Source organism: Pezoporus occidentalis, unplaced genomic scaffold, assembly GCF_034315485.1.
Source record: "Pezoporus occidentalis ecotype Australia unplaced genomic scaffold, CSIRO_AGI_Poc_V1 ctg158, whole genome shotgun sequence".
In the NCBI taxonomy this organism is placed as follows: domain Eukaryota; kingdom Metazoa; phylum Chordata; class Aves; order Psittaciformes; family Psittacidae; genus Pezoporus; species Pezoporus occidentalis.
The window spans coordinates 1,804,651-2,007,835 of record NW_026913404.1 but is presented as its reverse complement, the minus strand read 5'-3'; the positions used below and the strand labels follow the sequence as shown (position 1 = coordinate 2,007,835).

The 203,185-nt window shown below is 52.2% G+C and overlaps 9 protein-coding genes across 28 annotated transcripts; 2 read left to right on the top strand and 7 right to left on the bottom strand.

The window, feature by feature from the left end:
- The first annotated feature begins 1,876 nt into the window (after positions 1–1,876).
- On the top strand, positions 1,877–5,231 carry MSS51 (MSS51 mitochondrial translational activator). 2 transcript variants are annotated; one of them, XM_062611910.1, is made up of 6 exons: positions 1,877–2,182; positions 2,481–2,636; positions 2,857–2,981; positions 3,182–3,724; positions 4,588–4,681; positions 4,764–5,231. In XM_062611910.1, the coding sequence occupies exons 1-6, from the start codon at positions 1,887–1,889 to the stop codon at positions 5,038–5,040; spliced, it is 1,491 nt and encodes a 496-aa protein (XP_062467894.1). In that variant the 5' UTR covers positions 1,877–1,886; the 3' UTR covers positions 5,041–5,231. The 2 variants fall into 2 exon arrangements, with proteins under 2 accessions (XP_062467894.1, XP_062467893.1); XM_062611909.1 differs by having other exon boundaries at positions 3,161–3,724.
- An 8-nt stretch (positions 5,232–5,239) lies between these two features.
- On the bottom strand, positions 5,240–11,818 carry LOC134160167 (cytoplasmic phosphatidylinositol transfer protein 1-like). Of its 2 annotated transcripts, XM_062611911.1 has the most exons (10): positions 11,684–11,818; positions 10,476–10,581; positions 9,283–9,431; positions 8,173–8,261; positions 7,991–7,998; positions 7,447–7,518; positions 7,256–7,351; positions 7,020–7,175; positions 6,880–6,943; positions 5,240–6,044 (listed from the first exon to the last, which is right to left on the bottom strand). In XM_062611911.1, exons 2-10 carry the CDS (start codon positions 10,521–10,523, stop codon positions 5,779–5,781), a joined length of 948 nt encoding a protein of 315 aa, XP_062467895.1. In that variant the 5' UTR covers positions 10,524–10,581; positions 11,684–11,818; the 3' UTR covers positions 5,240–5,778. The 2 variants fall into 2 exon arrangements, with proteins under 2 accessions (XP_062467895.1, XP_062467896.1); XM_062611912.1 differs by lacking the exon at positions 11,684–11,818 and having other exon boundaries at positions 5,902–6,489; positions 10,476–11,400.
- A 1,537-nt stretch (positions 11,819–13,355) lies between these two features.
- On the bottom strand, positions 13,356–14,884 carry MYADM (myeloid associated differentiation marker). The gene has a single exon (XM_062611903.1). The coding sequence runs from the start codon at positions 14,463–14,465 to the stop codon at positions 13,599–13,601; it is 867 nt and encodes a 288-aa protein (XP_062467887.1). The 5' UTR covers positions 14,466–14,884; the 3' UTR covers positions 13,356–13,598.
- Positions 14,885–14,891: 7 nt separating this feature from the next.
- Positions 14,892–24,681, bottom strand: LOC134160163 (septin-12-like). 4 transcript variants are annotated; one of them, XM_062611899.1, is made up of 11 exons: positions 24,523–24,681; positions 21,633–22,628; positions 17,589–17,777; positions 17,067–17,195; positions 16,830–16,911; positions 16,597–16,734; positions 16,325–16,442; positions 16,152–16,247; positions 15,969–16,065; positions 15,725–15,776; positions 14,892–15,622 (listed from the first exon to the last, which is right to left on the bottom strand). In XM_062611899.1, the coding sequence occupies exons 1-11, from the start codon at positions 24,575–24,577 to the stop codon at positions 15,478–15,480; spliced, it is 2,097 nt and encodes a 698-aa protein (XP_062467883.1). In that variant the 5' UTR covers positions 24,578–24,681; the 3' UTR covers positions 14,892–15,477. The 4 variants fall into 4 exon arrangements, with proteins under 4 accessions (XP_062467883.1, XP_062467886.1, XP_062467885.1 ...); XM_062611902.1 differs by lacking the exons at positions 21,633–22,628; positions 24,523–24,681 and adding an exon at positions 20,145–20,616; XM_062611901.1 differs by lacking the exons at positions 21,633–22,628; positions 24,523–24,681 and adding an exon at positions 18,263–18,492.
- A 3,023-nt stretch (positions 24,682–27,704) lies between these two features.
- On the bottom strand, positions 27,705–104,910 carry RAB11FIP3 (RAB11 family interacting protein 3). 5 transcript variants are annotated; one of them, XM_062611942.1, is made up of 15 exons: positions 104,377–104,910; positions 83,618–83,711; positions 66,189–66,280; positions 53,121–53,308; positions 49,126–49,299; positions 45,366–45,500; positions 41,935–41,970; positions 39,363–39,456; positions 37,724–37,827; positions 35,325–35,465; positions 34,293–34,374; positions 32,122–32,259; positions 31,165–31,320; positions 30,726–30,866; positions 27,705–29,980 (listed from the first exon to the last, which is right to left on the bottom strand). In XM_062611942.1, exons 1-15 carry the CDS (start codon positions 104,695–104,697, stop codon positions 29,867–29,869), a joined length of 2,010 nt encoding a protein of 669 aa, XP_062467926.1. In that variant the 5' UTR covers positions 104,698–104,910; the 3' UTR covers positions 27,705–29,866. The 5 variants fall into 5 exon arrangements, with proteins under 5 accessions (XP_062467926.1, XP_062467927.1, XP_062467928.1 ...); XM_062611943.1 differs by lacking the exon at positions 45,366–45,500 and having other exon boundaries at positions 104,377–104,865; XM_062611944.1 differs by lacking the exons at positions 83,618–83,711; positions 104,377–104,910 and adding an exon at positions 77,432–77,573.
- Positions 104,911–106,150: 1,240 nt separating this feature from the next.
- DECR2 (2,4-dienoyl-CoA reductase 2) lies at positions 106,151–112,757 on the bottom strand. 2 transcript variants are annotated; one of them, XM_062611954.1, is made up of 9 exons: positions 112,458–112,757; positions 112,269–112,337; positions 111,951–112,002; positions 109,882–110,017; positions 109,648–109,772; positions 109,033–109,126; positions 108,662–108,766; positions 107,918–108,106; positions 106,151–107,158 (listed from the first exon to the last, which is right to left on the bottom strand). In XM_062611954.1, the coding sequence occupies exons 1-9, from the start codon at positions 112,685–112,687 to the stop codon at positions 107,124–107,126; spliced, it is 1,035 nt and encodes a 344-aa protein (XP_062467938.1). In that variant the 5' UTR covers positions 112,688–112,757; the 3' UTR covers positions 106,151–107,123. The 2 variants fall into 2 exon arrangements, with proteins under 2 accessions (XP_062467938.1, XP_062467939.1); XM_062611955.1 differs by having other exon boundaries at positions 107,889–108,106; positions 112,458–112,755.
- A 441-nt stretch (positions 112,758–113,198) lies between these two features.
- LOC134160190 (nucleoside diphosphate kinase, mitochondrial-like) lies at positions 113,199–115,301 on the bottom strand. 2 transcript variants are annotated; one of them, XM_062611963.1, is made up of 5 exons: positions 115,143–115,301; positions 113,839–113,969; positions 113,619–113,720; positions 113,436–113,548; positions 113,199–113,350 (listed from the first exon to the last, which is right to left on the bottom strand). In XM_062611963.1, the coding sequence occupies exons 1-5, from the start codon at positions 115,231–115,233 to the stop codon at positions 113,230–113,232; spliced, it is 558 nt and encodes a 185-aa protein (XP_062467947.1). In that variant the 5' UTR covers positions 115,234–115,301; the 3' UTR covers positions 113,199–113,229. The 2 variants fall into 2 exon arrangements, with proteins under 2 accessions (XP_062467947.1, XP_062467948.1); XM_062611964.1 differs by lacking the exon at positions 113,619–113,720.
- Positions 115,302–117,589: 2,288 nt separating this feature from the next.
- On the bottom strand, positions 117,590–172,961 carry XPO6 (exportin 6). Of its 5 annotated transcripts, none has more exons than XM_062611929.1 (24): positions 172,762–172,960; positions 156,180–156,270; positions 154,744–154,856; positions 151,542–151,739; positions 148,612–148,771; positions 148,141–148,218; positions 142,192–142,645; positions 138,397–138,523; positions 137,367–137,476; positions 134,962–135,103; positions 133,734–133,823; positions 131,449–131,518; positions 129,948–130,107; positions 129,042–129,134; positions 127,700–127,844; positions 126,932–127,078; positions 125,584–125,773; positions 124,287–124,442; positions 122,781–122,895; positions 122,107–122,278; positions 121,513–121,674; positions 120,141–120,239; positions 118,980–119,210; positions 117,590–118,316 (listed from the first exon to the last, which is right to left on the bottom strand). In XM_062611929.1, the coding sequence occupies exons 1-24, from the start codon at positions 172,762–172,764 to the stop codon at positions 118,215–118,217; spliced, it is 3,408 nt and encodes a 1,135-aa protein (XP_062467913.1). In that variant the 5' UTR covers positions 172,765–172,960; the 3' UTR covers positions 117,590–118,214. The 5 variants fall into 5 exon arrangements, with proteins under 5 accessions (XP_062467913.1, XP_062467914.1, XP_062467916.1 ...); XM_062611930.1 differs by having other exon boundaries at positions 133,734–133,826; positions 134,995–135,103; XM_062611932.1 differs by having other exon boundaries at positions 134,995–135,103.
- Positions 172,962–178,869: 5,908 nt separating this feature from the next.
- Positions 178,870–194,241, top strand: SBK1 (SH3 domain binding kinase 1). 5 transcript variants are annotated; one of them, XM_062611896.1, is made up of 4 exons: positions 178,870–179,499; positions 190,879–191,081; positions 191,188–191,390; positions 191,754–194,241. In XM_062611896.1, exons 1-4 carry the CDS (start codon positions 179,438–179,440, stop codon positions 192,534–192,536), a joined length of 1,251 nt encoding a protein of 416 aa, XP_062467880.1. In that variant the 5' UTR covers positions 178,870–179,437; the 3' UTR covers positions 192,537–194,241. The 5 variants fall into 5 exon arrangements, with proteins under 5 accessions (XP_062467880.1, XP_062467882.1, XP_062467881.1 ...); XM_062611898.1 differs by having other exon boundaries at positions 179,372–179,499; positions 190,884–191,081; XM_062611897.1 differs by lacking the exon at positions 178,870–179,499 and adding an exon at positions 184,563–184,686.
- Positions 194,242–203,185: the final 8,944 nt, after the last annotated feature.

Here is a 203,185-nt window from a genome sequence, read left to right as displayed (position 1 = left end):
CTGGGATGCGTCTTAAAACACTGGGAGGAAACTGGGGATCTCCCAGGAGGAATCACAAGCAAAAAGACCTTGATGAAATATTGTAACCAGTGGTGGCCGTTGTATAAATTGGGAGGGGGAGAAAAGTGGCCAGAAAACAGATCCTTAAACTATGATACAATCTTAGAGTTGATGCCCTTCTTACGAAGGGAAGGAAAGTGGGATGAAGTCTTTTATGCAGATGTGGTTTTCACCCTCTGGGAACATCCGGAGTGGCAGAAAGAGTGGGATAAACACAGCACCCAAGGACCCATTTGTATTAACTCTAGAAAGAGAATAAAAAGCATGGAGTAGGGAAATGGAAGTGGTGTTGCTCATCATGCCCTATAGGCCAGAGGTGCTTGAAATATAAACGGGGGGGGGGGGAGGGAGGGAAGAAGGGCCTGAAGAAACATTAGAAGATTTTGCTAGCCCCAGGGAAAAAGCATCAACTCCTCCACCTTCTCCGGAGCATAGAGTGGTGAAAGGAGAGGGGAAGGAGATAAAACTGCCATCTCTTTTCACCACTGAGCGGGAGGACATGAACCAAGCTGCAGGCTCGATCTGCCTCACCCAGAGTAAAAGATAAGGGCGTGATATAAGGCATGATATAAGCCCCCCTTAGGGAAGCTGCAGGACCTGAGGGACCCATGAGACTACAGGTTAATTTCTCTATGGGAGACTTAGTTGAAAATCGATTGCAAAGACCTATAGAGATGATCCCGCAGGAGCAGCAAAAATATTCAAAACCTTCACTAAAGCCCTAGACCCGGATTACGACGATATTGATTTAATGTTAGATGCAATCACAGGCACTGAAAAGGAACTAGTACTTAAAGCTGCCAGAAACCATGTTCAGGCAGTAATCGCTGCAGAAACGTTGCAGAGAAATGCAGACGATTATGTCCCTGCAGCTAAACCACAATGGGATTATAATAACCCCAACCATTATCAACTTCTCAAAAGGTATGAAACATGGATTGCATTTGGATTGGAGCACGCAATTCCTAAGTCTGTGAATTGGGGAGCTTTATGTGCTGTCAAACAAAACACAGGTGAAACTCCTACAGAATTTTTGGACAGATTATGGGAGCAATGCAAAAATATACTACCACGGACCCCTCCGGAGACCAGGGAAAGCAGCAGCTGATATCTCTCTAGGACAATCCTCAAATGATATTAGAAAGAAACTACAAAAACTTAGAGCAGAGGACCAGGGAGATATCAAAAAGCTGATTGAGGAAACATGGAAGGTGTACCACAACCGAGACAGTAAGGAAAGGCAAAAATTAAGTTTAACAATTACTCATGCAACCATTGCAGCCTTAGGGAAAAGAAACTGTCAGGGAAATGGAAAAACTCAAGGTGCATGGAAAGATTGCTTTCGGGATAGTAGAACGAGGGCCCCTAATAATAGGGTAGGGCCTAATCACTTCTCTGCCCAACCTGTAGCTGTGTGTCGGATAGCACCAATCCAGGTGTAGGACTTGCACCATGTTCCCCCCCGACGCCTGCTGTGCCCCAGCCCCACTCCTCCCCCCCAGCCCTGCTTGGCGCACACCATGGTGCCCACCCAGCTCACGCTGCACCAAAGTGCCCAAGGGGAGGGGCCTCATGGCGGGGGATTGGCAGGTCCCATGGGAGCCCTGGGGACAGATCGCAGAGGTTGTGCAGCCACCCCCTGGGTGCAGTGTGGGAGCAGCTCCGGGGCAGACCCGGTGGCGTTGGGGCGGGTGCCAGACCCCCGGCTCGGGTTGGCCGGTTCCCGGGGAGGGGATGCCCAGAATAGCTGCGCTACCCGATCCCGGAGGGGCCGAGGAGCTCTCTTGCTCGCTATCTCCTCGGGGCTGACATTTGAGCGCAGCGGGATGGCGGGCGGCCGGCGGCGCGGGGGCAGCGGGAGGCGCGGGGCCCCACGGCAGCACCCGGGGACCCTCGCACCGGCCCCTGCACCCGCACCCCCGTCTGCCACAGCCACCACCGTGACCCAGAGAAACGCAGGCGCTGCCCCCAAACCCGACCGCACCAAGAATCCTGCGAAGGAGCCGGAGGCGAGGGCACCCGACGTGGACTCGCTGGGCTTCCAAGCCATGGACCGCAATGTGCCAGGGCTGTCCCACGTCATCCTCCAGAAGCTCAACATGAAGAGCTATGAGGACTACAAGTGAGTGAGCACCCATGGGTGCGTGTTTTCTCCCCACGGACAGAGCATCCTGTGTGTGTCCCCGCAGCTGGAACATCTCCCCTGGCTCATCCCACCCTCCTGGCTCAGCCTGTATGTGGGTGCTCTCATGGGCCTCCTGGGTCTCCCCTCCATCTGCCCATTCCCGGTTCTCCATCCTGGGACAGGATGCTCCTGGCTGGAGCTAAAAGTCCTGGTAACCTTAGAGAGAGGACATTGGCCTCACTGTGATGGCAGAGCAGCTTGTGCTGGATCCTTCTCACTCCCTCTACATGTGCAGGTCTGCCATGGATGGGAGGAAAAGCGGCAGTGATTTTGGCATCCGGACTTACTTTGAGATGTTCCAGAAGATGGAGGACACCTTCAAGTTCTGTGCTGAGTGCAGGAAGCTCCCCAGTGCTCTCCCGGACCCCAAAAGTCTCCGGCGATGCAAGAGGTATGGCAAGGGGATGTGGTTTGATGGCATGGGGATGAATCCGTCCCCTTGCTTCCAAGCAGGGTGAAGCCAGGGGTGTGTTGTCCCAACACCCACCTCCAGCTACAGGGCATCCCCCAAACCACAGTGACACAGCTCTGGGAGGGGTGTCAGGGAGCCTTGGTTTGGCAGGCAGAATCCTTTCCCCTGCCATGTCCGGGCATGCTGCCTGTGTCCCCAGGTGCCAGAACGTGTACTACTGTGGCGTGGCGTGCCAGCGTGCCAACTGGCCGCTGCACAAGAAGTTCTGCAAGAAGCTGAAGCTGGTAGCCCTGGATCGGCTGGTGGAGTGGCTTGTCTTCACAGGTGGGGCAGGGGACACTGTGTGTACCCCTCCAGGCCTGCCTGACCCCCACACCATGCTGCACAAATCCTGTGGAGGGATGGGGGAGTCCCTCCTCCTGGCTTGTGGATCTGGTGGGACAGGCAGCCTGGGCTGTGGGGCCACCATTGTGACCCCCAGTGCTTCTCTCTGTCCTCCCCAGGAGACATCCCCTTTCCCACAGAGACCTGGACAAAGTCCCCCTGGGATGTGGAGGGCTGGGAGGACTGGTTCTCCATGCAGGAGCAGCTGGAAGAGAAGCTGGGCGCCATCCTGGCAGGGCGGTACATGACCCTGCTGTGGGCCAATGCTGGGAAGCCTCGGCCAGAGGACAGGGAGCTGCATGAATCCATCCGACGCCTGGTCACCGACTTCCACTCGCGGCCGCTCACCATCGGTCTGGGGCTGCGGCTCTTCAGCCTCGAGCCCCTTGCCAAGGCCCTCACTGTGCATGTGGTAGGAGCATCCCACGTGGAGACCCTCAACGCCCGGCTGACAGACTACGACGAGCTGACACGCATGTTCCCGGGGCATCGCGGCATGGAGGTGGTGATGGTGGGGGTGGATGTGGTCAATGGACCAATCATGAGGCCACCCCTGGCCACTCCGGCGCCCCGGGGAAGCGTCTATCTCAGCAGCTACAAGGGGCTCTACCATGACTTTTGGGAAAGCCATGTGGAGACCAAGCTGGCCGCTCGCCCTGACCTGGTGGTGGGCTTTCACCCAGGTGAGTTCCTGTACCTCCTGTAGGAAAACAGGCTGAGAAAGTTGGGGCTGTTCAGCCTAGAGAAGAGAAGGCTGCGTGGAGACCTCATAGCAGCCTTCTAGTATCTGAAGGGGGCTAAAAGGATGCTGAGGAGGAACTCTTCATCAAGGACTGTAGTGATAGAACAAGGGGTAATGGGTTAAAACTTAACCAGGGAAAGTTCAGGTTAGATATAAGGAAGAAGTTCTTTACTGTGAGGGTGGTGAGGCACTGGAACAGGTTGCAAAAAGAAGTGGTAAATGCTCCACCCCTGGCAGCGTTTGGGGCCAGATTGGACAAAGCCTTGGGCGACATGGTCTAGGGTGAGGCGACCTTCCCCATGGCAGGGGGTTGGAACTAGGTGATCTTAAGATGATCCTATGCAAACCATCTGTGATTCTATGATTCTGTGGAGGGGACTGGACCCTCATCACCACACTGCTAGCAGCAGGATGGCCCCAGAAGGGTGCAGGTCCCTCAGCACCCCAGCAGCACCTGCTAGTGGCTTGGGACATATCCAGGGCTTTGCAAGCTACAACAGGCAACCATGCAGCCAGGATGATGCCCTGGGCTTGGCTGTCTTGTCCCCCTCGCAGGGTGCTCAGTGTCCTGCCTGTACTACCCACCTGCCACATAGGCAGCTCCCAAAAGGGTCCCTGCCTGTGGCTGTCAGTGTGGTAGCTCACCCCAGGCACCCAGAGCCATTCTGCTGAGATGGTACCCACCTTGCTAAGGGTGACAAATTATTGCCAGTGTCACCGTGCACACCGCCATGAACGGGTGCTGTTAGATCTGGTGTCAGGGTGGCACAGGAAGAGGTGGGACCCTCACCACTGTCCCCACAGGTTTCCATGCTTGCCCAGACCTGCTGGCAGGCTGGCTGCCTACCCTGCTGCTGCTGCGGGACTACCGCTTGCCCGTCCTCTTCACCGTGTACAGGTGAGCACAGCCCCACTACCCTGGTGTGCTGGCACCACCACCAGCACACCATAGCAGGGCCTGGCCTTTACTCCTCTGGCAGTGAGCAGGAGCTGAAGTCCTCCCTGCAGCTCCTGGTGGAGCTCGAGATGCACATTATGGGCTATGCCACCAACCCCTTTGCCTCGCTGCGGCCCGAGCAGGTCTACTCCAGCCCCAACAAGGCGCCAGTCTACTGCAGCTCCTACTATATCGCCCTGCTGGGGCCGGTGGCATTGGCTGTGCCGGGTGCTGAAGACCTGGAGAATGGTGATGGTGGGTGGGGAGAGGAGTCCAGTGCTGCTGTTGGGGCTGGGGGCATCACTCCAGGGCTGGCCTGACCCAGTGCAGCCAGCACCATCCTGCCCACTGGATCCCCAGCCCCTTGCTGCCCCATCACAGCACCCTATCATCTCCCCATCCCGGAACTGGCGATCCAGTCATTCCTCACTGCACACATCCAATCCTGGGACACACAGCACCTTGTCACAGGCATGGCACCCCTCCATGGCATCGAATAAACCTCCACCAGTAGACAGCTGGCGTGTCTCGAGCTTTATTTCCAAAAAGGCCTGTGTTTTCCCAAAGAAAACCGAGAGCTGAGCCCTCCTCGGGCAACCATGGCCTCTGGAGGGATGGCAAAGGGGACCCCACTGCTGGACCTGCTGTGCCTGGGGGTCCTGCGGGGAGCCCCCACCAGCACCCAGTGGTTCTTGTCACTGTCACACACGCTGTGCCCCTGCGCCGGTGCCTACCCTGCAGCATGGAGCTCCAGCATCACTCACTGGGTACATGTGCACCGGCTGCCACCGCGGTGCCACCCAGCAGCCTCGGCAGCCTCTGCAGTAACTGGGGCGGGTGGCGCTGAGTGAACCGGCTCCTGCCTGATGGGGCTGGGGACCGCTCCCGGTGCAGGCAACGGCGCTGGATGGTGGCAGTGACCTGCACTGGGCACCCGCGATGGCTCCGGGTGGTCGCACCCTCCCCAGGGCTCCCTGCGCCCCGGCGGCGGGCTCCTTCCCGTGGCTGCGGTGGGCAGCGTGGCCGGCACAGTCCCGCCCGGCTCGGCACCGCCGGCATCACTCGGCGCCGGTACGTTCCCGCAGCGCGGGCAGCGTCAGTGTCTCCGGCGCCGACTTCTTGCGCGGGAGAGTTTTGGGGGGGGCGAGGAAGTCGGGGGAGTCGTCGCTGAGCGGGGTGGAGGGGGCGCTGGCGGGTGCCGAGTGCGTGGCCGTCGGCTGCCCCACTTCGCTGACAGCGATGGTGGGGGCCACCAGCCCGACGAGCTCGTTGGTGGCCTCCTGCGTCTCCCGCTCGTAGCGCCTCACCTCCTCCATCGTCATCCCTGCGAGCACAGCCGGGCTTGGAGCCGCTCGGCACGGACAAACCTGCGCTCCGCACCGCGGGGCGGCCTGTGCCCCATGCGCCGGCTCCTCACCGAGCTGGGTGCTGGGAAGGGGACAGGGGGACTTGCAAGGCAGGGGACGCTGCCCCCACCTCCGGCACCAGCCCAGGCAGCAGTGGGGAAATGACGGGCAGGCAGCGCGGGCAAGTGGATGCGCAGGCAGAGCAGAGGGGGACCCTTGCCTCAGGGTGCAGGGGGGGCTCAGCGTGCACCATGCACAAGCCCTCCTGCCTGCACCCGCCCGCAGACAGTGTGGTGGGGTCCGGGGTCCCCGTGCCCTGCAGGCAGCATGTGGGAGGGGTTTAGGGATGCTGGCTCCCCAGCTTTTGGTTTGTGGCCACTTGCATCTGACTCTCGAAGTCCCGGACCTCTTCCAGGGACATGTCTGGAAGGCAGAGAGCCGCTCGCCGGGATGGCACCGCTGGCAAAACCAGGGGCTCCCATCCCCGTGTACATGTGTGATAGCATGTGCTGCTGCCAGACCAGGGTGCAGGCAATGCAGCCAGGGGTACTTGGGCTCTGCTCCCCATCCCTCACATCAGCCAAGCCTCCTCAGTCGTGCAGCAAGAATGGGCAGTGTGTTGGGGTGCAGGCAGAGGTGAGGGCAGGGAGCAGAGCAGCGCAGGCAGCAGGATGCAGGGAGATGAAGTAAGAGTGGGAGCTGCCCATGGGGTTAGTGGCATTACGGTTAAACTCGCAGCCCCCTCAAACCCTGGGCGTCTGGGGCCACCCCAGGCCCATGTCCCCTGCCACTGGCAGCACCAGGGGGACTCACCACACCACTCGTCCACCCATGCGAACGCCTGCCGGTGACCAATCAGCAGGATGTCCCGGATCACCTGTGACGCACCATGGAGGTCAGCACCTCGTCACTGTTCCCCCAGTGTCTCCCCCCGGCCTGGAGCACCCCCTCACCTTGTGCACGAACTGCTCCACCCGTGTCTGCAGCCCCCAGACCTCGAACTTGACGCTCACCAGCTTGTAGGAGCACATGATGGGTTTGGTGTGCTGGCGCCAGCCCTCCCGCAGCGGCCCCCGGCCCGTCTTGGCTGAGCTGAAGAAACGGGGGTCCTGGGAGAGCACAGCAGGGCTGTGAGCCCCCCAGCCTGCGACAGGGGACAAGGGGGTCACCCTTGGGAGCTCCACGATACCTCCAGGCTGCGGTAGTACCGCTCAGGGATCTCGTCAAAGGCAATGTCCAGGAAGGAGACCTCGTGGTCGCCCAGGATTTTGTCACTGTGGAAGATCTGGGAAGGGAAGGAAGGGTGAGAGGTGCTGGTGCAGCGCCGCGTGTCCTCTCTGGTGAGGAGTTTGCCAGGTCTCAGCTGTTGCGCAGACTCACGTTCTCACTGTCCCCGCAGTTGTCCTCGTACTTGGTCTCGATGTAGATGGAGAACTTGGGCAGGAAGGAACACTGCAGGGACCGGCCGTCAGCTGGACCCCCAGCCAGGAGGACACACTCCCAGGGATGCCCACCCCGAACAACACCCATCGTGAGGGACACCCAGCCCCAAGCATGCATACCCCAAGGGATGCCCAGCTCCAAGGGATGCCCAGTCCCAAGGGACACCTAGCCCCAAGGACACCAGTCACAAGGAACACCTACCCCAAGGAAACTCAGCCCCAGGGGATGCCCAGTCCCAAGGGACACCCACCCTGAGGGATGCCCCAACCCAAGGGACACCTAGTTCAAGGGATGCCCACCCAAGGGACACCTAACCCAAGGGTACTCACCCCAAGGGAGACCCACCTCGAGGGACACCCCACCCTTGAAACTGCTGACCCCAGGAAGACCCATCCCTGGGGGATACTTCCCCCAGTGCCCCATTCCCCAGCCAGGGCAGATGCTGGGAAAAGAGCCAGGTCCCCCCATGCCATCTCCTTACTGTGTACTCTGCAGGGACACCGTGGCACATCAGCAGCATCAAGGGGTGGCACCATGGGGGAGAGAGGGAGAGGTGAGGCTGGGCAGTGGCTATAGCCGGGTTCTCCTGTCACCCAAAGGCCACTGATGGAGAGGGGCAGAGTGCCTGGGGGGTGCCCGTCCCCTCTCCCTCCCCCGGCTCACCAGTGATGGTGTAGGGGTAGTAGTTCCAGGCCTTCTCTGTGATGTAGAAGATGCGGGGGGTTACTGCCCGTGCCCAGCTTGGCAGTTTGCTGCAGGAACCACAGCATATGGGGGTCCATTCAGGGTAGGATGTGGCCACAGCACCACCCAGTGCCACCCAGCCCTGCTTCCCCAGACACAGCCCTGCACGTGGGACTGCCCTCACCTCCACCCCAGGATCCCTCCAGGACCATCACCTACACCCCATCACCCCAAGGAAGCCTGGCACCTCCCCAGCACCCTCATCTGCACCCCCATGCCCCTATTCTCTTCCCAGGACCCCCATCTCCTCCCCAGGCACCCTTACCCCCTCTCCGTGCCCAGGGCCAGGACCCCTGTGTGCTGCTGCCCCCCCCCCCCCCGGTAGGATCGGGTCCCGGGGAGCTGGGCGGTGGTTTGATTCATCTGCAGGCGTTATAAATACCATCCCCAGGAGGGGAATCGTGAGCACCGCTGCTAAAAATAGCCCGAGTCACGGCAGCGCTGCTGGTGCCGCGCCGCGGTGTGCCGCAGCGGTGGGGGGGACACCGGCTGCCAGCGGGCACCCAGGGGACACCGGGACAACCCCGGGGTGAGCTGAGCACCAGCCGGAGCATCCCCACTGAGCCCTGCACTGCAGCCGAGGCACCGCGCTGGAGATGGGTGCTCACTGCGAGAGAGGGTGTGTGTCTGGGAGATGGGCACACCCTAGGAGGTGAGTGTGGACCCCAGACAGGGGGGCACCCCAGAAAATGGGTGCACCCTGGAGGGTAGCCCGCAAGATGGGTCCACCCTGGGTGATGGGTTCACTCTGAGTGATGGGTGTAGCCCCCGAAGATAGCAGAGTGCATGCCTGGGAGATGGGTGCACCCCAGGAGGTGGGTGCAGCCCCCCAGGATATGTGCACTCCAGGAAATGGGCATACCCTGAGAGACAGGTGAAGCCCCCAAAGTTGGGTGCAGGCCCCAAATATGGGTGTACTCCAGGACATAGGTGCACCCCTGGGAGACAGGTGCAGCCCCATTGCAGGGTGCCAAGCATCCAGAATGGATATTCCTGGGAACTGTGGAGGAGAGAGGGATAGGGCCTCACCTGGAGAGGTGGACGCGCTTCTCAGTGAACTGGCCGTGGCCGTGGATGGGGTCCTCGTGGGGCTCGTTCTTCACCACCTCGACGCCCTCGCCCTTCTCACTCTCCTGGTGGCTGTGCTTGCTGATGGTGTAGAGCTGCCCCACGCGGTACTGCAACCACAGCACCCAACTCAGTGCCACCCCTCCCCTGCACCTTCCGGAGACACCGCCGAGCAGGGAAACTGAGGCACGGAGCAAAGGGTGACAGATGAAGTGCTGTGCAGCAGGCAGGGGTCTCCTAGGGCACCCTTCTCCAGCATCCCTGCCCAATGGCTGCTCCAGTGCCTAGGTGAAGCTGGGTTGCAACTACCCAGCTCCTCCGCACTGTTCAGGTGCCTTGCAGAATGCTTAAAGGCTTTGTGCTCAGCAAGCTACCTGGCATCCAGGGAAAACTACACCTAGGTATGGATATGGATATGTATGCATGTGTATTTGAGGATGCGGCTGTGTAATGAGTGCTTTATTGTTCCACTGAAGAGTCCATCCATTACCAGCCCCTCCCTACCCCATTGAAAACCTCCCTGTAGTGTGACCACAACCCCATGCGTGGGGAGAGCTGGTGCTGCCCAATGTATGCACCATGGCTGTGGATCCCAAAACAGCCCCATCAGTGCTCAGGAGCATCCTTTGTCCAGGAATGCTGCTGACTGCCAGCTATTGACTTGCTGCTGGGAATTCGAGCTCCCTGCTGGAGCAGTGATTGAGACGGGGCTCCCCATCGGAGCACCTGAATCCCGGTGCCCTTTGCCCACCGGTTCTTCCCGTGGTCCTGGGCCTGGGTTGCCCCAAGCAGACCCCTGGTGCTGCTGTTGGGCTCCATGTCCCAAGGTCACTGTGGCCAGGGATGGGATGTCCTTGCTCTGCACCCCAAAACAAGGCTCAGCACATGCACAGAGCATCCCAAGCCCAGCAGCCATGGCTGAAGCTCACCCTCGTGGCTCAGGCAAGGTCCCTGCCACAAGCCATGCCATGAAGAGATGGGAAACGGGCCACCGTATCCCCCAGCCCCTTTCCAAGTAGTCAACCCACTGCTGTGGGTAACCCCACCCACAGCTCTCTCCATCGGTGGATCCTGGGCACCCAGGGGCTTGGAGACCCCCTGCCACTGCACCCCCCTTCCCAACCGACACCCCCTTTCCCCCCATCCCTCCTCACCTCCTCGGTGGTGAGCGGCATGCAGATGCGGTACTCCTTGATGAGCATGGTGACAGGGTCACAGTGTCAGGCGGAGGTTGGGGTGCTGGCGGGGGCACAGCTCATTCTGGGGGGCCCGAGGGTGGGTGGTGAGCACGAGGCAGCTTCCCCACGCTCCCATCCCATCACCCCATGCTAGAGGATACCGGCAACTTCATGAGCCGTTGCCATGGCAGTGGTGTGAGGTCACCAGTACGAGGATGAGTCTGGGTGTACCCGGCTGGGGACACCCCGAAACCCCCCGGCGTTAACCTCTTCCCTGCTGGGCAAACACACACTCCCTTCCCTTCCCTATACATCTGTCTTGGAGCACCCGTATCCCCCACAAGATACGGTGCCATGCCTTCGGGGTGCCACATCCACACCCAACCAGTGGCCAGCAGGGATGCCGGGATGGGATCCAACATGCTGATGCCCATGGGGACCCACCCTGGGGGCACCCACCTGGTCCGGGGCTCCCGGGAAGCACCCGTGCTCATGTCTCTGGTGTGGGAGGTCCCTTCCCGAGGAAGGCGCTCCCCAGCCCCCCCACGGCTGCCCCCCAGCACCCATCACACCCAGTATTTCCAGGCTGCCCTGCTCACCCCCTTGGCCCCCCCTCCAGGGATACATCCCAGGGATGCTTAGGGTAGATAATGGAGCAGCTCTGGGGGCTCCTAGCTGTGATCTCCAGCTCCATGGGGCAGGGAGGGGACATGAGCACCCCGGGGCATCACCCTGCGCGGGGCATCAGGCTTTGGAGGGGGCACATGGGGTCTCACACAGGGTCTTGTCTGAGGGCACCTTGTCCGGCTGGGGACACAGGAGCATCCCTGGGGAACACAGGGGCGTCCCTGGAGGACACGGGGAGGCACTGGGGCATCCGCGTGGGACGCGGGAGCACCCTGCTGACCAGGACGAGGGCTGAGGGCTAGAGCCGGGCTGCGCGTGCCGTCCCGCCACCGGAGCATCTCAGACCGGCGCGGCAGGGGCTGTGGCTGCCCGGGGCGGGCGTACGGACATACCGCCGGGGGGCTCCGGCTGCGCTGGGCGATGCCCGGGACCGGCAGTATCGGCACCGCTTTCCCCAGCCCGCCGCTCCCTCCCCACCGCCCGCCTCCGGCTCGGCATCTCCGCGCATCCCTCCCGGGACGGGAGCTCCCGCCGCCCCCCTCTCCGCCCGCACTTACCCAGGCCCGCGGCAGTGCCCACTCCCCGCTGCCGCCTCCTCCGTGCCCCGGCCGTCCCGGGCCGTGCGCAGGAGCGGGCCGCCCCCCGCACCGCCCCGCGCACCGCCCCCCGCACCGCGGCACACTGACCCCTAGGGGCAGGAATGCACCGGCACCCCACCGGCATTGAATCGGCGCTGAACCGGCACGGCACTGCACTGGCATTGAACCAGCGTTACACCGGCACTGCACTGATGCCGCACAGGCTCTGGCACCTCACTGGCATTGCACTTGCACCGGGAACAGCACCACACCTGCACCAGCACCACACTACAAGGGCACCACCAGCGGGAGGCTCTCTGACACGGCACGGCACAGCACCAGGGATCCGTGGCACAGCCCAGACCGGCGCCGCGGCTCCCTGCACCCACCGGGGCATGGCTGCTCCCGGGGTCCCTCGGCAGTCACTGTGTGCCCCGGCAGGGAGATGCTCCGGGGTCCCCAGCCGGGTGTAGGGAGCTGGGACTCTCCAAACCTCCCCCTGAGGTGCAGTCCCCTACACCCCACTGCAAGCTAAGGACCAGCACCATCGTGCCCCATATGCCAGCACTGCCAGCCAGAGCCAAACAGTCCCATCCGGTGAGAGCAACGGCCCAGCCACACCGCTCGGTGTGAGCATGGCACCGCGGCACACTCCAGCCTGGCTGCCTGCTGCAGGGGAGCAGCCCCTGCCATGCCAGGGTGCTGCAGTCACCCGGCGATGGCTGTTGTGGGGACACCCACCAGGCCACCCTGCAGCTGCTGCTACTACAGTGGCTCTGGCATGGGACACGGAGGTCGTACTGCCCAGGCACCATGGCACTCATGAGTGCCCTGTGGTGCCAAAGGTTCAGCCTGGGCTCTTTCACCACCGTGGGGCAGCTGGTCTGTGCCATCTCATGGTGTTGGTGACGCTGCTCCATAGCACTCAGCAGCCCTGAGGTGGTGGGGATGGGCACCCAGCTGCAGTAGAACCAGAGCAAGCAGCGGCAGAGCTGGGGACAGTGGCCCCAAAACCCTCTGGGGTGCCCCATGGGCACATATCCCACATCCGGGAGTGCCGTGCTAGGAGCAATGCCTGCGGGCACACCTTACGTGCCTGCACCCAACGCTATCTGCCTTCACCATGCTGCTGCCTTCTTCCTGGTTTCCCACCCTGCGGTGCCACCGTGCTTCCAACCCCAGCTCTGATGGCACTGAGTGACAGCCATCCCTTCCCCATGTCCCCCCAGGAAGTCCCCAAAGGGTAATGCAGGAGACACAGGTCTCCCACCTGTGGAGCCCACAGGAGCCCACCTCTACAGCCAGGACCAACTCCAGCAGGGCTCCTGCTGGGTGACAGTGGTGGTGACCAGGACCTGGTGGTTCTAGTGACAAGGGCTTGGCAGGCTCTCAGTCCCCCCAGCAGCCACATTCCTCTGGAACCCGTTCCGCAGGGTCCTGTGCAGGTGCCAAGGGAAAGGCATCTGGGTTAGGTTTTTCCTGGTCATGCCCTGCTTTCCTCTGGCTCCAAGTCAACAAAGAGCTAAAAAGAGGATTTGCTGGCAACCCCCAGTGTCCCCTCAGTGCCATCAGTACCCCTGAGTGCCCCATGCTGCTGGGGAGAATCCTGCGGAAAACCAGGAAGGGTGAAGAAAGAGGAAGCAGAAGCAAGTGAAAAACGACCCAATTTAATCCCAAAGCCCCCAGCTCCAGGGTCCTGGGAGCACCCTGGTGCATCTCCCCAGCTCCAGGCAGCCTGGGGGTCCCCAAGCTGAGCACACCCCCTGGAGCACCCATGGCTCTCCACTCTGGCATGGGGAGATGGAGCTTTCCGAGGTGTCCGGCCTCTTCCTCAGCTCCACTGGCACCCAGGTGCATCCCACCACCCTCACCCCAGCATGGCCACCTGCAGCCCTTATGGAGGTGCCCTGATGAAGACCATCTTGGTGGAGTAGACCAGGTCCACCAGGTAGGCGATGAGGTTGAAGATGGTGAGGAAGGTGACCCCCAGGTGCTTGTTCCACCAGCAGTTCCTGCCGCAGCTCTGGGGGCGGCTCCTCCCTCTGAAGCTGTAGAGGGGCCAGAGGATGGTGGCGGTGATGTACATCATCAGGGCCAGGGCGTTGTACACCACCAGCATCTTCTCCAGCGGGCAGGGGATGTAGGTGAGGCACCGGCCTATGGTGAAGATGATGATGAGGAGGGTGACGATGAAGCAGATGGAGTAGACAGCCACGCACCACTGCAGGCCGGCTTCCGAACTAAAGCTATCCAGCAGGGAGAAGATGAGACAAGCCACGTAGGCTTCAAAAACCTTGAGGAGCCCAGGCACGGTGGAGAGGAAGCTGCTGATGTCCCCTGGCTTGGCACGGGTGAGCCCCACCTCGATGGCATAGGCGAGGAAGCAGAGGCAGGACACGGTGGTGGCCACGGCCTGCCGGGCACACTTGCTGCCGCTGCAGGGACTGATGATGAAGGTAGAGGGGAAGATCACGGAGGTGGTGAAGACCATCAATGTCGCCAGCATGGAGAAAGCCGAGGTGAAGTCATCCCAGGAGAGCGGCAGCTTGGGGTAGAGCTCCAGCAGCTCCAGCAGCACCACCAGCAGTGTCACAGCGAAGCAGAAGCACCAAGTGAACATGCACCATGTCCCATAGGGACCCCCAAGGTCCCTGGTGGAGGCCACCAAGCTGAAGGCGATGCAGGACAACACGATGGCAAAGAGCCGGGCAATGCCCACCCAGGAGGTGACAGCGCGGACATTCACCGTGGCTACCGCCATGGTCCCAGCCAGTTCTCCCAGCCACACCGCGTGCTGGGAAGTGGGTGCTGATGGCGTCTGCTCTTATTGGGGTGCAGGATGGAGGGTGTAGTGCGGGGCAGCGAGCCACTGGCCCCCGGAGCTGCCTGTGCTGCAGAGCCCGACTCTGCTGCCACCTCCACCAGCTCCAGCTCCACACCACGCGCGCTCACCAGTGTGGCTGCTGGCTGCAGCGCAGGCGGGTGGATCATTAACGTGGGGCCGGGCGAAGGGTGTTGGTGCTCACAGTGACTCCGAGCCCTGCGGTGGGGCCGAGGCAGGGGGGGACAGGGAGCCACTGGGTGCTACCGTCCTGACACTGCACCCACAGCGGAAGCCACAAAGGAGCCTTATATGTACCTCCAGATTACTGGGGGGACCCCCGACACCCCCATCCCTACACTGTGGGGTCCGCCTGAGGGGCTGGGGTGGCTGCACCCTGTGGTGGTGCCCTAGCAGGGGGTGTCCCAGCAGGCAGCAGCTGGGTGTAGCCCCCCACACCTTTGTGGGTGCCACCTTCACACCGCTCCTGGCACCTCCACACCCGTCCGGAACCTCCGCCACCGATAAGTGGCTCAAAGTCCGGCCATGGCAGCTGCCGTCACTGGGCAGGGCAGGTGGGGTGAACGCAGGGAGGGGACCTGCTACCCAGCCACCCATGGCACCACCACAGCACTGCCACTGCCCTGGGGTGCCTGGCTGGTGCTGGCACCCCACACCCCAGCAGCACATTTGAGGGGTGTCTGTCTCTTGCCCCATGGTCCCAGTGGCCAGAGTAGCACAGGAGAGTGGTGGCACATCAGAGGTGGGGAGTCCAGCAGAAGGATGATGATGGTGAAGGCTGAGAGCTGCGGGCTGAGCTTTACCATTATGCAGGGTCCAACAGGGTCTGTGTTTGGGGACAAGGGACCCGGCCCAGGGCAGGCTGGCACTGCTGGGGGGCTCCTTACCCCAGGCAAGGCGCAGGGGTGGCTCCGGGGGGATACGTGGTGGCTCAGAGGTCACTGCCAGCCTCGCCCTTGCCAGCCAGCCCATTGAGGGGGCCCAGCACCGGGCGTTTGCTCTCGTTCAGCCGCCGCACGCGGTAGCTCTCGTAATGCACGTTGTGGGTGATGTCCTTCAGGTCCTGCAGGTGGGACCTGCCAGAGTGGCGGCGGGGAGGGAGAGCGTCAGGTCACAGCCCTATTGCCCCACTGTCCCCTCCATGGGGTGCAGCACCCCCAACCCCATCCCCTGCTCACCGGATCAGCAGGTCCCGCAGGAGGGGGAACTCGCAGTGTGTCGGGTTCTCCACTGCAAAGCAAGGCAGAGGGGCAGCAGGTGGAGGGATCCCAGGATGCACATCCTACAGGCTCTGGGTACCATCAGAGCACTGGCACAGCACCATGCCGCACCCCTAGGCAGGGATGCACCCATAGGTGCTGCTCCTTACACCCTGAGCAGACAACCCCCCCTATGGCTGGGGATGCGAGGAGCTCCACTCACCTTCAATGATGCCCCACTTGGTCTTGCGGCCCAGCACCCGCTTGCCGTTGACCTGGTGCTCCTGGTCTGCTCCCACCACAGCAAAGGGGATATTCTCCTGCCAGTGCAGAGCACGGTGCTGTGCTCAGCCCTGCTGTGGTCCCCAGGGGTTGGCATCCTCAGTCCCAGCATCCCAGCACTCACCCGAATCCTGTCGTTCAGCACCCTGTCATCCGGGTCCTGGTCAAAGTCCTCCTGCGGGTACACGCTGATTGCATGGGTCTTCAGGTCCTCCTGGATCTGCGGGATACAGGGCTTGAGATGGGGCTGAGGGGCACATGGGGCACCCTAGGAGCCCAGTGGGGTCCTGTCCTCACCTGCTGCTTGAACTCTGCTCGCTCCTCCAGTGTGAGTGTGTCGGCTTTGGCGATCACCGGCACCACGTTGACAATCTTACTGAGCCGCCGCATGAACTCGAGGTCCAGTGGGCGCAGCCTGACAAGGGCCACCATCACCCCAGGGTGACCCCACCAGCATCACCCCACGGCAACCACACCACCACCACCCCAGGGTGACCCTACCACCATCACCGGGGTGACACACAACACCAAGCAGGGAGCACCCATGGGTGCTGTGAGTGGGGACTCACCAGTGACCCGTGGGAGGGATGAAGTAGACACATCCATGGACCCGGGTGTCCGGGATCTTCCTCTTGCGGGTGATGAGGATCTCCTCACGCAGGTACCTCTCATACTGCTCGTTGATGTATTTGATGATGGGGTCCCAGCTGAGGATGAGGAGTTGGGAGACAGTATCTGAGCTCAACCCTCACCCAAAACTGCCACTCACCAAGTTGGGATACTGCATCCCAAAGTGTCCTACCAGTTCTCATTGTTGATCTGGTCCCCAAACCCTGGCGTGTCTGTCACTGTCAGCTTCATCTTCACACCCTTCTCCTCAATGACTGTGGGGCAGAGATGTGGGTCAGCGGGGACCAAACATAGGGAGCAGCAGGGGATTTGCGGTGGAGGCTCTGAGGCCATGGGTGCAGCCTCGGACACAGCGCCCCCTGCTTCTCCCCAGGGCTGGCGGATCACGACCCCGTGGTGGTGACTGTACCATGGGTGATGGACTGCAGCTGCACGGTCTTGGGGATGCGTTCCTCCTGGCCGGGCTGCGAGGCTTTGCGGCTCACCTTGGACTTGAAGAGGGTGTTCACCATTGTCGACTTCCCCAGCCCACTCTGCCCTGCAGGGATGCGGCAGATCTGGTTTGTCCCCCATGAGAAATTAATCCCACTCTGGATCCATTCGGGGGCATCCCAGAGGTTGGGATAGCTCTGGTTTGTCCCTCCAATTAACTTATTCCCCAGGATGATAGCACCTTGGTACCTATTTGGGAGCATCCCAGAGGTTGGGATAGCTCTGGTCTATCTCCCCAAAAGATTTATTCCCAAGGCAGTAACTCCTTAGTACTATTTGGGAACATCCCAGAGATTAAGCTGATCTCACCCACCAGCATTACTGCATTATGGGTACGGGATATTGCTCCTCAAAACCCTTGCACGATTCCCTCTGGCATGGTGACATCAGAGCTGGGATTCCTGCCCTAGCCAGGATGAAGCCCATGCCTGGCACTCACCCACAACCATGATATTGAACTCGAAGCCCGTCTTCATGGTTTTGATCTTCATCTGGTCCAGCACAGCCTCGATTCCCACGTAACCGAAGAGCTGGCATCCTGCCGGGCCGGGCACCGTGGTGATGGGCACCTCCTCCTCCGGCTCAGCCGGCGGCTCCATGCTGTGCTCTTCAGGCTCCAGGCTGCTCCCTGCGCGGGTGGGCAAAGCCGGGTGAGCCCAGGCCCCTCTGCCAGCGCCGTTGCCCTGGCAGCAGCCGCCCCGGCACATTCCTGGCATCTGGCGAGGCTCGGCATGGCAACGGGCAGCCCACGGGCAGAGGAGGACGGGAGTGTGCCACAGTGGTATCCTCGTGGTGGCCACACCACCCTGCCCGTCACATCGGCTTCCCACTCGGGGGCTCCGGGCGTGGGGCAGGACCTGCCACCCCCCATAATACCCACCGGTGCCTGCCGTGGAGAGGGGCACCTGCCTGTGGTCCCGGGGTGCTTGGCAGAAGCAGCCCAGGCACCGGCACAACCCCGGGGCCATGCATGGTTTGCCGTGCCCAGCCTCGGGGCTACCAGAGCCCCGCACCCGCCCCAGCCTTTTGTGCAGTAGCTTGAGGGGCCCCCCGAGCCCTTTCATCCTCCTCCTCCTCCCGCTGCTGCCCGACCCAGCCATTGTTCAGTCCTACCTCGGCGCGGCGGTGCCCTCTCTCAGCACCCCGCTATGGCCGGGGGGGTCCCCTGCACGCCGCCAGTATCCCCGTCCCCATGAGCGCCGCAGCCCGGCCCCCTCTCCTCCGGCTGGCATCAAACCCAGCTCCGGCGAGGCTGCGGCTCCCACGCATGACCAGCATGGCAACATCCCTCCCTGCTCCCTCCCTCCCCTCGCAGCCCCCTCCCCGCACAGCCGAGCCCCTGCGCTAAGTCTGCCGGTGCCACCCCACCACGGGGATGCCTCCTCCCACCCCACGGCACCCAGCACACCCACGGGTGGCACCGAAGGGGCATGTGAGCGCTCGGCTCTGGGTACTCATCCCCGCTGTCACCCTGTGCCCCCCAAGCAGCACACATGCCCAGCCCCGGTATGGTGAGGTGGAGTGTGGGGTGGTGGCACTGCCGCAGTGCCCCACGGCACCTGCGTCCCCCCACGCTGCAGCCTGCCACACATGTGCCCGCCAGTTCCCAGCATTGGCGAGGCTCCAGGGGCAGCTTGAGGAAGGCCGAGGGGGCCGAAGGAGCCAAACCCTGCCGAGCCCGCGGCCCTGTGCCACGCAACCCGGGGACAGGAACACGTGTAATGTCCAGCCTGAGCCAGCCCAGGGTACCAGATGGTGGAGCTGGACATACCCATTGCCTTGGCAGTAGCGTCCCAGGGGGCACCCAGCATCCTGTACCCACTGGTGGGTACAAACCCACCGCCCGGGACAGTGGTGGGGGTGGGAACGGCTGGGGCTCCCCTCTCCGTGCTCTGTGGGTCAGGGTGTTCCTCGGAGGTAGTGAAACACTTGGGGGTCTCCTGGTGACAGCGCTGACGCCCAGCAGGGGGGGCAAGGGCCTGCAGGCAGGCAGGGAGGTAGGACCTCTCTGATGCTGACCTGGGCATGCCACCACTTCCAGGGGACACCAGTCCCCTGTACCCCCACCCTGGTCCCTGCCAGCCCCCAGCGATTGCCGGGACACATCCAGAACCAAGGGATGCAGCCACTGCCTGGAGCCACCCAGGGATGCTGTGCACCGCAGGCAGGATGTGGTGCCTGCATCATAGCCCCAGTTCCCTGGGGTGCTCCCCGCAGTGCAGCACCCACAGCTGCCTCCTCTTGTGGGGCTGGAGCCCCCCCATGTCCCTGGCCTCATTGCTGAAAAGCCCCATCGGCAACGGCTGGCAGCCACAGCCACGTGGAAGCTCTTTGGCATCCCCATGCACCTCCAGGGCTAATGGCTCCTGCAGCCAGACCTGTTCCAGGACTCATTAAGGATGCTCTTGTTTTCCAGGCAGGGACAAGCAGTCCCAGGTCCATGGTGTCCTCCATGGATTTAATGACTGATGCAGGGCTAATTGGCTGGTTGCCCTGTAATAAGTTTATGGGGTGGAGGGTGCTGGGAGAGGCGCTCCTGTCCCAGCCACTCACTGCTGCACCAAACAGGACATCGGATGGGGAGAGCGTGGCTCCCAACGGGTGGGCAAGAGGGAGCTGAGCCCTCTGCAAAGGGATGGAGGACTTGGGGATATGGAGGGAGCAGTGCCCCCCACACAGGTGAGTTGCTCACCACAGCTCTACCCATCAGCATGACCCAGGCATGCTGGTGCCTCTTCCAGTGCCAAGCACAACCCAAGGGGACAAGTGGTGACAAACCCCATCTGCAGCCAGACCCAGAGCCAGCCTGCCTGGCTGTGGGAACCACAGCACAGGGCTGGGACCGCCGCGTGCTGGTGGTGAGCAGAAGCAGAAGTGAACCACGCAGTGAAACCCCACAGCACCGCCTGCCCGCCAGGGACTGGGGACTCCCACCATGCCTTGCCCACTGCCACCCTGCCCTGCCCACTGCCACCCTGCCCAATGCCATTCCTACCTGGGCGAGCTGGCCAGAGCCGGGGCTGCTGCTACCAAGACCTGGTCACCGAGGCCAAATGGCTCCTGGGGTGCAGACAGGGAGGGTGGCTGCAGCCTACGGCTCCTCCTCTGCTCCTCCTCCTCCTCGCCCTGAGCCCTGTGTGGGTGACCCAGGCTCGCTCCGTGTGGAAGTGAAACACAGTGGCTCGCTCTGTGCATACTGCCATGGGGAGCAGGGCTGACGCGCCACACGGACACCATGGGTAGCACTGGCTGGGAGCTGCTCTGGTCCACACAGAGGAAGCAGTACATCCACACCTCTTCCTGGCACAGAAACTGCCATGCCCAAGCAGTGCCTGCCAACCATGCCATCTGCAAGGCAGACGGTGCCCACATGCTGCTTGATGGCTCATGGCCTGCTCTGTATGCCATGCTCAGCCACCTTGCCACTACCATCAGTGATCGGAGCATCATCTCCATCACCACAGCTCATCCCCAAGCATCATCCCCACCACTCCAGATTGGTCCTGAGCATTGTCCTACATGTACCCATCACACTGGCTCAGCCCCGAGCATCATCCTCCCACATCCCCATCACCCCAGTTGGGTCCTGAGCATTGTCCCCCCGTGTCTCCATCACCCCGGCTCATCTCCAGCTCTGTCCATGCACTTGGCTGGTACCGCGGGCAGTGCCGGTCGGTCGGCAGGGCAGCCAGGCCGGCTGGGCAGTGTGGCCACAGGCATCGCTGGGAGATGATTCACACCAGCCCGGAGCAGATGTATGGATGCCTTTGCTGGCGTCAGTACTTAGAGCACGGCGACGGCAGCTCTGATGACACCAATGAGCCCCAACCACCGTCTCCTGCCACCCCGGCATCCTCCAGCCTTCCCCAGAGCAGCCACCGGGAAGGAGGACACGGGGTCCCACACCCCACACGTGGGAGGGCACTGGCTTGGCTGCACCCACGCGGGCATGGTGGGAGCCAAGGGCACATCTGCACCAGGAGCATCTTCTCCCCAGCGTGCGCCAAGCATGTCCCAGTGCACCTTGGCCCCCTGCCACCTCCTCTGCCCCCCCAGGTAGGGAGTAACAAGATCCACCCCTCTGCCAAGGTGAGGAGAGGGATGAGAAGGGAAGAAAGTGCTGGACGTGGGACAAGATCGTGGCGATAGCCGGCACGCGCAAGGCCTGGCGCTGCTGCGGATGGGGCACATGTGTCCCAACCTGTCTCCCTGCACTAGGGAAAACAATCAGTGCCAGGGCGGCAGGGGAAGCTAGCCAGGCACCGCAGGGCTGGGAGCGCTGCCAGCACCACGCTCAGCTCCACACGTACAGCCCCCTCACCATGCGCCGTGCACCCAACGGCCCCTTGGAGCTGGTGGGGATCATCCTGTCTGCAGCGTCACCACCACCCTGCGCAAACCCTCACCCCCACATTGGCTCAACGGGAACACTCCACCCAGCAAGGGAGACCTGGTGGGGAAAGGGGACAGAAGCGAGTCCTACCGTGCTCTGGCGTCACCGCAGCCTCTGCCACCATGCAGGGTCCCTGCAGCCCAGCGCTGAGGGGGGTCATCCCAACTCCACCAGGCACTGCTGGGGTCCCCAGTGCCGGCACCAGCACCAGCCCCTCGAGGAAGGCAGGTTGGGAGCTCACTTGCACTGTCTGTGGCTGTGACACAAGCTTGAAGGTGGCGGCTTGTGGGGCTAGTGGTGGCCCCTCGGCCCTCCCCGGGGAAGGGGCAGCAGCGGTGGCTGGGGCTGTCCCACCCTGGCTCCGGGGCAGTGCTGGGGACCGGTGGGATGGGATGGGGCTGGCACCAAGGCTGACCCTCGGCTGTGGCCGGGGCAGCGCACAGAGGGCCACATCCCGCTCCCCTGGCCCCTCGGCCAGCCCCAGCGCTGCCTCGATGCCATCGTTTGGGGCCATGGAGGAGGAGGAGGAGGAAGGCTGCCGGGTGTGCGGCTGTGTCGAAGGGCTCGGAGCGCCCCATAGCAGGGGGTCTGGCGAGGGGGTGCCCATCCCCGGCTCCTCGGCGATGTGCAGGTCCAGCGCTGGCAGCGAGCCGTGGCTGGTGGCGGTCCCGCCGAGGGGGTGCTCCAGCTCCACCGGGAAGACGCTGCCGTGGGACGGGACTTTCTTCAGGCCAGGGCCAGAGGCAGGGGGGGTGCAGGGCGGCGGGGGGACCCCGGTGGGCGCGGGGCTCTCCAGGCTGGAGGAGGAGCTGCGGAGGCTCTCGCCGTCGCTGCCCGGCCCTGCGGCGAAGCCCTGGCAGGGCTGGAAGGAGGCTACGCGGGCGCCGCCGGTGCCGGTGGCGCGGCCGGGGCTGAGCAGGCTGCGCAGCACGGGGCTGGGGGCCGGGCTGGCGGCGCGGCCGGAGCAGGGGGGGTGGCCGGGCTGCAGCGGCCGGGGGCTCCCGTCAGTGCCCGAGGGCAGTGAGGACACCAGCGGGGAGCAGGGTGCCTCGTCCCCATCCTCTGCCTCAAACGACTTCTTGAGCGCTGGGGACAGAGAGAGAGAGAGAGGGTGGCATGAGAGTGGCACCCGATGGCACCCGTGGGTAGGCTCTACCCCCGCCCCAGCCGTGCCAGCACATGGAGGTGCCCCCGTGCAGCCGGTTGCGCTGTGAGCCCACTCCGCATGGGAAACCAGCCCGGCGCCGGCGGCCTCCCGGCGCTGCCGCATTGTCTCCCCGGTTCATCTGTGCCGGGCCGGCCGGTGCCGCACACTGCCCGCTTTATTCCCCTGTAAGAGATCCTTTGCTTTATTCCCCTGTAAGGGATCCTTCCCGAGTAACCGGATCCTCCACCACAGACCTTCTCCCTCTACATCCATCCCAACAGCCAAGCTAGGGAGGATACCTACCCCCTCTCATGGCATTAACCCTGACGCCTGCCGATGGCCAGAGCTATCCCTACACGCAGCCATGCAGGGGGCTGCAGTCATGCCTCCCATGCAGCTTTGCAGCAGCGACGGTAACCACAACCCCAAGCCGGCATCCCGGGCTGCTGGTGGGGATGTGCCCCCCACATGGATCCCCCCCAACCACCCCATGGGCATCACAGCACCCGGCTCCCATTCAAAGCCTCCTGACAGAGAAGTCACAGGACGCTTGGCTGTGGTGGGTGGTCCTCTAGCCCCGTGCACCATTGCCTGGCACCACCACGGCAGCTCTGAGAAGCCGGGACCCCCCAAAGTCCATGCAGAAAGGAAGTTCCTTTGCCGTGAAGCAGCTCAGCTGAATGGCACCTTTGGTGCCAGCAGCAGGTTCCTCACCCTGTTCCAAGCAGCGGGTGGCTGCCTGCTGTGGGGAGGCCCCTTCATCCCCACTCTGTGCCAGCCTGCCCCAGCATAGCACCCAACGGCACGAAGCTGTCCTCACCCTCCTCTTCCTTGGCCCCCTGGCTTGGCCACGGTGCTGAGGGCAGAAGGGCGGTGGGGGTCCCGTCCTGGTCCCCTCCCCTGCTCACCTCTGTGCCTGGGGCCGGGCAGGGGTCAGGGGCCGGGACACTGGCGCTGCTAATAACAGCCCTCCCCAGGGCAGGTATTTCTGTCGCCGGTCCTGCCCTGCTCCACCTCCCGGCCAGAGCTGCCCGGGGCCATGGGGCCGACGTCCCCCCTCCCCGCATCCATCTCACTGCCCATGACACGCCAAAACGCCTCTTTTCACCCCAAACCTGCCCCTGGCCCCTGACCCATCCTCACCCAGACCCCAGGCCGTGTCCGGAGTGATGGGGGGCTGCAGCGAGGGGGGGCGCAGGGCGAGAGGGTGTTGCAGAGGGGATGCGGAGGGGGTGAGGATGTGGGATCAGCCCGGCAGAGCCGGGGTTAAGGTGCCGGGGTAGGTGCACACATTCCTCCCCGCCGCGGGCAGCACCGGCCCGGGTCGGGTTTCGCCGCCCGCCCCGGCCGCGCTCCCGGCTCTTCCCGCCGCGGCCTCTGGGAAGCGGCCGAGGAATCATCGCGGGCTGGAGAAAGACGAGCCCGTCCCGGGACCCCCCACCCCGCAGCCCCCGGCCCGCCCGCACACCGCGAGCAAGGGGGGTGCCAACACCCACATCCCCCCCCGGCACCGCGCAGCGTGCGTCCCGTCGCGTACAACCCCCCCATGAGCACCCTAACGCGACTCCGCGAGGCGCAGCACCCCTCCCCACGATACCCAGCCTCGGGCGGGGAACACAGCCCCCACCGTGCCCCATTGAGCGGGACTGGGGGGGGACAGCCCGTCTCCCTCCGACGTGCAGCCCCCCCCGGATGCATCCCATCCCCCCCCCAAACTGCCTGGCACAAGCGGCATCAACCCCCCCCTCCCCCCCCGCTCATACCCAGCCTCCTGGGGTCCCCCCCGTTGGCACCCGCCCCCCACCCGCGGAGGTCCCGCAGCCCCGGCCGCACCTTCGAAGTCGGAGAGGATCCCGTCCAGATGCTCCTTAACGGAGAGCCGGGCCATGGCGGGGAGGAGGGGGGGACCCGCATGGGGGGCGGCGGCAGCGCCGGGGGGAGCGCAGCGGAGCCCCGGGACGGGACGGGACGGCGCCGGCTGCCCTCGGAGGGAGGGGAAGGGGAGGGGACCGGCGCGGGGGGAGGGCAGGGGGAGGTGCTGCCGCAGCCCCCGCCCCAACCGGACCCCCGGGCCCTGCCCCACTGCTCCTGTTCCCATCGCACCAGCCCCGGCTTCCCCGCTGCTGCAGCTTCTGCCTGGGGTCTGCTCGCTGGGGGTGCTGCCTGGGACCCGCCGAGCCAGGGGCTCCTGGCCGGGCTGAGGGTCCCGGCAGGGTTGGGGGGTCCCAGGCAGGCCGTACACCGCAGCCCCAGCTCCCCCAGGGGTTTCCAGCATGGAGCAAGGGTTCAACACACGCGGGCGCAGACAGGGCTAGGTGTGGGGGGTGTTTGGTTCACCGCTATTGTTCTCCGGTGTGGCTGTCCCTGCCAGGGGCTGTGTCCCCAGCCTGAGCTTCTGGAGCATCCCTGAGGAACAACCACAGGGATCATGAGCACCTCAGGGTGAGGGCCTGCAGTGGGGCTGCCCCTCTTACCCAGAGGGACGCATAGGGTTCGGGGCATCATCCATCCCGCTCCTACCCTGTCTGCCAAGGGTTAACTCCATCCCAGTCCCATCCCGGCATCAGCAACAGATGTGGAAGGAGCTGGAAATCCCTTAAAAAAGCAGGGTCCTGCAGTGGGAGCCCTGCTCCTCACCCTGCTCTTCACATTCCTGCATTGGCCCCAGCCCATGGGGTCCTGATGGACACAGCCCCTTCCCACAGGGTGCAGGACATGGTGGTGGTGGCCCTGGTTGTGGCCAGGCTGTGCAGACATTTGGAGGTGCCCACTGGCACCGTGGGATGGGCTCCCACCACCCATGCTGCAGCTTTTTGGGTGCTGGGAGGACTGTGATGGGAGATGGCTGCTGCCCTTGGGATCACACTGGATGAGGATCAGACCGAGAGCAGCTCAGCTTTCCCACTGGCTTTGTCCTTTCATTCTTCCACCCATTCCTTTGCGCTGGTGCAGTGACAGGACCACCCAGGTGGGTGACAGGGCCTGGAGGATGGCGGGGTACTCACAGCAGCCCTACCTGCATCCCACATCCTGCCCGCACTGGCTGAGCACCTCAAGCTCATCCTGGGGTGCTGCCACTGAGGCCAGTAGCAGTGTGGGGGCACCGGGACATTAGGGTGGCTGAAACCCTGGCACCACAACCAGGGTCCAACCCTTGTTCGGAGCCAGCCAGTTCCCACTGTCAATGGTCAGAGCATCCCACTGTAAGGAAAGGAAAAGCTGGAGCTCCACAGTGGTGTTCAGAGCAGCACTCTGGAACCAGCTCAGCTGCCCCTTGGAGCTTTGGAGCTAGAGAAGCTCCACAAACCTCTAACCCTATAGCAAATACATTTGTTTAAAGGCATTTAGGTTTGTTTCCGTTTGTTAATGGAGATGAACCCTGAGCTGCCTGGAGCTGCTCAGAAGCTCACCAGCACCATGCCAAGCCCGCACCACGCTGCGCAAGAGCAGCTTGTGGCAGCTCCAGAGCTGTTCTGGAGACTCTGGAGAGCTTTCAGAGCTTTAAAGCTTTTCTAGAGCAGCTTCAAAGAGGCTGGAGAGGTTTGAAGCCACTTAGAGCCCTTTTCAGAGGCCGTGGAGAAATTGGATGCTTCTGAGCAACCACAGGTCATTGTTGGTGCGTTTTAGAGCAGCTCTGGAGCAGCATGGAGCAGGTTGAGGACTGCTTACCCCTCTCTGGTATCACCCAGAAGGGGCTGAGGGTGGTTTCAAACTGGTTGGAGAAGTTTAGAGGCGTTCCTGGAAGGTTTGAGTGCTGCTGAGAGGTGCATTTGAGAGGGCTGGAAGAGGTTCAGGGGCCTTTCAGGGAGCGTTAGAGCACTTGGGGCATTTCACAGCCACGCAGAGGAGCTGCTGCGAGACCTCTACGATCCATTTGGAGCTATTTCAAGGAGTTTTGTAAGAGTTTTAGAGGGCTTTGAGAGCTACTTTGAATGGCTCTAAGCAGTTTTAGCATCCTGGTGCCTTTTAGTGCTGGTTTGAGGAGCCTGAGAGCTATTTGAGCAATTCAAGAGCTCGAGCTCTGTGCCAGGGTCTGTCCTTCCCAAGCTTGGAGCTGCTTGGAGGTGGTTTGCAGCTCCTTGAGGCAACCCGGCACTGCACCAATGCCCCCAGTCACCTACTTCCCCCATTCCTAGATCAGCTTCAGGATGCAGGAGGTTGAGCTTTTCAGAGGAGCTGTAAAATCAGTCTTAGAGGTGTTCAGAGAAGTCTTGGTGGGCACTAGAGCTGTTTAGAGGGGTGCTGAGAAGTTCAGGGTGCTACAGAGGTGCTTTAGAGATGTTCAGGGATGTTTACGGCCCCTCGGTGCTGCTTAGTGGTGCATGGAGCAGTCTGAAACACTTTGGGGTGTTTCTCAGGGTGTATCAGGAAGCACTTCCCAGCACACAGAGGCCCTCAGAGCTCTTTTGCAGCAGCTCTGGGCGCTGCGGGGCTGCTTGGAGGAGTTCAGAGCAGCAGCCCGGAGCCATCCGGAGGCACCCTGGGAGCAGAGCGGGAATTCTGCAGCCCTGAGCCCTGTGAGGCAGCTTCCAGGCAGAGGGAAGCTCAGAGGGGTGTGGAGCAGCTTAGCAGGGCGGATAAGAGCGTTTAAGGGATTTGTAGGGCAGTTCCAGCAGCCGGGTGCTCAGAGAGGTTTAGTGCAGTGTAAGGAGGGCTTGGGAAGGCCTCCGGGTCCCCACCTGGAGCAGAGCCCAGTGAGTCCCACCAGCGCCAAGCCACAGCCTGCCCCAGTCAGCCCAACCCCTCCGGAGCAGCAGGGCACACAGAGAAGGGACAAGCTCTGACTGTCCCTCATCCCACTAGGGATGAGAATCCCCCCACATCCCACCTGCACAGAGGCTTTGGCTCCCCTTCACTCCAGCCCCTCTGGAGCCATTCAAGTCTTGTCTCCCCATCCTCATCTCCCCAAATCAGGGTCCTCTTTGGGGCTGGAGCATTTCCACCCCCATCCTGCGCTGCTGGGGAGCCAGCACTGGGATGCTCTGTGCCACTGACATCCATGTGGAAAGAAGGTGTCCGGGCAGGAATAGTAACAGCTTTTAATCGGACAAGAATTGATACATCATTTAAGACAATACTGGTTTTGCCTCTTTCGTTTTTGGAGGAGGGGGGAGGGACCTTCCTTCACATACTGGTGGGGAAAAGAGGAACATTTCTGGGAAGTCCAGTTTTTAGTTTCTATTTCCATAAGGATTTTAAAGCATGGTGAATGTGCAAGTCAGTGCTTAGAACTTTTCCCCGGTGCTTATTTACAGTTACAGTACCTCTTTGTGAGAGACAGGGAAAAAAAAGACGATTGTTTGAGAACTGGGGATCCAAGATCCCAAGTGGAGAAAGGCAGATCTCCCATATTTATATATTTATATATATATATATATGCTTTAGTGTATACACAGATACATTTCTCTCTTCTTTAAAGTATTAAAAAAATGAGCAACCTTCATTCTATAAAAATACCTACTCTACAAGATAGAAAAATTTTCCCTCTCCAAGTATACACTGATTTACACCCAAAACTTCTCTGGAAATGTACATTACGTGGCTTCTTCCTGCGGACCCGGGGAGGGAGGGGATGGGGTGTGCAGGGGGTGTCCATCCCCCCTCGGCCAAGGGGATGGGGCTCACCCCAGGTTGAGCACCCACAGGAGCAGTGTGAGCAGGGAGGGTGGTGGCGGCTGATGCCAACAGCGCGGGGAGCACCCAGCAGGGATAAGGCTGTGGTAGGTGCCATCCTCGGGTGACACCCAGCTCTGCCACCATGGGAAGAGAGGTGCCAACTGCGTGCGTGGAAGTGCTGTGGGGAGGAGTGGGCACCTGCCAAGGGATCTCTGTTGGCTTCTGTTTTCAGGCAGTTCCTGGCATCTCTGAACCTGCAAGCAGGAAGAAGAACGGCTCTTTGGGCCTGACCTGAAGCTGGATCCTTGGGAGGCCGCTGGATTCTTGTCCCGGTGCCGGACAAGAGCAGGTTGGCTCTTGTGGCTGCTCCCCAGGGTCATGCTACCTGCCAGTGAGCCAAAAGCTGTCTGGTGTAAACATGGCTTTTGTTTCCCAGGGAGCTGCTGTTGCACCTCTGGTCTCCTCTCCCCAGCGGCACAGAGGGATTTCAGCCCAGGCTGAGTCACGAGAGCAGCGGCTCCATCCCCGGCTGCAGCACAGGGAAGCAGTGGGAAAGGCGGCTGGAGCAGGCCCTCCCTCCAGGACTGCAGCTATCACCAGCAGAGCCCTGCTCCGGGTGGGAATGGCACAGGCCACTGGCCCCAGGCTGTGGACTTTGGGAGAGCTCAGCCCTCTCTGCTGCAGCTCCATGTACGCCAGGACAAGCCTCTGGTGCAAACTGAAGAGTTGCAGCCTTTCCCCTCTGTCCCTGCAGGCTGGACAGACAGATAGCATCCGTGTGTCTGCAGTGGTGGCTGAAGGCACCTCTCCTCCCAGAGCCATCCACAGGAGCCAGGAGGAAGGCGGCAGAGCCAGGAATGCTGAGACGTGCTGACAGGGGTGAGCCACAGACAGCCAAATAAATAAGGAGGCAGGTGACAAAGTGTCCCGAAACGGCTGCTCCGTGCCTGTGCCTGCCACCAAGGGAGAGGAGGCAGCACGAGACCCCTTCCCAACAGGAGCAGCAGGGCAAGGATTAACTGCACCAGCTGAATGAGGACATTTGCATTAAGTTAACTGAAAAACAAACCAAGCAGAACCCTCTACAAGCCTGGGACATGCTTCCCTCTCCCCCGGCTCTGCCCCAGTGAGTGAGTGTGTCAGGGACACTTTGGCAAAGCTGATACTTGGGCTGGACAGGGCAGCAAGGGATAGCGTCAGTGCCACTGCTTCCTCCTCCATCTCCTCAGAGCTCCTGCTCACACTGCACCCAGAGGGTCCGACGCCACTGTGGGGACAGTTCCCAGCTTCACAGGCAGCTTCCCATTGCCTATGTTTCTTCTCCAGGTTCCCTTTCACCCCCAGAAAGCCAGAAGGGTTTCAAACCACTGGAGTCAGACAACAAAGCCTTGCTGCTGGTCTTCCTTATCCCTGCTCCGGTGGCTAATTCACCTGCTGACCTGATGCGATGCTTCCTTGAGCCTTCATCAAGAGCAAAGACGTTCCCAGTCCCTCTTTATCCTCTCAGAGCAGCAAATGCACACCCCTCGCCGACCACACAGCCGACGGCTCTCAGCCGCCCTTACTTCACCTCCAGGATGGAAGGGTTTGTCTCCATGATGGCCACGATGATTCTGTCAATGTAGTCCTGCAGCCGGAAATTGATCTCCTCTTGCTTTTGAATTGCTTCCATGAGCTGCAAAGGAGGGAGAAAGGGAGTGACTGGTCAGTGCCTGCTGCTCCAGAACAGGAACGGGGCTTCTCATAGCTCTGTGCAACCATGGAGGTTTCCCCCTTTCTTCACTCTGGCCTGGGATGTTCCTGGCCATGAATATGCAATCAGGGAGAACTCCCTCAGCTGCTGGTTCTGCCCTCTCTTGTCCTTCCTCAAGTCCTCAGCCAGATAGGATGTAGAAAGCAGGGAGCACCTGTCTCCCTTTGACCCCCAAAACACCCAGGTGTTTCCCCACTTTTTGGGGTCTGAAAGATTGAATTCTGATGCTCACGTGGGCTCACACCCCAGCATCTCGGGTTTACCCATGGAGCAGGGGGAACACACACCACAGCAGCCACCATCTCCAGGGCAGATGCCCTGGGGTTTTAAGACAGCTACAGGCAGACAGACACACGCCGAGGTGGCTGGTGTGTCCCAGGAAGAGGAAGGCTGTCACATGGCAGCAAAGCAGAGCTGCCAGGATCAGCAAGCAGGGAGCAGCTTCCTCTCTTCCCAGGAAGAAGAAGGAAGGCTGGCAGGTAGGGAAGTCCTGCAAGCTCTTCAAACAGTTTTGTGGGTAGTTCTTAGCTCATGACAGCTTTTGAGTGGATTTTGGGGGTGACCTGGACTACAGACAGGGCCACGGCAGCCCTCTTTGGCTGAGATGAGATGCATCAGCCACCCCAGGAAGACGTGGGTGAGGTAAGCATTTCTGCATAGCATGTACCTCGTCTCTGGAGACTGAGCTGATCTCTGCTGCCAGGGATTCAGAGAAGGAGGCTGAGAAGAGGTTCTTGGCTCCCTGGATGCTCAAGTTAATGATCTGCCCATTCAGTTCATCATTCTGCTCCTTCAGGTTCCTGTTATCCTGCTCACAACAGACAAACCAGATGTTGCTGAAGCATGTTTTGCCCTCAGAGCAGCTCACACAGCACTGAGAACAGCACACAGTCTCCTGACTCAGTCTCAGCAGAGCGAGGGGCTCTCTCAGAAGGAGCCAACCTCTCCAGTCCCAGGACAGGAGAGCAAGAAGGCAGTGGGGCTGCCAGATCCACGGTCACCTCCCTCGGACACAGCACCCAGGCTCCTGCTGACCACTCCTCAGGTCAGGGAGTCAGGGAATCAGCATCCCCAAGACACTTCCCTCCCTGCCCAGCACTGGGTACCTGCTTGAGCTGCTTGATCTCTTGCTCCAGCTCTGTCTCCCGTGTCCTGCTGTTGTACTCCTGGAGCCCCATGCTGCTGCTCCTGCCCCTCCGCTGCTCAGCTTCCAGTTTGAAGAGCTGCAAGTGCTCGAGCTGCTTCCGGAGGTCTTCAATAAGCTGCAGCACAAGAGAAGAGGACAACTGAGTGCCGCTACCCCTGCAAGCCCAGCAGCTCACCCTGGTCCCCGGCTGGGCCCCATCCATTGCTGCGGCAGGATTAACAGATCCTTCTCAGGGTCTTCCCCTTCCTCTCCCACACCTTTAGCAGACAGGAGAAGGGAAGCTACTGAAACCCATGACAGCAGCCCTGGAAGGACTTGGCTAGGGCACCATGCGGCAGCAGACAGACTCCACCGGCAACCTCCATGGGCTTGGAGAGCTCCCTCCTGCCCAGTGTGGTGACTCCCCACCTCACCCAAGTGCTCTCAGCATCACCACAACAATAATCTCCACCTTGAGGCCCAAAGCCCCTTTCCAACTGTAACAGAAAGTCCTGCTCGAGCCTCCAGCTGGAATTACCAACCCCAGATGCCTGTAAGGGGCTGAGTTTCTGCCCCTAAGTACACAGAGGCTGGTAGCTCTTCCCAGGTAGCCTCGCACCCCTCTCTTCCTGCCTGCTAATGCCTGTTGGCTCCACGTGCCCTCATCCTCGTGCTTGTCCCATGCAGAAGAGGGACAGGAGGTGGCACAGCCCCATGGATCTACAGATGCAGACACCTGGGCTGAATTTTGACACAGCCAAAAGCCACGGATGTTCTATATTGAAGCTGCTGTATGACCTTTCTCTGCCCAGGCAGGACTAAAAGCTCCACTGACACCTATTTTTGGAGGCTACCAAGGCCAGCTTCCTCACACAGCCCTGCCTTGCCCTACCTACAGCAGGCGAGTGCTATGGCAAACAGCCCCAGCTCTACTTACCTCCTGTGTCGACTCCTTCTCCTTCTGAAACTGGTGCCTCTCCTGACTCAGCTTGTCCCCCATCTTCCTCTTTTTCTCCTGTTCCTCTGTAAGCTGCACTGTGAGGTCTTCGATCTCATCCAGCAGCTTCTGCTTCTCCTGTAATGACACACAGAGCAATAGTCTCAGGGCCCGTTTTCATTCGGTGCTTGCCAGGGCTCTTCCCACTCGCTCAAGGACACGGGACATGCTGAGCACCACGGGGAAGGTTCTTCTTGCTGACGCATTTGGATGCTCTGCCTGCTGGGATTTCATTTGCTGGCGGAGGGCTTCAGAGCCCGAGTGCTTTGGCAGCAGCAAGAAGAGCCACACACCAAAAAAGCATTGCTAAGAGAGAGGCAGTAAGAGATGACTCAAGAATAAACGCACACAGGCAAATACCCTGGTGTGGGACACTGCCTGGGTGGGCCTGGAGCCAGCAAAGGGCTACAGGCCAAGAAGAAACACAAAATGAGGTCTGGATTTCAGAAAAGCCATGAATCCAAGATGTTAAGCTACTCTAGGGATGCTCATCCTTTGTTTCAGATATGAAAGAACTTAACTGAGGACTGACCCAAGAAGGAATACAACCAGTTCAAACCAGGATGAAAACATACAGCCCAGCTCTTCTGCTTGGTCCCCTCTATGAAAGCCCCTTTTGGCTTTCAGACAGTCAAAAATGCCACAAGAACCCAGCCAGCACTGGTGCTGGATGACCCATGACATGAAGAGGTGAAAACAACTCCAAAGGGGAGCTCCAGCTGCTGAGGCTGGAGTATCCATGGAGGAGAAAAAAGCCCCACCAGGAGGAAATGCAATGCTGACAACGAAATCCTCCTCAGCAGGGAGGAGCAGTATTTGCACCTCTTGCTCCTTGTTAATCCCATTAACTGTGGAGAAAAGCAGCATGGCTCTGCAGGAAGATTAAGGATCAAAACCAACTTTGTGTGGCTAAACACACCTAGGCAGGAAATTTAGCTTCAGGCCCACAGTGGTTTGCCTACCCCAGCATCCATGCACCGAGCTTACAAGGTCTTGGCAGACAAAGACCATCATTGTGGCCACATCAAGTAGAGATGGAGCTGCAGTGCTCCCCCAGGGGCTCAAAGGTTGTGAGTAGATGAAATGCTTGAGTGCCTTCAGCAGGCAGAGAGGTTGTATTTCACTGCATTTTTAATCTTAAATCTGCCACAAGCTTGAACAGAAACAGAATGCAGCCTCTGCGCCATGTTACATCTGTAACCCACATCCTCTCCTAAAATGAGGACCTTGCCCATTCCGTGGAGACTGCGGTGCCTTGGCAAAGCTCCTACCCCAGCCCCATCAGCATCTGCATGGCCTTGAATACAGACTGAGAGAGCTGGGCTTATTCAGTCTGGAGAAGAGAAGGCTCCTTAAGGAGAGACCTTAGAGCAGCTCCCAGTGCCTAAAGGGGCTACAAGAAACATGGAGAGGGGCTTTGGGCAAGGGCCTGTAGGGACAGGACAAGGGGGAATGGCTTTAACCTGACAGAGGGGAGACTGAGATGAGCTCTTAGGCAGAAGCTCTTCCCTGTGAGGGTGCTGAGGCGCTGGCACAGGGTGCCCAGAGAAGCTGTGGCTGCCCCATCCCTGGCAGTGCTCAAGGCCAGGTTGGAAGGGGCTTGGATCAACCTGGTCTAGTGGAAGGTGTCCCTGCCCATGGCAGGGGGTTAAAACTGGATGAGCTTTGAGGTCCCTTCCAACCCAAACCAGTCTGGGATTCAATCATCTGTGAGATTCAACTCTCCAATCCAGCAAGAGCACATGTGCCCAGGCAGGATGTAGAGATGAAGCACGGCTGCTCCTCCTCCTACCCCGGTGCAGTGGACTGTCCTGCTGCAGGCTGTGGCTGCAGGGATGGGGACAAGCTTCCACAAGAGGGCACGAGTCCCCTGCTAACCAGGCAGGACAGGGCTGCCACCACTGCACAGAGACGTTTATTAGGGATTTCTTAATCCCAGTTTCCAAGCCAAACCCTGGGATCCTGTACGGATAGCAGGATGGAATAGCTCTGGTCAGAGGCAAGCTCTGCAGGGACTGGAGCACAGAAACAGCTGATTTGCTCATACATTAAACAGATCCCACATGAGAACGGAGCTCTGGTGGGGGCACTCCAGCACCCCTGGTCCTCACCTCCTCAAGTCGTTCAATGTTGGCTTTTAAACACGGGACGCAGGATCTCAGCTCACTGTTCTCATCATCCAGTTGCTGCAGCCTGCAACAGGAAAGAGATGTGTAATAAACTCACCCAAGCACCCTGAGTGTGGGAGACCTGGCTGGAACATCACAGGCAATATTAAGTAGGACCTGCTGAAGGCAAGCCAGCAGGGAGTTATCTTTTCAAAGCAAACTCTGAGACTTCAACTATTTCTACTCCCAGGGGACAAAGCAGGGCGTCCGCATGACTTCTGGCAAGTCTGGAGGCCACAGCCATGCTCTTCTCAACCAGGTCCAGCTCTAATCTTTAGGCCAAGGGCTTTATCAGTCCATGGACAAGCCTCAGCTTGGCACCGAAAAGCAGAGATACGGCCTGGGCAGAGCCAGTGCAGGGGTTCAGAGAGGGCTTTGGTTTTGCTTCCTCCAGGTAAAGTAACATCCATTTGCCATGGTAACCGTCCTGGTAAAAAAACATTTGCTGCAAGGGTTGAACAGCAGCAAAAAAACTGTCTAATTAAACCTATCCCACAGGATTTTTTCCTTTGGAAGCCAACAGGTAGCACAAAGCACCCTGGGACACTGCCTGTCAGATGACTCTTTCTTCCCAGGTATTTGCCTGTTTCCATGAAGGTGGAAAACACGTGAGCATCAAATGTGCTTCCACAGGTCATCCATGGGAATAAGCACTACCAAATCTCTTCATTCATGCACTGCAGGGCAAGCACATGGATGTGACCTTAAACTGCAACTGCATCAGGGAAGTTCAAATATAGAGATTGAGACTAGGATCAAAGGAGGGACTTGATTTTGGAATGAAGGCAGGAGAAGCAGCCAAAACTCAAGGTTTATAATGACTTTGTTTACACCTTTCATGAAGTTCAACTCACTGTTGACTGCACTTTGTGTCCCCAAAGGCTGCAGTCACAAAGTGACAGCATGTACACATATTCCAGCTTGTAGATGTGGGTCCAGGAGCCCTGCGACCACCCAACCCTGCCCCAGCCCCACCTGGCCTGCAGGTTCTCAATCTCAATGCTCTTCTCCCTCTCCATTTTGCTCAGCAGCTCCCTCTGCTTCTTGATCTCCTCCAGCAGTGTTTGGTCAGCTCTCAGCTCCTGCTCCTTCAGCTGTTCCTCAAGAGCATTTGCTCTGTGAAAAGGAGACAGAGGATTAACCAATTCTGATGGCCCAACCCCAGCACGATGCCATCCAAAGGGAGGGACCACATTCTCTTCACACCCTTTCTCTGGAAGGAGAACTGGGAGAAGCACACTGTAAATCAGAGCAAGCTTTCAGGGGAAGCACACCTATAGCAGTGAAGGCTAAGAGACCTGGGCTGGTTCAGCCTGGAGAAGAGAAGGCTCCTTAAGGAGAGACTTTAGAGAAGCTCCCAGTGCCTAAAGGGGCTACAAGAAACCTGGAGAGGGGCTTTGGACAAGGGCCTGTAGGGACAGGACAAGGGGGAATGGCTTTAACCTGACAGAGGGGAGATCGAGATGAGCTCTTTGGCAGTTCTTCCCTGCAAGGGTGCTGAGGCACTGGCACAGGGTGCCCAGAGAAGCTGTGGCTGCCCCATCCCTCACAGTGTTCAAGGCCAGGTTGGATGGGGCTTGGAGCAACCTGGTCTAGTGGAAGGTGTCCCTGCCCATGGCAGGGGGTTAAAACTGGATGAGCTTTGAGGTCCCTTCCAACTCAAACCAGTCTGGGATTCTGTGATTCACTTTATCCCAGCAGATGCAGTGGGAGAACAACAACATGGTCCAGGAAACTCCCAAGGACAGAACTGCTGACCAACATGGCAGTCAAATATAACAAGCAGGTGGTGCGTGCTGGTTTGTCTCTCTCTAGTTTATGTCCCTATATCTCTCAGTGGGAGGCCAATGAGAGAGTGAAGTGAGGGTGGAGGCACAGTAATCACTTTACAACCCACAACCTGTGGGTCACAGTCACATCATCCCCCAGAACAAGCAGTAGCCAAATAGAATCATTTGGGTTGGAAAAGACCTTTAAGATCATCAAATTCAACCATAAACCCCAGGGTTGTGGTTCCACCTGTAGTGGTCAAAGCAGAGAAATCCTCCTGCAGCCGTTTCTAGTGTTTTAGGCTCCTTTACTCTGCCCTGAAGTAGCCTTGATGCTCAGAGAAAAACCAGCACACCAAGCTGCCCTCTGGCGCAGGCAGAGGCACCCACATACCTGCCCTGCACAAAGCACCCAGCCTGGGCAGCAGGAGAGCCAAGAGCGTGCTAGTTGATGGAACTGCATAGCACAGGCAGGTGGGGAAGGGTTTTTGCCACATGAACCTATTCCACTTGGGGCTTTGCTTGATTAAAAGCGACTGACACTTCTGGGCCAAGCTGCTAAAGTGAAAACATTTCCCTGCTGCAAAGTTCATCAGGGCTTAGAGGAACCTTTGTTTGAATCACTGACACGATTGTTACTTAACAGTCTTACAGCCCTATAGATAAACTGGGTTTATCTGCCAAGGGTAAATACACTGCTGGGAGACAGAAGCCTGCCAGATTAGTAAAGACAGTGATTACATCAAATGGGATCCAAGGGGCTACACCCCAGCCCAGATCCGAAGGCAACAGGCTTAAGGCTGGCTGTGGAGAAGGTAGAGATGGGTGGTAGGGACCCTGCTGACCCTTCCACCCACAACTAATGGGAAAATGAAGGCCAGAAATTCCATACAGAGTGAAGATGAATTACACATCCTCCCTGAATGGGAAGCTTTCCAAGCAGCATTACCCCTGCTATGGTTCTCTGAGCCAAACCCTGCAGCTCCAGAGCTCCACAGAGACCTTTCAGGCTGGACATGTGGGGCAGGGAAGCACATAAAAATATTCAAATAAAGATCTAAAGAGCATTGTCACAGTTAACATGCATCTGAGCATAACATTGAAAAGATCTTGGACGGGGCTTGGAGCAACCTGGTCTAGTGGAAGGTGTCCCTGCCCATGGCAGGGGCTTGGAGCTGGATGAGTTTTAAGCTCCCTTCCAACCCAAACCAGTCTGGGATTCTACAATCTTTGACACTTATCCCAGCTGAACTGCAAGTCATTTCCTGTGCTCCTGGGATTTTCCAGAGCCCCAGAAAAGCTATGTGCAGCATGGCACAACACTTGAGCAGAGAAGGCAGTCAGAATCCCAGCTGGATTTAACCACAGCTGCGCTCTGCCAGGGTGGGATCTGATTGTCCAGGGAAGAGCTGTGAAGCTTTTCTGCTATTCTCTGTCCATCCTCTTCCTTTCTCACATGCTCCAGCAGCTCCTGCCTGCACACAGGCAGGCAGCTGGCCCGCAGGGAAGGCTCAGGACGCTGCAGAGCACGGAAGGGGAAAGGAAAAGGCACCAGGGGTGATGCCAAGCTGTGTTTTGGCCACAGCACAAGCCAGGTAGCCTTACCTGTGTACGAGCTGCAGGTTTTCCTGCTTGAGGCGGCTGTGCTGCTCGCCATTAGCAGCTGTGTCCTTCTCCAGCTCCGTCACCCGCTTCTCCAGGAACACCACCTGTATGAGAGGAGAGGGGGATCAGCCACCCTGCCCAAACCTGCTGGCAGAGTAGCACCAAGTACTAGAGCAACTCCCACTGCCTCCAGCGCACGGCACAGCTCCAGGACTGCCGTGGTTGGTTGCACTGATTCAGAGCCTGTCACCCCGACACAACTCCTGGCATCACCTGCATCCTGCTCTCCACCACTCAAGGTGGCCAGAGCTGCAGGAGCCATCACTGGGGTTTGCTCTTTAAGATGCTGCTGGAATCATGCCTTGATTTAAAGCATCCTCTTAAAACATCCTTTTACACCCTGGCTGCTCAGGTTTTGATGTCTTCCATGAACCAATATGGGGCCAAAGGCTTCACACTTTCCTTACTTTGTGGTGATATCCTACATGGAAGTCTAGAGGGAAAGACACCAGCTGGATCACCAGAACTCTGCTCTGACCTGAGGCAGGGAATAACCACCTGCTGCCTGAAACAGGACTGAGAGATGCTGGTTCACAGCTCTATGGTAATGAAGTCACATAGGAGGAGCCAATGCTGGCTGGTGGGAAAGGATCAGGGATGAATGTTTTCTCTCTGTACCTACATGGGGCTTATTTCAGCTGTGTTTGCATTTCCATTCATTCCAATCCCATTTATACCAATAGAAGAATGATCAGCAAAGAGGCAATTAGAAGCATGTCTGCAAAACCCAACCCACTGCTCTGGCATAACAGCGAGCGACATGCAAGTGTGTTCAAAAAGGAATCCTGGAGATACAAGGTCTTTTCCATTAGTACATACAAGGTTTCTTGGCCCAGATGTCCTAAGGAATGTATTTTATCCATCTTTCAGACTTGTAAAAATTATGATATCTAATTTCATTAACAGTCTTCTATGCATTATAGTGACACCTGAGGGCAGCCACATGTGTATATATTTCTCTTTCACATGGCGCTCCATGCAGCTCTCTGTGATTCCAGAATTAAAAAGTCATTTTCAAGGAGTCTCAGGACTGTAGCAGACATTTACACAAGCCATAGCTCAGCTATCTTTCCTTTTTTCCCTACTATTTTAAGCTAGAGGTGCTCAAAGCCTTTCTCATGTTCCTATCTTGTCCTATAATCCTTTCCTCATAACACCCTAGTAAACCCCAACTGGACTGGCACAAAATCAGTTTTACATCCTGGTGGCATAAGCAGCAGCAGCAAGAGTGTGCCAAGGAAAGGAATTCCTTGTTTCACATCAAGAGACATTGCTCATCCCAGAAAAGCAGAATTTGGGAACATCTAATGTGAAGCAGAAGTGAAAATACAGCCTGCAAGTAGCTACTCCCCCCTCTCCCCACCTCCACCCTGTGGAGAAGACACCAGTGCCACCTCCTGACCTGACACAAGACCTCTGAAATTCAACTCAGTGCTCCTGTTCTCCATCCCCTCAATGAGGAGAGCTCCAGTACCCATCTACCCCTTGCTGCACAGCATGAGAAGCTTCAGCCTAACTCCTGCCTGCAGATCTGAGGGCACGGCAAGCCCCAGGACAGCACAGACAACACCACCCTTACCTTGTCTGTGATGTCCTCTTCTGTACACTCCAGCGTGTCCCGGTAGGAGTCCTCCATCACCCCCCCAGCCGAGGTGCTCGTTTGATGCAACTGTCTATAACAGAGACAAACCACCCCAACCCACAGCAACACCAGCATTAGAGCGACCATCGCAGGGCATGGCAATTCCAGATGACAGCTGGTCCCCTCTCTCCCCTCTTCAGCTGCCACCTCCTTTTCCAAAGGGGTTTAAGAGCACTGCTCCTTCTTGGGCTGCTGGATTTACAGCAAAGGGCAGCAGGGACCAGGTCCCTGGCAGAGCAGTGGTCCTTCTCACTATCAAGTTCTGCAGTAAGCCCAGCACCCCGATGTGCCCAGATAACAGGGCTGAAGGGTGGCTGCTTACCGGTGGAACAAATGCGCCCGCTGAGCAAAGCGCAGACGTGGACATGCTTCTGGGACTTCATCCCATGATCATTTGTTCTTGCTCTTTGGAATGGGAAGAGATAAAAGCTCACTCTTTTCACTTTCCTGCGTTACAAACCTACCAAGGCCACATGTTATCCAGCAAAGGACAGAGTACTCTGCTCTAGCCACTGACAAGGTTAATAAGAAGTGGGGGGCAGTGGGTGTAAGAGGAAGGAGGGCAGGAAACAACACCCTGAAGCTGTTGTGAAACACCCCAGCCCACCTCCTCGCACCAGCCACGACAGCCCAGAGTGAGCTAATCATTACCCAGGCCTTGTGACACTGGTGGCCGTGCTCTGCAGAGCTCTAAAGGACACCCTGTGGAGGGGCTGATTTGTGCTTCATCCTTGTGGTATCGCTGTGGATCAGCTCCATGGGCATATGGCACTACAAACTGCTATTGCCATGGGGAGGGAGAGTTCCAGCTTTGTGAACTCCAGGCAGATGCTGCCTGGAGGCAACCACTCCATTCCCCCACTGCAACATGAATGATAAGCAGCCTGTGCTGCTTTGAGCAGGAGGTGAATGGGAAAACCACGGAGGTCTCTTTGAGCCTTAGTTTTCCTTAGGAATTTGTGAGGTGGGCTCTCAAATTCACCCTGCTACACAATATCCTCATGCAAATATTCATGAAGCATAAGTGGCATTTACCAAAGAGCCTATAGCTGATTACCAGCCTTATTCTGCATCCTCACCCTGAGTATATATTTAGATTCTAAACTCTCAGGCACATTTGTCATTTAAATCATGCCAAGGCACAACAGAGCCCAAGCAGCTGAGATTTCTTGGCACAAGCAGAACCTGGATAACAAAACCCAGGAAAGAGCCTTTACCAAAACAAAATCAGTTTTCTAAAAGCATATGTTTTGGTATTATTCAGTAATTACAGTACCTGCAAAGGGCTTTCTCTGGGCTCATCTTAAAGATCTGGCTCTACTCTGCAGCAAAAGCCTGTTCTCTCTCTTATTATCACAAATTAAACTTGATTGCTCTTGAATTAACCAATATTTACCTAAGCCCACAGGTCCCAGTCTCAGAAAAGCATCTTGCACATGCAAAGGGCCAGAAGGGCTCAATCCCCATAAGAGGGCACTTCCACTCGCAAGTTTAACTCAAATCCTCCCTAAATTTGCTCTGCCAGACACAGGACAAAAACTAGTTCTAAACCTAGAAACCTGGAGACAAGCTGCTCCCTGCAACCTTTCCTGCCAGTGTTTTTAACAAAGACCTAGAAAGTAAGATGACAGGAACTAGGAAATGTAATATCAGGGACCTGCTTCCTTGCCAGGAGGGGAAATTGTGCCAGTGGAGACTTGCTGAACACAGGGAAAAAATGGAGAAAGGAAAGGCGTGAGAGCACAGTGAGAGAGGCTGAAGGAGCAGATCGAGTTCCAGGGCATGGGGGGTATGAGCATCACCCAAACTGAGCTGCTGCTCCTCTGCAGCATTCCTGTTCACTCAGAAACAACTGCAGAAAGCAGGGGCAGCAGGACCAGGGGCAGTCTCTGTGTGTTCTCAAAAGCAGGATGACATAGAAGAGGAGGGACTGTGGAGCTGGGAAAGGAAAGGTGAGCGCCAAGTATCATTAAGAGGGGCTGGACCCTCTGCACAGTGACTCAGAGCAAAGCCCCTTACAGAGCACGGAGTCCAGTGCTGAGATTACACCGAGCAAAGTCAAACAGAACCAAGAGAGTCGTCTAAAGGTGGGTAGCTTTTTTGGGGGGGGGGTTGGGGAAATCCCTCAGAGTACGGGGACTGAGTGGTCTGGTCTTCTAGAGACCCACCATGGTGGCACTGGGGAGGAGAGAGCCCAGCTGAGCAGTCCAGAGGGATGTGCCCTTCTAGAGACTCCTTCCTCCACTCCACTCCTGCTAGGGCACGTGCAGGATAGGTGGGGGAAGCACCCCTACTTTTGCCCCAGAAGAAATCAGGCAGGCACCAGCTGCGTGCACAGGTGAGAAATCTCCCACTGCTATTGCAGGCTGGATCAGAATGAAACCTGCTTTTCTCCAGCACTATGCAACACGTCCAGAAGCTACAAGCTTATTTTGACAGTCTTCCTTCCTTGGGCTCATCAGCTAGGAAGGACACCTCCCAACAAGCAGTAACAGGAGTATGAGCTTACCTTGCCACCTTCTTGCTTGAGAGTCTTTTATTGGGGCTGCGGAATGAAGAACAAACAGGAAAGCGTCAGGAAAGCTGACAGTGGAGAGGAAGGGAAGCAGGAAACAGCAAGCACTCCGGGGCACAGGGGAGCGCCCATGCAGCATGCAGCACCCGCGCAGCCCAGCCACAGGCACCGCCAGGAACAACGCAGTGACACCGGACCAAAGGGAATAACCTCACCGGTGGCAGCGGCTGTGTCCTCTCACCAGCTGAAAACTGATCCCCAAGGAAAGTGCTAATAATAGCCATGAGGTTGGTGGGCTTCAGCCCGGCGCCAAGGGCACACTGAGCTATGGATCCTGCAGCATCCCAGCTCTCCCTGCCCCTACACGGGTGCTTCCACCCTTCTGCACTGTCTAGCACTTCCCACAAAGGTCATTCTCACTGTTTGGCAGGGAATCGGTGCCTACTTGTAGCTCAGGCATTTCAGGAGCTGTTGATTGTGGCCCCTTCTGGGTTTTGAGCACGAGCACGGGCACAGTTAGAATCGCTGGACAGGGGTTGCACCGGGAGATGACGGAGGTCACACACCCCTGCTCTGTATATTCCCGACCCAGCTGCCACCATACCACAGCGGTCAGGCTCAGCATGACCCACAGTACAAGCAGCCAAGGTCCGCATTACCCTGCCCCTCAGAACAGGGCTGCAGGAGCTTCTCACCTTCCACTAGACCAGGTTGCTCCAAGCCCCATCCAGCCTGGCCTTGAACACTGCCAGGGATGGGGCAGCCACAGTTTCTCTGGGCACCCTGTGCCAGCACCTCAGCACCCTCACAGGGAAGAACTTCTGCCTAAGAGCTCATCTCAGTCTCCCCTCTGTCAGGTTAAAGCCATTCCCCCTTGTCCTGTCCCTACAGGCCCTTGCCCAAAGTCCCTCTGCAGATGTTTTATACCCCCTTTAGGCACTGGGAGCTGCTCTAAGGTCTCCCCTTAAGGACCCTTCTCTTCTCCAGGCTGAATAAGCCCAGCTCTCTCAGCCTGGCTCCAGAGCAGAGCTGCTCCAGTGCTCTGACTGATGCAGCTGTGTGCTTGTGAAGCAAGCAGGGGCTTGGCTCTCACTCCTCATCTTCCACCCAAATGCACACTGTTGTCAAACAGATGCCACTGGGACACATCAGTGATACAGATCACTGCTGAGCGATGGCAGCAAACACAGCTCTAGCCTGAGTGGAGAAGCAGCAATTGCATTCCCAGGTGCTTAGCTCAGTTTAAAGACTCATCTGGGAGTCTGTTCCTGCCAGGAATTGCAACAACTTCATTGCTTCTTAGAAGGAGGAATTAAAAATAGCTCAGGGCAATTTTCTTTTCTGTAACAACAATGACCCACCCGGGGCTGTTGTCAGGGCCACCAGCTCTGTGTCAAAAGGACATCCTCAGACACACATTTCCAAGGAGCATGAGAGCCGCTGCTGGACAGGCTTCAAGGACACTCAACACCCACCCGAGGTCAGGGCCTTGCGTTTGCCTGCAATTTTTCTACGAGGAATTCACGTATGTCCCAGCACTGGAGGGAGGAAAAACATTCTTCCCTGCAAACACTTACGGGAAAGCAGGGCTGGCACCTGCGGGTGGCTCTTGGAGGGGATGAGCCATACACAACTACTGCATCAAGGACACTGAAACTAAAAACTTCCACAGAACTGGCTCATCCCAAGCTCCTTGCATATTTCTTCCTCACCTTCCCATGCCTTAGGTTCAGAGAGAAGTGTCCCAATGCTGTGACCAGGCTCCCCATCTTATTCCAAGTATAAAGCACTGTATATATGCCCACAGCCTTTAAGAGTGAGGCAGCTGGGCTTCACCCCAGCTCCCAGCATCCTCTGTGGAGCGGGTGTCTTCAGGCCTCAACAGGCACAGTGTGAGGCTGTTGGGCTCAGGTTTTGGTCCCTTTCCTGCTGCAATCTTTGCCTGCAGTCTGGGACTTGTCCGCTGCACTGAGGGCTTCCTGTTGCTGGTGATTCTGGGAGCAAACCACAGGCCCTGCCATGTCCCACACATTGCATGGGTACACCTCACACGTCCTCACAGAGAAAGGGTAGGCAATGCCCCTTCTGTTGGGTCCATGCACAGGGCACATGGAACCAATTTCCAGCAAATTTGAGCATGGGAGACCCTGGACACTGATGGACGAATGACGACACCTGCTTGTCCTGAGCCCGAAAGACGTGCTAAATCAGAACCTGTGGAATTCCCACTGCAACACTACAGGATGGAGAAACCTCCTCTGGAAGTCCCATCCATCACAGGAGGCTCTGAGGTGTTAGTTCAGCTTTGCAGGTCAATTTCGTGGAGAAAGCCTGGAATGGAGTGGGGCTACTGGTGCATCAAGGGCAGTCCAGTGTTATCCTTAACTGCATAACCCAAGACCCATCACAGACCCTCAAGGCCTCCAACAACTCTTTACCTGAGGAAGAGAAAGGGGCAGAAGTACTTCTTCCATTTAAAAAAAAATTGAAGTCAAGCTCCTGTTTGTTTTCCAGTTCTCTTACCATAGCTATAGAGTCCATGTTACACTGTCCCTGTGTAGGACAGACAAAGACCAAGAGCATAACCAAAAACCAGGCTTGAAAGAGTACACCAGATGTGAGAAGCATAATTATCCTTAATGCCACCATCCTTCTACCCAGCAGATGACAAACAGCTCTGAAAAACTAAAAGCCAAATAGAAACCCCTCCCCACCTGTCAGATCAGCAAGTCCAGCTGCTGGCTGGAGGACCTCAAACATTACGCTCAAACCTCATGAAGTTCCTATGCAAAGGCCCTGGTTCCTATCACATCCACCCAGCTGGTGGTGGCCCATGAGTGGGCAGGCAGCTGGATGACATGAGATCTTACTGTGGGAAAGCAAAAGCATCTACAGGAGAGGTTCCAAGCCATGGAGAGCAAGTTGCTGTCTTCAGGTTATTGAAGGATGGGCTCTACCTGCCTTTCCAGGTTGGTCCAGTAACTCAGGCATGCCTCCACACTGGCTGTGACCAGCCAGAAGGCCTGGTGGTCTTTTCCTTGGTGACAGAAATACTGTACATGATCAGCTTACAGCTTTCAACTCCCAGTGCACAGACTGCAAAACTCAGTGTGGAGAAGCACCCACCACTCAGCAGGACATGCAAAGAGGCTGCCCAGAGCAGAAGGGAAGACTCTCATTGTCTGCCAGCCTCTGTGGCTCAGAGTAAAGGAAACTTCTTATTACAGCCTTCAAATAACCTTAATAAAGGTTATGACAACCTTTACCACCTGGAGAAGCTCACTTTATCTGGTGGAATTCATCCCCTTTCCTAACCAGGAATCAAGCAACACATCAGCAAAGTAAAGCTGTGCCAGACAAAGGAGAGTCTTCCCTTTCAGACCATCGCTCCCAACACTGAAATGGCCACACACGAGCCCAATTACCTATTCATTTCAAGATCATTCAGGCGAGCAGAAAGATCCTCAAGGCGGTTGATTTGTTTGTGGCACTGGCTACAGTAAAACTCAAATGCTTCATCTGCGATAATGCTGTGCAGTTTCGCAGCAAGCGGATGGGTGCTAGAGAGATCACAAGGGTCATTTCAACAGGACAGAACAGAACAGACAGGGCTGACTTCATCCATGGCTTCCACAAGCTGAGTGTACTTTGGTAAAGGGGAGCTCTGGGGGACAGACACAAGACTTGCAATTAAAAACTGCAGGGCAGATTGGGCCATTATCCCTCTCTTGAATTTAGAAGCCAAATTTACAGCAGCTGAGCTTGGCTCATGTTTCCAAAGCCCTGAACAGCCAGCTCTTTTGGAGGACCACCAAGAGCTCAGGGAAGGGAACATTCATGCTCTCCACAAACCCACATGACTACAAAGTTTATTTTCCAACAGGATTTTCCAAGCAACCTGTCTGAGGATGCTCTAACAGTGGTCCTGGTTTGCCTCGGTAAATGCAGACTGAACTCACTGCTGGGCTGGGTGCCGGGAGAGCCAAATCGTTTCCAGTGGATGCTTTAAGAACAGAGCAGCATGCTGCTGCGGTCCCACCTCAGTAACACACAGAGGCAGATTTTAATTGCAAGGAGCTTTTAAGCTGAGCTCAAAAAGGTGGTTGCAGTTCAACTGCTCTGTCCTACAAGATGAAGAATGAGGAAGCTAAGCAGCGGTGGTGGCTTATTGTAGAGGACATCATTTGGCAAGGGGACATAGGTGTCTACAGGGCTTTAACAGCTTAGGAAATTAAGGGGACTGGATTAGCTTTTTATTTTCAGCTGCTCACTTGGAAAATAAGCTCCGAGGCAGCACCCACTAGCATTTGGCAAGCCAGAGAGCCATTCCCCCACCTGACATGACTTGGGTAGGACAGAGCATGGCCAAGGGTTTCTCAATAGCAAAGTCTGTGGTACTTTGGGGCCAACTACACACCGCAAAACCTTCATGTAGGAAAACATACTTCTGGAAGCCACAGACTTGAATCAAAGAAAGGTTAATAGCGAAAACCCAAAGTAGTTCAATAAGAAAGACAGGTAAAGGGGTGAGCAAACACAAGCAAGCTTAAAACTAAAAGGCATCTGAAAGGACTTGTCAGATACAGATACACACTGGCAAGTCCTGGCCCGGGAGATGCTGAGTGTGTGGGACACCCCAGCAGGGCTCAGCCCCTTTGTGTTAACCCCTCAGGGACATTTTTGGTGGCCCAGCCATCCCCATGATCTGGACTCTGAGCTTCTGCTGTCTGTACAGTATTTCCGAGCCCCCTTAGAACAAGTAACTGAACAACAGTAAATGCCAAAACACTCAGCTCTTCCCATTCCTGGAAAAAAAAAAACATTAGTTGGGAAACATTCCCCCTACCCTCTAGGGCAGGCTTGGACCAGGGTAACCATTATTTACCAGCAGTCAGTTCAGTTGCTCAGGCTTTGCACAGGGTAAGAGGTGGCAGAAGCTTTGTGGCATCTGAAGAAGGGATGTGTCCTTTTCTGGGCTCTGCTCAGTGAGTAGAGCCAAACCAGCTCACCTGAGCACACCCCTGGGCGAGGTGTGAATGCAAATCTAACAAACATTAATCAAAAAGGGGAAAAGCAGCGTGGAGGAGAGCCCACAGGCCAGCCTGGCAGCTCTTCGGGTGCGTGCATGATACTCGGCCTCCGGCTGCGTTGGTTGTGTGCCCGTTGAGTGGGTGAGAGCCCAACCGCACTGAGCCTCGGAGCATCCCCACCTTCCCCTCGTGGCAAACTGCCATGTGCAGCCTTCCTGCCTCCTCCCTCCATCTCGTGGAGTAACATTCATCTTCCACAGGTCACTGGTGCTTACTGGGGTTTGTACTGGAGCTCTGCTGAAGATCTGGAGCTGTGGCAGGAAAACTGGTTGATGTCATTCTTGTTCTCTTGTAACACGGAAAGGGTGCATGGCCATGTGACCGTTTAGAAGTGATACCACTCCTCATATTCAAACCACAGCCAAAAAAACAGAAAGAGTTAAGCCTGAACCTGCAATATCCTGTAGTTCTTTAAAGTTTCCCTATGTTTAAATGCACTGGGGTGGCAGGGCTTCATTCAGGAAAACAGCCCAATCACAGAGAACGATCAGCTAAGGGCCTTCACACACAAGCCATGGTAAGGGCTAGACCTGAAAGACATGGGGAAATGCTCTGTTTCAAACAGACTGCATTCTTGGCTCTGGAGGTGGTGCAGGGTTTATCTCCCTAGCAAGCCCCAGCAGCAAGTCTCCAGCATAAACCACCACGAGCTGCGTGGCCACGTGCTGAGTGAGGCCCTCCCAGCAGAGGAGGGATGCTGCAGAGCAGGATCTCATGGATATAATCCGAAGAGACAGAGAGCAGAGGGGAGACAATAATCTGACAGAGCAAGATTTGAAAACGGAATGTGTGGGCAACCTGGAAGCTCCAGACTGATGTTAAAGATACAGTTTATCTTTAACATAAAGCAAAGCAAAGCTCCTTCAGATGAGTATTTTTCTTGCCAGGAGCCTTCTGGACCAGGTTGGAAGCCCACCCTCAAGAAAAAACTCAAAATGAACACCAAGGCTGCTTTTTATCCAAGAGCTGCAGCACCAGGACAGCCAGCCACCCCCAGCATTTCTGCCCAGTGAAATCAGAGGACAAGTGTGGCTGAGCTTGTGCCCCTTCCACTGCAGGGTATCCAATCACATCAAGCTCTGGAGTGCTGGTTTCCTGAAGTAACGGATTAGGCATGCTCCACAGCAACACTATCCTATGGCAGGCTTAGTTAACACCTTCAAAAGTGTTGCTTCCGAAACAAAAGTCAGCCTTGGCCTGTAGCAAAGTGCAGGTTTGGAGATTTGAGAGCAGTTCTTCAGCCCTGTGCAACCAGAACAGCCCAAACCCTATGAAGGGCTTTGGGAAGCTGGTGGAAAACAGGCAGACAGCAAAAAAATGTTATGATGAGTTCACACTGCTGCAAAAGACACTAATGTGTATCATCCCAAAGGAAAAAGGCATGTCCTGCAAGACAGAGATGCCCTGACCCAGGGTGGAACACGTCTCTGGTGCTATTTGTTATCACAGACTTGGTAGGCTGAGCATTCCAGCTTCTGCTTTTTTTTTATCTTAGAAAGTAAGTATTGGTGGGTTTTTGTAATGCCACAGCAGCTTCTCAATCCACCCCGCATGGAAAAACAGTATTTGCCTGGTTTCAGATCCCAGCGCAAGGAGTGCAGCTGCACAGAGAAAGAAAAAGAAGGATGCTGGAGCTTGTGCAAATCCAGCCCAGCATCACATCAAAGCCAAAAATACAGGCACAAGAGAGAAAATTCGAAAGATAAAGATATCCAACAGGGTGTGGGGAAAGCTGAGAAGTGTTTTTCTGTACTCGAAGGTTCTGCGAGGAGCCACATCCCTAATAGGAGTGGGAATGTGATGCTGTCCTGGACACATGTAAGATGTGGACTGCTTCTTCCACCTGCTGCTGGGCATTAGTGCTTCTGGATGGGAGGACGGAGATTGCTCAGGAAAAGGAAAGACTGAGGGAGGAAACTCCTCTGCCACTTCTGAGCTGATTAGCCTGTTGTATCCAAAGTTTGCCAAAAACCCCTTCCTGCAAGCTGACCAATGTGCCAATGCAGAGGGAAAAACTCTCACACACAACACACAGGCGAAGATACCAAGCAACTGAAATGGGTTAAAACATTGCCAGTACTGTGCTGAGCATTACCTGGGAGAGAGGAATGAGGAGCTATTAAAGCTGCTTTCCCCATTACACAAGCTGTCCGAGAACAGATCTGCTTCATTCCCTTCTCCGTAATCCTCAAAATGCTCCTCTCCACTGATGACAGTAACAATGGAGTGGCTGAGGTCTGAGGCCAGGGGCAGGTCGTGTGGATTGGATCTGTGGGAAAAGAGGGAAAAACATTAGAGGGTGGCCAGCACAGCAGCCTTTCCAACTGCATCTAATACATCCCTTTTCCATGTCTCCATTTCAGCAGACATGCTGTCTCTTCATAGAATCCCAGACTGGTTTAGGTTGGAAGGGACCTTAAAGCTCATCCAGTTCCAACCCCCTGCCATGGGCAGGGACATCTTCCACTAGACCAGGTTGACCCAAGCCCCATCCAACCTGCCCTTGAACACTGCCAGGGATGGGGCAGCCACAGCTTCTCTGGGCACCCTGTGCCAGCGCCTCAGCATCCTCACAGGGAACAGCTTCTGCCTAAGAGCTCATCTCAGTCTTCCCTCTCTCAGGTTAAAGCCATTCCCCCTTGTCCTGTCCCTACAGGCCCTTGTCCAAAGCCCCTCTCCAGGTTTCTTGTAGCCCCTTTAGGCACTGGAGCTGCTCTGAGGTCTCCCCTTAAGGAGCCTTCTCTTCTCCAGGCTGAACCAGCCCAGCTCTCTCAGCCTGGCTCCAGAGCAGAGCTGCTCCAGCCCTTGCAGCATCTCCATGGCCTCCTCTGGACTCCAACAGCTCCACGTCCCTCTTGTGCTGTTGCCCCAGAGCTGGATCAGGACTGCAGGGGAGGTCTCCCCAGAGCACAGCAGAGGGGGAGAATTCCCTCCCTCTCCTGCTGCTCACGCTCTGGGGACACAGCCCAGCACATGGGGGGTTTCTGGGCTCAAATGTCCAGTGATGGGTCATGGGAAGCTGCTCATCAACCAGTGCCAGGCTCTCACTTGCTTGTTGTTGTATAATCCTGTCAAGTACTCAGCACTGGGGTTTAACACTGTCACCTCCCCTCCGAGTGCCTCAAATCCCAGTGGTTTACAGGCAGCTGCCAAACAGACCAGTGACAGACCCTCTGACAAGACAAAGGAGTCCTCTTCCTGCTCGTGCTGGGAAAAAGCTGTGCATGCTCATGGCAATCTTGGAGTGCGGAATGCTGCTTCATGTGTTTTTAACACCAGATCCAAGGCTGCAGTGTGTTAAGCCTAAGCCTAAACCCTGAACACATCCAGTACAGGTTCTGAGAAGTCCCTTGCTTCTCTGGGCACCCTGTGCCAGCGCCTCAGCACCCTCACAGGGAAGAACTTCTGCCTAAGAGCTCATCTCAGTCTCTCCTCTGTCAGGTTAAAGGCATTCCTCCTTGTCCTGTCCCTACAGACCCCTGTGCAGAGCCCCTCTCCAGGTTTCTTGTAGTTTCTTCACAGCTGCATGAAGTTAAACCACCACAGCAGTACACACACTCAGAGTATTCTCACATTCAGAGGACTGAGGATGATGAGATACCAGAGAAGCTATGGATATTGCTGCCCAGAGAAGCTGTGGCTGCCCCATCCCTGGCAGTGTTCAAGGCCAGGGTGGACGGGGCTTGGAGCAGCCTGGTCTGGTGGAAGGTGTCCCTGCCTGTGGCAGGGGGTTGGGAATGGATGAGCTTCAGGGTTCCTTCCAGCCCAAACGAGTCTGTGGTCCTGTGACTAAACTGCTCAGGACCTCAGAAGGTTTCTAACCTGGGGAGAACAAGACAGGGGGCATCTGTAAGAACCAGGCTGTGAAAACAGCCCACGTGCCTCTGAACCACAGGTATGTGTTTGTGGGGACGGGCACTGTTGTCTTCTCCAAAATTCAATGCTTGAAAACAAGAAAGATTGCATTATCATAAAAAACTGGTATTTCAGGCTATGCCCCCATCTGCATTCACTTGCTAGGAGAGGGAAAAGGGGGGTGTGACTAGATTGGCGTACTAAATCAGAAAGAAAAGATTACAGATAAGCCATTTATGACAAAAACCTGCACCATCTGAAGGATTTGCCCTTATCCCACTAATAAAAACACATCAATCCTCCAGCCAAAACAGCAGCAGATCTCTATTGAAGTGCTGACAAGTCTAGTCCAGCCTGTGGGCATCTGTGCATCCTCCCTGTGCACTAGCGAAGTGCCACTATTCCCAAAGTAGGATCCAGCTTCCCCAGCAGTGAGTCAGACGCTGCACCCAGCAGACCACTGCCAAAAGCATCAGAAACCTCACCAGGAATAGAAGGCAGGGGGTGGAATTTTTATCTTGGGAGCAAAACCCAACCCCAAATCTCTAAATCTGGGGGTGTGGTTTGACACACACTGCACAGATCTGATCAGGCTTCGGGCAATAAATAGTACAGTATTTTCCATGCCTCTATAACGGCACTCTAGAAGCTTCAAGATCCAGAGTCCAACTAATATTTACTAGACTCAGCCTAAATAACCACGTATGCTCAAACCATCCAAGGTATGCTGAGCTCTAACAGCTACTGGAAAGCACTGCTGAAGCTTTGATTCAGTCCCCCAGCTGCGCTGGTCAGCCTGTACTTACTGACTGTCCCTTGGAAGAGCTCTGGGCACTAGAGGTGTAAAACTATTGTCCTGCCTGGGTTTTGATGGCACCAAAACCAGCCCATAACAACTTAGTACGAGATTTCTAGAGGTTTCCATCTCAAACCTTCCAAATAGTGAAGCCAAATGAACTTTTTCCTTGATTTTTTTGGCCACCTGCAATTTGCATACATTTCACACACCTGTCAACAGGCACCACTGCGCTTGGACAGAGCACCCAAAGGACAGTCCACCTTCCCAAGCCCACACTGGGAGTAGCAGGAACCCTCAAGAAGAACCTAATCTTAATCAATTCCCAAGCAAAGTATTTGGTACCTACAGGCAGGTGAATCCGAGGCACGTCAATCTCCCCAGGGGACGAGAGTGCACGCAGGCTGCCATGGCCCCTCCGGAGCCCCTCTGCCTTGTGGCTGGGGAGCTCAGCGACCCATTGTATCCCAGTTTAACAGTCACTGAGCTGAATGCTTGGGCAAGAAGAGCCCAGCCAGATAATCTCATTTATTCTCTAATCCACAGCACCCTTTCATCCCCAGTGCTGAGTGCCCAGCAGCACTGACTGCTCACAGCACCTCTGCCATCCCCAGATGAGATTTTGGGGTGGAGGGAAGTCCAGTGCTTTCTAAAAGCAATGAGAATTGTATGTCCTCACCAGAGTACCGAGCCTGAGTGATGCGTTTTTTGGCCAAAACCAATTCTGTGTATTAGCAGACCTTAACCCATGATTGTTCCAGAGGTTTCAGTGCAGACCTGTGCTCTTGGGTCACTATTAAAGGAGTTATTCCCTCCCCTCTGCCTGCCAGCATCCCAGTTTCACCCCAACACCCACTTTTCCTGCAAAAGCTAGGAAAGGAGGTGGGCCCAGGAACAGTTTTGCCAGCAGCAGTTCAGATTCGGGGAAGAAGATCTTAGCTCACACTTCTGTGCTTCAGGCACAAGTTTAAAACTAGTTATTACAGGAGGTGGTTGCACATCAAAGGGCACACGCGTATTTAGGTAAAACAAGAATACGGTGAGTTCCCCTCCCGACTTGAAAATTATATGTTGCATTTCTGTCTTAAGTGATAGATTAAAAACTGCAAGCATTTCAGGTGTTTGGATCACCTGAGAACTTATTTTAGAGGTTAAAGATGCTAATGAGGGTACAGAACTTCTCCCAAAGGCAAAGCAACGATTAACTCAAAGAGATTGCCAGGCCAAGTTCCAAATCAGCCTACACATGGTGCAGTCTAATTGTCATTATTCTTAAAGAAGAGCTATTTTGGTCTTGCATGAAGTTACAAATACAAAGAAGAAACCAACCAGTTTCAGCAAGACAGGCTCAGCCCACTTCATTTTAAATCCTTGGTCTTGGTTTGCTCCCAGTTTCCTGCCCCACACAGTGACTTCTGCTCACCGTCCTCCCCACTCACCCATGCTCTGGCTCCTCGATGGGATCCGTGAACTCTGAGTGCACGGTGGAGTCGATGGCACTGTCTGTTTCTACTTCGTCGTGCATCTCGTGATGTACAAGTGTGCTGGTGTCCTCATCCGTGAAGGTCTCGCACTCGCTGTACGTGCTCTCTGAGCCCATGTAAGCACTGTCAGTCACCTCATTTGCCTGGTAAAAACACAAGAGGGAAAGAAATAAGAGCACAGATACACAGTTGTGCTGCAGAGCAGGACAAAACACATTTGGTAGCTGATTACTGCAGCGCTGCACTTCTAAGCACAGAAATCCAACCTCCAACCACAGTGTGAGCCCACTTCCAAGTCAGGCTCCAACTCCAGGTCCAAGTACCCAGCAGCACCCTGGGGTGCACCATGGCCTTCAGGCCACAAGCGCTTTGTGACAGCAGCATTCGGAAAGCAGATTACAGAAATACACACTACATAGGAGTTGGAGGGAGATCTTGTAGAGAGTATGGATTTGTTGAGTCCAAGAGGGATTACCCCCTGGACCATTACCTGCAGCAGGCTCTGGGAAAGCAGCATGATTTGGTTTTTAACACACCACGCCAGGAGCATGGAGGACTGGGTTTTCCTCCCAGTTCAGCCTGTCAGGAAGGTGTTAGTCTTTGGTGCTCATACATGCGGGCAGGGATGGTCCTGCCTGGACACACCAAGCCTAGAACTATCCTGATGTTCAGAGCAGAGCCGTGGGAGCAGGAGAAGAAACACCCTCCTAAAGCAAAGTGCTTGTTGCATCAAAGCCCCAGCTCATTTCCCAGCACTTATGGGACTTCCCCAGTGCACCTCTGAACAATCCAAGTAATTTTTGTCTCTGGGATCACGGTTGTGGTGGGATCTAACAGTGCGGAACTCCAGCTGACCATGTGCCACTGGAGGCATCCGGCAGAGGGACAGGAGCCCATGTGCCTGGCCTCAAGGTAAAGAGAAGCTCATGAAAAGCTGTTTGCTCCACCTGAAGTTCACCCAATGGATCAAACTTGCTCAGCTGTGGGCTGCCCCCTCTCCAGCACGGCAGCAGGGCAAAGCAGCAGCATTTGGAATGCAGACACAGCCGAAGCAAACCTCTCTTCCAGAGGGCACACAGAGCAGCTTTCAGTGTTTTTTTTTCCAAGGATTTTCAAGAAAATAAGATTTCTCAAAGCCCTGTATTACAGCAGGAAAAGAAAACACACATACACAGACAGACGATCCTTGCAATAGCAGGATGAAGTTACATTAGAGCTGTTCATTCGAAGCAGGGTACAGCAAACACAGACCAAGAGGATAAATGTCCTGCTGACATTCAGTTGTCTACACTATGCAAACCAGCCTGATACTCCTGTTTTGGGTTAGATTCTGCAGCACAAAGAACCGCAGCTTTTCCTGGTGCAAAGCGGCTCAAGATACCACTAACACCTCATTTTGCTTCCCCAGGAATTCCCAGGCTGCCTCAACACGCATGAGGCCACAAAGGGAGAACAGGAACTTGTACAGATGCTCTGAAAACCTCACAGGGATGGAGAGAGAACTGCTCAAGAGTGTTCCTGTTCCACGTGGGCACTGGGGAGCAAAGCAACCTAGTCAACAGCCTCACTGTGCTCCCTGCTGAGCGCTCTCACCAGCCCCTGTGCCAAGTGAGCTGGGTGCTGGATGGAGACAGACAGACAGACAGGAGCCCCTCTTGGATGCTTGGCTCAGCTTTCAGGGACCCACGCTGACTTACGGAAATCAGCATCTCTCCAGGACACCACCCTGAAGTCAAACATGACACAAACCTCCACAGGAACAGAGTCCAAAGTCGCATGGGGAGGAGGCTGGGCTGTTCAAGTACACTCATCAGAGGAAAGGCCACTGTGATGAATGCCACTCCTAGCACAGAAGAAGTTGGCCTTTACTAACCTTCAAGATACAAACAAAAGCCTCCTAAAACCCCCTGCTACTTTTAAAAGCATAAATCCAGCACAACTGCTTATATACCTACAGCCAGGGACTTGCTAAGTGCTTTACTGGATTTATGCTGCACTTCCTAGAAACACTGCCCGGGCCCTTAATGTTCGAGCAGAAGGAGGATGAGGGAGATCTGGAAGTGGAGGCTTGGTCTGCTGGCTTGCTCATGGGCAGGGGAGGACACTGCACCATGTTAGGAGAAAACCCTTCCCTGTGAGGATGCTGAGGCGCTGGCACAGGTTGCCCAGAGAAGCTGTGGCTGCCCCATCCCTGGCAGCGTTCAAGGCCAGGTTGGACGGGGCTTGGAGCAACCTGGTCTAGTGAAAGGTGTCCCTGCCTGTGGCAGGGGGTTGGAACTGGATGAGCTTTAAGGTCTCTTCCAGCTCAAACCTTTCCATGATTTTATGATTCTCTGATGCCTGAGCTGAGCCCGCAGCTCCCCAGTCTCCAGACGAAGGTGTGCTTAAGCAGTTCAAGGGCTCTGCCATTATATCTTCAGCACACACCAAGTTTAGGAGAGACCAGGCTTCAGCATATTGGACAATGCTCTGTTGCAACATTGGTTATATTTGATTTTAGGAGAAAAAGCCATCTGCAGCCTGCACCAGCAGCAATGATGCTTCATGCTGGACTGGCACAGCTCTGCCAGGAGGGATGCAGCAGGGACCCAACTCAGCAGAGAGGGCCCAAGAAATGACAGCAGCTGTCCATGTCTGCACATTTCCCTGCTTGCTTCAGAGGGATGCTTTTTGCCTGTTTGAGAAAGGTTTAATGCCAAACTGGAAATAATTTTGCTTGTAGACTCCAAAGTAAACACTGCTGGTTTTGTTGTTTTGGTTTTTTTTGTGTGTTTTTTTTTTAATAAACCCTTCCCACTGAAAAAACTGAAATTTAAGTATAACTTGAAGTATTTTAATGAGCACAAAGTAAAGACAACTAGTGCAAAGAAACCAACAACCCAAACCACTCCAATCCACAAATAATTTGATTAAAACCCACCCATTGCTGCCCCTCTCAACATGAAGCATAACCAGGAGCTGAACAGCTCAGGGCATCAGCGCCCTTAGTTAGATAACTTATCTATCAAATCATCAGAAAACATCTTACTGATGAGAAATACAGGCTGAGTGAGGGAGCAATGCTTTAAGCTAGAAGTACTCACCATAAGAGCACATTAACCACCCTCCTTCAGCCACACCGAGGATGTGCAGCCATTTATTTATTTACAAAGAAATAAAAAAGATGACCCGTCACACAATTTACAAACTTTCTTTGTGTTTAGCAAAGGAGAAAAAACAGTCTCTTGAGATTTCAAACACAAGAGCTCTATTAAAATTAAACTGATGCGGTCAATGAGTTAAGAGGCAGTTGACACCATAAACAAAGTCCTTCTTCTGAGCATAAGCGTGGAGAACTTTGCTTCACATTCCATCACAGATTAAGTAACTAAACCCCAGGAAAAGATGCAAAAAGCAGATAGCCAAACCAAGGGGGTAAGGCATTACCACTGCTTGCTAAAGCAAAGCAAACCCAAGCCTCTGAGGCCCAGGCAAAGGTGCAGCTGCAGGTCGCCCAAAGCTCTTGTTTATGGCACCAGAGCAGCTGGTGTGTGCACTGACCCTTCAAACCTCCCTGCCACATGTCTTACTCGGCCAAGCTATGAGCAGCTTGTGCCTTTCTGTGAGCAGGCAGAGAGCAAACACTTCTTCAGATTAAAACCCCCATGATACACTTAAAGAGGGCTGTGGGCTTGGGACAGCCAGGCCAGGCTGCAAGTGCTGTAGGGGGCTTGCCAGGAACACCCCCACCACATTCAGAATGGGGTTGGTGTCACCAGTATCAATGTATTTCATGCTTTTATCAAATGAAACACACCCACAGATGCTTCAGGTAAACTTCAGACCTTAAAACGGGGGCACATACACACATACAGAGCCCCTGAAATGAGATAGGATTGTGGTTCAACTCTGGTGCTAGACCTGTTTCCTCTGCTGAGCACAACGTCAGCTATCCAGGCACAGCTCTGCCCAGTGGTGAGCCCTGCTGCTTCTAAAGGAAACAGGAAATAAATGGATGAAAAGGAAATAAAGGGACAAAATCCGCATTGGGGTGAAGCAGTGTGCCCTGATAAAACTGGTGAGATGATCAAGCACCTTCAGGAGACTTCCCCAGAAGCAGTTCATCTATTCCAGGCACTTGATTGCATGTTGGAATAAAGACCATTTGATTAAGTGTTGTAAAGTGCTATTAAAACCCATCTTCATTAAAAGGAGTATGAGGAGAGGAAACAAAACTATTGGGAATCACCTGCAAGGCGTTACCTTGGAGAGAAGGGCAAAGTCTGGCTCCCAGGGAAGTTCCTCCCAGGCATTTTCTGCAGGGCTGGTCCCTGCTTGTGCCCAGAGCCACCCCAGCATCCCAAACCTCTGATGTCCTTGGCCACAAACACTCAGAAGGTCAGGAAGGTAAGTGAGGGGAGAGGAACAGGAGAAACAACTCTGTTTTCCCAGCAAGGATGAGCCTATTTATGATGAACACCAGCTCTGACTGCACACAGGACAGACCAGCTACAGAAAACACCCTCAAGGACACCCTCTCCGGACTGCAGCCAGGGCCCTGGTGCCAGTATCAGGCTCAGAATGCTGCCCTGCCTGGAGCCAAGCCAATGCTGGCCCCATGAACACCCGGAGACCCACCAGAGCTGTGGGACAGGCTCAGACCAAAAGGAGATGAGATGAAGAGCATCCCACTAATTGGTGCAGGACCTGACAGCACAGACGTAGCTTCCACAGCTAATAGTACTGAGGCATCAGCCAAGGCCTGCAGCAGGCAACCTGTCCTTACATTGGCTTTAAACCAATTCAAAGCCAGGGAGAAGGGAGTTACGTTTACAGTCTTACCTGAGTCTATGGTAATACAAAGCCCCAAAGCCCTGAAACACCTCACAGCAGCTCAGCCTCCAGCACCAGCAGTGGTCCAGACACCTCTGAATGATCCCACATCGGACCCTGCCATCAGCCTGTGCTCAGCCTTGGGTGAAGGCAAGTTTTACAACACAGCTCCTGAAGCTGGGTTTTGAGAATGCTACACTCAATTACACCCTTTAAGACTGGGCAAGATAAGCATGCACTGCATCCATTGGGACAAACTGAAAACACCCACCTCCCTCAAAAAAACAAACCCAAATCCCAGTGCACAACACACCAGATTGTGCAGACTGACCTCAGCACCCCAAAAACCTGAGCTACCATCCCTCCCAGTCCAGCTCCCCCAAGAAGAGCCAGGCAGAGAGGAATGTGAAGATCCATCATGCGCACACACCCCATGGATTACAGGGAGGAAGGATACATCACACACACCAACACACTCAGTAAGAAAACAAGTGACCCAGCCTGATGCTACTCTGCCTCTCCCCAGCACCTCCAGGGCCAAGAGCAATCCCTCTAGAAATACTTACTTCATGTTAGCACTCAAAACCCACCTGTGGACACATCGCCTTGTTGCCCAAGTCAAACCCAGCTCCAGGAGCTGCCGGCTGCTTCTGCAAGGCAGGAGGGAAGCGAAGTCCAGGAGACTCCAGGCATGAGACTTAGCAGCTCAGCGCCGGTTCGGAACAGAGCGCCTTTTGTTCCTGACCTCCCAGCCTTCACGATAAGGAGACGGGAGCTAACACACACTTCCCTGCCCTGAGACTGCAGCCCTCCTCCTTATGTGAGTACCAAAATAAAAGCATACTTGCGAAGCCCCACACAGCATTCAGCCCTGCACACTTCCACCCATGAAACCATCACCAATGCAAAAGGTTCATTTGGAAGAGGACCTATAGAGGCTTCCATGGCTTATCTCACCCTTCCTGATAGCTCTGGTGAATATTTAAGCGCTAAATGATGAATTCCTTCCTTAGAGATACAAATAGAAAAATAAAGCAGGCTTGCTATGACCAGTAGGGGAAGCTCAGGGGCAATCACGATCACCCTCTGGGTGACTCGGGCGGCAATCTGTGATACATGATGATGATATTGACCACAGAGCAGGGCTGGTGCTTTGGTCATGGGTGCTTAACTGAGCTTACAAACACACCAACCCCACCACAGCCCCAGCTCCTCAGTGCCCTCACCCGGGCAGGTGCCTTCTGTGAACGCAGGAGCTCCATCAGAGCCACAGGGTGACCTGATCCACAGGGAGACCAGATCCACAGCGTCCTCCTTCCCTCCAGCAGCTGCTGGCGCACAGAGCCAACATCCTTGACAGCACATGGTTTGCAATGCACCACTCAAACCCAGGAGTTTTGAGGGGTTTCTCTGTTTCCTCTCTATAGAATCTTCACGTATTTCAAACCTCCAGCTCCCCCAGTTGTGCCTGTCAGCATAAATAAACTTATTTCCTTCCATTACCTTCCCAAATCACATTTTCTCCGAGTTGTCCTTTCTCTCCTCTGGGCCACATCCTTCCTGAAGCACAATGCCCCAAGCAGAACCTATGACTCAGCAACACTGGCAGTGTCTTGTACCTTGATAACCAGCTGACCTTCTGTGCTGAGTCCAGTAAGACCAGGGACTGCTGCTAACAAGCACAGCAGCAGCAGAGTTATGCTTTAACCTGAGCTCTCCTCCTTGCCCTGTCCGCATCTGCTACTCAGCTGAGCAGGTCACTGCCCTTCTGCTCTCACAGCTCCTCTGGGCTCTGAGATCTCAGGGAAGGCCTGGCACCACTGTGAGGGGCCCAACGACAGGTACCCCTATAGCAAAGCTAATGAGGAAGCCGCAACCACTGCCAGTTTCACTCTTCAAGCTCTTATTGAGATACCTCTGCTTGCACCATGGCTTGGCCTGCTCGGTGTGCTGCAGCCCCACTCCGTTTCTTGGTCCCATGCACTGCGCTCACAGTTCCAGATAAGGCTTCAAGGTCTTTATTTTCCAGTCTCTTTCCAGTCTCCTTCCAGCCTGTTTTGCGCAGGGCAAACACTCCAACTGGAATCTTTCACCGCCAGCAAAGAAATTTCTCACCCTGACCCTGCAGTCCTGCCTTCAGGGACACATCACACTCCCATCCTTTCCTCTAAGCAGTGCTTTGTCTATATATACGAATATGTTGAATAGATGAATTCCTTTGGTATTTCCAGGCTTTTTGTTACCAAGTTATCACCACAGACTGATTTTGGAGTTCAGTTCAGGAGATTTAGGAACCTGATTACTGCATTTGCTTGTGCCTAGTCAATACAAACAGAATACAGACTGTTCACTTGTTTGCTATGAAGTTTGCGAACAGGATGGGCAGCTCCTTCACCTCCCCACGCAAGGGAGCAGAAAGGCTTTGGGGACAGTGGGACATGGCTCAGGGCTCCACATGCTTCCCCAGGGGATAGGAAGATGAGCAGACAAACTATATCAGTTGTGTTTCACAGCCCTGTGGCCACCTACAAGATTTCAAGTGCAGAGCTGTTGCTGACAAAATTAACAGCAATTCCAGCAGCCAAACTGGAGAAGGGTTTGTGATTTTCTTTCATTCAGACATGCCGATGCTTCTGGGTTAGCTCTGTGACCAGAAGCCTGTTGAGGCCAGTCCTTCCAGACAGGGGAACAGCACTGGTAAGGAAAGCCTGAGCCAAGGGGTGGAAAAGCTGCTGTCTTTAATGCTGCTGTGTCATCTCCATCTTCCCATCCCCACTGTCGCTGTGGTGGTACAGCGGTGCCACGTGGCAAAGCACTGCAGACCTTCATTCCTGCTTTAGTGTGGTCAGGGCCTCATTTTCCCTGGGAGAGCTGGTGAGCTGAGCCCCAGGCCTGAGCTGAACCTGTCCTGGCCCTGCAAGCTCCTGGACAGATAGGAGGCAGATTGCATTTGAGGGCTGCAAAGCTTCACCCCATCTTTTCAGACTAGTTGGCATCTAGTAGACATGCATCTGCTGGTAACAGTGGTATGGAGATGCTGCTGGGGATTGCAAAGCAGAAGAAGCAGAAAATACATAAGTCCAAATACTCTGTGCCCACCAGGCACAGCTCTCTGCCTTAGGGGAAGGCAAATAGAGAATCCCAGACTGGTTTGGGTTTGAAGGGACCTTAAAGCTCCTCCAGTTCCAATCCCGTGCCATAGGCAGGGACACCTTCCACTACACCAGATTGGCTCAAGGCCTATCTCACTTAAAATTGTCTCACTCTGATACCTTTTGTCTTTCAAAAAGCATTAAATTCAATTGCTTCACACTAAATGAAATTCCAACTTTAACAGAGGCAACAGTTCTTTCAGCTGTGCCTGGAGTGGCCCATCCTCCCAGAACATGCACAACTGGATGTGGGACCTCACCAACAACCATTTCACTTCCCAGATCCACTCCAGCTGCGCTGTGTGAGCTGCTGCTCGCAGGGTGCCCATGCACATGCCTGGTCATAGCATTGCTGCGCGTCTGGTCAGGGCTGCTGCTCTCAGAAAGCACAGCTCCCCTCCCATGGCTGTGCACGCCTGCACGGGATGCATTCTCCTGGCCGCTTCTGAGCGGAGCCACAGCGGCTGCCCAGCAGATGGCAACAGCTCTGCACCAGGCACACAGCACCGCACAGCGCTGCACTGCATCCCCAGCCCCTCATACACGGGGCTTTTGGCTGCCCTGTCCTGAGGTCTCAAAAAAGGGTCTTCCTATGACCTTGCTGCCCCAAAGCACGAGTTCCCGTGGCTAAACCCAGCACTTGTGCTATTTATTGTGCTCCCAGTCAGTCTTTATGGAGCACAGCACAGCCTTGAACCGGCCCTGCCTCTCCTCCAGCCTTACCTACAGCTACACATCTTCATGGAATCATAGAATAGGAGGGACCTCCAAAGCTCATCTAGTCCAACCCTCCCGCAATGAGCAGGGACATCTTCAACTACATCAGGTTGCCCATAACCACATCCAGCCTGGCCCTGAATGTCTCCAGGGATGGGGCATCCACCACCTCTCTGGGCAACTTGTGCCAGGATTTTACAACCCTCATTGTAAAGAATTTCTTCCTGACGTCCAGCCTCAATCTCCCTCTTTTAGTTTAAAACCATCACCCCTCATCCTGTTGCAACAGGCCCTGCTAAAAAATCTCTCCCCGTCTTTCTTACAGGCCCCTTTTAAGTACTGAAAAGCCACAGTAAGGTCTCCCCAGAGCCTTCTCTTCTCCAGGCTGAACAACCCCAACTCTCTCAGCCTTTCCTCATAGAAGAGATGCTCCATCCCTCTGATTATCTCTGTGGCCCTCCTCTGGACCCTCTCCAAGAGATCCACGTCTTTCCTGCACTGAGGACTCCAGAGCTGGACTCAGCACCCCAGCATAACTCCAGCAGCATGCCAAAGTTTTGTGGCTTGCTTTCATGCTGGGAGAATCAGTCTTGCTGCTCTGCATTGCTCAAGTGGGCTCATCCATAAGCACAGCAGGTATCATGAAAGCTAACTCCAAGTTCTCCTTGTCCCCCTGCAGAGCATTGTAAATGAGTCCGTGTACCTCAGAACTGAGTCACAAGCTTCATGGGAGCTTGCACGCAAGGCAAGGATAACTCCTATCTTGCAGTTAGTCAGCACTAGCTGCACAAATCCAACCTGGGGGAAAGCAGGCGAGCACTCCAGTGTGTTGACAGACTCCAGGCTCCCTTGGCACAGTTTTACAAAGCAGCATAGCCAGAGACGCTGTCATTATTTTTTGGTGGTGTTTCTCTGTGTAAGTACAAAGCTTGTCACCAGCTGCCATGCATCCACCTTGGGCAGGGAGAAACACTACCTGGGGGCTGCAGGCAGGAACCCTTACTGAGGTGATGCTCTCCCTGCTCGGGAGGGGGTGTATAGGGATGAGATTCCTCTTGCACATGTGGCAGTGGAGCACTAGGGATTGCCACAGCTGGATGCAGGTGGCAGCCACGTGGATGCAGGAACTGAGGCCTCTGTAGTTCCACTGCCCTCGAGCCACTGTCACAGTGAAGCCATGCTACCAGAAATCCTCTTTGAGAACAGTTTAACAGCCAGACCAGTCTGCTGGACAGACCTGGAAAGGTGCAACAAGAGCCAGGGGCTCCATGCCACACTGGGAGTCGGGTATGGCTGAACTGTGGCCGTACCCGACATTACAAAGGTCCCTGTGTGAAGTGCCAAGGTCTTGCCCCCTTCGAGAGGTTTTAACGCCTTTAATGGAAGATGAAGTGTTGGTTCTGCTCCCTGTAGAGCAAACACTGGCTGCAGACACCAATAGTGGGTGCTCAGGGTTTTCCACAGATGTTCAGCTCCCACTGCTGACAGCCACCAGAAGAGGGGCTGAGTCACCAACAAGAGTAATCATATTAACTGAGAGAAGACATTTTCATTTAGACTGCTTAAAGCACTTGTTTACACTTGTTTGAACAAACATTTAGAAGAAAAGCTCTCCATCAAGGCCCCAACACTTGTAAGAGCCAAGCACTCAAGCCACTGCAATTTTGTGGTGCTTAAGGAGGACCAGGCTGATACTGCAAATCCAGTAACCCCAACTACTCCCAGTACCACGGCAAAGCAAATGCAGCACCTCTCCTTCAGCTCCCTCCAAAGGGCCTCTGATGTGACACAAGCTGTGCTTCTTCACCCCATGGCCCTGGCAGAACAAGAGGGGCTCAGCCACTGCCTGAACCCACCAGCTGTGTTTTGGGGGCTGAGAAAGAAGATGTCATGTTTAGCTGCATGTTTAGCAGCAGGTTTCAGGGCTGAAATGGGGACATTTGAGGATACAAACTGCTTTTTGGTGGCATGAGAGCTCTGCTCGGAGGAAAGGCAATGTCTTCGCTTTTGAAAGGTGCTCTTCCCCTGTCCTCTCTTCCAGACGAATCCAAGCAAGGTGGAATATATATTGGAAAAGGCCATTTATCTGTTTTCTGTGTTAATGGTTCCTAGAGTAGCAGCCTGAGGCACCTAATGACAAGGAGCCTGCCGGAGCCCTCCTGCAGCTCTTTTGCACAGTGCTTCAGTGAAAAACACTCATCTGCTGCTCCCAGCAGGTTGCTTCCTCATTCCCCCATCCAGCTTCTCTCATCTCCCCCTCCCTGAAACAGCTCAAGCTTTCCAAGGTACAGCATTACAGGACATGTGGAATAAAAGACACGTTGGGAGCTCATGGCTCAGCCGAACAAGAACAAAACACCGCACGCCCCAAGACACCAGTTTATTTTTACACACGCAATGCTGAGCGGTATTTCTTGGTCATGTTCTCATTTGCTAAACCTCTACGAAATCCTTGCAGGCTGGAAATTATTTCAGATCATGTATCCAAGACAACAGGGGTAATTCTTCCATGGCATATTAAACGTAGACACCAACAGAGCTCTGATCTTTAGATGATTGCCCTGAATTCCACGTAAGAATCCATTTACATCTTTCTCAGAAGGAGATTTCAGGACTCAGCACCTTTTCTCCTTTGGGTCACCTTGTCATATCAAGGAAATGATGGCCCAGCAGCAGAATTATTTCATCCCAGCGGGGCACACACCCAGCTTGTTGGTATTCCTGCCCAGAATAGCTTGCAGCACTGACAGAGCTCATCTGTGTTAAATTAGCCCTTAGAAAACATCCCTAACTCTGAATCTCAGAGAAGACCATCCCTTGACGCAGGTCTGAGGAGCAGAAAGCAGAAGCCCTTGCCAGCATGAGCACTGCAACTGTCGCAGCCTCCAAACTGCTCAGTCCAGTGGATAAAAAAGCACAATTGTGACCTTGTGCCGGACAGAGAACATGAAAACCCACCTCCCCTCCTGCCTTCCTGTGCCCCTTTCTGCACAGCTATTCCTGGCTTGTGTAACTCTCTCTCAAAAAGGAAAAACAATCTAATATTCAACATGCCCATGAAAGCTTTCTGGGGGAGGAAGCCAGCTCTTAAGGCTGTATTTATCCAAGCAGTCCTAAGGGAATATGAGACTTGCTCAGGGTGACACTGCAGGTCCCTTGACTTCATCACAAGAGCTGGCAATCAGCTCAAGAAAACCACTGCTTGGTTGGGAAATGGGATGATGACCTGGTCAACTGTCAGAGCTTGTAGCCATCTCCAGTGATGGACCTTCTAACTGACATGGGGAAGAGCAGTTGCCCAACACCCAGTTTATACTTCGAAAACTCAAAAGAATAGCTTGAGCCTTTTATCAAGAAGTCACAAACAACATACTACAGACTACACAAAGCAGACATGGATATTTGCACGCAAATATAAAGGAAGCTGGGAGTCCCTTTGCAAGTAACAATTTGTGTGATGAAAACATCCAGGCTACCAAGACACAAGAGTAAAAAACCTGAAGAGGAAAGTTTACAAAAGGAAAAGCAGAAAGAAGCTCTCAGTCCCCATGCTGGACTAGGGAGCCAGCCAGCTCTTTGCTCTGAAGGCACCTGCAGCACCTTTGGCTCCAGGCTGGAAGGCATGGAGGAGAAATGGAGAAAGCCTTCCAAGCAAAGCCCAAAGGCTCATAAAACACAGACAGTAGGGCACAGCAGGAGCAGCTTCCTTTCTGCCTGGGGAGAGCAGATATGGGACTTCACTGCGATACACTTGCGTGCTAAAGATTACTGGAGGAAACAAGAATGGAGGCTGTAACTTTAACAGAAGGAAAAAAACACCATGTCAGATCCGCATCCTTGATCAAGCCCAAGAATAATAAGGAAAAATCTACATTTTTGTCTTCTGCTCTGCCTCTTACTGGCCAAAGAGCACTAAGTGCCAATGTCCAACTGCGCCGCTGTGCGTCTCCAGCAGGCTCCTGGCTTGGACATCTCAAAATCAGGCTCAGGGTCTCCAACCTCAGCAAATCCATTACTAAGACAAAGACAACAGCAGCAAGCACCCTTCCCACATTGCTAGCGCTGCCCCTCTTTCACCCAGGACACCATGCTCTGCAGGCTAAACTAGCACTAGCTGTAGGGTTCTGCTTGAACACCAATTTTTACTGAAACAGATCCAAATTCTTGGTGCAAATTCCCTGTGCCAGTCGCCCTCAGATTAAAAGCTTTGTCTTTATGACATGTTAAGTATCCCTGATCCCCGTGAGAGCAAATGCTCATCTCCCCCAGCCAAACCCTCCATGCTCAAGCCTCACACTATATACAGCCAATGTCTATGGAAGCCAACAGCGCTCATACTTGCCTCAAACGTGACAAAGTCATCAAACTCATCAGGACAGGACGGGGCTTCCTCCTCAGGGGTATATCCCATATCATATAACTGGCTGTCGGGATCTGCAGAGGAAGATAAGAGAAGAAAGAGAATCACCAAAAGGAAACCCGCATCCTCAAGTGAAGGATGGTTTTGGGAAACATGACAGCAGCAGGACAGGAATCTCCTTTTGCACACACCAATGCCTTCAGCTTTCAGCGAGGACCTCTGCTTCCAGACATCCCACCACCAGCTCTGGTGGAAGGCACTTGGGCTGGCTGCTTCCTGGCAAAGGTCCTATGAGGCCCCTTGCTGCTCTGATGGGGCCAGCCCTGGATTCATCCCTATGCCGCCATGGTCTACACTCCTTTTCCTGGTTTCTTCCCTACCTCCGTTTCCTGCTTCCTCTTAGTCTTCTCCCAGAAGGCTTTAATCCTTCTGTGGGTAGGGAATACATTAGATCTATGTGTGACAGCCAACTACCATGGGAACCGCAGAGAAAGCAGGCTGCACCAAAGCTTTTATCATCTACTGCTCCTCCCGTGGCCAGCCACATCAGGAGCCATCCTCACAGGCAGATGGGAAAATAGGAGGTTTTCAAGGAGATTTCTTTACAAAAAAAATCACCCCTCCCGCCCCCAAACACCCATCTGCAGCAGAGGAGCAGCATTTCTGAGCCCTTCCACAGAGGAAAGGCAGTGTGAATTCCCCATGCTCCCTCCAGCAACAGCTAATGCCCAATCCAGCACACGACCCAGATCACAGGCTGGAAACACCAAATCCAGATCAGATGCTGCAGTCCCAAAATAAATAGCAGGCTCAGAACCACATGCCTTGGAGCTGCAAACATTGAAGCACCAGGGCTGCCTGATATCAATAGACTTGGCTGGGCAGGAGGAGTCATTATGTCAGTGCTCTAGGAAAGCTCGGCCATCACCCGGGTTTGTGGACGGAAAGGCCTTCCTTTCCTGGCTGCTCGAGGCAGATGATGGGAGCAGAGCTATGGAAGCAGGGTCTGCAGGTTGGTGGCTTCCCAGCAGGCTGGCAGCACAGCCACATTGTGTGACTTGAACCCAAGCCCAACCAAAGGAATTCATTAAGTCACACAATGTTTCGCACAGCCACCCAGACAGGATCACACTCAGCTTCCCTCAACAGGAGGGACTCCCCATAGAGTCATAGCCAGGGCTCCCACTTTGGGTCCATCTCCGGTAGCAAGAAATGCAATTTTTCATTAAGGGATCTGTACTTCTGGCATGAAGTCAAGGGATAAGGGGTGAGGGCTTCAAACTGACAGAGGGGAGATTTACGTTGGATATGAAGCCAAAGGTGTTCCCTGTGAGGGTGCTGAGGTGCTGGCACAGGGTGCCCAGAGAAGCTGTGGCTGCCCCATCCCTGGCAGTGTTCAAGGCCAGGTTGGACGGGGCTTGGAGCAACCTGGTCTAGTGGAAGGTGTCCCTGCTTATGGCAGGGGGTTGGAACTAGGTGAGCTTTAAGGTCCCTTCCAACCCAAACCAGTCTGGGATTCTATGATATGGTCCGTGCACACTCCCTGCCACCCAAACACCCTCCCCAGTGCCTTTTCCAGATAACACTCAATGAAAACAGGAGACACTGGGGCCATGAACCTGATGGGTACTTGGCAGCCCTTGGAGGTGAGGAAGAAGCTGAGCATGAGAAAAGAGCCCTCCCCTGACCCAGGTCTGGGGCTTTGGCCATAAATCAAACCCAGGCTCTGCCCTGTACCATGTGCCCCCCTGAACAAGCCCTGGTGACAGCTCTGCTCTCCTCTCCACACAGCACAAACACTCATCTACAACGCATGTGATTCCCTGATCTGACAGCAGCAAGATTCCAGCCAAGCTGCCAGTGCCTCATCCCACACCTTGGCCAGGCAACACACCTGCAAGGCCACTTTCAGTGTTCTCAGTGCAACCCTGAGACCCGCAGAGCACCCCGAAGGCAGCGAAATGAGGCACAGGCTGCTCCCTTCTGTTTCCCCCCCCCCATCATTTCCCTTCCTCCCCCTCCAAGCAGACACACTGAAGCTTCCTGCTTTCCTACCAACACCAATGAAGGTATTTGTTCTGCTCATCCCTTCCAAAGGGACTTGAAAAGGAAGGATTTACAGTCAAGTTAAGGCTTCCAGCTCCCTTTGGAAGCAGGGCTGTAACACGTGGGGAGATGGCGCACAAACAGCTCCCTGCCATCAGCTGCCTCATGGGCATCTCTTGCCCAAACCACGTGCTCCTGGAGCCATCCCAGCCCTTTGGGTGCTTCTTGGTGTGGGGGTGAATGTGACAGTGGCTACAGAGGAGTTCTCTGCACAGGCAGGGTGTATTTTACAGAACCTCCACTGTAAAAAGCAAGGAAAGGCCGCTTCAGAACTTACCTGCAGCCTTGCTGGCGGCATGGCCAGCAGAAGCCATGCCCAGGAGACAGCACTCAGTGTTTCCACTTCCCTGTGCTCCACGTCAGAGAGCAAAGACAAACACCACCACAAACAAAGGGTGACTTTTCTGCTCAGTTTATTCCCTCCCCCTCCGAAAAAGCCATATGGTGCTTTGTGTATAGGGAGAGTTGCCATGGAGAACTTGCCTGCACATCTCCCAGCACAATAGGCTGCATTAAGCTTTCAAATTCCTGTCCAGAAGAGAATTAAAAAGAAATGAAGCGACCTTTGCTGCTCAACTGGCACCCCCCGTGAGCAGAGCACCCTCCTGCAGGTGCAGGAGGAGGCACACGGAGAAAGCTGAGGGCTCTGGCCGCTCTTCTCCCACCCTGCACCACTAAGCACAGGAGGATGGCCATGGGCATCAGCAGCACCACACAGCCCTGGCTCCAGCAGCATGTGGTGAGCACAAACGCTCAGATTCCCTCTACTCTCCTCTTTGGATCTCAAAGCCAAATCCTGGCTGACACCCTCCTCTCCCTCACATGCCCTTCTCCATACTGCCCACACCACAGAGCGTGGTTTCCTCTCTTACATCCATCCCTGATTTCACTTGACCTCTTTCCTTACGGACTCACAGACTGGTTTGGGTTGGAAGGGACTTTAAAGCTCATCCAGTTCCAACCCCTTGCCATGGACAGGGACACCTTCCACCAGACCAGGTTGCTCCAAGCCCTGTCCAACCTGGCCTTGAACACTGCCAGGGATGGGGCAGCCACAGCTTCTCTGGGCACCCTGTGCCAGTGTCTCAGCACCCTCACAGGGAAGAGCTTCTGCCTAAGAGCTCATCTCAATCTCCCCTCTGTCAGGTTAAAGCCATTCCCCCTTGTCCTGTCCCTACAGGCTCTTGTCCAAAGCCCCTCTCCAGGTTTCTTGTCAGCCCCATTTAGGCCCCAATTCCTCCTCTTTGACAGTCCATGTGCTCAGCAAACCCTGAGTCACCTCTTTCCAACGCTGCTCAAAATCACAGCTTTTGCCAGAGATGTGGATGTCATTAGGGACCAACTGCCTCTTGTCCTCTCACCTGAGTGCCGTCACCGGCTTGATGATCCAAGGACTGGGAAGGCTGAGTGCTGGGTTTGTTCAGCCTAGAGAAAAGAAGGCTCAAGGGAAACCTTACGGCCATGTTCCAGCATTTAAAGTGTGGCTACAAAGAAGATGGAGACTCTGTTTTGTAATAACCTCCCCAGGGAACTGGTAGATTCCCCAGCATTGGACACTGTTAATATTCAGCTGGACAGGCTGCTGGGACATCTAGCCTATATCATGCTTTGCTTAGAAAGGTTGGACCAGATGATCCCTGAGGTCCCTTCCAACCTCATGTTCTATCGTTCCTCCTGCAGTTTCCACTCTATCCAGCACTCCCACTGCTAGTTCGATTATATCCATGTACAGCCAAAAACCTCAAAGCTAACAGTCAGGTTTAAAGACACCCTCCAGGGAACCTTTCTGCCCCACAATTTTCCTGCAAAAAGGCCATAAGCAATATGCTAGGTCTTTTGCCCAAATTAATTGCACTAATTTCACTGGAACATGTGGGCAGCCATCTGGATAAGCTTTAGTTGAACTATTGTGGCAGAACTGTTCTAACAGGGTTATGTGGCTGAGATAGATGTAATTGTGAGCAGTAAGACCAGACACATGTATTGTATCATCCAGTGAGGGTAAGGTGAATTTAGAAGGTAACAAAATATATGAAAAAAAAACCCAAATTAAGTCTACTATGAAGCATGTGCAGCATCCTTCTGACACCTTTCCCATCCCTGCCTTGAAGCTTTCCATTGCCCAGCATATGCTCATTCAAACTCCACTGAGCTCACCACCTCCTGAGCCTATCGCATTGACCACACCTGTCACTTGGGAGATGGAGATCTGCTGTCATACAACTGTTGCCAGGAGCCCAGCTTTGACCAGTCAGCCTTTGTCTCACACACATTTGGTTTTCTGTGTTCCCCACTGCTGCCCTGTTTCTTGCTGGCTTATGCCAATGCACTAAACCCTGCATCTCCCTCTATTCTTAAGATCCCAGACTGGTTTGGGTTGAAGGGACCTTAAAGCTCATCCAGTTGCAATCCCCTGCCATAGGCAGGGACACCTTCCATTACAGCAGGTTGCTCCAAGCCCTATTAACCGGGCCTCATTCCCCCCAGCATTTGAAATCATCATCCAAACACTCAAACATTACTGTGTGTAAAGCTTCTGACAAGGACCATCTCTGCCCGAACACATCTGCATGCTGAAGCAGAGCATTCACTGTTTCAAGCCAACTGCAAGACAAGGGCAACCTCTGTCCAGTGTCTGTTGAGCCTCTAGAGCTACAGGGCAGCTCCGTGGAGCAGCACTGCCAACAGCAGACACACAGCCACCTCCACAGTGGTTTATCCTGGATGTACAGCATACACACAGCTAGAGAACAAGCAGGACAGGTCCTGGGCTCCTTGTGGGGCTACACATGCGCTGAGCTCTTGCAGCAGCCAGAAATACCCCCTTCATTTCTCACTGTGCTTCCAAAGGGCTCGGCTGTGCAATGGTAACCTGGGCTTTTCAAGAAATGGACCGAGTGTAGAGCGACAGGAACAGAAGTCCCGGGGTATAGAAAGCTCCTGAAATAGATTCTAAAAACTGCTTTCAGAAGACAGGATTTCAGTGAAAAGGCACCTTGAGTGAGGAGCTGTGGGTATAGTAGTGACACACAGGTCAGAAACAGAGCCAGTTTTATCGGCTTCATAAATGAATGACCTAGAAAAACAGCCTTTCAGAAGTATTTAAGTCATCTGCCAACACACACTGTACATACCACTGCAAGACACAGAGCCACAAACTCAGAGTGAACGGAACAGTATGGATTATGTGCAGCTAACAGACCTGATTTATTCAACACAGGATAAGGCTTGGAACCTACAGGAACGGAACAAAACCGACCCCAAAAAAAGGGGCAAGAGGCAAGATAAAATTACAGTTGGCTTAAGAGAGGACTACCAATATAAACCAAGCTCCCTTAACTGGGCATGCTGGTTGAAAATAAGGTGGCAAAAAGGACACACAACTGAGTATGAAAAGGTTACAGGCATTTAGGAGGATCTTGCATCCGGAACAAACAGACAGAGGGGAAGCCCCTGCCCAGTACTTCCAGTGGCAGTGCAGGGTCTGGTGCTTCCATTGAAGCTCGACACTGTGGTGTTAGTCCATGCAGGCCCAAGCTAACAGCACCCCAACCATCCACCCTTTTGCTTTCCATACATGACCCAGGAGCACATTTATCATCTGATGCTCACATGGGAAGCAGTGGTACTGCTCATTGCTGGAAAGAGCAGCTTTCTGTAGCTCAACCTGCTGACTCTCCCAGAGGTGGGACAAGGAGCCAGCAGCACTTACGGAAGTGCTGAAGTTACCAACATTTAACAACCCAAAACTACACAACAGAATAATGGAGTGGCAAGCTTAGGCTCCAGGGAGGCAGCATCAGAATTAAGGTTGCTTACACAACCTTCATCCAAGCTCCTCTCAACTAATGAGCTTTTAGCAGTCCTTTGCTTCCTGAATATCACAGCTCATGGATTGGCGCTTATCCCATATTCCTTCTGATCCTCTTCACACAGTGCAGACCCTCAAGCTTTGTATAGACATTCCATCTAAAGACATAAGAAAGAGAATTAACTTCATGGCATCCAAGTGCTTTGAAAGCATAAATACAGCTGCCCTGACTTCATCTCAGAGCCCAAGTGAGCACTGCTGCCTCTGCTGTGGTGAAGGACAAGAGGCAGGAAGCCACCAGTAACACACCTGGGATTGGTACTGAGTTTAACACACGACTTCTCAGTTTGATTCTCAGTGTCTTCTCAGTGTGTGCTAGCCATCAAGACCAGCCCAAATTGCTCCAGACTTGTGTCAGCCTAGAACAAAGGCTCACTGCTGGGCAGGTGAAAAATGAGGAGCAGGCTCACGGTCACCAGCAAGTGGTTCAGAGCCACTTCATGATGCACCACCAAAAAAGGCCAAGAGATAAAGCCTCCAAAATAGCACAGGGTGCCCTGTGAGGAGTCAGGCTGAGCAAATAGTGGCTGCTCAGCCTGGAAAGGGAAGCTACGCAGAGACCTCATGGCAGCTTCCAGTATCTGAAAAGGGCTTACAAGGATGCTGGAAAAGCACTCTTCATCAAGGACTGTAGTGATAGGACAAAGGGTAACGGGCTCAAGCTAAAGCAGGAGAAGTTCGGGTTAGATTTAAGGCAGAAGCTCTTCCCTGTGAGGGTGCTGAGGCGCTGGCACAGGGTGCCCAGAGAAGCTGTGGCTGCCCCATCCCTGGCAGTGTTCCAGGCCGGGTTGGACGGGGCTTGGAGCAACCTGGTCTGGTGGAAGGTGTCCCTTCCTGTGGCAGGGGGTTGGAACTGGGTGAGCTTTAAGGTCCCTTCCAGCCCAAACCAGTCTGGGATTTTACGATGAGAGAAGGCGAGTCACAGCTCAGTACAGCTCTGCTCCCCAAGTCACAAGAACAGCACAGAGCTAAGCCACCCTGTTGTGCACACATTGCACTGCAAGAGGAGATATGAGTCCTTCACCACCACCCTGTCAACCTCTGACCAGCAAGGTCAGCACTAGGCACCTTGTGAGCAGGAGGTTTTCCTGTCAGAAGGAGAAATACGCTGCCCAATGGCTAGGCATATACAGGAGCAGTCCAACTGTATGCACTTGGGAAAGATGATCAGAGGTATCCAAGGCATACAGGCACCAACCCAGGAGAGTACCCTGCTTGGTACAGGCAGAACAGGATCAAGATGAAGTGAGCTGTGGTCAGACACAAGACTTCTCTCGACACAGGGGGTGCCCTCCAGAGCCAGCAGAGCCCAACCCACCAGTTCCACAACCAGGACCAATATCCCACCAACACCACAGCACAGGAATCCTCTCCTGTCTAAGACCAAAATCAGGAAACACTCAGAAGAAACAACCCTTTGCCACATGCATCTGTCAAGGCATCACAAGGGTACACGCACTGCAGTCATAAGTCTACAGGCGTGACAGAGCAGGCAGAGCTTTTGGAAAAACAAAAGTCCTAAGTGAGTAATTACCCCTTCATTAAAAACACCAGATAGACTGGATTCCTAACGAGAAATGGTCTAACAGCTCTGGCTTGCCTGCTGGTGCAGAGGCAGGAAGATGGGCTACTTACTTAATGGCTTTAAAATGAAAGGGAACACTTAGATCTGGTATCAGGAAGACGTTCTTCCCTGTGAGGGTGCTGAGGCGCTGGCACAGGGTGCCCAGAGAAGCTGTGGCTGCCCCATCCCTGGCACTGTTCAAGGCCAGGCTGGACAGGGTTTGGAGCAACCTGCTCTAGTGGAAGGTGTTCCTGCCCATGGCAGGGGGTTGGAACTGGATGAGCTTTAAGGTCCCTTCCAACCCAAACCAGTCTGTGGTTCTATGGTTACTTTCCTTTACCTAAGCTCACGAAGCCAACTCTGCCTGATCTCTGCCCAGGCATTTCTGGTGAGGATGAAGGAAACTTTCCCTGTTCCTGGGTTGAACCAAGCATTAACAGTGCTGCACTCCGGCGCCAACATCCCAACCTGAGAAATCAAAACAGGAAGGACCGAAACCTTCTCCCACACACCCTCAAACCACAGGTGAGCCCCGTCACCCAGGAGAGTTAACAGCAACAGATGTGGAACAAACCAGCACACTCCCAAAAAACAAAACATGGTGGAGAAACACGGAGGGTGGCAGATGGATGAGAAACGTCTATTTTGCAACAGAAGTTGCCTTTGTTTTCTTTTTAGTCATCATCTCTGTAGACGAGCGCGCTAAGAATCGCTTCAAGGCTCTAATAAAACACTCCTCTCTATTTTTATATTGACCATATTCCCAAGAAAACAAGTAATCCCTGCACTGCTTTTTCTTCTCCTTTGCAGAAAAAATAGCGTTCTTTTGGGCACCCAAACTGGGCATTTCTTTTGGAATTTTAACTCGCCCCAGTTGCCTTTATCAGGGGTTGACTGTGGTCTGAGGGTCTACGCATGCATGACAAGACTCCCTTACTTCATCAGGACACACCAAACTCCCTCCACTCTGTGATTTGCAAAAGATCTGGCGGTACAGTAACGCATTCCCCTCACAAGGAATTTTGTGCAAATAGTGATGCTTTGGGCATTCAATCAGGGTCTGCTGCATGCTGCAGCAAACAAGGCAGCTTTGCAGAGCTACAAACTAGATTCCCCTCAGACTGCCCATGTATTTTGGACCTGCAGCCTGTTAACACTCCATGACAGTGACTGGACATGGTGAGATTCCTCTGGCATATGCTTCAAAGTATTCCTAGAGAAAGAATTATCAAAATGGGAGAGCTGCTCGTGCCAATCTCCCATTCATCAGGATCCTGAGAGCTGTAAAGCCTCAGTGGTGATTTTACAGCAGCACATTTGAGTGATTCCCACATCCTCATCCCAGAGCTGAGAGGAGGCCTGCGGACACAGCTCGCCAACACTCCTGCGCCTCTCCCAAAAGTAGGTCAATGCAGCATGTCATCTGCCAGGCTGGTTTCGGGAAGACATGCTCCCTGCTCAGCTATGGCGCACACGGAGCAGCCTGCTTCGGCCCTGGTGTAACCCCTCACCTGGCTGCCAAAAGACAACAGTGAATAAACCCTACTACGTATGTGAATTAAAATAGAAATGCAAACCCAAAAACAGCCATGGGGTGCTAGAAGTTCCTCCCTTCAGCATCCGAGTCCTTTCCTTACCATATTGGGCCAACAAGAAACCTGGAGAGGGGCTTTGGACAAGGGCCTGTAGGGACAGGACAAGGGGGAATGGCTTTCACCTGACAGAGGGGAGACTGAGATGAGCTCTTAGGCAGAAGTTCTTCCCTGTGAGGGTGCTGAGGCGCTGGCACAGGGTGCCCAGAGAAGCTGTGGCTGCCCCATCCCTGGCAGTGTTCAAGGCCAGGTTGAATGGGGCTTGGAGCAATGTGGTCTAGTGAAAGGTGTCCCTGCCTGTGGCAGGGGCTTGGAACTGGATGAGCTTTAAGGTCCCTTCCAGCCCAAACCAGTCTGGGATTCTAAGATTATAGCAGAAATAGTGACTCAGAAGAGCCTGAGGGTGATGTGATCTCTGCTCCCTGCTGCTCCAGAGCTCGAGGGTGATGTGAGCTGTGCAGCTCTGCTCCCTGCTGCTCCAGAGCTCAGCAGCAGGACAAGTTCCACAGATGAGGAGCACCTCCTCACTCCCTGCCGCCCCAGCCCATTCCTGCTTTGAAGGGGAACAGGCAGTTCCCCCACTCATCCAAATCTGCCTGCTTAGGATAATGCAGGGAAAGTCTGCTGAAGCCCAGCAGCTACGTGGCTGGAGATACACAGTTTTGTGGGAGATGTTTTTGTTCCTGATTTTGCTTTGAAGAAATAAATACCGTTTCTCCCAGCTGAACCACTCTGGAGTTATATTTTCATGTGTGAAAGTATTCTAAAACAGAGGAACATGCACTGAGCTCCTGTCTCTCCACTGCTCACAGAGGCAGCAGAGCTGCTCCCAGCCCTGCACCGGCTGTGGGTGAGCTGAGGAGCATCCTCCTCACACAGCCTATTGTTTACTCAGTGGCAGCAGTGCAGGAACACAGGCAGCTATTAAAAAGCACGGAGAACAAAGCTGTGTTTCTCAAGGTAAGTGTCCGAGCAGTCTGCCCGTCCTCTTGTATCAAGAGGTATGATAACGATGGATTTAGCAACAATCATCTGAGGAGGCAGCCCTTTGAGGCTGGGCTGGGAACCACACACACTGCGTAGCATCCTGGGGCTCCTGGGAGCACTAGGCCGAGTTTTCTTCTCCAAAGAAAACCTGGTGTGACACGGGCTGGAGGAAGAGAACAAACACCCCAGAGCCACCTGCCCTGAGGTCCCCTCCTGTGTCCTCCCTCATCCAGGAACAGAGATGAAAGTGGGGCTGGACTCATACCTGCTCAGTTCTGTTTGTGCTTCATGTAGAGGACCTCCATCCCACACTTACTCCCCGCGGGCACCAGCCTTCCACAGCAGAGTGCTCTGTATTTCAGATATATCTGCCCCTCTCCTGTTAGGAGAGCGATGGAGAGAGCCCTCAGACCATTCTGACCACAGGACACCACCAAAGCAGCTCGCCTCCATCACTGGCTAGCATACACACTCCTAATTCCCCCTCCCCTGCAAGCAGCAAGAGTTAATAGACTCAATAGACAACCCTCATACACCTTCAAGGGCAGGCCCAATGTTTTCCAAGATAAGTGTTGAAGTACCTCTACTTCAAGAAAAGCCCCCAAGTTCAGTATTCCATGAACAACTGCTTCTGTCCCTTGCAGAAGGGGTCACAGATGACAAGCACGTGGACTCCAAACTTAACAAGCACAGTAATGGTGCTACGAGCATCCCTCTGCACTAGAGGGATGAGGAGAGCTCTGATCTACAAAAAAGAGCAGGTCTGATTATTTTTTTCCTCAAGTATACATACAAATTTTAAAATACTTAAATCTTCACTCCTTTCAGGGGCAGAATTAACACTCATCCTCTTAAACGCCTTACCCCAACAAGCAGGAGATATATATATATATATATAGAGAGAGAGAGATATATATATATATAGTACATACATACATATATATATATACACCAGAACAGAGCAAGATGCAATGCAAAAAAATGCAGAAGACATAATCAGAGCAATTTTGATTTCATTCTTGTTCCTGAATCAATCTTGATTTCCCATTCATGGCAGCCCCTGTTCCCTGAATGACAGCTGTACACAAAGAGGCATCTGTCCTACCTTCAGCCATCAAATGAGCTGTGTCCCTAATCGGCAACGGTGGAGCCAGGCTTAGGAACAGGCAGGATCAGCAGGAAAGTCCTCACTGCAGCACTGCTGCACGAATGAAGAGATCAGCAGATCTGATGAGAACGTAGGAAGTGCTCACACCGGTGCCAGATCCTCACCGAGTTTAGTCAAACGTGCACACGAGCTCTCCTTCCATCTGCTGAGCTTCAGTGAGACTTGCCTTTTAAAAAGCCTTGAATATTAAGTTGGGCCTGGGTACCCCCACTGAGAAAGCGCCCTTAGATGTCAGCAGCAGCCTGTTGCAAATCCTACCATATTTCCAGCATCGGTCTGGAAGAGACACCACTGAAGATGCACACAAACACAGCCTCGGAAATAATTACTGGATTGGGAGTCAGGGAACATAAGCTTTGGCTTCTGGAATTATCCCTGTGCAAGGAAAGCTTTCGTTTTGCGTAGCAAAAGCCATCTGCAATGCAGATCCTACAGAGGAGGGAGAAAAACAAACCTACACAGAAACCAAACAGTGGTTTATGTTACCAGATACCCAACACGCTCTGCACCTTCAAACGCTCCACAGAGCAGATCCGTGTCACCAGGGCAGCAGCCAGCCTGGCTCTGCGGAAATGAACTCGGAGCCACCATGCGCTACCCAGAGCCTCACACGAGTGGTTCATGGCACCCGGAGCCGTGATCTCAGAGATGTCATTAAACACTATCAGATCCAGAGGCGTCTCCAGGATGTGGGATTAGCAAGATGTCAGCACAGCAGGGAGCAGGGAACATTGCTGCTCCCCTTGCAGTAAGGCTGCAGAGCACGACCTGCACGTGGGGTGCACAGTGCAGGGATAATTCCCCACATCTGGGCCTGAGAACTGATGTGCAGTTCCCTCTCTTGGCTGCAACCTTTTCAGATGTAATGCTCACAGCTTTTATCCAGGGGCAAGGATGGACTCAATTGAGAGCAGCCCTGTAGAGAAGGACTTGGGGGTGTTGGTCAATGAGCAGCTTCCCTTGACCCGGCTTCAGTGAGCGCTTGAGCCCAGAACTCCCCATGTGCTGGGCTGCATCCCCAGAGCGCAAGCAGCACGAGAGGGAGGGGACTGTCTCCCTCTGCTGCACTCTGGAGAGGATCCCCCCTGCAGCCCTGATCCAGCTCTGGGGAAACAACACAAGAGGGATGTGGAGCTGTTGGAGCGAGTCCAGAGGAGGCCATGGAGATGCTGCAAGGGCTGGAGCAGCTCTGCTCTGGAGCCAGGCTGAAAGAGCTGGGCTGGTTCAGCCTGGAGAAGAGAAGGCTCCTTCCTTAAGGGGAGACCTTAGAGCAGCTCCCAGTGCCTAAAGGGGCTGCAAGAAACCTGGAGAGGGGCTTTGGACAAGGGCCTGTAGGGACAGAACAAGGGGGAATGGCTTTAACCTGAGAGAGGGGAGACTGAGATGAGCTCTTAGGCAGAAGCTCTTCCCTGTGAGGGTGCTGAGGCGCTGGCACAGGGTGCCCAGAGAAGCTGTGGCTGCCCCATCCCTGGCAGTGTTCAAGGCCAAGCTGGACGGGGCTTGGAGCAACCTGGTCTAGTGGAAGGTGTCCCTGCCTGTGGCAGCAGGCTGGAACTGGATGAGATTTAAGGTTCCTTACTACCCAAACCCATCTGGAATTCTGTGATACTCCCAGATTAGCATTCAGCTACCAGCAGCACACCAACCACTTCAGCACATGAAACACCAGCTGAGGAAACTGCAGCCTCTGTTCCATGGATACACACATTGAAATCTTCCCCTGGCTGCTCTTAGGAACCAAGGGATGAAGCCCCATGGAGACTCTGACTGACTTAAGCTCACACTGCTGCCAGCTCCTGACCACCATCCAGCCCTTTCTGTGCTGTTCAACACCCTGCCCTGCCCCGTGTTTCTCTCTTCAGCCTGTCATTTGGAAAAATCTCAAAAGCCTTTGGTGTGCTGAACACACTGCTCCTGCTCAATGCCTCTTATTTAACCTCATCTCCACTGAGCTGCAGTTCATGTGTTCAGAACGGAATTAACTCCTGACCCAGCTCCCCCCAAGGCTGGCCCTGCCCCGGCTCTCCCCAGTCTGGCCACCCCACTGGCTCCTGCATTCCCTGCAAACAGGAACTCTGTGATAGCTTCCAGGTTTGGGTGTTGGCTCTGGAGCTGGATTTTCCATCCTCCCCAATCCAAAGAGCTTTTAGCTGAGGCATTTGAAAAAACAGATTTGACTATTTCCATCCACAGGCCCTGCCCTGAGCTCATGACCACATCTATTTCTCAGTGGATGTGCTGTCTGCTCTCAATGCACAGGGGCCCCTTTGTTCAGGGATCAGAAGCCAATGCAGGAGGGATGGATGAGGCCAGTAGCTCCAGGAATGCACCTTCCCCGCCTGCACAGTGGCTATTTGAACTGAACCCAACAGCAACCCTCCACGTGCAGACAGTACCTGCACAGAGCCCATTCCCAGTGGGCTTTTCTTGGGATGACATACGTTATAGATGTTTCAGCTCAGGGTATGTGCAGGAATCACACAACACGTTCATTGCTGCTTTAGAGTTCAAGGAAGAACACTGCTCTGCTAAAGAGGAAACATTAAATATGTCCTGCTGGAGGCCTCTGTAGAAAAAGCAGGTGTCTGAAGCTGAAAAGGTTTCTAAATACCCCGTCAAAGAAAGAACCTGCTATGAGCACAACCCTTGTTTGCTTGCATCCAGCTGTGGCTGACGCTACCTGTGCTTGGTGTCACCAACTCACCCCCCTCTAGCAGCTCCTGCATCCACCATGCAGCAAAATAGAGCTGCTCTTTGGTCTTTGGCTTCAAATGACAGACACCATCTTGCTCCCCCCCTGTGCCAAGGTCAGCTCCTGCCATACAGACCTTATTCCTGGTCTGAGCTTTTGTAGGGGCTTGCCTACAGTCCCTCATACCTGTTTCTCACAGAGATCCCCCATGAGCTGTAGCTTCTAGGCATGATGAATGCAGCAGTCACACTGGCTCCCTTCCCATTTCTTTTCCCCTGCAGACTAGAAGATGTCCCATTGGATCTCCCTGATGGTGCACCAGGGTTTCTTCTGGCTGTGGATTCCCCAGGCATTACACACTTCATTTGCCTTCTTTCAGCATGCTCTGTAACATACCCTGCTCCTTCAAATAAGTATCATGCCGCCACTACATTATCAGCTTCTCAGTTCTACAATACAAATCCATAAAAGTCCACTTATCAGAGTTATTTATCATCCCTGACTTGCTGCCAGTGTTTGTTCCACTTTGCTTTGCTATTTACAAGCTGCAGGACTGGACAGTCATCCAGCCACCATTCACACAAACTTTAAAAGCTCCATGGAAAGGACAAGGGTATCCCAGCAGCCCAGGAGCAGGAAGGGGTGGGACACAGCAGGTTGTGAGGAGCTGAGACCTCTCTGGTGAGACCCCCCTGCAGTCCTGATCCAGCTCTGGGGAAACAGCACAAGAGGGACGTGGAGCTGTTGGAGCGAGTCCAGAGGAGGACATGGAGATGCTACGAGGGCTGAAGCAGCTCTGCTCTGGAGCCAGGCTGAGAGAGCTGGGCTGGTTCAGCCTGGAGAAAAGAAGGCTCCTTAAGGGGAGACCTCAGAGCAGCTCCAGTGCCTAAAGGGGCTACAGGAAACCCAGAGAGGGGCTTTGGACAAGGGCCTGTAGGGACAGGCCAAAGGGGAAAGGCTTTAACCTGACAGAGGGGAGACTGAGATGCCTCCCCACACCTGGGCATCCCCCTGTGGTCCCCATACCAGCCTGCTTGTGCCTGAGCCCAACTGCCCAAGAGCCATAGGCTCATCATCTCCTGCAGAGGGGAGGCCTCTCCAGAGCACTCTAATGTCAATCACATATACATGCAGCCACCACTGACACACGTATGAGGACCACATTTTCCTATTGAGTCTTCTCTTTGGGAAGGGTAGAAAGTAAGGCAGCAACAAGTGGCTAAAGACTCTCATTAAAGCCTCAAATCCAGCTTCTGCAGCATGCAAGTCACTTTGTCCTTTCTCTGCCGTGGTCAACATTACCTGGCCGGACAAAGATTACAAAGAGATCAGAACCGCTTCACGGCAGTGGAAAGGTGGCATCGTGGCTTTCAGTGGTTAAATGAGTGGCTAAATGGTGCTTTGCTCTGCACTGAAGTTCAGGAGTCCTAGATCAGCACGCTCCACAGGCAGTGGAAGCACACCTCAAACAGTAGCACAGGAATCAGACTGAGGAGCTCAGTGTCTTCCCTGGACCTACAGGTCAACTGCACACGAAAGCAGTTGTAAGCAAGGCAGCTGACTGTGCATGTCCTGTGGGCCAGCTGACGGTGCAACAATTGCACCTTCAGTTGGCCAAGCTAGACCAGGGCTCGAGTAAAATCACAGCTACAGCTATCCCATGGAGAGTCTCCAAGAGAGGGAGGAGCGGGAAAGAAAAGTGGAGCATCTTCAGAAATAAACTCTTACCTACATTAACACAGGCTCTGCAAGGCACAAGCATACACCAGGTCCCACTTCAGTGACTGACCAAAGAACAGCAGAATACCAGGAAATGCAAAAGAACTAACTCTGGCGAAAAATAGGCCCAGCTAATTAACAAAACCCTGTTAAAAGGGACACCCGGCAGCAAGCATAGCCTTTCTTCTCAAAGCGATGGTCAATATTGACTGTCTCAACAGCCAACCCTCAAGATCACCTCAACTTGAGCAACTGCTCAGCTGGTGACTCAAAAAATCTCTTTGTGCCCTACCCTGGTTTTCTTTCATAATGCTTTAATGCTGTGCAGTGTTAGAGAGCTCTGCCTTCCTTAACCACTGTAATAAATACATATCAATCTCTTTCAAGTTTGATAAATAGGGAAACTAAAAGCTTTGTCTGGATCTGCTTTTTCCATTCAATTAATACAACACAATACCAGAGCAATCAATTATTGAAGAGAAACACAAGCCAGAGCTTTCACAAACACACTACTCCAGTAGCAATTTATTACAAATTAATAGCATGATGCAATTCCTCCTGCATCAGGAGAGCTGGGAATCAGCTGCACTGTCAAGCTACACCAGCCACAAAGACTTCGGAGCTGCCATTCACTCCAGTGAATGAGTGCCAGCACTCCATTCCTGAGCACAAATAAGCTGGAGGTGGGAGCAGGGAGCAAGAGGGATGGACAACTGACGGACAAACTGGAGTCACTTCTACTTTAAGGGGTTTCTGCCCATGAAACAACATGTTTTGTAGAGGAATAATCGGTTTTTGCACATCTTTCAGATGTGCCAGAACTCAAAAGCATGCTCAGTGTGCAGGGCTGGCTACACTGCACATGCTCATCACTGCACGAAAGCGATGCCGAAGTTGAAGATAAGCAGAATTTATCAATATGCAGAATTTACCAGTATGCAAGTATGATAATTCATATTTGCATGTTTAAAATGACACCTGCTCAGCAGGAGGCTTCCAATGTTTTGCACACGCTGCCCTTAACAACAGGTTTTCCCCAAAATGACCTTCTAAGACTCGTATTAGAGATGAATCCCACAATAAAAATACATTTCTGCTTCAGCAAAGCAGCTCAAATGCCAACCAGCCAGAAAGATACTTCACATTTCACCAAGCTATTGCTCTGGAAGTACTCACAACAACCACCTCAAAAGCCACATGGGAATTGCCACAGGCATGTCAGTGAGTTCAAAGCTCTTGTTTAATGTGCTTCTTGCTAGAAATCATCTGAGCACACTGATCCTCCAAATGGATGGAGTAAAGGCAAATGCATCAGTCCTTAGCACTGGGAAGATATTACACTGCAGCAGACTGATATCTCCAGCAGCGTGCCAGCCAAGCAAGCAATCAATTTCCCCCCACCCCAAAACCACAGGGGAGAGCAGACACCAAACCAAAACCAATCTTCCCTTGATGGCTTTTCCTGTTTCCAATACACACCAAGGAAGGAACTTCCCCAATAAACAGGAAAACACACTGCCACCATCACTGTTTTCAACTCCATCAGCAAACACATCCAATCTCTGCCCCTGCCCCTCTGTCCAACACAGAGGAGTGACTTTCAGGACACCAAACCCAGCTTGTTTTCACCAAGTGACCTCTCAGCTCCATTACCCCATGGTGTGAAATGTGGTGCCCTCCTGCCCTCGCCCGCAGCACAGCAGCAAACTCACCTCCATTTCTGATCGCTCGGATCCCCCGATGGAAATCTTCAAAGCTGATGACTCCAAGTCCGCTCGGATCAAGGTACTTTGTTAGGTCCTTTACCTGCAACCACAAAAGCAGCGTTACCCACAGAGCCCTTTGGGGAAATAGCATCTTCCATCAAGCAACACCTTGTAACCCATTTTTCCTCCTCCCAGGAAAAAGATTTGAGACTGAACTTCTTACGCTGACACCAAACTGGGGCTGTTCTCGCAGGGACCATTAGTAATCACTACAAAGGGTTAATCAGGACTTGGCTGGAGCTGAAAATGTTGCTTAATCTTGAAACATAGGTTAGGGCACTATTTCTTGCAACGTGGTCCTGCTCTGCCAGGGATTTGTTTATCTCCATGGTTTTTAAGAGGCCCTATCTTAATTGGGAAAACTCAGTAATAGGCTGCCCAGTAGGAGGGCCCTGTTAAGAGGATTCAGTGATAATGAACTGCTCCACGTTACAAATTCAGGCCATCTAATTGAAACATTTTCACAATTAGACAATGCCCAAGGGGGACAGAATCACGTCAGCAGGATTAGGATGCAGTGCTGGAGCAGGCACGCACATGGAGAAAGGGCCACTCACAAGATCTGGACCTAGCAAGGATGATCTCGGCTATTCAGATGGAACAAGTTATAGTTTGAGGGCAAAACTGTGGCCATTCCTCACAGCCCAAAGTCTTCAAACAAGTGCATTTGGTTCTTTCCTTCCAGGCTGCCACAAGCAGAAAACTCTTTACACTGCTGATACTTCTCAAGCTGGGACAATCAGGCATTTTCCCCTGCTTTTAAAAGATCCAACCTTCATTTTAAGAGATATTGAGGCACATTTGTCTATTTGACAGCCACATCCTGCAGCTGAGAAACAAACCCAGGAGGGAGTGTGTGCAAGAGGTGAAAGAAGGAATTGCACAATCAGCTCCACAATTAGCTCTGTACTTCAAAGCTGCCCACACCCTGCTCAACACAGGGACCACTCTTGCTCCTCCGGAGCTGATGCACTGGAGGAAGCCTTCAGGCAACCTGCAGTGAGGGATTTGTTCAGCTCTCATGAGCACAACCTTCTGTTGCCTTTTGTCTCACTCAGGTGACCTCTTGGTTTTGGTTTCTTCTTGGGGGAAGAAGCTGGTGAATCACCAAACATCTTCCAGGGAAGGAAACCTCACATCTAAAAAGGGACTTAACACTGGAGGGTGCGGAGGACAGGCATGGGGCTCGGAGCTACCTCATTATGCACACCAGCAGCAGGGCTGCTTTCTGTTTATTTTCCTAAACCCAGGTATGTGCTTATGCAGGAAACTCACATTCACAGCATGCTCAGAGATACTCACCTGCGCCTCCATGGAATTCTAGCATGTCTGGGGGAGGCAGGAGGTGTCTCTGCTTCAGACATCCCACCTCCCTGCAGCAGTGGCAAGTCTGCTGCCAGCAAGAAGGAAACCACAGTGCTGAGACCACAAAAACTCAACTGTACCTCTACAGGGTTGCCATGAGAGAATCCCCAAGCCCCAGCACAGCACAGGCTTACCCACCTGCCAGGTTGCTCCATCATGAACAGGGAGAAGCCAACACACAAGCACCTTTCCCACTTTTCTGGGGCAGTTTTGGTAGGTAACAAAACTGCTGAACTCACACAGCGGGTATCAACTGGGATGAGTCAGGCTTCTTGCATGTTAAACAAAGGTATTTTAGACTAATAAAACAACTCCGAGTGTGTCACTTCCAGTTTGTGCATCTGGCAGCTCCTTTCGAGTTCAAAAGATGTAGCTTAATTTGTTATCTGTGTATACAGATAACAGAAATGCAAGTGACATTTAATCAGCCTATCAGCGATTATCATAACACACTCCAGTTTCTGCAACGATCCAGCTACGGCGACGCATGGGACATGCCAGGCAGGGCTGCTCACAGTGCTAGCAGCTTCTCAGGGACAAGCTGGGTTTCAAGCCCTTGTGTCAATCAGTACCCTAGCAAAGCACTGCTCCCGCACTGGTGCTTGTGCAAAAGAGACAGAGCAGCCACACAGGTATTTCACTTATGCAACAGAGTCACCATGTATTTACACTGAGCTGTGGGCAGGAGGAAATGAGGGGAAGTGTTCTTAAAACTTCACAACCCTGACATTACAGATGGAAACAAAAGCTACTGGGAAGCTCGAGCCCATGGTAGCATGCCTGTGCTGATCCAAGCCTGCCTGTATCTGCTGTGCAGGCTTAAAAAGAACTCCAGCCAGCCTCTGCTTTCCTAGGACAGCTTCTCATGGGGGCTGGGAGGACCGGACAGGTACTGTTGGTGTTAATCATAGAATCACAGGCTGGTTCGAGGTGGACACAACCTTAAAGCTCATCCAGTCCCACCCCCCTGCCACAGGCAGGGACACCTTCCACTAGACCAGGTTGCTCCAAGCCCCGTCCAACCTGGCCTTGAACACTGCCAGGGATGGGGCAGGCACAGCTTCTCTGGGCAACCTGTGCCAATGTCTCCAATTTTAATGATGTTCCATGCTCCCCCTCCTGCCCCCATCCTTTGTGAAGAAGGCCAGAACTGCACATGCTATTCAAGACACATCAAGACCTTGAGCAATGCCAAACAGAGGTCCTGGGTGTTACTGATACTCCTTGTCTTGTTCACAGCAAGCTGTCATGGCACTGAGCCACCCACACTGGAGCGGTCCCCAACAGCCCCAGCATCTCAGTCCTAGGTTCTAACTGTCAGTTTTCCCCATTTATTCATGTTGATGATAAACAGACTACCTTATTAGGACAGTTGGGAAAAACCCCAAGCACGGCGGCTCAAACTGCTTTAGATTAGCAAACCTTAGCAACTCTGAAGTCATGGATTTGTTGGGTTTAGCTGAAGGCTAATCTGCCAGCATGGAGCAGCTAACACCACACTCCTATTAGCACAGAAGCAAAAGTTAATATCATACCAAACTGCAACATTAAGGTAAAAACAAGCAGATACAAGCCACAGTCACAGGGAGGTTCCTCCATCTGGCCAGCAATAAATATTCAAAATCAACATTTCATTTATGCGTGTTTGTAGCTGGTTACAAACTCTTTATGTGTTCAAAATTGGTTAAAAACTCTTCTTGAAGAAGGGGCATCTAGAAATACAGAGCATTAAGGAGTCAAAGAGGACGATGTGATTTAAATAGCCAATTTAAATCCTGGTGGAAAGCAAGAAGTTAAAACTACCTGAAGTTACTCTGTCTTAGGCTGGACAAGGACAGAAGCCTGCAGAAGAAGGACTGGTGGTGAGGTGCCCACCCTGGTGCTAGGGATGAGGCACAGAATGAGCTCCTGCCATAGGTCCCTAAGGGATTTCTCCTGCTGAGGGACATGGAGAGGGAAGCAGACTGGGGAGGAGGAGGAGGTCATCCGGCTTTTCAGCAACAGAACAGGAACCACTCACTGCACCAACCACATTACCACGTCTCCTTCAGTATTAAACAGCTCTGCACGCTTTGTCTTCCAAACCCAGCAAGATCTGCTGTCAGCCACCACTCACCTCCCACCACCTCCTCTGACCGAGCCGCCCCCGAGCGCAGGGTCGGCACCACGCCGTGCTGCTGTGCCGGCTGCCAAGGCTCACAGCCACGTGGGGCACAAAGAGCTTCCCTGCTTCGATGCAGTGAAATCCCCTCACCGAGGGATCTCAGGCTTCAGCGAAGGCAAAGGCAACTCCAAAACCAGATGAACACAAAGGCTTGGCAGCCACTCCATGGAAGCTTCCCAGGAGGTGCGGGACTCCCCAGCTGCGCATGGCCCTGCTAGGCAGGCAGGAGGAAAAGGAAGCCCAGGCCTTTTCTCTACTCTTACGGATGCTCCATGTCTGTAGCACACAACTGGACAGGCTGGAGAGTTGGGCAGGGAGTAACTTGATGAAATATAACAAGGGAAAGTGTCGAGTCCTGCATCTGGGCAGGAACAACCCCAGGTTCCAGTATAGGTTGGGGAACGACCTGTTAGAGAGCAGTGTAGGGGAGAGGGACCTGGGGGTCCTAGTGGACGACAGGATGACCATGAGCCAACACTGTGCCCTTGTGGCCAAGAAGGCCAATGGCATCCTGGGGTGTATTAGAAGGGGGGTGGTTAGTAGGTCGAGAGAGGTCCTCCTTCCCCTCTACTCTGCCCTGGTGAGACCCCATCTGGAATATTGTGTCCAGTTCTGGGCCCTCAGTTCAAGAAGGACAGGGAGCTGCTGGAGAGAGTCCAGCGCAGGGCAACTAAGATGATTAAGGGAGTGGAGCATCTCCCTTATGAGGAAAGACTGAGGGAGCTGGGTCTCTATAGTCTGGAGAAGAGGAGACTGAGGGGTGACCTTATAAGTGTCTATAAAGGGGGAGTGTCATGAGGATGGAGCCAGGCTCTACTCAGTGGCAAACAATGATAGGACAAGGGGTAATGGGTACAAACTGGAGCACAAGAGGTTCCACTTAAACTTGAGAAGAAACTTCTTCTCAGTGAGGGTGACAGAGCACTGGAACAGGCTGCCCAGGGAGGTTGTGGAGTCTCCCTCCCTGGAGACATTCAAAACCCGCCTGGACACATTCCTGTGTAACATTATCTAGGTGTTCCTGCTCCGGCAGGGGGATTGGACTAGATGATCTTTCCAGGTCCCTTCCAATCTCTAGTGTACTGTAATACTGTGATACTGTAACATACGGATTCAACAGAACAAGATATACCCTGTGCCTGTATTAAGTGCTGTTGACCAGCCAGCAAAAACCTCCCTGTAACCCCTGAGCCTGCCAGAAGTTCTCCTTCATATTCTGGCAGAGCCTAGGCTGAAACAGCTTCCAGAAAGAAATTCTTCTGAGGGGTGAAATGAGGGTGGGAGATTTCTAGTGGTCACAGCAGTCAGGCACCCACAAGGAAGAGCCAGTGGAGCTCGGCTCCTACAGCCCAATGGTATCTCACAGAGATGATGCTTCCAGCCTAGCCATGACCAGGGCCACATCCTGCCCTCCACACAAGCTACTTATTTGATGAAGACAGAGTAGTAAGTCAGCATTTCAGCACTGCTTTGCTCTACGTGGACTCTGGAAGCAAATCCAAAGGAGACAAAAAGGAGGAATCAATACTGACAACGTATTCCTGATTAATATCCCCAAACACTCGGGGCAGTCAGCAAGTTCCCACTGTAACCAGGGCACCTGCAGTCTCACACATGCTGCAGTAAGCAAAGACAGATGCTTCTGCCTTGAAGTTGGTCCCTCCTTCCCTTGGAAAAGGTTTGACATGTCGTCTCAGTATTCAGAGTAATAGGACAAGCGCCAAGGTAAGTTATAGGAAAATAAGCCAGGGTGAAAAACTGGTCTGCTTAACAGATGATTTACACTCTCAGGCCCCCAAAGGAACCCACCACATGGATTATGTGCAAAAAGAACCCAGGGAGTTGTCTGAAAGACAGATAGACCTGTCCAGGTAAGGCACACCTTGCTAGACACTTACCCAGGGTCTGGTTCAACTGGGCACCATGCTTGGTGTGTTTCGGCCACTTGAGCAATCAACAAGGACAGACCAGCCTAGCCAGGAAAAAGCTTACAAAGCCAGTAAGACCAGTCCAGATGCTGCCTGGGTGACACAGCATGCTCATTGCTGGCTGGGCCTTGATTTTGGCCCAAACCATCAGAGGAACCGTTAACACAACCACCCAAAAATGACCTTCCCAGGCTGAACTTGCTGACCTGATGGCAGCAGCCTGTGCTGGCTGGGGACTGATGCAAGAAACTACTTATAAGTAGCTCAAAACACAATTGCATATCGCTTTTTAAAACCTGTTTCTAGAAAGGCTAAGGTTTGGCTTAAAGAGTAAATGCTGAGACACATAAACCAGAGCTTTGAAAGCAACCGCTCAGCAATTCCAGCAATTCTGTGGTGGGAAGAGAAGACACATGGTTTCACGTGTACATCCTTGAGCCCCTGGCACCTACACAGCTCCCCCTTGCAAAACCGCACCAGCCCCATGCGCTTCTTGCCCCCACCTCTTCCCAAACTATTTATCAATAGAAATTTCTCTCTCCTGAACAGAATACTACAGGAGACTGACACGATTAAGGACCTTACCCTTGTCTCTTCCCCTCCAGAAGGAATGGGAGCTTTCATGGTCAAGTATAAACACAGAGCAAGGCAGGACCAGGCAAGAAAGCAGGGTCCACACTCAACAAGCTGCAGCTTCAGCTTCTGAAAGACCAGTCTCCACCTTTGAGGAAAGTCTATGGAGGGAAAGCTGCTATCCCTCTGATAGGCAAGGGCTGTGGGGATGACACACTGGGGGAAGAGACTAACCACACCTTTTCACCATCACCATTGCCAGGCCAGAAAGGTTTCCAAAACACTGATGGAGCCGTTTAATCAGCTTTGCATGACCAAGCACAGTGCACACGGACATGGTTCCCCACATCTGGATGTCTGGCTTGGACACTGGCTCTGAAGTAGTACAAACAAAAAAGAAAACTTTGCTTTTCATCTAATGCTGAGGTTTTTTTATCAGCCCCTAGTTATATCCTCCAGCACTCCCCTTTGCTGCCTGCATGCTCTGCTGCTTGGGTCTCTGCTGGCCTTGGTGAAAGGCTCCACTCTATGTCAAACACACCCCAAGCCAGCCGTTATCTTCTGTCTGGCTTTAAAAAAGGCTGCTCAAACCACCCCTTGGCTTGTAGCAGGTTTACAAGGGCCTGTTTGCAGACAGCCTGCTGTGTCCAGCAGTACCAGGTTTGTCTACTTCGTGCTGCCACTAAGAAGGGACTTGCAAGCAAAACAGAGGATCAAAATCATCCTAAAATCCAGTGGGTGCTGGATTTTTAAACATAGGGAAGTTATTTACACTTAATAACCAGGTCCAGACCAATTCTGGGTGTACAGGGTCCACAAAGCCGGCTTGACTGCAACACGACACGACAATCCAGGCACCTCTTGCATGACTTTGACTACACAATTCTGTCTGCAAGCAGCTCAGATCTGCTCTGAGCATCTTTTATCTTTGGGGGGAGAACAGTATCATAACCCACACATCCCTGAACTGAAATGAAGAGAAAGCCAATTGCCACATTGTCGTAACAGCCAGCTAAAGGGGATTTTTAGCTAGCAATATAGAGTGCAGGAGAGGGCTCACACCAGATGCTCCTCTCTTTATGTTGAGACAGATCTTTGGCCTGAAGCGGATACTGGAATTTAAGAGAGCTAGCACATGCAATGTGAAAATCTCATGGTTATTATGCAAAGATGGATGGATGCAGCATCTCTACCTTCTGCACTTGACTGAAGGGTATGAGCCAACGTACTCCTTTGTTTTTAAAAACCCAATTTGTCTCTCAAGGGCTAAACCCCTTCAAGGAAAAAAAATAAATTTAAATGCTAATTACAGAAGCCAGCTTCTTTGTATTTTTTAATCTTCAGGAAACATGCTGGAACTGCTGAACCTTCTGCAGCCAAATTCCGGAGCAGCATGCAACTTCCCAAAGACACAGCAGTCCCTATACAGCCATTCTCTTTAGGTCATGCAGTCGCTCAATCAATGGGTTGCAATGTGATCAGCTGAAATGAATTGATCCCTGTTAATGCAGCATTTGTCTGGGGTAAGACCACATCCATCCCCCCGCTTCATCAGCATAAACAAGCAGGCCAAGTGGAAGGCTGAGAACTTGGGATTGCACTGGCTCCAGCAATGTATATAGGAACCGGCTCCGTAATTCCTTAAAGGATCTGGCACTCCAGAAAGCAGGAAGAACCTCAGAGCAAGTGTCTGTTCTGCTGCAATTACACCTCATTAACTAACCTTTGAAATACCCTCAAGGGACAGATCTCATTACAGGCAGAAGCAGTGGGCAATTGTGAGTAAGCGGTGCAAGAGCCACGTTATTTATTGTGCAAGTGGCAGCACTTATCCAGGGCTGCTGTGAGTGTGCCCCTCTCTGAGCCTTTTCTGAGCTCTCTGACCTCCAGGAGGAGATCAGCAGCAAACTGTGTCTGGCCAAGTCTCTCTTTAAAGGGCCACCATAAGCAACACCCCAAGGTGATGCTTTCTGCAATGTCTCTCCCTAATCTTGCACAGACATCAGTTCACTTCTCCTTACTGTCACTCCAGTCCCAGAGGCTTTGAACACTGCAGGGCCTTCCACTATCAGCCTAATACCTGAAATAAAAAATTGAGACATCTCTCAGAGGAGACAAAGAGGAAGATTCAGCCTGGTTAATCTCATCTTTTTCTGCTACAGAAGAAATAATCAAACCTATTGTTTAAGGCAAATCAGGGAACGAAACTCCACCAGCCTGCAGTATTTTAAGAACCGGAACGGCAGAGAGATCACCTACAAACCAAGGGAGAGAAGGTCCAGCAGCTCAGTCATTTCCTGTGATCACTTTGATTGCTTCCAGTTCAAAGCAAGCTCCCATTCTTCCCTACCTGCCCAGGAAGACGATATCCTCACCCTTCAACACATCCACCTGCCTACCAAATCCTCCTCCCCCCTTCAACACATCCACCTGCCTACCAAATCCTCCTCCCTCCTGTTTATCCAGGAGAAAGCTGCTCAGCACACCATCTACCTCTGATGCATGTTACCTACTCAGGCAGTTTCTACACCAGTCTCACATTCAGGTGACTTCAGCCCTGAACCATGAGTCACACTGCCACTCACCAGCCTGCCCCAGGGTCAGTCCAGGCACAGGAAATACCAGAGCAGAGATGTGGATACATAACAATCAGGAGAGAATTCTGTCCCCAGCAAACTATCACTTTCCCATTGTGGAAAGGGAAGGAAGAGGTCTCATGTCAATTATGAGCCCCAAACTGATGCAGAGGAGCAAATCTGCCTTGCCTCCCTCCCAAAGCAGCTGCCAGAACACCACATGCACCAGGAGCAAAGGAAAAGGCTTTCCTTTAAACACTCAAAATTCAACAGGAAGAAGAAAGAGAAGCCAGAATATGCTTTAAAGAGCTGGCAGCCAAAAAAGCCTGAGGACGCATATCCTTCCTGCCCAGCCCCACAAGAAACCAGAACAAATCACTGCTTCCAGCCAGGCCCTCAGTGCACAGCATGGAGCCAAACTGCAGGAGGTCTTCACCACCCCAAATCCCTCACTCAGCAGTTCTGTTTTTTTTTTTATCTGCTGGTAGAAATTCCTCTGGTCTGACCCACATAACAGACCTGAGCACAGGACCTTTTGGAGTAACCCTACCAGCTCCAAGGCTTGTCTTTGGGCAGCAGCATACCTCTACACTCACCACAGCATCAGGAGCTTTGTCACATTTTCAAGCGTGCCCTCCAAGATCAAGTATGGCTATTTCCAAATTGTCCATCCACTGTTGTCTCTGAAGCATAAAAATGTATTTAAAGAAACACCTTCAAGGATGTTTTGGAAACATTAAGAGGAACGTGAGTTACACTGAAATGGTTTTATCCAGGTCTAACTGTGTTTGTCTCAACTGCTCCAGATTTCCTGTCACTACCTAAGTGCTCAAAGGCTTCCAGCCCCAACACTCTACTACAGACATATTCATTTGCTTAGTGAAACTTGAAACGTGCTCTTCCTCCACCCTCCAGAACATGACAAGCTTTGTTTCTAGTTTTTGTTCCTCTAATGACAGGGGAAACCTGTTCTCACCCTTCCAAACACACAGCTCAGAGGCAGGAGACTGCGCTGAAGGAAAGGTTTAGTCAGCGCTCAGTTACTTCTTACATAAAGCACATGCATTGATGTAGGCTGGAGCCACCCTCGGGGGGAAGAGCCAGGCACCACAACCGGGCAGAAACCGGGCAGGATTTAAGGGCTGATCCGACCAGACAGAAAGCAGCTCCACAGAACGCACCAGACGGTCACACGCTGAGGACCAGAGTTTTAAGATGCTGAGCATTTTGCAGCTCCTAGTCTAGTTTTGCGTAAAGTCCACTGCAACACATGCAGGTATGTCTGCAATGGGGGCTCTCTGGTTACAGCTCAGATTCTCCAGGCTTATAAATCCAAAACTGCAGCTTCTGCTTCTCTCTTCTCCCAGCCAGGTGAGAAGCCCCTATGGAACATCCCAGAATAAAAGTAAGTCCTCAGATAGAAGATTTATCAACTCACCCTCTCCAAAACTTGATGTATTGTGCTACAATCTCTGTAACGAGCTCATAACAACACGAATAGGAGAAGCCTCTTACTGCCAATGCACAAACCAGAAAACTGTAAGAGCAGGGGCAGTGAGCTGCATCTCTCAACTTGCAAATTTTGGGAATCTGGTGAGCACAACAAGCCTCTCAGCTGCAGAGGTGAAGCCCAGGTGAGCGCAAGACAAGAGCCTGTCCCCAACCAGGCAGCTAAATACTAGAGAGCCAAGTGTAAGAGAGCCCCCTGCCCTTCCCCAGCCAGGCTGAGCCTGCCACACTGTCACAACTAAGTTTACTGTAACACAAACTAGCGTGATCCAGAGCCCAGCAAAGCAGAAAGACTCATTTCCTCTTTAGAACTGCTTCAAGTTATTCCCCTCCTTTTGGGAACTCTTCCCACAGCCCTCAGAAAGTGCTGTTTGTGCAGAGACAAGTACACAAAGCAGACATGCCAGAGGTGGGGAAGCCCACAGCAGGTTCTAGGTGCAGAGGCAGGTCCTCAGAAAAAGGAAGAAGAGGCTGAGATGCCATGTACAGCGTGGAAAACCCAGGACTTCAGAGTGGGATTGCAGGCACTGGCTGTACAAGCTTCACCACAACACACAGACACACACACACACCCCACCAAGGTAATGTTAATGCTTCTCCAGTGCCTGCCACGCGCCCAGCGCCATCAGCTCCTCCAAGCAGAGGAGCAGCAAGAGGTCTGGATTCTGCTCCCCACGCTCCACCATGGCTTTGCAGGTCTCTGTGGGTCTGGCAGCCAAGTCACCTTTCACCAGGTACCTGCCTCCATGCTCCAGGCTTTCAGTTCTACCTCTGCTACCTTCATCCCTCCTTCATCCACTACACCCCTGACAAGGCACCACCAAGGGATGGATGCTCCATCGAGCCTGAGGAGTGTGGCACAACGTCCAAGAGTCAGTTCCTTGTTGCACACAAAGGTCCCCAGCACCCCCCTGATACACACCAAAGTCTCCAGCACCTCCCTTGGACCTTTCAGGGCAAGCAGCCTCCCACAAGCTTTGCTTCTGCTCTTTGCGTCCTTTCACTGCGCTCCTGCCAGCACAGCAGCCCCACAGCTCCAAGCAGTCAGGACAGGGATTAGCTAGCTGCTGCATCCATTTAGCAGGCATAGGACGAAAACTTCCACAAGGATATCCAGATTTTTTTTCAACGTATAATCTCCTCATGCAGTGGGATGGGTGAAGACCGGCCACTGCCCTGGCAGAAAATCAGGAATATGGCCATGCAGAGGGGAGGGAACAGATGCCTCTGGAGCCAAAGGTAGTGGCAGAGGCCACCGAGTCCTGATCAGCTTTTAAAGCCAAGGTAGGGCTGAACATTACTTCCCCATCCAAAGAGCTTCCCTTTCGGCACAGCTACACTCCCCCTGAGCAGGAGGTGGTCCCAGGAGCAGCCCCTCATCCCGTGCCGTGCTCAGCACCGCGGAGCAGCCATGTGGCACAGCAGCGCTCTGCCCTGCCCTTGACAGCTTCTGCTCTCTAAAACCTGATGGATGGTCTGGGCTCCTTTTACCCCTGAACACTGCTGGAGTCCTGGTTCCTACTGGACTCTGGCACATGGATTTTCCACAGGGCTGTCGGCAGCCCGCTCCGCTGAGTCATGCCAGATTATGCAGCTCCCAGCACCAGGTCCTCTCCCTCTGGATTTACTCCTTCTTGGGAGAGAAGAGTAAGCAGGAACAGCCCGTCAGTCTGCAAGCTGAAAACCCCTTCCAGTAGCAGTGACTCAAGCACATTGTGACACTGCTGGTATTTGACCATGGGATGTTGGAGTAGAGGGAACAGGAGCTCTTTTTTCCAACAACCTATAATGCATTACTAAAACCCAATGAAATGGGAGCCTAGCAGGCTGCTTACAGCATAACCCGACAGAGGGACATTCAGCCTGCAAAGCCTGGCCACCAGCTGTAACAATCCCTTGTAACACAGGCAGCAGAGCTGCTCTTCCCATAGAACATCATGGGGCATCACCAGGGCTGTCACCCACTCGACCCTGGTGGCTTCTGCAGTGCTGGGGCTACACTGGAGCCAGGACCCACATAGGCAACGCCAGAATTGGTGTCATTTAAGCAAGCACTCACATGTGCATCTAATACCACTGCCAAGATTGATTGCTCCAGCTTAATTACGCATCAAATAAGGTAACACTCACTGAGCAAATTCAGCAGCTCAGTGCCACTGGTGTTTCCTTCTATTAAAAGGGGTTTTGCTGTTACAATATGAGGAGCCCAAAAGGCAGAAGCAGTGCTCGGAGCATGCCAAGCACCATGCGGCCTCCAGGCATTTCTCTGCTTTCAGACCTGTTTTCTCCCTGGACAGGGAAGAGTACCTGACCAAAACTAGGGCTAATCAGGCAGCAGGATGTTCCCAGCAACATAGCAGCAGCAGTGGAGCCCATCTCAGACCCACAGCTCAACAGGGCTCCCACCTCCATTGAGGAAGCCCCAGCCCCAAAACCACAGCAGTGGTGCAGGTCTCCAGTAGAGGCTCTACAGAGAAGGGGAAAGCTTATCATGAACTAAAGTTTGGGAATAAGAGATGACTTGTCCAACTTGGAGCAGCACAGAAAGCCCAAGCTGGCATTTCCACTGCCCCATTACATCTTCAGGGATATTCCTTGGTTTCCCCAAACAAGGTTCATGTCAGGTACCACTGATATTAGCTGTGACCTACCCTACTCGTATGGAGGATGAGCTCCTTTTGAGCCTGTGGGTGTCTTCCTGCTATCAAGCAGAAACACACAAAGATATTAAGAAGCTATTAAGTGATTTTTCAGCTTTATGAAACCCACGATGTCTCTCCCACTGTGCTTGATGGAATTCCTGTCTCCACTGGGAAGCCTCAGACCTGGACCTCCAGCTCAGCAGCAGCAGGGGCAAGCACCAGCCTTCAGCATCGTGCCACTCATGCTTTACCATCATCATGCAACCTGGCCATGCGTGGACCTGCCTCCACCTGCATCATGCACAGGCCAGCGCAGCCACTGCCACCAGCAGCACTACAGTACGGCTCAGCACTGACCTCCTCCAGGCAGAAGCATCCTGTCAAAGATTAGTTTGAGAAGAATGAAAGACACAATGCTTTTATGGTGGACAATGAAGGCTTTGGGGGGGTCTGCTGGACTTGAAGCACCACAGTGGTACAACTGTCTTGCAGACTTGGTTTGGCTGGTTAAGTGAGCAGCTGCAGTGCAGATGTTCCCAAAAAGCACCATCAGGAGAACATCAGGAGAACAGCTCCAGAAAGCTTAGCACAGCACCGGGAACACACACTGTAGTCCAAGAGGAGGTAAAAATGCTTCTGGCATGTGGGAGCCATGCAAAAGTCACTGGAACTACAAAATGCACAATTCCCCAAGGACACAGGCACATTTCACAACGTGAACACAGTAGCAAGACCTCAAATCACCACCTAATCCTACTCATCTCATGACAGCTCATGGTCAGACCTGATGAGTCAGATGGCACTTTAAGCTTCAAGTTGTTGGAGCTCGCTTTCTGCCATGTCACACAGTATCACACAGTATGCTAGATTGGAAGGGACCTCGAAAGATCATCTAGTCCAATCCCCCGTCCTTACCAGCACCGTGCTCCCCAACCACAGCACACCAGATACAATGAACCACTGGTGAAGCCCTGCTGCTGCTATGGAGAAGCTCACCAAAACCAGCCTGGCAGGATTTTAGTTGCATTCTCCATGGGTGTCCAAGTTATGCAAACAAGCAGAGGGAAAGGCTGGCATTGCCCAATCCAAGCTCACATGGAGGAACCAGTCACAGAATCCCAGACTGGTTTGGGTTGGAAGAGACCTTAAAGCTCAGGGACAGGGACACCTTCCACTAGACCAGGTTGCTCCAAGCCCCGTCCAACCCGGCTTTGAACACTGCCAGGGATGGGGCAGCCACATCAAAGGACTAGGAAGGCTGCCCTATGAGGGAGGGCTGAGAGCTGGGTTTGTTCATTCCACTGACTGCTCCCACAGGGACTGTACCAGTGGCTTTCAGGGCTGGGAACCCATTGTCCCAAGAGAGAGGGGAAGGCAAGGGTGGCCCAGTGAAGCAGCTCACACTGCCCAAGAAGGGCCGGAGCCCACAGCTAATGGGAAACCATTTGTTTTGCAAAAAATCAAAAGCCATAAAGAAAGAAAAGAAGGTGCTGGGCTCTGAGTGGATCTCATCTGACAATGAGCAGCATACCAAAGTCAAAGCAAGAATAAAACAGAGAAAAATTCTGTAGGCAATCATTGTAATGACTGTCAATTACTGGCTGCATTGAGTTCCACCATGATCCAAGCGACTCTTGATATGCTCTGGGAGCCTTCATTGTAAGCAATACCAGGTCAAAACCACTCCGAAAGAGCTGAATCACTGTGTCGTGGTGCAGTACCATATTCCAGTTGGCTAATTACGATGACCCCAATCCAACCATTATTAGTCAGAAAATACCTCCTGCTCCTGAGAAGGGAGAACCTCCTGTGAATCAATCTCTATCTTATGGAGACCAGCCCCACACCAGGTGGCAAACATTAAGCAAAACTTCAGAAGCATTTTTATTGCATAAACCCCCCAGCTGCAGGAAAAAGCCTTTGCAAGCATTTTTAACAAATAACTACACATACACACACCGAGAGCCTTTAGAGGGGTCCATTTCCCCTGCCATGGCTCCTGACCCAGCCTTTGGCAGCACTCGCCCAGCACAAACTGCCCTCACAGCTGGGAAGTGCCACGTCCATACCCTGCTTCCCTGGAAATCCCAGGTTTGTCCCTTTGCTCCCAGCATTTGCCAACTCTACAAAGGTCGAACTGATGCTTTTTCTTTCTCCTGGGTGATGGAGAGGGGAGAATGTTTCTTTATTTGCAGAAATGATCTCACAGTCCAGAGGAGCACATCTAACTTGTACCAAAGCCTGTAATTAAAATACATCAGCAATAGCTGTATTCTCAACATGAAGGAGAGAGGAAGAACAAAAGGGTTTCTTAAATAAACTGGTAGCTGGGATAAAATTACCCTCCCAGCCCGTGCAGACAAACCGTGCCTTTGAGTATTCACAGTCCTGCCAGGCTGCATCCAGAGGGATAAGCCCTCAATCTGATTATGGCCGCAAGCATCATCAGAAAGATCTGTTTGTGGTATGAGACGCTCCAAACCCTTCCCAGCCATTCCGGGAAGGAATGCCTTCAAGAAGCTCAGAGCCAAAACATAGCAGGAAAAGGAAAAACCCGGGAGCAGAGAAATCATCTCTTTATAGGAGTCTTTGGGACGTTTACAAACGAATAAACTTTGCAAATTCCATTTTCAGCTGAGCAGCAACCACCCTGCCCAAAATACACCGCATGCAATACGTTGCCTTGGGAGCGTTTTCCTCCCCGAGGGAAAAAGAAAAGTTCCCGTCCTCAAGCTCCCGCAGAATACGGATGTGTTATTAGTGACAGTAAACCACCCTTTGAAGGGGGAGGAGGACAGAAGCAGCCAAGCTGCGGCTGCACCCGGCCAAACCAGCCCAGGCTGCAAGGTGAGGATGGGCCAGGAACCAGCAAAAGGAATAGCAGCTCCACCGGGAATTCCTGCGGTGAAGAGCTGGGCTCTCGGTCAAAACAAGCAAAATATTTCAGATGCGTTCCTCTCCCAAAACACGCGCTGTGTCCACAGGCACGCTCACCCTCGCACACCCACAGCACTGCCCTGCTGCAAGCCCAGCTCTGCTCCCAATGGGATGGTTTGGGTTGGAAGGGACCTTAAAGCTCCTCCAGTCCCAACCCCCTGCCACGGGCAGGGACACCTTCCACCAGACCAGGTTGCTCCAAGCCCCATCCAACCTGGCCTTGAACACTGCCAGGGATGGGGCAGCCACAGCTTCTCTGGGCACCCTGTGCCAGCGCCTCAGCACCCTCACAGGGAAGAGCTTCTGCCTAAGAGCTCATCTCAGTCTCCCCTCTGTCAGGTTAAAGCCATTCCCCCTTGGCCTGTCCCTGCAGGCCCTTGTCCAAAGCCCCTCTCCAGGTTTCTTGGAGCCTCTTTAGGCACTTGACCAGAGTGGACACCAAAGTTTAACAGCAGCTAAAACCCCAATAATGTACAGCAGCAGCAGCAACACAGTTGGACATAATTTAAGCTTTACTCACATTGACACAGCCTGCGAATCCATGCAGGATAATTTTAGAAATCTCTTTATAAGCAAAGCCAGCATTTCCTCTGCTCAAAGGGTGCAAGAGCCCTCCAAAATATAAATAAGAATTGAGGTTGCCTTATGACAGAGATCCAAACTGTTAGATTTCACAGGGAAGTGGGAGAAGACTGAGGGGAATAGGGAGGGTGTCCAAGATCAGATGCAATGTCAGCAACTCTGAGAGAACTACACTGGAGGTAAGAAGCATTTGAGCCAGGGTATGTGCACAGTTCCCAAGGGATCCATCAGAGGTGAGCTGGAAAAGCAAGCCTGAATTCACTGAGAAGGGGAAGGCACTAAAGAGCTGTGGTTTAAGAGTCATGGAATCCACTAGGTTGGAAAAGACCTTTAAGATCAAGTCCAACTAAAACTAAAGCCCAGGACTCTTTGCAGGTGCTGCCTGGAGCAATACCTGCTACTCCCAAAATGTGAGTTCTGCAGCACTCAGCTCAGGCTGGGCACTCACTCACTACAAGAAGCTGAAAAGGTGGTGGGAGGAAAGCACAACAAACCCGATCAAAAGCTGAATACGGAGATGAAGGCTTATAGTCAAGGACAGATACTGAAAGGATGTAAACGTTCAAGCAAGCAAAACAACTCACATTGAAATGAAGCTTGACCTGCTCATCAAGAGAAAAAATAGGGCTGAAGTTCTCTGTGAGAGCACAGAGATGTTGTAGAGCTCGGGGTGCTTGAAAGTAAGTTACACAAACTCTGGGACTTCTACTTAGTGGAGCAGTGAGATCAAGCGGTGCAAGAGGCTCTTCCACCCCAGTTGTCTTCTAGAGCTAAAGAAGAACAAAACCAGGGAGGGAAACCCCAAGATGCCAGCAGCGCAGCCTCTGCTTATGCCTTAACAAACATTTGGTGCTCCTCTGCCCCAACCCTGCATTTCTAGAGCAACAATCTTGTGAGAAAAGGCTCTGCCTCTGTCACCAGTGGGACAGACATGGTGCAACCATACAACAGGTGAGACAAACCATCGATTTGCTGGTTTAAAATCACTGTACAACAGCCTTACATTCTGCATAACCCACAGAACTGCAAGACACAACCCTCCTTGCTTTATGAGGCGACATGAAAGTTATGTTAAGTGTGCCTCTACTTCCCAGCTCCCTGCCTAACCAACCTTACTGCAGGCTTTGGTACCAGCCAGAGGGATCCCCTTCATTGCTGCAGCATGCACAGAGCTCCAAGGGAGCATCCCTTCCTTGCTGGAGTGTGGCAATAAAGAGGAAGAAAAGGAGACAGCAAAAATGCCCCATCCCAGGCCAGGTGGATGGGGCTTGGAGCAACTTGGTCTAGTGGAAGGTGTCCCTGCCCATGGCAGGGGCTTGGAACTGGGTGAGCTTTAAGGTCCCTTCCAACCCAAACCAGTCTGGGATTCTGTGATTCTATGACAATACAACACCATTAGAAGCTGCCTCACATGCTACTCATGAGCGGTCCAGATGCTCCACATCCAAAGTAAAGTTGGCTTCAAGGCTTTTCTACCCCACATCTTGTTTACAAGTACAACAGGTCCTAGCAAGCTTTCCAAGCAACACAATGGTCAGTGTCTACCAAACACCCCCATTACAGAGTGCTGGAGGACCTCCACATGGCTGTATCATCCTCGCTCAAGCTCACCCCTATTTAGGGTGTCACCTCACTGCTGGGACCTGGGCATCATCCTTCCCATACACCTTTTACCATGGAGAGCCCCAGTCCCTATCAACTTTTATCACTTCGGAGAAGAACAAACCAGCTTTAGATTTCCATGCCTCGATCTCTTCTAGCCCATGCCAGCACTGCACCACTGATACATACCCCAGCCATGAAATGCCTTAAGGCAGTCTTTCAACTACTCAAGCTACTTAATCAAAAAAACCCCAACCCAAATTCCAAATCAAGCCCACCCCCTCCCCCCCCCCCCCCCCCCCCCCGTTGCTCTACGCATTATTTTCATCATGCAAACTGAAAACCCCATCCTAAGGGATTCACAGTCATGTCATTTTTAGGGAATAAATGCCAGCTGGCCTCTTTCCTTTGACATTTAGCTAATAATTGTTTCAGCCAAGTAATCCGACAGCGCTGAGCTCAGTAGCCCATAAATGCTGCTGGTGTTTTACTGAACGCTAAGACAACACTTGCTGCTCTCCAGCTCCCTGGTACATGTGGTTACACACACATGAGCCTTCCTCAGCCCTCCAGCCCTCGTATGAACCAGCTGATGATTTGCTCTGCTTAAATGTAGCTTTCCACCCCCCCACCACCCCATGCATACCTTCCATGCACACACCCAGAAACAGGGAGGAAGGAGGCAGAAAGGAAGGAAGCAGGTACCTCCTTGATAGTAAGAGGGCTGGAATTTGCTCCTCATTAACAACTCCCAGCCGACTGCTACCCAACACCTTCTTGAGCCATCCAACCCAGGAACCTCTCTTTCAAGCTTCCCAGTTCCAGATGTACTAAAACCTTTGACTGCAGCACCCTGAAGATTCCTTTTAGTTGCCTCAACATCATTTCACTGACCCAGTGACACTCCTATCCCTTAACTTTCACCCAAGCTGGGCTTCCATTTTCCAAAAGACCTCCTTTTGGCCCAAGTTACATCTGCTTAACACAAAACAGGTCAAGAAACTTCGCCAGAACATCCCCTTTTATTACTCTGCATGTCTGCTGGGAGCTCACAGAGCCCACCACAACCCCCTCCTCCCTCACACTCAGTGTGCCCTCATGCTTATCTAAGCTGCAGGCTCCTAATAACCCCTCTTGCATGCAGAGGAAGCCCAACTATTACTTCTTCTCCATTGACGGGCTATGCAAAAGGAACCTGGCTGCACTCCCTAAGCTGCCTGTGTTACCTGTTGGCTCGGCTGCTGCCACATCACCCTCACTAGGGTGCTCAGCACTTGCTGTACAGAGACACAGTTCTGCATGCTGGGAGTTAGTTATAAAAGCCTCTTGCTGGAGATAAATGCATCTAAAAAGCATAAAGTATTTCAGCAGAGACAGCGTCGCTGGTAGCTGTGCTCAGCGGGAAGGAACAAGCCACTTCAGAGGGACAGCCAAGGCGAGGAGCCTACAGACAGCCACTGCTAAGTGGGGCCCACGCGAACAGGCAGCTCTTAGCGACACAAACCCTCCCTGGACATCCTGCTTCCCATGCACTTGGCCTTCTCCACATCAAGGGATAGGCGCACTGAGGCAAAGAGCCGCCTGGCCAGCTCCCACCATGCCCCAGAGCCATGGCCATCGCACCCGGGGTCCGTGAGCATCCATGGAGTGACACAACCTCCTGTTTTCTCTGCCAGCAAGAGCAAGGGGGGAATGCAGGGAGCGCCTGGACCGCAGCAGGAAGATGCAAGTCAGAGGCTTTACACCGAATAAAGGTTCTCCCACCCCGCAGATGCAGCAGCACGCTGCTGAGATGATCTTGTAACACTCCCCGGTGCCATTACGCTACCTGGTTAACCACACGGTTAGGCAGTAAATGATCCACAGCAGGAATTTGGCAGAGAAGTTACACATCTGCACTTTATAGAGCCATTTTCTATAAGAAATGCCTCTGTTTTATCTTTAAGAAGCATTTTCACTATGAGGACAGAGATGAAAAGCCCTTCCTCCACCAAAACACTCCTTCACACATGATGATTTGCTTTGTCATGCCACTTTAATACGTGCCCAGCAGCCTCAGCTGAAGAATTAAGGCAGATCTCCCGGGTGAGCACACAGGAACTTCCCAATACCTGAACGCATTAAAAGAGTAAATATTTTTTTCTTGTAGAGACATCAGCATAGGCCAACAAACCGTGCACAAATCCATTCCCATTCCCTGGTATGCTGCTGGAGCTCGCTCCATTTTGGGTCATACCAGGCAGCTTCAAATTACATCACATCTGATCCGGTGCAAGGAAACACAAGCTCACCGTGATCGAAAGCAGCAGAAAGAAGGGGAAAAAACACAGACCCGGGGTAAGCAAGGTACCGCACACCCAGCGTGGGGACAGCAAGGCCACGCCGGGGGAAAGTAGCCGATCCCGGGATGCAGCTTCTGGTCCCTCAGACGCTGGAGCTGCTCACACCTCAATGTGGTACTGATGGAGAACAAAGAGAGGGGATGCGGGCGCACAGCGGCATCGCTGGGATGCTGCTCCAAGCGGATTGGGACCTGGAAAATCGGTTCTGTCCAGCTCCCTCCGTGTCTCCCGCACCCCTTGAAGCCCGCACATGCCCTTCACCGGGACACGGACACTGCTCTCCCTCATGACCCGCTCTCCCGAGGCTCGACGTGGTCACGAGCTGCCCCTCAGGCACACACGGGTCTACCGACGGCCCCAGGGAGGCTCCGCCGGGTTACACCAACCAGAGGCACAGCACCCGGTCCCCGGGTGGGCAGATGCGGGAGGCGGCCTTGCCCGCGCCAGGGCGGGCCCGGGACGGTGCCCCGGTGGCGCGGCCTCACCTGCTCAGCACCGTAGGCCGTGGCGAATTGGATGAACTCCTCCACCCGCACGAAGCCGTCGCCATCGCGGTCCAGGGCGTCGAAGACGGGGCGGAGGCGCGGCTCCTCCTCGGGCCGGGCCGGGGTCTCATCGGGGCAGCCCCCCAGCTCCTGCGGGGACCACGGCGGTGGCCCCAGGGCGGGCTCAGCGGCCTCAGGTGCCCAGAGGCCCAGCTCCGGTTCTAGCTCTAGCTCCAGCTCCGGGCTCGGCCCGTCTCGCCACGGCCCCCGGGGGAACGGGGGCTCGGGCACGGCCGCCGGCGGATGCGGCTCCATTTTCATCGGCGGCGCTCAGCGCCCGCCGCCGCCCGCCCCGCCGCTGCTGCCCCGCGGCCATGCCCCGCAGCCATCACCCGCTCACATCGCGGCCGCCCGGCGCGGCGCTGCCGGTACCGGGGCGGTGATGCCGATAGCTCCGCCCGCTCCCGGGCGCAAGGCTTTGTGCGAGCCGGCGCCGGCCCCGCCCGCAGCACCGCCACCGGGGACAGCCCTGCTCCACCCCGCCGCCACCAGGGACAGCCCCGCTCCGCCCGGCGGGAGGGACGGCCCCGAGCGCCTGGGAACGCGGTTGCTCCCCGCGGTCAGGTGAGGAGGCGGCGGCGCCGAGAAACAGCCAGCCCGCCCGCTCGCCCGCCCGCGCCGCCGCTCTACGGCAGCCCGCAGAGAACCCCCAGATCCAGCCGGCACCGCCGCCGCAGCGGCGGCCAGCGGACGGTGACGTAACCCGCCTGCCTGAGCCGAGGCCCCGCCCACCCGCCCTGACGGCAGAGCGAGGCCGCGCGGGGGTCACGCCCCTTCCCTCCGTCCGGCGCGCGCGGGGCGCTTGCACGTGCTGCCCTTTCCCACCCCCGCGGGCACGGGGCACTGGCTGGGGGGGGGGGGGGGGGAGCCTCCGCACCCCTCTGCAGGGGGTAACCGTGCACCGGGGGGCAGCGGCCCCCCTAGCGCCCCGCCCCGGCAGCCTCTGTCCCCAGGCTGCCCAAGCCCCCCGGTTTTACTCGCGTGGCTGCTGGCGTCCCCAGCCCGTTAGCGGCAGTTCTGCACCACCCAGCTCGGGCTGACCCTGCCCCCGGGATGTGCCTCGATGTGCCCCACGCTGAGGGGCTGTCAGGGTGTGCCTAAAGCTAAGGCCTCTCCGAGGGACCACAGCTTCTCCTGCACGCGGGGACAGTCCCCACCTCACTTGTGTGTGGTTCAACAAGGCACGGGTCTGTACGCGGACCCTCCTGGAACCTGAGAGCAGGAGACTGCAGCAGGGACCAACAAACATCAAACCCGTACCTTCTCCAGTAGAAAATACTCATCCTGATACCTGGGAAGAGGCATATTGTGGCTGGAGGCAAGCCCCAGAAGACACCCAGGCAAAGGACCTCAGTTCAAGCACCACATCCCCATCTCTTCTGACAGGGTCAGCGAGTCGTCCCCCCCCCAAGTCTTCTCAGCACCTCTGTCCTGCAGCACTGGGACCACACAAGACTCTGCTAATGGGAACAAGTTTTCCACCCTCCCTCAGGGCCCAGTTTGGAGCAGCAGGATCAGCCAGCATGGCAGGGCACACGTGCAGGCTTTGCTCATGCAGCAGCAAGCTACTGCAGCAATGCTCTGACCAAAGACTCCTAAAGCTCCTGATGCTGCTGCCTCACAAGACAAGGAGAAGAAGCATTCCCAAGCTTCCAGCAGCCAAACCTTCAGGATCATCCCCTGGCACAGTCAAACTGATGAGAGGCATCACAGCTCAGGGTGGAAGTTCTTTATTCATGGCCTGGAGGAAGGAGCAAAACCTGGCAAGTCTACAATGAAGTAGGAAACAATCAAGTAGGAAAAGCTTCATGGAATTCAGGATAAGCTTAAAAACTGCTGTCAAGCAGCATCAGACTGCTGCACACAACAGTGTGTCCCCCCCCCCAGGTGCTGGCACCAGACACGGGCTGAGCTCCAGCCACTCGGTAGCTCAGCACCCTGCTAGGGAAGGAGAGGATTTCATCTAGCCCTTGATTGACCCTCAGCTATAGTGTCCCTGTGGAGGAAGGAGACAGCCTGACACTGGCGTGACAGACAGATGGGTGCCAGACAGACAACTGGAGACCTCAGGCTCCCAAGAGATAACTGCCATGACCCACAGCAGCTAGAGCCAGCTCCAATGGGATGTGACCTCACACTACCTCTGCTCCTGCATCCACCATCCATGGCAGCCTCTGGGGACCACTGCCCTATGTCAGACTCCGGCTGCCAGGGGCCAGCCTGGCCCTTGTTTCCCCTCCCAGAGCCACCAGCTCCTCCTGCCATGCCGAGCTGGCCCCAGGGCTGAACTGAACCCCAGGCCCCAAAAGAAGCTGCTGTTGGGGGTCCTGGGCAGCTCTCAGGCTGAGATGGAGGACAGAAGAGGAAGATGGATAATCCATGGGAGGCACTGCCTGGGACATGGGAAAAGTCAGGAGAACAACTTGGAACACAGCCCACTCACCCTGTGCTGTCCCTGCACCCTCAGCCACATCAGCACAGAGGGAAGTAATGGCACAGAATGGTGGGGTGAAGGGTGGGCTTGCTCCCCACAGCACTGCTGGGGCTCCCGCCTCCCAGCTGATGCAGGATCAGCAGCATCACCCCGCACCTGCCATCAGCTCCACTGGGGAGCCAGCACCCCGAGGTGTCCCAGCACAGCAGCGTTCAGTCCTGTTCCTGTCCATCGGTCAGTCTCAGGCTGTCCATCAGTGATTTTTGTTTGCTCCTGCAGCCCAGAAATCTGCAAGACAGCATGGAGATGGGTACAGTCCTGCCCTGCTCATGGGGCAGCACCGGCAGAGAGAGAGGGGAAGGAAGGAGACCCCTCTCCCAGGAAGCACCAGCTTCCTTCCCACCTCTGCAGACACAGGCAGTGACACACAACATGCTGCAGTAGCTCATGCAAGGAAGGAAGGAAAAGGGAGGCAGAGGCTGTCAGGACTCTCTGTACCCAATCCTGCTGGTGGGACACAGAAAAGGAACACCCTATCACTTCAGGGGACACACAGCAGTGTCCAGACAAGCATCCTCCAGCAGAACAAGGGGTACCATGTCAACTGCCGGCTCAGAGGAAAAACCCAGCCAGGTCACCTGCCCTTCCCACCTCATCCCTAGGGACTGTCCATGAGGATGCAGAGATGTTCTCCATTTGCTCTGTGCCTGCTCTGACCACACCATGGCGTGTGACCCTTTTCTTCCATCCCAAAGGCAGAGGAAGGTTTGAGAACAAGCACTGCCAAACTGAGAGCTGTGCTGGCTGCCCTCACCCACAGACCCCAATACCCAGAACCTTCCTCTTCCCCAACACAGTATGTGCCTCAGGAGGGGCAGAGCCTGGGACAACCAGGACACCTGCAGAAGGTAATACCGTACCCACTGCAAGAGCAGTTGTACCCCGTGTATACCATGGGGCAACAGGGTTTGTGACAGAGGGCCTGCTCTAGTCCCATGGAGGGGGAAATGCACATCACCTAGAGTTTAGCAGAGGATGAAGCAATACCCAGCAAGGCAGGGAAGCTGTTGGCAGAGGTCAGCCAGCTCCCACCATCCACAACCAGGGTGGTGCCTGTCACATAGGAGGAGAGGGGGCTCGCCAGGTACAGCGTGCTGTGGGCAATCTCCGTCTTGTTCCCTGCACGCTGCAGGGGTATCGTGTCGAAATGGCTTGCTTCCTCAGCAAACTTCCCACCTAGGAGAGGGAGACGTCAGCCTCGATCACAGGCCCACCAGCCCACCACCACTGCTGCCAAACACTGCATGCGGCTTGCCAAGAGTCCAGGGAACCTGGTGAGATCCTGGCACAGCCCTGGGGACATCCCAGGGCCAAAGGCCTGAGTAGAGAGTTAAACGAGGGGAGCTCAAACCCAGCAGTGGGGTTTGTACTGCACAGTGAGCTCAAGACAGGACCTTGTAGAGCCTTTCCAGCCTCCAGGGCTGAACCAGCACTCCACTGATGGACTGCAACCATCAGGCAGGGCAGCTGGCTGGGCTGAGCACGTTACATCGTGTCATCAAAGCTCAGAAAGCTGATGTTTGACGGACTAAAATCAGTGCCCTGCGAGGTACCGAGGATGCAGGGAGGACTGCCCCCCATAAGGGACACACCAGTGCAGGCACAGGGCAGCCGTGCTCAGCAGCAACAGCCCCATGAGCTGCACAGCCCTGGTGGTCCCTCAGTCCCCTCCCAAGCAGATGCCAGGAAGCCATCACAAAGGCAAAGACAGGAGCCCCACGTTGCCCTCACCAAGCCGCCGGTAGCCCTCAGTGCCGGTAATGGGGCCCGGTGCCAGGCTGTTCACTCGGATGTTGTTGGGTCCCCACTCCACAGCAAGGTGACGGGTCATGGCATCTGGGAAGGGATCACAACAGGACTGAGAAAGGAGAGCAGAGCCATTCCAGTAACGTTTGGAGGACACAGAAGACTGGCCAAGAGCAAAGGGCCCCAGAAGAGCCCTGAGGGAGAGAAGAGCCTCATCCCAAAATCAGGCATGTAGTAGCCACACCAATTCATATTCACCTCTCCCAAGGATGTCTTCCCACCCCAATATTTGTGAAGAACTGGCTTCCTTACTGGCCCCACACAGCTCAGAGCCCCAGCAAGGAGTGCTTAGGTACCTATGGCAGCCTTAGCAGTACCAGCATGCACCTGCAGGGCCTGCCCTCGGTAGCTCAGTGTTGCAGTGATGTTGACAATGACTCCACCGTGGTCCTGAGGAAGGAAAGGAGACGTGGTGTTAGGCTGGGAGCTGCACAAGTGCTCTCATGTAAGAGCAGTGGGACAAGAGCTGGGCTGGCACTGCCAGCTCTGCACTGCTGAGGCATCATTGGGCAGCACTGCCCACCTGGTCTGACTGAGCTAGGGCACCCAGTGGGGACTCTCCAGAGAGCAGGGAGATGCAGGGAATAAGCAAAGGCCACGGGAAAGCAGAGGAGCTGGAAAAGGAGCAGATCACAGCTTCTTCCCCAGCATGTGGCAAAGCACGGGAAGGTGCCACAACTGTTAAAGTTCCAGGGGTAGGGACAAGCGGGATTCCCAGTCCCTGTGAGGGAACAGACTGGGGCTGAGCAGGGTGGGTGGCAGCAGCACAGCCCTGGGTACATGGGTGCTGTGCTCCCTTTTGCCCTCCACGCTTCCCTCAATTTCTCAGGAGCAAAGCATGGTTTGTTTGACACTAACCCCCTGCCTACAGGAGCCCCTCCACCAAGTCCTCTGGCCCTGGTTCCACTTACATGGAAATACTTCTCAAAGAGGACTTTGGAGGTGTTGAAGGTGCCAATGGTGTCGATATCTATCACAGTCTTGAAGGCATTGAAGGACAGGGCACTGGCTGGGCACAGGAAGTTTCCTGCAGCACCTGAAGAACAAGCAGCCAGGACACAGTCAGGACCAGCTCCAGGGGCAGGAAATGCCTTTCCTGGCAGGGAGCCCGTACCAAATCTCCCCCAGCCACTGCAGCAACTCACCATTGATGAGGATGTCAATCTGCTTGAACTCTCTAAGTGCTTCATCCACTGCTGCCACGATGGTTTGGGGCTGCCTGACATCGATGGACAGAGGCAGGCACTGCTGGCCTGTGGCTGCCACCAGCTTCTTGGAGGCCTGCAAAACAGGAAGAGACCTGAGATCCTTTCTGGGACTCCCTTCAGCAGGCATTAGTCCCAGAGCAAGAAGTCAAGCAGGAGCCACATCGCGGTCAGCACACAGCAAACGCTGCAGGCAGGTGACAGACCTGCCCAAACACAGCTCCAGCACAGCATCACCCTCCAGCTAAAGCCCTGAGGTAGCTGAGAAAGCTCCTACCGCTCCTCCCAAACACCAGGCTGCCTCTGGGCCACAGCTCACTAAGCCCAGATACCTACATGACCCTGCATCGACACAGCACACCCAGAGCAACATCTCTGCAGGGCAGGTACAATGGCTGAACCCCAACAAGGCATGAGCCAGACACAAGTAACCTTTACATTCAAAATATGTCAGTAGGCAAAAGGGCAGAGCAGCAGTTACCAGGGTGTCTGCCCCAAAGGCAGCTCAGGCCAGCTCTGCAGCTCAGCCTCTGCCACCCCAAGGTGCCCATTAAGAACATGTTTCCCCCTGGCTAATTCAGCACAGGGGACCCTGAACTCAGCAGCAACCCCACACAACACCCAGTGATGCTCTGTGTTCCTGCCTGGGCTTGTCAGGCCCTTCTGTGGGAAGCTTTGAGCACCAACCAACCCACATGTACGCCAAGAGCCTGGGCAAGCAGTCCCTGTGTACTCCAAAAAATCCAGCCCCTGAGGACTGGAAAGCTGCTGAACTTTGCAGCTTGTTTTCTCGCACATGAGCATGAGGGAATGTGGAATGACAGCAAGCCATGTCTGGGAGGCAGCTGGGTCATGCCAGCTCACCCCCAGGTGCAGGGTTTGATCTTTGTTATACTGCAGTGAAGTTCACGCACGCAACCACAAAGCTCTCTTGTGTCAGGCTGCTTTCAGTCTGAGACCAGAGCACAAACCATGGTGAGGAGCAGAAACTGTGACCAGCCAGACTCCAGCTGGGGTCAGACACACCAGGGTGGGTGTTTGCTCTGTTCAGTTGCCCCAGGCAGAAATAGTTGAATTCAGCTTCTTCAGTCAGCATGTTCCAGACCTGCATTTTCACCCCCAAACACAAGAGAACTGAGATGCTGGGGCTCAGCATACCCACCTCAACACACAGATCCCTTGGCATGGGGTTCTTCTCCTACTCAGAGCTGAGATTCAAGTTTGACCTTGGGCCCTGCCACTCCCCTGCTGACAAACCTTCCCCACAGTTTGTTTCTTTCTGTCCCATCAACAGAAAGATAATGTGGTATCTGGAACAGACATCCCTAAAGCTGGCGGGGGAAGGTACCAAGTTCCACAATTAACCAAGCTCTACTGTGAGACGTTGTGGTTGCAACCTCCCCTAAACCTGCACCCACCTCTCATCACTGCTGTTACTGAGGCACTTAGAGCCAGGACATCACAGAATCCCAGACTGGTTTGGGTTGGACGGACCTTAAAGCTCATCCAGTTCCAACCCTCTGCCATGGGCAGGGACACCTTCCACCAGACCAGGTTGCTCCAAGCCCCACCCAACCTGGCCTTGAACACTGCCAGGGATGGGGCAGCCACAGCTTCTCTGGGCACCCTGTGCCAGCGCCTCAGCACCCTCACAGGGAAGAGCTTCTGCCTAAGAGCTCATCTCAGTCTCCCCTCTGTCAGGGTAAAGCCATTCCCCATTGTCCTTTCCCTACAGACCCTTGTCCAAAGTCCCTCTCCAGTTTCTTGTAGCCCCTTTAGGCACTGGAGCTGCTCTAAGGTCTCCCCTTAAGGAGCCTTCTCTTCTCCAGGCTGAACCAGCCCAGCTCTCTCAGCCTGGCTCCAGAGCACAGCTGCTCCAGCCTTTGCAGCATCTCTGTGGCCTCCTCCAGGCTCGCGTACACCGGTGGGACCCCACCATAAGCCATTTCTTCTGTTGCCTTACCCAAGGCATTCCCAGCTCTCCCTTTCGCTCTGTGTCCCAGACTCACCTCCACCACCCGCTGCAGGTTCCGGCTTGCAATGACAGTCCGGCAGCCGTGCCTGCGAAGAAGGGCGGGTGAGGACCTCGCAGGGCTGCCTGCTAAGCCACCTTGACCGCCGGCCCGGGGTTACCAGGGGCTCGGCCGGTGAGCGGTGTCGTGAGGCCCTGGAAGAACCGCTGCTCCTCCGAGCCCGCGGGACTCGAAGAGGGGGACTCCCAGCGCAGCAGAGCGGGAACCGGGGCCCCGCAGCCCCCAGGGCCAGCGGCACACCCCTCCCGCCTCAGGGCGAGGAAGCCCGGGGAGCCCTCCCCGGTCACGCCGCACCTCATGAAGATCTCTGCGATGCGGAAGCCAATGCCCGACCCGCCGCCGGTGATGAACGCGACCTGGCCCCTGCGGGAACAAAGGCACGGTCAGAGCCGAGCGCCGGGCCCGGTCTCTGGCCGAGGCGGCCTCGAGCGGCGCGCCGGCCGCAGCACTGCCCCCCCGTCGCCCCCATGGCCGGGCACTGACGCCAGGATGTCGGGACTGAAGAGGTGCCTGTACTCGCGGAGGCACTCATCGCTGTCCACGTCCGGCGGCGGACGGGAGGCCGCTGCTGCCTCCGCCATGGCGCGCGATCCCCCGCCAGCACCGGCACTCGAACCCGAACTCTGACCCGCTGCGGCGAGGCACGGCGGGACAAAGCCGCACGGCCTGCTGGGAGATGTAGTCTTCGCCGGCGAGGCCTCCGCAATCCGCATGCGCAGGCGTCGTCAGGCGTTGCCTGGCAACAGCGCGGGGCCGGAGCTGGGTCCCGCAGCGCCCCTGTGTGTCCGCACGGGGCCCGATGCATCCCATTGCATCCCAGAGCCCCCCCCAGCGACATCCCGGTGCTTCCCAGGGCCCTCTGGGAATACCTGAATGCATGCCTGGGACAGCTCGGTGCCCCCCAGTGTCACCCAGGGACAGCCCAGTGCCTCCGAGAGCTTCACAGTGCACCCCATAACTTCCCAGAATCAACCCAGTGTCAGGCATGGCCATCCCAGTGCCTCCCAGAATTGCCTCAATGCCCTCCATGGACACCCCAGTACTTCCCAGACCTTTCCCATGCCACTCCAGTGCCCCCTGGGGATACCTCAGTGCATCCCAGAATTTCCCAGTACCATCCCAGTCTCCCAGTGACATCCCGGTGCCCCCAGAGCTTTCCACTACTGCCCCAGTGGCCCCCAGTGCTTGCTGGTAGCACCCAAGGGAGGAGCCCGGAGCCCGGGCTGGAGGCACTGGTGTTTATTGAAGGGCTGCCCTATGGCCCATAGGTGTAGTCCTGGTCTCCGCTCTCCCAGGCCACCAGCTCATCCCTCTGGAACCAGAAGCTGATCTCCCGCTGAGCCGTCTCCACCGAGTCACTAGCATGGACAACGTTCCTGTACGGAATGAAGCCAGAGCCATGAGCAGGGGATGCCATGTCTAGCCCCGTTACCTGCCCTGCATGGGCCATGGGGTCACTACCTGCTGACGTGCATGCTGAGGTCCCCCCGGATGGTCCCTGCTGCTGCCACCGCTGAGTCCGTGTCCCCCACCATGGCCCGCGTGGACCTGACCACGTTGTAGCCCTCCCACACCTATGGGACAGGGAACACCTGAGCCCCCCACACCCACCAGGCCCCCCGAGCCCCACATCGCAGCCCTCACCATGGCCACCAGCGGCCCCGAGGTCATGTATGCGAGAAGCGCGGGGTAGAAGGGCTTCTGCAGCAGCTGCTGGTAGTGCTTGTCCAGGAGACCCCGGTCCGCCTGATGGCAGTGTGGGGACACATTGGGGACACGGGGCCAGTGTTCCCCACTGGCACCCCTGTCCCAGCACCCCCTGAGCCAGGCTGCCTGGGGGTATGGGCGGCAGCTCAGTGGGTACCTGGAGCAGCTTCATGGCCACCAGCTTAAAGCCACGCCGCTCAAAGCGCTGGATGACCGTGCCCACAAGCCGCCGCTGCACCGCGTCTGGCTTCACCAGCACCAGCGTCTTCTCCTGCAGCTCCGGGGGGGCTGGACAGGGACCGAGGGACCAATGTCACCACCAGAGGGGAGGCACGGGCAGGGGACACGGCAGCAGCACCCCAAGCTGCCCACGGGGCACCAGAGACTGCTGCTCCACAACTGCTGCCACAAGGTGAACCTGTCCCCATCCCGAGGCCGTGTCCCCCTGGACAAGCTGTGCCTCACAAGGACCCAAGGGACGTGCTGCAAAGCCTTGACAGGCACTTGGGCACATGTCCATGGCCAGGAAACACCCTTTAGCCCAGCGTGGGATGGGCTGGCTCTGGTTCTGAAACACTGTGTCCTTGTGCTGGTGCTGCCGGTGTCACCCTGCGTGCCATCGCTGCTGCCCGGCCTCGGGTGCTTCCCTCTGCCTGGGCACAAAGCGGGCCACAGCTCTCCAGCTGGAGACGCAGACGGAGCACCATGGGATGGCAGGGTCTGGCTTCACTATCACCCCATGGCACAGCAAGGTCTGGCATCACCATCACCCCTTCGCCACACTGGAGCCACGCTGGCAGGAGGGAACACGAGTCCCCCAGTGGACTGCATCCCACCAGTTGGAGGTGTGGAGGGAACAGGAAAAAGAGGAAGGCAGAGGGACAGAGGACACCAAGCTGGGGTGTTCTGCTGCCAGCCCAGGCTTTGTGCTCCTGTCCTGGACTGCGGGGCTGGGCCGCTGCTGGCGGCAGCAACCCCACGAGCCCACCAGCTGCTCTGGTGCTGCTGGACATGGACCAGGTTCACCAGGTTCCCACCTGTCCTCCCATTGCAGCCCTGGGGACACCAAGCCTGGGACCTGCAGGGTGGTGCTGCGGCAGCCACCAGCCACAGCTCTGCCCCATCCCAGCACACAGGGCTGGGGCAGGAGACCCCGGGAGCAGCTCACACCACAAAGCGCAGGAGGCCCTGGGCCACCTGCCCTGGTTGGGGCTGCCCTTGGGATGGAGGGACAGGGGGGCAACATGGGCGCAGGATGGGGATGGGACCCCTGAAGGACAGAAGACTGAGGACAGAGTGGGGACGGAGACCTGGTCACCAGGGTCGGGACAAGGTCCCCTAGGGGCAGGGCAGGGATGGGGTATAGGTCCCCGGGGCAGGAGAGGGAAGGGGCTGGGGACAGGGACCGGTCCCTAGGCCGGGATGAGGACGGGGCAGGAGAGGGAAGGGGCCGTGTCTCACCGGAGCCGTAGCAGCGGGGCCCGGGGGCGCGGCTCGGGCTCAGCTGCCCCCACAGCAGGCCCCGGGACAGGCAGCGCCCCAGGGAGCCCATGGCAGGGCCGGCGGGTCGGACCTGGCCGCAGGGGGGCCCGGCCGCCCCGCGCAGAATTTAAAGGCCCGGCCGAGGCCGGGGCCGGGTCAGGAGCTTGCCGTGTCCCTCCCCTTAAAGCAGCCGCCGGGACCGGGACAGCCCCCGGCCCGGAGCACCCCGCAACGGGGCACTTCAAGCGCTGCCGCAATGAGAGCAGAGCCAGAGGTGGGAGCGTTTCCAATGTGCATTTTACTCCTTACTCCCCATCTCCTGTTTCCTTCCTGCCTCCCCAGGGTGTCCCCACACCCTGGGACAGCAGCTCAGAAACAGCCTGGGGGTGACATGGAGGGCGCAGGCCCTGCTCTGCACCATTCCAGAAAACGTCCCAGTTGGCATCTCCATGAGCAGAAATGGATCAACAGATTGTGCAATATAGACAGTGGCACCCACCCCCCAGAGGTGGGTCGAGGTGGGGAAAGGGTCCTCTCCAGTGCCTGCAGTGAGGGTAGAGAGGAAGGGGGTTCTTCAGTATTTATCTGTGCATGCAGAGGGGCTGAAGGCAGGGCTTTGGCCACCTTCCAGCTGCTGCCCTTGATGCAGGGGCAAACATGTACTTTCACCCTCTGTCAACCAGAGGTTTTGCAAGAAAGAAGCACCAGCACCATTGTGGGAGGGCAGCAGTGCCAGCAGCGCATCAAACCCCTAACAGCCTCCCGCTGAAGGAAACAATGGCCAGGGTGGGAGGTGCAGGAGGGGGCAGGGGCTGACACTGGGGGTGAGCAGGGGACAGCTCAGGAAACTAGGGCCAGGTTTGGACCCTGCACTGCATCTTCATCCACCTGATGACCAACAGGAAGAACAAGGACTCAAGGTTTCACGTGCAGATGATGACACTCCAAGAGCTACTCCAAGAACTGCTGCTTTGAGCCATGTGCTGTCAGTGGAGGTTCCTTAAATCACAGAATGGTTTGGGTTGAAGGAACCTTAAAGCTCATGCAGTTCCACCCCCCTGCCACGGGCAGGGACAACTTCCACTAGACCAGGTTGCTCCAAGCCCCATCCAACCGGGCCTTGAACACTGCCAGGAATGGGGCAGCCACAGCTTCTCTGGGCACCCTGTGCCAGTGCCTCAACACCCTCACAGGGAAGAGCTTCTGCCTAAGAGCTCATCTCAATCTCCCCCTCTGTCAGGTTAAAGCCATTCCCCCTTGGCTGGCATCTACAGGCCCTTGTCCAAAGCCCCTCTCCGGGTTTCTTGTAGCCCCTTTAGGCACAGGAAGCTGCTCTGAGGTCTCTCTGGAGCCTTCTCTTCTCCAGGCTGAACAACCCCAGATCTCCAAGAGTTCCAGCTGCTGGGAGCTCAGGGTCATTCACCTGGAGGAGGTCAGATCTCTGCAGCCCAGTGACAGATCATCCATTACCCACCTTCATGTTGGTCTCCAAAGGTCCATGACCTGTGCAGACAGTGGCTAGCAGTTGTCAGAACTGTACCGGGTGAGGCAGGGCTGAACTCCAACTCAAGCTGCTCACTGGAGGGTTTGAAACCCAAACATCAAACTGGTCCCAGTTCAGAGAGCCTGGATGTGAGGCTCTGCCTGTACACAGGTTATCCAAACAGCAGACATCTCCAACAGCAAACATACATAGAGCAGGATGTTTTCCACAAAACTGGAAATAAAGGAACCATGAAGCAAGTGCTCCTACACTCCAGCCAGATACACCCGCCCCCCGTTGTCCACGTGCAGCATCTCGCCCACATCCACATATGTTTATGGCTGAACACCTCCAGGCTTCTCCTTTCACAGTGACCTGTGTCGTTTTCCTATGCAGCTGCCCTGGTAACTGCAGAGAATTAAGACTGATTTAAAGCTCTGTCCTATCTACCTGTCTAGTGGACCCAGGGTAAAAATAAATCCTTCCAAGCTGCATGGTGGGAGATTCACAAGCCCCCAAAACTCCGTTCCTGACTGGAGACTGGGATTTTAACCTTATGCTCAATGCCACTCTCGGGTCAGTCTGGCCAGCAGCTGGCCTTCGGCTCAGGTCTCCTGTGATGCAACACCCTGAATGTTAGATTTCTGCCAGCAGGCAGCTCTTGGATCAATACAGACAATGGTCTGCTGGAGGCAATAAACAGATCACAACAGAAAACACTGGGGAACACAGGTACGAAACACAGTGAGGGGACAGCAGAGAAAAGCCAACACTGATCTGCAGCAGTCTGGGAGCTGCTGGACTTCGTGGGAGCCTTCTGCATCCAGGGCATGGAATGAATGATGCTGGTCCTCTTGCTTGGTCAGGCAGTACAAAACACTCTTTCCTGTAGTAGAATGGCTTGGTGACAGGCCTACAAGGAAACTAAAGCAGGTTACAAGTCTTTAAAACAACAAAGTAAGCACTTTATTTCCATTAAGCATGTTGTTTTAGTATCACAATGGAATGATGAGAAAACGTTTAAAAAAAAACCCAAAAAAAGTCTCTAACCCCCCAGACAGCGGGAGGTATTCAAGGCAATTTAAAAACCAAGGAGTGACAGAAGTGCCAAAACAGTCCCAACATCAGGAGGCTCCTCCTCTGAGAGCTGGGCAGGGGCAGGAAGGTGGAATGACACGAAGGTACGAATGTCTGAAGTAGTCTTTGGCGCTTCTGCCTCACGTTTGATACGTACATGATCTCTCAAGACAACTCCACAGAAATCTCCGGACGCAACAAAGTGCTACTTTAGTAGAACCAAACCCCAGTAAGGACGTTCCTCTAGCTGAGGTGCCCGGCGGTTGGGCGTTAAGACACATCCTGCAGACAGTGCTGACTCCAGCTGGGGGCCCTTTGGGTTGGGAGAGGAGGAAAAAGAAAGGAAGCGTGGTGCGTGAATCTCAGAAGATGTGCCCATGTGCAAGACACGGCGTCCTGCAGGACTGACAAAACCAGGGAGGAGAGATGGTGGCAAAACGAAACATGGATCTGTTCCCTACAGTGATCAAAATAGGAGTCCAGTGCAGTAACTATAGTTTCACAGTTCCAGGGGGCAAACTGTCGTTGCAGAGTCTGTAGTAACGCAGGTCATTCACCAATCTGTGCACATTCTGGGTAAAGGATGGCAGATCCTGGAAAAGATCAAACAACCCATTAGACTGCAAACAGGAAAGCACCTACAAGAAGTGGAAAACACAAAGGAACCGAGGGCCCAACACCCAGCCCCCTTCTGCTGGAGCCCGAGCCCCGGAAGCCTGATGTTCTGTGGCCCTTCAACAGGGAGTGGACACAGCTCCATCTCCCATGGGACAGGAAGCACTCAACAGAGAAACAAGCTTCAGCAGATGGAAGCTACAACTTGCTGCACTCCCTTCCATAGGGAGGTTATAGACCCAACCCCTCCCCCATCTGCTTCACCCCCATACAGCGGGTTGAAGGAAGGGTGGGGCATTACAGCTACTCTGCTGATGTCTCCACTGCAACCAAACATCTGGCCAGCAGCTGGAGTGAGATTTTGGTGAGGATTTGGGTGTCCCACTCTAGAAAATGTCAGTCTGCCCCTATGAAGACTTCCTCCAGGAAGCACATTCCCAGATTCCCACAGCATTCAGCAGAGGTGAGATGGCAGTTCTGCTACCTACAGTGAGAACCCTTGGCTAGAGCTGGCCAAGTATGGAAGCGTTTGGAACAAAATTGCCTCAAAACACCATCCCAAGCAGCTCATGGCTTCTTGCCTCCACATTCCAGGCATCCTGAGAATACTGATACCCTGCTGCAGCGTTCCCCCTTCTTACCCTGTCCATTTTGAAGTTCCTTCCCAGCACGTTTTTCTGGTTTGAGTCCACACCATCACAGCTGGCCAGGAACTCAGGCAGAAAGGCTGAGTAGAAGCCATCAAAGTCCACTGAGGCCATATTGTACGTGGCAATGCCAATCTCCTCCTGCAACAGGTCGTGTGACTTGTGGACAAGCACCTGAAGTAGCACGTTCACAAACTGGAACAGCATGGTTGTCCGGAAGATCTTCTGCACAGCGAGAGGAGGACACAGTTAGGAGTCTTCACACCAGCTGTGCTCCCACAGGAGCGAGGGACCACAGCAGCCAGCACATTGCTCCAAAAATACAGGTTCATCAAGGGCAGACCAGACATGGCTGCACAGGGCTGCTTCAACTCTTGTGAGCACAGAGATAGTTTCCTGAGCCAAGCCAAGATCACAAGTGGCTACAATAAACTGGATTAGTATCAGCTTTAAAGTTAACAGCGAGTTTGGCCACATTTACCCTTGCACCTGACCCAAGTTTTAAGCAAAGAGCTTCATGTCCCATTCCAACTCAAGCCAGTTTGAGCCCTGGCCCGTGCTTCTGAAAGCCAGGGCATATGGCGAGCTGCCTGCAGCAGGCAGTTGTTAACATGACAGGCTGTCCTTCAGCTGTGACCACAGATGTGAATTTGAAAGCTCTGCTTTCACAGCCTGACCAGAAGGGCAAGACCCTGGATTCCAACTTTAATCCATTGTGAATGCAGCTCAGAGATCTAATTAGAGAGTCTGGAAGATGGGGCCTACATGACACTGATGGAGACAACCACCTGGCAGTGACTTGACTGTAAGTATCAGATATGCTGCTGCTGACACAGTGAGAATGCTGGAGGGACTAATTCCTGCTTTCTCAAACTGCAGTGTCACTGTGTGTACTCTCTGCTTTCCCTCACTGTCACAGGAGGGAACACATCAAGGCTTTGCTTTGACTAGAGCTGGGATCCCTCCTGTGCTTGCTCCAGCAGTTATCAGGGAGGTGGCAACGCCACTGTCACCAGCACCAGATCCATCAGGATCACAGAACGGCTGTGACATAAAAAACCTGACCTTCAGTTTCTGAGTAGTTTTAAAAGAAGTCTTAGAACAGCACCTGCCTATTACCATGCACACGGTGTACATTGGACAACCAGGACCCACCTTGTGATACAGCTTCTGCTTGGTGTTCAGTGTCTCCAAGTAGAAGAGATTCTGCTTGAACAGGTGAATGTCAGGTTGCAGGAAGGACTGGCCAAATGCCTACAAACAAAGCAGAATTGAAGGGGTTTGATGTTACAGCATCGGACACGCCACACAGATCATCAACATTTTCACCCTGACACCAGAACAAGCCTCTGGGAGCCCCTGCTGCTTCTCAGTGTAGCCAACGAACATGACAGGCAATTGTAGGGCAGGAAGCATGAACACCAATAGAACGCATGGACAGGTTCTGTTCTCAATCCAAGCCAAAAGACCAAGGTGACTGCACTAAATCAGAAAGGCATTAGAGACGGGAGCTGGGAGGCTGACTTGGGCATTACAGAAACAGTAAAGAGCCTAGGAGCTAAATTTGCTGAATCCTGCTAAACTAGTCTGGTTGGCCTGCATAGACCCTGCGATAAAACACACTGAGAACCTCTGAAACACTGTACATGTGATGCAGACACATGGAGTGTGCTCTGTACAGAGACAGGCAGCAGAATTTCACAAGATGCTGCTTCAATGCATGATGAATGTAAAAGTTCATTTCCCCACACCAACCATTTGTTGAATGGACAAAGCCAGGCCAAGTCCCCTCAAGACTGAGCCAGTTCTGGTAGAATCAGATCTCTGGTAGAAAGCATCACACAAGCTGTTAATACCCTCAACATAAAACACTGGTTGTATGAAAAGCATTTACAGAACATTAAAGAAGAGCTTTGTATCAAAACAACAGGAACAAAGTAGTAAAACAAGTAGTTCAGTATTTTCAACCAGCCTGAAGTCAGTACTGAGATTACCATGTGAAGATCTTCCAAAATGAGGTACTTGGGTGGGTTTGGAAGTGTTACGCTGCTACAGGTGTAAGAAAGATGCTTGGACAGCCCTCTGCCTTTTCTATTCCCCAGGCAAAAGCCTACAGGATATCAGCCCACTGACCCTTCTCTACCAGATCCGACGGTACAGCGTAGAACAAGTCCATATAAACCAAAAGACATCTTGGTCTCAGGAAACTGTCCTGCGCTGAAGTTTGTCCTGGTGCTAACCATACACTAGTAACAGAAGTAAATGGGTCAGCATTAGTAATTTATTTTTACTGCAGGATGAGGCACGGAAAGGAATTAACAGTCTTTCCTCCATGTCTGCTTCCCTGTGCAGCAAGGCACTGTGCCTTGTGAGCACATCAGCAAGACCACTCTGCTCTCATTTACAGCTGTTTCTGAAGGCAAGACATCACTCAAGACCCCATCACCCACATGTTTAATGCACCGCCACAAGCAGCATATGCTCTGCTGCAGAAAGAGTTCTAGACAAACATGGAAGTAGCTGTTACCTGCATAATGGCACTGAACTGTGCTTCGTTCTCCATCTGCTCTTCTGCTACTCCTCTTTGGACACTAGCCAGCACACTAGATTTGAAGAAGTACCGCCAGTTATGGTGGAGGACCCGGAAAAGCAGCTCGAACAACTCTGCTTTCACATCAGGAGATGAGCGCTAGGATGAGAAGAGAGCAAACAGCTCAAAGCAGGCTCCTGTGCTGGAATCCCACCATCCCTGGATCCCACGGCTGGTGGCCACCCCCAGCAGTGCTTTGCAGCCAAGGTGCCAGAGCATCAGAGCATTTCACCCCAAGGCAGGCACAGAACTCAGCAGTTGTTGGATCATGTTAGGAACACGTCACTGAGTTTTGAGTTTACCTCCTGCTTTGGGCATGTCTGTAATTTTAGCCTCTTTTTTGACAATTCCTGACAAAATCCTCCACCCACACTGCTTCCAATTCCCACTGATTTGTTACCCAGTTTTCCCTGCACAGGGACTGACATTTACAGCTCTTGTAAAGCTAAAGGCTTCATTGCTCCCACACCCCCAGCAATGCCTTCCCTTCCCGTCTCTCCCATCCTCCACCTCGTGTGAGAACAGCCCTACCTCCGCAATGATGGGGTAGACCTGCTCCATGCACAGCGAGATGACACTGGGTAGAAACGGTTTGAACACTTGGCCTGGCTCTTGTACAACCACTTGTAGAATTTTCAGGAACTTCTCCACCACCCGACAGCCAGTGCTGCCCTCATGGAGGATGCTCTCTGCCAACTGCTCCCTACAACAGAAACAGTCATGCCACAGGAAGCTTCACAGGGATCTACACACTTACTGGATTTACAGGAATGCAGGTAGTGCCTCTGAACTTGTTTAATACAAGCTAAGGAGATGAAGCCACAGAAGGGAACTAGTTTTTGACTGAGGACTGACAGACTGCACTCCAGAATAAGAGCTTAAGTGGTAGAGTTGGGACACCCTCAGATTTTGGGTAGGAACTAAACAGACAGCATGACAGTCCAGTTCAGCATCACACACTTCTAGAAAGTCCGTGGGAGAGCTGAGACTGTGATGGCACATGTGATTGATGTGCATGGGCTGGGTCACTTCAGACTTGGAAGCATTTTACTTGGATCTAGTCCTGGGACATGACAAAAGTTTGGACACAGACCATCTGGGTTAGAAATGCTACACTCTTTAGGGACAGGGACCTGTTATTTGAGCCCCCTACTAAGACAGATCATCCTGAGGGATAGAAAGCAGCAATCAACACAGGACAATACCTGGTGAACATGTTTAGGAAGGTCTGTATGATCTGCTCAGTGAAAGGCACTCCCATCTGTACCCTCAGTCCTTGAAACAGAGTGAGGAAGAAGCTCAGCATCTCATCTGTCACATCTAAGAACAGGAAAGCAAAAAGACTGTGTTAAGGTAACATTCAAATCCATCAATGAGTCTTATGTGAGATTTGCTCCAGGGAACCCCATTTACTCTAATAAATTTAGCAGGAAGGCCATTAGAAACTGAAATCAACAGCCAGTACTACAGGGTTTAAAGGCTGTTCATCCATTTCTGAAAACTGCCGAGGATGACCAATACAGGCAGCAGCAAGCAGCTCAGACCAAATACAATACTACCAGCAAGGCCCTTAGTCTGCTCTGCCTACACAGTGTGTGGGGAAAGCCTTGGCCATGGTCTGGGGCGATCTCCAGTTGCTCACCACTCGTACAGGGTTAACCCAAGGAAATCCAAAACAGCTCTGCAGCTTGTGGGGGGAGGGCTGGAGGCACAATCCAGCTTTTTTTTTTAGGCAGTAACTGAAAAGATCCATCTAACTTCAGCAGTCCCCTGTAGCACATGGTTATGCATTAGCTGAGTAGCACCACAACTAATGCTTCATCAGCCCCAACGTGCTTTATTGAATAACGAGCAGAAGCTGAAGCTGCCCAACTCCTCCTTCACACAGACTTTTATAGCCAATAAACAGCAATGGCTGTTTATTGGCTATAAAAGGGAAGGCTAATGAGGCTGCTAGACTGTTCTGAAGGCAGCAGTTACTGCAGTCACAGCATCAGCCTGCTGTCTTGGATTTGCTCTGCATTTCAACTTTGTTTTGCCTCCCCCTTGCCTGCTTCACTGAGAAAATCCCACCTAGCTCCAAAGTTTTCCTGGAACATCTTGGTCTTCATGAGAGAAGCTGCTGTAGTCCTGGGCATCTGAGCTACCCTGATGTGATATAAAATGTAAATCACTGGCCAGAAGATTGGCAAGCAATAGTCCTGGTTACATCTCATGAGCCTTTCCTTTACAAGGAAAAATAAACCCACATCAGGGGGCTGGAACTAGATGATTTTTAAGGTCCCTTCCAACCAAACCACTCTGTGATTCTGTGATAATTTTGACCTAATCTGATGAGATTGTTTCGTCTTTGCTTTCAAGGGTCTGGAGAATATTTAAGTGGCAAACATAGCTAGACAGGGTATTCTAAAGCTTTTTTTACGTGCTCAGGATCAGCTCCATTTTATCTCACTGCTGAACAGAACACAAGGCACCTCCATCTTCTGGAAGTGTGACAAACCTTCATGCCTGTATTCTAGATGGCAGAGATCTCCCTTTCCTGTTCCAGTCCAGCCCAGCTCACCCAGAAGTACAGCTTCTCTTCACACTTAGTCACAGAAAGCCCACACATTTCACACAAATGCCACCACGATTCTATGCTGATGGATTCTGGGTGTTATCAGTAGGTCATGAAGCTACTCACAGCATTAAAACCTGTCCTATGGTTATACCTGACTGATGAATGAAAGCTGGGAAGAGGGCTAGTGAGACCTGCACGGATTCTTGCAGCGACTGATAACAGATCTGTCGAGACTTGGTGGATTCTCCAGAGATACTTCCTACAATATCTTCTAAAACGCTGAGTGTCTGATGGATGATCACTTTGGCTGGAAAATAAGAGAGGTGATACTTCCTGCATATGTCAACACTACTCAAGAGGCAAGAAATGAAGTTCACAAACAGAGTAGCTAAAAAAACCCCACAAGGCAGCATATACACCAAATCCAGGTTGGAGTCAAAGATGTTTCCAAGTGCATGTTCATATTTTGAATTGGTTTTATTTGGTCACTGTGGCTACTTGCTTTCTGTTATGCAGGTTTACTGCTCTACAGATGCATCCACTGCTCAGCTACTCAGGTGCAGAGGCTGAGCTGTAGACAGTATTATTTCCAATACAATAATGCTACAGAAACACTAACCAAGAAAAATGCAGCACATTATGACAGCCAGATATACTGAAGATTTCTATTTCTGAAATAACAACTGGAGTGATACACAATCACTATAAACTAACCCAAATGCTGGGAGATCTTAACTGGCTGGGTTCCTCCCACGTAAGCAGTCTCTGACACCCTTCTCGTGAGGAGCAAACCGCTAAAATGCTCCCTCCCCACACAGAGCTGACCAACACGCCATGTTGGGCAGAAGCTGTCACACTGCATACTTAGAAACAATACTTTTAAATTGATTCTCAAAAATAAAATCCAACCAAAAAACTCCCAGACATACTTCAAAGCAGTCCCAAAATATACACAAAAACTTTCCAAAGGTCCCTGGACCAAATCAGTTTAGGGCTCTCCTCCATCTACATTTCTTCCCAAGCCTGGAATCAATTCTTATTTCCTCCCTTAAGTTTTTATAACCATAATCTTCATTTAATGCTGCTTCCACCCAATGTTTCTAATCCTACAGTGTTCCAGCCTTAGGCTGTGAAGTATTCCTAATGCAATCACTGCTATTGGAAGTCGTATCAACAAATTTGACCCCACCTTCCCTGCACAACTAAGAAAGATGGATGAATTTATAGGCAAGCTGGGGTGAGAGTGCCCTTCACAAACGCCACAGGAGAAGGGTCTCTAAAGAAAGAAAGAAAACAGAAATTCCTCCTTTCCTGTCCTGTCCTCCCCATACACTAAACACATCTTTTCAGGCAAAATAATTGTTGGGAAAATAAGCTTAATCTCACCCATCAGCAGTTTGCAGTGCAGGTGTCAGAAAACAGCACACACCAAGACACGTGGTACTTACTGTCCTCCAGCTGCACCTTCCTCTGTGGCAAGATGGCATTGGATTTGAGCTGGCGGTATTCCCTTGTGAGGGCAGAGATGAGGCTGGCGTGGTTGGTGGAGCGAACTGCCCACTGCTGTTCGCTCTCTGGAAGGTTTGGCCAGGGCAGCAACAAGACGTTTGACAGTGCTCTGCACACCAGCACCTGGGCCTATAAGCGATGACATATTAAACCAAGAGACAAAGTCCGACCTTTTTGCAATACATTTCTTGCTAGAGCACAACCGCAGAGTGAAGGGACATTTTCCGGCTCTTCATCTGGCAGTCTGGATAAGAGAAGGCTCAGAGGGGACCTTAGCGCTCTCTACGACTACCTGAAAGGAGGTTGCAGTGAGGCGGGGGTCTGTCTCTTCTCCCAAGTAACAAGTGATAGGACAAGAGGAAATGGCCTCAAGTTGTGCCAGGGAAGGTTTAGACTGGATATTAGGAGCAATTGCTTCCCCAGAGGGTGGTCAGGCATTGGAACAGGCTGCCCAGGGCAGTGGTGGAGTTACCATCCCTGGAAGTGTTCACAAACCACGTAGACGAGGCCCTCAGTGATAAGGTTTAGTGGCAGCCTTGGCAGTGCTGGGGAATGGTTCGACTTGATCTTAAAGGTCTTTTTCAACCTGGCTGATTCTATGATTCTACCAGCAGTGCTCACTGTTGAAGGAAACATTTCACCAGCGGAAGGTGAGCCTAAGTGAAAACTAGCAGCTCTGCAAGGTAAGAGAGAAGCAAAGCTCCATGACTTAAGGGCTGGAACCAGCTCCCAGCTCTATCATCCCTCTGATGCAATGGTAAGTCCCTGTTCTTCATATTCATAAACCCAAAGATGACACCAGTTTCATACTTCTTGTCTGGTTTACACACTAAGCTTCTGTGCTTGTGTAGCACTTCATGCCTCCATGCCAACGGACAACACAACCACATCCCAGCCTCCACTATGGCTTTTCAGTACTTCTGTAATATAAATACTAACTTGGAGTGAGGTATGTGGAATAATAATACAAGTTTCACAGAAAAACCTTTTGTGCATCAGAATCAATGTGCCTCTCCTGTAAAGAGAATGCACCATCAGGCACTGTATTGCGTTAACAAGTGAGGAAGAAATAAGATCTAAGGAGTGCAATTGTGATTTTTCCTTATTCTGTTGCTTGAAATAGATCATTACAGACAAACTGTATCACAGTGACTCCTGCACAGCCACAGGACAGAGATAACTACTGCCCCTGCCCTTTACTGTTGAGGTTATACCTCATACAGTATGAGCCAAGGCACAGCTTCTCAAAGACACTTCATCTACACACTTCATGCTTCAGACAATCACCTTATCAGGAAGCTGCTGAGCAGAAGTGTCTGTGATCCTGTTGAACACCTTCTGTACTGCTGGGATGCTGATCAAGAACACTGGTCGCACTGTGGTGGCTAAAGAGACTAGCAGGTGGCACGCAGATAGCAGCAGCTTCTCCTGCACCTGAAAGAGAGGGTTGTCAGGCTGCCCAGTAACACCAGCATGTGATACACCACTGGTGTCAGACAGCACAGTGAGCTGCCACTGACAGCTTTTCACAAGCAAGACTGCTTAATAGCATTTATTTGCCAATTAGAGCACAGACCAGTTCCCTTAAAAGTATGAAAGAGAGATTTCCCTGCTTCAAGCCATAAAATCGTTAGGCTGAATTTATATGCCTGTGTTGCTTATCTGGTACTAGCCTGATCTACAATGCTATCTAGAACTCCTCTTGGTCTCACCCTATATGAGACACCTGTTGCAGCTCTAGGAAAGACATCCAGCTCTCATCCCTGACATACATCATGCCTGCCGCATCCCTGGCATTGTTCAAGGCCAGGCTGGACAGGACTTGGAGCAACCTGCTCTAGTAGAAGGTGTCCCTGCCTATGGCAGGGGGTTGGAACTGGATAAGATTTATGGTCCCTTCCAACCCAAACTATTTTATGACTCAGAATGATTCATATCAGGAGAAACAGCATGGTTCAAAGCAGACCATTAAACAAGTGAACACAACAGTTGTGCCCCTTGAGGGTCTCTGGCTCCAGGGGAAGTCTTCCCTCAGCCCAGAACTGACAAAGGTACCTTTGAGCTGATGAGGGGTGTAATAGCCTCCAGAGTGGTGGAGACAAGCGAGATGAACTGCCCCGGGTTCTGGCGATGAACTTCACTGTAGAACTGTGCCAGCCAGTGTGCATAGGCCTGCAGGGCTGCCAGGGACTGAGCATGCCTGAGGAGGAGCAGAGCAAGGATAAGATACATACATGGGATAAAAGGCACGTCCTCCAGGACTGCTACAGAAGGGCCCATGTCCTGAGCATGGTTAGTTCTGACAGCACAAGGCAGAAGAATATTGATATTTTCAGACAAAGCTGTCAGCTTTTTCTTTAAATTGCTTAACTTTTTTGCCTCAGACCCTGTATATTCAAAGCATATTTAAACATGTGCTGAAACTGAACTCACTCAGCAACAGTATTAAGCCAAAAGGTCAAATCATAATCGATTATATTCGATAAGGTCAATTTCGAACTGACTGGTAGGTCAGCCATAACCATACTTTATAATTACACTTCTGACACAGGCCATATTAAGATTTTTGAGTCAGGATATTTCTTTGGGACTATATAGAGGAAAACCCCTCACTAACAGATCATGGAAAAAAGCCTCCTGTATTATTTTAAACTAGAAAAGGAAAAAGACCATTAAAAGAAGATTATTTGCACAAAAGTCAGTGCTAGTAACTTGGGATTATTAGGAGAAATCCAGGGAGCTACATGATGAAACCTCACAAGACGGGTTTCAAGGAGCTCCTGTACAGGCAATTGCAAACTAGAACAAGTACTTGACGTGTTCAAAAGGACAAACTTAAATTCTGCTCACAAACACCAGCTGGCAGGAAATCAGTTTGTACTACACAGCCTGAGGAATAGAAGGGGTCTAAAAGGCTGTCAGAGTGGGGCTCTATTACCAGCAGCATCAATTTCACACTTAATGTCAACTTCTAGATTGAAGGTATTCATTTGTTTCAGAAATGACCTGCATAGCTAAAAGGCACATTTGTCTTGGAAGCCAAGTACTCAAAATCCTGTACTAGGAAAAAGATCTTTTTCCTGAGCCATAGATCTGACTTTGGTGGCAAAAAATCCATAAAGTAGAACTACACACAGAGAGATCAATTTCTTAATACACTGCTACTTCATAATTTAAATACACTTATTTCATAATTTAATTACACTGCAAAAGAATTAAGCTTTTACAACCACTGGTACAGGGCAGAGTAACAGTTTTAGAGCTAATGGGTATTTTTAATTCTCATCACAAATATCTTTTTCTTTAAATAACCTGAGTACATCCATTTGAGGATGTACCATCCCATGTAGATACCAAGTTTGAATCCAACTATTTGCACTGTCTATCTCATACTCACACATCGATAAGGTCAGGTTTCAGTACAGATGGTACTGCAGTTTCGATGTTGTACAGTTTAATCTGGGATCCATACAGGGTTACTTTTACCAACCTGGAAGTGAACACATACATGGCAGTGTGAGATGGATATACACATGTACAAATCTGCTTTAACATCTATCTGAATGAAGCTCTTTGCAAGTCTGTGTCAATATTTAGCTAATATGTAGACAAGGCTTAGACCATTTAGTTGAAAATAATTTGCAGTAAGATGGAACAAATACAATGTACCTGCATGAAAATGAAAAAACACATAAAGCCCTGAAGGTCTGTAATCTGCAGCCATGTGCTAATTAAGTTTCTTGAAGGAAGAATGGAAGGATGCCTGCCTTTTGGTTTTCACAGGTCTTTTCATAGAATCATGGAATGGTCTGTGTTGGAAGGGACCTTAAAGCTTATCTAGTCCCAACCCCCTGCCACAGGCAGGGACACCTTCCACTAGACCAGGCTGCTCCAAGCCCTGTCCAACCTAGCCTTGAACACTGCCATGGATGGGGCATTTCTCTTTCCACTTAAGAGATTTTGGTGATTTACCTTTGAGAGATACAATTCTGAAGTAATCAAACTCTGCATCTCATTTCATTGCATCACACATGCAGATGCTGGAAAACAAGTACTTCAATCTTTCACGTGACTGATACTATTTAATCCCTCTGACTAGTTTTTTCATTAAGGCTTTAGAAAGCTACCAGGGAAACATAGCACTGATGAATGTAACAAGATTCTGGCGACTGAGTTCTTCATATCTCAATTCAATCATAACAAGGGGAGGCAGAAAGAAACCTTGGTTTTCACACTCACTGCAGTGGTGGCGATTGCTCCTGGTACTGCTGAAGGGACAGCAAACCCCAAAACCCGTTCCTACCTCTCTACCACTGTCAGAGCATCGTTGAACCTGGCAGCAAACACATCCCCAATGAAGTACTCTGCTAAGCGCCCAACAGCCTGCAGCAAGGAGCTCAGGTCCCTTAAGGAGCAGTGCAAGCGGCGACAATCATTCTCTGCAGTGATGTTCAGCCTGTGACCTGGAATGACAGGAAAGTTCATTAGCAATGAAGCCAACAGACCTCAGTGTCAACAACTGCTTATGCTAACAGCCACTGACTAACAGCCTAGCAGTCTGAAAGCCCATACTTGAAAAACTTTATGCAAGTAAGTCATATGTATTCTAATAAATACAGCTCTTCGGGCTGGGAAACCCAATTACAGTGATACAGGAAATGCAAAGTTTATTCTAATTACATTACATGCATTCTTCTTCAATTAGCTCAGCAGCAGGTCACAGTTCAAATCACAGCACTGCCCAAGTGACTGAAATACTCAAATTGGGCAAGATGAGTTGAACTGTTCTGATTGCCACACTTTTAATTCCAATTTAAAGGCTGAAACATGTTACCAAGTACTTCAGCCTTTCACACATTTATTTTATTCTATTTGTGTTAATACCTACATAAACAGGAGCTTTTCTGTCTATCTGTTGACACGGAAAGCCACCCCAGCTCTGCAGAGGTCATTACCCAAACTCCCTCTCCTGGCCAGAGGGTTAGAAGTGTTCCAAAAGCACAGCCACAATTGTAACAATAATGTTTGCTTACGATGTGAAAAGTTGTTAATTACTTTTATATTTCTCATATAAGGACCATACAAATAACTAGATTTCCCAGTCTTATTATTTATGCAATCATCCTACCACTCAGTTGTATATATACCTGCTTTCCAAACACTCCAGACCTTGAACTAAAAAAAAAAATCAAATAAGTTCTGCAATACCACATTTCCATGTGCAGCAGTATTGAAATACAAGAGATTCCTTTTGCTGTACCTCAGCTACAATCTTTCCTCACACAGATCTTACTACTATGACTTTCCTTATTTGTCAGGAAGGAGCAACGAAGCCACACTCATGCTTTATATTCTGAGAGCACTAGTGTCTTTGTAAACTACTTTATACACGAAGGCTCCTGAAATGCCAGGTAGATAAGAAACTACTACAAGATTGTAAATAGCTCATCTTCTCATGGACTCAAAATAGTTTTAATTCACCCTAAATAACAATACTCCTATGGTGGACAACTTCACACCAGATTTGAGCCCCAAGCAAATGGGAGCACAATCTTTCCTGAAATAAATTTAATGAGAGGAAAAAGGTCATCCCATCCATGTTACTGTAGTATTTGAAGCTGCATACCTGTTTTTAACAAGAAAATAAATCACATTATTACATGTCTGCTGAGATGTTTACTGAGCCATTAGACACCATACACATGTTCAGACCCTCAATGGAATATGGAAGAAGCAACACCAAAGCAGGTCTAGACAGCTTTTGCAATCGCTACTCAAACAGTGAGGATCACAGTGGTTATTACCTGTCCCTGAAGTGACCACAAACTGCTGGAGTCCCAGATACACTTCCAAGTTATCCTGCAGAACTGGAAACTAGAAGAGACAAGAAACGAGAGTGATTTTGGGGCTTGGAAGACAGTTAACATCCAACTACCAATTACACAGTGCACAACTTTCTTACTTCTCCCTAGTGTTTTCAAAAAGACATTTGGAGAAGAGGCAAGTTGCTAGGTTATGGCCTGATCCTGCATGCCACAGCTTCTCATGTCCTGACAGCTGCCATGAAAGCCACCAAGATCACCACCCTGAGGGCACTTCACTGTGGTAGCTCTCCCTTTCCTACAAATACCAGCAATCAGCCTAACAAGATAATGGCCTGATAAGTCTAAGTGATGGCACAGCATGCCCCACTATGAATATACAGATGGATGGATAACCCAGATCAAACAGAGCAGAGGAAAGGCAGAGTATGGAGCACAAAATGCTTGTGCTGCAGCTATCTCACTTGTAAGCATCAGCTCCTCAAAATGCAGCTACCAAAATACTGTTCAACCAAAGAAGTTTCCAAGCAGAGTGCCTCTACAGCAAAGTGTAAAAGGGAAGTACTGCAGCAGGTAAGCTGCAGGCTGCACTAGGAAAGCTCCAAGGGGAAAACAACCAAGGAAGCAGCCCACCACAGTCTTCATCCATCCTGTTCTGGGAACAGAGGGCAGGACTGGCAGCAAACATGCCTGATCCTGGTGACACTTCAGCTGAGCAACAGGTTATGCTGCCATGGAGGAAGTGAATTGTGCACACAGACTAGAAAGCCTTCTAAACAGTTTTCAGCCAGCCAAGGTACCTCAGTGATCTGAATTAAGAGACTGTGGTGTACCTGATTGCATTTGTATCCATACAGGACAAAACTGCACACTGACCCTTTCCTTGTAGACATCACATCAGAAAAAATATTTTCTAACCTTTTCAGTCTATTGGTAGAAGTCACCACATACGATGTGAGTGGTTTTATGAAAGTTCCCTCATCCATCAGCAGAAGGAGCCACAGCCATTCATTGTCCAGCATGGGACAGAGTAACAGCAGTTGCTGTATGTTAATTATTTGCTACTGACAGACCAGTCACTGCATCCAACAGCACTGCAGAGCACCATGAGAAGCACCTGAAACTGCTTGAGAATCTCCCAGTTTATCCACTATAAAAGAGTGATCTAATGCAGGGCTCAAGAAAGCACTCACCATCAAGTTTCTAACATGATGTGCCTAAATAACAGCGGAGAGACTTTATATAACTGCAGGAAGAGAGCTATTTAAAAAAACCCAGATAGTCTTCCTCATGTTAATGTGTTACTTTAAGGAAGCCACATGCTCTTCACCATATGACCCATATGCTCAGCGAAATAGCTGCTCCTCTGTCTGCCTCTTGCAGACTCATGCCGTGTGCCACGCTGCAGAGCAGCTTCTACTTTCACACGAGGGTTGTTAAGTTCACTACTTCAGTTTCTAGGAATAGTGCTTAGCTCAGACAGAATGGTTCTTAAATAAAAGTATCAATTAAAAGCAGTTCAGATCAGGCATCTTCTGCCCCTGCAGCAGCTTCATTTCCTCTGCTTCTTGGGAACGTGATTCAGAGGTCCAGGTACATGGCATCTCCAGGAGAATTAATAGGCTTGCTTTGAGATCTTACTGCTATTACTTGTCTTTCCTCTCAAACAGCAAAAAGGCACTGACTACCCTGAATGTTGAACTACACTGCCTTACAGCCTCAAGATCTCCTCAAAACCCACTATAATACTACAAACCCCAACAGCTTTTACACCACCAATTTTAGCAAGAGCAGTGGCACTAGCTGGAGCAAAGCACTTCTCTGTGTTTATCAGATGTAATTCCCAATTGTCTGAGGCACTTTCTTCAGCATTTATATTTAGCCTTTCATTTAAACAAAGATTCCACTCAAGACCCATCTGCCCAATTCACAGTACTGCCACCTAATATAAAGACCAAGATAAATACCAGCGAAGGACTGCTGCCAAATATTTACACTTTGAAAGATGGTCTAAAGAGCTTGGTGTCCAGCAAGTAGGACTCAGATGCTCACTGAAGCACTGTCTTCAAAACACACCAAGGAATGTGAGAAAACCAAAACCCGAGATTTTTTCCTTCAGTTTCTGGTCTCCTCTTGCCAAGGTTTTACATCCAAAACCAAATTTCCCTCCTTTCTTTGGCACTGTGGCTTCTATTAAACAGCTTGCAACAAACTCCAGCAGTTGGTGCTCATTTCACATTGCACTTTTGGTCTGGATAACAACTTACTAGTGTGGAGAAGGCATGAGTTGGCAAGAGCTCCATGACTTTTGCAACCACTTCCAAGCTCTGGCGCAAGTACCGCTGCCACTCGGTCTGCTGCTACAGGAAGAAACACCAAGGTAAGTACAGGACATCCAGAGGGAAACAGCTTTTTGCAAACTAGTAGGTCTTAACTGATGTTTGGGTCTAGCGAGCTCCTTTCCAGAGCTTGGCTTTTGCAGACAACCAAATGCTGAAGAGATACTGCTCTTGTGATTCTCATGTGCCACTAGTACCTGATGGAGAATAATTTTGCCTAGCCAGGCTTTGGGCATGAGGGCATGTGTTTCCCTAGAGTGATAAGGCATAAGCATTCACTCCCAAAGCACAGTTACTGCTCAGATGACAAGCATCTGTTATGCAGAACAACCTCTCACACCCATTTGATAGAGCTAATCCAATTCTAGATTTATCAGTACTGAGATGATGTTTACAGATACCGACTTAGTAGAAATATCATAGAATCCCAGACTGGTTCAGAAAGGACCTTAAGGCTCACCCAGTTACAACCCCCTGCCACAGGCAGGGACACCTTCCGCCAGACCGGGTTGCTCCAAGCCCCATCCAACCTGGCCTTGAACACTGCCAGGGATGGGGCAGCCACAGTTTCTCTGGGCACCCTGTGCCGGTGCCTCAGCAACCTCGCAGGGAAGAACTTCTGCCTAAGAGCTCATCTCAGTCTCCCCTCTGTCAGGTTAAAGCCATTCCCCATTGTCCTGTCCCTACAGGCTAAATCCCCTCTCCAGGTTTCTTGTAGCTCCTTCAGGCACTGGGGGCTGCTCTAAGGTCTCCCCAGAGCCTTCTCTTCTCCAGGCTGAACAAGCCCAGCTCTCTTAGCCTGTCTCCAGAGCAGAGCTGCTCCAGCTTAAAGATTTTGTATCAGAGATAGTTCAGCACTTGATTTCCAAAACAACTGGATGTGGACACCTAATGCCTCTGAGAATCAGAATGTAAGTATCTATATCCCCTCCTCCCCCAAAGAAGTTAAAAGAACAAAGTTAAAAACAAAGGTAATATCTTTTCATTGTGACCTTAAATCCAGTTTTGTCAAAAGTATTTCCTGCTGCTTTAAACCTCAAACCTCACACAGAATGAAGAAGCAACTGTAGCAGCAGCTCAAGCAGCCTGTACTCAAAAGCAGGAGCACTGGGAATGACATTCCAGGTGTTACCAGTGCAAGAGCTAATATCTGGACCTGTAGTTGTCCTTGTTCAACTCTGCTCCTTACATCATCATCCAGTGTCTCGTCATCCAGCTCCTCCAGCTGTGCCTGGTTATACCTGAACTGGATTCTATTCAACACCTCTGTCAGCAACAGAACCAAGGCATCTTCGTACCTATGACCACAGAGAAACAGAGCAAGAGTTTGATAAAACAATTCTGCAGAATTGCTGTGCCACAGCCCTTCCAGCAAAGGAGATAAGTCACACAGATGACAATTTCAAGTGGGCCACTACAAAGAGCCTGCAGCACAGCTTTAGAGGTTTGTTGAGGAAACACTAAGCAGATTCTGGGATTAAGAGTATCATGTCATTTCATGTCACATACTACCTGCAACGAAAGAGGTTGGTAATACCTGATATCCCCACTACCTCTGAAAGGGAAAGGGAAAACTGATAGCAACAGAAGCAGCCCACAAGTTCAGAACAGGAAAGGTAGGAGTGGCTTGCCAGGAATAACAGCAGATACACATGAACAGGAGGCACCGAAAGCTTCTTGTTGCTTAAGCTGCTCCTCAGCAGCCTGTCTGATGCTCTGCTTTTGGGCAGGGAATGTGAAATACGTGAAACAAGGCAGTTATTGCTGCATATCTCAAAAGGGGACTCCCCTGAGGCTATTTGTTCTGCTATCCTCTTTCCCTACACTGTTGGACAAAGAATTCAGGCCCTTGTCCTCTGAAACAAAGCCAGCCCCTTAACTAATAGTACTCTAACATGAAAGGCATGTCACTGAAAGATGCCTTTTCATCTCTCAGAGCTAGGAAGCTGGTAGAGAGCACAGAAAACCCTCCTCAATGATCACCTAAGAATAATGCCAAGCTGCAAAATCAGCACAGAGCCACCTGAGCATGCAGTCACTCCTGATGACATAGCATTAGAGTTTGGGGCTTTCAAGTGGAGCTGATTTGATTGTTTTAAAAACCTCCTTTCTCCTTTCTCAGCTGGAGTCCAGTGTAAAAGACCATGCTCTTTTCTAGGTGTGATCAGGCTGGAAAATTAGGCATTAGGATACACTACCAGACATTCAGAGCATCACGTAATCAAAGTGTCAGCCTAGTCAGCTGAAGAAACTGATAGCTCTCTGTGCAAGGGAGGCTGAGCTACCAACTTTTCTTGTACTCAGATGATGTAATTCTCGATTTAGCAATTAACCAATAGTAAAAGCTGCAACGTGCACAAAATGCAGAGTTTGTCAACCACAGAACAGGAAACATCATCCGTGCTCCTGCAGTGTAACCACTCCCAGGCTGTCAAAGTGCAACACTCGCCTGCCTGAGCGCATGCAGGAGGCTGTTGGTGTCAATGCTGTCCCTGAAGACAAAGCAGTACAAGCCTCAACCACTTGTGTGCTTTTCAATCTGCTTTAGTCTGACACATCTCCTAGAGACAGCTATTGTATGTTTCCATGTTCTCCATCACAAACTGTTTGACACAAGTACGCATTACACACGCATTAGCCAGGTGAAGAGGAGCAGAACACCAAGACAGAGTTCAACAGCATTAGGGAGTGCGCAGCAAATTAGGAGCAAATTATAACAAAATTCAAATGCAAATACCTACTACTTGAGAAATTAAAACCCCACGGTTCCCGTGCTGAGAGGAAGAGTAGTGTCTGGTGTAAGCCTGTTCCACATTTGCTCTTTGTGGTTATGATGCCTTTCAAAAACCAACCACTTACACTTAGTGTGCTTGAGGAAAAGCAGCTTCCTTCTGCACTTAACACAGCACAAGCCATGGCACTTCTAAGCCTCCAAAACTTGAGCAAAGTACCAGTGTATTCCCCAGATCCTTGAAATGGCAGCAAAGGCACTCTTATCCAAAGAAAGCCCCCAATTTCAGGATACAGCATCTACAAAGGCAGAGCTGCCAACCACTGTTGCAACTGATGCACACAACCAGCAGAGATAAGTAAGGGGAACTTCTAACTTCCAAACACAGTCTCAGCAATATTTGTCAGAAACACATTCTCCATTTCAACAGGAATTTTAAAATCCTAATAAAATATCTTTTTTCCTAATTCTTAAATTATTTGTACGAGCTGTGCAAACACTTACCAGGCAACTGACTCTGGATATGAGCTAAAGCATCCTCTAAAATTCGCTAATGTGTTCTATTTTAGACCACAAAGCTTTTTAACTCTGGCTGCCAAGTTCACATGCAAGGCATGTGGCAGTTTTCTACCCTAATCTGCTCAGTTTAAATTCTTTTGAGTGAGTGGGAAACACTGAAATTTACACTCTTCTACTTCACAATTTTAGAAGAAAGGGCCTGACCACACATGAAGCTGGAGTAAGCAACAGCTTGTTTCTCACATCCTCTGCCATGGTGACCATGACGGCTCTTTGAGCTGTGACATCCTGAGAGCTTCCCCACTGCTCACCTGTTGAGTACTGCTTCTTTGTCTGCCAGACGACTTTTGATTTTGCTAGTCAGGTAGTCCAAGAAGAGCGTCCAGATGTCCAAGCAAGAAAAGTAACCTTCATGTGTAGGCTGAAATACCCCAAAATTTACAATGAGTATTGCAAGCTATGGCAAGACTGATTTCACACAATGAAAACAAGTTAGCACGCACTTCACAGGAAGGGCTCCTTGCTTTATTAAAACACTTTTAGAAAGTCATTGGAGACATTAATAGCTGTCAAAAGATCACCAAAAGATTTTGCACAAGGGTAGGAACCCAGGAATTACAAAGCTGGTCTCAGCATTAACCCATCTCATGGCTTGCTGCATCAGCTTTGAGCATTTTATAAATCTGCTGCCTTGCCATTATTCATACATGGGGACAAACAGGGGTTTGAATTCACTGTGACAGCTTCTACAGCAAGGTAACACACAATAAAACTCCAACCTTGGCTTTTGATACAATACCAAAACTTACAAGGAAAGCCTCAGATAAAAGAATCACAATCAGGAGGAAGAAAACCATTCCCAAACACAAAATGAGCAAGATGGAGATGCCCTATCACTGACAGTGTTCAAGGCCAGGTTGGACGGGGCTTGGAGCAACCATCTAACTGTCTAGTGGAAGGTGTCCCTGTCTGTGGCAGGGGGTTGGAACTGGGTGAGTTTTAAGGCCCCTTCCAATCCAAGGCAGTCTGGGATTCTGAGATTGTTCCAGACAACAATGTCTGTTCCAAGGACTAGCAAATAAATAAAAGCAAAACCAAAGATAAACACCAGGCAAGTTGCTCTTGCAAGATGTGACCCGTCTCCAACTAAATCCAAGGGCACATTAAGCCATTTCCAAGTCTCCAGCACTAGACGGGAAGTGCCAGAGAGACAAGTTAATAGGTTTTTTTTCTAGGATAACCCAAGGTATCAGCTTCCCTGGGGAAAACAAGCTGACCCTGCTTTCTGTACAAAACAGAAAAGAGAACAGACCATGGAAAAACAATGTCTCAGGGCTGTACCTGATGAAAAGTGTATTTGAACAACAGTGCCAGAAACTCAACCACAGGGAACTGGGAGTAGGATTCAATTCGTCGTAGGTGGACACTCACAAAGAGCCGGAGAAAATCCGTAAACTTCTCGATGTAGCTACAAGGGAAAGGAGAAAACAACTGAGAAAACATGAAGGATGCCACAAGGGAAAGCAATTTCATTGAAACAGTGATCAAATTTACTCAAAATCCTTTTAATAAAAGAAAGTTACAATTAACAACCAGCAGAACAATTAAAATATAAAGCTCTGCAACAATTACCTACCTTCATTCCGTTAATACCTGAAACAGTAGAAAAGACAGTCTAGTCAAAAGCAACTTTAATATTCAGGTAAATATATTTGAGTTCAACCATGCCTGCAAATAAGCACAATCTCTCCCCACCCTAGAGGGATAATTAACAGCAGGGGTCATCTTACCGATGTAGATAGGATTAGTGGAATAAATAGTACTGCTGAGGAATTCAGCTGGAAGCAAGAAGTTAACACAGGAGTTAGCAATACATGCGTTACATTTACACAAGGTAGTGGAAGCACCATGGAGCTGAGACCTGGGAAGAATGGTTTCTCCTGCAGTGCAGACCAACCATCCAAAAGTTTCTGAACTGAGCCCAGGCTTTTGTGACTAAATTAGACTATAAAGACAAAACTTATTACAAAGCATGGGACTACTCAATGTTTGGGACTGCACAAAGTGAAGATCCAAAGGAAGCCTGCTACCAACACTTAAGGGAGTCCAGCAAGAGCACCACCTCAGTGAAGCACTGAGGGTTCAAAAGGATGCACCTGGGGTGGAATTACTAAGACCACAGTGGGGTAGGTAAGCTTTTACTGGGGATTAAGAACAAACCCTGCGCAACACAAGTTTCATCAAGGTTAGAAGTCATCCTCATGAAGAGTGTTCAATACTCCATTAGTTCAATGCATCATCAGAAGACCAATGTATTGCAGCATCATACACATCGAGAGCTCCAGCAATCCAGTGGCATGGCTATGCACAGAGAAGTACATCCTTCCCACATGGCAAGAGCTCTAAAGTGCAAGAGCACCTGAAGTTTTTCTTTTAACTAAAAAGTTAGGCTCAGCAAAGTTGCAGACACACATTAACAGACTGGTTTTACTGTACTGCCTTGCTTTTCTGTTCTGTAAGCTTTTCTGGGGGGGGAACCCTACTCTTCCTAATGACGTCTCACTCAAGACCGTACTGCCAGCTAACAAAGAGCTGCAACACTGTTGGTTGTTACAAGCCTACAAAACCACATAATACTTTGATTATGCAAAAAGATTAAGTTTCCTTTTTATTTGGCATTGCCTACTTCACAAGAGATCACTAAACATAGCTGATCACAGATCAAACACTTCAGAAGTAAAACTAGCAGGAAAAGAAAGAGTCCAGATCCAAGCATTTCCTTCATGCTTTTAATTTTTTATTTCTTGAAGAGCTTCTGATCTCAGACCAGTGAAAGTCTTACTTGGTCCCTAGCTCTGCCACCTCCAAAGGTCCTTCTGCAGCCACTGGGCCATTGGTTGTATCCTTACTTGCCATGTTCTGGGATCTTCAAGTTAAAACCAAACACAAATAAAGCAAAAGATAGTTTAAGCTTACTCCTTTTCTGGACTAGTTTGGTAGTACCAGCTGTTCAAGACCACTTTGTAAAAGAACAAAAATAACCAGCACCCTGAGAGGAAGGGAAGGAACGGACCCAGGGCAAGCAGGTTCTGAAGACGGCAAACTCTCTGAGGTTTCTTCAGCACCAGTTCTCTTCAGGATTTGACTGTTAAGGTCCTTTCCAACCCTAACCACTCTATGATTCTAGGATTTTTTTCAGTCCAAGCCAAGATGACACTTTCATGCAGTATAGCTGGACGTATTTAGACATACAAATATAGCTATGCCCTATAGGGTTATATACAAAGGGAAAATCCTCACATCCCTTTCCACAGAGAGGAAAGTCAGCCCAGAGAAAGCTCCACTCCTCCAGAAGCCAGCTAAATCTTTCCAGTTTCCAGAACAATTTAGTTACATTCCTATCTCAGACCTTCACAATGAAGGGGTCTCACAATTACAGACACCAACAAATCTCTGTGGATAACATATCTAAGCAGTAGAACATGATGATACGGCAACACCATATCACGAAGGCCAACACAGTTAGAGACCTCCTGCAGTCTTGCCAGTGAAGGCTGCTTGCTCATGTTTTCCATAAAAGAAAGAACAAAGTTATACAAGAGATTGTGGGGTTCCAGGAAAGCTTTTCTGAAATCCAGAGTGAAAATCCTGGCACTCTGTGCACACATCTTGTACGCAATGGTGGTGCATTCATATGTCTTATTTCTAGGACTCAGTGATGCTGAATTTGGAGCAAGTTAATAAAAAAAATGAACAAACAGAATTCACTGTTAAGCAGAAATCATGATTAATCTAAGTTTATCACCCCATCACCCCAAAGTTACACATCTAAAGAGATGGAAAAATGGCATTTTACAGAAGAAACATGCAAATCATCTCCACAAACAGACCCACAGTTTGTTTCCTAAATTTGTTTTTATTCCTGATATTCAAAAAAAAAAAAAAACAAAAAAACCCAAACCCAAACAAACAAGAAAACCCCAGCACCCAAAAGTTCAAAGTCCTAGTTGCATTGGGGATCAAGTTTTATACAGCAGCACCATGTATCTGTAACACGACACCGAGCACATTCACACAGTCACAACCTATTCGCCACCATTAGCCCCAGCCTGCCAGGCTCTCCATGGCAAGCCTGAAACAACAGGCAGCCTTCAAGCCCTCCAAGCCCTCACCTTTTCCACCACCCTGCAAACAGGTGGATTCAACCACTCAACACAACAGCAAGACACTGAAGGTGCTGAGGCACTGGCACAGGGTGCCCAGAGAAGCTGTGGCTGCCCCATCCCTGGCAGTGTTCAAGGCCAGGTTGGATGGGGCTTGGAGCAACCTGGTCTAGTGGAAGGTGTCCCTGCCCGTGGCAGAGGGCTGGAACTGGATGAGCCTTAAGGTCCTTTCCAACCCAAACCAGGCTGAGATTCTATGGAGTAGGGTTATCTGCTATCAAAGAATTAAGCTGATTTAGGCAAAAAAGGTGGCAGTAGCAGTCTGGAAAATGACAGCACAGTCTCCCAAGATGCTCTGTCTTCCTTGCTGCCTCCTGTCAAGCCAGACAGCCCTGCAGCAGAGCCATTCACTGCTGCCATGAATGGAGCTTCTGAGGCTGTCTTTTGGTGGTGTTTAAAAAACAAAAAAGTAAAAATGAAAAAGCAATGAGGAAACCATCACATATCAGTGAAAGGTAGGAAACTACTTCTATTTTCTTTCGAGTCATGACTCGTAGAATATCTACCCACTCTTTGTATGAGTTTAAGCAGAGAAGGCAGATACCGACCAGGAAAGGGGATACTGCAATGCCTTTACCTCACTGAGCCTCTTCTGTTTTCTGTTACAACTAAATGAAGGGCAGGTTCAGCTCTTGTGCCATCTCAGACCTGCAGTCAAACAGTAACGAATGGGGGGAAAGGGGAGGAAGAGGACAGGAAAGAATACCAATGTGTGCCACCATGGTCCCTTAGCAAACTCAGCCCCTCACGAGAACCTTACCTGTGGGCACCTACCTTTCTGTCTGTCTCCCTCAGCACAGTACTCTGAAAAAAAGGTGATTAGACACACCATGCATGACTACAAAGTAATAAAGACTGTCCTTTAGAAAGCAAGAGGCCCTAGCACAGCTACTTAGCTGCTGGTTGCTCTTACCTTTCATCCAGTTCCTCTAGCCGGCTTTTCACCGTATGGGCATTGTTCTCCTTGGTAATCTTCTGCAGGAGGTAGAAAGTCTGCTGGAACATCCGCAGCAAATACTCTTCAAACTCCATAGGCACACAGTTCTTAGACATCAGTTCATTGATGCAAGACATAGCCAAAACACCAAGGCGGCCACGCTCCTGTCCCAACACTGAGTTCTGGCTGCTGCCATTGACAGAAGTCATCTTCCGAACACGGGTGTCACAGCCAAAGCGAGCAAAGTGGAAAATGGTGGTAAGGAGTGATGGAGTGATACTAGTAGATAAAGGGATCCAGCTGAAGAGGTGTGCCAGGCACTCCAGCGCCAGGGAACATATGTATTCACTTTCTGTGTCAAGGATGGGGATTGGCTGGTTCAATAGTTTGGCTGCACTGGGACTCTGCAACAGGCTACTCAACAGGTCACCTGGGAAACAAAGCAGACACTTGCATTATAAGCCAAGGCAATTCCCTTCAAAAGCTGCAATTGACCAGCCCCAGCTATAAAGCAAAAGCTATCAGAGCCTGTGGCATTCAGCAGGTTAGTGCAAAAAGACTTGTCTGAGATGAACTATGGATTTTTCTCTTCAGGGATTCAGTAGTTTTGATCAGATCTCACACCAGATCAGACTGGGAAGCACACCCACAGTGTTTTGGAAAACAGCAGTGCCATGGCATGTATTTTAGGAATTTAGGATAAATTCACCCCCCACACTAGGTCAACCATCCTTGATGTAAGCTTGCATGAGTTCTCTGGCACATCCACTGAACCTTGGCAGAGTTGCGCCTGTTTGCATGTGACAGCTTGTGGATGATGTAAGAGCAGATGTTCTAAGTCAGACTAAGAAGCCAAGCCTACTATAAAAATATGGTACCTTTTGTCAGTGACCAAAAGCCCAGGCAGGCACAGACCACATTCCCCAGCCGCCAACTCGCCTTACAAAGGTTTCTGAAGCCAGGCAGGGTTTTGAAGGATTCTCCACAGCCTCAGGACTTATCTTAGAATCACAGAATGGTTAGGGTTGGAAAGGGCCTTAAGATAATCTACTTTCAACCCCCCTGCCATGGACAGGGACCCCCCTTCCATGACTTTATCTAGTCTCCAACTGCAGCCACATAAACTCAGTTGTTTGCAACATTCTGTGACAGAGTTCCACAGCTTAACTATACATCATGCAAAGATAGGCTTGGCTTGGGGCTTTGGCAGCTGATTGTTTCATTTCCTATCTTCTGTACCCAAACAGGGAAAAGAAATCATCTCTTTCCATTCACATGTCACTCGGTAGGTTTCTACTGCAGCTCCTTGCTCTCAATTTCTCTGAGGGAGTGAAGAGTACCACTATTCTTGTTACTTATATGGAAGCTATTCAATACTCTCAATCACCTTTACTGCCTTAGAAGCTATTATTTCTACTCTACGCCTATTGATAAAGGAAGACCATAACTGCAGCCACTATTCAAGGTGCAGATGAACCTTAATTCCACGCAGCACCGTAGCAGATAGCTATTTTTGACTGCTACTGACCTAATTTTTTTGTTGAATCATATGGTGCAATACTCAGAAGGGAGCTCTGCATACTGAAGGTGAGTTTGGAACCTGTGATTTGGCATGAGATGAGTGTGTGTGTATATATATATACACACACACACACACCTACACCCCCACCCCCCCCCCCCCCCCCCCGAAAGAATAACCCAAACACAGGTTATACTTATCTGCATTGTGTTTCACCTTCCATTTGCCCACAGACATACAAGACCTTCTTGCAGGTCTTCAGTTACACCTTCCTCACCATTTTGACCATCTTGATGCCCTTGACAAGCCTCCTTGTCTCTTTACTAAGCCCTATTCCAAAGTCTCTAACAAGTATGTCCATGAGCACAGTTCCAAGCAGTATACCAGAGGTGACATCCTTTCTCATGGCAAGAGGGGACTATCTCCACTCACCTTTTGTCTCCTGCCTTCTACCCAATGTATTAATGATCCAGAGACTCCTTATCCCTGATGGTCTTTGCTTTCCTAAAGCTTTTGCCACCAAGCCTTGTTGAAAGCTTTACAGAAATCCACGTGGACACCACCAGGTCAGCTGCCTTTCCCCACAGAAGCTGACGGCTAACTTGCAGGCTTCCACATTCTGAAAACCTATTCACCCTCCCCAGGTTATTCAATACTCTGGAGTACAAACGTCTTCACCTTTAGAAATCCAAAGGCACTTGCTACATTACAGAATGTGAAGTTCTCCACAGAAAACCCAAGTAGTCTTATTCTTTTTTTCCTTTGGAAAGTGAAATGACCCAATGCACCAGTAGTATGAAAATAACAGGTATGATTTACTGAGCTATTTCCAAAGCACTCAGGAGTATGCATGGTGAACAGATCCCCCTTAAGTCTCCATTTGTCAGCAAGAACAATGCTGCGTATCACTAAATTCATAACTCCCTGCCATACCTTATTGTTGTTTATTTCTGCTCTGCTCCAGAAACTTTAGGCATCATGCTGCTTTGGTGGAATTAGATAACCCTGCACTTAGTCTTTACATGAAAGCAGCCCCCATGGTGTCATCCACAACTATACATAGGCTGCAGTGTGAGAGCTGCTTGCACTGTGTTTTTACAGAAGCAGATATGCTTCTTTCAAATGTCCACTCCAGCAAGCTCCACAAAAATCAATGAGAATCAAAGATTGACATCTTTCAACCCATCAGCACCAGAAACTGTAAATTTGGGCTCTGTAACTCATAGCAGTCAGTGCTTTGCATCCAGTTAAATTACTGAAATTCAGATTTTAAGTTGTATCTGTTGTCTTTGCAAAGAGGTGGTAAATTTACAGGATCGAATATATTTGTGCACAAGAAGAAAACTCTCAGAAGGGTCTGGAATGAGGCTATTCTGCACAAGTCAGCAGCAGCAAACATTTCTGCTTCTCATCTGTTCACCATACGCGACTGCATATGCCTGACAAAGAAAGAGCTATAAATCATGCACAGCTATTTGGATGCCAAGAGATTATTGCTGAGTAAATTCTACACTGATGCAGAAATTCACGTTTCCCAACATAGGATGTTATCAGAGCTCCTTTGCTAAAGTGGCATGAGAAATGCGTTTAACATTGTCTCTAAGTGCTACTTAAGAACTATGCAAGAGTTGCAAGTAACCACTCTGCTTCCCTGTACAAAAACAGGAAGCATAGCTTTTCCAAGTTCCTAAAGAGATTTTGGCTCTGATGGAAGATATTATATATTTATAAGAACTCTGAAGCCCACTTTCCTTTTTGGAGCACCTTTAATTTCACCTAAATACAAGGAGAAAAAGATGGTGGCCTCATCTAAGCAACAAAAAAAAGTTTAAGTGTCAGCCGTAAACAGGAATCCTTTGCTGCATGAATGAGACTCAGATATAGCTATGTGGGTAAAAAGATTTGGTCAGCTCACAGATTTCACAGACTTAAAGGACAGAGAAACAATTAACATCTCCAGTGCAGAATTTAATGTCAGTTTCACTAAACCCATGTTTGTCCTATAGTTCACCTTCCAATCACACATTCATCTCTGCCTGCAAGTAAGGACACATAAATGTGCAAAGCTAGGACTGCCACCCACCACTACAGACTTGTGTATCTGTCTTTAAACCTCATAGGTTCTCCATGTTAGCAACTCATGTTAGCAGTTCCATCAGTGCTCTTCCTCCACTGTGGATCTTTCAACTGTCCTCAAATAGCCACCCAAAGGACATTTGGTTAATAAAGAAAATTAAGATAGTTCTTCATGAAACCAGAAAGTGAGCAAGCAGTGGATGAGAGGGAAGTACGCAGTGCCCTTCCTTTTGGACTTCAAGAACTTGAATCACAACCAATTTTAACATGGAGAGAGTAGCTGAGGCAGAGCACAAAAGAAAAACAGAGAATTTTTCCAATAAACAAGTTTGCATAAGAGGACCCAGTGAAACCAAGCCTGAACTGCTAAAGGAATTGCAGTGTAGTCTCCATTACTAGCAATTACCTTGAAAACATGCTGTGTGCAGTTTGTTTGTTTTCCCTAAAAGGGGAGAAAGGAAAGACCCAGAACAGAAATGGAGCATGCTTTCACTTTGGGAACTGTAATCTAAAGTCACAAGGTGAATGCACAGGTGGATGAAAAGCTACCTCAGCACATGCACCATGCAGTGATTCACTGAGGAGCTGAGAGGACACCTCACACAGGCTCCCACCAGCAATCAGCCCAGAATTCGTTCCACTGGTAACTTTTTACTACAACTCTAGACAACAAAACAAGAGATTTTCTGGGTTGCATCAGTTTAAGTTACCAGCACCTCAAAAAACCAAAACAGTGTTAGTTTTTTCCATTTAATTCTGGAAGCTGCTGTTCATGGTGCAGCACCCTCTCCTGCAGGCATGGCCTTGGATGAACCTGCATTAACCAGCATCTGCAGCATACACTTGGTCTCACCAAGCAACCCAACCTGGTTTGTACCAACACAGAGTCCTTGGCCACCGAGGAACTGGACCAGCAGCTGACACCAACATAAACCAGCTTTTTCCCATGGAAGACCCCAATCTTATGAAAGCACTGAGGCTCTTGCTGCCAGGGTGGGTACAGCCTGCACTCCTGCAGCACACTCACTCTTGCCAAGTAACACAAGTCTTGTTTTTTTCTGTTAATATTTTATTTCTTTTAAACTTGTGCAAGCTACAGCAAAATCCACCCTATCTAAACAGATGGAAATATTTCTTCCCATAAGTATGTTTTGTATATAACTATAAAAGTGCCTCAAGCTCTTCTACAGGAAAGAAGCACTTGAAGTTCTACCCAAACTTAAACGTGAAAGTTTTAACACTCACCAAAACATCAACAAAAGCTTAGCACAGGCAGCTGTTTTAAGCTACTAGTGCAATGTGGCCACAAGGAAGTGATCTGCAACTCTCAATTAACTGTTTAAGGTCCCAAAGACAAGAGAGACAAAGTTACAACTGTGTTAACTCACAGAACAGCACCAAGCACAAGTGGGTATAGGTATGATCCTGGAGAAGGAAGTACTGGATCCACAAGCCTTTCTACGCACAACTGGGTTCCTGACCCTAAGCCCTTCTTTTTCCTTGTTAAAAGCAGGCAGAGCCAAGATCAAACAACATAATGATTTCACTGCATCCTGGTATTCCTCCTTGCTTTGCTTTGCAAGGATCAGGAACAAAGACACCACAGTCTGCTGGATAATGCTTGGGTGAGCAAAAGTAACAACAACCCATGTTACATCAAGGCACAAGAGAAACTGGTAGTCATCAAGATGAGCATTAAGCCTGGGGTGACCCTAATGCATCCACCCCCTATTTAGACTTAACAGTATAAATGAAGTGTGAGCCAAGTATACAGACATAGAAATAAATTCTCTATTTAAGGCAACTATAAAAATGTATGTAAATGAGTTTAGATAAGTTAAATACCCATGCAAAAGACCAACAGGAATAGGTAGAAAACAAACTTTCAGTATATGTGTATATATATATATATACACATACATACACACACACACACAATGTTCTAGGCACCCTTTTTTTTTTTAGTTAGGTGTTCAGTTTTGCTCCACTTTGGCTTTTGATGCACTTACAGCTAAAATTCAGGGAGGACAAAGCCAAATCCCTGAAGTTAGAGTATTTTGCACTGATACTTCAGAAAGCTTTTTGCCATCTGAGGATAAAAAGAAGCTATATGTGCACTTTACAACAAAGTGGCATTTTCTGTGGGGCATCCCCTGCAGTGGAAATTGCTTTGTGTAAGGTTTGTCTTTCCAACCAGGAATTTGTTGTCCTATGAAAAGCTCTAGGAAAGTGTTATTACAAGAGATTAGACAGCAAAGAAAAGAATCTGTGCCTGATGTTGCAAGTTTAAGTATATGGAAATATCATCTTCTAGCTTTAGCCATCCTTACCACTTTCTCCTGAAGTTGGGGATGGTGGTGGAGTGGCAGCAGTAGCACTGTGCTTGTCCCAGATGCTCTCCAAAATACCTGCCCAAAGAGAGATTTTTCAGAACAGCCTGCTAAGAGACGGATAGATCAACAAACATACTGGAGACTGCAAGGGAACTTTGGTAGAACACATCTTCAGTGTTTTGACAAGGAACACTGTCTTCTCTTAGTGAGTTCAAGAAAATTACCAAGCGTTTATACACATAATCCCTCTTAATAATGAGGGGGATATGCAGCTATACAGCCCCTCTACTGCATGAGTTGTTTCATTGTAAGCTGACCCAAATGCTGAAAGGTAGAGTTGAATGCTCAAGCTACAGGAGCAGCCAATATATTGCCAACATGTTGCTTCACTGAACCCAGAATGTTCTGGCATCTTAAACCTGGTGAAGAAGGATATTTGTTTCAAGGTTCAAGAGCAGTAACTCCTACCTGTGAGGAGCCCAAGCACTGTTTGCACCTGGTCTAGGAGCAGCTTGCGGAGCTCTTCTTTCCGGGCCACGCTAAGATCTTCCCTTGGACATGCCAGTTCTTCCGAAGTAGTTTTCAACATAATCAGTCCCAGAGGAGTGGTCACAGGAGACTGAATTAACTGAGGGGAAAACATGAGTGCAACATGTGATGACAGCATTCTGTAAAGCACTCAGCTGACAAGTGGGATTATCAACACTGCTAGCAGTTTACAAGTGCTCCAAGACCACTGGAGTATCAGTTCCCAGTCTGCAGTGCTGTATGTTGAAGGAAGAGAACTGCAAATATTTGATTTCCTGAGACATTAATCTATGATGTTGCAACAGTTAAGTACCATGGGAATCCCTGGGGTTTCAAGAGAGCTTTCCTAATGTCACTGTACCCATTCTCTGTTTCACCATGTTTACTAGGAACAGTCTGTTGCTTCTGTTTACTGCCTTCTGCTGACATCATCACTTCTCAGAACTGCCTCAACACCAGCAGTTTCACCATGTAACAGGGCTGCAGTCACACTGGGCTAAGGAGCCTGCACCAGCAGCCAAGCAGTATCCCACTAAAAAGCCCTCCCCATGCAGACAAAAAGCTGCAGCGAACATCAGCTGACACCAGAACAAGCTCAGGGATCCAACCTCTCCTTGCCTCTGTATCACATCTCAAACTGTAAATCATATTTCCCCTAAAAACAGTAACTTCCACCACATGCAGGAAGAGGACTGGAGAAAGGGATTCTTGCCCTTGGTAGCCACTGTGATTATTAAAGACACATTCAAGTGGGACAAAGTTTTATTTTCAGCTGAAAGACAGCACTGCTCATCACTGCTGACCTGGAACATCCAAAATGGTTTATGCACTACCCCCTCTGGGAAAAAGAAGACTAAAGCCAATCACGATTACTACAACTAATCCTTGAAGTAACAAATTCTGCAATACAGCCTGACTTGGGTCCTAATTTCCCTGACCCTCCAAGCCAGAGACAGGCTGAGTTAACACTGCTAAGGCTACACGAGGGAAAAATGCCCATCCAAAAGCTCTTGGTCTAGAAGCGCATGAGCGTGGCTTTCAGAAAGGAAGCACAATGGCTTTCAGAAAGGAAGCATGATGGCACAGGAGCAGACAGCTAAAGAATTAAATCAAATGCACAACTTGTTAGGAAGTTGCGAAGAGTCTGAATCGTCTTCTCTCAGAGTATTTTCTGACAATACCAGGAAATTTAGCAATACCATAGACTGGTACTTCAGTAATTTTAAACAAAGTAGAACTTTCTGTGTTTGCATAATGACAATACAACAGTCCAAGTCACTTCTCTCCAGCCCTCAAACGGTTCAATAGAAGGTTTGCAGAACTGGGATACAATTTAATACTAAAGAACGAACCAGTTGCTTCAAATGATCTCAGAAGTCCTGAGACAGGAGTCACCTGCAACTCCAAAAGCAACTCATTCTGCTCCTCTGCTACTCTTCATTATTTGGAAGTCATGGAGGTCAGTATTAGTGTTTTAATACCACTTTCTCCAAGTATTTTTGGAATGTGCTACAGAAGTTAATTTATAGGATCATTTTCCTCTGCAACCGAGTCCAAAAGGAGAGGCTTAAGGAAAAACAGATTCCCAAACTGGGCTCTGCAATCACTCAAGATAACCTCCTCCAAAGCAAGTAGAAGCCAGTACAGCATTTCAGCTCATATCCAGGTGAAAACAAAGCTTAGACAGTTGTCTCATTGTCAAATTGACTACCCAGGAAAAAACTGCAACATGTTGCACTATATGACTACAGAAAGCTGTCTGAAAAGAAATTACACCAGTGAGTAACAGGCTCTGTAGGCCAGGTGAGCACATTTTTAAATTTGAAATTAATACTAGATCCATTTCTCTTAAAGAAACGACACTCAAGGACTTTGATTTATTTAAATAACTGCCTGTGGCTTGTCTGTGGGCATAACTGCATTCAATCACTTCACTTGTCAACAGAAAAAAGACTGTGCAGCACTTCAGTTTACACTCAGCCTCCTTATGCCAATTATGACTAATTTTAAGAGAAATGGAAACAAGGTCCTTAAGCCAAAAGACAAGGTTTGCACCAGCCTCTTCAGGCTGTAGTGGCAGTGAGCTGTTCACCAGGCTCAGGCTTCACTCTGTAGATGCTGAATTACAACCAACATTCAAACTAATGGCACTGTCTCAACCAGGATCCTCCAATACATACTATGGTCTTCCTGCAAGAGCCCTCTTAAACACCCCAACCACGTTCCACCAGTGACTTTACATGATGTGGCACCAAAGGTTTTAGGGTACCTTTGGCTGTTAGGTGAAACATCTCCAACAGCCACATTCAGAAACTTCATTTGTGAGAATCATCCAGTGATGCCAGTGATGCATCCATAGTGTTACTGACTTTTTACCTTTAAAGAACCCACAACCCCTAAATTTTCAATAATTACTCCTGAATTCTCCCTTGCGAGGGTGCTGAGGTGATGGCACAGGTTGCCCAGAGAAGCTGTGGCTGCCCCATCCCTGGCAGTGTTCAAGGCCAGGTTGGACGGGGCTTGGAGTAACCTGGTCTAGTGGTAGGTGTCTCTACCTGTGGCAGGGGCTTGGAACTGGATGAGTTTTACAGTCCCTTCCAGCCCAAACCAGTTTATGATTATGAAACAGTTAAAATTCAAACTGCAGTTGATACTTGCTGCTTTGTCAAAACACATTAACACAAGAAAAATATTATGCAGGAAGCTAAGGTTCATCTGCAAAATTAAAAAGGAAGATGAGTTTAAGAAGCAATTTTGCTTTTCATATAGTTTCTTAACCTCTGTCAAGTCGATATTCAAGGAAACAAAATAACATCTCTCCACAAATTAATATAAGTTTAATACAAGTTTTCTCTTCATAAACTCCTTACCTGCAAGATGTTAGTGAAAAAGTCATGGTAGAACATTGGCCAGTCTTGCCGGCCAATATCCACAATGACTTTGCAGAGCTTGTTCCTAATGAAGTAAGGCAGAGTTTTATGGTGAGCCAGAAGGAGCTTGGGCAGGCAGCTGCGGATCTCCATTTTGTCTTGAGATGGGACCCCAAGCCACATCTTATTGATTAGGTTCTGGAAAAGAAACAGACCTCTCAAACGAGCTCATCTTAGACCTGCTTCATTGAGTTAAACATCAAGAGAACTGGACACAGTGCAGGGACAGAGCACCGGGCAGAGCAGCTGCATCTTACATCCCAGGATTGACAGTCCCTGCCACACTGCATGGGCAGGGGAAAGGTTATAGCTTTCAATCCATCCAGGCCTCACACTGACCAAGCCCGAGAAGTACCTATATTTGTTGTAGTTCAACCTTCTTTACTGCTGTGGGTAGACCTACAGAGAACAAAATGCGTGGGTATTAGCAGGTTAAACAGATGTTTCTCCTCTGTTAGAGCTCCAACACCTATCTCACTGGGCAAAGAGCTCAAATTTAAGACATTTTAATAGCTCAGCAGCCCAGTACCAACCCTGATACCTTTAACAACATGTAGAGTGTGTGCAAACTAAGCTAGGCAGAACAAGAGCAGCTTCATGGAGGGCAAACGCCACATCACTAACTTGGAATAAGCTTTGCTACCTAAAGGAGTACTCAGGCAACTGAAGGCAGCAATGGCTCGAGCTGCTGAACAAAACCTGTTGAACTTTACAAGCCACACTGCATGTAGGCTCGAGATCCAACAAAAACCCACCCCCACCACAAGAGTATCAGGTCTGTACAAGCCCTCCAACAGGAGAGTTTCACACAAGATGGGTTTCAGTGCCCCACGAATTGCTGCTCCTGGAAAACACCATCATTTCTATTAACTGACAAGTGTCAGCAATGTTGCGATTTTAACTGGGTTTGAGTCAAGCAGAACTGGTCTGGCATGCCTATAAATTATTTCCACCACACCTTAATCCTGGATGCCTAGAACTTCCCCGTGAAAGAAGGGGGAAGCATAGTCTTGTAAGGAGCAGAAAAAAAAGAGGGGAAGCAAGTTCAGTTTTAGATGACTCTGATGCCACCCAGGTCTCCTTAAGCTGGAAGGTCACCAGAGTGACTGCCTTGCAGTGACAGGGCACTACTTTAACTGAAAGCTTTTAGTCCACTTAAAGCCAGACAAAATCCTTCAGAAGGCAGAGCTGCGAATTGCCTTCCTGCCATGCTACAATCCCATTTAAGGGCTCTGGAGCATTAGGAGCTGAGCCTCTCAGAGTAAATTACTGAGGCGACCTGCTACTGAGGCGTTTGTACCCATCTGCAGGCAGGTAGCTTGGGGAACCTATAAGCAGGAGATGCTGCAAAGGGGTTTCTTGCAGATAATGGAAGATTATTTGCAGTCAAAGCAGATCCATTTCACAGTGCAGACTTACTGTACAGAGGTACCAGTTGAGAGTGTAGAGATACAGAGGTACATTTACACATTAAGTTCCTAAAAAAGGTTGCTTTCTGGGTGCTCTCACAGAGAAGATCCAGAAGTTACTGCTTAAAAACAATGACAACCAAACCAAATGAGAGTTTCTTGCTGCAAGTCCAGAAGAAGAATTTCATAAGCCCCAATAAAACTGGAAGATATTTTAGTTTTAACATTCATGATTTAACGCCCACTGAATTTTGTCCTACTCTTCTGACCTCGAAGTGGCAGCTTTCTCCACCTGTGAAATATTTTTGGGAAGATGCTCTCTTCTCCAAAAGCAAGAAGTGAAAAAGGTTCATCTGGAAGGGGGCCATGGGATTTTTATTCCAGGTCCACCGTTAACTTCCTAGACACTCTGGAAAACACAACATTCTCATGAATGTTTTGGGAATAATTCCCATGTTTACATACACGCTCTACTGAAATTCGGTACTCTGACAGTTGAAGACTGATGAAGTTGCTATGAGGACTAGTTGAATGGGCAGCTCTCCAGTAATTAACTTTGGCAGTTCAAGCTATCAATGGTGAGATCCTAATCTCTCATTGATCTTTAGACTTATGTCCCTCACTTTACACTTGGACAATGATTTCTTTATTCTGCTTAGTTATGGGCACAATTATTTTTTCAGTACTACTCCCCCCTCCCAGAGGGAAAGCAGAGGCTCAGTAATCAAACATGCTTTAATCTTCATAAAAATCAGTTTAATTATTGCATAGTGCTGCTGTGTGACATCCACCCCCAGAACAGGGAACAACTCCCACACTCTCATGATTACCCCCTTTTAAAAGGAAGGCAAACCAGATTCAGTTTGCAGGTCAAGTCCAGATAAATAGAGTGAACACTTAAAGTGAAGAGGTCACCATCAACAATGTGGGTAATTCTGTTCATAATAAGAGTTGTTTGCTCCACCTAAAAAGTGGCCACTGCAAAGGGTGTAAACCCCCTCTGATGTAGGAGCAGAGCTCAGTCTGCCCAGCCAGCCAAGAACATAACACAGAGGTCAGGGACAGACCAGGGTGAGGTGTGACTCTTACCAAACCCCAGACTATTGCTAGGGAAAAACACTGCAGTGGTCACGAAGAAGTCAGTTGATGAAACAGAGCTGCTCACAGAAGACTTGTTTCTTCCAGTAGATATACAAATCAATATTTAGGCTTTTAACCATAACTTTTTTCTTTTATAAATAGGTGGGATATGGTATTCTAAAAGAGACCTTACCTCTACACCTAGCACATAAGCTTGCAGGATGTTGTTCAAGAGCATCAAACACAACTATGAGATGTCAGAAAAATAAAGAAAACTTTGTCTTCCCTCTTGGCATTACAGTTAGCAGAAGTAGCAGGTAATAATGCAAGTCTTCCTGACCATAAAAATACCATAAAAGCAATATGACTCTTAAAAGCATTGTGCAGAAAACTCAGGCAGCCTCTGAAACTGGAGGTAGTTCATACTGTGAGATGCCAGGAAATGAATTCTTCAGTTTCTGTACAATGATTCATATTCTCCTACTCTTAGCTTGCCATTAAGCAGCCTCTCTAGGAGAGCACAATAAAAGCATCCTTTTGCACTATACTTACTAGGACACCCCTTTCAGACAAACATTTTCCAATCAAATCAATTGCCACATAAAACTGCACCAGACAGAAAATGCACTAAGCAGGCAACAGCCACAGCTTACCTCAAACACAGTCAAACTGTACATCATGACATAGTCATTTCTTGTACTTGAGAGGAAATAGAGGCAGAATCTCCAGGCTCCTATCTGCTGGGCAAAGTTATTTAAAAGCTCCTCTGAAAAAAACAAAGTATTAAAGAATTACAGGGTGATTCTTAAGCTGTGAACAAATCCTTAACAATTTATACTGGCAATGCAGTAACACACTGAGCATGGAAGAAACCCCATGCTCAAGGAATGACTCAGCCTGGAGGAGGGAAAAAAAGAAAAATCCCACTCCAAAGCATTAAAAGCAACCTAATAATAGGCTTTAATGAAATAGGTATGTCACTTTAGAATACAGTTTGGACAAATACTACACCAGACTAATAGCAGAAAACTAAATTACACAGAAATCATACTATGAGCATTACCATTTTATCTATAAAAGCCAAATGCTGGGATACCAGGTCACTGCAAAACACAAGGAGTACTTCAGATCTGGCACAGTGTTATAAAACCCCTCATTTTAATGCAGTTGCTCAAAGAGCCATTGACTTTGGTATAGGTCAGCATATTAAAAACCCTCTCTGAACACTTGGGTACAGGATTTGGTCACCTCGCATCGAGTAACTACATACCAAACATGCCAAAGGGAAAACTTTACAGGGCTGTTTTACAGGTGAATCATATTGAATGCTTAATCAACCCGTTTCTTTCCTAAAACTTAAGCAGGAAAATGGGGGGTGCTGAAGGCTTTTACCTTTTCCACAGCAGATCTCCACAACAGAAAAAAGACTCACCCTTGCCTAGTCACTTATTCTTTATTTTACCAGATCTCTGGGAGTTTTTCCTGCTGTGACTTTTGGCACTGAAGTTAGAGATGGCAGAAGTTTGAGCATGAAAGCAAACTGCCTATTCACAGCCATCAATGACAGATGCAAGAAGCTAATATAGAGCTTCTACAGCCTGTAAGATCTCTGCTGGTTTTTCAGGACATCAGCCAAAATAAAACCTTGCTGCTTATTCCTACTTGTCATTTCACATAAGCTAAGCCAGTTTTCTGCTTTCCCTTCTTAATGCTGAACAAATCTGAAGTTCATGCTTCACCTCCAGGCAGAAGGTAGATGTTTTCCAGCACATGCAACTGAACAATGTACAGGCAGAAAAAACTTAACATCCTTCTCCTACCCTAACCAACTTACTACCCTTGATAAAAAACATCTCCATGCTCACAGCAGTAAAGAGTTACTGACATCTTATCTATAGGACATGCCATGGGATCTCCAAAACACAAACTATATATGCCTTTTCTTAAGCAGGAGAGTCCAAGGTGCCAGTTTGGAATGGGATAAAGTACTTTCTCATGCTGTATTGGTTGAACGTAACCAAGTGCTCTGCTGAGGTCTGCAGGCAGCAAAAACAAAGAGGCCCATCCTTTAGCAGTGGCATGAACTCACCTATCTCACGCTTCCGCTCATTTGTTGTGCAATTGTGGAAAAACTCTGTCATTAGACTCTCCAAAGCCCGTAGTGAGGCCTCCTCAGATGCCTGGAAACGACATTTAAAGAGAAGAGTTAACTCTAACTTCCACTTTTGACTTGCACACATGAGGTCGGCGTCATTCAAGTCACAGATGCACCCAACAAGAGTACAAAGTCCAGATGGAGGGCAAAATAATCTGCAATTTAAACTGCTTGTTGCTATCAAGTAGCAATAAAGTTTGACTACGTAAGTAAAAGCTTTGGACATGAACGGCCATTTGCTGAGCTGCATTAATGAAAACAGTACAAGAAGCTTCCTTTATTTTTGCTGGCATTTAGTGATGTTAAGTTAGTTAATCCTTGTCAAATTATTCTCAAGGACAGCAAGTTCAAGAAGAGGCTTTCAGCTGTTTAGACACACTAAACACAGCAATAGCACGGGGAGCATGGTCTCTGAGAGGACTCCTGACACCTATTCCTACTTCTGTCTCAGTGCCAGGTGTCTCCTGCAACACCAAAGCTGCTCAGCAAGAATTTCCAGCACTGTGAGAAGCAGTATACAAGTATTAAGCAATTTGATTCAGGAAGGTCATCTTCCTATCCCCAAATTTAGCTTTTATTATTGGAATTCATCAGTTAAAGCTCAGTGTTTTTAAGTCCTAAAATAACAATCAGAATTAGTATATAGCTGTTGCAAGATTACTAATGCTTTGCAGCTTTCTGGACTTGGGATGATATTATCCTAGTAACAGCACAGCATGAAACTTAGCCTCCCTAGCTATGCCATGCTTCCCTTATTTTAAGCCTGATAAACAGCCTTAGAAAACAGTATTACTGCAGTACACACCATGCCATTAGTCATTCCTCTAATGTTTTCAGTACACACTATCAATAATAAATGCATCAAGATTCAAGCCCCGACCTTCATCTACACAGAAGCAAAACAAGCCATTAAAGAAAACTGAAATTTCTGCCTCAAAAAGAAAGAACAGGAACAACCCCAATGCCTGGAAGCCTTCTACAAAGAGAAGAGCAAGAGACAACTGGCAGAAACACGATGGGCTTCTGTGAGGTCCCACTTCCACATACAGCAGTTTCCCCAAGGACCACTGGTGGGGCCAAGCAGCAGGAGACCCTCCTCAAACACCTGGATTAACCCCGCCCTGGAGAGCCAACAGCTCAACATAACAGTGTGGAAAGCAAAATTCAGCTCTGCTCTCCCAACAGCTGCAAAGGGATGCTCTGTAGGACACCACACATTTCCAATTACAAAGGAACACTGAACTTCATCCTACCTTTCCTCTTCCTTCCCCCACTTTTCCTCTATTTTTTTTCAAAGACCTGCTCTAGAAAGCAGAGACTGCTTTAGCAAGAAACATTGTTAGTGGGAATTTGGCTTAAAATAACCTACAATCAAATCAAAGCCACTTTGCTACCTTAAGCAAGCTCAAGCACCCATTATCACCTCTTTAATCCAGTTATCCATGGCCTCTGCAAACAGTCCCTCACACTATAAGCCTCCCTTGAAGCCAGCCCTTCAGCCACCCAACAGTGTCCCTCTCCTGCCAGTCACCATTTCCTAGATAACAGCAATATGTATTTGATTAAGTGGAGTCCTTAATGACATTAGGAAACAGCCACACTGCCATTTCTGCGCATTTATTTCTAGGATATCATGCACTGCTGCGAGTTCTTCCCCACTAGATCCAGACATACACATCCATATTTTCCTAAATCCCTCCAAGTTTACTTCTCTGCTGCTCAACACTGAGTCTCACCAATAGTTTCTGATGCCAAACTCCCAACAAGGAGTTTCCAAATGCTGTGCAGGTCAATTTGATGCAAATTCCTGTCTAAGGAGCACAGTTCTCCCACATCACCCCTCCACTGGCCAAGATCAAGATCGCCTCAATTCACAGAGAAGCATCAGCTCTGCACACAGGAATGGCAGGGCTAAGCCTTTTCACATAGTTAATTCAACCCTTCTTTCAGAAGAGTAGTTAAGTAATTTTTTTCCAAGATTCAAGATTTATTTCCTACTTTTGGAAATAAATTGCAGAGTTCTCATAATCTTGAACATCTGACATGTCCTCCACAGACATCAAACTGTCTCGGCACTGAGATTTTGAAGATGACCGAGTCTACTCCTAGGAGTATGCTTATCTTCTATATTAAAACCACCACCATCATAATGGTCAATGTGCAAAAGCAAAACAGAAAACAGAGAACACCACAAATATTTTATGTACAAAGCCCAGGCTGGCCAGAATCCAAGGCCAACATGGGCAGAAAGAAACAGCATGGCCTCTGAGATGGTTTTCTCCTATTTGACTTCTCCTGGCTGTTCTGGAGGTTTGTCCAGAGGAAGGTGGAGTAGCACAGATTGTCTGAAGCAATGAAAACCCAGCCCAGGATGGCCTCTGCAAACAAGAGAGTCTCCCACATACAACGACAGATGCTATGTGATGGCCACCCCCTTTTAGCTATTGCCAGGGCTTGAAAAGGTAAAAAGCAGCATTCTGCACTTGCTCGTGCCTTTGGGTATTCCTCAAGCTAACCAGGAATGTGGTAATCGCCCACCTTTCAAGCACAGGCTCTGATAACTAGGTCACCAAGATAAAGAGGAGATGTGCTGTTGGAGAGCTGCAGAGGAAATTTACCGTCTCTATATCCAGAAACCCCAAAAAGTAGATTATCTAGTGAGGCTGTAATGAAAGCAGAGCGGTTTGTAGCACCTGCAACTGTACCTGGCTACATGTAACTAATACACAGTTTGCTTTCCTTGAGGGCTTGGTGCTTACTCTGCGTTGAAGAAAAGAACAGAAAAGTACCAGCGGGGTCTGCAAAGAGAAATGCCAATTGTGATACTGAGCAGCACTGCAGACACATTAAGGACAGCTTCAGTCCTGCAACATCAGGACAAGATCAAACCCCGTGAGCAGTCAGAACCAGCACTACTCAGCTCAGCTTCTGTCCAAGTCCCCTTTCCTGCTTAAGAAATAGCCAGGTGGTCATCATGGCTTCATCAGGGTTACATTGGACTTTGGGAAGACAAATACCAACACAATAGCTACGGGCCATAAATCTTGCTCAACAGCTGAGGGCCAGTTAAGCGTGCACCAACTGAAACATGCTGCTATGCAAATATAAGTCAATCATCACACTCCGTAACTACTGGACAGCCCAGGTCCTGTGGAGCTATCTTGCACAGCAGCAGGCTGCATGCCAGGATCTCCCCTTGAGCAGGGACACCTCTCAAGGTCACTCCTTGCAGCTGAGATTTCTTGCCACAGGTCCTTTTTAAGTGACTAATAGCATGCTAAACTTTGAAATCTTAGCTAAGGGATATAAAGGATTGACTGTGCACATACAATCCTTTAGACATAAATTACTGACCAAGTCTGGGACTACATCTGGATCCAGCTGCACACCAACTCCTCTCTGAGAAGTTTAGAACAAAAGGGGGTACTTTCTGAGACTCATGACTCAAAGGGAGGAACTCCTGACAGCTTTATCTGACCCTGTCCTCTATGCAATAATAATCAAGTGTACCTCACCACTGAATCACGTTAATCCACTGTCGCATTTCTTATCAGCTTTGTTAAATCACTGCTTTGTGTCAATAAACATACTCCTACTTCTCTCTTACAAGTGAAGGGCATCTCCATCTGCAACAGGGTTGGTGTTTCATTTTTAAAGGTTTTCAGGGAAAGTCATGAAGTCTGGACCATCATTAGCAGATTACTACAGACTTTCTGGGTCAGAGCTGGCAGCTTGATTCACCTTCATGAGGCATCACTAAATATTCAGCTATTAAAATTGAAATATTCCCCATTCACTTTTACCAGTTGTAAAATCTGATCCCTCTCAACCCCAGGGCTCACTCTCAGGGCTTCCAATTGCCTGAACTCTCTGGCTGAGCTCTGACCTGCAGGCTGCTACAGAGATCATCTTAGCTGCCAGATTCAGCAAACCCTCCAGCCAAAGATAATGCCCTCAGTCACAGGTTACTGACACATGAAAGTAAGCAAGCAGGTCTAAATGCACCAACAGCTACAGATTCCTGTGTTTCAATAGGGCATCCACACTATAGTTTCAAAATTGTTTCAAAGATACCATCATGGAGAGATGTATCCCAGCTGATTCTCCCCAGAACAGGTGCTGTTAGCTGCTGCTGTGCTGCACTGGGTCCATGTTGCAGGGACTGGAGAAGTGTCAGGTCTGCCCCAGGTCTGTTCTTCCTGAATTGCCCTGTGTGACCTGAACAAGACTTGAAATGGATCAGGGCGGGAAACAGCCACTGGCAATCTACATCCTTACCATCCCCATTTCTGCTTCATTAAGTTTGCCAAAGGTGTTTCATTAACGGTTTTCAGACCAGAGGGGTGTAGCTGCTTACTCATACCATTTATCTATGGACTCCAACCTTAAGTTCCCTCCTCATACAACCAGAAAAATAACAGATTCACAGCTGAGACTACAGACTCCTATTTTGACAGAAGTTATGAGATATGCTACCAAGAACTTGCACAGAGACATTCTCCATCCACCAAAACAAAAGATCTACAAACCCAGGATGTACTGGCTGATGTCAGGGCTAGCGTTCAAATACATTTTAAGATGCATGAGCCATTAACCAATTTGGGTTGATTAAGGAAAAAATATTAATAGCTTCCAACTTACAGCATTTTAGGGTGTTCAAACTCCAGTTCACTGCACCTCATTGAAGCTCTAGAGAAGCAAAGTCTTTGTGCCTTGCTGCTTAAACCAGGACTATCCCAAATTCAGTTCAGTCTGTAGACTAGGACTACAGGGTTTGGGTAGGAGGAGTTACCCATCCAATTCTGATGAATGACAGCAGAATGATTTTTGGATTGCAATTTAGACATTGTATACTGAATTTAATAGAAGAGACAACACACAGTTTGCAGATAACCAAAGACAACCCCACCCCTTAAAAAAAGTACCTGATCATTCTGGAAGATATGAAAGTGCTTTATAATGCTATTTCAATTTGTTCCAGAAGTGCTTTTATTTAGGAGATCACTTCTTATCCTTCTATTTCATTTTAAGTTGTCTAAAGTGATTCTTTTAAAGGAAAGCTCTTCCCTAATGCTTTGCCATAAAAACACAAGCTGTTAACTTTACAGTTTGCTATTAACAGCTCAGTAGAGCATCAGTCATGCAAACAACACTCTAAATAGGGCAACTCAGGCTGATGACAACTGCAAGAGGAGGGTTATGTCTGTTGAGTACTTCTCTAATGTGTTTGGAAATGGGTATCACTCCAAGACAAAATTAAGGTAATCCCGCTACAAAGCTCTTTTTAGTAAGATGTTAATTGCAGCTGCAATGTTACAAAGGTGACTTTACCCCTCAGGCAGCACTGGAATACTGTCCTCTGACACAGAAGACTGGCTTTTGCACTACACAGCTGAACCTTAAAACCACCTCATTCAGTGGAAAATCTAAACCTCCTTCAACATCTCTATTCTTCAGACAAAGAGGAGGGAATCTTTCTGTTAGGCATACCATCATGTTTTTTAATTCAGACACCCACTCTTATTCCATCCCTCCCTTCAATACCTGCACCGCTGAAGCACTTCTCACACCATATCTAACACCCACCATCCCACAAAACCTCCTACTCTGTGTACCAGCTACATCTACCAACTTGTGCTCCTTAATGGGGAACTCTTCCAGAAGAGGAGGGACTGCAGGAGAGCACACAATATGAAACCCAGCTGTCTGGAGTGTTCCCCAGCAGGAATTGTTGTAATGCCACCAAGCCTGTGCATAGGGTTAAGAAAAAAGAAGAATCATGCACACACCACAATGGCAGCTGCTAGTATAAAGTAACTCATCATTCTACTTTTGCTGAATTACACTGTCCCATCCTCTTCCACCTCAGAGCCTTCTGCTTCCAGCTTTCTGCAGTTACTTCATAGCACAGTTAAACATGCACAAATACAAACCACTACACTTTAGCTGAATTTGCTTCCTTCTATTATCACTTTTATTGCTGTAGACTTTTTTTTTTGGAAACTTGGTCAAGACTAGCTTAGTAATATACATACCTAACATGCGTATGTTTTAAAGTAGTAATTTACGCATTTAAGAATTACCAGGGTGTCTTTCAGAGGCTCTCCCTGCCCAAGCCCAAACATAACATGGTAATGAACATGTTAAGTTAGTCATTACACTCTCAGAAAGACTGTGTTATTCCAAACTTGCCTTTGTGGGCCACAAAAGTCTCCCTTCTGCAGCCATCAGCAAAGCAGACATTACCACCACTTTGGTGAAACCCTGGAGGAGTCCCGAGTCACTCGATGCAGTGAAGTTCATGAACCAAGTGCAGTATTTTTAGCAACAAAAGCAGAATTATAGTGTTTTAGAAAGAAGTTGTACGACACCCAACACATCCTCTAGAAAGGATGAACGCACACACCGGGAGGCAGAGCTGTGCAGCTCAAAGACACTATTACTCATGACATTTAATCATTTCCAACTCAAGATTTTTGAAGTCTGTGGTCTCCTTATCAGTACAAATCACACAGAGGTCTTAAATTAGGCAGCACACTGCTGATGGTATCGAGACACGATTCTGGCTTTATTCTCAGCTTCCTTGTTGCATTTCAGAGATGTTTTTGTGTTTTAATGAACCAAAAGTAGACTTATCTTTATTCTGTGCTTTGGGAACAGCTCAGGCTCCTGGTGTTACTTCAAGAAATATTCTGGCTGCAGAATACATCCCACTTGCTTGGTTCACTCATTTCAAGGGCCGCAACTTGTGCAGCTTGCTAATGAGACATAGATTTCACAAACTCGTTTCTGTTGCACCATAATTTAAGAAAAAAAATCTACTGTAAGAGTCATGAATTACTGTTCCACCTCAAGGCAACCAGCAGAGGAATAAAGGCACCATGCCACTGTCCATCTCCCTGCTGTGATGAAGCCAATGTCCAGCTGCTCAAGGCCCTTCTGCCTGCACAACTCACCACTTTAGAAACCCCAAACTGTGCTTCAGGAGTTGATTTATTTTATTTAAACGTCAGTTAAGGACTAAAAATGACCACAGGCTGAACACTACTGCACTGGACAGGCTGTGAAGAGGCAGCAGTGATAATGTGATTTCTCAAACACGACAGGGATATCATCTTACCTGTAAACACTGCCCACTACACAAGTAATCAGGCACCTTTTTGAATACCTTAGGGATCTTATTTCTTAAATCTCCTTGTTTAGGCAGTTTCAGTTAACCAGGCTTCAGGTTTTAAGGTTGAACTTTGACTAACAGGCTCAAGTGTCTGAGTCTGATTCTTTCTAAACCAATAACTCAAAATCAACATAATCAAGCACAGTAGCCAGCACATCCTCCACTGAGCATTTCATGTTCACTTTCCTGTTTACAACAGGAACACAGCAAGCACAGAGCATGAAAACTCAACGCCTAGAAATTCTCTTAGAAACCCACTGAAGGGATAAAAATCATCACAGCAAGCTGGCCTGGGCAAAGTAAGATTTAGATGCAGCACCATTCCAAGCCATGCTCTTGCTGAGGATGACCCCAAAAGGAAGGTGGGCTGCACACATGCCGACAACTCACCAATTGATTTACTGTGGTTTAGCTGCTGAAAGACTTAGTAACACATTATTACCCCAAACAACTAGTTGCTAAAACAATAACACACAGATGAGAAGTGCAGGAGTGCCCAAAGCAGACTAGAGGCACTTTTTGGATTTAAGGCTTAAATTTGACAATCTCACTACAGTAATTAGAGCTTCCTCAGTAGACACTCAGCTTGGACAGTTCTTTGCTGCTGTCCACCACTTTTTAAGCCACCTCTGATTAACACCCCAGCTGAAAATTTATCAGAAAAAATCCATACGGTCAAAGTAAGCTCTTAAGATGGACACCACACAAGGTCGAGCATCTGCCAAGGGCCACTTCCCACTCGCTAAACACTGCAAGGTGACTCTGGTTCTCTCCGAGAGTACAGAACTAACTCAAACTCTCCCAGTGAAGTCCAGAAACTGTTACATCTCAAAGGAACAGTTTTGCAATCGCAGTGTTTGGGCCCTTCCTTTCACCTCACATGCTCCCTTGGCTGCGTTCCCTGGGATGTGCCACACTTCAAAAGAGCCACCGACAGCATAGAGGGAGATCCTGTCCTTTTTCGTAAGGTAAATGCTCTTGCAGGAGTTCCAGGATCACGGGGTACAAATCACTTCCCTTTTCTCTGCATAAGCAAGTTTAGGCTTGCACAAACCACAGGGCTGGTCTAACTTAACTCATTTTGAGATAACCCTTCCCTTTTATGTGAAATAACCCAAGTTTTACAAAGCAAGGTAAGAACAAGAACCCAAGGCCATACTATTTTGGACACAGGTATGTTGGGGGTGGGGGAGAAGAAAAGGTATTTGTGGAGGGAATAAAAAAAACTCCTTATAAAAAATATTTATAAAAAAGTAAAAAAAGGGGTTAAGAAAAAAACTTGCATCTTCTTATTCATGCTCAAGAACAATCAACAGCTGAGCAGCAACAGCACATAAAATGAACTTACAAACACTGCAAAGTTGAAATCAGTTTTAAAAGCCGCACTTATCTTCCAGTTTTAACCAAAGAACTCTATTCTTGCTCTTACAGATTGATATTTGATGCTTCAAAATGCTGAAAAGCTTGTTCCTCACCTCTTGTTCACACGTGGCAGCTCCTTTGACCAGAGAAGAGATTATAAAAGATGTGTGACAGGAGTCTAAACCTGGCATGTCTGTACACCAGCAAGAGCTGGCCAAGATGCATTAATGGGCTTTTAAAAAACAATTCTCAAGTACTTCACTGCCTGCAAAGCTGCAAATATTTATCTCAACCTACAGGCAATTCACAGACACCTCTTAAATCACAGTTGTTTGCAGTCCTAACTGAAGAAGCCTCTGAAATTACACACCTGTGCAGAGCTGGAAATGGAAAGCATCAGGACAAGCAAAAAAGAAAGTGAATGTAGGAAGAAAACAATTATTCAGCCCATTTCTTAAAATGGCACTTGTATTCAGATGCAGCTCCAGCAAGGCAAATCCTTGTTGAGATTTAATGGCACTGACACATCCCAGCTCCCCATTTTCCAGGTAGTTCTTCCACATCTGCTTCTGCCTGGCAGGATTCAATGATGATGATGGATGATGATGATTTAGCCCATTACCTTGGGAAAAACTCTTCAATGCAGACTACAAAGGGCCATCAGTGCAAGGTTTATGGCAAGCTTAGGAGAAGGACTATACCTTACCCAATATATTGCACCAGCCAGATGTGATTTCCAAGGAGGTATATGATTCCACTACCCAAACCCATGATATGTTACAAGACACTCACTCCCTATTAAAGAGACAAAGAAAGACTGATATTGCCAAGTTAAATTCCTGTCAAGAACATTAAAACCTGTGTTGGGCATTTAAGAGTATATAATGAAACCATCATGGACAACACCAGGGAAATAAATACAAGACCTTCTTTTTTTAACCTTAAATGCTTCCAAAGGACAGCACATGCAGGAAGAACTTTCAGTCCACTCAAAGACAAAACAAGATGCTGATATCTGCAAAGTTTCTGCACTTTGGGCTATTTCACAGCAACAGCCTGCTTCTCACCGTTTCATCTCCTGCAGCTTTGGGGCAAGCACTGCACGCAACCTGCACAGAAAGTTGCAGGGTTCTCAGACAGGCCAACACAAACAGACTTCGGTCACCACGACCCAGCCCACTTCATCAAGCACCAGCAGGAAACAAGAAAAAGCAGCTGAAACTCTGTTGCCAGCTGCTGCACAGCAGCTTCCTCCTTTGCTTTTCCTCCATCACAAAAACTGCTCCTCCTGGTCTCCAGGGCTGCTGGTAGGACCAGGAGACTGGTGAAGCCTCAGCCATGGATGGGAGCAGGAACAGTCTTGCTCCTGAGCACCATGCTTGCATGTCAGAAATGATAGGCCATGAACACACTGTCCCCCTCTTTCCCTTCACATTTTAAATAAGAAAGTCAAGGAATTGCAGAAAATTTAATCTTACCCCTGAGAAGCAAAGGAACAGGGCAATGGTACAGCAAAAAACACCCCTAGGCACTACAGACAAACACGGTCTAGTGGAAGGTGTCCCTGACCATGGCAGGAAGTTGAAACTAGACAAACTTTAAGGTCCCTTCTAACATAAACCAGTCTGGGATTCTGTGATACAGAGCAGCTGTCTTCACTGTATCATTTCCAGACCTTGATCTTAAACATACTGTTTGATCTCCAACACCAGCGACCACTCCAGGAAAACAACCACAGAGATAAACTTCAGCGAAAGAAACCATCCTCAATCCCAAAGAAAGGGACAAGTACTGCAGTGCAGAAGAAATCTGTTCTGGGTTTACCCACCAAAGCAGGAGAGAATCAACCCAGAAGAGACATTTCAAACAAAATTGTCTCCCATAAGGAAAAAACCCCTCACTCTTTACTCTAGAAGGCTGCATCCCATAAATTCAATGCTGACTTTGGCATCCTGACAAGCCAGTACACAAAACAGATGAGTACGCTCTTTTCTCTAAAGAGGGGGCAACAAGGAATCCTCACAATCCCTCTTGGAAAGACATTCATGCTGCAGTTAAAGCTGGAACAAAAGAAGTCCACTGCTAAAAGTACACACAGACTTGCAAATCCAGCCACAAACTCCAAGATGTTGAAACAAATAAAAGATAATACAGAGCATGGTGCAGGGAGATGGTAAAATAAAAATAAATATAATTCTGTGCAGGATCCTCATAGGAGAGGGATCAGGGAAGATTAGGGAGGAACATCAGGAATTTGGGATGTTGCCAGAAGACCCAAAAAAAAAAAAAAAAAAAAAAGAAAATCGGGTGGAGTGAAAGCTTCCTACCCCAACTGTAAATAGAAATCAGAAATGTGGATAAAGAAAGGAATACTATGTGGAGGGGCGAAAGGTCAGACTGGAAAGTTGCTTCATCACAGAAACACCTTTCATAAACCTTAGCTGCTCCTGAGCCCACGCCTCGAGAGGCTGCACCATTCCCGACCTTCCCCTGGACCCACTCCATTTCTGACCACAGATATTAACCCCAAGGGCTGTCTGGGTGAGTAAGCAACTTCTTGAACATCATAATCAGCAGGGGTAAAGCAAATTCCTCTACAGTCGGCTAATATTTACACTTTCATTGGAACAAGCAGACCTTCACGAGAGATCAGGGACACGCTACACGCTTTACCGCTCTAAACGGTATTCAAAGCATTTTATTTTGTCAAAACAAAGCTGGCAAACACCACCTTTTTTCTCCAAAACCAGAGACTGCCATGCTCATATCTGGGATGCAGAGAAGGCCAAAGCAGAGTGACACAAATACAGTTATTAACAAGAAATAATCTGCTGACTGATAAAGGATAATAAGCAGCTCTGCGCTGGAGCCAGGCTGAGAGCTGGGCTGGTTCAGCCTGGAGAAGAGAAGGCTCCTTAAGGGGAGACCTTAGAGCAGCTCCAGTGCCTAAAGGGGCTACAAGAAACCTGGAGAGGGGCTTTGGACAGGGGCCTGTAGGGACAGGACAAGGGGGAATGGCTTTAACCTGAGAGAGGGGAGACTGAGAGGAGCTCTTAGGCAGAAGTTCTTCTCTGTGAGGGTGCTGAGGCACTGGCACAGGGTGCCCAGAGAAGCTGTGGCTGCCCCATCCCTGGCAGTGTTCAAGGCCAGGTTGGACAGGGCTTGGAGCAACCTGGTCTAGCAGAAGGTCTCCCTGCCCGTGGCAAGGGGTTGGAACTGGATGAGCTTTAAGGTCCCTTCCAACACAAACCAATCTGGGATTTGGAAAGATTTTAGGACACATTATTCTACTAGACAGGTATCAGCCCATACATGTAAAAGCCACAGTGTTTTTCTACTTTGCATATACTAACACCCTTGAGAAACATAACAGCTTCTTCTCCATGATCTAAATGGCAACACTTAATAACATGCATCAAAATAACCAAACAAAACAAATTCCTCAGGGCTTTTGGGTATCCACACACTGAGAGATCTCATCACAGCACTGAACCCCACTGCACGAGCTCAGCAGAATATGCCAAGTTTTAATGCTTTTGTACTAAAATATTTGCAACAATCACCACTCATCTATCAGTGGATGGCCACCACCGTCATCTGGCAGAAAGAGGGTTTTCAAGCTGGTTTAGTGGATCTTGAGGCTCAACTTTTTTCCTTTGACAGCTTTTAGTTGAATGGAAGACAATGCAGGTCTTTCAAATATCATGTATGTATTGTAATAATTATAGATCTTCAAATGTATTTATATATCACCATGCTGCTAAATTAGGCATTTTCTTCAGAGAAAAAGCTTCCATTCTGAGGGAAGCAGCCTTAACAGCCACACTCCAGACCAGCTTTCCTGCTCCAAGCTTACTTCCGATTCCCCCTTCTCTTAACTCTGCCCAAAGGAACGTACAGGCTCAGCCCTCACTCAGGGCCACCACAGGCAGCCAGTACTGCTGGGCATACCTGGCTGTGCTCTGCACCTACACGGGCTTTGCTGCAGAGTAGTAAATACATGAAAGTTCTCCAGCATGAAGTCTCAGCTCCCATTTCCTGATTTAATAAAGCAGGGGCACAGAAAGTTATGACGTGACTCCAAGGCTGAAAAAGGAAGCCAGATGTCAGAGCTGCAGCTCAAACTTCTAAGTTCCCATTCTCTCATTTCTCAGTCGAGTGAGTCAGAATGGTTTAAACAGGGTTTACTTTTATTTTTGAGCTATAGACTTGAAAGAGGATACACAGGAAGCTGACAGAACTTCAGACCAGCACACCACAGCAGTCTGGGTTTGGTACTGCACATCAGCCAGCAATGCCTCTGGCAGGGGACAACACACTCCAGCTCCCTCCTGGTCCCAAGAATCTCGTCATTGAGCAGAGGACACCTCACCATGCATGAGCATTTTCTGCCTGCCCAGGAAGCGTGCTCAGCTTTACCATCTCCTCCATCTCTTGTTATGACAGGACACCCCTGTAGCTCACCAGCTCCATGAACAGGCACAACAGCCCAGACATCATTTAAAACATGACTTTCACAACAGCAAGAAGCTGCTGCTGCCTCTGCCACACCAGTGTCCTCAGCCTCCCAGCATAGGAGACATCAGGAGTGGTCCCAAAACCACAGCCTGCAGACCTGATCCAGCCTCAGGGTCACCAGCTCAGCTGAGATACGTAATAAGCATGAACTATTTTGGTAATTCAGCAGCAAGCTTCTTGGCAACCAAGTGAGCCAGAATAACCTATGGCTCACCATTACCTGACCAGATATGCTGCAATCCAGACATACTTTATTCCTAAACAAACGGAAGGCTTCAAAAAACAGCAGGTCTCCAAAGGAAGCTTCAAACATAAGAAAATGACAGCACCTACCGCTAAAAAAAGAAAGAAAAAAAAAAAAGAATGTGATAAAGGCTATAAAATAAAGCTAGGATGTTGCTGCAGGAAACTTAGAAAGATTCAAGCTACACACGCCCACTGCCGACTTCATTTCTGCAAGTAATATTTGCTTCACAAAGAACAGGGACATGAGCATCTCTGGATGTTGTGCTGCCACTTTCATTGTCTGCTTCCCACTGTGCCACGTGTTTACAAGGCCTGGTGACAACCCTAAAGAAGGGTGACTTGTTTTGTAACTACAGCTTGTTTGCAGTTCTCTGACTGAAGGGCTGACTTCGTATGGCACCTTTAAATCTGATACACAACAGCATTTCATGGAAGAAGTCCCCTTTCCTAAGTGGTTCCTCTAGTTGCTGGCAGGACACAAACCCCACATAACTAAAGAATACATTCTCTGGGAGGTGACCCCCTGACTTCCAACCTCACATAGGAGTTACGAGGTAACTGGCATTCTTAGGTGATCGTAACTGAGCTCTGAGACGGCTCATCTTTGCTAGTGTCAGCAGAAAAAAAGGTAAAGAATGAGCAATGAGACAAGTTCATAGCTTATCTGGATACAAAACACAAATGCATTCAAGGACTAGTTCCACAACAATATTTATTTCAAAGCTGTTTGTTAAAATCATCTAGAAGGATCATAAAAATTGTCTAAGGAACTCTATTAATACTTTGTGGTCTATCAAAGAAGAGAAAAGCTTGAAGAGTTCTACCTGAGTGCTTAAGTTGGAGCTAGTTACCCTGTGCTTAGAGCTTAACTTGACTCCACAGAAACCCACTTGAGGAGCCTGTATTTTACAACACTATTTTCTCTACAAAGATATCATGACATCATCAACACTGATGCATCCTTTTCTCAGAAAGCTACAACCCGGATGCCCTACAAGAACTATTTAGCAGATACACATTAGTCTGATGTGCTGTGAGCCTGTGATAACCACCACAGAGTTACAACAAGCAGAAAACTTCACACAGCAGGGCTGCTCTATACAAATACCTCGGAAAGCAAAAGAATGATTCAAGCTTCCTGTGAAACTAAATAGCTTTTTAATGGTGGCATTAAGATTTCTGAGCCACTCGTGGCATCTGAGCACGGAGAAGCAACACCTGCTCCACAACACATGTAGTTTCTGAGCTCACTGTACACCACTGTATTCTCCTCCTGCCTTTGCTGGCTGCTCCAACTTTGTAATTTGTCCTCAACATTCCTTCCCAGTTAACGAAGCTCTAATTTATTACTGCTTTCATTGCTTACTCTCCTCCCTACCAACCCAATTCAACCTCAGCTAATAAAATCTGCTTCCACAAGTCTGTCTTTTGGACAGCAGAGCTGAATTCTGTTTTATTTGTTCCCAGTATGCCTTACAGCAGCTCATCTTCACACCTTCCCAACTGTTTCCAGGAAGGAGGGTACACTACCAACAGAACATGCCCATCTGTGAGCTACAGGGAAATGGGAACATAAGGAAAATTTTGCACAGTACTCACATGGTGAGTTACAGCAGTAAATTCTGCAGCACAGCCCGAGGACTACTTCATAACTTCCAAAGCCTGTACTCTGCTGGTAGCTGAACCAAGAATTGGATTTTCAAGGTAAAAAAGAAAGCCAGGAATAACTCAGGAGGCTGCACATGCATAGTTGTATGGAGGTAAGGGAAGAACTAAGGAGTCCTTTTGCTACCTGCAGTTACCAATGCAACCCTGAAGCACAAAACTCTGTAACTTCTTTCCACATGCAGAGCTGCAGTTTGTTACATACAACTGGTCTAGCAAATTCCCTAGACTCTACTGTTTTATTTATTCATCTTTAATATGAATATTCAGTTGAATACATCTTCTTGAAGTATTCACTAAAAAGAATCCACCTCAATATCATCCTCCTTTGGTTGAAGCTAAATTCAGAAAGACCTGTGACATGTGGCAGAGAAGTTCATGAGTCCATGCTGAGCAGGCAGGCACATCCCTCACACTCACAGATCCAGTAGTAGGCTGCTACTTGCGTTTACTGAGGAGGCCATACCCACCCCAGCAGACACCCTGCAGAGCAGCAAAAACTCTCAAAAGGCCTAATGAAATTCAACTTAAATGGGCTACAAAGGCTTCATAAACTTACAAAAGTGCACAGGAGCACATCAAACAGTGCACAGATATGATTATTTTGGCTTCTGGGTGAAAAAAAAAAATCACAACTGCAAACCAAAGATCTCAACTTCCTGAAGAAAAAAGGTGCAAGGCCTGAGCCTACATCACCTAAAATGGCTTAAGACAGGAAGTGGTGGAAAAGTAGACCAGTAAGTAATGCATTTGCCCAGTGGGGCTCTCTGGGTGAAAGGGGACAGGAGGCAGACTTCCATGAGCTGCTGAACACACCTCTACTTACTGATCAACTGCAAAGTACATGTACGTGGCTCCCCCTTGTCAGCCTGATCAATTTTGGGATATGAGGTTTCCCTGCAGGTAGAGCAAGGGAAAAATAAGAACAGCAGTTGTTACTCAGCATATCACTGCCAGCCCATGCTACAGTGATAGTGAGTGATATCACAACCCCCTGAAGACAGATTTCCACCTACCAGCCCTGCAAGCCTGACTGTGCATGCAGCTAGTGGATTAAAGATGTCTCCTCTAGCTTCTTCTCAAGAGAAAAAAGATTGTGCAAATCAAAGCATGTCACAGCTCAGCTCCGTATCCCTCCCAGGACTGCACACTGCTACTGCTACTGCGAGGCCGCTGACGACCAGTATCTGCAGCAGAGTTACAGAAAGCTCTGCACAGAAAGGAATCCAGGTCACTGCTGCAGCTTGTCAAAGGCTAAACCGGGGGCAAACGGGGCAAATCCACGGCTGGCACCGGAGAAAACCACAATTCTCCTCCCTTCCCAGACGCTCCCAGGAGGAATTTCTGCTTTCACGGCTGTTACAAAGTGTCACCACAGCGGGTCGGGAGGCGGAGGCCTCCCCTCACCCCCTGTAGAGCTCCCAGGCCCGCACCCCCGGCCCAGCCTGCTCCCCGCAGCAGGCCGCGGGCCGCCCGGCCCCGGCCTGGGAAGCAAGCGTGCCCGAGACAGGCCGCGGATCCCCTCCGCCCCCCCGCTCCCCCCGCACTCACCATGGCTGCCGGTGGCTCCGCGGGGCGGCTCTAGGCACGGCGCCGCGCTCCGCTCATGTCATGGCCAGCGACTGCCGCCACCTCCCAGCCCCCGGGCCTCCCCCGGCCGGCAGGACGGGGAGCCCCGGGGCGCTGGGAAGGGGCGGGGCGGCGCGGGGCTGAGCGGGCGCGGCGGAAGCGCGGCGGCAGGCGCAGGGCACGGCTACGGCTAAGGCTACGCCAGGATCATCCTGCCGCGCACCGGGACGCGGCTCCGCCCGCCCCTCACCGCCCCGGCCCGCCCCCTCCCACCGCCGGAAATGGTCGCCGGGCCCCAGCAGCCAATCACAACCGAGGCGGTGGTGCGGGCGCATGCGGACCTCGCCGCCCTGCGCCGCGACCGCCATCTTGGAGGTGGGCACGGTGCCTCGCGGTTGGGGTGGGTTGCGCATGCGGAAGAGGCGCTTCCCTCCGGGCAGGTCGGGCAGGGTGTGAGCGCGCCCTTCGCCCGCGCGGCGGGGGGGGGGCGAGGGCGGAGCTCGCCGGGCACGTTGCCTGGCAACGCGATGGGGCAGCCGCGGCCTAGACTTGCGCCTAGAGCCTTGACCTTGACCCCTGCGCTGCCGGCAGCCCTGTTCCAAAGACATGCGCAAGGGCGCTGTGTTCACTGGGTTTGTGCCCATCTGGCTAACTAAATAGCTAAAATGAGGTGGAGGGGAGCCCCTCAACCCTGCAGTCAGCAAGGGTAATGAAGCTACATGGCATGGAAACCCGCTCCAAAACACATACACCTGAGGGCTTACCTCAGCATGGGCTCTCGGTTTTCCAAACGCCTGATGTGGCATTGGGTGAGGGTGTTAACGGAGGTACAGCAGTGGGTGAATTTAAGGAAATCCAGCACCAAACTGGTGCCTGGGACCAGCTGGAGCACCAAAACAATGAAGTCAATACAGATCAAACCACTTCCTGTGGTTTCCAACCTCTCCTGCGGCGTTTCAGTTGGAAAGGATTGCTGAAACTGGCAGCTTAATGGGCTTTAGAGGGGACAGTATGCATATGGGGACATTGCAAATGCTTGTGCTTATATTAGAGGATTAAACAAAACAACAGGGAGGGAAATAAACCCTTTGTAGGGGTAATTAATCATGAGGCTCAACAAGAAGATAATGGTTGAGCAGTCCCATGTCTTCTCCACAGCAGAGCACTGACCCTGCAGCCCCTATCCCGCTCAGCCCTCTCAGCCCTTCCTGCTGGGTAGGAACACCATTCCTGGGCCATGCAGGCTGGTACAGACCTCTCCAAGAAGATGACATGCAGCTCACAGCCAAGCAGATGCACAGGAGATGCCAGCCCTTCACTGCCATGTGCTGGTGAATTGCCATGTGCACCCCTAGGCACAGCACCATCTCCAAAACCTACCTCTCCAACACCTCCAAACCCTTCCAACACCCCCAAAGTGCCACTGATACCTCCAAAACCCCTCAGCACCTTAAAAACCTCTCCAACATCTCCAAAACCTATCCAATGTCTTCAAACCCTCTCCAAGACCTCTGAACTCCTTCCAACGTGTGTAAACCCCCTCTGAAACCTCTCCAACACCTCAGAAACCTTTCCACCTCCCAAACCCCTCCAAAACCTCTCCAACATTTCCAATACCTCCAAACTCCCTCCAGCCCCTCCACAGCTGCTCCATCCCCTCCGAAACACCAGGCTGAGACGAGCTACGCGCCATTGACAGCAGCTGGAATTGCCTCGAGGTGCTGCCTCAGCGAGGGATACATGGAGATGCTGCAGCAGCATGGGCAGAGGGCAGGTTCCCATGGTGACCATTCAAAGGATAGTCTCCTTTTATCCCCGTATTCCGACAGGGTGTTGTCCACACGTGCTCCCAGGTGCATGTTGCCCACCGAGAAGAGACAGCTGCAGGACACGTTCCTGCTGAGCTGTGCGCCCCATGCCTCTGAAGCCACAGAGACCTGCTCCTTCCGCCCCTGTGGAGTCTGGGATGGTTTGTGCTTTCTGGCTCTCCAAGAGAGGAGCAGCTCCTGGGCTGGGGCAGGAGGGATCTGGTGTGCAGGGACCAAAAGTAAGAAGGGAAACCTGCCAAAATGCTGGAACTTCACAGGGAGCTTTTCTCTATTCATACTTTCCTCCAAAACCCAAGCTGTGGAACACTTTTAGCACAGGATTTGGGGCTGACAGCAAGCTCTGAACTTTGCAAGCTGTCTCTGGTTTAGAATCATAGAATCCCAGACTGGTTTGGGTTGGAAGGGACATTAAAGCTCATCCAGTTCCAACCCCTTGCCACGGGCAGGGACACTTTCCGCTAGACCAGGTTGCTCCAAGCCCCGTCCAACCCCTTGCTCTTGGGTTCACATGCTGCCTAGCACAAGAGGGACCTGAACTTCTTCAGGCTTGAAAGATTTCATTGAGCATCCAAGTAGTCACCACTCCTCCCACCCGTGTAAAGGAACGACTTCCCCCTAAAGTCTAACTGCCACCTGCCTCTGGAATGAGGAACCTAAATGCAATTTTACTGCCTTTAAAATGCCAGAGACCTGTGCCCCCATGCTGAGACCATCCACTCCAGCCAGGGTGGCTGTGGTGGGCAAGGGTCTTTTGTGGCCACCCCAGCTCCTGGCCAGGTCCTCCTGAGCACTCCTGCTCCGTTCTGCTGGGAATTCATCTGGCTCTGTTCGGGTTCTTGGATGTTTTGTTTGCAGCACACTGATTATCTCTGGGAATGGCTTCCCAATCCCCACTGAAGGACAGCTGCTTGTATGCCAGGACAAAACAAGCCCATGGGTTCAGGGTGCTGAGACACAACAGGAGGTCCCCAAATAAACAGGAATGGGTGGGAGCACAGGCAAGACCACGATTTGGGCAGGTCTTGCAGGTCTGGTGTTTCATGTGCATTGGAAAGAGAGGCCTGGAAATTCATCCCAGTGTCCAAATCATCCTTCCAAAGGCTTCAGACCCGGAGGAGCAGGGTGGGAGAAGAGAAACAGGCAGCCAAGGCAGCTCGCTCTCTCTGATTAGGGATTCCACTTCGGTTGCACGCAAGGGAGAAAAGACTCATTTTGGATTTGGACTTTTTTAAACTTACACGAAGTTCAGAGTCTGTCTCTACTTAGACCTCGAAAACCACCCAATGCAATGGGCAATGCAACAAGATGTCCTGACCCTCCCTTCAGCATCTCTCCTTGTTCTCAGCCTCCCACCATTTTGAGAAGGCATTGGCAGAGGTACAGATGGTAGCAGAGGAGAACGGTGGAGCTTGTGCTTCCATGGGCTCCCACCCCATCACCACCATGAGCATCCTCCAGGAGCCACATTGATCCGTGACCAGCCTCTTGCTTGGGGGGGCACTGCAAGGCAGCTCATGGGTTGTTACTGAGCCGGGGAGAGCAGGGCATCACCTAAATGCAGACACAGACCAGCAAGGTCTATCCTGCTTCCAGGAAGTGCGGGGTGGAGGGGACTGTGAGGCCATTAGGAGCTCCCTGGGGCTGGGCACACTTGCCTCTCCCTTCCATGGGGGAGCAGCCCCTTTCCCCCGGGTTTCTGCTCCTCTCCACTCAGCCCATTAGCCAAGGCATTAAATTTTAACCTTTTCTGTTGCTCCTCACAGCATGTTGCTGGTGAGTGGGTGCCTGGGTGGGTGCCAGGGCTTCCTGACTCCCCATGGCACCGTACCCATGTGAAGTCTGGCTGTGCTGTGGGTACCTGCCTGCATCCCATGGGTAGGAGAGGGGCTCCCCTCTACTGGATTCCTGTAGGATGCTGATGCTTCTCCTAGCTCCCAAGGACCAGTGTGGCAGCAGCATCACTGCAACAAGCTGCACAGCCCCGTTGTCCTGGAGAGATGTCCCTGCAAGTCCCCACGTTGTTAGGGGGTGACAAGATGCCACCAACCCCTGTGCCCACAGTGTGGGCAGCCCATAGACGATGCTGCCTGCAGGTCTGCCTGCTCCCACTTCACCTCTGAGTGATGGGCAGCAGCCCTGTAATTGCATGTGCCCCAACCCTGACCACCACCAGCTTCATTGCATGCCCATGCTGATGTCCCCAGCCCTCACAAGACACCCAGTGTAGGTAGATAACTAGCGAAGGGCAAGCTCTGCTTGCAGACACAGCCCAAAGCTGCTGCTCTTGGGAGGTTTTTTGCTGCCCCACAGTCCCCTTAGTGCAAGTCCCCCAAGGAGCTTGCAATAGGGACCTGCTCTCCCCACCCCGCAGCACAAACCATCTCCCAGCCCCTCTTTGCCATGGGTCTCCAGTGAGCACCCTGCGGGTGAGCTCTGCTAGCATGGCAGGTTCAAGGAGAGCACAAGTCCTTGAAGCACCTCGGAGGGATGGACTCAGCTTGATGGCAGGAGAAATGCTCTGGCTTGAAATAGCTGGTGGAAGTGGACGGCTGAAGGACACACCCTGCTCTGAATCGTGAAGCTCCTGCAGCTCCTGGCCTTGGGTGACGTGCTCACAACAGCACGGCTGCGCACACATGTGCACTGAGCTCAGCCCTGCACACATGTACACTGCCTCCAGCCAGCACCCCGCCTATGCACACCCGCAGCCATACTTCCACCCCACACATCCCTGGGGATGTGTTCACCCCATCCCAGCACTGGAGGCAGGTCTGACAGAGGCAGCTCTGAGGCTTAGCCATGGGGCTGGGGTCTCTGCTGAGCCCTGGCCCCCATCCCAGATCTGGACCAGTGTAAGGTGGCTGGACCCCATCAGAGCATGGGCACCACATAGGCTTGTGTGTGGGATCATATAGCCCATAGTCCTTCTAGACATATGGAAGCCCATGTAGCATTCTAGATGCATAGAAGAAGATGATGAGTTTGGGATAAACCAGTCCCCTGGTTGGGTCCCACTCTGTCCTGAGGCAGCATTGCAGCAAGGACAGGACCCACAAGCAGCATAGCCAGGAGCTTTCCATCCATGAGACGTCAAGAAGCCATTGATTTTTGCCATTAGAGGGGGAGTGCCCAGAGCAGATGAGCTGCAAGCAGAGCCACACACTGAATAATTCATGGCAAAGGATGACGAAGCCCATGGCCAGGCTGGAGGAGCCTCTCCATGTCCTCCCGCTTCTTGCCTCCCAAGGACGTGGCCTTTGCTTCTGCCCTAGGGTGTTGGATGTGGGCTGGGATGAGTGACCTGCACTGCCCTGGTTCACAGGGACCTGGGGGGCACACACTGGTCCCTGAGCTGGTCCCAACAGAGCAGGGATGGTGAAACTCCAGAGCTGCTCACAGAGTTTGTCCCCCAGAGCAGCTGAGTGCTGTTGAAATACCATTAAGAAGAAGAAAAACAAGGCTAGGTTGGACAGGGGCTTGGAACTGGAGGAGCTTTAAGGTCCCTTCCAACCCAAACCAGCCTGGGATTCTATGATGATACTGCTGGCACGACTACCCTGACACGAACCATTGGTGCAGCGCCACCTTTTGGGGCAGGGACATACATCATGGGGCAAAGGTGCCACTTGTGGCATGGGAACACACCTCACAAGGCACCATGATGTTCTGCCATGCCCAGTGGAACTGGCAAGCTATGTCCTGCCATGTCCCACTGTGTCCAGCCACACAGTGGAGGGCAGCCCCCCAGGAATGGATCCCTGGCCACCTTCTCCACTGTCACCCAGGGGCACCAAGGCTAAGAGGGATGCCTCAGGGTTGTGCCATGGGTAAGTAAGTCAGATGTGGCACTGCGGTGCACGGGGAGGGTGGGCGGAGCTTGCCAGGCCACAGCTGTGGCACTGGTGAGCCCCAAGGCAGCAGCCCCGAGCCAGGAGAGGGTGGCTGGAGCCCAGGCAGTGCCGGCGGTGGCAGCTGAGGAGTTAACTTCCCAGCTCCCCGCATGGATCTGGAGCTATTAATACTCACACGCTGGTTTTGCTGTCAGAGCAAGCGGCGGATCTGCCGGTGAGACAGGCCCCGCAGAGCCGCTGCACAGCCACAGCGCAACTTTTCCTCCCTCGGCGCGTGGGGCTCCTGGCCCGGCCGCCTCCCTGCAGACCCTGCCAGACCCTGCCAGAGGCTGCCGGATCCTGCCAGACCCTGCCAGAGCCCGCCAGAGCCTGCTGGACCCTGCCAGACCGTGCCAGAACCTGCCAAACCCTGCTGGACATTGCCAGACCCTGCCGGACCCTGTCAGACCCTGCCAGAACCTGCCAGAACCTGCCAAACCCTGCTGGACCTGCCAGAGCCTCTGCATCCCACCTTCCAAAAGCCCCTGTGCATGGGACACTTCCCTGGCAGTGACACAGACACCATCGGGTGCCATATGGGTGCTGGGCACTGGAGAGGGGCAGCCACTTCCCAAGGCCTCTGAAGCATCTCAGGGCTTGGCAGGGACCTCCCCCTGCCCTGCCAGACCCCTCAGCCCACTGATGGCACCCCAGGTCGCTGCACACACCCTCTGAGCACCCTCTGTCTGGGCAGCCCAATGGGTGCCAGGGTGGCATTGGGCACTGCCAGCCCCGCGTCGAGGGTGACACAGGACACAGCACATCCCAGCGCTGCCTCAGTGCATGGTGAGCAACTGGCCCTGACACTCAGCCTGGCCATGTGAAGGGCTCCTGACACAATGGCTCCAGGCAGGGGAGTGTGAGCCTCCAGCTGCACTGGTGAGGGCAGGAAGATGCCAACACTCCTGCGGCACTGCCTGGCCTGTGGTGTGCTGAGTGATGGATTCCTTCTGCTTCATCTGCTTCCAGAAAGAGGAGCTGCAGCCCCTGCACCTGCACAGGTCAGTGCCACCGTGCCCGGCTGGTGGGGACATGCTCTGAGCCCATGAGGGGCATGAGAGCACAGCACTGAGCTGAGCTGGGCACCATGCCGGTAGGAGAGCTGCCGGCCTTGGCCGTGCTGAAGTTCCCCTTTGAGCAAGCATATCATACCTGGCCAGAGGAGATCAGGGCCATGCTGTGCCATGGCAGGGACAGGCTGTGTGCACAGCAAGTGTGCATCCAGCAGGTGCTTCCCTGGCAGGAGCTCTCCAGAGTGCAGAGTGGGTATCCTGTGCCATGCCGAGTGGTGCTGGTGTGCCCATAGGAGCAGGGCTGTTGGCAGCGACCCCATGGCATTCCAGAGCCATCCTGCCAATCCTGCTCACCCAAAGGGGGTCCCTGCTGGACTCTGCTGTCACCTCTGGGGCAGGCGCTGGCTGGGGGTCACCAAGGAGGGTCACCAGGCTGCTCTTGGCAGTGGCACTGCCACTTGCCTCTCCCTCCCCAAAGCTCCTCTGCCATCCATGCTACTGAGCCTCAGCCAAGGCAAATGTGCCAGTGCCAGAATGAGCCAGGCAGCCGGCAGGAATGTGAAGTGTGAACGCTGGCACACGTGCCCAACTGCTCCTCGGTGGCACCGAGCCACTGCCGGCTCCTGTCCCTTGCTACCATCCCCAGAGCAAAGCTTCCCCCATAGCTGTGAGCCCCCCCAAGTGCTGGATGCCCACAGGGAGGTTGGGGGTGGTGGTGCTGCCGGGATGCCAGCCAGGCTGGGCTGGGACAGTCTGAACTGTCTGTGCTTCCTCCTGGTGTGTGATGAGCTGTACGATTTGTTTTGGTGTAAATCATGGGGTTTGGACCCTTGATTCCCGTGTGTCACTGCCAATTAGCTTAGCACTGTCTGGGACAGCACTAGGAAGTGGTGGTGGGAAATTGGGATGGGAGAGGGGCCTTGGGTGTGGGTGCTGCTGGATGGAGATGGGTACAGAGCATCCTGGAGGCTCCCTTCTCACATCCTGACTCTGGGTTGGAGGCAACTGCCTGCATCCAGCCTATGCTGGGCCACAGGCAGCACAGGCTTGGCATTCGCAGCTGGTGTGGGGCAATATGGTGGCCCCAGATCCTGTGTGGTGGCCGCCACCCCCCCCCCCCCCCCCCCCGGATGGGACAGCAAGGGATGGACACCCGTGGCTTGTCCCAAGAGACTTCTCCCCGTGCTGCCTGATTCAACGTGGGCTGCATGGCTGAGGATCCCCTGTTTGTCTCCAGCCTGTCCCTGCCAGCCTTGTCCCAGGCCATTGCCCATTGTCTGCCACCAGCCCTTGGGGACAGAGCCATCATCACCTGCCGCAGCCGGCACAACAGCTACGGGGTGGGTTTGCCCCGGGCCGGGGGGTGCAGGCAGAGGGACCCTCCGGGTGCTCCCCACTCCACCATCACCCTACCCCCGGCCCTGCGCTGTCACCACGAGCCAGCGGGAACGTGTGGGACACGCAGCTGGGTGCCGAAGGCAGCGTGTCTGTCCCCGCAGCCTCGCTAGATGGTGCCAGGAGAACGGGCTGCGAGAGGCGGCCGCGGGCGGGCGGGACCGGCAGGCGGCTGGCGGGGCAGGGTGATGGGGTGGTGGGGTACCCGAGTGATGGGGTGCCGGGGTGCCAGGGCAGGCCCCATGGCTTTCCCCGTGCTCCCAATTCAATCCCGCTTGTTGCTTTGCCCCCGCTTGGTGATAGGCGCACAGGCAGCTATTCAGCTGTATCTGAGGCTCCAGACCCAGATGAGGTGTGTGAGAGGGGCAGCGCCGTGTCTCCGCCACACCCCGAAATCCCACCCTCCCATGAAGAAACCCGTTCTGCTTCTTTTCAGAAGAAACCCGTTCCGAAGGAAACCATTCTGTTTCCTTTCAACCCAGTAGCTGAATAGTCATCATTATGCTCCAGAGTACCACGTACCAGCTCCCAGCGGACGGTGCTGCAGGTCCTGACCTAGGCCATGCCGGGGGCAGGGAGGTGTGCCCCCTACCCGTCTGGATCGGGTCCATCCTGTGCCCCCAGGAGCACAGCACGGGCCCTGGAAGTCTCCAAGGGGATTGGCAGCCCCCCAGTGGCCCCCAGCAGTGGCTTGGCATGTCCTCACCACACAGCCAAGCTGCAGATCGTGCTCCACAGCGCCTGGGTTGCATCTCCCCCCTCAACTTGAGAGCATCCGCTGAGAATCTCTACCCAGCAGCGGCAGCAGGGATAGGGCACGCTGCTCAGGGACACCACCGAGGTGGAGGGCACTTAACCCCCACCCCAGTGCGCCGGGAACCAGCTCCCCCCTTTTCCCTTGAACGCCCCCGGCTGGGTACTGTCCCCAGGGACCGAGGGGACACGCAGCCCCCCAACACGGATTGTGCCCCTACGGGCTGGCGCTGCGGAGGGCTGATCGGGTGGACAGCGGGAAGAAGGTCACTGCAGTGACACTGAGCCCAGTGGCGAGGCAGAGGAAGGGATGACAGACCGCAGCGGCCGGACGGGAGGCTTCGGAGCTTGGGGGAAAAACATCCCAAAGCATCTGGAGACGCGGTTGGAGCTCCCGGGCTGAGCGCGTCCCCTCTGCTGGTGCTGCGGCTCCCGGCGTGCTCTGCTCCCGCGTCGCCCGCCTCCTTCCCTCCCCGCCTGCTCCTCCCCAGCATCCCTGCCAGCATCTTAGGGCAGGTTTCAGCGCCTGTCACCGAAGCGTGACAGGCTGCAGGGAGCTGTGGTACCCGTGTCTCCCATTGCCGGGGGAGCAGGGGGGAGAAAAAGTGATAGCAAAGGGACAAGCAACTTTGTCACTGGATTTGGAGGGGATTAGTCTTGCTAAAACATTTTGGCCTTTTCAGGTCATTTCCCTGCTCCCTGCCCTGTCCGAGCACAGCTCTTGCGGTACGAGGCAGGACATTTCCTTTCCAAGCAGAAATCCCGGGGGCATCTGTGGTCCTCTGTGGAGCCATGGGCTTATCGCATGGTTTGGGATCACACTGAGTGATAAACGTGTTTGATCTGGCTCCTTTCATCTCACTAATCTGAATTAGTTATTAATATTCTTTGAAGACCATGAGCAGTAACTAGTGCTATGGGTGTTACTATCAGTCAGTGTGTGACCCGCATGCTGCCAATGTGCTGGTCTGCAGTCTGGCAGCCCCACAGAGCCCCACGCATCCCTGCCAGGCCCTATGGAGCCCTACAGAGCCCCACCACAGCCAAGCTGGTCTGTCACAGAGATCTCACCTGGGGCACGGCACAGTCCCATGCTCCAGCACCGATGCAGTGGCACTGGGAGCCAAGCTGTGTGCGGAGTGTGCAATGCTGCTGCCGCAGCCCCTGCGGTCCCCGTGTGGGCTCCCGGGCACCAGTGCCTCACACACGCTTGACCTAGAAACAGCCCCAAGCTATAAATAGGGAGTGCAGAAGGAGGGCTCAGAGGCACAGCGCAGAACTCCACAAGCAGGAGGCTGTGGGAGCTGGGAGCTGCAGCGTGGCAAGGGCAGGCAGGGGACACATGGGGTCGGTGCCTTGTGTGGGTGCCATGGGGAAGGGGCGAGGCTGGGCTCACTCCATCCCCTGCAGCCGATGGAGCAGGGCCTGTGAAGAAACACTGGTGCATTCCACCTTCCCATGTCCTGCTTACACGGCAGAGCAGGATGTGTCCTGCTCTGCCCCATCTCCCATGCCATGCCCGTTCCCAGCACCTCTGCACCTTCAGTGCCTGCCCTGGCTTGTGGGGTCTCTGGGCTCTGGTGGTGGAGGAGACAGCATTTCCCCCCTCATGCCACACAGATCCCCCATCCCAATGGGGATCATGCATACTCAGAGCATCCAAGTCATGGGTACTGGGAGCTGTGGCAGGGACAAGTGAGTGGAGGGGGATTGAGGGGACCAGCACGTGCTCCTGAGACACAGCTGCCTCTCATGCTGCCATTACCCTAGGCTGGTAATGCCCTTGGTGGCTGCTGGATGGGAGTAGGGTGACAATGTCACCGCAGTGCCTGGCACCAAATCAATGAGGTGTCAGAATGCGATTCCACCTCTTCCTTTAGATTAATTTATGACACCAACTGGTCGGGCGGCAGCAGGGTGGCCCTGGTCCCAGCAGTGCATGGGAACAACCTGCTGCCACCCCTTGGAGAATGGGGCAGCCCCATGGCTGTGAGTCAGCTCAAAAGCATCATCAACGGGACAGAAGGGACCTGGTGTCCAGCTAAGAGCCGAGGGACCCCGAAGCCAGGCATGGCCTGTGTTAGAACATCCCTGCTCAGCCCCAGTGAGCAAAGAAAGAGATCTTGAAGGATTACAACAGCCCAGGGATGCTCTGAGGAGGGGCAGAGTGTCTTCCCCTCGGGAGAGCTGCCCCTGGGCTAGAGGTGCGCAGAGCCCTCTGGCATAGCTGGCTGAACGCACTGCTGGAGCATTCTGAGGCTGAGGAAGCCCCACACAGTGCCCCTGCCTCGGCCGCCTTCCCTGGGATCCGTGCAAGTGGTCACATCCTGGGGCGCATGGTGGGAGGAGTCGCGTGTCCCGCACATGTTCTGGTGTGACGGTGGCCATCATCTTTACTGAAGGCAAAGGGATCTGAAGTCTTGGGAGACTCCGGGAGAGTGGGAAACAGGGAACGTGCCGGCAGCAGGTTGTGGCCCAGCACAAGGACTTTTCAGATACATGCTGTGGATGGCGGTGACCCCCCGATGCTCCAGGCATGGACTGTCGGAGCCCTTTGAGTGGGGTGGGGAGGGGGTTGAGGAACCAGACCCCTGCCTGGGGAGCTGAGAGGGACCGAGCCCCTCCTGGAGCTCCGGAGGCCGGGCGCGCTGTGTCCCCGGCTCCACCCTCCTGACACCGGCTGCCTCCCGCACCGACCACCTTGAGGGCTGCCGGTGCCGCGGGAGTCAGTCGGACTGGGTGCTCCCCGCACCAGCGCCGGGGGAGCGGCGGCGGCTCCCCCCTTTTCCTCCGCGGGGCGGTGCCGGTGCCGGGCGGAGCGCAGGGCGGGGCGGGGCGGTGCTGCCCTGCTGGGGGGTGCGGGGGGGGGGGCTCCCCCGCTCCGCTCTGCTCCTCCGGTGCCGGCGGCGGGGCCGCGGCATGAGCCCGGCGGGGCGGGCGGCAGCGGCGCGGCTCGGCCCCGCGCGGGGGGCGGGCGGCAGCGGCTCCTCTCCCGCCGAGGACGGGGAGCAGGGGCTCGCCCCACCGGTAAGGAGGCGGCAGCGGCGGGGAAGGGGAGCGGGGGGCGCCGGTACCGGCCCAAGCCTTTGTGGCGGGGCCGCCCTTTGTCTGCCCGCACGGCGCGGAGGGGGGTGCGGGGCGGCGGCGGGCTGGAAAATCCATCACGGTACCACCGGCATGAACAACGGGGAGGGGGGGATGCACCGGGAGATGCGGGTGCTGCCCCCAGGGCCCCGTCGCCACCTGCGCCCGGCCCCGGCCCTGCGGCTGCGGGGACAACGCGGGGCCGGAGACGGAAGCGGTTGAGTCCCACTTGAGCGGAGTTAGTGTCGGAGCGGGGTGGCGGGGGCCGACAGGGGCGGCAGAGATGGGGGGGGGGGATCGTGCCCTGGCAGGCGGTCCCTGGCTGCCCCCGAGGGAGGAAGGGGTCCTGGTGAATGGGGGGGGGCAGGTTGGGAGAATGCGCTGAGATGTTGGAAGCGGCTGGAGGCAGGGGAAGGGCATCAGGGAGGGGAGAGGTGGCCCTGGGGGCACCTCATGCCATCTCCCGTCGCCTTCCGTCGCCGCCAGCGCGGTGCGGGCACAGGAACCGGCCTCCAGCCCGCACCACCCTCTCGCCGGCAGCTGCTCGGGAGCGGCTCGGGAACGGGAAGCGTGACCCACTTTCCTCCAGGTCCGGCCTCGCCATCGCGGTGGCCGAGGGAGGGCGGGTGATGCCGGCGGGAATCCTGCCGCAGCTCGGTGTGACAGCGCGGGGAGCCGGAGCGGTTCAGCCTCGGCTCCCCTCGGAGCTGGCTCTGGCATTGCGATCACCCTCTGGGAGCCGAAGCCGCGGGGCTGGTGCCCCCATGCCGAGGCCCTGGCTCGCGGTGTGGCAGTGGCATGAATGGGCAGGGATGCTGCGGGAAGAGGCTGCTTGGGGGCAATGGGACAAAAGCGAGGCCAGGGAGAGGTGGGAGCATCCCCCGCGGTGGGAGCCGGGGCGATGCCCGGGCTGCCAGGTCACAGCAGCTCCGGCCATGAGGGTCCCACGCGGGGCTGCATGCAGCCCCACCATGTGTAAGGGCCGTGGGGCTGGTGTCGCAGCAGGGTGATGTGTCCCATTGCCCCCCAGAGTGTGAGTGGCCAAAAGCTGCTGGCCCTGCTGTGGGGACCAGGCGGGCAGCGGCCAGGTGCCGCTCCGGCCTTTTGTCTTTGCAGATCCCAAACACTGCCGGCGCTGGTGGAAGAGTTTTGGGAGGGAGATGATGACAGGCTGATGAAACCAATCAAACAATGAAGTAATCATAAACCCCAGTGCTGGAGGCAAAGGCGGGAGGAGCTGGAGGCTGATGGAGCTGAGGTCCTAAGGAAGCCATCCCACTCGCCAGGAAAAATCGCAGGAGGCCAAAGCACTCAAAGGCACTAAGGTCCTGTGTCAGGGGTCTATGGATGGAGACTGTGCTGATGAGGGCAGGGAAAATCCTGCTGGCTTCTCTGGGAGAGCCTTGTGGAGGGCACGGAGGACAGCATGGAGCGGTGGCTCCCCGGGGAGTGGCTGTCACCCATCCCTCAGGAGGACAGCATGAGCTGTTGGAGAGAGCCTGGGCACTGCTTTGTCTGCTCTTCTCAAATTTGCCTTCAAAACATGAATCTGGGACCAAAAGCTGAAGAAGGTGGGCACAGGCTGATGGCTGGGCTTGGGAGATGATTCTTGCAACGGGGAATGCTGCAGATGGGTGCAATAGGCCTGACCTTGCCCTGCAATGAGACATGCCCACCGGGAGTGCAGTTCCCACTGACTAGGGGACCCTTTCTGGGTGCTCACTTGCTTTGCTGAAGCTGATCCTGATGCTGGGCAGTCTGCTCTGGTCCAGGCAAGGAGCTGGTATGAGAAACTCCAGATAACTGGGAATTCAGTGCCATCGCTTGGAGGAATGTCCCGGACTGGGGACACTGGGGAGTCACGGTTGCTGCAGGTGCTTCAGTGGAGCTTTGGTGCTGGTTCAGGCTTGTGGTGTAAGCAGATCATGTTTCCCAGTGCCTTTCCACTGCCACAGAGCCAGCGGGACATGGAGACGTGCCCCATCCATCCATCGGCTCCTTGTGGGGTTGGGGTGGCTGCTCCTCTGGGGTTGCGGGATGCTGTCAAAGAGGCTGTTCCACCTCCTGGACATACTCGGCTTGTTGGGATGGACCCGGTGCAAAGGGACACTGTCCCCACTTGTGCTGTGCTGGTTTTGCTGGGGCAGAGGATGTCTGGATGTGGAGGGTGCCCATGGCTCTGAGCCCAACGAGATGCCTGTTCTCTCCCTGTGCCTGTGGAGCTGTTGTCCTCGTTCAGCGAAGGTGCCTTTGCCAGCCCTCCCTGGGTGCTGGTGCCTCGGCAAAGTGATCTTAATAACACCTTGTGCTGGTCCCAGCGGCGCAGAGGAGATGAGAGAATGTCCCTGGAATGGGGTCAGGCAGGAGCAGAGGCAGCAGAGGCTGGAAGTGGAGTGGGGCACAGGGAGGCTGAGACACCTCCTGCCCCATTGAGGCAGCACAGGCAGCACCATGAGCGGGGATGTCACCAGCAGAACCAAACACTCACTTGGGAATCACTTTGCTGGCTCAGCGAGTGGTTTGGAGAAAACAGGGGAGGTTTTGGAGCTGGCTGGGGTGCAGAGAGAATGAGCTCCATGGGTGCCCTGGCCTCCAGCCTGTGTTACCTGCTGATAACTAATGCCAATTACACTGTAATTAATGCTGTAGTAAGTGTTGTAGCAGCAGGAGGGTTTGGGATGGGGACATGAGGAAATCAAAGCTCTGTGAAGTACCTGTGGTGCGGTCAGGGCACTTGCAGGGCAGAGCAGCCTGTGCCCACGCTCGCCATGCTGCCAGGTATTTCTCATTTCTTCCCTCTCTAAGGAGAAATCTGGGTCTTGCAATGACCCTAATCCTGCCTCGTGTGGTTTTTCCTCATCATTTTCCTGGTTTCTTGCCCCAGAGCTGCTCATGGTGTTTTTTTCTGGCCCTTCACCAAGCTTCCAGCACACTGCCTGGCCACAGAGAACCCTGCCTCAGGCCCAGCCCAAACCCTTTGACCCCACTCAATAAGTGGGTTCTTTTTCTGCCCTGTGGGTCTCTGATGTGCCCAGGGAGGGTTGTTTTCCCACTTTTCCCTTTTTAATTTCCAAGCAGCCGCTGCTGCCTCCTCCACTGGGTGCCTGGGGCAGCTCTCCTGGGCTGCCTCTGCTCCTCAATGAGCTCTTGCTGAGTTTGCAATTACTTGTCGGCAGAGCCGATGTGCCCAGGGCTGGGAGCAGCAGAGCAGAATGCCAGGATGCGGAGCAGGGGAAAGCACCCCCTTGCAGGGAGCAGTGTGGTGGTGCTGGCCCCGGTACCCAGCAAGGTGCCAGGCTCTGGATATGGACATGGGATGCTTCTCTTGGGGTCTGCTCAGTGGTGTTGGAATAGAGCCGAGGAGGTCTGGGGAGAGGAGCAGCAGCTGCCGACGGGAGACGAGTGGCTGCCTATAAATACCTGCCAGGGAACAAGGAAGAAGTGGGTGGATTATCCTCCTCACTCAATGAGATAAATGCTTCTGAAGCTTAAACACAGAACAATTTTAGTCTGAATAGTAGGAGAAACGGTTCAGGATGTGGAGATGATGGCATGAACCACCTGAGGTGAGCAGTGGGGTCCCTGTGCCGCTTGGCAGCACTTTTCCTTCCGCTTTGCTGTTGCCTGAGGTCTCATGCTGCAGGGCTGTTGCTGGGACTCAGCTGGGATGCACTTCATTCCTCCCAGCTTTAAAAGCTCCTTCAACAGCACCCAAAACAATGGAGCTGGGGCCCTGCGCTGGGAAGGGGTTTTGGCTTCCCTCAGGCACAGCACTGGCTCCGCTCCTCCAGTGCTTCAGGGCTGTGCAGTGGCAGCAGGAGGGGAGCTGGTGTTCTGGGAGAGGCCCCGTTTCTGCTCTGGTTTGACCTGACAGCGGTCGTGTTGGCATGGCTGGCATGGGACAGAAGGCAGCCAAGGACACAGGACCTCAACCCGCCCATGGCATTTCTTCTTGTACTGGCACTGTCCCCTTCTATGCCCATGAGCGTGCAGAACCAGCTGGACAGAAGCCCTCACTCCTTCCCCACTGCTGCCCCGCTTTGCTGCTTCCATCAACCCAACATGTTTTCCAAAGCAGTTCAATTTTCAATTAAAACTTCTGCCTTTACAACTTTGGTTTGGCTTTGGCACGTTGGGGGTTTGGCCACCATTGCTGTTGGTTTTCCCTGGGATTGGCATTGGAGCTGTGTTCCTGTGAGCCTTGACAGTGAGGGGTGCATTGCACCCAAGCTGGCTGTAATGAGGCACGAAGAAGGATCCCAGCTGTAACGGAGACACTGTGGCAGGATTCTGCTCCAGCAGCATGACCTCGCTTCTGCCCCACAGACCTGCAACTCAGGATGTTTCCCTACTCCATAAATCTCCACAAATGCAGCATCTGCAGCACTGGTGCAGTTGCAAAAACCCAGCAGCAGGGAGGGGACATGGCTTGGTGGGACACCTGTTTCCCATGGGGATTTCTCAGTTGCTGGTTGGAAAGGAGCTGCCTGAAAAATCCAATGGGTCTACTCAACCCTAGTGAGGCTGCATCTGGAGTACTGTGTCCAGTGTAAGGCTCCTCGGTACTAGACAGACAAGGAGCTGGTAGAAAAGATCCAGCGGAGGCCATAGGGATGGTCAGGGGTCTCAAGTGCATCTCTCTTACAAGCAGAGAGAAGAGCAGACTGTGAGGGGATCTCATCAATGCGGATCAGCACCTCAAAGGCAGGTGCCAGGAAGATGGTGCCAGACCCTTTTCAGTGGTGCCCAGAGACAAGAAGAGGTGCAATAGCCATAAACTAAAACACAGTAAGTTTCACCTCAACATGAGGAAGAACTTCTTTCCACTGAGGGTGGTAGAGCACTGGAACAGGCTGCCCAGAGGGGTCTGTGGTGTTCTCCCTCTCTGGAGACATTCCAAACCCACCTAGACACATTTCTTGTGATCTGCTTCTGGTGGCCATGCCATGGCAGGGTGTTGGACTGGATGATCTCTAGAGGTCCCTTCCAATCCTAATGGTTCTGTGATTCTGTGAAGTAGCCCTTGGCTTGGAGAGTTCTTCCTAGCAGTCGTCCAGCCTCACTTCCTCTCTTGCATCCCACCAGTGGGTTTTCTCTCAAACCCCAACTTTGCCAACATGAGCAGTTGGATTTCAACAGTGGTTAACAAGGAGACACGGATGATGGTAAATTCAAGCGTAGACACAATTCTTCTTGCAGGATGCTGGGAGCTGTTTTTAGTCATGCATCCATCGAGCTACTGTGCTGTTCCACCTCCACCTCCAGCGCTCAGACACTGAAATGGTGCTCCTCATCCAGGAGGCCAATAAAACACTATGGAGATGAGCTGCTTGGGAGATCTTATGAGTCAAGCCGTTACATTTTTGGAACATCATGATGTTGAAGTTCCTTTTCTATTTTTTACCCAACTTCCCAGGAACACACAAAAAAATATATAATCAACTAAGAAGCTGAGCTCTGCTCTAGGATAAGGAGTGGCTACAAAACCCAAATGACACTAGATTTCTCTGCCATGGTACCCAGCGGTGCCTGTGTCTCTGCTCGGAACGGTTGTGCTGCACACTTGTGTGTGCTCATAGTGCGGGTTTGTGCTCTTGGGGGATGATGGAGGGTGATGCAGCACCATGAAGACATCAGAGGAGATCCCAGGGTGGTTTTGCTGCTGCAGTGGTGGGGTGGGTGAGTCCAAGCTTGGCTCTTGGGGAGGAAAAAACGCTGCTGGCTTGTTGGGAGGGTGGAACATCAGTGTTGTCATCTCTGCTCTGCATCAGAGCATCCAGCACAGCAGTGATGTGATGGATGATCAGAGGTATACGGTGGTGATCTGCTGCAGAACCTATATCCTGTTTAGTGCCTGTGGTGTGGCCCTGGCCACACTCCAGAGCTCTGCAAAGGCAGGAGGGTGGAGACAGGGCTGGCTCCTGGGGTCCCCACTGGACTCTGTGGCCCTGCCTCTCACGGCCTCTGGGGCATCTGCTCCAGAGCCACTGGGTTGGTGGCTCCTGGGGACTACTCAGTAGTGCCCTGAGCAGCCCAGTGTCAGCTCCAAGCCCCAGGGATGGGACGGGATGGAATGGGACAGGGTGTGGTGGCTTTGCAGCACCCATCGGGAACAGTGACATCTCTGCCTTGCAGCGCAGCCATGAGTGCAGGTTCGATTGAGCAGGAGCCGTCGCGCAAGCTGGCCTGCTGTGGGGTGCCCCTCATCACCGAGGACATGCAGTCCCTGGCCATCCGCACCCTCTCAGGCACTGATATCAGCAAGCACTACGACCTCATCCGTGAGCTCGGCAAGGGCACCTATGGCAAGGTAGACCTGGTGTCCCACAAAAGCACAGGTGAGAGGAACGTGGGGGGCACTGGGGACATGGCTGCGCTGGGACTGGGGTGCTTGGCTTGTCCCAGCCATGCCCCGGGCTCATCCCTATCTCCTGTCCACTGCAGGCACCAAGATGGCCCTGAAGTTTGTCAATAAGAACAAGACGAAGCTGAAGAACTTCCTGCGGGAGTTCAGCATCACCAACACGCTCTCCTCCAGCCCCTTCATCATCAAGGTCTTCGATGTGGTCTTCGAGACCGAGGACTGCTACGTGTTCGCTCAGGAGTATGCCCCTGGCGGGGACCTCTTCGACATCATCCCGCCACAGGTGGGACCCCTCCTGTGGGACTCTTTTGGGGTGGGTGGGATTTGGTATCCCCAGGGCACTGAGCAAAGCTGCTGTGCTTCAGTGGGACAGGGCCCCATGTGCAGACACCAGGCATCTCTGTGTGGGTTGGCCCTAACCACAAGCACCTACAAGCAAGACCGGGACCCATCACTCATCTCCTGGGGTGGCCTGAAACCCATCTCCTGTAGGTCCCTGGACCCATCACCCATCCCTAGGGTGGCCCAGAACCAGCAGCCATGACCATGTCGGACATGTAATGACACCAGTGTGGCGGTTCCGGATGGGGTGGGATCACCAGGGACTGGGTGGCTCACAGCTGACACTGTGTCCCTGCTCCTGCAGGTGGGGCTCCCCGAGGAGCTGGTGAAGCGCTGTGTGCAGCAGCTGGGCCTGGCCCTCGACTACATGCACAGCAAGAGCCTGGTGCACCGGGACATCAAGCCGGAGAACGTCCTGCTCTTTGACCGTGACTGCCGTCGCGTCAAACTGGCTGACTTCGGCATGACCCGCAAGGTGGGCTGCCGGGTCAAGCGCATCAGCGGCACCATCCCCTACACGGCGCCCGAGGTGTGCCAGGCCGGGCGGGCGGAGGGCTTTGCCGTGGACACCAGCATCGACATCTGGGCTTTCGGGGTGCTCATCTTCTGCGTCCTCACCGGCAACTTCCCCTGGGAGGCGGCGGTGGCGTCGGATGCCTTCTTCGAGGAATTTGTGCGGTGGCAGAAGGGGCGGCTGGCGGGGCTGCCCTCGCAGTGGCGGCGCTTCACGGACAGTGCCCTGCGCATGTTCCAGCGCCTGCTGGCCCTCGACCCTGAGAAGCGCTGCCCTGTCAAGGAGGTCTTCTACTTCATCAAGTGTGACCTGATGGCTGAGGTGCGGTGCCGACCCTCCTACCGCTCCCGCAAGCATGCCAGGGACAAGCTCCCGGCTGGGCCGCACTGCCATGAGGCAGCCGGGCCCTGCACCCCTGCCCCACTCAAGAGGACCGTGCTGACCGAGGGGAGCAGCCCCCGCAGCCCCGAGCCAAGCACGGTGTCCCCGGGCACAGCGAGCAGGACGGAAGGACGGCAGGACAAGGGCAAAGGGCAGATGGTCCTGGCCACAGCAATAGAGATCTGTGTGTGATGGCACCAGGGCAGCTAGCGGTGCCCGCCCGTCCCGTCCTGTCCCCATGCCATGGGGACAGGGATGGGCGGTGCTGGTCATGGTGGTGGCATGAGCCGGGACCAGGCTCCAGGCCTCCCAAAGGAAAAAAAGATACAGAAAGCAAGAGGAAAAGGACAAAGCTGGCTGCACTCTGCAGCGCTGAGGATGCTGATCCCCCACTTCCTGCCTGACGGCAGCATGGCCAAGGGCACCACTCACTGCCCATGAGGACGCTGGTGCCCCGGCTCCTGCCACCCACAAGCCTCCCCCAGGGTGCCCCAGGAGGGGTCTCCCAGTGTGGGGAGGATGCACTGAGGAAACTGCACACCTGGGGGTCACTGCCCAAGGGTGGGGGGTCCAGGGCAGTTGGTACCTACCAGGTCTCCCCACCCCATGCTCAAGGGAAGGCCGATGACACTGCATATGGAAGAGGCCTTTGGGGACACTTTAACCCCTTCCACCAGTCCCTGCCCCATTCGTGGGGCCTGGGAAGTGATGGAGGGCTGGTGAGGGGGAGCTGGGGTCACCAGCTGCCTCCCTGCCGCAGGAGATGCTGGCAGCCACTGATGTAGCAGTGTCCCTGTGTGTTGTTGTGTGTCCCAGCTGCCGGCAGTCCCGGCCCACCCTGCCCTGCTGCTGGCAGCCCCCGGCCCCCACAGAGGGACCGGTCCCCTCACAGCCGGGAGCTGAGCTCCGCGGTGCCAATGTCCAGCAGGTTGGATGCTTGGCATGGGCGGCTCTGCCATGGTGGTGTCCCCTTGTCTCTTCTGCAGACTTTTTGTACCCAGGGACTGGAAGAGGCGGTGATGGCTCGTCTCCAGGCTGGTCTGTACAACCTGGGGGCTTCGAGCAGAATCCCGTGTTGTCCCAATCCTCCCTCCTTGCTGTCACCCCTTCCCCAAACCTCTGTTACCTTCCCGTGGGGCTGGTGGGGAGGCAGCAGTGGGCTGACCTTTCAAGGCTGGCTGCAGCGGGGCAGGGTGGTGGTGGCAGGACCCGCTGATGGCCCCTTAGGGACAAGGTCATGGGGTGTGTGGGGGGCTCACAACTCCCCTCCTGGTTTTGGGGGGCTCAGGGGGCACCCCAAGGCAGCAGCACCCAATCCATGGCATGGTTCAGGCTTCTCTCCCATCATGGTGGGTGCCATGGGGACCCCTTTTGTTCCCTTGGGCGCCCCAATTCCCGCACAAAGGGCTATCCAGCTATCCAGCAGCAGCAGCAGTTTACACAGCGGGCGGGTGCCCGGCTGGCCCCACCACCGCCGCTGCCCCATCCCCGTGGCCCCCAGGGCCAGGTTAGAAGTAGCATTGCCCTGATGTAGAGACGCTAGGCGCGGACTTTCCTCCTTTTTGCCTTAGGTCCCTCGATGTCCTTGAACTTTTCGTGCAATAATGTAGATGCGGGGCTGCGGCCGCCCCGGGAGGGCCGGGCTGAGCCTCCCTGCGGGGCCAAGCTCTGGTTCCTGTTCTCGTCGAGGTCGCTGTGTCCGTAGGTTGTCGGGTTTTTATTTCCAGTTCCCTCGGCTGTCGGGTTTTGGACCTTCTTTCCATAGGAGAGGCTGTAGTGTCACAGACGTTACCTCAGTTTGTCACTGTTGAAAAGGATTAAAAAACAAAACACAAACCACAAATAATAAGCATAAAAAAATGAAAAAATACATAGTTATAAAAACCCAAAAACCGTCTCAATGGTGCTGAAAACGTTTTTCTTTCAAGAAACAAAACACGATGCTGTTCATGCAGCCGCAGCCTTGGGGCTCCCTATCCACCCCTTTCACCTGTCCCCCCATGCCCTGCTGCCACCCCAGGGTGGGAGGGAAGGGAAGCAGGAGCAGCACCCATAGGTGGGGGGGGGGACAGGCAGAGCTGCCTGATTCCAAATGTATTCCAGCCACGTCCACAGGCTAATTTCAATTTCCTGGTAATTATGCAAATGAATGTGGATTTAATTAAGGGCAGATTTCATTAAGGTCTTCTTTGGGAAATGAGAACAGAGTGGGGTGAGCGAGGAGGAGGAGAAGGCAGTGGCAGGGAAGGAGGGATGAAGGCAGCATCTGCCCCAAAGACAAATGGCTGCCTGCGATGCTGAGGAGATGGGATAGGATCCCCTGTGAGCAGGGCTCCTGCCTGCTCTCTGCCATGGAGCCCCATTGCAGGGGCTCAGGGTCCCCAGCCCAGAAGCTGTGTGGGACACATCTGGGGGACAGCACTGGGGGCGACCTGGAAAGATGCAGCAGTGGCTGCTCCAGCACCTCCAGCCCCGCTCTGGGGACAAGGACAGCAGCATCCAGCTCTGCTCATCCACTGCCTTCAGCAGCGCAGGCTTTCACCTCCTTTCCCTTCCCATCAGGGCCGGGAAAGCATTTCTGTGACACGTGGTTTATTTTTTTCCCCTTCCCCAGCTAAAAATACTGATTTGGCCACGGCAAAAGGTCTGGGAAATCAATGTCATTGTCACCAGGCGCTGGCTGGAAGGACCCCCCCCCCCCCCGCCCTGAGCGCAGACAGAAAAGGAAACGCTGCCATTTGACGTCTCCGAAGCGAAGCGCTGGGGCTGCTCAAGCTGAATTCATTCAAAGGGAAATGGCTAATTTTATCTCAGCGAGGTTGGGGATGCTGAGAGCCCATCGGTGCCAGGACCGTAGGCGCTGCCTGGCTCAGGTGAAACCTTCAGACCCAAAAACATGGTCAAAACAGCAGCTCAGCAAAGCCACCAGGTCCCCTCCAAGCTCGGTCCAGGTTTGGCCAGGAAGGTGACCGCTGCCCTTGGGCATTCCCAGAACGATGGGTGAGAAGCATAGACACTGCTCTGGAAGAAAATAACTCGTAAATGTGTGCAGATCCTTGAGCTGGGAGCAGAGATGGGGGGAAGAGGCACAGGGTGGGAGAATAGGATGGGTGCTGCAGGTCCAGCTCCACTGGCATCCCATAAAACCAGACCCTTCCTGAGCTGGGGAGGCCAGGAGGCCCTGGCTGCGATACTCAGCAAAGCCTGCCTGCCTCTGGTTTCATCCAGCCCTCGATTCCTGGAGCTGAATTCTGCCTGTTTTGCTCAGAGACGCCAAGTGAGCCCGTGCAGCCCAGCTGAAACACTGCAGCTTAGGAGTAAAAATAACTGCGAATGATCCACTCCTTTGGAACACAAGTGATCAGTGCCATAAAAACACCCCAACCAATCCCAACAGCCCTCCAAAAGGTACTGATTTTGCCCCCAAGACGCTGCTTCAGCTCCCTGATGACTCGGGAGGGGCTGCAGGAGGGGCCGGGTGCTCACACACACTGAGCCGGGATCACAGGGTCTGGGCGGTCGGGGGGGGATGGGAGCTTGGCACGGTGGGAACATTCATTAACTGTGCTCCTGAGGGCTGATCCGCTTCCAGGAGCTCCCAAAAATAGCTCCAGCACCGAGCAGAGACGGGCGGTGGAAGGAAACGTGACTCATGTGCTACCCAGTGCCCAGCAATGCCGGGCGAGCTCGAGGCCACTGCGCAGCGAGCCATGAGAGCCAGGGACACTGCTGGGAGGACACAGGAGCCACCCCAATGCCCTTCCTGGTGGAGGGGCTGTGTGTGTCCCGGCTGTCCCTCCCACAGGGCCCCTCTGCTGCTGCGCTTCCAGATGCCAGGGAGATGATGGACAGATGTCAGTCTCAAAGCCTGGTGGCTGCTGAGGCCCCCTCTGCAGGGACAAGCTGCTGGAGCCAGGCAGCAAAAGCTGTCCTGAGATGGGGAAAAAAAAACAGCCCCACAGGATTCAGTGAGTGGCAGAAGGGAGAGGTGACCTTCTGTGTCAGATCCAGCACCTCGGCACACAGCAATGGCAGAGCTGGCTGCACTCCTACCCCTATATCCATCCTTATCCCACCTCCCAGGCAGGTCCCTGCCCCATGGAAACAGCCCAGTGAGCACAGGGGATAGCTCTAGGTCAAGCTCTGCAGTGCTACTGCCTCTACTCCAGCCTCAGCCAGCTGGGAGGATTCCAGGCAGAGGGAAGTCAGAGGTTCTGAACTGGCTGGATGGGTTTGGACATGTTTTTTTTTCACCCAAAGGTGCTTCTCCCTGTGGAAATCCCAACGTTTTTCACCAGGGTCTTTCAGCTGAACACTGGGTAGGTCGACTGTGGGAGGAGGGGGGTAATCATAGTTTTGGAGTGCAGTGAGGGTCCAGCAAGGTGATGGTGAGAGCACCCAGCCCTCCACCCCCAATCACCCAAATGCTAGGTCACAAACTCCAGCTGGCTCCACAGGCCTCCTCCTGCGTTGCCATGACAACTGCAGCATCCCAGCATGCAAGGACAGGAGATGTGGGAGATCTCATCCACCCATCTCCACCACCACAGCTCAGGATGTGGCACAGGGGGCACCCTGCCCTCAGCCCCAGCCGTGAGTGCCACCAGCAGCTCCCCAAGCTCACAGCTGAGCCTAAGGCGCTATTTACGTTGGTCTAAATCCATACTTCTCTGGATTCAGATGTTCCTTCATATTCCTCCAAAAGCCACAGGGCTGGCAGTACAGGGGGCAGGAAAGGTTTTGGGTTTGGAGATGAGGATCTGCCCGTTCAAAGCCCATCTGCAGAAATGCAGCTTGTGCCATGACCCAGCTGATGCTCAAGCCACACCAGGACAGACATGTCCCCCCCAGCCACAGACAGCAGCTCTAGCCTTGCTGGGTCCCTGCCGGCAAAGCATCAAGACATAAGGTTCCCTGTCGGTCCCCAAACCCCCCGTCCTCCCTGGGGTTATGGGGTCAGTCACGCCCCAGTCACCCCAGCTTTCAGGGTGGTGGAGCCCTGGGGTGTCTCTGCATCCAGCATCATCCCACACTCAGAGCTCTTGCTCGCAGCAGCCTCACAAGACCTCAGCTCTCAGCCTGACGAGATCCTGAATTAAACCCTCACTGACATCGGTGGCACCGGGCTGGGTTGAAGCTGAGCTCCTCACCTCAGAGGCTGCTACACCTCCAGAAAAGTCTCATTTGAGAAGCATTAATACAAGATTAATAGAGGCTTTAATAAGTAGTGAATCAACTGCTAATGGAGCCCAGCTTGTAAGTCAGCTCTAACACAGCAGGGGCTTAAAGGCATCCAGAACATGCCTCGAACATGCTTAAAATGTATGTTAATCACCTTGTAGCCCTGGAAGCACCACACTGGAAATAAACTTCATGACAAAAGGTTGCAGATGAGCCAGAAGGACCTGTCTCATCCCTCCATCCTCTTCACAGAGTTTGGTTTGCTCCTTGCACACTGGTGTGAAGACAACAGGAATTTGGCTCACCCTTGTACCCCTGGAGCTGGAGCTGGATCAGGACACCACAATGAAGCTAGGCCAGTTCACAAGGGACATCCTCATCCCACCTGAAGCACAGCCACCCTGGGAAAGGCACCTGCCCTGGTCACAGAGCCAGGGCTGTACACTGCCTGGAGCGGGACAAACACCGGAGCTGGCCTCAGGCCCCTCTCTCAGGGCCACACCACCCTCCTCCTCAACTGCTCTTCCTTGTGCCCACCAGCACCACCCTTCTGAAGCTTCACTGCTCCATCCCTCTGCTTTGCACACCCCCATCTCCTCTGCTCCCAGCACGGGATAATCCCAGAGAGTGATTTAGATCCCTACCCTCAGCCTCCTCCTCACCGGTGATGAAGGTCCAGCTCCCTCCACCTCTGCTGGACTCACTCCAATTTATGACGCACTTGCAGTCACTTGGGGGGCTGGCCCTTCCCCAGCCTAGTTTGAGGAGCACTCCCAATGGCCAAGGTTTAGTCTCTAAGTCCTGCTTCTTTCCGGCAGGGCAGTAGGGTGGCCTGTCCTGCAGAGCTCCTCAGCCACATCTGCCCTCATTGCTCACGGAGGCTGCCCAGGGTAACATGTACATGGCAGGTCTGACTGGCTGACCCACAGGATGCCCAGGACACTTGTTTGGCTTCAAGTCCAAGTGGACTTCAATATTTAAAGGCTGCCAGGCTCTGGAGCTGCACATCAGAATACAGGGTATGGTTGTTTGAGAAGCTCAGCAGCATATATGCAGAAGACAATGGTAGTTCAGTGGTCTGGAGCTTCTTGGTGGGCTTTCATTTGCTTCATAGCACCACTGTTCAGGTCCATGTGTTTGGGTGTCTCCTTTAGGAGAAGGGAGCAGCACTACAGGGTACAGGACACCTGGGCTGTCATCAGCTCTGTCTGCCTTAAGCAGACCAGAACTCTTGTCTCCTTTCAGGGTCAGGAACTGGACATCTTTCCTGGCTTCCAGGTTTCCTGAGGGAGGCTGGATCTCGTGGAAGGACAGGCATGGATGGGGTTAGAGACTGGAACAGGCACAACAGTCACATTAGTCCTACAATGAAGCCCCTGCAACATGAAGTAGCCAGCTTGGAGCCATTACCCAGCCTTTGGCTGGAGACACCCTACAGCCATTCTTGGGAGCCACTTACTCATGGTAAAGCCCCCTCTGCTCTACCACAATGTGAACCTGGTCCACTGCAGGCCAGATCCACCAGTCTGAATGGCTCCATGGCTTTCAGCAGGCATCCAGTGGCCAGTCTACTTTGAGAGGGTATCAGCATCTCAGTGCACAGCACAAACAGCTCAGGATCTTCTGCCAGAGCTCTGGGAAGGATGAGTCCCATGCCCAAAATCCAGGCTTAGAACATGGAAACACAGCAAGAGCTCCACAGCCATGTGAGTGCCTGCAACTGTGTAACACAAGCTGGATGCGTCATCCAGGCCTTGGGCAGCAGCTGAGGGCCAATGTTCAGCTGGGGCAGAAGGGCAGGGACACCCATTCTACCCTGCCCTGCTCCTCTTTCCCTCTCAAAGTCAGTTGGGGAAGTCTCCCAGGTTTCTTCAGTCCGCCAAGTCATCCAGAACACTGCAGCATCAGCAGCTCCTCTGTTAGATCAGCACCAACAGCAGACAATAGCTTCAGTGCAGAGTCAGCAAACAGAGACATCACCCACAGCAGAAGAAGGCCTGGAGCAAACTAGCAAACTGGCCACAAGCAGGTCCATTAGAGCTACTTGAAGATACTGATCAGCTGTAGCAACTTGGTGGAGAGAGTCTTCATCTTCCAAACCAAATTTGAGAACTCACAAATTTCTCAGGAAGTTCCTGATGGCTGAAACATGGCAAACATCACACACGTCTTCCAGTATGAGATTCTAGGGGTCGGCATAAGACCTCTGATGAACCTAGGTAGTCCCCAGATCCATCCCTTTACCTTGGCAGAGCAGCCAAGGAAAGTCCATGAGTCCTAGAACCCAAGAGAACCCCACCAGTAGGAACCTGAGACCCTCCCTGAGGGTTTATATATCCCTCCTGACAGCAGCACCTGCATGCAATTGGCCAGGGCAAGAGCAGGGCGTTGGTCAGGATTCCTCACATCCCACAGTAATCCCAGCTTGTGATGGAACTTAAACCAAGGGGAGGAAGAGCTTGGTTGGTCTCCTGGCATGTTGGGAGTGGGGATGGATGGATGGATGGATGGATGGATGGATGGATGGATGGATGGATGGATGGGGACTGACTGAGCCTACTGCATCTCTGCTGAGCTCCTCAGGAGCACTTGCGGTACCAACAGCCTCCAGCTTGACCATGTGAATCTGTCCACACAGCGCTTCTGCCCTGTCATAACAGAGCATCTTTGGTTTGGGGACTGGCATTGCTGTTGGATCTTGTCCCACCAGGGTCAGGTGAGCCCACAAGAGGCTCTACTGGTGCTGGTCTTCTGCATGACCCAGGTGCAGCAGTTCCATGAGCTCCTTGCGCTCTGCCTGAGCCATCCACTGTTCCAACCAGTTTAATTACCCACATCTGAGTCATCCCCAGCCCTGCTTCATCACAGCTCCCAACCTTGCAGACAAACCACCCTTTGTGCCCCTCCAGCCCCTGTCCATGAGGAATTGCCAAATACCAATTAATCAGTGGCTGCTGCTGCGACAGGCCTGGGAGATGATGCCCCAGGAAGATGGAGAGGAAGGAATGGAGAAAGGCCACTGCTTGCCTTGTGGAACGGAGCTGGGACTAGAGCCTGGATCCTGATCCCGCTCCAGGAAGATGAGAGGGGAGGCACATGCAGAGTAAAAGGGGAGAATCCCTCTCCTGCTGCTCAGGCTCTGGGGATGCAGCCCAGCACATGGTGGGGGTGTGTTCTGGGCTCAAGGGCTCACTGAAGCCGGGTCATGGGGAGCTTATCATCACCCAAAGCCCACATGTCCTTCTCCTCCTCATAGGCTGCTCTCAATCCAGTCTCTGCCCAGCCTATGTTTGTGCTGGGGATTGCCATGACCCAGGTGCAGGACCTTGCACTTGGCCTTGTTGAACTCCATGAGGTTCACACGGTCACACCTCTCCAGTCTGTCCAGGTCTGTCTGGACCCCATCCCTTCCCTCCAGCATGTCAACTGCATCATGCAGGTTGGTGGTGGTGTCACTTGCTGAGGGTGCTCAACTCCACTGTCCATATTGTCCACAAAGATGTCAAATAGTGCTGGGCCCAATGCCAGCTCCTGAGGGACACCACTTGGCACTGATCTCCATCTGGACATCAAGTGTTGACTGCTACTGTTTATCCAGCTAATTCCTTATCCACTGAATGACCCATCCATCAAATCCATGCCTCTCCAGTTTAGAGACAAGGATGTTGTGTGGGACAGTGTCAAACACTTTGCACAAGTCCAGGTAGATGACATCAGTTTCTCTGCCTTTATCCACCAATGCCATGACCTCATCATGGAAGGCCACCAGATTTGTCAGGCATGATTTTCCCTGTCCTCATCCTGAACAGTTGTCTCACCAATGCATGAAGCATTTCAGCTCTCTGGCATGGCCCAGGTCTCTTGTATGGTGGTCCAGCAAGCCCTCCAGATGCCAAGACACCCCAAAATCCAACACTGGCAGCTCTCAGCCAAGAGAGAGGTACTTATGGCTTATGCCAGCAAGGCAATTTGCGAGCATGGGAAGTATGTGGATCAAGATCATCCAGCCTGGTGAGGATGGCTGGTCCGGGGACAGCTCCAGCAGGTCCATCAGCTCCTCTTGCTTCCAAAGGCAGCCATGGGCCTGTGGAGATGAAAACCAGTGCCCAGTTTATGAGTAGTTCACCAGCAGGGCAGTAAATCCCGTTTGCTGTGCAGTGATTTCCAGGCTAGCAAGTCTGAGTGGTGATGTGAGACATCCCCTATGCTCTGTGGGGTTCATGTGCATAGGGCTGGAGCAGAAATAATTTTTAGGCTGAATGAAATATTTTTTTGAGTGAATAGATGATGTTTTCAAACTTAAACAGACAAGATTGAGATGAGCTCTTAGGCAGAAGCTCTTCCCTGTGAGAGTCCTGAGGCACTGGCACAGAGTGCCCAGAGAAGCTGTGGCTGCCCCATCCCTGGCAGGGCTCAAGGCCAGGTTGGATGGGGCTTGGAGCAACCTGGTCTTGTGGAAGGTGTCCCTGCCCGTGGCAGGGGGTTGGAACTGGATGAGCTTTAAGGGGGAAAGAATTATTCTGGCCCAAATCAAAGCCACATGTTGGTGTTAGGGGGTTGTTTCAATTCCAGGTGTTTTCCAATCTGCTTAACACAGCACAAAGGTGATGGAGAGCATCAAATTTCAGCTCCTCCACCTGCAACTCACACAACCACGTGCCTATGCATGGCTCAGTGCTGATAAGGGAACCCAGGTTGATATCAATTGACTGGGAGATCAGCCCTGGATGCTCTCATCCTTATGGCAGGACCAGAAGGTGTTAACACAAAATGCCACTGACTGTATTTTCTCTCCTCCATTGAGGCAGCTCTGACATGGCAGTGGAACAATGCTCAATTCTGATTAGCTCTGGTTTTCCAGGCGGGGAGGCACAAGAGGGTAGGGAATTAATACTATTATGCATAATTCTTAATCTAAAATTCCGTTTCTTTTCTTTCTCTAGGAGGCAAACAATCTAGGGGGTTTTGTACTCAATTTCTTGCTTTCATAATCTAAATGAATTGTTTGCAAGTAGGAGCCAGCTGCAAAGCTGGCAATCTCCGATCAAATCTGCCTTTCTCCTGGTTCCAGCAATCATTAATTTGCTCCTCAGCCCTGATTAGCTCATCTGGCTGCCTTGTGGTGGGGAAGAGCAGGGTGTGAGCCACAGCTTTCTTTGCCTGATCTGGAGCTGTTGGAGGGTTGATGGGATAGATTTCTGCTGGGTCCATGGTGCTCTGGGTTGTCAGCTCTCTGGAGAAGAGTGGGGTGCTCTGGGAGGAAAGGCTGGTGGGGTTATTTATGGAATCCTGGCATTTTGGAAATATCAGAGGATGCTGCTTTCCCCTGCTCTGTGCAGGGTGTGCTCGTTTGTTATGCTGAGGCTAATTAGCTGGGCTTGAAAATAGGAATCAAAGACACAAAGACACTGCAGCAGCCTCATGCTCCAAATATCTGGGTGCTGCCCCATTCTTATGATGTTGCTGGTGTGTCTGGTGTGGCAGAGCTTTTACCTCTACTTCATTGGTGGGAAACTGAGGCATGGGTCTGTTCATATTGGTGGATGGAGGCTCACAAAGAGCAAGCCTCAGCAGCAAGGCTGTCTGGAATGGGGCTGGTATGTGTTTTGTGCCAGGCCCTGGTTTATTCCATGGTGAATTATGAGCCATGGTCTCAACTC

What these genes read in the sequence shown, in the direction of transcription:
- XPO6 (XM_062611929.1), bottom strand. An exon ending in TTTTCACTAACATCTTGCAG is followed by an intron (nt 148,772 to 151,541) that starts GTAAGGAGTTTA and finishes TTTTCCCCTCAG; the next exon opens with TTAATTCAGTCTCCTGTGAC. An exon ending in AAACCTGACCTTATCGATGT is followed by an intron (nt 127,845 to 129,041) that starts GTGAGTATGAGA and finishes GCTCCTCCTCAG; the next exon opens with GCATGCTCAGTCCCTGGCAG.
- LOC134160167 (XM_062611911.1), bottom strand. Translation starts at nt 10,523, where the DNA reads ATGCTCATCAAGGAGTACCGCATCTGCATGCCGCTCACCACCGAGGAG. An exon ending in AAGCGCGTCCACCTCTCCAG is followed by an intron (nt 8,262 to 9,282) that starts GTGAGGCCCTAT and finishes TGGTTCCTGCAG; the next exon opens with CAAACTGCCAAGCTGGGCAC. An exon ending in ACTGCGGGGACAGTGAGAAC is followed by an intron (nt 7,352 to 7,446) that starts GTGAGTCTGCGC and finishes TTCCCTTCCCAG; the next exon opens with ATCTTCCACAGTGACAAAAT.
- MSS51 (XM_062611909.1), top strand. Translation starts at nt 1,887, where the DNA reads ATGGCGGGCGGCCGGCGGCGCGGGGGCAGCGGGAGGCGCGGGGCCCCA. An exon ending in AAGAGCTATGAGGACTACAA is followed by an intron (nt 2,183 to 2,480) that starts GTGAGTGAGCAC and finishes CTACATGTGCAG; the next exon opens with GTCTGCCATGGATGGGAGGA. An exon ending in GTCCTCTTCACCGTGTACAG is followed by an intron (nt 4,682 to 4,763) that starts GTGAGCACAGCC and finishes CTCCTCTGGCAG; the next exon opens with TGAGCAGGAGCTGAAGTCCT.
- DECR2 (XM_062611954.1), bottom strand. Translation starts at nt 112,687, where the DNA reads ATGCGGATTGCGGAGGCCTCGCCGGCGAAGACTACATCTCCCAGCAGG. An exon ending in ATCGCAGAGATCTTCATGAG is followed by an intron (nt 112,003 to 112,268) that starts GTGCGGCGTGAC and finishes CCTTCTTCGCAG; the next exon opens with GCACGGCTGCCGGACTGTCA. An exon ending in TGAGGGCTACCGGCGGCTTG is followed by an intron (nt 108,107 to 108,661) that starts GTGAGGGCAACG and finishes TCCCTCTCCTAG; the next exon opens with GTGGGAAGTTTGCTGAGGAA.
- RAB11FIP3 (XM_062611942.1), bottom strand. Translation starts at nt 104,697, where the DNA reads ATGAAAATGGAGCCGCATCCGCCGGCGGCCGTGCCCGAGCCCCCGTTC. An exon ending in TCAAGCAAGAAGGTGGCAAG is followed by an intron (nt 39,457 to 41,934) that starts GTAAGCTCATAC and finishes TCTCTGTTATAG; the next exon opens with ACAGTTGCATCAAACGAGCA. An exon ending in AGATCAAGCAGCTCAAGCAG is followed by an intron (nt 30,867 to 31,164) that starts GTACCCAGTGCT and finishes TGTTGTGAGCAG; the next exon opens with GATAACAGGAACCTGAAGGA.
- LOC134160190 (XM_062611963.1), bottom strand. Translation starts at nt 115,233, where the DNA reads ATGGGCTCCCTGGGGCGCTGCCTGTCCCGGGGCCTGCTGTGGGGGCAG. An exon ending in GCCCCGCTGCTACGGCTCCG is followed by an intron (nt 113,970 to 115,142) that starts GTGAGACACGGC and finishes GTCCCTGTCCAG; the next exon opens with CCCCCCCGGAGCTGCAGGAG. An exon ending in TGGCCATGAAGCTGCTCCAG is followed by an intron (nt 113,721 to 113,838) that starts GTACCCACTGAG and finishes CACTGCCATCAG; the next exon opens with GCGGACCGGGGTCTCCTGGA.
- LOC134160163 (XM_062611899.1), bottom strand. Translation starts at nt 24,577, where the DNA reads ATGGCCCGGCTCTCCGTTAAGGAGCATCTGGACGGGATCCTCTCCGAC. An exon ending in GTTCAATATCATGGTTGTGG is followed by an intron (nt 17,196 to 17,588) that starts GTGAGTGCCAGG and finishes GCATCCCTGCAG; the next exon opens with GGCAGAGTGGGCTGGGGAAG. An exon ending in GCTGCAGTCCATCACCCATG is followed by an intron (nt 16,912 to 17,066) that starts GTACAGTCACCA and finishes TCTGCCCCACAG; the next exon opens with TCATTGAGGAGAAGGGTGTG.
- MYADM (XM_062611903.1), bottom strand. Translation starts at nt 14,465, where the DNA reads ATGGCGGTAGCCACGGTGAATGTCCGCGCTGTCACCTCCTGGGTGGGC.
- SBK1 (XM_062611893.1), top strand. Translation starts at nt 190,802, where the DNA reads ATGGGACGGGATGGAATGGGACAGGGTGTGGTGGCTTTGCAGCACCCA. An exon ending in GGTGTCCCACAAAAGCACAG is followed by an intron (nt 191,082 to 191,187) that starts GTGAGAGGAACG and finishes TGTCCACTGCAG; the next exon opens with GCACCAAGATGGCCCTGAAG. An exon ending in TCGACATCATCCCGCCACAG is followed by an intron (nt 191,391 to 191,753) that starts GTGGGACCCCTC and finishes CTGCTCCTGCAG; the next exon opens with GTGGGGCTCCCCGAGGAGCT.